The following is a 243,793-nucleotide window of genomic DNA, read 5'->3' on the forward strand; positions in this document are numbered from 1 at the left end:
GCAGCGATAGACAGTAATAAAGTATTCAGTAGATAGTGAGACATTCTAGCAGAGACAATAGCATAATTAAGTTATGAATTTTAATATTGTTAGAATTAAGTTTTCTCTCCAATGCAAGCGTACAAGTAGCGGATACATCGTTGACAAGTTGGTTCTGACCCAACAAGTGAATTGATTGTCAAGTCGTGTGTGCAAAAAGTTTATGAAACGCGTGAGATCGTATGAGCGCATATTGACGCGAAGTAGGGCGCGTGAATTGCTTTTAAAACAGAAAAAAAGGGATTCGGAAAGATTAGCAATGGCAAATCGAGACCTTGACCGAATTGAGGTAGAGACCCAGCACGAAGATGGACAGAGAATAGAGGACAGTACAACAGACGATGCGGTATCGCGAGAAATAGGACATATAACGCACCATAACGAGGATAATGTACGTCTAGGCATAGAAAACGTAAGTCAGCATACGACAGAGGATCAGGAAAGTAGAGAGACAGTCGATGAAGATTCTAACTTGCGTCTTGAATACGTAGAACCCATAGTACAAGTAATCAGAGCTCCCTCACAAGGAATGCGAGCAGAAACGTGTCACAGCACAGTTCAATGCAATCGCTTGCGAACCAACACTTGGGCGAAAACACAGAGCGTAGGACGTCGGAAGAAAACGCAATAGGACCCACCAATCTGGCAGAATTATTACAACAAATTACGGAAACCATGACAAGGCAAAATAAAGACATAGCGAACCAAATTCAAATTCAGAACGCAGAAACCACGAGACAAATGCGTGAGATTAAAGAATAAAACAAAAAAAAAATCAGTTACACCTAAGTCATATTGAAGACGAGGCAAAAGAATCTCGAGAAGTGATAGGAAACTTAATAACAGGTCACAATCAATTGAGAACAGACATTGACAAGGTACAAGGGGACGTACAAACATTGCGTAATGACATTCAGGACGAGATCAAAACATTACGTAACAACACCCAGGGAGAAGTCAAGGAACTAGAGAAACAGATAAACGAAATTACTAGACAAGCAGCAGGTACAGCGTGTGAAATTGTTGAAAGCAGTGTTTTACACAAACGTATCACAAAAGCAGCGCTGAAAAGATATGATAATCGCATAGTCAAAATAGAGGCGCAAACGAAGCAACAATTTCAGAAATTGCGAACAGAGTTGTTGCAAACCATTGAAGGGCGTAGTGAACAGGATCGAACAAGCACTGAGTCTGCAACCACATCCGTATCTGTAACAGCACCGGAAAAACAAGCAATTATCGAAGATATTACGCATTTGCAATTCCAATCACAGGCGAAAAATAACATACATGAAATCAGACAGCCTGCACCGCAACAAACACGTGTCGAAATTCTTGATGAACAAACGGCACCACAAACACATGCAGAACCACAAATGTATGTTTCAAGACAATCTGGATCGTGCAACGAAGCGGCAAGGTTAGCCAGACAAGATACCCAACCAATACGTGACAATGGAAAGCCAGGTCGCGAAGAGTACAGTGCAGTGCATTCAGCTACACGTTCACAACCGATGGAAGAAAATTATTGCGTACCACTCCAACGATACTACGCAAGTGTACGCGAAAGCTACAGTGGACAATATCCAATGGATCTACCACAACCGGAAAGAACGACGGGAGAAATGATCAGAAACAAAAGTGGCGAAGAATCGCGAATTTCATATGGAACTATGACAACGTACGACAACGATCATTTCCTCACAGTCAGAAAATTTCAACACTTTCGAGAAGGAAACTCATTACATCCACGAACTTTTATTGATCAATTCCGAGTAAGATTACCAGAACACTGGACGCTAGCACACAAATTAGACAGTCGCAGAAACCATGCAGAATGTTGCAGCGACATGCCGATCGTACGAAGATTTCAGAGAGAAGTTTCTCTCACGATATTGGTCCAGCGAAGCACAGAACAGAGTGAAGTACGAATTATTACAGAACCCATATTTTGAAAATTCAGGAGAGAAGAGTCCCGTGAAGTTTTTCGAATTAATGGCACAGAAAAATCAATGCTTAGATGTACCATACAGTGACGGAGAGTTGATTAAATTATGCGCGATGAAGTTACCATTGAAATACCAGCAATCATTAGTCGGTCGCGGAGGCAATGACGTCGAAGCATTTAAAGGTATTCTAAGGGAACTAGAGTTCATATTTTCGGAAGATGACGCAAGGACGTCGAAGCATTTAAAGGTATTCTAAGGGAACTAGAGTTCATATTTTCGGAAGATGACGCAAGGAAATGACGAAGCGCACGGGAAAACGAAAGCAAAAAGCAGTGGAATCCACAAGACACAGCACGAAGAAACAATAATTACGAACCACGTGATAACTTCGCACCAAGAAACGACAATATATTTCAACAAAGAACCGGTTATGGATTTAGAAGAGAATATGGCAATATATAATTCACCCAGGAACGGCAACAACTATTACAGAGGGAATAACGACAGCCGGAACGGATACTGGAGAACCAATAGACCGACAAATTATCAACAAAGAAACCACTATTAACAAGGTAATGAACACACATGCCGCATAACAGCGCATAAAGCTTCACTCAGAACTGCAGAAGTCTCATCTGTTACACCCCCGTTTTGCGTAATACTAGTGTCGATCGTCAATTAAAGCTCATGGTATTCACATTTGCTACGTAAGTTAAAATCTGAAACGCGATGATTTTTCTGTTATATAATTATTGAGAAGCCACATCAGCCACTGTAATTTACGACAAGTTAGATAAGCAATTAGAGATAATTGAGGGTCACTGTAGACCATTTTGATAGTTTTCTCTTTTGTGAAACTTAATTTAAACCTAGATTATAGATGTGTTATAGCATAGGTCATCCTTCGATCCATTGTAGAACTTGGAAACTCATTCAGGGAATATTCGTTCGCATTTTTGTTGAACGCAGTTGGTTTTTATCATCCTGTATTAAAACATTTCCTTTAATCAATAGTGCAATTTATAAACAATGTTTTGTGAGTAGAATAAAATTTCCAATGGTAAACTTAACTGCTTTTTCGACGTTATTTTACCAGCTAACTAAAAATAGGAAAGCCTTGAACCCCTTCCACTAAATTTAGTTAGTATTAAGAGTCTTTTACAGGGAGTGCAGTGGAGCTGACGCTGAAATCATTAAGTATTTGGTTATATCATCGCTAGCCTCACTGAACTCTTCTGAACTCTACATGTCATGTGTGGTCTGGCGTCTCCTTACCAGCAACAGGTCCCAGGTTCAAACTAGTCAATTCCCTAACACCACGCAGATTGTTAAAGACCTTACCACAAATTTCCAAAGAAGATGGAACGCGTAGTGGGCAGTTCTTCAGGCAGGTCTCCCACTACTAGTCGTGACTGGGCTGGTACGCAGAACCGTTCCTAAAAGGTTATCATGAGGTGTCAGATACGTCGAAATTCGCGTGGGCCCCAAATGAGAAGGCGCGGAAGGGACGTTAATTTCACTGTACATTACGTAATCAAAAAACATACGTTTTTCATATTAGGTGCATTGTGCTGCTACCTGTTGCCAGATACTCCATATCAGCGACCTCAGTAGTCATTAGACATCCTAAGAGAGCAGAATGGGGCGCTCCGCGGAACTCACGGTCTTCGAACGTGGTCAGGTGATTGGGTGTCACTTGTGTCATACGTCTGTACGCGAGATTTCCACCCTCCTAAACATCCCTAGGTCCACTGTATCCAATGTGATAGTGAAGTGGAAACGTGAAGGGATACGTACAGCGCAAAAGTGTACAGGCTGACCTCGTCTGTTGACTGACAGAGACCGCTGACAGCTGAAGAGGGTCGAAATGTGTAATAGGCAGACAGGAATTCCAACCTGCATCACCATCCGCTGCAAGTACTATGACAGTTCTGCGGGAGGTGAGAAAACTTGGGATTTCATGGTCGAGCGGCTGCTCATAAGCCACACATCACGCCAGTAAATGCCAAACGACGCCTCGCTTGGTATAAGGACCTTAGACAGTGGACGACCGAACAGTGGAAAAACGTCGTGTCGAGTGACGAATCACGGTACACAATGTGGCGATCCGATGGCAGGGTGTGGGTATGGCGAATTCCCGGCGAACGTCATCTGCCGGCGTGTGCAGTGCCAACAGTAAAATTCGGAGGCGATGTTACGGTGTTGTCGTGTTTTTCATGGAGGGGGCTTGCACTCCTTGTTGTTTTGCGTCGAACTATCATAGCACAGGCCTACATTGATGTTTTAAGCACCTTCTTGCTTCCCACTATTGAAGAGCAATTCGGGGATGGCCATTGCATCTTTCAACGCGATCGAGCACTTGTTCACAATGCAGGGCCTGTGGCGGAGTGGTTACACGACAGTAACATCCCTGTAATGGAATGGCCTGCGCAGAGTCCTGACCTGAATGAAACAGAACACCTTTCGGGTGTTTTGGAACACCGGCGTCGTGCCAGGCCTCACCGACCGACAACGATAACTCTCCTAGTGCAGCACTCCGTGAAGAATGGGCTGCCATTTCCCATGAAACCTTCCAACACCTGACTGAACGTATGCCTGCGAGAGCCGAAGCTGTCATCAAGGCTAAGGGTGGGCAAACACCATACTGAATTCCAGCATTACCGATTGAGTGCGCCACTTACTCGTAAAACATTTTCAGCCAGGTGTCCGGATACTTTTGATCACATAATGTGTAAGTAACTGGCAAATTGACGATGGTAATATGGCTTCCGTTCAAGCGTGGTATGAGCATCCGAAACATAACTCCAGAAGTCCAGCTTCGATTGCACCCCATCGCTGAAGAGGATGGCAATCGTCAGGCCCTTGAACCATGTGACAGCGTGTTGTCTGTGAGTTGAAAATGTGTGTCCTCCAGAAGAGGAAGGGATTGTGGGCTGACCACCGTTGGCAGACTACGTAGATGACACACCAGTATCTGTTCCACGAGTTGCCAGACATCGTGCTTCGACAGACTTGTGAATCAATGCTCATCAGTATTCTCGCTGTGGCAGCGAGTACATAACGGTGATACAGCCGGTTCAGTCCAGTGAAGTCGATGGTTTGATAGGTGCCGTTGATGACGTGGTACCACAGGTCTCGTGTGTCAGTTGTAAGGAAGCGTGTATAGATGTTCTTCCACACCATCGTCCAATGGATATTTGGGCGGAGGTTCTCCAACATATTGTGTGGTGTCCATTGCGAAAACGACTTGCAAAAATTCTCTGTGAGTTATGCACACTAAGTCAGAAGGGCATCACGTGTGTAGCTGAATTCGATAAGTTATGTCGATATGTGGGAAACTGTTGGAGCAATTTGGGCCAGACAGTAGAGACAGGGGGGGGGGGGGCAGCGTAAGGACGTCCAAGGAGCTGCACGTAATGGATCTGCAAGGTCTGCACCAATGCCTTGTCTTGGCAATTAAGTATAAAGCCAATGTCCTGGCTCGAACATGGACGACACTGAGTTCTCCTGCTGAAGTGGGGGGGGGGGGGTCATGATGTTGTAGTACCCAAAAGCCACCTGGAATTGTCGACCAAGGACCATTGGCAGAAGAAAAATTTGGGCAACATATAAGAACTAAGGCGCAACATAGGTGTTGACATAGGTATGTCTGGTAAATGTGATGACTAGATAACGGAGTTTGTCCACTGTAGGCAGTGGCAGTATCCCTTCATCTGGGCCCGCATCTCGTGGTCGTGCGGTAGCGTTCTCGCTTCCCACGCCCGGGTTCCCGGGTTCGATTCCCGGCGGGGTCAGGGATTTTCTCTGCCTCGTGATGGCTGGGTGTTGTGTGCTGTCCTTAGGTTAGTTAGGTTTAAGTAGTTCTAAGTTCTAGGGGACTGATGACCGTAGCTGTTAAGTCCCATAGTGCTCGGAGCCATTTGAACCATTTGAACCTTCATCTGGGAGGCTATGGCCAATGTTCTTAACTGCTGATCTGGCACACTTTGGGTGCTTCCTGCAGTTCTTCCATAGTGTCGCATCCATGCAATAGCGTTATGTATTTCCATAGGTGTATGTGCCAGGAGAAGGAGGTCATCTGCATGTGCCTGACAACAGCAGGTATGGTTGCGTAGGGTGGTGACTCCTGCAAGGTGGGATAGGAGGCCTCGTATAAGAAGGCTTCCTATAAGGGATTCGAGGGTGATTTTAAACAGCACAGTAGACAGGGGATAGCCCTGTCTGATAGAATGCTAAATTGGAATTGGTCCCGCCAGTCGTCCATTGATTTGAATACTTGATGTGGCACCAGTAAGTCAGCATGTCAGGGTGTCGACGAATGGCGATGGGAAACCCATGTACTTCGCCACCAATACAACGAACTGGTGTCTGACCCTATCAAAGGCACAATCGAAGTCGACTGAAACCAGTACTGCACAGTGCCGGCAGGACGAGGCGAGCGCGACGAGATTCCGACACTTGCCCACGGCAGTTTGTAGAATGGCTCCTTGGCTGCACAACATCTCCTCTGGTCAAAGGATTGAGGGAAATACTGTATGTACGCTTTCCCCCAGTAGGCGTGCATAGATCTTTAGTCCGCACTGAAAAGAGTAAGTGGGCAGAACTTTGTGATCTCCAGACCTCTGGATAGTTTATGTACCAGAATTAAAATGCAGACAGCAAAGTCCGTTGTCACATGGAAGTTGGGACTGAGCAGCTCACGGAACATTTCAGTCCACCATTGGATCATAAGATCACAGAACACCCGATAGAATTCAGTTGGAAGACCATCAGGGCCTGACGATTTGTTCTCGCACCTTTGCCGATAGCATCCACCATCTCGCTTGTTGCGATTGCCACTACCAAGAATGCTGCCTCCGCAGCATCAAGAGTATGTGTGGCATGTTGGAGAACATACTGAGCTGTCACATTATCTGCAGTCCTGTCATTGTAAAATTGACGGCAGTGGTCAGGAAAGGTGGAGACAACAGTTGTCTGTGATACTCGTCTGCGTAGTGACACGACTATTGTCTTGCTTGAGGAGGCTGGAGACAAGCTGGTCGACGGTGATCGGACGTGGTATGGATCATAGATGGTAGTTCCTTGGGCGTGATATCCTGTCTGTGTGATCTCACCATTCCCGCATTGGACCAATTGCCTCTGATCATTATTTTGGCGCAGGTGAGTTACTACATTAGTGTAGAGGGATACCTGGGAAGGCAGCGTTCAGTGGAGATACACGCCGCTGCGACGCGCTGTCGACAAACTGGAAAGCCGAAGAGGGGCGTGTAAAGCTTCAATGTCCCATGCTTGCACTAGACTGATTGTAGCGGAAGTAGAACGGAGCTGATAAGCACTCAACAGTCGAAAAGGCAAGTGGCCATTTTTCCGTGGTGAGTACTCAGGGTGGAGGGTGCCAAAGATATAGATGCGAACTGTCGTCTTTGGAGAATGTCTTGTAAGATGTGTGCGGACAGAGACGTCGCCGTGGACCTTCTCCCTTGCTTCAACACTGTGGACGTCTTCCACCATCGTATGTAGCTGGGATGCTGGTCTTTCGAATGCAGTGTACAGCTGAAGTCGCCTCCAACACTGGAGTGATCAAAACGACCTAGGAAAATGTAGGCGATGGCTTTGAAGCAGGAAACAGAACACTGACATCAGTTTGACATGCCCAACAGGGCATGTAGATTGGTGATAAGCTTTATAAATATGGTAAGGGCCATGTCCCATGTGGACGGGAATATGGTCACAACTACCATTGGTAGCCCTTCTCAAATGTAGAGCGTCACCCTATATCCAGCCTGATTTCTAATCGAGTGGTACAAGTCGCATCTGTAAATATCCAGAATCATCATAATATACACGTCTTGTAATGGGGCAACAGCCGACAAGCGAAGCATGTCTTGGAGTAAGTGTATCTTTGACATACTGTGAATCATATTGGTGCTGACTGTGGCTACTCCATATGCTTGTCATGGAGCCGCTGAAAGTGGATCAACCATTGCTGGGAGAGGAAGTGGTGTAGTAAAAGAGTGACATCTGCCGTCACCCACACTCTCCGAATGCGGGGGACATACTCGTAAGTAACTAGTAGGTGGCGCTAAACTGGGTGTGTTGGCCCCAGTGGCATCGCTAATGTATCTTCTTCATCGTCTGCCCATGCCATTGTGACCGCAGAGAGTTCATTATCCATAGAGTCTTCCTGTGGGGGGAGGTGGTTGTATAACGAGAGTGGGGAGACAAATTTCTCCACCTGCACAGTGTTCCTTACACTTTCCATGGAGGGAACGGACGCTGGTGTCATCGTTGAGCAAGGTTGTCTGTCACTGTCACTGTCAGCTGACATAAGGAGGTGGGAATCATCTACACACGTGACGTCATCATCCTCGTGTGAGAGATTGTCACTGATTCCTGGTATCGACCTACGCGTCTACTTGCATTACCATGGCGAATGTTGTTGTGAACATGTCCTTCTGTGTCAGACGACGACAAGTCTCAACATCCAGTACTGAAAGCTTCCATTGGCACCACAAGGTCGCCAACTGGTGACATGGTGGCGACGCCAGTCATGGCGTTAGATGGAGGAGGCCCTGCGTGGCAGCCTCCCTGACTATTGGTCCCTTTGTGTCCCCCCAAGCCATCGCTTTGTGGTGCCTGTTGCAGGCTAGAGGGGCTAGGTTCCACGCTTCGTGAAATTATGTTGGCTGTAAGCATCGCTCCATATGGTACATCACCAGCAGAGTGGTCAGATTGGATATAGGCCTCGCGTTCGTAGGTGGTAATTGTATGTTCCAGAGCTGTATAGATTCCAAACGAGCATGTCCTTTGTTTCTGCATCCCGAAAATGTGCAGGGTTCACGATAATGGCTCTGCAGCCCCGCAATACAGAGGTAGGAGGGCACATGGCTACAGAGATCGGTAAGCCCTTGTCAGACACCATTCAGGACAGGATATGTCCTGAACTGTTCCCGTTTCTCAGATAAATCATCGAGAATCAAGCTGTAAGGGAAGTATGTGGTTATTACAGCTTTAATAGGTAGTTCAAAAGGAAACTCAAATATGCTAATTGTTCGGGCACCTAAACCAGCATGATCCATGATCGCAGTGCCCACGTTGCCATTTGGCAGAAGGAGAGTCCTCGAATTTTCTCCCTTATGACCTTGTCTCAAATAGCATCATTGGTAAACTTCACGTATACTGTACTTCCGACGATGGAAAAGTGTATGCCTATGATGCCTGATACTAGTATCTCTACATCATCTCTTAGAAACCGTTCCATATCGAATATTTTCAGTCACGCAAAGATGGGACAAAAGGTGAACTGCACCATTGCTTTACGATATTTTTTCACCATGTGGTCTTGTTAGCACAACCAGCGATTGTGTAACGGCTGACATAAACACAAACACAGACGAGTGTTGCCCCACGCCCAGAAAAAAGTCACATGTCCACACCGTAGCACTGCCTAAGGCAGACTGCCGCCATCTGAACTACCGAAGTACGTCTTACAACCTGCCCTCACAGCTTTATTTCCGCCAGTACATCATCTCCTACATTTCATACTTCACAGAAAGTTTCCCTGCGAAACTTATGGGACTAGTACTCCTAGAAGAAAAGTTATTGTAGAGACATGGCCTAGCTATAGCCTTGGCGGGTATTTCCAGAATGATTTTTTCACTCTGTAGCAGAGTGTGTTCTGGTTTGGAGATGAGGAACTGGCGGAAATGAAGCTGTGGGGACAGATCGTGAGTCATGCTTCGGTAGCTCAATTGGTAAAGCACTTACCAACGAGAGGCATAGGTTCTGAGTTCAAGCCTCGGTCCAGCACACAGCTTTAATCTGCCAGGAAGTTTAATACTGGAATGAACTTCCCGATCATGTACACCCCTTTTGTTCGTTTACAACAACCTACAGATCGTCTGTAATATCAGTAAGACTGTACACAATCCCTCGTCGGAGAATTTATCTGAAGGGACTAACGCTGCGGAAATTAGTCGCAGGATGCAAGTGCAGTATTCTATGATAGCTGTTTTAGTGAACGAAAAATTAACTAGCAGATAAAGTGCTTCAAAAGTGGACGTTTATCTGTCTGCCAAGAGGAAGGTTTGGGCAGTCTATCCACTTCGAAAACAGACAGGAATATCGACATAGCTGAGAGAATATTTGCGATGATCTTCCTAGCAGAACTGATGATGTTGCACGTGAATTCAACATTAAGCACGGTTCAGTATTTTCAGTCGTCCGCAAATCTCTAAACTACCGCACAGTTTCAGCTCTTTGGGTACCACATGAACCAACAAGCACATCAAAAAGCGTCTGTAAATGTCAAAATCACATTTAAGGCTTCCAGAAGAGGAAGGGGAAGGCGTTTCAAGTCACATAGTAACCGTTTGATAAGAAGTGGTTCACTTGAACCACAGAATAAGCGGCAGGGCGTGATGTTGAGACACCCATCGTCGACTACATCAAAGAAATTCAAGAGCCATATTCTGTAGGAAAGTTGATGACGACAGTGTTTCGAGATGTGAAAGGTTCTTTGCTGATTCATTACAATCGTAAACGTCAAATAATGAATAATGACAGCTATTGTGAGCTACCGCAAGTGCTCAAGGAAACCGACAGGGATGATTTCAAAAGGTGTGATTTTTCTTATTTTCTTATAATAAAGCACTTCCTAATACAGCCGAAATAACAATCCAGAGCAATCAAAATCTTGCGTTTGAGTTTCTGGACCACCTGTCACGCAACTCTGACATAGCTTCAAATGATTTTCACCTTTTTGGCCTGTTTTAGGAGCACCTGCCTGAATCCAAGTTTTTATCGGGTGACGGGGTTGTGGAGGCGAAGCAAGAGTGGATGAGCACGATGGGACACAGCTTCTTCCAGGACGGAGAAACGAACCCTATCAAGAAATGGATCAAGTGCTTAAAGGTTAAGGGAGAAACGATATTACTTGCCCAGTGTTGTTTGCTTAATAATAAGTTTCTTTTTGAAATAACGCCTTTACTTTTTGTCTTGTCCTCGCGTATTAGATCCAGCCCAGACCAATATCCGCGGATTTTGAGAGGCGATCGAGCAGCCATGGATCACGGCGACTCACCAACGCATACGATGTCTCCTGGAATCCGCATCGCGGCGCGTCGCTGCCGTCGTGATGACGAAAACAGGTGTCACACGCTACTAAGTAGTCATTTATAATTCCTCGGTAAACGGTATAGCTGTCTCATTAAAATTCTTTTGGGTGTGCCACGTATCATGTGTGGCTGTGTGGGCGAACGCGTGCGTGTTGTGCAAGGTACAGGGGTGTGATGCATAATGGTGTTTCGCACTGTTTTAGTGTCACGGCTTCAGGTACGAGAAATAGTTATAATTTTTTTCTGGTAGTTTTGTTACTTTTGTTCTCGTCCCACGTTTTCCATTTCCTTGTCTGCGTTTTCTGAAGCTCGCGTTTCGCAAGGTCTGACTCTGTTTTAAAGCACTAGCAATAGGCGTGCTTGCAGACTAAATTGTGGGAATTCAGATGTGCCCATTGCGGAAACAACTAATCTTATTGTTGCACAAGTAAATTTCGTCACATTTGTGCCATAATCATTGGGTACATTTGTACAGGTGTTAATTTTCTACACACTAAAATTCTGTAGGACTTTCTTTACATTATTATATACCTTTTCATAGCTTTTCTCGTGTCTCCTTTCTCTATCTTCATACTCATTTGTTGCAACCATACGCACAGAAAGGCCCTTGAACAATACTCTCAAGCTTAACGTCGAACTTCACAAAATACTATGTGTATGTTCCTGCTGTGAGCTTAGTCCCTATTGATGTTCAAGCATCTTAAACTACATAATAATATAAATATTGTCCCACGGAACCTAAGATTCTAAAAAATTGGAACCAGAATAAAAATATTCACTGATGATGATGGAAATGTGCAGAGACATGTTAGGGCAATTAAAGAAATACAAATTTTTGCGTAGGAGGAGGACAAGAATACGCTAATCTAACAATAAACCTTTAGTTGCAAGAGTGCATGGTTCCACGATCTTTACTTTGACAAAAACGTAGGAAGTAATATAAATAAACAGTTGCTTTAATACTCAATAACTTATGCAAAATGACTGACGACGATGACTGACGATGATGATATCTTTTGAAAGAAGGCCATGGAGCACGAAAATCAAAGTGTAGCACAACAAAAGACACAAAGGAGAACTTTTTCACGTACAGTATGTAATTCCTTTATATCTGATAAAACTGAATAAATTATATGTATCCTCGGAAGTGAAGAGTGACTTCATATTACGCGCTGTCCTATTCCATTAGCATCTGGAAACACTCCCCCAAGGTATTTTTTTTTCGGACAGTTGAGAGCATCGCAGGAGCTAGATATGGCGAAGAAGAAAAGTGTAAGACGCATGTCAGCAAGCCTCACAATGCACGCAGACACGTTGCCGTGCTGGCAATGCCACGTGCCACTCTTACACAACTCCACCTACTGCGGAGATACACGTCCTTCAGATTCCGGGAGTCTTGACAGTGGCATTCCTTGTCGGACGCCTGTCTGACGAGGATGCTTTCTTCGTGTACTTCTGCATTGTGACTGAAAACAAGAAGACAGAATTTGTTACTGACCTCCTAGCTGAACAGCATTCTAATAGCTGTGATGAAGAGGACTTCCCTGTTGGCGAGGACAATAACAGCCGTCCATGTTTCACACAAATATCTCTCTGCTGTCAACAGACGTGGCAAACAGAAGTGACCAAGTTTCTTCTTCGAATGACAGACTTGTATTTTGGTGATACAATTGCATCTCTGTCTTTAGGGACTTTTTTTTAAAACTTTGCTTGTGCTTCTTTGAATGTGTTAGTTCTACTGTTGCCGATCTTAGCTTCTGCTTAGCTAATTAGAGAGATGGATACAGCTCGTCTAAATGAATCGTAAGACAGATTTAGTTGTGACGTAAGAAATTACAACAATACATACAAATCCCACTGGCCCGAAAGGTGAGTTTAATGTTACTGTTGCGGAAAGCCGTTTGGTAATATCTACACTGATAATTTCTTATTGCAACCACGACAACATTGACCCATAATGCCGTTGTAGTCTTCAGTTCGAAGGCTGCTGGTTTGGTGTAACCTCCATATCAGTCTAGAATGAGATTGTCACTCTGCAGCGGAGTGTGCGCTGATATGAAACTTCCTGACAGATTAAAACTGTGTGCCGGATCGACACTCGAACTCAGGACCTTTGCCTTTCGCGGGCAAGTGCAAGTTTCATATCAGCGCACACTCCGCTGCAGAGTGAAAATTTCACTCTGAAAATATTCCCCAAGCTGTGGCTAAGCCATGTCTCCAGAGTATCCTTTCTTCCAGGAGTGCTAGTTCTGCAAGGTTCGCAGAAGAGCTTCTGTGAAGTTTTGAAGGTAGGAGACGAGGTACTGGCAGAATTGAAGCTGTGAGGACGGGTCGTGAGCCGTGCTTGGGTAGATCAGTTGGTAGAGCACTTGCCCGGGGAAGGCAAAGGTCCCGAGTTAGAGTCTCGGTCCGGCATACTGTTTTAATCTGTCAGGAAGTTCCATATCACTCTATCGTTTACAAGTCTGTTCATATAACTACTGCAACCTACCTCCATCTTAAATGCTTACCGTACTTTTGTATAGTATCCTGAAATGGACTGAGAGTTCCATTAGAAACACACGTCAGCACATCGTGTGAGGAAGTAAAAAGTCGTCCTGCAAGGAAGTTCTCTCAAAACGTGTCACAGGAGTCAGTCCTCGATCCTCTATTGTTCTCCTGCCACGCCATCTCGTCGGTTCTGTCCTGTAACTATAAACTCTATTCCTCCAACTTACTTACTTATCTGATGGTTCAAATGGCTCTGAGCACTATGGGACTCAACTGCTGAGGTCATTAGTCCCCTAGAACTTAGAACTAGTTAAACCTAACTAACCTAAGGACATCACAAACATCCATGCCCGAGGCAGGATTCGAACCTGCGACCGTAGCGGTCTTGCGGTTCCAGACTGCAGCCCCTTTAACCGCACGGCCACTTCGGCCGGCTTACTTATCTGAAGTTGTCAATACTGCCATAATACAGATAAGCACTTGTATTAAATGTACAGTCGGGCAAAATCCTCGGACAACTGCCCCGTACTCTTGTCGACGGTTCAGACTGGAACCGCGCGACCGCTACGATCACAGGTTCGAATCCTGCCTCGGGCATGGATGTGCGTGATGTCCTTAGGTTAGTTAGCTCTAAGTAGTTCTAAGTTCTAGGGGACTGATGACCTCAGATGTTGAGTCTCATAGTGCTCAGAGCCATTTGAACCACTTTTCTTGTCGACGGCATCTCATTATCGAATGGTAAAACCGTGAAGAATTTGTATGAGCACTTACATTGGATGTAAAATACTGTCACCACGTGAAAGAAGACGTCCGCTTGCCTCTATACCATACACAAATTTAGGAAAATAGTTCCCCCGAACGTGAAACTAAAAGTTTTCAGACATTCGTTCTGTCGAACCTCCACTTTTGGCCTATAATCGAACACGACACGAGTAGAGAAGACTCTAGACTAATGATCTTCAAGCTTTTTGCTCAAAGGCTTTTGTAATTTATGGGTTGGCACCTCAAGCTGCATACGTACCGATCTCAATATTAATTGGCACTTGAATAAATTAATATAATGTGAGCCACCAATGGACTAGCTACAGCAAGGACTCAATAAGTTGGCCGACGCCCCAAAGAAATGATCATTAAAAGTAGGCACCATTGGGAACACTACATGTCGGCTGTGTCTGTTTCAGACAGCTGCCAACATCAGCTGTGTAACAACTGTGACACCACCGTTATGTAGTGAAGTGTTGTTAGTTTTACTATGCAAACAGCAATGAGATTAAGCACTGAATGATTTCGATTAATAATAGTGTGTGTGCGTGTATTTAAATGTGCTATTTATTACGAGGAGCTACCAGAAAAGTTTGATAAATGATTTAAACGCCAGTTTTCTTCTACTCACTACATTTTACTACAATAAAGTAAACTAAACTAAACTCCACCCGAACAGACCATAAAGGACCAAGGTACCCACCGGCCGCCGTGTCGTCCTCAACCCACAGGCGTCACTGGATGCTGATATGGAGGGGCATGTGGTCAGCACACCGCTCTCCCGGCCGTATGTCAGTTTACGAGACCGGAGCCGCTACTTCTCAATCAGGTATCTCCATAGTTTGCCTCACAAGGGCTGAGTGCACCCCGCATGCCAACAGTGCTCGGCAGACCGTGTGGTCACCCATCCAAGTGCTAGCCCAGCCCGACAGCGCTTAACTTCGGTGGATCTGACGGGAACCGGTGTTACCACTGCGGCAAGGCCGTATTCTACTACCATAGCCATGACTAATTAATGTTCTTTAGTACAAATAAGTACGTCATGTGAAGATAATTGCATCTGTAATGCACTTTCACGAACCCACGTTACTTCCGTGTCGAAATCTATACCATAGCAGCTGATCGGTATGGATCACGGACACGCGTGAGTTTTCAGTACTAAAAACACAATAAAACATTCCTATCTCACATGCTCTATCTCCGTAGTGGCTACGTTACTAATCTCTCTCCGCCAGAGGTAAGAGACCCGTTCATATTCACAGGACATGTATATTCGTTTTGTCTGCAGAAATGATTAGCATTTGAACCATGTCGGACCTCAGGTTCAACGTCAACATCGATATCGCGGCGCTACATCACCTACCGGTAAAATGCGGGTACCGTTGTCGCTATAAACCGAAGGTAACTGATCACTGTGGACTCAGCACACGTGCAGGATGCCTCGCAAACGTATGTGCGAACCGTACCGTTGAAACAGTGAGTTTGAAACACGGCCCATTATTGGCATGAGAGAATGTGATCCATCGGGACATTGCTGCTCGTGTGGCAGGGAGTGTTTCAACAGTGCAACGGGTGTGTGCAGAATGGTTCACTGAAGGCCGTAGAACACGATGAGATGGGTCAGGTCGCACCACCCGATCACCTCTCCCTCCCCCCCCCCCCCCCCGAGAAGATCGAAACCTTATCCGAATGGCATTGCAGGACAGATCTGCGTCGTCCTCGACTCTGGCGCAACAGTAAAACAGTGAGCAGTGTAACACATCGTACACTATCGGGGGTTACAGTCCGGCGCCTTTTATTGCGCCGTGGGTTACGAGCGCTTCGTACACTTCTCCGCCTACCTTTGACGGATGAGCAGAAGCATGCTAGTCGGCAATGGCGTACGGAACGATATCACTGGAGACAGGAATGGCATCAGATAGTGTTTTCTGACGAATCCAGGTTCTGTTTGTTTGAAAATGATTGCCGCATTTTGGGTCGCCGCAGACAGGGGAGCGGCATCACAGTGACTACATTCGCACAAGACATACGGCGCCAACTCAAGGCCTTATGGTGTGCTATTGGGTATAGCCACAAATCACAGTTGGTTCGTGTCCAGGGCACTGTGGAAGGTGTGACCTACGTGAATGACTTCCTGCGGCCCGTACTCATACAATTTCTGCACTGCACCCAAACGCCATTTTTCAGCAAGACAATGCACGATCACATGTTGTTGCACGAACGCCTACCTTCTTGGTGTCACAGGATGTCAGCGTTTTGCCCTGGCCTGTCAAATCACCAGACCTGTCGCCAATCGAAAATGCGTGGTATATGGTGAAACGATGGGTGCAGCGTTGTGACCCATTGCCAACCACCACAGGTGAATTTTGGAACCACGTGAATCCAGGATGGATGGCTTTACCACAGGAGGCCATTCGCGCCTTACACGCGTCGACTCCATCATGGATGAAACTGGTTATCAGGGTCAATGGCGGACACTGCTCCTACTAGGGAACAGGACGCATGCTGAACCAAGGTGACTGACGTGCTAGTCAGTTCTGCAGAACATACTAATGTACATGTCCTGTCAATATGGACGTCCTGTCTCTAGTCATTCAAGGTGTTCTGTTTTTTCTTATCATGAGTATATTATTTTTCGTTACTGAGCAGGAGATTCACAGTCTTAAGAAGCTATTAACGTTAGATGGCATTTATGGCTTCAGCTGTTCGTTGCTAGAGGCATATTTTCGTAAAACTACGGCTGAGAACCGCGGGCCGCACGTATACTTGAATTTGAGATCCCTGCTCTAGACAGAATCAACCATGAATGCTTACGTGCGTTACACGAGCAGCGTCCGCCTGTTTGACTCGAACAACAGAACGTAACTAAAAGATAAGGTTAAGTTCCGCGTTCTGATACTAGACGAGCCAACTGGGTCCGACCGACCGCCGTGTCATCCTTCTTGACCTTGGAATCATTGCCCTTCGGCCGAATATCTCCTCAACTGGCGTTACGAGGCTGAATGCACCCCGTATCAGTCCTCCCACCAACGAAAAATCATTTACAGTAACGGGAATCGAACCCGGGTCCTCCACATAGCTGTCAGCCGCTCTGACAACTCACAAGGAGGTCACACAGCAATCGGATTCTTGCAATTATTTATGCTTATGGTACCTGAAGTTCAGGACTCGATATCAATCAACCAAAGCAGTTCAATGCAACTCTGAAAAATTCTCGAGAAAATCGACTTTGAGGTTATCCAACCATCTTTAATATGCTAAAATAAGATCGCTTTTTCTCGACAGGCAGCGTGATCGTGAGGCAGAAAGCTCGCATGCTACATAGAGGTATTAGGTTCGATTCCTGGCCAGTGTGAGTTTTTAAACAGAGGTGCATGTTCTACTAGAATTTCTGTGAAGTGTAAAACACATAAAGATGGCAAAAAGTTAGAAGCGCTGAAGACCGGAAACAGCTGGTTCGATTCTCGTTTCGGTCATAAGTTTTCTCGTTTCCTTCCATTCGGTCTGAATACCCGTGTCATTTAAATATAAAATTCATCAAATATACGCGTACTAGCTTAGCGCACGCTGCTTCGCACGCGTCGACTGTATGGCCTGCATGGATTTTTTTTATTTTTTATTTAGTCGCATTTCTATGTTCTTCACAAATTGCAACACCTTCTGAGATTTTCACGCTAATTAAGGCTATCGGAGCATGGCCTTTTCCGAATGTATTTCTGACGAAAAAGAGAATCAAATAGTTGGAGTCTAAAGTTTTTATTAATCACGTCTTTTGCGTTCTTGTGGGGATATTTCCATAGCAACTATCATCTCCTAACACATATTTCTTTATGCCTAATCCAGAAGTGAAATACCAATTTTCATAAATTTAACTTTAAATTTTTTTAATGTAACGAAATATTTTCCTAAAAATTTTCATCCCCTATTTCACTGCAGTGGGAGCTGAGTTACCAAAAACACTGAAAACGCATTTTTTAATAGCTAACCGAGAAGTCAAATACCGGTTTTCATACAAGCAGCTTTCAAAATGCTGTAGCAGTTCTTTCGTAATGATTTACTTTCAACAAAATTTTCTCCCACTGTTTCACCCCCTTAGCGGTTGAGTTTACAAAAATGCTGAAACTCGTATCTTTTATTTCTCACTGAGAAACAAAATACCAGTTTTCGTAGTTCTAGCTTCAACATTGCCTTAATAGCGACATGCTTTAAATAAGCATTTCGTCCCCTATTTCACATCCTTAAGAGTAGAATTTCGGACGACCCCTTCTTAAACGATGCCTACAGTATAAGATCCACACCTTCCCCAAATTTCAAGTTTCTATCCTTAGCGGTTTCGGCTGGGCGATGATGTCGATGGGTCAGTCTGACCCTATTGTACACCCTTGGTGCCTGAATTTCCAAAAACAGTGAAACACGTATTGTATTCATTTCTAACCGAGAAACCAAACACCAATTTTCAAAGATCTAGGTTTAAAAATGCTTTCGCAATGAAATATTTTCATAAAACGTTTCACCACCCCTATTTCACCCACTTAGCGTTGAATTTCGAAAAACAATTAAACACGTATTCTCTTGTTTACACTTGAGAAGCCAAATTTAAATTTTCATAGAAATAGCTTTAAAAATGCTTACATAATAAATATTTTCATAAAAAATCTCATCCTCTATTTTACCCCATCAGGGTCTCAATTTCCAAAAACAGTAAAATACTTATATTTTTTTGCTTGTAAACGAGAAATCAAATACCATTGTTCATAGACGTAGCTTTAAAAATACGTTAGCAGTTATTTAATAATGACATATTCTCAAGAAACAGCTTTCACCCACTATTTGACCCTCATAGGGTTAAATTTCTAATAAATGTAGAAACACTTATTTCCGAGCGAGAAACCAATTACCAATTTTCGTGGGTCTAGCTTCAAAACAGCCTTAGTAATGACATTTTTTTAAAAAAAGACCTTCATCCCCCTATTTTGTCCGCTTACGGAAGAAGTTTCGAAAAATCCATTCTTGAACGACGGCTGCAGTATAAGACCAACACCCACCGCAAATTTCAAGTTTCTATCGTTAGTGGTTTGGGCTGGACGATGATGAGTGAGCCAGTCAGTCGGGACATTCATTCCTATGAGAAACGGACTTCTCATTATTTCTATCAGAGGCGATTCTATAAGTCGGTGAAAGGGGGGGGGGGATAATGGGAGTGTGGGGGGGGGGGGGGGTGGGGAGAGGGTTTGGGGGAATGGAATATCACTTAGCTAAAGGAGAGTTGGGGTCCTCCAACGACAAATTGGTAAAATTTGGTGTTACTTAAAGTAGTTTTTGGTAACTGTTTTGGAGTTCAGGGTAAAAAAAAAACTTATTTGAACGTGGGTGATTGTGTAAATTACGTCAGCCATAAAAAGGTCAACTTTTAACAAATAAATTTTCATTAATATTCTGGATACAGAAGATGACATGAATGTAAAAACTTGAACTTGACAAGAATTTTTAAAAAATCTGTAACAAAATTCACTGGATATTTCCGTCTTCTGCCCAACTTGTAATACTCATTCGTCTCTGTTTCTTTTTACTGAATATGTCAATGATATTCTCAACGTCCATATCGCTTTCTTTATGGATATTTGCAAGAGCCAATCCATTTAATCTCGCCTGCCCCTTTGTGTTAAGCAAATAAGTCTTTATTCGTCTCATAGTATAGACGCTTCGTTCAGGAGTGCTTGTGGTGACAGGAATATATTTGATGTAAAACATATACATTTGGGAAAAACTGCTCGTCACAGTTATTTAATGCTTCAGTTGCTGTTTCAGATCTTTTCTTTCATCAATCCACTTTTTCTTCCATAGTTTCAGCTCTCCTTTCATGAATATACATCCAATGTATATTAATAAATAATAAGACGTCCATTTTAAGTTAAGTGACATTTATTGGTTCAGACAGTAAGCTATTTGCCGCTCTTATTCTATTGTTAAAATGTGTTTGAAATACATTATACCCTATATTGCCACATAATTATGAAAAAAAGATTGAGTCTGTTGAAGTAATATATTTTGCTAATTTCTGAAGTCATTTTATCCAGTGTAATATGATACTCCCCCCCATGAACCATGGACCTTGCCGTTGGTGGGGAGGCTTGCGTGCCTCAGCGATACAGATGACCGTACCGTAGGTGCAACCACAACGGAGGGGTATCTGTTGAGAGGCCAGACAAACATGTGGTTCCTGAAGAGGGGCAGCAGACTTTTCAGTAGTTGCAGGGGCAACAGTCTGGATGATTGACTGATCTGGCCTTGTAACATTAACCAAAACGGCCATGCTGTGCTGGTACTGCGAACGGCTGAAAGCAAGGGGAAACTACAGCCGTAATTTTTCCCGAGGACATGCAGCTTTACTGTATGATTAAATGATGATGGCGTCCTCTTGGGTAAAATATTCCGGAGGTAAAATAGTCCCCCATTCGGATCTCCGGGCGGGGACTACTCAAGAGGACGTCGTTATCAGGAGAAAGAAAACTTGCATTCTACGGATCGGAGCGTGGAATGTCAGATCCCTTAATCGGGCAGGTAGGTTAGAAAATTTAAAAAGGGAAATGGATAGGTTGAAGTTAGATATAGTGGGAATTAGTGAAGTTCGGTGGCAGGAGGAACGAGACTTCTGGTCAGGTGACTACAGGGTTATAAACACAAAATCAAATAGGGGTAATGCAGGAGTAGGTTTAATAATGAATAGGAAAATAGGAATGCGGGTTAGCTACTACAAACAGCATAGTGAACGCATTATTGTGGCCAAGATAGACACAAAGCCCATGCCTACTACAGTAGTACAAGTTTATATGCCAACTAGCTCTGCAGATGATGAAGAAATTGATGAAATGTATGACGAGATAAAAGAAATTATTCAGGTAGTGAAGGGAGACGAAAATTTAATAGTCATGGGTGACTGGAATTCGAGTGTAGGAAAAGGGAGAGAGGGAAACATATTAGGTGAACATGGATTGGGGGGAAGAAATGAATGAGGAAGCCGCCTTGTAGAATTTTGCACAGAGCATAACTTAATCATAGCTAACACTTGGTTCAAGAATCATGAAAGAAGGTTGTATACCTGGAAGAATCCTGGAGATACTAAAAGGTATCAGATAGATTACATAATGGTAAGACAGAGATTTAGGAACCAGGTTTTAAATTGTAAGACATTTCCAGGGGCAGATGTGGATTCTGACCACAATCTATTGGTTATGAACTGCAGATTGAAACTGAAGAAACTGCAAAAAGGCGGGAATTTAAGGAGATGGGACCTGGATAAACTGAAAGAACCAGAGGTTGTACAGAGTTTCAGGGAGAGCATAAGGGAACAATTGACAGGAATGGGGGAAAGAAATACAGTAGAAGAAGAATGGGTAGCTCTGAGGGATGAAGTAGTGAAGGCAGCAGAGGATCAAGTAGGTAAAAAGACGAGGGCTAATAGAAATCCTTGGGTAACAGAAGAAATATTGAATTTAATTGATGAAAGGAGAAAATATAAAAATGCAGTAAATGAAGCAGGCAAAAAGGAATACAAACGTCTCAAAAATGAGATCAACAGGAAGTGCAAAATGGCTAAGCAGGGATGGCTAGAGGACAAATGTAAGGATGTAGAGGCTTGTCTCACTAGGGGTAAGATAGATACTGCCTACAGGAAAATTAAAGAGACCTTTGGAGAGAAGAGAACCACTTGTATGAATATCAAGAGCTCAGATGGCAACCCAGTTCTAAGCAAAGAAGGGAAGGCAGAAAGGTGGAAGGAGTATATAGAGGGTTTATACAAGGGCGATGTACTTGAGGACAATATTATGGAAATGGAAGAGGATGTAGATGAAGATGAAATGGGAGATAAGATACTGCGTGAAGAGTTTGACAGAGCACTGAAAGACCTGAATCGAAACAAGGCCCCGGGAGTAGACAACATTCCATTAGAACTACTGATGGCCTTGGGAGAGCCAGTCCTGACAAAACTCTACCATCTGGTGAGCAAGATGTATGAGACAGGCGAAATACCCACAGACTTCAAGAAGAATATAATAATTCCAGTCCCAAAGAAAGCAGGTGTTGACAGATGTGAAAATTACCGAACTATCAGTTTAATAAGTCACAGCTGCAAAATACTAACACGAATTCTTTACAGACGAATGGAAAAACTAGTAGAAGCCGACCTCGGGGAAGATCAGTTTGGATTCCGTAGAAACACTCGAACACGTGAGGCAATACTGACCTTACGACTTATCTTAGAAGAAAGAATAAGGAAAGGCAAACCTACGTTTCTAGCATTTGTAGACTTAGAGAAAGCTTTTGACAACGTTAACTGGAATACTCTCTTTCAAATTCTAAAGGTGGCAGGGGTAAAATACAGGGAGCGAAAGGCTATTTACAATTTGTAGAGAAACCAGATGGCAGTTATAAGAGTCGAGGGGCATGAAAGGGAAGCAGTGGTTGGGAAAGGAGTGAGACAGGGTTGTAGCCTCTCCCCGATGTTATTCAATCTGTATATTGAGCAAGCAGTAAAGGAAACAAAAGAAAAATTCGGAGTAGGTATTAAAATCCATGGAGAAGAAATAAAAACTTTGAGGTTCGCCGATGACATTGTAATTCTGTCAGAGACAGCAAAGGACTTGGAAGAGCAGTTGAACGGAATAGACAGTGTCTTGAAAGGAGGATATAAGATGAACATCAACAAAAGCAAAACGAGGATAATGGAATGTAGTCAATATAAATCGGGTGATGCTGAGGGGATTAGATTAGGAAATGAGACACTTAAAGTAGTGAAGGAGTTTTGCTATTTAGGGAGTAAAATAACTGATGATGGTCGAAGTAGAGAGGATATAAAATGTAGACTGGCAATGGCAAGGAAATCGTTTCTGAAGAAGAAAAATTTGTTAACATCGAGTATAGATTTAAGTGTCAGGAAGTCGTTTATGAAAGTATTTGTATGGAGTGTAGCCATGTATGGAAGTGAAACATGGACGATAACCAGTTTGGACAAGAAGAGAATAGAAGCTTTCAAAATGTGGTGCTACAGAAGAATGCTGAAGATAAGGTGGGTAGATTACGTAACTAATGAGGAGGTGTTGAATAGGATTGGGGAGAAGAGAAGTTTGTGGCACAACTTGACTAAAAGCAGGGATCGGTTGGTAGGACATGTTTTGAGGCATCAAGGGATCACAAATTTAGCATTGGAGGGCAGCGTGGAGGGTAAAAATCGTATAGGGAGACCAAGAGATCAATACACTAAGCAAATTCAGAAGGATGTAGGTTGCAGTAGGTACTGGGAGATGAAGAAGCTTGCACAGGATAGAGTAGCATGGAGAGCTGCATCAAACCAGTCTCAAGACTGAAGACCACAACAACAACAATATGATACTCCTTTGGGAGCGGGGTTATAGCCCCCATAGCCCCCCCCCCCCCTTGCCACCGCCCCTGATTTCTATAGTCTAGTTAAAATTACTTGTTAGTTGACACTTCACGTGTTGGAGCTCGTTTCCTCCAATCAGAGCCCTCAACGTCACACTCACGCTCGAACTGTTCGTCGTTGCCAAATTTCCACAACAATTGGTAGTTCACTTTTCGTTCTTTGTCTAGCTTTCTCTCTTGTGCTTGGATCTCGAATCATGGATCTGGCACATTTAAGTCGTATTTCATCACACGTGTAAGTGCATGTAAAACACACGTGCACACAACGATGCTAATGAAATACACACGTTTCATAGGCAGTGCTAATCAAACACTACTGAATACCTCCGCGCACATCCACAGAGATGGGCTTAAATTAGGTAAGTTTCGCAAGACACTGCGTGAAGACGAATTTCTGATGGCTGCAATTCATCGTTGCGACTGACTCGCCACAGCCATAAATATAACAATTTAAGCCAGTGTTGTGGCATTGCGCAGCGGTCACCGTGTAAATCAAATGTACGGAAGGATGTAAGTTCGAATAGTATTAAATGTAAGGTTTTTTTATTTTTAGATATAATTAAAAACGTCTGATTATTATTTTTATTCGATTGATTGGTTTAAATGTAATTTTTTATTTCTAATACTTTACCGCATCATTTTACCATCGTATCGACTTTTTTATGTGCTCTTATTTGTCTTCCTATCATTCGTTTTCGTCTGCCTCTGACTCCAAGGGCCAACGAGGACTGCTCTATGGTTGGTAACACGACAGCTCGTGTAGCCAGTGTGAGGATATGAAACTTCCTGGCAGATTAAAACTGTGGCGGACCGAGATTCGAACTCGGGACCTTTGCCTTTCGCGGACAAGTGCTCTACCAACTGAGCTACCCAAGCACGACTCACGACCCGTCCTCACAGCTTTAATTCCACCAGTACCTTGTCTCCTACCTTCCAAACTTGGTAGAGCACTTGCCCGCGAAAGGCAAAGGTCCCCAGTTCGAGTCTCGGTCCGGCACACAGTTTTAATCTGCCAGGAAGTTTCATATCAGCGCATACTCCACTGCACGATGAAAATTTCATTCTGGAGTGTGAGGATAGTTTCAGCTAGCCAATGAGAGCGAGAAATTACAGTTTCCTTTTGGGGCTGAAACTGATTTTTTTCTGTGTTGAGTTTGCTCGCAGAGGTTGGCTTTAATCGTCGTGACCAAAGCAATCGTGATTTTAGTTGTGCCGCAGATTGCTAACATCCGTTTTTTCTTGGATACATTGCACATCACGAGGTTGCGGTTAGCTTAGGACATGACGTTACATTCAAGGCTGCGGAATGTGTTGTCTGCTGCGGTTTAGTCATTGGTCACTTAAAATCAAATGTCGACAGAGCATCTCGCATTTCCGACGTACATCAAGACGATCACTTCCAACACCGATCGGCGTTACACATTAACAGCATTTCTGAAGCGACTCGCCGTGTCTGTGTGTCAGCTATTACCGACCGCTAGCCGGCAGCCGATGTGGAACACCGTAGCCGTGAGTGACAGACGCCAACTATCAAGTAATTTTAATCGGACTATAATGACATCTCGTATACAGCAGTCCAATTTTCACTATATATAAAAATTCTTAATTACTAATCTTTTATAATATATTGTTTAAATTAAAAAAGAGATTAGTAATTAATTTTGTTTTCATCCTTATTTATCGTACGTTACGTTGGAATGTTCATGGAACATGCACTTACGTTTAAAATTTTACTCTGGATGGAAGTCGAACCCAGGCCCCCACATGGTAGATCATTATTCTACCACAGAGCCACATGGCCCCTAGGAAAACCGACACTGTTGTGGGGTATTACAGATGCTCGGAAAATTTCGAATTCGATTTTCTCGAGAATTTTGAGAGTTGCATTGAACTGTTATGTTGTTGTTGTTGTTGTAGTTGTGGTCTTCAGTCCTGAGACTGGTTTGATGCAGCTCTCCATGCTACTCTATCCTGTGCAATCTTCTTCATCTCCCAGTACTTACTGCAACCTACATTCTTCTGAATCTGCTTTGTGTATTCATCTTTTGGTCTCCCTCTACGATTTTTACCCTCCACGCTGCCCTCCAATGCTAAATTTGTGATCCCTTGATGCCTCAGTACGTATCATACCAACTGGTCCCATCTTGTTGTCAAGTTGTGCCACAAACTCCTCTTCTCCCCAATTCTTTTCATTATCTCCTCATTAGTTATGTGATCTACCCATCTAATCTTCAGCATTCTTCTGTGGCACCACATTTCGAAAGCTTCTATTCTCTTCATCTCCAAAGTATTTACCGTCCATGTTTCACTTTCATACATGGCTACACTCCATACAAATACTTTCAGAAACAACTTCCTGACACTTAAATTTATACTCGATTTTAACAAATTTCTCTTCTTCAGAAACGCTTTTCTTGCCATTGCCAGTCTGCATTTTATATCCTCTCTACTTCGACCATCATCAGTTGTTTTGCTCCCCAAATATCAAAACTCCTTTACTACTTTAAGTGCCTCATTTCCTAATCTAATTCCCTCAGCATCACCAGAATTAATGCGACTACATTCCATTATCCTCGTTTTGCTTTTGTTGATGTTCATCATATATCCTCCTTTCAAGACACTGTACATTCCGTTCAACTGCTCTTCCAAGTCCTTTGCTGCTCTGACAGAATTACAATGTCATCGGCGAACCTCAAAGTTCTTATTTCTTTTCCATGGATTTTAATACCTACTCTGAATTTTTCTTTTGTTTCCTTTACTGCTTGCTCAATATACAGATTGAATAACATCGGGGAGAGGCTACAACCCTGTCTCACTCCCTTCCCAACCACTGCTTCCCTTTCATGTCCCTCGACTCTTATAACTGCCCTCTGGATTCTGTACAAATTGTAAATAGCCTTTCGCTCCCTGTATTTTACCCCTGCCACCTTTAGAATTTGTAAGAGAGTATTCCAGTCAATATTGTCAAAAGCTTTCTCTAAGTCTACAAATGCTAGAAACGTAGGTTTGCCTTTCCTTAATCTTTCTTCTAACAAGGGAACCTCCCCATCGCACCCCCCTCAGATTTAGTTATAAGTTGGCACAGTGGATAGGCCTTGAATAACTGAACACAGATAATTCGAGAAAACAGGAAGAAGTTGTATGGAACTATGAAAAAAATAAGCAAAATATACAAACTGAGTAGTCCATGTGCCCGAAAGGCAACATCTATGATAGTGTGAGCTCAGGAGCGCCGTGGTCCCGTGGTTAGCGTGAGCAGCTGCGAAACGAGAGATCCTTGGTTCAAGTCTTCGCTCTAGTGAAAATTTTACATTCTTTATTTTCACAAAGTTATGATCTGTCCATTCGTTCATTGTCGTCACTGTTCACTGTAATAAGTTTAGTGTCTGCGTTTTGCGACCGCACCGCAAAACCGTGCGATTAGTAGACGAAAGGACGTTCCTCTCCAATGGGAACCGAAAACATTTGATCGCAAGGTCATAGGTCAACCGATTCCTCCACAGTAAAACACGTCTGATATATTCTATACGACACTGGTGAGGGCATGTGCGTCACATGATAGGAATATGTTGTCCACCCACCTAACTTGTACACTTGGCGAATGGGTAAAAAGATTCTTCTACATTGCCCGATTTAGGTTTTCTTGTGGATGTGAGAATTACTCCCAAAAAATTGATGAAAACATAAGAGTCTGTCACATAAACTGCAACAAATGAATCCAACAGTTTCACAGTTGCACACTTTTCCCTGTGCTCTGTCAAAACATATGTTTCTGACGTTTTCAATTTTTTCCGTGTGTAGACCGTCAAATCCTGCATATGTCCAAGCAAATCTGAACATGTCCTGGAATTTTGGAGAGCGAAGTTGATTATGTGTGAGTGCCTGAACTTTGATAATTGTCTGAAAATAAAAAATTAAATTTTACGCTCGAAGGAAGACCTGAAACAAGGACCTCTCGTTCCGCAGCTGAACACGCTAACCACTGGACCACGGCTCACCTATGCTCACATTATCCTTGTTGTTGCCTATGTTGTCCATGGACTACTCAGTTTGTATATTTTGCTTATTTTTCTCATAGTTCCACACAACTTCTTCCTGTTTTCTCGATTAATCTGTGTTCAGTTATTCAAGGCCTATCCACTGTGCCAACTTATAATTAAATCTGAGGGGGGTGCAATGGGGAGGTTCCCTTGCAAGATAAGTCGTAAGGTCAGTATTGCCTCACGTGTCCCAACATTTCTACGGAATCCAAACTGATATTCACCGAGGTCGGCTTCTACTAGTTTTTCCATTCGTCTGTAAAGAATTCACGTTAGTACTTTGCAGCTGTGACTTATTAAACTGATAGTTTGGTAATTTTCACATCTGTCAACACCTGCTTTCTTTGGGATTGGAATTAGTATATTCTTCTTGAAGTCTGAGGGCACTTCACCTGTCTCATACATCTTCCTCACCAGATGGTAGAGTTTTGTCAGGACTGGCTCTCCCAAGGCCATCAGTAGTTCTAATGGAATGTTGTCTACTCCCGGGGCCTTGTATCGACTCAGGTCTTTCAGTGCTCTGTCAAACTTTTCACGCAGTATCGTATCTCCCATGTCATCTTCATCTACATCGTCTTCCATTTCCATAATATTGTCCTCAAGTACATTGCCCTTGTATAGACCCTCTATATACTCCTTCCACCTTTCTGCTATCTGAGCTCTTGATATTCATACAAGTGGTTCTCTTTTCTCCAAAGGTCTCTTTAATTTTCCTGAAAGCAGTATCTATCTTACCCCTAGTGAGATAAGCCTCTACATCCTTATATTTGTCCTCTAGCCATCCCTGCTTAGCCATTTTGCACTTCCTGTAGATCTCATTTTTGAGACATTTTTATTCCTTTTTGCCTGCTTCATTTACTGCATTTTTATATTTTCTCCTTTCATCAATTAAACTCAGTATTTATTTTGTTACCCAAGGATTTCTACTAGCCCTCGTCTTTTTACCTACTTAATCCACTGCTGCCTTCACTATTTCATTCCTCAAAGCTACCCATTCTTCTTCTACTGTATTTCTTTCCCCCATTCCTGTCAATTGTTCCCTTGTGCTCTCCCTAAATCTCTGTACAACCTCTGGTTCTTTCAGTTTATCCAGGTCCCATCTCCTTAAATTCCCACCTTTTTGCAGTTTCTTCAATTTTAATCTGCAGTTCATAACTAATAGATTGTGGTCAGAGTCCACATCTGCCCCTGGAAATGTCTTTCAATTTAAAACCTGGTTCCTAAATCTCTGTCTTGCCATTATATAAACTATCTGATACCTTTTAGTATCTCCGGGATTCTTCCATGTATACAACCTTCTTTTATGATTCTTGAACCAAGTGTTAGCTATGATTAAGTTATGCTCTGTGCAAAATTCTACCAGACGGCTTCCTCTTTCATTTCTTAGCCCCAATCCATATTCACTTACTATGTTTCCTTCTCTCCCTTTTCCTACACTCGAATTCCAGTCACCCATGACTATTAAATTTTCGTCTCCCTTCACTACCTGAATAATTTCTGCTGTTCTTAATATATATTAATGACTTGCCATTCTATATTCACGAAGATGCAAAGCTGGTACTTTTTGCCGATGATACAAGTATAGCTATAACACCCAGCAGACAAGAATTAACTGGTGAAATTGTAAACGATGTTTTTCAGAAAATCATTAAGTGGTTCTCTGCAAATGGGCTCTCAGTAAACTTTGACAAAACACAGTACATACAGCTCCACACAGTAAATGGAATGACACCATTAATAAGTACAGACTTCAATCAGAAATCGGTAGCTAAGGTAGAATATTCAAAATTTCTAGGTGTGTGCATTGATGAGGGGTTGAACTGGAAAAAACACACTGAAGATCTGCTGAAACGTTTGAGTTCAGCTACTTATGCTATTAGGGTCATTGCAAATTTTGGCGATATACATCTCAGCAAATTAGCTTACGACGCCTATTTTCATTCTCTGCTTTCGTATGGCATCATATTCTGGGGTAATTCATCATTGAGTAAAAGAGTGTTCATTGCACAAAAGCGTGTAATCAGAATAATTGCTGGTGCTAATCCTAGATCATCCTGCAGACACTTATTTAAAGAGCTAGAGATCTTGACTGTAGCCTCACAATAAATATATATATATATATATATATATATATATATATATATATATATATATATATATTCACTTATGAAATTTGTTGTTAACAATCCGAACAAATTCAAAAGTAATAGCAGTGTACATCTCTACGACAGTAGGAGAAAGGTGAACTTCACTACTCAAGGTTAAATTTAACTTTGCCTCAGAAGGGGGTAAATTATGCTGCTACAAAAGTCTTTGGTCACTTTCCTAATAGCATCAAAAGTCTGACAGATAGCCATATAGCATTTAAACGGAAATTAAAAGAATTTCTTAATGGCAACTCCTTCTACCCATTAGATGAATTTTTTGGATATAGTAAGTGGGTAATTTCCCCAGCCCCCACAAAAAATGAAAAATATCAAGTGTCATGTAATATTTTGTGTAATGTAATATCTTGTATAGACACCTTTTATTAACCTGACACGTTCCACGTCATTGCGAAGTGTCGTATTCATGATGTATGGAACAAGTACTAAACTAATCTAATCCATCATGTTGCTACAACACAACCGTTCTGGTTTTTAGCGGCACTTTTTCCAAGACGACGACGAATTCATGTGAGAAAGTTGGCATACGCCCTGCCGCTTAGGTCACTACTAATAAATAAATAATTGTAGAATTGAGCATCCTATAGCAGACATTAAGTATCCATTGATGCTAATGTTCGACCTTTCTAAGCTGTCGTGGGTCTTCGCTGGGTCAATAATGCATGATCTTTGTATTTACCTGTCCTTTGTTTGGGAAGCAACATCCATCGGTAAATAGAGCGTCGGAGATGAAGTTCTGGTTGGTGAGGATTTGCTGCTGTGCCTCCTGCCGGAACTGTACACGATACTCGTCGGGATATCACTCTCTGTAGAGTTCCTCTGCATGAATCAGTCGGCACACAGACCGTGCTTTTGAACGTCATCGTTGAGCGTGCCGAGTTCAACACGCTGCTGAACTCTCAGGAGCGATGCAGGTTTTGCATACGGTACGTGTGCCTCAACGTGGTATTCCAGATCGCAGCGCACTCAATTGGCAGTTGTCCGCTGTATCTGGCTCGTAGATCACACTGTTTACAGAATGGACGGTCGTAAAATTCCTACATCAGCTGTATTAAAAGGCAGATTTCCTCCCTTGTCCATATGTTAGTCATACTGTTCTTTCTGTAGCATACGTAAATAAAAACTCCAATATCCATGAACATGTTATAAAAGGCAAAAAAGAAAGTACTATGTCCTGTTAATCAGGACATCGACTTATAAAACTTCCATTACAAATAGTGCGGTACAAATTTGCACTACTCCTCTACACAAGATAAAAAGTATTTCATCATTTTCACTTTTTAGTACAACTCTTAAGTCATCTTCGTTGATCGCTATTCCTATTCGGTAGCAGACTCATTACAATACGAGAAATTCAAAACTTGATACAAGGAAGTGCAAAACATCTTACTGCCAAGTACAGCCAGTTTTTATATAGATAAGGCCAATTGAACAAACTCACTCCTAAAAAAGAGCACATTTATATTAATATAACATCGAATATTATAGAGCATACTTCTATTAAAGTAAGAATATGAAGTAATAAAGTATGAGAAGTTATTACAAACCCGAAAGTTAGCAAAAATGTTTGAATCCAGTGCGACGCGAACGAGCAATAGCTCAGGTGACACCGTGCAATTTTGTGCCATTATTCATGACGCTACACCAACCATGAATGATCTACCCCCAAACTTTGCATCTTACCATCTACTGAAAGCTTTAAACGTAGGTATGTTTTTAACTGACTTTTAATTATAACTAATTGTATCACGTACTGTGTTTTTGATGGATTCTCCAAGCGACATTGCCTTGAAACTGCATAATTTCATAATATGTAAGTTAGAATAATTCTTTAACCACCATTATAACTTTTTTAAACACCATTATAACTTTTCAAAAATGGTTCAAATGTCTCTGAGCAATGGCTCTGAGCACTATGGGACTTAACATCTCAGGTCATCAGTCCCCTAGAACTTAGAACTACTTAAACCTAACTAACCTAAGGACAACACACATCCATGCCCGAGGTAGGATTCGAACCTGCGACCGTAGCGGTCGCGCGGTTCCAGACTGAAGCGCCTAGAACCGCTCGGCCACCAGCGGCCGGCTTATAAATTTTCCCGTCGTTTTATTACAGCAGAACATACAACTAACGACGTATTTTCGAGAGTACTTCAATTTACTAGTGCTTCGAAACGGTGTACATACAGAGTACATATGGGCTTCAAATGAGAGCCAGTATGGCGTTCCCGATTCTGTAACTGATGATAGGTCGCGGTCATGTGACGTAGGTGGTGTTCTTCCATCTCACTGGTCTACGTTCAAACGCACGTCCAGAAATATCTGACGCGCTAGATATTGCTCTGCACCCGCGGCATGCTTTTTCCCGGTTATGACGTCAGAAATTCACACGCTCGGCGTTCGAGTGCACGGTCCGAGTGGCGACGGCTTAAATAGCATTACATTTACCATCAACAACAGTAAAAGCAAATTAGTGATGGTGCTGTTTCTAATAAAAGATTTTTCCGTGTACAAAATATATCATTTAAAAGTACTGCAGTACTGGTATTGTATTGCATTGCAGTAACTCGTATTGTCAATAAGAAAATGTTGCAGTTACTGTTCTGCTAACTCACATTCTCGACACGTGAGTAGCATTTCTATTTTCTCTTTGTACTCAGACAGACCTTCAACTGGAAACGGCCGGCTGGTGTGGCCGAGCGGTTCTAGGCGCTTCATTTTGGAACCGCGCGACCGCTACGGTCGCAGGTTCGAATCCTGCATCGGGCATGGATGTGTGTGATGTCCTTAGGTTAGTAAGGTATAAGTAGTTCTAAGTTCTAGGGGACTGATGACCTCAGATGTTAAGTCCCATAGTGCTCAGAGCCATTTTCAACTGAAAACGATTCACTGATTGACTAGCAAGCATTTGCTTTGTGTTTCCATTTGTTTGTTAACTGTCAACTCTAGCACGTGGACGATTTGTCACTCCGGGCACCTGCGCTGAGCGCTAATACACGAAAGTCAGTCAGTATTGCATTGGGTTTATATTAAGGTCATGTGTACGTGAATGGTACACAGTCAACTCTAGCACTCTTTTGAACAGACCTTGAGAAGTGGATTACTAAATAAAAAAATTTTATTTTATTATTTATTTGTTTATGCTGATCTAATCCTTATGGCCCTCTCTTACATTGGATCAGGGTTTCGCACGTATAGTATGTATTACATCATTGTTACCTAAGGAAGTAACAGTTTCAGTGTGACAACTAGTGTTAAAATGATTTAAGTGTCCGCAGTGGCGGTGTAAGTAAGTTATACTGATCATGAACTAACAGTGTCAATACTGCCATTATTTGTTCAAAAATGGTTCAAATGGCTCTAAGCACTATGGGACTTGAAATCTGAGGTCATCAGTTCCCTAGACTTAGAACTACTTAAACCTAACTAACCTAAGGACAGCACACACATCCATGCCCCAGGCAGGATTCGAAACTGCGACCATAGCAACAGCGCAGTTCCGGACTAAAGCGCCTAGAACGTAGTCCACAGCGGCCGGCTCGCAGCTGCTGCATGTAATAGTGATAACAATAATGATAATAATAATAATAATAATAATAATAATAATAACAACAATGAAGTGGCAGATGTAAGAAGTATTTACTGGTCTACAAAATAGATGTTTTCTGATACAGCGAATTCTAGGAAAAGGAAATGTACGGAGACTGCATCGCCTGGGAAGACAGGTAAATGAGGAAGATCAAGGAGAAAAGAGAGATGTACAAGGGTAAAGCGTTCTGCTGTTACAGCGGTACGACAACCTGCTGGTGGAGCTATTAAGACTTCGACAATTTATATGACAGTCAAGAAAGTGGATATGGTTTCCTTTTATGACGAATGTCGCTGAAATGCTACAGCAGCGACGCAGTCGCATGTTGAAATGGAACGTGATCATGCCAAGGTCACAAGATCTGTCTTTTCAAACGTGATAAAAAGGGATTTCAACAAACTGGAATACGTATATGAAAAAAATAGCAACAGCAACTAAATGACATTGGTGTGACTCATAATTCACAAGCTGCGTTACTTTTAACAGTCACTTTCTAAATGCAGCGACAAAACTAGGATTTCTTCGTGGTCCGTCGTGCTTTTTTTTCTTAGAGTGTACAATGAAAATAAGTATTTCAAAATACACATACACACAGAATAGATACGTGTTTATGAAGACAGGACAGGCGGTCGGTCGTGGCCTCGAAGATGTAACCATCCCAGCATTTGTCTGAAACGTGTAAGCTCCTCACTATGTATTTCTGTACGAGACTGAGACCAAATTTACCTCCCACTTTATAAAAAAATCTACGTATTACCAAAAATCTATACCAATAATTTGTTATCCAACTTAAACACGTATGCCTTAAACTCGTATGCTAACTTCTGACTGTAAAAACCTAAATTGAATTGAATTGTTACCGGTCTGAATACAACTTGTCCTTATATCAAATGAGAAACTGAAGTAAAACAATTATCTGGCCCTAATCAAAATTTTCACTTTCGTCTTCACAACATATTTGCAGATTTCTCGAAAGCCAGCAGCAAACAGCAAGGAAGCGGCGGCTAAGTCAGATTTCCATTTTTAAATAAAATTTCCAAACAATACTCAAACTGCTGCATACCACTTGGTGCAATATGGTAATGCGTAATGATAGACCTTTAAAGAGTGATATGGGGAGAGTAGCCATTCCTATGAAATGATATTCCAATATAACGATTTTATAACGGAGGTTGTATTCAAAAAGACAGAGTAAACTTCTGAACAACACTACGCTAACAAAGCAAGCAACGATTTAAAAAGGGTAAAATGTTAACAGAGAAAAACATTATTCAAAATTTATGTTCTTTTCGCCTTTCAGTATATTATATATAATATTCATCCTTGCTGTCCTTTATAGTAAATCTTTCTTCATCTAACTGGTACAATCACAAGTCAACACAGCACTACTGAATACGTCCATCACCTACCGCACTTCAATTAAGAATACGTCAGACTGTGTAGAAGCAAAGACTGTGCCACAACAAAACCAAAGAATGTTTAACAGTAATATAACCTACTCTCTTTCTCTCTCTGACATGCACATAGATAACTTACGAAAATCGAAAACGACATGCTCACCTTGCAAATGTCTTAGGAAAATCACGGAAGACCTAAATCAGGATAGCCGGACAGTACAAACTCCATCCTCTTCAATTGAGGTCGGCATCTTAACAGGTGCACTGCCTCATTCGGTTGTACAGTATTGTAGAATATTCTTTGAACAAAATTGTACAATATTCTTTGATTTACAATCTGCACAAGGTAACTTATAGTATAAAACATAGTTTTGTACTACATCACTGCACACATAACTGCACTCGCTGGAACCTCCTGGACCACGAACTTGCTGCTATGCCCATTGCACCAGTTCAAGTCTGTTCGGAAAACTGACCCTCAGGCCATAAACATGCAATTATGCCCCATGCACTCCATGATGAGGGCGATCCGGAGAATATGGCGGACAATCAAGGCCCATGCCAGTGACCTCTGAGTATCCGAGAGCCAGAATGCAGTCTCTAAAGTGCTCCTCTAAGAAATCAAACACTCTCCTGCTTCGATGGGGTCAAGCTCCGTCTTGCATGCACCACACCTTGTCGAAATCAGGGTCACTTTGGATAATGGGGATGAAATCATCTTCCAAAAAATTCATGTGCCATTTGGTAGTCATCGTGCCATCAAGGAATATCGCACCAATTATTCCGTAACTGGACATTGCACACAACACAGCCACCCGTTGAGTGTGAAGGGATCTCTCGATCGCGAAATGCGGATTCTCAGTCCCCCAAATGGTCCAATTTCGCTTACTGACGAACCCATCCAACTCAAAGTGGGCTTCGTCGCTAAACCGAATCATATGCATACGCACATTAATTCCAATCATATAGCGTTCCCAATAGTGCAGTCTGAACGTCCTAATGCAAACCGTTCAGAAGTTATGACAATTTTATTTCATATAGTTCAGTGAAAATGAAATGAAATGTCGTGTGGCTAAGGCCTCCCGTCGGGTAGACCGTTCGCCTGGTGCAGGTCTTTCGATGTGACGCCACTTCGGCGACCTGCGCGTCGATGGGGATGAAAGGATGATGATTAGGACGACACAACACCCAGTCCCTGCGCGGAGAAAATCTCCGACCCAGCCGGGAATAGAACCCAGAACCTTTGGATTGACATTCCGTCACGCTGACCACTCAGCTACTGGGGCCGGATACACAGTTCACTAATTGCGTAAGAGCCCTTTGGCGCTAGCTTACGAGACGCGGAGGTGGACCACACCCGAATCATGTCCACTCACCAGATCAACGACCTCGTCTAGTGCACACCTACCCCAAGAGTGGCTTTCAGGCTGTTTCCGATGCTCGCTTAGGAAAATGTTAGTCCAGTCCGCAATCTCTCCATCAAAAAACACGAAACACAAACAGTGAAAATACGATAACACAAGGAACAAACATCAGACTATAAAAATAAATAAGAAAGTGAATCCCTAGACAACGAGAGCACGCTAGGAAAAAAATGATGATACTAAGAAAGAAGCTACATTTGGAGGCATTCGATGTTCTCCGGAATGGTAATTTTCATCAACTGCAAAATCAAGTTCAGAAAATACTACCTGCACTACTAGTGTAGCCTATATATGAGGGTCACTCCAAAAGATATGCACACTATTTTTGTAAAAATAGAGTTTTCATTCTGCATGTGTGAAAGTTTTACAGTGTGTAGATACATCCTTCCCGCTTGTTTTCAAACTTAGTTCAACCTGTTCCCGTGAGTGGCGCCGTCACAGCAAGTCTTCAAGATGGCTGCTACACTTCACGTTCGTCAGAAGCAACGTTCTGTCATAGAATTCCTGTGCTGTGAAAACGAGACAGTGGGAAACATCCTCAAGAGGTTGAAAAAGGTGTATGGAGATGCTGTTGTCGATCGCAGTACAGCTAGTCAAAAAAAAATGGTTCAAATGGCTCTGAGCACTATGGGACTTAACATCTATGGTCATCAGTCCCCTAGAACATAGAACTACTTAAACCTAACTAACCTAAGGACAGCACACAACACCCAGCCATCACGAGGCAGAGAAAATCCCTGACCCCGCCGGGAATCGAACCCGGGAACCCGGGCGTGGGAAGCGAAAACGCTACCGCACGACCACGAGCTGCGGACCTACAGGTAGTCGTTGGGCAGCAGGTTACATGATGAAAGTGGGCACGGCAATATTGAGGATTGTCCTCGCAGTGGCAGGCCTCGTACTGCACACACTCCAGACAATGTGCAGAGAGTTAACGACTTGGTGACTGCTGACAGACGCATCACAATGAACGAATTGTCGCGCTACATTGGGACAGGGGAAGGAAGTGTTTGCAGAATACTGAAAGTGTTGGCGTTAAAAAAGGTTTGTGCCAGGTGGGTTCCCAGGATGTTGACAGTGGCTCACAAAGAAACAAGAAAAACGGTATGCAGCGAATTATTGGAATGGTACAAGAATGGTGGAGATGAATTTCTTGAAAGAATTGTGACAGTTGATGAAACATGGCTCCATCATTTTTCACCAGAGACGAAGAGGCAATCAATGGAGTGACATCATGCAAATTTACCCAAGAACAAAAATTCAAAACCAAACCTTCTGCTGGAAAAGTTATGGCTACGGTGTTTTTCGATTCCGAAGGACTCTTGCTTGTGGATATCATGTCAAGTGGAGCCACCATAAATTCTGATGCATATGTGACGACATTGAAGAAACTACAAGCTCTACTGAGTCGTGTTCGACCACATCTGCAAAAGCAGGACAGAATCACAATGTCATCGGCGAACCTCAAAGATTTTATTTCTTCTCCATGGATTTTAATACCTACTCCGAATTTTTCTTTTGTTTCCTTTACTGCTTGCTCAATACACAGATTGAATAACATCGGGGAGAGGCTACAACCCTGTCTTACTCCCTTCCCAACCAAAGCTTCCCTTTCATGTCCCTCGACTCTTATAACTCCCATCTGGTCTCTGTACAAATTGTAAATAGCCTGCCGCTCCCTGTATTTTACCCCTGCCACCTTTAGAGTTTGAAAGAGAGTATTCCAGTCAACATTGTCAAAAGCTTTCTCTAAGTCTACAAATGCTAGAAACGTAGGTTTGCCTTTCCTTATTCTTTCTTCTAAGATAAGTCGTAAGGTCAGTATTGCCTCACGTGTTCGAGTGTTTCTACGGAATCCAAACTGATCTTCCCCGAGGTCGGCTTCTACTAGTTTTTCCATTCGTCTGTAAAGAATTCGTGTTAGTATTTTGTAGCTGTGGCTTATTAAACTGTTCCGTAATTTTCACATCTGTCAACACCTGCTTTCTTTGGGATTGGAATTATTATATTCTTCTTGAACTCTGAGGGTATTTCGCCTGTCTCATACATCTTGCTCACCAGATGGTAGAGTTTTGTCAGGACTGGCTCTCCCAAGGCCGTCAGTAGTTCCAATGGAATTTTGTCTACTCCCGGGGCCTTGTTTCAACTCATGTCTTTTAGAGATCTGTCAAACTCTTCACGCAGTATCGTATCTCCCATTTCATCTTCATCTACATCCTCTTCCATTTCCATAATATTGTCCTCAAGTACATCGCCCTTGTATAGACCCTCTATATACTCCTTCCACCTTTCTGCTTTCCCTTCTTTACTTAGAACTGGGTTTCCATCTGAGCTCTTGATATTCATACAAGTCGTTCTCTTATCTCCAAAGGTCTCTTTAATTTTCCTGTAGGCAGTATCTATCTTACCCCTAGTGAGATAAGCCTCTACATCCTTACATTTGTCCGCTAGCCATCCCTGCTTAGCCATTTTGCACTTCCTGTCGATCTCATTTTTGAGACGTTTGTATTCCTTTTCGCCTGCTTCATTTACTGCATTTTTATATTTTCTCCTTTCATCAATTTAAATTCAATATTTCTTTTGTTACCCAAGGATTTCTACTAGTCCTCGTCTTTTTACCTAGTTGATCCTCTGCTGCCTTCACTACTTCATCCCTCAAAGCTACCCATTCTTCTTCTACTGTATTTCTTTCCCCCATTCCTGTGAATTGTTCCCTTATGCTCTCCCTGAAACTCTGTACAACCTCTGGTTCTTTCAGTTTATCCAGGTCCCATCTCCTTGCATCGTAATCCGAATAACACAGGCACGGCAGTTTCGTTCATCATATATACTTAAATGTCTCTCAGTAGGCAGAGCTCTGAACTGCCGCAGCTAAGAGCCATTACAATAGCTAGTCTGCAGAAGAACGACAACGACGATTTGCAGCCGCGCACTGTCACACGCAAAGTACCCAGCAATTTTATTTTCCGCCCGTAAGAAGCACGGGTAATAAATTACGAGGGGACGTCAAGAACTAAATTACACATGTCATGCCACGCTAAGAACGTTGCGCAACAAGAGTGGTACAAATTCTCAGGAGAGAGTACATGTTCCGAATATCCTACAGACGAAGTTCTACTGCGGTACAGTTAACAGGTACTTCCCATTGTGGGAGTCAAATGACTCGGCAACTGGAAACAAATTGTGTGATTCTTGTGAGCAGGACGTCTGAACTGCACACAGATTCACCGTGAAATTCTGGGGTCTATGGACCGAAGGCATTGTCGCGTCCAGCCGTAGTAAAATGGAGCCAACTATTTAACCAAGGGGGTGATGCTGATCGGAAACGAAGGCGATCGGCGTCGATCACAGGCGATAATGTCCAGGCAGAGGCAGTCGAGGAGCTAGGAATATTTTATGACATTTCTCGTGGAGAAACAGTTGTTTGGCTCAACTTTAAAATGGATTAAAAACGGTCTTGACCACCATAAAACATCAGAATGAGATTTTCACTCTGCAGCGGAGTGTGCGCTGATATGAAACTTCCTGGCAGATTAAAACTGTGTGCCCGACCGAGACTCGAACTCGGGACCTTTGTCTTTCGCGGGCACAGTTTTAATCTGCCAGGAAGTTTCATATCAGCGCACACTCCGCTGCAGAGTGAATATCTCATTCTGGAAACATCCCCTAGGCTGTGGCTAAGCCATGTCTCCGCAGTATCCTTTCTTTCAGGAGTGCTAGTTCTGCAAGGTTCGCAGGAGAGCTTCTGCAAAGTTTGGAAGGTAGCAGACGAGATACTGGCAGAAGTAAAGCTGTGAGGACCGGGCGTGAGTCGTGCTTCGGTAGCTCAGATGGTAGAGCACTTGCCCGCGAAAGGCAAAGGTCTCGAGTTCGAGTCTCGGTCGGGCACACAGTTTTAATCTGCCAGGAAGTTTCTTAACATAAAACATATTTTTTACTATGGTTACCGGTTTCGATCAGAATGAGACCATCTTCGGGTCATTTATACCATGATGGAAAGTGGTGTCGGTGAGCGGAGCAAGTGTAATGACTCCTCGAACTTTATGTGATCAAGATCACGTTCGTGGAGTCAAGGCACATGCTCCGTTCACCGCCACCGCCTGTCACAATGGTATAAATGGTCTGGAGATGGTCACGTTCTGACTGAAACTGGTAAACATGTATGTAAATAAAAATCAACTGCCGCATGTATGAAAGATCATCACCTGAAAACAGCTTGACTGGTTTACTTGATCTTTTTCGTTGTGATCGCTATTATCAGGATAAGATTTGTACAAACAAAAATTTTTATAAAATCCACACGAAAAGTCGGACATTAATATCGATTATGCATGTATCCAGTATCATCAATTAAGAATGGCTCGACAGGTTTGATTGAGTTTTGTCTTTGTTGTGTTCGTAATTGTCATAAAAAGGTTTGCATGAAAGAAAATTTTTGGAAAATCCACCGAAAAAGGCAGAAATTGAAATCAGTTGTGAAATATCATCACCTGAGAAGGGCTCGAGGAGCGATTTGGTCGTTTTTTTTTTTTTTTTTTTTTTTTTTTTGTTTTAGCGATGGTAATTGTATTTTTGGTATGAAAAAGAAAATTTAAAAATTTTTTGCGTTCAGTCTGGCAGTTGTGCTGCCACATGTTTTCACAACAACAAAAAATCTGTTTGACAGTTACTTATACAGGGTGTAAATTTTAAGTTGACAAACCAGAGTGACTCGAAAAATAATTTTCACACGAAAAACTGTGTAGAATTATTTTCGAGGGGGACATCTGCCGGTGCTAAAATTAGCCCGCCGCCCTTGCCCCCTGGGGGTGGGGCGGGAAGCAACTTTAAAATTTCAAATGGGAACCCTCATTTTATATTGCGGAATCAGATTCTTCATAAAAAACTACGTACATTTTCTCTTAAACATTTGTTTTGATTCTTGGTAGTTGGCGCTGTAATTCAAGCAAATCCATGTTCTCATTTTTGCGTGGAAAATGGTTATGGATAAATAAAAATATACTTATTTACTTCGTAAATTTTGATTCGCTAAAACTAAAACTCTCCCTCTCTTCCCATAGGGTGGGGTTTGAGAGAGAGGAATTAGAGTTTTACAAATGTTGACCCAAATATTAATTTTTTCCGTAGAGTCGGATTAGTTTTGTTTGTTTCGTGGTCATGAGGCCACACAACTTTTAATTATCAAACAAATCATCTGACTAGCTAACTAACTAACCAAACATCCTACCTACTAACGAGTGAACTCATTAACTCACGGAGTAAACAAAGTAAAAGACTAACTGGGAAAAGACTAAGCCACTCGCTAACTAAAGATCAACGTATTCCCGTTTAAGATTTGGTGGTCCTGAAAAGGAACGATTGGTTTCGTTTTATTGTTCGTTATTTGCAAATACTTGCAAATAAATGAATTTCGGGGTGCTTGTTCCCAGTGAGGCCCCTCGCCTCTCACTTTCGGCCTGCTTGTTGTCCGTAAATCCCTTGCATCTCACCGTTTTATGAAATCAGATGTTCAAATGCATTTATTGACTCATGCTGTAAATCCCTGCACACGTCTTTGCATGTTTGACATTTAAAAGTTGTGTGGTCTCATGACCACGAAACAAACAAAACTTATCCGAATCTGCGGAAAAAATTAATATTTGGGTCAACATTGGTAAAACTCTAATTCCTCTCTCTCAGACCTCACCGTATGGGGAGAGAGGGAGAGTTTTACTTTCGGCGAATCAAAATATACGAAGTAAATAAGTATTTTTTATTTATCCGTAACTATTTTCCACGAAAAATGAGAACATGGATTTTCTTGAATTACAGAGCCTATTACAATGAATCAAAACAAATGTTTAAGACAAAATGTACATAGTTTTTTACGTAGAATCTGATTCTTCAATGAAAAAAATGGGGGTTCCCATTTGAAACTTTAAAGTTGCCTCCTGGCCCACCCCCAGGGGGCTGGGGTGGCGGGCTAATTTTAGCATCAGCAGATGTCCCCCTCTAAAATAATCAACTTTGGATTCTACACAGTTTTTCGTGTGAAGTTTATTTTTCGAGTTCTTCTGGTTTGTCAACTTAAAATTTACACCCTGTATAACATACAAACGCATATGTAATATATGTAGGGGAAACGTTGTTACAAAAAACTCGAAAGAGCTTCACGGATTTACTTCAAATTTTTGCACGATACTCTGAAGGGCATTCAGATAGAAACGGACAGAGAGAGGGGGGAGAATGACGTGGATAGAGAGAGGTGGAAGGAGGTTATGCAACGAGACATGGGGGAAGGAGAAGATGTACGGAAATGCGGAACATTCAGACAGAAATTGACATAGAGGGGATGAGGAGGAGATTGACAGGAAGAAAGGGGAGGAGGTTACGCACAGCGAGGTTGATGGTGGGGGGAGATTTGTGGAGAGAGAGGGGGGATGAGAAGAAGATGAAGAGAAAAAGGGGGAGTGGGGAATTCCCATACATATTTAGCAGCTGCGAAGAATTGCTGGGTTCACTAGTTCTAAATAAATATTTTATTGCAGTCAAGCCTGTTTTTCAACCGTTTTAAAGCAAAATCGAGGAACTGATTCGCAAATTATCCGACGATGAGGACGTTCACACATCGATACTCGAAGGGCACCGTGAACAAGCAGCGAATTTCTACCATCGAAGAACTGAACGATTGCTAGAACGTTCCGACTGCTGTTTATAGAGCCTTGGTGACTACGTTGAAAAACAGTCATGTATCTGTGTCACTTTGAAGTGTAGGTCAGCACTCAATAAAAGTTATTCGGCCTGCCATAATTTAGTAACTTACTTCTTGTAGTTCCCTTTCCGCAAACCATACATAATGTGGATAGTTCGTCCTCATGATTTACTAATTTCTATAGGAATTTTGGTGCAGAGAGATATTGTTTCTCCTCTGTTGGGCTCATATGATATTCCAGGTACCTTCGGGTCGTATTTAACGCTCCGTTAGACTGTTGAACTGTCAACGCTAACATTCAGATTTACCTTCCAATAGCTTTGTGAAATTGCCTCGCTCTGCGGATCTGTAAGGCCATTGCGGTCTCTGGCGGAACAGCCTCCAACAGGCACAAGAAATCTCTTATGAAGCAATCCAGGTGAAGGCAACCGCAGCTGACAACAACCCGTCTCTCCTTCCCCACCCCCTCCCAAACACTACCCCACCCTTCCCCTCCCCCACCCCTCCCCTCTCCGGACTGCCGATCGTCACCCACCCACACACACACACACACACATTCACACACAACAGAACGCTCGTAGACACAAGCCACACCGCGTGATAGCTGACTGAGCAACCAGTAGGGCGCTAAGTTTCACATGAATCGTTTTCCCCTGCTCCTGCTTCGGTGTTGACAGTATTCACAGGTACTCTTAGTGTGAATGACGTGCAAGCAGTACTCCATCTATGAGACACGTCTACTGCAGCGTACACACTTGGAGTCAGTGGCGCAAGCGCTCTTCTGAATCATTGAAGGTGCGGAGTTTATCTTATCTTTACGACCGTTACATGCAAAGTGTGTAGATCATCTCACACTATCGCCATTCAGAGCTGATCCCTCGGATAATATCAGAGTGTGTCTTCAAGCAGGTAATTTCTTATTTGTACAGAGAACGCCGCAACCATCCTCGAATGTGGTGCTTAATTTAATTTTTGTTTGACTTAACTCTTCTATAAGGAACGTCGTGTTGCAGCTTACGTCATAACGCGGAAATTAACAGAAATCCAAGCATAATAATTAAATCTGGAACTTTAATATGTCTGACATTAACTAATACACAGAATACTAACAAAAATATATACTACTGTATAAATGACATGTCATAGTTAACGTTGCTAACAAAAATCTCATGGAGTTCTTGGTCAATTTACTTCAGATTTTTACATGTTTCTCTAATAAACGTTCGGGTGGCCGTAGACCACACATTGTTTGGTTCAAATGGCTCTGAGCACTATGGGACTTAACATCTGAGGTCATCAATCCCCTAGAACTTAGAACTACTTAAACCTAACTAACCTAAGGACATCGCACACATCCATGCCCGAGGCAGGATTCGAACCTGCGACCGTAGCAGCAGCGCGGTTCCAGACTGTAGCGCCTAGAACCGCGCGGCAACCCCGGCCGGCTACACATTTTTAATGTATATGGTATATAAATACTTGTGTACTACATAACAGATAAGGATCTTTAACAAAAACCTAAGAAAGTGCTTGACCAATTTACTTCCAATTTTTGCACAGTATTCTAATAAACGTTCTGACAGACAGAGGCTATATATAAAATCTAAGCTTTTAAATCAAAGGTTAATTTTGCTACCAAAAATTTCGAAATTTTCGTTACATGATACCCTAATAAACTTTCGGACAGGCGTAGGCTATAAACTGTAAAAATATGTCTGGTATATTAGTAGATACATTTATACTATAAACATGGAAAAGGTTAATAGAAAAATCTCAAAAAGCTCTTCAACGATCTACTTCAAATTTTTACACGATAGTGTAATAAACTTTCAGACAGATATGTGCTACAATTTTTTTATATATGTATACGAGGGATATGCGGAAAGTAAGGAACGATCGGTCGCGAAATGGAAACCACATTAAAAAGCCGATAAAACTTCGCACAAATGTGTTGGGCAGTGTCTCCGGTATGCCCGTAAATGGGATAATATCGTTCTTCTCAGTTCCTGAGCGCACAGTGAGGGCGTAAAGACGCCTAGAACAATTGTGTCTCCCTCCGACTATTTGTGCCCACTGCGAGATTTCGGATTTCATGCAACCCCACATATCGTACCTGTCCTGCATTTCCTTCTACCTGACATTTCTCGGCCGCACACTGCGGGGGCAATGAAGTCGCTCCTGCAGCATTCTCCCTGGGAAGTGTTTGATCGCTCACACTCTGTTTTTCATCTCGTCTTACTTGGACCGCTGGCTACGAAGACGACGTTTTGGCACAGACAACGACCTCCAGACCAGCGTGGAAAACTGTTGGAAAGCAGAGGAAGCTGACTTCTGTAGCCGCGCGGGGTAGCCGAGCGGTCTAGGGCGTCTTGTCACGGTCCTCGCGGCTTCCCCCGTCGGAGGTTCGAGTCCTCCCTCGGGCATCGGTGTGTGTGTCGTTCTTAGCATAAGTTAGTTTAAGTTGGATTAAGTAGTGTGTAAGCTTAGGGACCGATGACCTCAGCAGTCTGGTCCCGTAAGACCTCACCATAAATTTCCAGTTCCCTGACTTCTGTGACGAGGGTATTGGAAAGTTAGCACAACGCTGCGGCAGGTATCTAAGTCGGAGTGGTGACTATGTAGAGAAGTAGCTGTAAGGTGTAGCTAACTGTCACAAATAAAACACATTTGATTTTCATTATGGTTTCCATTTCGCTACCGATCGTTCCTTACTTTCTGAACAGCCCTCGTATTTACGAGAAACATTATTGGCGAAAACCTCGAAAAGTTTTCGACCTATTTTGTTCAATTGTTTGCACAATACTCTAACATACGCTATATACTTTTCAATACGTATAGTATATAAATATATATACCATATAACAGAGAAAAATTGTTAGCAAAAATATCGAAATGTTCCTGACTGAATTACTTCAAATTTTTACACTGTACTGTAACATTGGTTTGGACTGAGACACCTTGTTAGCAAAAATTCTCGAAATTTCTTGATCCCTTTACTTTTTATTTTTACACAGTACTCTAACACAGATTTGGACAGACATAGATTACATTTTTTATGTTTACGGTGTATAAATATTTATATGTTATATAAAAGAGAAACACTGTTAGCAAAAATTTCGATTAAGTTCTTGAGCGATTTACATCAGCTTTTTACACAGCAATCTGACAAATATATGATTTCGGAGGACCCGGGGCAATCACTGAGGAAACTGGTTTAAATACTGAACGTCAGTGAGCGAACAATCTAGATATCTACGTATATACTCCGTGGCCACCAAGCGGTGTGTGGCGGAGGGCACAATTAGCGCCAAAGTCACATTCCCCTCCCCCCCCCTCCCCCTCGCCACTGTTCCATTCGCGGATCACGCGAGGGAAAAACGATTGTCTGAACGCCTTAGTAGGAGCTCTTATTTCCCTTATCATTGAATGATGATCATTACGCGATTTGAAAGTTGGTGGTAATAATATATGCTCTACACCCTCGGTGAAGATTTGATTTCGGAATTTAGTGAGCAGCCCCTTCTGTTTAGCGCGTCGTCTGTCTGCAAGTGTCCCACTTCAAACTTTCTATGAGATTTCTAACGCTCTCGCGATGGCTAAATGTACCAGTCATGAATCTTGCCGCTCTTCTTTGGACCTTCTTAATCTCTTGAATCAGACCCAACTGGTAAGGCTTCCATACGGACGAACAATACTCTAAGACTGGATGAACTAACGTATTGTAAGCTATTTCCTTTGTTGAAGGACTGCAACGCTTCAGGATTCTACCAATAAACCGCAATCTAGAGTTCGCCTTGCCCGTTACTTGTGTAATCTGGTCATTCCACTTGAGATCATTTCGAATAGTCACACCCAAATATTTGACTGATGTTACCGCTTCCAAAGACTGATCATTTATTTTGTACTCATACATTAATGGGGATTTTCGCCTTGTTATACGCAGTAGGTTACACTTACTAATATTGAGAGATAACTGTCAGTCATTACACCACGCATTTCTTTTCTGCAAATCGTCATTGGTTTGTTCACAATTTCCGTGTCATACTACTTTACTGTAGGCTACAGCATCATCGGCAAACAGTCTAAGGCCGTTGTCAATACCATCAAGCAAATCGGTTATGTAAATCGTCGGACGGGAGAGGAGGACGTCGTACGAGCCATTTAGTCCAAAACCGCCTCTCGGATAACGTTGACATGTTGTGGTCAAAGGAGTTCTGGCACCCGAATAGCCCGGATTTGAACCCCCTCGACTACTATGTTTGAAGCGTAGTCGAAAGAGTTACCAATAAGACGAGGCATCCTTATATCGCATCTCTGTGCACCGCTACCGAAGCAGCCTTCGCGGATACGGACAAAGCTGTTTTAAAGAGTACGTGCGATCGCTTCGTGACAAGATTGTAGGCGGTCATTGCGGCTGAAGTGGGTTACACCGAGTAATGTTACTCTTGAATGATACCAATACTTATACGTAAAAGTATTTTCATTTTCATTTGTACACTGAAGCGCCAAAGAAACTGGTATAGACATGCGTATCCAAATACAAAGATATGTAAACAGGAAGAATACGGCGGTACGATCGGCAATGAGTCTCTGGCGCAGTTGTTAGATCGGTTACTGCTGTTACAAAGGCGGGTTTGAAGATTTAAGTGATTTTGAACGTGGTGTTATAGTCGGCGCACGAGCAGAGGGACACAACATCTACGAGGTAGCGATAAAGTGGAGATTTTCCCGTACGACTATTTCACGTGTGTACCGTGAATATCAGAAATCCGGAAAAACACTAGATCTCCAGCATCGCTGCAGCCGGAAAAAGACCCTACAAGAACGGGACCAACGACGACTGAAGAGAATCGTTCAGCCTGACAGAAGTGCAATCCTTCCGCACAACAAGTGTCAGCGTGCGAACCATTCTACGAAACATATTCGAGATGGGCTTGCGGAGGCGAAGGCCCACTCGTGTACCCTTGATGACTACACGACATAAAGCTTTTCGCCTCGTCTGGGCCCGTCAACGCCGACATTGGACTGATGACGACTGAAAACATGTTGCCTGGTCTTACGAGTCTCGTTGCAAATTGTATTGAGCGGAAGGGGACAACTTCATGGATTCATGGACCCTACATGTCATCAGGGGACTGCTCAAGCTGGTGGAGGCTCTGCAATGGTGTGGGTGTGTGCAGTTGGAGTGATATGGGACCCCAGATACGTCCAGATACGACGTAAGCACCCTGTCTGATTACCTGCATCCTTTCGTGTCCATTGTGCATTCCGACGGACATGGGCAATACCAGCAGCACAATGCGACACCCCACACGTCCAGAATTGCTACAGACTGGTTCCAGGAACACTCTTCTGCGTTTAAACACTTCCGCTGGCCACCCAACTCCCCAGATATGAACATTAATGAGTGTATCTGGGATGCTTTGCAACGTGCTGTCCAGAAGAGATCTCCACCCCGTCGTACTCTTACGGATTTGTGGACAGACCTGCAGTGTTCATGGCGTCAGTTCCCTCCAGCACTACTTCAGACATAAGTCGAGTCCAGGCCACGTCGTGTAGCGGCACTTCTGCGTGCTTGCGGGGGCCTTACGCGATATTAGGCAGGTGTACCTGTTTCTTTGGCTCTTCAGTGTATTTTGTTAAAGAAAAGTTTTATTTGTCTGGATTTAAGCACCTCTACTCCCCAAGTCACTTTATTATGTGAGACGGATGATTCTTTGTGTAACTCTGTTACTTCCCCCGCCCCACACCTTTTCAGATCCAGTCGCGAATGAAGCACGGGAATTACGATTGTTGGTAAGGTTCCGTGTGAGCTCAAGTGTCTCTACTTTTAACTTCCTGGTATTTCCGCGACATAACGGTCGGAAGGCAATGTATTGGTCGGCTATCCAACGAACGTACGTTCTCGGAATCTTTGGCTCAACATCTCCGAGACGCTTTGCGCTTACTAAACTGTGACGAAACGCGCAGCTCTTCTCAGGACCTTATTCTATCTCTGCTGCCAGCCTAATCTGGTAAGGGTCCTAAGCCACAGAACAGTACCTAAGCATCGGTCGAAGGAAGGTTTTATAAGCTTTCAAACGTAGTCAAATATTGAAACGTCCCCTTAGAAAAATTAAATGAATTACTGTGCTGATAAACCTCTTACATTATTTGATTTTCAAACAGCTGAGCTGAACTGAACGTACTCGCTCTTTACCTATTCTCATCAACACTAAACTGACACACAATATTTTTAGCGCAACGCAATCTTGACTTTCAATACAGTAAATTTGTAAGATTGGATGTCATGAACTGTTATATATATTATGACTTTTGAAGCTTTTGTCCCATTTGTTGTATTAATTGTAATAACAACGCACTGGTGTCTGAAACATGTTCCTCAGTGCTTTTCGGCAGTGCATTTGCACCGGCAACATTCACATTTTGACAAGCAGAAAATGTGTCTTGACTTATTTGGGAAAACGGTGAGGACCCAAAACCTGAATCTACAGTATTTGCGAGATTGTGTCCTGTCATTTCGGATTCCTGAGCCGAGCTGTTGCCGACCGATCGATCGATAATGCTCCCCTGTTCACTAATTGTTTCACTGCCTACACCATTATTTGCAGCCCGCTCCATTTCCCTATGCACAATTACCAAATTACTACTTTGAACATTAGTCAATTCATTACATGATGGCACTAACACACTGCTTTCGTCTTCACTGTCATTTCTCAGTTTACTTTGGAGCCTTGTATTACGTTTTTCACACGCCATTATTGTCGCAATATTTCACATGACAACACAGAAAAACACAATTTGAAGAGCAACAATAAGAGAACACATTAACATAGCACTGAAAATAATATCTAGTTAATTGCAAGCACAGCTGTGAAATACTTGGTGCAAATCTACATGCATGCCACAACAACAATGAAAGACTGCAACTACAAAGGAGATTCTCTCTACAATTATGCACTAGCAATAAACAATAGCTACACTAATTACACAAACTACAAGAAAAAAATCAGAAGATTCCAGTGAGGTATCCTGGCAGGGTCGCCATATGAAACGTCCCCTTAGAAATATTATGCAAGACTGTGCTTAAACTGACACACAATATTTTTAGCGCAACGCAATCTGACTTTCAAAAATCCCTACAAAAGAATGGCCCTGACTAACATTAACCTATACCTTTCACAAATCACTTACCTCACCAAAAATCTTCGTTACTCGAACTACTGCAATACAGCGAGCGCCACTACTGCCAGCTAAATAAAAGATTCAAACTACTGAAGGCACTAACTACTGATAGGCATAGTTAGCAAATGAAAGATTTTGATAGAGAACAAACATTGTATTTACCTTAATAGTGTTCAAAAGTCATTATATACGAAGCAGTTCATGACATACAGTCTTACAAATTTACTGTGTCTGATGGACACACGTCCAGATCATCCGCTCTCAAAACTCCGCCATTTCTCTCTCCACATCCACCACTGCTGGCGGCTCACCTCCAACTGCGCAACGCTACGCGCTGTTAACAGCCAACTGCCCAACACTACAATAGCATATACTCCAACAATGCAAACCAACCACAGCCTTCACACAGCACAGTCAGTGATTTTCATATAGAGCGCTACGTGGCGTTACCAACATAAAAACCTAAACAGCCTACTTACAATATAAAATAAAAAGCGTTTCAGATGTTGTCTGTTCATTCATTGAATTCAAGTCTTTCATTCGCCTTCCCTAATAACGGTTTTGCTTGATTGTCCATTACATATCGTATTTCAGTACTAGCTCCACTTACACGATATGATGCTCTCAAGCTCTTCACCGCAAATCTTCTAATCGGAAAGTAACGGGTCCTTTCTCTTTGCTATAGGCATTATTTTGCATATATCCACGTTTTAAAAGTATTGCCTTTCATTAAATTTAGTGAAAATTTTCTCCAAGTCTTTCTGTATTTTCTTACGATCGTCCGGCGGCCATAGTTTCCTATACACAATAGTATCATAAGTGAACAACCTTATAGCGCTGCTGATCCTACCACGAAGATCATATTACACCTCTTTGAGACACGTCCGATGCGACTTTCGTTTTTTTAGTGCATTTCTTATCCTCTGGCCTCGCAATCCGCCGATCAGTCATCGTTTGACCTGAGGCAAAAACGTATAAAAAAAGTTTACAAGCCAGTCACGTGCTCCCCTAAGGCAGTATGTTTTGTCTCTTTGTCGCTTCGTTTCTATTTGCGATCGCCGTCCAACAAAACGCACTGGATTCTACTAGTCAAATATTCATCGAGCGGGTCACATTTCTGCGATGATTGTTGCTATGAATGTATTTTTGTTAACAGTTGGCAATGTGGTACTGTGCTGAACGTTTTATGGGATCCTTCGAAGGCGGACTGCCTGTCCACCTGCAGCTATTGTTTGCAGGATATCCTATAGGAATAAAGCCAGCTGTTTTTCACGAAGTGGTTTTTCCGGAATTCATACTGATTCTTCGAGAGGAACTAGTTTTCTCCAGGATCGACATATTTGAGCTTACAATATGGTCTCGAATACTGCGATAATCTGACCTCATTGTTAGGGTCTGTAAATGTGGGCGTCAGATGTCATATCTTTTTTTGTAAACAGGATTGACTGCACTCTTTCTCAGTCACGGGTGACTATCGGCTAAGCATGAAGTTCTCGGCAAAATTAGGAAAACAACGTACTAAGAGTAAAATGTAGTTTAAAATATAACTGGAATTCCATGTCCTTTAAGTAGTCGTAATTATATTCCAGTACGAGGTTTGCTTATATCAGTATCTCCCATTTGTGAATCTACACGACGGTCAAATATTAGTACGGTAGTGTAAATACAATTTTAAATGCAGAATTTAATATTCATGTTTTCTGTCTGCTGAGTTCAATTTGAGCACCACAGGCATTCACGAGAAGCTGAATGGGAAGTTTAGTTCCATTCATTATAAACGACCACAACTTATGAAGATTTTCTACAAGATAATGCTTTAGGACCTGACTGAAAATCCCTGAAGCCTTCATGCATAGCCCTTCTAACCGATGCACAAACTCTTTCGTTCCGTCAGAATTAATTTTGCCTCGTTCCCGTTATACTTTCTCGCAAGCCAAAAATACCATCTGATGCCCGTAATATTTCTTTTGGTGCATCCTGCACGAAAAGCAACCTAATTCTGTGAAGCTCTAGCGCCAAAAAAACAGACTTGTGACGAATATCTCAGCCAATATGCGAGTCTATTTCCTACGTTGACAAACGTACAATATTCAAGAACGAACCTAAAAAGAATTCTTTGAGTAATGTCCTTCGCAAGCGATTTACATGTCCCCAGTATCTGCAGTCTGGAATTTGCTTCTTCCACCGTTTAATTTACTCCGTCGTTCAAACCTTCATCAACCCCGGAGGGCACCCTAAATGTTTGTCTGTTGTATCAACCTGTAAAGAATTTTCACCGGAGATGTAGACGAACAATCTTTTATGTTATCTACTAGCCTGTTTATGTCGCCTCATGTTGCATTTGCTTATCTGTTACGAGTCATCTGGCGCTTGTTGCATAGGATGTTACTTTTGTAGGTCTTTCTGTATTCAGTAACAGTTTTCTAGCATCACATTGTGAAATGTGTAACGTTGTCCTCCTACATCTGCATGCATGCTTGGCACACCATGATACGGTTTGTAGAGGAGGCCATTATCCACACTTCCCAAAATGTTTATGCAACTCTAAACAGGTATTACTGTTTACGCATGCTATTGTGTGATATAACGTATTTAGTGTGTCGATAAACTCCGTGATGGTGTGTTTCATCTCCTGAATCTATCTATGGGAGCACCAATACGAATTAAAGCGTAAAATGATAGCTTCAGTACAGGAAAAGGTACAATGTGTTGTGTGGATGGCTGACATGAAAACTCCAAACATGGTTTAACATAGGCGCAACGTAAGTTACGGCAAACTGATGAAATTTACAGCTGAAAAGAAGAAAAGCAGCAGTCAACTACCAACTTCTGTCGAAAACAACCGAACAGTGTTTACAGGAGTATCATTCAAGTCAGTGAGGCAGGCATTACCTCACCCTCAAGTGCTGAAAACCTTACGTAATGTTTCAACTAGATGGGGCACCACGTCAATGGACAATAAACATCCGGGAGTCTCTGCGTGAACAATATCCATATCGATGGACAGGAAGACATTGCCTAATCTCACGGCCACCAAGATAGCTGAAAATTTTACACCTCTTACGGTAATCCAACTTGTTACAGGTGCAAGACCGACGAACGATATTCGAGAATTTTACGAACAGGGGTTTTGTTAGCACCATTTTTGTGCGTAAATCACTTTCCATTACAATTCTCCCAAAAAATCAGAGTGAGCCATCTGCTTACTCCGCGGTTATATTTACAAGTATGTGGTCGACCTACGTTAAATCGCTCCAAACAGAAACACCTTCGTACTTGAAAGGTGAGACTGATTCCAGAAACTGGCTTCTGACCGCGTAGGCCAACATTACCGGACTTCTCTGTCTGGTTATGTGCTTTACCGTATACTTACACTTTCTGATCAAAAATATTCGGACACATGCTAGTACATATAAATATGTGGTGTAGCCACTCTTCACCTCTGCTGGGGACACTTCAGCGGGGTGTCTGAATGTCTGTAGAGAATTGGTAGCCCATCCTTCCTCAAGGGGCGGAACCAGAGAAGTTGGTGCTATTGGATGGTGGGGTTTGGAGCGAAGCCGACATTGTAAATCATTCCATAGGTGTTCCGCCACGTTCAGATCGGGAATCTGTGCAGGTCAATTCATTTCAGGAATTTTATTGTCCACAAAACCATTGCCTCACAGATGATGCATTGTGACAGGGAGTATTGTCATAGTGATACAAACAATCACCGTCTCCGAAATGTTCCTCTGTTGTACGCTGTACACGGTGCTGTAGAATGTGTTCATATCCGTCGTCATTTATTGTTTCCTTGTGTGCAACAAGAGGACACACACTAACCTCGAAAGACACCCGCATATCATATCCCTAATTGCTCCGTACTTTTGACACTGCACATCTCTGACCGAACACGCTGAGCTACCGTGCCGGCACCACTCTGAACAACTAGTCTCCTGTCATCCATCGTCGAGTGGCGTCTCTGTTTACACCATCTATAGAGCAGCTCTACCATCCTACCCCACTCTTTTAACTCCCTACGCACACTTACAGTCCTGACTTGACTTCTGATAGGACTTTAAGAACTCGCTAGCGATTCCTTCCGCTGATTTCGTGGGATTTTTTTTACAACTACCCTTCCTCAATGCTCGACGGTCCCTTCGTCGGTACATGACATCTGCTCTGTCTCGGTTTAGCTGTGGTGGTTCTTTCGCGTTTCCACTTCACAATTCCACCACCAACAATCGACTTGGGCAGCTTTAGAAGGGTTGAAATGTCCCTGATGAATCTGTTACTCAGGTGGCGTCCAATAAGTAGACTACATTCTCATTCACTGATTCATTCTGCTATTACTGCTTCTCTATCGACAACACAGTACTCACCACCTCCTTTTTATACTGATGAGTCCGTTTCTCCTAACATTTAGTGCTGAATTCCGCATTACCTAAAGGTGCCAGCATACTTCCGGTCAGATAGTGCATTTAACTAACATTGCACTAACCAAGTGCAAGTCTCTCTGTTTTTCAGGGCAAGTTTCTGATGATGCTCCATTGGGCCATTAATATTATTCACCGGGTCAGTTACACATATATCGCGAGTCGTACGTTGCAGGAACGTACGCTCTCAGAGTGGACCTCTCCGTGATGTGCAACGCCTCTGCTGCAACTGTAGTTTATGAGCATGTCCGGAACCCTCTCGCGCTTGCACAGTGAACCCGTCACCAAGAGAGTCGCTCTTCTTTGGATCTTCTCTGTATCCTTTATTAACTCCACATGTTAAGGATCCCGTATTGGCGAGAAGTTCAAATGGTTCAAATGGCTCTGAGCACTATGGGACTCAACTGCTGAGGTCATTAGTCCCCTAGAACTTAGAACTAGTTAAACCTAACTAACCTAAGGACATCACAAACATCCATGCCCGAGGCAGGATTCGAACCTGCGACCGCAGCGGTCTTGCGGTTCCAGACTGCAGCGCCTTTAACCGCACGGCCACTTCGGCCGGCTGGCGAGAAGTACTCAAGAATCGAGTGAACAAGTATTTTGTAAGCCATCCCTTTCGCAGATTAATTACGTTTCCTTAGGATTCTTTCAGTCACTCTTAGCCTGACACCTCCTCCTCCTAAAAATTAATTTTATGTATTCATTTAACTTTAGGATAGGTAATGGTTGTTACCATTTCTAGTAACTTGCTGTCTATATCTCCATCTACGTCTACATGGATTCTTTGCAAATCACACTTAAGTGCCTGGCACAGGGTTTCTCGAACCACCTTCACAATAATTCTTCATTATTCCACTCTCGAACAGCGCTCGGAAAAAAACTAACGTCCGTATCTTTCGTGTGAGCTCTGATTTCCCTTGTTTTATTATAATGATCGTTTCTCCCTATGTATGTCTGCGTCAACAAAATAGTTTCGCATTCGGAGAAGAAAGGTGGTGATTGAAATTTCGTGAGAAGATTCCGCCGCAACGAAAAACGCGTTTGTTTTAACGGTGTCCAGCCCAAATCCTGTATCATGTCAGTGACACTCACTGCCCTATTTCACGGTAGTACAAAACGTGCTGCCCTTCTTTGAACTTTCTCGGTGTATTCCGTTAATCCTATCTGGTAAGGATCTCACACCGCGCTGCAGCACTCCAAAAGAAGAAAAGGACAAAGCGTACCGTAGGCAGTCTCTTTACTACTTTAGATCTATTGCATCTTCTAAGTGTTTTGCCAATAAAACCCAGTCTTTGGTTCGCCTTCCCTACGACATTCTCTACGTCTTCTTCCCAATTTAAGGTGTTCGTATCTGTAATTCCTAGGTATTTAGTTGAACTTACGGCCTTTAGATTCGACTGATTTATCGTGTAACCGAAGTTTAATTGATTCCTTTTACCACTCATATGGATTACCTCACACTTTTCTTTTATTAGCTTCTACTGCCAATTTTCGCGCCATACAGATATCTTTTCTAAATAGTTTAGCAATTTGTTTCGATCTCCTGGTAACTTTACTAGAAGATAAACGACAGCATCATGTGCAAACATCGTAAGATGGCTGCTCAAATTGGCTTCTAAATCGTTTATATACAGGGCCTATAACACTACGTTGGGGAACGCCAGAAATCACTTCTGTTTTACTCGATGACTTGCCGTCAGTTACATGAATCCAGTCACATAACTGAGACGATATTGCATAAGCATGCTATCTACCTATCTACATCTATCTACATCTATACTCCGCGAGCCACCTTACGGTGTGTGGCGGAGGGTACTTATTGTACCACTATCTGATCCCCCCTTCCCTGTTCCATTCACGAATTGTGCGTGGGAAGAACGACTGCTTGTAAGTCTCCGTATTTGCTCTAATTTCTCGGATCTTTTCGTTGTGATCATTACGCGAGATATATGTGGGCGGTAGTAATATGTTGCCCATCTCTTCCCGGAATGTGCTCTCTCGTAATTTCGATAATAAACCTCTCCGTATTGCGTAACGCCTTTCTTGAAGTGTCCGCCACTGGAGCTTGTTCAGCATCTCCGTAACGCTCTCGCGCTGACTAAATGTCCCCATGACGAATCGCGCTGCTTTTCGCTGGATCATGTCTACCTCTTCTATTAATCCAACCTGGTAAGGGTCCCATACTGATGAGCAATACTCAAGAATCGGACGAACAAGCGTTTTGTAAGCTACTTCTTTCGTCGATGAGTCACATTTTCTTAGAATTCTTCCTATGAATCTCAACCTGGCGCCTGCTTTTCCCACTATTTGTTTTATGCGATCATTCCACTTCAGATCGCTCCAGATAGTAACTCCTAAGTATTTTACGGTCGTTACCGCTTCCAATGATTTACCACCTATGGCATAATCGTACTGGAACGGATTTCTGCCCCTATTTATGCGCATTATATTACATTTATCTACGTTTAGGGAAAGCTGCCAGCTGTCGCACCATGCATTAATCCTCTGCAGGTCCTCCTGGAGTACGTACGAGTCTTCTGATGTTGCTACTTTCTTGTAGACAACCGTGTCATCTGCAAATAGCCTCACGGAGCTACCGATGTTGTCAACTAAGTCATTTATGTATATTGTAAACAATAAAGGTCCTATCACGCTTCCCTGCGGTACTCCCGAAATTACCTCTACATCTGCAGATTTTGAACCGTTAAGAATGACATGTTGTGTTCTTTCTTCTAGGAAATCCTGAATCCAATCACAAACCTGGTCCGATATTCCGTAAGCTCGTATTTTTTTCACTAAACGTATGTGCGGAACCGTATCAAATGCCTTCCTGAAGTCCAGGAATACGGCATCAATCTGCTCGCCAGTGTCTACGGCACTGTGAATTTCTTGGGCAAATAGGGCGAGCTGAGTTTCACATGATCTCTGTTTGCGGAATCCATGTTGGTTATGATGAAGGAGATTTGTATTATCTAAGAACGTCATAATACGAGAACACAAAACATGTTCCATTATTCTACAACAGATTGACGTAAGCGAAATAGGCCTATAATTATTCGCATCTGATTTATGACCCTTCTTGAAAATGGGAACGACCTGCGCTTTCTTCCAGTCGCTAGGTACTTTACGTTCTTCCAGCGATCTACGATAAATTGCTGATAGAAAGGGGGCAAGTTCTTTAGCATAATCACTGTAGAATCTTAAGGGTATCTCGTCTGGTCCGGGTGCTTTTCCGCTACTAAGTGATAGCAGTTGTTTTTCAATTCCGATATCGTTTATTTCAATATTTTCCATTTTGGCGTCCGTGCGACGGCTGAAGTCAGGGACCGTGTTACGATTTTCCGCAGTGAAACAGTTTCGGAACACTGAATTCAGTATTTCTGCCTTTCTTCGGTCGTCCTCCGTTTCGGTGCCATCGTGGTCAACGAGTGACTGAATAGGGGATTTAGATCCGCTTACCGATTTTACATATGACCAAAACTTTTTAGGGTTCTTGTTTAGATTGTTTGCCAATGTTTTATGTTCGAATTCGTTGAATGCTTCTCTCATTGCTCTCTTTACGCTCTTTTTCGCTTCGTTCAGCTTTTCCTTATCAGCTATGATTCGACTACTCTTAAACCTATGATGAAGCTTTCTTTGTTTCCGTAGTACCTTTCGTACATGATTGTTATACCACGGTGGATCTTTCCCCTCGCTTTGGACCTTAGTCGGTACGAACTTATCTAAGGCGTACTGGACGATGTTTCTGAATTTTTTCCATTTTTGTTCCACATCCTCTTCCTCAGAAATGAACGTTTGATGGTGGTCACTCAGATATTCTGCGATTTGTGCCCTATCACTCTTGTTAAGCAAATATATTTTCCTTCCTTTCTTGGCATTTCTTATTACACTTGTAGTCATTGATGCAACCACTGACTTATGATCACTGATACCCTCTTCTACATTCACGGAGTCGAAAAGTTCCGGTCTATTTGTTGCTATGAGGTCTAAAACGTTAGCTTCACGAGTTGGTTCTCTAACTATCTGCTCGAAGTAATTCTCGGACAAGGCAGTCAGGATAATGTCACAAGAGTCTCTGTCCCTGGCTCCAGTTCTGATTGTGTGACTATCCCATTCTATACCTGGTAGATTGAAGTCTCCCCCTATTACAATAGTATGATCACGAAACTTCTTCACGACGTTCTGCAGGTTCTCTCTGAGGCGCTCAACTACTACGGTTGCTGATGCAGGTGGTCTATAGAAGCATCCGACTATCATATCTGACCCACCTTTGATACTTAACTTAACCCAGATTATTTCACATTCGCATTCGCTAATAACTTCACTGGATATTATTGAATTCTTTACTGCTATAAACACTCCTCCACCATTGGCGTTTATCCTATCCTTGCGGTATATATTCCATTCTGTGTCTAGGATTTCGTTACTGTTCACTTCCGGTTTTAACCAACTTTCCGTTCCTAATACTATATGCGCACTATTTCCTTCAATAAGAGATACTAATTCAGGAACCTTGCCCTGGATACTCCTGCAGTTTACCAATATTACGTTAACTTTTCCTGTTTTTGGTCTCTGAGGACGGACGTTCTTTATCAACGATGATAATGTCCTCTCTGGTAAGCCGTCAGGTATTTTATCGTTTCGCCCAAGGGGGGGTCCCTCTAACAATCTGACTACAAGCCACTTATGAGGTAAAATGTCAAAAGCCTTCAGGAAACCTAGAAATACGAAATCAATTTGAAATTCCTTGACGCAGAGAATGCATTGATTGTGTCTTGCCGCTAGCATACTTTACATGCGACGAGAAGCTCTTTGGAATTCTTGCCAGGTTTCGAGATAAAATTTCGTTGTGGAAATTATTGCAAACATCTCACTTTGAAGTGCCTAATTTCGAGCTTCCGTAAAAGATCGCCAGCCTTGGATATATTGCGTTCGTTTAAATTTGGTATGCTTTTTTCGTTGCTTCTGCAACAGTCAATTGTCAACTGTATACCGTGACAGTAATGGATCTGTCTGCTCTTATGTTCAGGGTTAAGAGTCAATCCCTGCACCAAATGCGATCCTCTGCTGGTCTTCCCGTGTTGCACCTTCTACATCTACATCTACACTCCGCAAGCCACCCAAAGGTGTGTGGTGGAGGCCACTTTACGTGTCACTATCATTACCTCCCTTTCCTCTTCCAGTCGCGTTTGGTTCGTGGGAAGAACGACTGCCGGAAATCCTCCGTGCGCGCTCGAATCCTCGGGAGGTATAAGTAGGAGGAGGCAATATATTCGATACCTCATCCAGAAACGCACCCTCCCGAAACCTGGCGAGCAAGCTACACCGCGATGCAGAGCGCCTCTCTTGCGGAGTCTGCCACTTGAGTATGCTAAACATCTCCGTAACGCTATCACGCTTACCAAATAACCCTGTGACGAAACGCACCGCTCTTCTTTGGATCTTCTCTATCTCCTCTGTCAACCCGACCTGGCACGGATCCCACACTGATGAGCAATACTCGAGTATAGGTCGAACGAGTGTTTTGTAAGCCACCTCGTTTGTTGATGGATTACATTTTGTAAGGACTCTCCCAATGAATCTCAACCTGGCACCTGCCTTACCAACAATTAATTTTATATGATCATTCCACTTCAAATCGTTCCGTACGCATACTCCCAGATGTTTTACAGAAGTAAGTGCTACCAGTGTTTGTTCTGCTATCATATAATAAAGGCTCCTTCTTTCTATGTATTCACAATACATTCCATTTGTCTATGTTAAGGGTCAGTTGCCACTCCCTGCACCAAGTGCCTATCCGCTGCAGATCTTCCTGCATTTTGCTGCAATTTTCTAATGCTGCAACTTCTCTGTATACTGCAGCATCATCCGCGAGAAGCCTTCCCGGCTCTGTCAGCGAACAGCCTCCTAAGCCACAATACAGATCGTTTTTATTTACACACTTTGCAAATTAATTAAAGCATCACTTTTTTTAAACCCCGTCATTTTACCTAATTGCTACGCAGATGTGTGAAATTTAGCCCAAAGGTGCCTACAACCTTGCTCTACAGGGGTGTAAAAATATGGCACCCTGCGATTCACCCACAGGCTCTGCGACGCTTCCAACAGCAAGGTATCGATACATGCGAAAAGAAGGGCAAAGATAAGATACTCATGCGAGGTGTGTGCAGGACCAGTTCGAGAGCATTTTTCCCCATAAAAGCGACTTATCATTCTGTGCCCACCCGTCCCTCCCACCCAGCCACCTCCTATGTACTTTTTCTTCGAGCACTTTCATTTGTGTTCGTTTTCGCTATTAATTGTGGTACACACTGTACTTGAGTGCACCTCTCAACTTGGCGTCCCAGACGGCCGCTACTAACTTTGCCACGTTCTGTATAGAAATCCTACAGTTGTGGCGCCTCTGGCACAACTCACAGCTTAGTGACTCAAGTGGCAGCTTGTGTCGCTTGTGCAGTTCTGGGTGTTCTGACGTGATTATGGACGCACGACGAGAATTAACAGACTCTGAACGCGAAATGGTAGTTGGAGCTAGACGCATGAGACTTTCCATTTCGGAAATCGTTAGGGAATTCAGTATTCCGAGAACCACAGTCTCAAGAGTGTGCCGAGAACACGAAATTCAGGTATTAACTCTCATCTACATCTACATCCATATTCCGCAAGCCACCTGACGGTGTGTGGCGGATGGTACTTTGAGTACCTCTATCGGTTCTCCCTTCTATTCCAGTCTCTTATTGTTCGTGGAAAAAAAAAGATTGTCAGTATGCCTCCGTGTGGGCTCTAATCTCTCTAATTTTATCCTCATGGTCTCTTCGCGAGTTATACGTAGGAGGGAGCAATATACTGCTTGACTCCTCCGTGAAGGTATGTTCTCGAAACTTCAACAAAAGCCCGTACCGAGCTACTGAGCGTCTCTCCTGCAGAGTCTTCCACTGGATTTTATCTATTATCTCCGTAACGCTTTCGCGATTACTAAATGATCCTGTAACGAAGCGCGCTGCTCTCCGTTGGATCTTCTCTATCTCTTCTATCAACCCTATCTGGTACGGATCCCACACTGGTGACCAATATTCAAGCAGTGGGCGAACAAGTGTACTGCAACCTACTTCCTTTGTTCTCGGACTGCATTTCCTTAGGATTCTTCCAATGAATCTCAGTCTGGCATCTGCTTTACCGACGATTAATTTTATATGGTCATTCCATTTTAAATCACTCCTAATGCCTACTCCAAGATAATTTATGGAATTAACTGCTTCCAGTTGCTGACCTGCTATATTGTAGCTAAATTATAAGGGATCTTTCTTTCTATGTATTCGCAGCACATTACACTTGTCTACATTGAGATTCAATTGCCATTCCCTGCCCCATGCGTCAATTCGCTGCAGATCCTCCTGCATTTCAGTACAATTTTCCATTGTTACAACCTCTCGATATACTACAGCATCATCCGCAAAAAGCCTCAGTGAACTTCCGATGTTATCCACAAAGTCATTTATATATATTGTGAATAGCAACGGTCCTACGACACTCCCCTGCGGCACACCTGAAATCACTCTTACTTCGGAAGACTTCTCTCCATTCAGAATGACATGGTGCGTTCTGTTATATAGGAACTCTTCAATCCAATCACACAATTGGTATGATAGTCCATACGCTCTTACTTTGTTCATTAAATGACTGTGGGGAACTGTATCAAACGCCTTGCGGAAGTCAATAAACACGGCATCTACCTGGGAACCCGTGTCTATGGTCCTCTGGGTCTCGTGGACGAATAGCGCGAGCTGGGTTTCACACGACCGTCTTTTTCGAAACCCATGTTGACTGCTACAGAGTAGGTTTCTACTCTCCAGAAAAGTCATTGTACCCTAACATAATACGTGCTCCAAAGTTCTACAACTGATCGACGTTAGAGATATAGGTCTATAGTTGTGCACATCTGTTCGATGGCCCTTCTTGAAAACGGCGATGACCTGTGCCCTTTTCTAACCCTTTAGAGCGCTACGCTCTTCTAGAGACCTACGGTACACCGCTGCAAGAAGGGGGACAAGTTCCTTCGCGTACTCTGTGTAAAATCGAACTGGTATCCCATCAGGTTCAGCGGCCTTTCTTGTTTTGAGTGATTTTAATTGTTTCTCTATCCCTCTGTCATCTATTTCGGTATCTACCATTTTGTCATCTGTGCGACAATCTAGAGAAAGAACTACAGTGCAGTCTTCCTCTGTGAAACAGCTTCGGAAAAAGACATTTAGTATTTCGGCCTTTAGTCCGTCATCCTCTGTTTCAGTACCATTTTGCTCACAGAGTGTCTGGACATTTTGTTTTGATCCACCTACCGCTCACGGGAAACGCAGTGGCCGACGACCGTCACTTAACGGCCGAGAACAGAGGCGTTTGTATAGAGGTGTCAGTGCTAACAGATAAGAAGCACTGCGTGAAACAACCTCAGAAATCAATGTGGGACGTATGACGAACGCATCTGTTGGGACAGTGGGCGAAATTTAGCGTTCATGGGCTATACCGACGAGAGCGCTACTGCTAACAATACAACATCGCCTGCAGCACCTCTCTTGGACTCGCGACGATGTCGGTTGGACCCTAGACGACTGGAAAACCGTGACATGGTTAGACGAGTCCGGATTTCAGTTGGTATGAGACGATGGTGGGGTTCGAGTGAGACACTGACCCCATGAAGCCATGGACCTACGTTATCAACAAGGCATTGTGCAAGCTACTTGTGGCTACATAATGACGTGGGCTGTGTTTACATGGAGCATTGTCTAAAAATGGTTATGTTCGGCTCCTTGGAGATCATTTGCAGCTATTCATAATCTTCCCAAGTCCGCAACTCGTGGTGTCGCGGTAGCGTTCTCGCTTCCTGAGCACGGGGTCCCGGATTCGATTCCCGGCGGGGTCAGGGAGTTTCACCTGCCTCGTGATGACTGGGTGTTGTTGTGTGGTCTTCATCATCATCATTCATCGCCATTATGGTCGGAGGAAGGCGGTGGCAAACCACCTTGCCTAGTACGGCGGTGGGGATCTCTCCGTCTAGGAGTATGGGACTTTATCTACATCTAGGTGATTACTCTGCTATTCACAATAAAGTGCCTGGCAGAGCGTTCAGTGAACCACTTTCATGCTGTCTCTCTACCGTTCCACTCTCGAACGGCACGCGGAAAAAACGAGCACTTAAATTTTTCCGTGCGACCCCTGATTTCTCTTATTTTATCATGATGATCATTTGTCCCTATGTAGGTGGGTGCAACAGAATGTTTTCGCAATCGGAGGAGAAAACTGGTGATTAAAATTTCATGAGAAGATGCTGTCGCAACGAAAAACGCCTTTTTTTAAAATGATTGCCACTCCAATTCACGTATCATGTCTGTGACACTATCTCCCCTATTTCGCGATAATACTAAACGAGCTGCCCTTCTTTGTACTTTTTCGATGTCATCCGTCATTCCCACCTGATGCGGATCCCACACCGCACAGCAGTACTCCAGAATAGGGCGGACAAGCGTAGTGTAAGCAGTCTCTTTGGTAGACCTGTTGCACCTTCTAAGTGTTCTGCCAATGAATCGCAGTCTTTGGTTTGCTCTACCCACAATATTATCTATGTGATCGTTCCAATTTAGGTTATTTGTAGTTGTAATCCCTAAGTATTTCGTTGAATTTACAGCCCTCAGATTTGTGTGACTTATCGCGTAATCGAAATTTAGCTGATTTCTTTTAGTACTCATGTGAATAACTTCGCACTTTTCTTTATTCAAGGTCAATTGCCACTTTTCGCACCATACAGATATCTTATCTAAATCATTTTGCAAGTCGTTTTGACCATCTGATGACTTTAAAAGACAGTAAATAATAGCATCGTCTGCAAACAATCCAAGACGGCTACTCAGATTGTCACCTATGTCATTAATATAGATTAGGAACAATAGAGGGCCTATAACACTTCCTTGGGGAACGCCGGATATTACTTCTGTTTTACTCGATGACTTTCCGTCTATTACTACGAACTGTGACCTTTCTGACAGGAAATCACGAATCCAGTCGCACAACTGACGCGATACTCCGTATGCACGCAGTTTGATTAGAAGACGCTTGTGAGGAACGATGTCGAAAGCCCTCTGGAAATCTAAAAATATGGAATCAATTTGACGTCCCCTGTCGATAGCACTTATTACTTCATGAGTATAAAGAGCTAGTTGTGTTTCACAAGAACGATATTTTCTGAATCCGTGCTGACTATATGTCAATAAATCGTTTTCTTCGAGGTACTTCATAATGTACTAATACAGTATATGTTCTAAAACCCTACTGCAAATCGACGTTAGTGATATAGGCCTGTAATTCAGCGAATTACTCCTACTTCCCTTTTTGGGTATTGGTGTGACCTGTGCAATTTTCCAGTCTTTAGGTATGTATCTTTCTGTGAGCGAGTGGTTGTATATAATTGCTAAATATGGAGCTATTTTATCAGCATACTCTGAGAGGAACCTGACTGGTATACAATCTGGACCGGAGGCCTTGCCTTTATTAAGTGATTTAAGCTGCTTTGTTACACCGAGGATATCTACTTCTATGTTTCTCATCTTGGCAGTTGTTCTTGATTGGAATTCAGGAATATTTACTTCGTCTTCTTTGGTGAAATGGTTCAAATGGCTCTGAGCACTATGGGACTTAACATCTATGGTAATCAGTCCCCTAGAACTTAGAACTACTTAAACCTAACTAACCTAAGGACAGCACACAACACCCAGTCATCACGAGGCAGAGAAAATCCCTGACCCCGCCGGGAATCGAACCCGGGAACCCGAGCGTGGGAAGCGAGAACGCTACCGCACGACCACGAACTGCGGGCCTTTGGTGAAGGAGTTTCGGAAAACCGTGTTTAATAACTCTGCTTTAGTGGCACTGTCATCAGTGACTTCACCGTTGTTATCGCGCAGTGAAGGTATTGATTGTGTCTTGCCACTGGTGTGCTTTATGTATGACCAGAATCTCTTTGGGTTTTCTGCCAGATTTCGAGACAGAATTTCGTTGTGGAAATTATTAAAAGCATCTCGCATTGAAGTACGCTCCATATTTCGAACTTCTGTAAAACATCATCATCATCATTATCAATGTTCCCAAACGATCACCCGACGTGAATCCCATCGAACATTTATGGGACATTATCGAGAGGTCAGTTGGCGCACAGAATTCTGACCGGCAACACTTTCACAATTATGGACGGCTATGGAGGCAGCATGACTTAATATTCCTTCAGTGGTCTTCCAATGACTTGTTGACGCCACGCCACGTCGGACTGCCTCAGTAATCCGACGCGATGTTAGGAGATATCCCATGACTGTCGTCATCTCAGTGTAATCCTCATTCAGTGAATCTCCACTCCCCTAGAGAGTTCGGTAATTAGGACTACGGATGCCTCGCTTTTACAGTATTGTATACTATTGTGTGCGAGTGTGTCCGACAGTGCATCTGACTGCATTGCGTAACGAGTTCGTAACCAGCTAGCGCCCACCTAGAACAGACAGGCTAAGCGACATCGCAGTATACAACAAAGGACTACGCGCAAATCGTGGTTCATGATCTTGGCCTACACACCGTTCGTAGCTGCGTTCTAGAACTGATGAACGAGAATTAGTCAGCGGAATTTCGGCTTATTACCGTTTCCGTCGTAATTCAGAGAAGTTGTATATTTCGAAAAATAACGTTATACGCAAGCAGAAAAATGTTGCAGGATTTTAAATTGACCTGAAGTTAGAAATTATGAATTATGGAGCAGGTGCTCTGCTCTCGTACAGAGACTTTCATGGAACTCGAACAACTCAGTGAACCCTAGTTTGCTCTTTCTATATCAAATGCATAAGGAAATATACGAGGATTGGAACTTAAATAGTGGCAACTATTTACTCACAACCGATACAAAAGAGTTACATGTTTGCACCTGCTACTGTCCTTCAGAGTAGTCACTAGCGTTGTGTAGAACCCGTTGCCAGCGATGTGGGAGGCGTATTACACCGTTAGCAGAGCCTGTTCTGTTGATGGTGATTCTCGTGTACGACTGTGATGGTGTTATCCTAACGCATCACGTTCCTCCACGGCAGACCGTCAGCTCTGCGAAAGAAGCAGCGACAGTTTCTGCGCGCCGCGCGGGATTAGCCGAGCGGTCTTAGGCGCTGCAGTCATGGACTGTGCGGCTGGTCCCGGCGGAGGTTCGAGTCCTCCCTCGGGCATGGGTGTGTGTGCTTGTCCTTAGGATAATTTAGGTTAAGTAGTGTGTAATCTTAGGGACTGATGACCTTAGCAGTTAAGTCCCATAAGATTTCACACACACACAGTTTCTGCGCAACCCTCCCATCATTTTGCACAACAATGCGCGGACGCATTCAGCGCAAGCTGTGGCTGCTCTGTTCGGTCGGTGGGATTGGGAAGTACTGTACCATCCACCATGCTCCCCGGACTTAAGTCTACATCTACATCTACATTCTACATTTATACTCCGCAAGCCACCCAACGGTGTGTGGCGGAGGGCACTTTACGTGCCACTGTCATTACCTCCCTTTCCTGTTCCAGTCGCGTATGGTTCGCGGGAAGAACGACTGTCTGAAAGCCTCCGTGCGCGCTCTAATCTCTTTAATTTTACATTCGTGATCTCCTCGGGAGGTATAAGTAGGGGGAAGCAATATATTCGATACCTCATCCAGAAACGCACCCTCTCGAAACCTGGCGAGCAAGCTACACCGCGATGCAGAGCGCCTCTCTTGCAGAGTCTGCCACTTGAGTTTATTAAACATCTCCGTAACGCTATCACGGTTACCAAATAACCCTGTGACGAAACGCGCCGCTCTTCTTTGGATCTTCTCTATCTCCTCCGTCAGACCGATCTGGTACGGATCCCACACTGATGAGCAATACTCAAGTATAGGTCGAACGAGTGTTTTGTAAGCCACCTCCTTTGTTGATGGACTACATTTTCTAAGCACTCTCCCAATGAATCTCAACCTGGTACCCGCCTTACCAACAATTAATTTTATATGATCATTCCACTTCAAATCGCTCCGCACGCATACTCCCAGATATTTTACAGAAGTAACTGCTACCAGTGTTTGTTCTGCTATCATATAATCATACAATAAAGGATCCTTCTTTCTATGTATTCGCAATACATTACATTTGTCTATGTTAAGGGTCAGTTGCCACTCCCTGCACCAAGTGCCTATCCGCTGCAGATCTTCCTGCATTTCGCTACAATTTTCTAATGCTGCAACTTCTCTGTATACTACAGCATCATCCGCGAAAAGCCGCATGGAACTTCCGACACTATCTACTAGCTCCTTGTGACTTTGGTTTGATTCCGAAGATGAAGGAACCACTTCGTGGCATTCGCTTCAGGACTGATCCAGAGATTCGACCGGCAGTAGACCGCTCCATTCGCACCATCAACACAGCAGGCTCTGCTAACGGTATACTGTGCCTTCCACATCGCTGGCAAAGGGTTCTACACAATGCTGGTGACTACGTTGAAGGACAGTAACAGGTACAAACATGTAGCTCTTTTGAATCGGTTGTGAATAAATAGTTGCCACTGTTTAAGTTCCAACCCTCGTACACTGTTATGCGAAACTTACAGACGCAATAGATAGAGTAATATAATACTCTTAAGCGCCAAAGAAACTGGTATAGACATGCGTATTCAACTACAGATATACGTAAACATGCAGAATACGGCGATGCGGTCGGCAACGCCTATATAAGACATCAATTGTGTGGCGCAGTTGTTAAATCTGTTCCTGCTGCAACAATGGCAGGTTATCAAGATTTAAGGGAGTTTGAACGTGATGTTATGGCCAGCGCACGAGCGATGGGACACAGCATCTCCGAGGCAGCAACAAAGTGGCGATTTTCTCCTACGATTATTTCAAGAGTGTACTGTGAATATCAGGAATCCGGAAAAACATCAAATCTACGACGTCGTTGCCGCCGGAAAAAGATCCTGCAAGAACGGGACCAAAGACGCACGACTGAAGAAAATCGTTCAACGTGATAGAAGTGCAACCCCTCCGCAAATTGCTGCAGATTTCAATGCCGGGCCATCAACAAGCGTAAGCGTGAGAACCATTCAACGAAACATCATCGATGTGGGCTTCCGGAACCGAACGCCCACTCGTGTACCCTTGACGACTGCGCGACACAAAGTTCTACGCCTCGTCTGGGCCCGTCATCACCGACATTGGATGTTGATGACTGGCAACACGTTGCGTAATCGGACGAGTCTCGTTTCAAATTGTATCGAGCTGTTGGACGTGTACGAGAACGGAGACAACCTCATGAATCCATGGACTGTTCGGTACAGTTCCCCACAGGCGTTTAATGAATAAAGTAAGAGCATATGGACTATTAGACCAATTGTGTGATTGGATTGAAGAGTTCCTAGATAACAGAACGCAGCATGTCATTCTCAATGGAGACAAGTCTTCCGAAGTAAGAGTGATTTCAGGGGTGCCGCAGGGGAGTGTCGTAGGACTGTTGCTATTCACAATATACGTAAATGACCTTGTAGATGACATCGGAAGTTCAATGAGGCTTTTTGCGGATGATGCTGTGGTATATCGAGAGGATGTAACAATGGAAAATTGCACTGAAATGCAGGAGGATCTGCAGCGAATTGACGCATGGTGCAGGGAATGGCAATTAAATCTCAATGTAGACAAGTGTAATGTGCTGCGGATACACAGAAAAAAAGATCCTTTATCATTTAGCTACAATATAGCAGGTCAGCAACTGGAAGCAGTTAATTCCATAAATTATCTGGGAGTAGGCAATAGGAGTGATTTAAAATGTAATGATCATATAAAGTTGAAGCTTCCTGGCAGATTAAAACTCTGTGCCCGACCGAGACTCGAACTCGGGACCTTTGCCTTTCGCGGGCAAGTGCTCTACCATCTGAGCTACCGAAGCACGACTCACGCCCGGTCTCACAGCTTTACTTCTGCCAGTATCTCGTCTCCTACCTTCCAAACTTTACAGAAGCTGTCCTGCGAACCTTGCAGAACTAGCACTCCTGAAAGAAAGGATATTGCGGAGACATGGCTTAGCCACAGCCTGGGGGATGTTTCCAGAATGAGATTTTCACTCAGCAGCGGAGTGTGCGCTGATATGAAACTTCCTGGCAGATTAAAACTGTGTGCCTGACCGAGACTCGAACTCGGGACCTTTGCCTTTCGCAGGCAAGTGCTCTACCAACTGAGCTACCGAAGCACGACTCACGCCCGCTCTCACAGCTTTACTTCTGCCAGTATCTCGTCTCCTACCTTCCACACTTTACAGAAGCTCTCCGGCGAACCTTGCAGAACTAGCACTCCTGAAAGAAAGGATATTGCGGAGACATGGCTTAGCCACAGCCTGGGGGATGTTTCCAGAATGAGATTTAATATGCCAGGAAGTTTCATATCAGCGCACACTCCGCTGCAGAGTAAAAATCTCATTCTGGGATCATATAAAGTTGATCGTCGGTAAAGCAGATGCCAGACTGAGATTCATTGGAAGAATCCTAAGGAAATGCAATCCGAAAACAAAGGAGGCAGGTTGCAGTACACTTGTTCGCCCACTGCTTGAACATTGCTCACCAGTGTGGAATCCGTACAAGATAGGGTTGATAGAAGAGATAGATAAGATACAACGGAGAGCAGCGCGCTTCGTTACAGGTTCATTTAGTAATCGCGAAAGGGTTACGGAGATGATAGATAAACTCCAGTGGAAGACTCTGCAGGAGAGTCGCTCAGTAGCTCGGTACGGGCTTTTGTTGAAGTTTCGAGAACATACTTTCACCGAGGAGTCAAGCAGTTCATTGCTCCCTCCTACGTACATCTCGCGAAGAGACCATGAGGATAAAATCAGAGAGATTAGAGCCCACATAGAGGCATACCGACAATCTTTCTTTCCACGAACAATACGAGACTGTAATAGAAGGGAGAACCGATACTCAAAGTACCATCCGCCACACACCGTCAGGTGGCTTGCGGAGTATGGCTGTAGATGTAGATGTAGACTCTGTATGTCATCAGGGGACTCTCGAAGGTGGTGGAGGCTGCGTAGTGGTGTGGGGCGTGTGCGGTTGGAGTGATATGGAGCACCTGATGCGTCTCGGAACGACTCTGACAGGTGTAACCATCCTACCTGATCACCTGCATCCATCCATGTCCATTATGCTTTGCGATCGACTTGGGCAATTCCGGCAGGATAGTGTGACACCCCATACGTCCAGAATTGCTACAGAGTGGGTCCAGGAACACTCATCTGAGTTTAAACACTTCCGCTGGCCACCAAACTGCCCAGACATGAACATTATTGAGCATATCTGAGATGCCTTGCAAAGTGCTGTTCAAAAAACATCTCCACCCCCTCATACTCTTAAGCCCTGCAGGATTCATGGTGACAGTTCCCTCCAGTACTACTTCAGACACAAGTGGATTCCGTCGGCCGCGGTGGCCCAGCGGTTCAAGGCGCTTCAGTCCGGAACCGCGCGACTGCTACGGTCGTAGGTTCGAATCCTGTGTGATGTCCTTAGGTTAGTTAGGTTTAAGTAGTTCTAAGTTCTAGGAGACTGATGACCTCAGATGTTAAGTCCCATAGTGCTCAGAGCTATTTGAACATTTTTTTTCTCTGGCTCTTCAGTGTTCAGTGTATAATAACAGCCCAGTGGAAATGAATGTAAGTGTGGGATCATGTTGTCAGTGTCTCCCAATCGTGCACAGAGAGCTGAACGTCACATGGGTAAGCGTAACTGATGACGCTGGCCCCACAACACGAGACAGTTGACGGAACAGGAAACGATAGTGTGTGTCAATCAGCGATCAGTTACGGTGCACTGTGGTGGTGTTCTTCATTACCACATGGGCCGGAGACATTGGGATTACTTTAACACTGGGAAATATCGTCGGGAAACTGGAAGAGGGACGAAGTGTGATGAGTATAGTCCATGGATTTGGTATTACTCACAGCATTGCTTCACATGCTGTCCGAAGGAGAGGAGACGGTCGACCACGGCCAACTGGAGCAGCAGGTGACCGCTAAGATATGCAATAAGCAAGAAGTGGCCTATATGAAACAGCGGGTACAGTTGCAACCATATTCAACAGAACTGCAAGGCACACGATTTCACTGTCCACAACGGCACGATGACTGCGTGGAGGTGGTCCTCTTCGCCCGACGACCAGTACTTCGTGTTCCGTTGACAGCTGCACATTGTCTTTGAATAAAAGTATCGTATGTTCATCTCATTGCGTGTTTCTTTCAGTTACCTTCTGCACCGTAGTGAAGCAGTTATTCCTATCTATGGTCTATCTTTCATCTAGATATGGTGCTTGGCAGTGACACGTCATGAAAAAGCTACTCTCGCCTTTAAGTTTTGCACACCAGTATACTATCCTGGTAAGCAGTTAAAAGGGTAATACGTCGGACTAATAATAATGAGCGAATGGCATTGGTGGCCGGGAGACCCCTCTCGGAGGGCGGTTCGGCCGCCGCTCCACAAGTTCTTTCGCCGGCCGCGGTGGTCTCGCGGTTCTAGGCGCGCAGTCCGGAACCGTGCGACTGCTACGGTCGCAGGTTCGAATCCTGCCTCGGGCATGGATGTGTGTGTTGTCCTTAGGTTAGTTAGGTTTAAGTAGCTCTAAGTTCTAGGGGACTGATGACCACAGCAGTTGAGTCCCATAGTGCTCAGAGCCATTTGAACCACAAGTTCTTTAACACTACTACGGCGACTTTCGAGTGAGTGAGGATGAAATCATGATGAAAGACACACGACACCCAGTCATCTCAGGGCAGAGAAAATCCCTGACCCCGCCGGGAATCGAACCCGGGACCCCGTACGCGGGAAGCGAGAACGCTACCGCAAGACCACGAGCCGCGGACAGATGTCAGACTAATCCTCTGATAGTTTTTTAGTTTTTGAGTATGTCCACATGTGCCTTATTTAGCAAGGTTAAGATAGTTATTTTCTGGAAATCTGATGCTAAATCGTATCGTTCATAGATTTTCCCACCAACTCCACGAATCTCCTAGTTTCCACCGCTCTCGCAAATAACAGCAAGTCTGGAGGTTTAGCATCGACTGTTGCTGTCTTGTTTGAACTCATATCATTTAGAGCTCTGACAGATTCTGACCACTTGACTGGATCGCCTGTTACTACCACGTCAACTTCCTCCTTCTCGTCTATCACTGTCTATTCGACCAAGAGTTAGCATACACACTAATGTGTGAGTCTATTGCTGATAGCGCCTTTGATCTTGGTAGGAAGCGACAGCCTTTTTGTGACAAAGCTCATATCAAAAGGTGAAAGGTGACGCACGTGTCTTACGTATGTTGCGATTAATTTCGTCGGGTAGTCCCAGTATGAGACCTCCGTCAAAAGTCAGGGAGAGTTTTTACAATACATTAAATAACGTTACTGATTCCATGGCTTATACTAGACGCAGACTGCTGGGGGGTACACTAATTCCATCCCGGGGGGGTTCGGGGTGGCGGCAGCAAGGGCATCCGGCCACCCTCTTACACTAACATCGCCACATCCATAGTAACAACGCCAACCCCGCGTTGTAGTGGGACATAGGCCCAAAGAAAATGATGAAATGATGATTCCACTGGTTTTATGAAGAGCTCACCTTAGCTCATTGCAGTAAGTCGTACAATAGTCAGTGAATAACAAAAAATTGTTCAAATGGCTCTGAGCACTATGGGACTTTATATCTGAGGTCATCGGTCCCCTAGAACTTAGAACTACTTAAACCTAACTAAACTATGGACAACACACACATCCATCCCCGACGCAGGATTCGAACCTGCGACCGTAGCAGTCACGCGGTTCCAGACTGGAGCTCCTAGAACCGCTCGGCCACTCTGGCCGGCCATTTGGAAACAATTTGTAAAGACAAGCTGTAGTAACACTGCCTTTGTCAAAAAATTGGCGTAGATACACTCCTGGAAATTGAAATAAGAACACCGTGAATTCATTGTCCCAGGAAGGGGAAACTTTATTGACACATTCCTGGGGTCAGATACATCACATGATCACACTGACAGAACCACAGGCACATAGACACAGGCAACAGAGCATGCACAATGTCGGCACTAGTACAGTGTATATCCACCTTTCGCAGCAATGCAGGCTGCTATTCTCCCATGGAGACGATCGTAGAGATGCTGGATGTAGTCCTGTGGAACGGCTTGCCATGCCATTCCCACCTGGCGCCTCAGTTGGACCAGCGTTCGTGCTGGGCGTGCAGACCGCCTGAGACGACGCTTCATCCAGTCCCAAACATGCTCAATGGGGGACAGATCGGGAGATCTTGCTGGCTAGGGTAGTTGACTTACACCTTCTAGAGCACGTTGGGTGGCACGGGATACATGCGGACGTGCATTGTCCTGTTGGAACAGCAAGTTCCCTTGCCGGTCTAGGAATGGTAGAACGATGGGTTCGATGACGGTTTGGATGTACCGTGCACTATTCAGTGTCCCCTCGACGATCACCAGTGGTGTACGGCCAGTGTAGGAGATCGCTCCCCACACCATGATGCCGGGTGTTGGCCCTGTGTGCCTCGGTCGTATGCAGTCCTGATTGTGGCGCTCACCCGCACGGCGCCAAACACGCATACGACCATCATTGGCACCAAGGCAGAAGCGACTCTCATCGCTGAAGACGACACGTCTCCATTTGTCCCTCCATTCACGCCTGTCGCGACACCACTGGAGGCGGGCTGCACGATGTTGGGGCGTGAGCGGAAGACGGCCTAACGATGTGCGGGACCGTAGCCCAGCTTCATGGAGACGGTTGCGAATGGTCCTCGCCGATACCCCAGGAGCAACAGTGTCCCTAATTTGCTGGGAAGTGGCGGTGCAGTCCCCTACGGCACTGCGTAGGATCCTACGGTCTTGGCGTGCATCCGTGCGTCGCTGCGGTCCGGTCCTAGGTCGACGGGCACGTGCACCTTCCGCCGACCACTGGCGACAACATCGATGTACTGTGGAGACCTCACGCCCCACGTGTTGAGCAATTCGGCGGTACGTCCACCCGGCCTCCTGCATGCTCACTATACGCCCTCGCTCAAAGTCCGTCAACTGCACATACGGTTCACGTCCACGCTGTCACGGCATGCTACCGGTGTTAAAGACTGCGATGGAGCTCCGTATGCCACGGCAAACTGGCTGACACTGACGGCGGCGGTGCACAAAGGCTGCGCAGCTAGCGCCATTCGACGGCCAACACTGCGGTTCCTGGTGTGTCCGCTGTGCCGTGCGTTTGATCATTGCTTGTACAGCCCTCTCGCAGTGTCCGGAGCAAGTATGGTGGGTCTGACACACCGGTGTCAATGTGTTCTTTTTTCCATTTCCAGGAGTGTACATCAGCCACACAAACCGAGGTTACGTGTAAGTTTTCGATAATGGAAGCAACAGTGTCCTCCTGTCTACATCTGTCAATTCTTCCACCTTGACCGCTGAAAGCGGCGTGAATATCAAATTAATATACCTCGCTGATCGATATAGAAATTTAGCGTAATAAAAAAGTATAATAACCACTAGATTCTTCATTTATGTGGCTTTGGGTCCGTATTTACTTTACAATTATTCCAAGTATTTGAAATCCGTCATTGTAACTACATAAAAATGCGAATTTATTTTACCATACGCGTTTCGTTTTATTCATTTAAAACTTCGTCAATTGTAGCATTTTTGTGTGACTTACGCTTACGTCAGGCGCTATTGTCTGTTTGCATATTTTCTAGGGTATAGCACATATGGTTTTAGCCCAATATCAAACAGGCTTGCCGCTCTACGTATTTCTTGACGTAAAACAAGACGAAATATTGCACCGCCTGCGTTTCTTTAAGAAAATTGTACAACATCATGCGGTGAACTGTTTTTAAATAAGACGAGTCCTGTGTGACGGGCACCTTCTAGGATAAAATCATCACCTATTGCACTAGTATGACTTTAAAAAAAAGTATCAGAATGCCACCTCTAACGACCTGCACAGTTCCAATTCCGCACAAAAGAATACCGAAGTCTGTATATTCTAGTACGATAGAAAAATAAATTAAACATTGATATATTTCAATTTTTTCAGTTTTAATCTAATACTTATATAGGTGTAGTACTTCATACTAGAATATCGTGTTCCCAGTTTGGCACAGCTTTGCCACGGGAAACGCGAAAGAGGGCGAAGACGTCCGTCTTCTAGTCGGCTCCTGATCGTTGTCAGAAGGAGGCTAGTTTTTTGATCACGCAGAGGCTTCTATTATTTGGAAAAGGACTACCCGGATTCCTTAACGTAATCACTATGAATTTTATAATTACTTAAGGGACCTTTAACAGTGAATAATAAAAATTGCATGAATTCATTAATAAATGGGGCGGCTATGAGTTGTATAGAAAACAAGGAATGGCCTTCTGTCTACGACCAGGATGCCGCAGTATTCTTTGCTGTAGTAAAGGCAGACTGACATTTATAAAAATAATATGACATGGAGATATAAAAAGGAAAAGAATAGAATAAGAATTCTGATAAACACTAAATATATTCAAATAATTCTCACAAGCAACTAGGGCTTATTCATAAACAGTATAACTTACATAAGTAATTTTCTGACTATGTCGATGCCTGTCCTGTGATCGCTTCTTGGGTCGGGGATTTTCTCTGCTTCGTGATGACTGGGTGTTGTGTGATGTCCTTAGGTTAGTTAGGTTTAAGTAGTTCTAAGTTCTAGGGGACTGATGACCATAGGTGTCAAGTCCCATAGTGCTCAGAGCCATTTTTTTATCGCTTCTTGGTTCACGTCTACGTCACAAATTACACTCATTTTCTTTCTCTTTCTTTCGATGAAATTCTTTCACTGTTTAACACTTTTATAACAATAACTTTTCGATTTACAGTATCGAACAAAAATTAGTTTAATTTTACCAATTAATAACTGTTGTCTGCACGCTGGTAAGACCGCTCATTTTTATGGCTCACCCTTTCACATTACAAGCAGAAGTGCGATTAAACATGAAGATCTACAAAAGTTTTTACCGTTGTATTTTTTATTTAGCTCAGTTCAGCTTCTGTTAACAAGTTTCTCTGACTGCGCAGTCGATGTATTAGCGTTTGCGCTAGATGCCCATCTTTACAGTTACGTAAATTATATAAACCAAATGTCTTTCATAGAATAGGTCTCATCTTATAAGTTGATCGTTTGATACGTAGCTTGGTGAATGGCTTTCAAAGGGTACTTATAGCTTTCATACGACGGAAAGCCCAATAATATTACAATATCCATCTAAAGAGACAACAGTTCACACGCTGAAACACCAGCTCGTCCGGACATATCCCATGGATGGAAGTTTGGCCGACTGTAACAGGATCTGTGTTTTCTGTAATCCAATCGCGTCTCTGTTAGCACGTAAGCTGCACTGGAGCACGCCCGTGCCGAGGCTGCTCCTGTATTGATCTGCAGTCCCTCCAGTCACGAGCGGTGAGTGGTACATCGATGTCTGCTCGCCTGGCGTACATATCACATTCGAGAAGAATTCTGTACATAGCACTCGACGAAATTTTCCTTCTGATAGCTCCAGTACTGACAGACGATATGGCTGTTTTATCTCGAGAAATATAACAGGAAATACCTGTCTTCGTCGCTAAACTTTCCGGACGCCGAACTTGTGGTTATAAATTGCTGCCACAAGCTACGAACAACAAGAGGATCAACATCTAGCCGCGTTGTTGCCTCTGTATCTGTATGAGTTCGACCTGCCTTCAACCTACTAATGACACTCCACAACATTTCTTGGCCTCATTCATGATGCTGAAACGTACGTACCTGTTCTTAGCCGCATCGTATTCTCTCACGAATACTCGACCCACCAATCAGAGACCTCACGTGCATACTATCCGACTACTGTTTGGTTCTCCACATACCTCATAGATTAAACTAATATAGTAGAATCACCAGCTTCTCTTTACAATCAAAATCAAAATTCAAATGGCTCTGAGCACTATGGGACTTAACATCTATGGTCATCAGTCCCCTAGAACTTAGAACTACTTAAACCTAACTAACCTAAGGACATCACACAACACTCAGTCATCACGAGGCAGAGAAAATCCCTGACCCCGCCGGGAATCGAACCCGGGAACCCGGGCGCGGGAAGCGAGAACGCTACCACACGACCACGAGCTGCGGACACAATCAAAATCGCCTGAGACAAAGACTATCTGTTATTCCATTTAACTAGATTTGTTGTTCAATTAGAAAAATATTGTTAATTGAATGTAAAATTGTGAGTGCTGTATGGCGGTGTTGGCTGGGGTATACCATAGGGTTTATTCAGCCGCCTGTCGTAAAGGATGTTTGCCCTCAACGCACAATGGCCCCTTTCCTTCTGGATGTATGAGAGTTGTGTCGTATATCTATTTGTAGAGTGTAGGCGAGTGTAATGGATGCGTGAATAGTGGAGTGTTACTTTTGTGTTGTATAATGATAATGGGAAAAGGGAGAAGGTGAACCTAGAGACCTCACATAACCTGCTACACCCCCGTAGCACCAAGGTGGCAGCTGAGCTTAACGTCCACATCAAAATGGTTCAAATGGCTCTAAGCACTATGGGACTTAACATCTGAGGTTATCAGTCACCTAGACTTAAAACTACTTAAACCTAACTACCCTAAGGACATCACCCACATCCATGCCTGAGGGAGGATTCGAACCTGCGACTGTAGCAGCAGCGTGGTTCCGGACTGAAGCGCCTAGAATCGCTCTGCCACAGCGGCCGGCAACGTCCACATCCGACGGACCCATCACCATATACAGTGTCACATGCCCTCACTTCATGAGAGGTGATCAGGAACTGATCACTACAATCTCTCTTCCCCTTGCCGCTCAAATACTGGCAGTGTAAATGATTTTATCCATTACCAGGATTCGAATCTGCATACCTCCGAATCGAGTGGCACGGCAAAGCTGTGCGTTCGCGGCCTCGACCACAGAGAGGAGTATGTAGTTAGTTAAGGTGGGAAGTTCATGAAATTGGTCGAAAAGGTTAGTTTCATTTTTTTTATTAGTAGAAATCATGGACAATAAGCTTCCGAAGTTTCAACCATGACATCGCATCCGAAGTGCCTGAAAAATAATTAAATGTGTGATGCGACCATCCTCCCACCCCTAGTTTCTTTGAAGCAACACTACAACTTTAGTTCGGTCAACGATTCCGTGGATTACTTTCGAGCAAACTTGCACGGGATGCATCTATAAGGCTGCATTGGACACGTGCAGAAGAGAATGGGCTCTAGATTGAAGAAACTTGTCAGTGATATGAAGGGCAAATAGTTGGTAGATGGAAAGGGCATTGGTGGATACAACAGACTCACAAAGAAGATGACTGACACCCTTCAAGTGTATTATGCAAGGCTATCAGCCAGAATCTATCAAATGTAAGTGACATGAGAAGTGCAGTATGGGCTACGTACTTCCACGTAGTGTCAACAGACGAACATCCCATTCGTCATCTGTGCCACATTAGCTGGTGTAAATACCTACAGGCTCAGAGGGGTAACAACCCCCATATTCACAAGGAGAGGCTGCCAAATTGTATCCTGGATGTTGTCAAGTGTACATAGGGGTTTATGACCGATCCTGAAGTTCTAAAAATATGCGTTCATGTCAAAACCCAGACTCCAAGTAAGTCTCTAAATTCTCTCGTATGGAAACGGTGTCCTAAAACCACATTTTGATCTGCTACAGTTGTCAGAATGCACTTATGATGTAGTTCTTGTATTTAATGATGAGAACGTCGGAAGCATGAAGGTATTAGAAGGAATGGGTTTTAAAAAAGGAAATTTCACTCAAAAAATCTTGAAAAAAAAGTAAGTTTACAGCGCCTCTATACAACTGAGAAGTCAGTTGAAGACCTGGTGAAGAAAAGACGGCAGAAAATAAGAAACCAGAAGAGAAATCTTGAAGGAAAAGAGGACCCTGGGTACAAATCAGGAGCATTCTGAAGAGGTGACATAAGAAAAAGCGTTAGGTTGAACTTCAAACTGCATTTCCTGTAAAGTACTTTTTTAAGCTTATGTACCTTCTTCTCAGAATCAACGAAAGCTAGAATTATGAAATTTTGTACATTTATTCCTATAAATTCAATAAATGTTCTTCCAAGAGCAAATTTTGAAATTCTGAGTACAAGCTGAGGTACGGGGAAAAGGGCTTGGAATTTTACACGAATTTTAATTTATAGTTATAGAATTATAATCAAGAAATATTAAAATTCTCCTATTCGATGTATTAAAAAAACCTCATAAGAGAAGCTTATTATGTGCAAAGAGGTTAAACAGAGACAATTTTGTAGCAATCTGTATTATTTTTTGAAAACACAATCCAAGGAACTTAATACCAAATGTGTTAATTTCATGTAAAACATGGTACAAAATTTCATTGCCATATCTTGAACATTGTGGATTCGGTGCATCTTTTAAATAGTGCGTGTTTTTAATGAACGTCCCCTCTTAAGGTTTCGCTGCACGTACGAATGCTACCACAGCACTGGAAACGTATTTAATTAATAGCATAACCTTCTCCAGTGAAACCTGGTATTGGGTTCCCGTGTACTACATTCACCCCTACGCCAGAATGGTTCAGTATTTTCCACCCAACCTCACTCGGTCATTAAACATTAGCAAAATCGTTCAGTGTTGTACCGTTTCGTCGTTCAGATGAATGCTCGCTCTCGTTCAGCCTCGCGATTCCTGTTTTCGCTCCATGTGTGATCACACCAGGCCAGTGCCACCTTCCATCTCGAACAAGTCTGCCTCCCATCTCCAGGTCCTTTTCCTCCCTCCTTGAACAATCACATGCTTCCCCATCCCCTTCCACAAAACTATACAAATGGCTGCCTCGGAATTGTTAGGTAAAATCTTCTAGGATTGGAGTACATGCTCTCCTCTGCAAAACTTGTATACACCAACCTTGGGCCACACCGTGCCACCTAACAATCGTAAACCTTCACAACCAAGTTTTTTTCCATTGGTGGGGAAATTAACCTGCTACTACAGGCATGTTATAATGGTACCAGTTATCGTGTTACAGCTCCCAGAACGCGTCAAATCGCTACATCTACATACATACTCCGCAATCCACCATACGGTGCGTGACGGAGGGTACCTCGTAACACAAGTAGCATCTTCTCTCCCTGTTCCACTCCCAAACAGAACGAGGGAAAAATGACTGCCTATATGCCTCTGTACGAGCCCTAATCTCTCGCGAAATGTAAGTTGGCGGCAGTAAAATGGTACTGCAGTCACCCTCAAATGCTGGTTCTCTAAATTTCCTCAGTAGCGATTCACGAAAAGAACGCCTCCTTTCCTCTAGAGACTCCCACCCGAGTTCCTGAAGCATTTCCGTAACACTCGCGTGATGATCAAACCTACCAGTAACAAATCTAGCAGCCCGCCTCTGAATTGCTTCTATGTCCCCCCTCAATCGCACCTGATAGGGATCCCAAACGGTCGAGCAATACTCAAGAATAGGTCGTATTAGTGTTTTATAAGCTGTATCCTTTACAGATGAACCACATCTTCCCAAAATTCTACCAATGAACCGAAGACGACTATCCGCCTTCCCCACAACTGCCATTACATGCTTGTCCCACTTCATATCGCTCTGCAATGTTACGCCCAAATATTTAATTGACGTGACTGTGTCAAGCGCTACACTACTAATGGAGTATTCAAACATTACAGGATTCATTTTCCTATTCATCTGCATTAATTTACATTTATCTATATTTAGAGTTAGCTGCCATTCTTTACACCGATCACAAATCTTGTCCAAGTCATCTTGTATCCTCCTACAGTCACTCAATGACGACACCTTCCCATACACCACAGCATCATCAGCAAACAGCCGCACATTGCTATCCACCCTATCCAAAAGATCATTTATGTAGATAGAAAACAACAGCGGACCTACCACTCTTCCCTGGGGAACTCCAGGTGATACCCTCACCTCCGATGAACACTCACCATCGAGGACAACTCCGGTTGCAACTTCAGGAATCCAGCTTATCCTCAAGTTCCTCTGGACGTTCTGACATGAGGAGCTGTCTGCAGAAACTATTCATGCTACAGTTTCGTCTCCTTGCCGATCGTACCTTTTCGAATATTCGAGCCACTAATTACCTTATTCCCCATAGAATAGTTTAGGTATTACAATGTGACGAGAGCACTAGACTAATTTGGCTTTTCCACATTTACTGTCAGTTCACGCACTCTCATTTCACTATTAAAAATGACGTTATCTGACAGTTTATCACTCTTTATTCCTTGAGAAAGCAATTCTGCCACAGTCTACTGCCTAAGGTGTGAAAACGAATACATTATGAGACTCAGGTAGGCCAACAGTCATGAAGCTTCAGAGTTATACCGAGGAAAGTGGCGCAGTAGTTAGCACACTGGACTCTTAATTCTGAAGGATGGTGGTTCAGATACCAGGCTGGCCAACTAGTTTCGGGATTTTCCGTGGTTTCCCTCACTCGCTGATGCGAATATTGGCAAAGTTCGTTTGAAACATACACGGCCGGTCTCATTTCACATTCGTCCCCCAATCCGAGCTTGTGCCTCTTCTCTAGTGACCTCGTCGGCGGCTGGATGTTAAACCAAAATCTTCTTTCCTTCATTCAGATTCGTATGATAATGCGAGGCCACATCTACGTCTACTTAAATATGCTGCTAACCACTATGAAGCTCATGGCAGAGAGTCCTGCATCATATGTTTCTTCCCGTTCCAAGTAGAACGGCTGCATAGATGCTTCTGTGCGCACTGTAATTAGTATAATGTTGTCTTCACTGTCACTGCGGGAGCAATACGTAGGAGGCTAAAGTACAGGGACTGGACAAAAATATAGAAACACCGCGATAAATGATGCTGGAAAACAAATGAAGTTGCTAACCAACGCCGGCCGGTGTGGCCGAGTGGTTCTAGGCGCTTCAGTCTGGAACCGCGCGACGGCTACAGTCGCAGGTTCGAATCCTGTCTCGGGCATGGATGTGTGTGATGTCCTTCGGTTAGTTAGGTTTAAGTAGTTCTAAGTTCTAGGGGACTGATGACCTCAGATGCTAAGTCCCATAGTGCTCAGAGCCATTTGAACCATTTTTTTGCTAACCAACCTTGCAGGTTGCGCTGTTGCGTTGACCACTAACGGCATCTGTGCAATGCCTGTCATGGTCAGAACAGTACTTTGTACAGCTGTGAGTGCGTTACATCGGAGCTAATTGAATTAGAACGTGGCCGAACTATTGGTTCTCGTATGGTGGGTATTTCTGCACACAAAGCAGTCGAAGTGTTTGGTGTTTCAAGAGGTATCGTACTGAAGATTTATACCGCATACAGGGGAAAGGGTTTAAGATCAGCCTTTAAGTCACAACACGGACGAAAGTAAGTGTTGAGTGATCGTGACAGACGGTCATTGTGACGAAAAAGAGGAGGATAACGATGTCGCACTGACAAATCAGGTCAGCTCATAAACAACACGACGGGACGTCCATAATCAGGGGATTGCAGGGCTAATTGGAATTCGAAGAACACACATCAGCGATGCAAATGCCCCTAATAGCAAAACGCGGTGCCGAAACCATGGAACCTAGACTATGGAGCTACCGAAGAAAATCATCTGGTCTGATGAGTCTCGTTTCACATTGTTCCCAAATTCCTGTAAATATCATTTCTATGCCGACGACCTCCAGCTCTACCTAAGCGTCAGACCTGAAGATGTAAACACTGCAATCGCTCAGATGAATGATGATCTGTCTTCAGTAGTGACATGGGCGAAAAGCTTGGGGCTTAAACTAAATGCAAAAAAGACGCAAGCAATCTTAATAGCCCATCAGAAATTAATAAGTTCAGATTTCCGCGAACGGCTACCTCCTATTCTGCTCGACGGTACTCCAATACCATATCAGAAAACAGTGAAGAACTTGGGTGTAACTTTGGATCAGCATCTCAACTGGGCGGAGAATACAGTCGCAGTGTGCCGAAAGACGTCTGCTTGTCTCTATGCTCTCAAAAAGTTTCGGAACATATTTCCACAGAACTTGAAACGCCAGCTCGTGCAAGCACTCGTTCTACCGAACCTCCACTATTGTGATGTGATTCAACAAGGCACGAGTAGTGAAAACAGAAGACGGCTAGAGCTAACCATGAATGCCTGTGTGCGTTACACCTGCAATATTCGCCGATATGATCATGTTAGTGCTTCATACTCCGAGCTAGGGTGGCTGCGGCCGGACAAATTGCGTGACTACCACACTCTATGTCTACTCCACCGACTCCTCGTCGCGCAAGCACCCCAGTACCTTGCTTCAGAGATTAAAAACCTGTCATGCCATCATAATCGAAACACGAGGTCACTCTTATTTGGTATCCTAACTGTGCCTACTCACAAAACAAAAACTTTTGCAAACTCCTTCTCAGTTGCCGCTGTCCGCCTCTGGAACAAACTGCCCCTTACCTTGCGCAAAATTGAATCTCCTGCTGCTTTTAAGAAGAAGTTGAAGCATTTCCTACTATCATCCTCATAAAGTTCTCCACAAAATTAATGTATCAGGCCAATCCTCTCATCTGTCAAATAGCAAAGCTAGCGTCTCCTATCTTGCTCCTGAGATGCCTTCCTCTTCATCTATCTCTATTAGCCAGGCAATCTTCTTTTCCTTTATATTTCCTTAATTATGTTTCATCATGTCTATTCTTCTCCTCCCTTCACCATGAGTCTCCCTCATACTCCCTGCTGCCAGCACTCCTATCTAAAATTTGTCTCTTCAATAATGTCTAATTATAACAGTACTTACGCCGGCCGCGGTGGTCTAGCGGTTCTGGCGCTGCAGTCCGGAACCGCGGGACTGCTACGGTCGCAGGTTCGAATCCTGCCTCGGGCATGGGTGTGTGTGATGTCCTTAGGTTAGTTAGGTTTAAGTAGTTCTAAGTTCTAAGTTCTAGGGGACTTATGCCCTAAGATGTTGAGTCCCATAGTGCTCAGAGCCATTTTTTGAACAGTACTTACGATCTACGAATATAAACTCTATATGTATGTATTTTTCCAGATGTACCTTTCTAATTTTTTATTTCAGTTTTTGTACTAGATGTAGTTTAACATGCCTACTAAAACGTATGAATGTAAAATAAGCAGAATGCCTGGTTAGATGTAAGAGAGGGCCTGATGGCCCTAATCTTGCCAGGTTAAATAAATCAATAAATAAAATAAATAAAAATAAATAAATTCTGGACAACGTGTTACGACTTCTGCACCACTGAGACGGCGTGGAGTTTTACAATTATTTATTGAACTTTCTTTACAATTTCTCCCTCGTCGTTGCTGCCCACCCCTGCGGATCCCTCTGCCTGGCTGCTGCTGTGTAGATTCTCCGACAATGCGTGCAGCGCGCACCGCTGATCGCACACGGGAGCCTCAAGCTACCAATGCTCCGCTGAAACCAGGATGCCCTGTGGTTAAGATGAACTCGTCGCCGCCCGGCGCCCCACTACAGGCACGCCCACGGAGCCGCATCGCCGTGAGGTCAGCTGCCGCCACCTGCTGCACCGGCGGCTGGGAAGCCGTCAGCCGCGATGTCCGCGAGGTCCCCTCATGGACGGACCACGCGCCGTGGGGCCGGGTTGCCGTGAAGTCCGGGCGTCAGTCCCCGGCGGCGCCTGTGACCGAGACCGCGCTGCGGCCGGTCCTGCTGGAAGTTCTCACTGTAGTCAGTCAGCCGTGGTGCCGACCGAACTCGGGCTGACCTCCAGAGCTGAAGTTGACATCTGGCGGCGAACGGATGACTCCTGCGAGCTGGAACAAACTTCCGGAATCGCCACCTACGAAGATTGACCATTCGGACACGGTCCACATTCGTCCTCAGATCCGAACTGCTTCCTAATGGCTTCTGTCTGTTGCTGATTGCGCTCCACTATTTATACCCGGCAGGAGTACGTTTTTTACCCTCGGTGGTAGCTTTTTGTTATTACTCCAGCAGTATATTGCAGCGTAACTTAGCGTGCTGGCCTCACTTCCCCTTACTCAGCACTCTCCAGGCTTCACTCGGCGCGTGGTCTGTGTGCGTCCTTGCGTCTACATCTACATTTATACTCTGCAAGCCACCCAACGGTGTGTGGCGGAGGGCACTTTATGTACCACTGTCATTACCTCCGTTTCCTGTTCCAGTCGCGTACGGTTCGCGGGAAGAACGACTGCCGGAAAGCCTCTGTGCGCGCTCGAATCTCTCTAATTTTACATTCGTGATCTCCTCGGGAGGTATAAGTAGGGGAAGCAATATATTCCATACCTCATCCAGAAACGCACCCTCCCGAAACCTGGACAGCAAGCTACACCGCAATGCAGAGCGCCTCTCTTGCAGAGTCTGCCACTTGAGTTTGCTAAACATCTCCTTAACGCTATCACGCTTACCAAATAACTCTGTTACGAAATGCGTACGGATCCCATACTGAGGAGCGATACTCAAGTATAGGTCGAATGAGTGTTTTGTAAGCCACCTCCTTTACTGATGGACTACATTTTCTAAGGACTCTCCCAATGAATCTCAACCTGGTACCCGTCAGTCTGTTGGTAGACTGCTGTTGTCAGCAAGGCTATCTGTGCCTGCCTACTCGCAACACCTCGGTCGCCGGCATGCCTCTGTTTTGCCATTCTCCACTGCATGAAGCAATGGTTACTACATGTGGCCGAAACACGTGGAAGGGATTTGGTGATGATTTGGGCAGCCATGTCGTGCTATTCCATGGGCCCGATCGGTACTCTGCAAGATCGCATTACTGCCAAGGATTATGCGACCACTTTGGCTGATTGGGTCTGTCTTGTGGTAGAATGTTTGTTCCCCAATAGTGATGCTAGGTTCCAAAACGACAGCACCCCTATTCTCACGGCTCGCGTCATCCAGGACTGGTTTTCGTGAGCATCACAACCACCAGATCTCAGTATTACTGAGTCTTCGCGATCTACTTTGGACGGAAGAGTGCGTGATCGCTAACCATCTCCATCATCTTTACCTGAACTTGCCAGTATTTTGCAGTAAGGTTCCCTTGAAAGCTCTGCAGGACCTGTATTTATCCATTGCGAGACGAATGGCAGCTGTTTTGAATTCCAACTGGTTTCCTACACCGTATCAGGCGTGGTAATGTGCTTTTGGTGTGTCCGTATGCCTGTCCACCTAGTGCATATTTCTAGATTCTTCACTATAAAATACTGATCATTTAAACTTCATAAGCAGGGTTGTAGCCTTTCCCCCATGTTATTCAATCTGTATATTGAGCAAACAGTAAAGAAAACAAAAGAAAAATTCGGAGTAGGTATTAAAATCCATGGAGAAGAAATAAAAACTTCAAGGTTCGCCGATGACATTGTAATTCTGTCAGAGACAGCAAAGGACCTTGAAGAGCAGCTGAACGGAATGGACAGTGTCTTGAAAGGAGGATATAAGATGAACATCAACAAAAGCAAAACGAGGATAATGGAATGTAGTCGAATTAAATCGGGTGATGTTGCGGGAATTAGTTTAGGAAATGAGAGTTTTGAAGTAGTAAATGAGTTTTGCTATTTGGGGAGCAAAATAACTGATGATGGACGTAGTAGAGAGAATATAAAATGTAGAATGGAAATGGCAAGGAAAGCGTTTCTGAAGAAGAGAAATTTGTTAACATCGAGTATAGATTTAAGTGTCAGTAAGTGGTTTCTGAGAGTATTTGTATGGAGTGTAGCCATGTATGGAAGTGAAACATGGACGATAAATAGTTCGGACAAGAAGAGAATAGAAACTTTCTAAATATGGTGCCACAGAAGAATGCTGAAGATTAGATGGGTAGATCACATAACTAATGAGGAGGTATTGAATGGGATTGGGGAGAAGAGGAGTTTGTGGCACAACTTGACTAGAAGAAGGGATCGGTTGGTAGGACATGTTCTGAGGCATCAAGGAATCACCAATTTAGTATTGGAGGGCAGTGTGGAGGGTAAAAATCGTAGACGGAGACCAAGAGATGAATACACTAAGCAGATTCAGAAGGATGTAGGCTGCAGTACGTATTGGGAGATGAAGCAGCTTGCACAGGATAGAGTAGCGTGGAGAGCAGCATCAAACCAGTCTCAGGACTGAAGACCACAACAACAACAACAATAACAAGCAGGCTACCTTGGGCTAATTGGCGTCTGTCTCTAACAATCTGCCAACTCAGATTTTTCAGCATCTCTGTGACACTGTCACATGAGTCGGACTAACATATGACCATTTGTGCCGCCCTTTTTTGAATACGTTCAGTGTCCCTGTTAGACCAAAGTAACACTCAAAGGTACCAGTCGTGAACTTTATCATTGTTTTGCATCTGCCTGATGCTCAATCAGTAGAATATGCAAGACGCAGGACAAATACCGTGTCTGCATTTCTGACTGCCAATTACTTTCCATCTACAGTCTGTCTGTAAACTGAAGAGCAAGCATCGCTTGTAATGGGGCTGGGCAGGGGCGAGGGGGGGGGGGGGGGGGGGGGGAGGCGTGCAGTGGTCTTTCCTGGAAGAACGCTACAATTGCCATTCAAGAGGTCCAAGAATCAGTTTGCCCTCTGGTAGTGATTAACGTAGGTTCTATTAAGGTGCAGCATTAGTTAGTTGTTAATTTCTGCATTGAATATACTGTAACGCGTTTAGAGGAAAATGAACACTACCACTAATTTAAAATGTGCTCTGTGGAAGAGTAGGTATAATTTCGTGAAACAGCATGTAGGTGATCATTGTGCCTTAACGAAGTAGGTGGAGTGGGGACTTTCCTGGCCGCTCTTCCATTTACAAACAAGGTAAATAGAAGAAGCCAGGAAACAGTCGTTAAAAGAACAATATAATGATGTAGAAGACCTGGAGAGGAAATGACAATATGACCTACTCCATGAGAAGGTGTGAAGAGTTACTTCCGATAAATGAAATATGAGCTGTAGTTGAAGAGAAATAGAGGATGAAAATGGGATGATACACTATGTGATGAAAAGTATCCGGTCACCTAGTTGACAATGACTTTCAAGTTCGTGGCGCCCTCCATCAGTAATGCTGGAATTCAATATGGTGTTCGCCCACTCTTAGCCCTGATGACAGCTTCCGCTCTCGCAGACATACGTTCAGTCATGTGCTGAAAGGTTTCTTGAGGAATGGCAGCCCATTCTTCACGGAGTGCTGCACTGAGGAGAGGTATAGATATCAGTCGGTGAGGCCTGGCACGAGGTAGGCGTTCCAAAACATCCCAGAGGTGTTCTATAAGATTTAAGTGAGGATTCTATGCAGGCCAATCCATTGCAGGGATGTTATTGTCGTATAACCACTCCGCCACAGGCCGTACATTATGAGCAGGTGCTCGATCGTGTTGAAAGATGCAATCGCCAACCCCGAATTGCTGTTCAACATTGGGAAGCAAGAAGGTGCTTCAAACATCAATGTGCCGCGCGGTCTCAGGCGCCTTGTCTCGGAACGCGTGGCTCCCCCCGTCGAAGGTTCGACTCCTCTCTCAGGCATGGGCGTGTGTGTTGTCCTTAGCGTAAGCTAGTTTAAGTTAGATTAAGTAGTGCACAAGCTTTGGGACCAATGACCTCAGCAGTCTGGTCCCATAAGACATTGCCACAAATTACCACAAAACATCAATGAAGGCCTGTGCTGTGATAATGCCACACAAAACAACAAGGGGTGCAAGCTGCCTCCATCAAAAACACGACCACACCATAACACCACCGCCTCCGAATTTCACTGTTGGCACTACACACGCTGGGAGATGACATTCACCGGGAATTCGCCATACCCACACCCTGCCATCGGATCGCCACATTGTGTACCGTGATTCGTCACTCCACACAACGTTTTTTCACTGCTCAATCATCCAATGTTTACGCTCCTTACACCAAGGGAGACGTCATTTGACATTTACCGGCGTGATGTGTGGCTTATGAGCAGCCGCTCGACCATGAAATCCAAGTTTTCTCACCTCCCGCATAACTGTCATAGTACTTGCAGTTGACCCTGTTGCAGTTTGGAATTCCTGTCTGCCTATTACACTTTACGACCCTCTTCAGCTTTCGGTGGTCTCTGTCAGTCAACAGACGAGGTCGGCCTGTACGCTTTTGTGCTGTACGTATCCCTTCATTGGAAACAGTGGACTTAGGGATGTTTAGGAGTGTGGAAATCTCACATACAGACGTAAGACACAAGTGACACCCAATCACCTGATTGCGTTCGAAGTCCGTTAGTTTTGCGGAGCGCCCCATTCTGCTCTCTCACGATGTCTAATGACTACTGAGGTCTCTGATATGGAGCACCTGGCAGTAGGTGGCAGTACAATGCACCTAATATGAAAAACGTATGTCTCTGGGGTGCCCAGATACTTTCGATCACATAGTGTATGAAAATGGCAAGATACTGTACGAGGAAGAAGATATAATAAACCGATGGAAAGGTTGTTTGGTAGACTTAAACAGAGTAAAGGAGAAGCCCTATCTAACCACTAAATGGAAGATGAGTTAGAAGTAGAGTAAAAATGAACTTCAGTTCTAAATCCAGAACTAAAAACCAGCGATAAAGGAAATGATGACAGGTAAATCTGCTGCACTGAATGGTGTTCCTATAGAATTGTTTCAGTGTATGGGTGAAAAGGGCATAGAAGAAATGACAATTTTATGCAGTGCGGTATACGAAAGTGGTACATGGCCTGAAGACTTTGTCAAGGCAGTGATGATTCCAGTGCCCCAAGGAATCGACTACTGTGCCAAGACCGAGCGAGGTGGCGCAGTGGTTAGACACTGGACTCGCATTCGGGAGGACGACGGTTCAATTCCGCGTCCGGCCATCCTGATTTAGGTTTTCCGTGATTTCCCTAAATCACTCCAGGCAAATGCCTGGATGGTTCCTCTGAAAGGGCACGGCCGACTTCCTTCCCCATTATTCCCTAATCCGATGAGACCGATGACCACGCTGTCTGGTCTCCTTCCCCAAAACAACCAACCAACAACAATACTGTGCCAAGAAATGCACATACGGAACACGTGAACTGTAATATCTGTGCACCCAAAATTGTGTAGAGGATATTGAATCGTAGAATGGTACTATAATGGAAGAGGACACAGGCAACAGCAATTTGGTTTCAGAAAAGGGGAGGCGTAAGAGTTGATATTGTACTAATTACGATTATTGGTGCAAGATATATAGATCGAGGAAAAGGAATGAGTTTGTGCTTCACAGATCTAGGAAATGTGATAGAAAGTAAGATGATGGAAATTGTAAAACTGAAGAAGATAAACTGAAAAGATAGGAGACTTTCAACATTTTCCTTGCGCTAGCAGGATGTGCCTGGCCTCTAGTTGAAGTAGAGATACTGCACATGTGGCTTGTCGTTGAAGATGAGTAAATCCGTCACATGTCGCGGTTTTCCCGAATTCCCCTAACCTTGCATCTTCAGATATGTCCATTCATAGTAGTGGAAGCGCTTGGTCGTGAGCTCGTATTGAAGTGGCGGGTGTAGCGCTATAATGGAGATATTTGGAGGAAATCCTTAACTATTTGGCTTACAGTAAAGAGCAAACAGTTTAAACTTTTCAAGGGATTCTGTTGAATGAATTCTGTCGTTTTAATCACACCATAGCTCACTGTGCATTTAATATGTTGCGCTATATAATAGTTACCAGTACCAACTGCAACTGCGATCAGACGACAATTTAATAACTTTTAACGCCCGTACGCGACCATACTATAGACCAGCCTGCGATTATGCAATCTTACACAATCTTTTTTACGATAAATCTCAATAGCTGACGAAATCGACTATCGATGTGACAGTGCACTGTGGCCCTCACTCCGAGACTGTCTTTTGTAATGGCTCTGAGCACTATGGGACTTAACATCTGAGGTCATCAGTCCCCTAGAACTTAGAACTACTTAAACCTAACTAACCTAAGGACATCACACACATCCATGCCCGAGGCAGGATTCGAACTTGCGACCGTAGCGGTCGCGCGGTTCCAGACTGAAGCGCCTAGAACCGCTCGGTCACACCGGCCGGCTTCTTTTGTAATGTAATAATTAATTGGCGAGAGCCACCACAGATATGACTGTTCACTGTGGCTCCCACTACCACCACGTTTACATGGGGTTCCCAAAATCGGATTTCGTACACCGATCTCCCAATGCCGCTTCTCGGTGGTCATGTAAACATTTCAAAATCGATTCTGGAACTCCTCTTCCAGTTCTCGGTTTTCCAATTTCGCAATCGGCTTTCGCTTCCATGTAAACGCAACCGACATTGAAATGAACTTGGGCTGTTAGGTTTCGTCTTGTTTTTAAAAATTTTCGGCTAATACAGCCGGAGTGACTTTTTCTATAGTGAAGGATAAGTTGAGATACTAGACGGAAGCTGTTAATGCCTCGTCTAACTGAAGTGAAATAGTAATTATGCTGATGAAATCAGAAACCCATAACAGCTGTTTATCAGGCGTCACATTTAACTGAATTGGTTCAAATGGCTATGAGCACTATGGGACTTAACATCTGAGGTCATCAGTCCCCTAGAACTTAGAACTACTTAAACCTAACAACCTAAGGACATCACACACATCCATGCCCGAGGCAGGATTCGAACCTGCGACCGTAGCAGTCTCGCGGTTCTGGACTGAAGCGCCTAGAACCGCTCGGCCACACCCGCCGGCTCACATTTAATTGGGCTAACAAATCTGCTTCAGACCTTAACATGTAAACAAGACAGCGGAAAGCTGTTTCCGAAATTCGGTTTTCGCCTTTTGGGAGATATGTCAGATGTAAACATACAAGGGTTGAATGAAACGTAATGCCCCCATCTTCGTTAATTGGGTTTGGATCGGAATATTTTCATAAATCAAACGCAGAAATAATCCTTAGAATGTGATTTTTAATTACCAATATCCACTTTTCCACATAATCACCAGCAAATTGGATACATTTGTGCCAACGATGAACAAGTTTTCCGAAGCCATCGCGGAAGAAGTTGACACTGTTACCGCAACCACAGTCTCACAGTCTCCGGGTCATAAGGGTGTACTCACGTTTCGACTCCTGCCACAATTGATTGGAGAAAGGCGTCGCCTTCATTCTCGTAACATGAGAGGAGTTCCTGGCAAATTTCAAGTCTGTGCACTTTCATTTCAGGAGTCAGCATCTGGGGTAGCCATCGTGCACAGATCTTCTGTTAGCCAAGCAAAGCAATAATGTGACCCACACGTTCTTGTGAAATGCCGATTGTGCATGCAATATCTCTCTGAGTGATACGACGATCGTCCTTAATCAATCTGTCAACATTTTGCTTGTGAAACTCGGTGGTTGCTGTCACGGGACGTCCAATTCTTTGTTCGTCACGCAGGTCAGATGTTCCTGCCTCAACATCTTTAAACTTACTCGCCCAACGACGCACAGTACTCACATCAACACAATCACCATAAACTGCTTTCATTCCCTGATGAATCTCCTTTGGGGTGACACCTTCTGCTGTCAAGAATTCAGTGACTGGACGTTGCTTAAATTGCATTGACCGACCGTCTGCTTTACACTGTAAGGACACAACCATTCAGTGCTAAGGCTTCCCACCAACAGGAGCTGTAGAGAAGAGGCTACGGAACAAGCCAGTACCTACCGCATACCAATGCTGCCAACTGTTGAAGAGTTACAAAGGTGAAGGCATTATTTTTCAGTCAACCCTCGTAGTATGCATGCTTCTAGCCCTGACCTTCGAGTTCCTGCCGACAGAAAGGAGCTTCTGCGTCGCTCGCTTGAACCAATCCCAGCTGCGAAAATTTTGTGTTGCTGTATGTACTGGAGCTCTGCACAGCCAATAGCATGCTTCTCATGTGCGTGACGCCATGACGCCAAGCCACGTCGCGAAGGTGTCACACTGTAATCTCCATCTCATCCTGATGCCATATTGTCCCTCTATGCAGAGACTAGGCTTTTCGCAGTATTGCACAATCTTGTGAGGCCTTTAAATACATGTTATCTAATGTACATGTTATAGACTAATTAAGGAATTATGCATACAGCGGAAAGCAAACATGAAGCTAAGAAATGGCATGACAGACAGATTTGAAATCAGGAGTGAGACAGTGTTATTATCTTTCACTAATTTTATATACACTACTGGCCATTAAAATTGCTACACCACGAAGATGACGTGCTACAGACGCGAAATTTAACCGGCAGGAAGAAGATGCTGTGATATGCAAATGATTAGCTTTTCAGAGCATTCACACAAGGGTGGCGCCGGTGGCGACACCTACAACGTGCTGACATGAGGACAGTTTCCAACCGATTTCTCATACACAAACAGCAGTTGACCGGCGTTGCCTGGTGAAACGTTGTTGTGATGCCTCGTGTAAGGAGGATAAATGCGTACCACCACGTTTTCGACTTTGTAGCCTATCGCGAATGCGGTTTATCATATCGCGACATTGCTGCTCGCGTTGGTCGAGATCCAATGTCTGTTAGCAGAATATGGAATCGGTGGGTTCAGGAGGGTAATACGGAACGCCGTGCTGGATCCCAACGGCCTCGTATCACTAGCAGTCGAGATGACAGGCATCTTATCCGTATGACTGTAACGGATCGTGCAGCCACGTCTCGATCCCTGAGTCAACTGATGGGGACGTTTGCAAGACTACAACCATCTGCACGAACAGTTCGACGACGTTTGCAGCAGCATGGACTATCAGCTCGGAGACCGTGGCTGCGGTTACCCTTGACGCTGCATCACAGACAGGACTGCCTGCGATGGCGTACTCAACGACGAACCTGGGTGCACGAATGGCAAAACGTCATTTTTTCGGATGAATCCAGGTTCTGTTTACAGCATCATGATAGTCGCATCCGTGTTTGGCGACATCGCGGTGAACGCACATTGGAAGCTTGTGTTCGTCATCGCCATACTGACGTATCACCCGGCGTGATGGTGCGGGGTGCCATTGGTTACACGTCTCGGTCACCTCTTGTTCGCATTGACGGCACTTTGAACAGTGGACGTTACATTTCAGACGTGTTACGACCCGTGGCTCTACCATTCATCCGATCCCTGCGAAACCCTACATTTCAGCAGATAATGCACGACCGCATGTTGCAGGTCATGTATGGGCCTTTCTGGATACAGGAAATTTTCGACTGCTGCCCTGGCCAGCACATTATCCAGATCTCTCACCAATTGAAAACGTCTGGTCAATGGTGGCCGAGCAACTGGTTCGTCACAATACGCCAGTCACTACTCTTGATGAACTGTGGTATCGTGTTGAAGCTGCATGGGCAGCTGTACCTGTACACGCCATCCAAGCTCTGTTTGACTCAATGCCCAGGCGCATCAAGGCCGTTGTTAAGGCCAGAGGTGGTTGGCTGTTCTGGGTACTGATTTTTCAGGATCTATGCACCCAAATTGCGTGAAAATGTAATCACATGTCAGTTCTAGTACAATATATTTGTCCAATAAATACCCGTTAATCATCTGCATTTCTTCTTGGTGTAGCAATTTTAATGGCCAGTAGTGTACTATACGTATCGAAGACTTGACAATGAAGACAGTAAAGGCAGAGAAGGAAGGAGTAAGCCTCTAATGTTACTCCTTCCTTCTCTGCCTTTAGCGATCAGATGATCGATTTCATCAAATTTGATAATGACATAGTACTGCTTGCAGTTAAAACAATGTCTCTTCAGAGAACGTTATCCAGACATGTAGAAGGTTTGCAATTGTGGGGAATGTAAACCAACGGAAAGAAAACTAATGTGAAGAGGATATATAACCGAAGGAGTGATCGTGAAAACAACATATCAAATCTAACAGGTTGCACAGTAAAGATACTCTGGAAGTGTGCAAACTGTTAGTGAAACAGAAATAAGATCAGGAATTGGGTAGGATGTTTATTGCAAGGAAAGTATATTCTGAGAACAGCAATCGATGGTCTAGTTGAAGGGCGGGATCAAATGGTTCAAATGGCTCTGAGCACTATGGGACTTAACGTTTGAGCTCATCATTCCCCTAGAACTTAGAACTTCTTACACGTAACTAACCTAAGGACATCACACACATCTATGCCTGAAGCAAGATTCGAACCTGCGACTGTAGATGCAGCGCGGTTCCGGACTGAAACGCCTAGAACCGCTCGGTCACAGCGGCCGGCTGAAGGACGGGAAAAAAATAGGAAGAAAAAGAACAAACATTTCGGTTGAAGTGAAAAGAGTGACATACCAGATTACGAAGCAGCTGTACTGGAACAGGATCAGCTGGAGAGAGTAATGGTAACAGGAGCCTGTCCACTGGCGAACACGTTATGATGATGATACTGACGATGACGAGAATGATGATGATACAACAACATTTTAGCATGATTGCAACGACAGCGTCAATTATTGAACATCTGTTTCAAATTTTGAACATTAGAGTGTACTATTATTTACACCCATAAAAAATGAATATCCAAAGGCAACATTCACACATTATTTTTCATTCATATTCTACGTTAAATTGTTGTTGTGGCCTTCAGTGTGAAGACCAGTTTGATGCAGTTGTCCACGCTATTGTTTCCAGTGCGAACTTCCTTATCACACCGTAAGTACTGCAACTTACATCCATTTGCGCCTATTCGCTATAAAGGGGTTGTTTGTGTAGTTGCCCCAGATGATAATTAGACAAAATATTTTTCAGGATTTGTAAGCGGTGGGTCCTTGAGTTACAGCAGTTAGCGAACTCCGAGAAGTAAGTTTAAACAGTTTTATTAACAAAAGCTGATTATAAAACGCGCACACTACGCGCACCCATCATCACTGTGTATGACATCCTAATTACGGTCGTATCGAAAGGCTTGAAACGCCCTTAGAAAAATTATGAATGACTGTGCTGGTAAACTTCTACGTTATTTGATTTTCAAACAGCTGAGCAAAAGTCAACGTACTCAAACAGTTTTCTCTTTACTTGTTCTGATCATCACTAAACTGACACACAATATTTTTAGCGCAATGCATTCTGACTTTCAATAATCCCTACAAAAGAATGGCCATGACTAACAATAACCTATACCTTTCGTGAATCACTTACCTCACTAAAATCGTTACTCTAACTACTGCAATACAGCGAGCGCCAATACTGCCAGCTAAATAAAGGATTCTAACTACTGAAGGCACCAACTACTGATAGGCATAGTTAGCAAATGAAAGATTTTGATAGAGAACAACCAATGTATTTACCTTAATAGTGTTCAGAAGTCATTATATATATATATATATATATATATATATATATATATATATATATATATATATATATATGTTGTTGTTGTGGTCTTCAGTCCTGAGACTGGTTTGATGCAGCTCTCCATGCTACTCTATCCTGTGCAAGCTTTTTCATCTCCCAGTACCTACAGCAACCTACATCCTTCTGAATCTGCTTAGTGTATTCATCTCTTGGTCTCCCTCTACGATTTTTACCCTCCACGCTGCCCTCCAATACTAAATTTGTGATCCCTTGATGCCTCAGAACATGTCCTACCAACCGATCCCTTCTTCTGGTCAAGTTGTGCCACAAACTTCTCTTCTCCCCAATCCTATTCAATACTTCCTCATTAGTTATGTGATCTACCCATCTAATCTTCAGCATTCTTCTGTAGCACCACATTTTGAACGCTTCTATTCTCTTCTTGTCCAAACTAGTTATCGTCCATGTTTCACTTCCATACATGGCTACACTCCATACAAATACTTTCAGAAATGACTTCCTGACACTTAAATCACTACTGGATGTTAACAAATTTCTCTTCTTCAGAAACGCTTTCCTTGCCATTGCCAGCCTACATTTTATATCCTCTCTACTTCGACCATCATCAGTTATTTTGCTCCCCAAATAGCAAAACTCCTTTACTACTTTAAGTGCCTCATTTCCTAATCTAATTCCCTCAGCATCACCCGACTTAATTAGACTACATTCCATTATCCTTGTTTTGCTTTTGTTGATGTTCATCTTATATCCTCCTTTCAAGACACTGTCCATTCCATTCAACTGCTCTTCCAAGTCCTTTGCTGTCTCTGACAGAATTACAATGTCATCGGCGAACCTCAAAGTTTTTATTTCTTCTCCATGAATTTTAATACCTACTCCTAATTTTTCTTTTGTTTCCTTTACTGCTTGCTCAATATACAGATTGAACAACATTGGGGAGAGGCTACAACCCTGTCTTACTCCCTTCCCAACCACTGCTTCCCTTTCATGTCCCTCGACTCTTATAACTGCCATCTGGTTTCTGTACAAATTGTAAATAGCCTTTCGCTCCCTGTATTTTACCCCTGCCACCTTTAGAATTTGAAAGAGAGTATTCCAGTCAACATTGTCAAAAGATTTCTCTAAGTCTACAAATGCTAGAAACGTAGGTTTGCCTTTCCTTAATCTTTCTTCTAAGATAAGTCGTAAGGTCAGTATTGCCTCACGTGTTCCAGTGTTTCTACGGAATCCAAACTGATCTTCCCCGAGGTTGGCTTCTACTAGTTTTTCCATTCGTCTGTAAAGAATTCGTGTTAGTATTTTACAGCTGTGACTTATTAAGCTGATAGTTCGGTAATTTTCACATCTGTCAACACCTGCTTTCTTTGGGATTGGAATTATTATATTCTTCTTGAAGTCTGAGGGTATTTCGCCTGTTTCATACATCTTGCTCACCAGATGGTAGAGTTTTGTCAGGACTGGCTCTCCCACGGCCGTCAGTAGTTCCAATGGAATATTGTCTACTCTGGGGGCCTTGTTTCGACTCAGGTCTTTCAGTGCTCTGTCAAACTCTTCACGCAGTATCATATCTCCCATTTCATCTTCATCTACATCCTCTTCCATTTCCATAATATTGTCCTCAAGTACATCGCCCTTGTATAGACCCTCTATATACTCCTTATATATATATATCAGTTTATGACATCCATCTTTACAAATTTCCTTTTTCTGGCGAACACACGCCCAGATCGTCTGCTTATAGTTACCACTCAAAACTCTGGTATTTCTCTCTCCACATCCACCATTGCTGGCTGCTCACCTCCAACTGTCCAACACTACACAACCGATATTTCAACAATGAGTCCAACCAGCCACAGACGGCACAAAGCACAGTCAGTGATTTTCATACAGAGCGCTAAGTGGGGTTACCAACATAAAAACCTAAACAGCCTACTTACATTTTGTAGGCTGTAAGTAAAGACAAAACTGTTTGAGTACGTTGAGTTTTGCTCAGCTGTTTGAAAATCAAATAACGTAGAAGTTTACCAGCACAGTCATTCATGATTTTTCTAAGGGAACGTTTCAGGCTTTATGGAGAGCTAAGGAAAAAGACATATTCTCGCCCGAGGCAACGCTAGTTAACAGGGCGTGCTGCCGACTGAAGCTGCCGGACACACGTGTAGTGATCAAGCAAACTGTCAGCATTCCAGATAGGCCGGCTGGCGAGCGCGTGCTACGTACCGTTCGGCCGCATGCAACCCGTAGACCCTTACATTACTATATTTAAGCTTTGGTCTCCCTCTGCAATTTTTAGCCCTAATACTTACGTCCATTAACACATTGGCGATTCCCTGATCCCTCAGGATGAGTCCTATAGTCAATTCCTTTGGTCAGTTGGTGCTGTTAATTGATTTTCTTCTCAATTCGATTCAGTACCTCTGCACTACTTTTTCGATCTACCAATCTAATATGCAACATCCTTCTGTAGGAGCACATGTCAAAAGCTTGTATTCTCCTTTTGTCTAAACTGTTTATAGCCCACTTTTCACACATCGAGCGAGGTGACGCGATAATTAACACACTGGACTAGCATTCAGGAGGACAACAGTTCAAACCCGAATCCAGCCTTCCTGATTTAGGCTTTCCATCATTTCCCTATATCGCTCCAGGCAAATTCCGGGATGGTTCCTCTGAAAGGGCATGGCCGACTTCCTTCAATCTCCTTCCCTAATTTGATGGGAGCGAAACTTTGCTGTTTGGTCACCTCCACCAAATCAACCAACTGATCCACTTCCACACATGACTTCACTCTACGCAAGTACTTTCACAGAGATTTTTAACAGTTAAATTTGTATTGGACTCTAACAAATTTCTCTTTTTCAGAAAAGCTTTTCTTGCTGTTGCCTGTCTGCAATTTATATCCTCTGTGTTTTGGCCATTGTGAGACAATTTGTTGCCGAAATATAGAACATTATCTACTATTTTCAGTGACTCTAGAAATTTGACTCTAGAGATCTTATAGTAGACATATACCTGACAGGTACCTACTCAGGTAACAACAACGTAAGAAAGTGTTGGAAACTATGTTCAAATTCACATATGCATATACATACACTTACTTATTTCAAATAAAATAAGATTGTAATTCTCAAGTAATAGATAAACAAAAAGAAATGGAAATGGTGTACTAGATTAAAGGCAGTACAGAAGATAATGGCCTAAATACAGAGAAAACTAGAAAGTTTTAACAATTTCTTATTTAAATCTTGTCAAGAAGATCCCAGTACATAAGAAAAGATATATTTATCGTTGCAGATCTATTATCTTATTTATTTTATATTATGTATTTTTTGTATGTCTATATTTTATATTTTTCAAACAATGGAAAATACAGATGGAATGTAACAGTATTATGAGAAGGAAAGTTGTTACTCACCATATAACAGAGATGCTGAGTCGCAGATAGGCACAACAAAAAGACTCACAATTATAGCTTTCGGCCGTTAAAGCCTTCCTCGACAAAGAGACTCTCACAATTATAGCTTTCGGCATTTAAGGCCTTCTTCAACAATAGACAGATGTACACACGCACACACACACACACACACACACACACACACACACACACACACACACAAACGCAACTCACACAAGACTACAGCCTCAGGCAACTGAAACCACATCAGTTTCAGCTGGCACAGTGTAGCCAGGTTTCCTAACAGAGTAAACCTGATACAAATGCTGGTCCTCCATGTTGCGAATTGAGCATGGGACACGTAACCCCATACTTTCAAGAAAAAGACAATATCGAAAACTCAACAGAAGCCTAGGATACTGGATGGAAAATACATATATCGGCCCTGGCAAAGGAAACGTATAAAGAAACTGACAACAGAGACAGTGCTGCAGGCTGGAAAAATGAAAGAAATAGCCAATGAAATGTACATATAACGTTGTAGGGCTACAGGAAACAAGATTGCAAGTAAATAGACAGGAAGACAAACCTGAGCACTCATTAGTATATACTGGCCCAGAGCAAACATCTGTCAATTTGGAATCAGGAAAGCTAGGAAAAGTTTATTAGAATTGTAATTTACAGTTGAAGGACGTGCAGACTTAAATAAGAGAGAAATTTTAGGAACCTATCAATAGTAAATGAATGTGCACCTACAGAAGAAAAGACACTATTGTTGAAAGAGCAGTTCTATGAAAACCTGGAAAAAGTATGTTGCAGTGTAGCTAAGTACACTGGAGAGCCAAGCAAAACTGTACACCTGCCTAATACCGTGTATGGCCCCCACGAGCATGCGGAAGTGCCGCAACACGATGTGCCATGGACGCTGCAAGGCAGCCCAGATATGCTCAATAACATTCATGTCCGGTGCGTTTGGTGGCCAGCGGAAGTGCTTGAACTCGGAAGAGTGTTCCTGGAACCACTCTGTAGCAATTCTGGACGTGTGGAGTGTCGCATTGTCCTGTTGGAATTGACCAAGTCCGTTGGAATTCACAATGGACACGAATCGATGCATTGGACCTATGAGGTGTCCCATATCACTCCATCTGCACACGCCCCACACCATTACAGAGCCTCCACCAGCTTGAACAGTCACCTGCTGACATGCAGGGTCCACGGATTCATGAGGTTGTCTCCATACCCGTACATGTTCATCTGCTCGATACAGTTTGAAACGAGAGTCGTCCGACCACGCCACATGTTTCCGGTCATCATCAGTCCATGTCGGCGTTGACGGGCCCAGGCGAGGCACAAAGCTTTGTGTCGTGCAGTCAGCAAGGGTACACGAGTGGGTCCTCGGCTCCGAAAGCCCATATCGAAGATGTTTCGTTGAACGGTTCTCACGCTGACAGTTGTTGACGGCCCAACAATGAAATCTGCAGCAATCTGCGGAAGGGCTGCACTTGTCACACTGAACGATTCTCTTCAGTCGTCGTTGGTCCCGTTTTTACAAGATCTTTTTCCGGCCGCAGCGTGTGATGGCCGCAGCGTGTGACGTTCACGTCGTACAGGAAGATCCGCACTTCATCGCTACCTCGGAGATGCTGTTTCCCCACGCTCGTGCGCCGACTATAACACAACGTTCAAACTCACCTCAGTCTTGATAACCTGTCATTTTAACAGCCGTAACCAATCTAACAACTGCGCCAGGCACGTGTCGTCTTATATAGCCGTTGATGACCGCAGCGCCACATTCTGCCTGTTTACATATCTCTGTATTTGAATACGCATGCCTGTATCAGTTGCTTTGGGCCTTCAGTGTATGATGCAATGTTCGTGGTAGGCGATATTAATGCAAAAATAGGGAGGAATGAGCATCAACATGGAGTTACTGGAGAATACTCGTTACACGAAAAAAGCAATGAGAACGGAGCTCTACACTGCCAATTGGCAGTACAGAATAATATGATAATGAAGAGCACTTGCTTCTCTCACAAAATAATTCATCTGGTTACATGTAAGTCTGCAGTCAATGAAATAGTTAACCAGATTGGCCGTATCATTAATGTCCACCACTCTACCTTAGTTATATAAGTACGGAGCTGCAGAGGACGAAACTGTAATTCAGATCGCTTTGTGGAAAAATCAGTCTAGAGAGAGAGAAACTATTGGTAGCACCTTGCAACAAGACAGAAAAGAGGGTGATCTGAAATACAGACAAACTTCCTTATGAAATAAAAAAAATCCAGCTGACACTAAATAGGAAATTTGAGTAGTGAAGAGTCATCAGGATAAATAGGTGAAAATGGAGCAATATTGAAAAAAAAACAATTAAAGATGCTGCATAAGAAATAATAGGCGTGAGAAGAAACAGAATAATCCAGAAATGGTTTGACAAAGCTTTGCAGATTAGCTGTAGAAGTAAAGAATAGAGCAAGAACGAGATTGTTGCAAACATAAACCATAAATAGTGTGGAACAATATAGAGTATTAAGGGGAAGAGCTAACAGATTGTCTAAGAGAAACTTAAGACAGTTGACTAAGACTATACATGGATGGGAATCATTCATTTGCTTTGCTCCTTTGTCCCACTTAGACGCGGGGTTGGCCTTGTTAGTATGGATTTGGCGAGGTTAGAGTCAAAGGATGGCCTGATGCCTTTCCTGTCGCCACCCCGTGCACCCTGGGATGGAATCAATGTACCCCAGCTGTCTGCGTATAGTGTAAGCCATGAAATAGTGCAAACGTTTTCAAATGTCTGTGAGTGGGACGTGGGGACCAGCCCGGTATTATATGCTGCTGAGATGATGACACTAGGAAGAAATGGGGCAGAACAACTAGAGAAAGAAGAGAGAAAAATATTAGGTCCCAAGAAAAGCTAAGGAAACATATTGAAATAAGAAAATTCTAATAAGGAAACTGCACATGCTAATATCAGACATATGAGAAACAGAAACCATGCAGGATAACTGAAAAGAAATGGAATAGGAATCCCTGTGTATAACGAAGCCGATAGTACAGCATGTGAAAGCTACAGAGGTATGACACTACTAAGTACAGCTTATAAGATCTTCACAAGTGTAGTAAATGAAAGGATACAAAAGTGCTCATAAGAATACTTGGGAAATATCACCGTGGTTTTCTACCAGACAGAGAAATAACTGACCAAATATTTGTAATCAGACAAATGGTGGAAAGGTTCTTTGAACATGATGTAGATCTGCACTTACTATTGTCGATACTGAACAAGCCTTTGACACCATAAATCGGCAGGAATTAAACACTGTGCTGTGAGAAGTTGCTATATGTGCTAAAGTACTAAATATAATCTGAATGCCAAAAACAGAGACAAGAGCAACAATAAAGATATTCAGTAGCCCAGTGAAAGCTTTGTCTTTAACAAAGAAGACCTAGGGAAGAATTGTACCGGAACATGAGAACAATATTCGGGGAAATAAGACTCAAAAGGGCAAGGTTTGCTGGGCATGTATTTAGGATGAGTATGGACAGGATGATGAAGAGAGTGTGGGAAACAACAGGGAGGACAAGGGAAAAGACAGGAACCAAGTGGATTGTTGAACTTCGGAAGGACTGGTTGGAATTGGGGATCAAGGTCGAAGGAAAGGAAAGTTGGAGGAACAAATATACACCTACAAATATGCCGGAATCAATGACAGAGAAGAATACAGGAAAAGGTTAGAATGTCGCCAGTGGAGCCGCCAGGAGAAACGGAAACTGAAGATCTCAGAAGAAGAGCGGGAAAGAAGAAGAGAAAGAATGAAGAGGTTCTGGGAGAAGAAGAGGAAAATGCAATCCACGAAGGGGCTACCCGTGGTCCTACAGAGGCTGTAACGCAAAAAGGAGAAGAAGAAGATAAGGCTGCAGAATCATGAACGGTGACAGACACCAAACATATAAACCACATCCAGGCTGGCCGATACACACCGGCCCTCGTTGGTAATCCGGCAGGCGGATTCGATCCGGGGCCGGCGCGGCAACCCAAGTCCAGGAAGCAGCGCATTAGGGCCCTCGGCTAAACTGGCAGGTAATATGCATGGATAGGAATACTAGAATTATACGTGACACTACGCATGTAATGTGCACAAGTTGGGAATTTGGGTGTGACGGGAAGTGTGTGTGGATAGCCGAGTCGGTTAGGGCGACCGCTTGCTTGATGCGGGAAATCTGGATTCCACCCCCACCCACCATGAATTTTCACTCGTCGTCGTTGAATTAGTTTTGATGCCTGACCGCGACTAATGTCGGAGTTCAGTTTCGTGGACTTCACAAAGGCATATGACTCCATCGACAGACAGACTCTTGTTAGGATCCTGAAGAACAGAGGACCTGATGGAACTACACAAGAACTCATAAAAGAAATTCTGACAGACACAAAAGCAAGGATGAGATTCAGAGGAACAATGTCAAAAGAATTTGAGATCAAGACTGGTGATAAACAGGGAGATGGATTGTCACCATTGTTGTTCAATATAGCACTGGACGAAGTGATCAGGCAGTGGAGAGCAATAAACGAGGAAATGGGAGTACCAAAGACCCATGTGGGGGACAAAAAGGACAACAGGGCTCAAGTGGACTGCCTAGCCTTTGCAGATGGCATAGCAATAGTAAGTGAGACAGAAGAAGACGCAAAGACACAACTCGACAACTTAAGTAAGGTAGCCAGAAAGGTGGGACTGAGGATCGCCTATAACAAGACAAAGACATTTAACACCACTGCAGACTAGGAAACACCGGAAAGCACTGTGCAAATGGTGAACAAATTTAAATACCTGGGAGAATTTATAACAGGAAGGAACAGGAGCAAGGAGGGAATAACAGAGAGGATAAAGAAGATGAGGTCAGCCTTCTGCATGACGAGAGAGATATACAATAAGAAGTCACGGCGGCAAAGATAAGCCACTACAAGGCAACAGTGAGGAATGCAGTATTGTATGCTGCTGAGACGATGACACTAGGAAGAAATGGGGCAGAACAACTAGAGAAAGAAGAGAGAAAAATACTAGGTTCAAATGGCTCTGAGCACTATGGGACTTAACTGCTGTGGTCACAAATCCCCTAGAACTTAGAACTACTTAAAACTAACTAACCTAAGGACATCACACACATCCATGCCCGAGGCAGGATTCGAACCTGCGACCGTAGCGGTCGTGCGGTTCCAGACTGTAGCGCCTTTAACCGCTCGGCCACTCCAGCTGGCAAAAATACTAGGTCCCAAAAGAGGTGGAGAGAGGTGGACGCGAAGACCTAGGGAAGAATTGTACCGGAACATGAGAACAATATCCGGGGAAATCAGACTCCAAAGGGCCAGGTTTGCTGGGCATGTATTTAGGATGAGTATGGACAGAATGACGAAGAGAGTGTGGGAAACAACAGGGAGGACAAGGGGAAAGACAGGAACCAAGTGGATTGTTGAACTTCGGAGGGACTGGTTGGAATTGGGGATCAAGGTCGAAGGAAAGGAAAATTGGAGGAACAAATATACACCGACAAATATGCCGGAATCAATGACAGAGAAGAATACAGGAAAAGGTTAGAATGTCACCAGTGGAGCCGCCAGGAGAAACGGAAACTGAAGACCTCGGAAGAAGAGCGGGAGAGAAGAACAGAAAGAATGAAGAGGTTCTGGGAGAAGAAGAGGAAAATGCAATCCATGAAGGGGCTACCCGTGGTCCTACAGAGGCCGTAACGCAAAAAGAAGAAGAAGAAGATACGGCTGCAGAATCATGAACGGTGACAGACACCAAACATATATTAAAAAAAAGGACTAAGAAGAAGTTGCAAGAACTAGAAAAGCTGAGGAAACATATTGAAATAAGAAAATTCTAATAAGGAAACTGCACGTGCTAATATCAGACATATGAGAAACAGAAACCATGCAGGATAACTGAAAAGAAATGGAATAGGAATCCCTGTGTGTAACAAAGCCGATAGTGCAGCATGTGAAAGCTACAGAGGTATGACACTACTAAGTACAGCTTATAAGATCTTCACAAGTATATTAAATGAAAGGATACAAAAGTGCTCATAAGAATACTTGGGAAATATCACCGTGGTTTTCTACCAGACAGAGAAACAACTGACCAAATATTTGTAATCAGACAAATGATGGAAAGGTTCTTTGAACATGATGTAGATCTGCACTTACTACTGTCGATACCGAACAAGCCTTTGACACCATAAATCGGCAGGAATTAAACACTGTGCTGCGAGAAGTTGCTATATGTGCTAAAGTAATAAATATAATCTGAATGCCAAAAACAGAGACTAGAGCAAAAATAAAGATATTCAGTAGCCCAAGTGAAAGCTTTGTCTTTAACAAAGGAGTGAAGCCAGGTGACAAGACTCTCCACTGTCAGTTGTATGAAGAAAACTTCATAACCCTCTGAAGAAGAGCACTTAGTACTTGAAATTCTTTTAAGCACTGGTCATAGTTCGCCATCGATTTTAGGGCCGATATTAGGAGTCCGTTTCCAGCTGCTCCGTGCATTCGAATCAATTACCGTACTCAAGCAAAATGAGCGCAAATGTCGTCGTCATGTATATCACTACGATTAATCATGTAAATTGTATCATTATTTTGAGGATTAGTAATGTATTCTGTAAATACCGGTATACAAGTACTGCGGCGTCAAATACGTATAGTGTTCTCGCTAATGTAAAGTGCTCAAGATTTGACCCGTAAGTGACTGATTAATTCAACTTCGTCGCTTCAGTCATACACAGTTAAACAGCTGATCTGTAATGAGAGAAAAGAACTTTAGCCTTTCAACTAATGTCCTTTAAGTTTCATGTGGAACCGAAACGACTCACTCGTTTTAAACGTGTCTTTTCTAAGTAATTCAGTAATAATCACTTTTAACTGTCGTTAGTTACCGTACGTCACTTTGCGAAAAGAAAAGAAGAGTTTAAACCTATACTACAGTATCTATAACGATTTCTATAGAAATAATCAGCATCCAGTTGTATAAAGGAAACTTTATAGCCTTCTGAAGAAGAGCACTAAGTACTTGAAACCGGTTAAGGAAATAAAATTTCTTTCTATGCAGCTGGTTGCTGATTATTTCGATAAATACCGGCACAATTGCTGAAGACAGATAAAATACTAAACATGAAGACTTTCTTCATATTTTCCTAACATATTTTTTTATTTAACGCTGTTAATTATATGGCGAAAGCTATATTGTGTGCCACAAGGCTATTGTACGTTTTTCGCACCTTCTAAAACACGCTTAATTACGCTGAGAGTGGAGTTCTAATTATCAAAGCCAGCGTCACCAACATTGCAAGCACAAAGTTTTACCGTTGTGACAAATATACCAGTTTACGAATCTTTATGTTATTGTAATATTTTATAAACTGTTCCTGTTTTTATTTGCCGTTTTCAATAGTAAAATTATTCTTTTTACTTGATAATTTGTGTCCATAAACAAATGCAAAGTTGAAAAGTGACACAACTCAATACTGCACTGTTTGGGTTGCCTAGCCTGAGGTGCTACAAATGGTAGCTGGTGGTGAGTTGCGGTGAGGTTCGTGCGGAGATAACACCTAGGAAAATTAAGGTAAAAATACGTAATGGGAGACCATTTGGACAAGTTTCAGTTCTGAACCACTTTCTAAGGCTCTTGTGTTCCTTTTACCTCAATTTTGTAACAGTTCGCTAATATACTAAAGTTATAAGTTGCGCAAGAGGTTGCGCCAATTTTATCGATCGTAACAACACAAGTATGCCAGTACAATTGTTATAACAACATTTACTTTGAAGTGCGTGTGAAATTTTGCGATGGACAAGTGATAAAGAACTTGTGGTAAAGAGTGAAATAGTAAGCTAAGAATCAGTGTATCAAGATTTTCGTAAGTCAATGTCATCTATTTATATATCACAGTTGATTAGTAAAATACTGTTTTTTGACTTGGGTGTAGTGCTTAATGCTTTTCGTCCGTGTTATTGTAGAGGAATTGGTTTAGAGACCCTCGGGTACCCGTAGGGTAACTTCCCAAACGCGTCGCTTTAATTTGTGTTACTATTTCCCCGTACTCGAAAATCATAACATCTCCGGTTTTGCGTGTTACAGGCAACCCAAGATGCATCGTGCAAGATCAGTATTAACAAATCTGTTACCACTTACACCATTAATTCCACACGCTGCAGGACCTGAACGATTTGCAGCATGGTTATTGCGATCAGGAAGTGCCACCACCTCACTGTCAGTTACCAGTACCCGAAATTACAGCGCATCTGTAGCAGCAGAACCTTTTCTCAATGGCAGTTCGTCGGCATATGTGGAAGAAATGTACAATGCTTGGTTGGCTGACCCAAAAAGTGTTCATGTGGTGAGTAATACCATTTAATTTTCAGACTAAAGAAGTTCGATTTTATTTATTGTATTACCCGTCTATATTCACCTCTCTTGTAGTCTGGAAACAATTTTATATTAAGAAACGCTACCCTTATTTCAGAATATTTTGTGTTAAAGTTCATCCAGCACAGTCGTACTAACATTATCTGAGACCCTCATTTCATTCTGTTTTATTTCCTGCAATTTTCGTGCTTCATGTTTTGTTAATCAAGATGGGGGGCAGCATTACATTTTGACAATTACTGTTCTTTCTAGTATGTAATTTTCTCAGACGAAAGTATTGTTGATACTTCTAATCTTTAGTGACACATGGACTTGGTGGGTTTTACTCCTGCATCTGTAGCCCTCTGTTAGTTGTTTTTATTGTGTTATCTTATTGTATTGATTGATTTGAAATAGTTGCAAACTATTTTATGTTGAATAACTGTCAGCCAGCGTAGTTTTTTAATCTTATAAAAATTATATTTTTTAATTTAATTAAGCTCTGTTGCCTTTTTGTGATCAGCATTTAAAATTGATCTTTTTTCATAAGTTTATCAGTCTTATTCTTCAAAGTTCAAGGAAACCTTCTTGTTACATATGTGCTGGTAGAAAGGCAGCATTGTCTGTTTTATTTCTGGCAAATATTACTATTTGCTTTTAGTCTGTTTCCTGGTTGTAGGTACTTGCACACTTTAGTTATTAGCATAGCTTTCATTACCCTGAGCTCACATTCTTTAATCTCCACTTCCACATTGTCCACTGTCATAGTGATTACCTATGGTTGTGTGGTGTCTCCACGGCTGTTTCAGTAAACCTCTCCTGTGAGTGAAGTAAAAGAAACTTCTTGAATGTTGTAGCAAACTGGGCTAAAGTGTGATGATGTATCTCCTGTTTGAAGTCTTGGGTGTGGTGACAGGCTGTGATCAGTAGCATAGCCCAAGGTCTAAGTTAGAGTGAAAGAATAATTTGGTTGTGGGTTGAAGCCAACAGAAGTGAATGCCAAGTGAAGGTTGTAGTAACAGGTTGACGTTTCATGTAAACTAATGTTTAGTTTATGTGTAATTGCAATTTGCCTTATTTAATGCAATTTTCATCATAACAACCAAAACTGTAAGGTAAATTCAGGAAACACATATTACATAGGGGTCCACTCTCCAATGACTATTTTGAGGATATATCATAAATAAGCTAAAAAGTAAGCAAGGGGGTCCACTGCATAACATTAACCACGAAATATTGCAGAAAGTTATAGTTTACTTTTGTTAATGATAGGTCTACTTGTGGTTATTTCACAGTTCCCTATTTTGTTTAAATTACTCTGTGGTTTTAATACAGTTACTGCTTTCCTTCTTGGCAGTAATAGTGAATAGTGTACCTGTATTGAGCTGTATGACATTACAATTTCATCTGCCATGCCTTGGTTTCAAATTTAGGCTACTGGCCACTGCTTTTCCAGTGTTATTTGGTAGGAAACTTGATTGACATCCAGCACATCTCTTTTATCTCTGAATTACAAGCTGACTGCAGATGCACTTGTAGTTTGTGTCCTTATATTCTCAATACATATTTGTGACTGTCTTGTAGCCATTATTGGGGTGTAGGGATCAAGGTGAACAATCCATATTATCTTTGAAGTATGACATTATATGTTACCTGGATGGCATTTGGGAAAAAAAAATGGTTTGTATATTTCCAATGTAGATGTCGGTTGTGTGTGTTGTTTACAATATCTCATTTAGTTCTTGTTGGTGGTTGTTTAGATTGCCTTGTTTTGTAGACATTTATAGGTCTAGTGGAGACAGCAATCCATTGAGTAGGGAGATAATATTTTGTATTGTGTTCTGGGTTACAAGCAAGTAGCATTTTTATTTTTTTAAAAAGTCTGAGGTGATTGAACTGAAATATAGTGTAGTGTCAGGCATGGCTGTTGAAAGGCAGCATTTGTTTGAACTTTGGTGGTGCGAGTGAATATGCTGTCATTGTCTTATTCATTCCATTGTTAGAATCCTTGTTTTCCTGTGTGGTCTGACATTTTCATGTTATTAATACTAAGGCACTAGTAACAACCACAGCCCCTTGAAGATTCAGTTAGTTTGTTGGCTTTTTTTTGTGCTAATGGTTTAATGTAATTGATGTCATCCATGGGGTCATTTCTTGAGACTTGCATCTCCTCCATGCTATAGACTGTATCAGTCTGTGTGCATGCTACTGCTGTCTTTAATCTCATGAACTGGCCATGCTGGATAGTTTTCCTATCATTAATTTACACTGAACCTTTTTAAAAATTGTGACTAGTGTTATCACATAAAGTGTCTGCCTGTTTTAATATTGGATTAAAGTAATTTAATTATGTCACAGTTCCTTAGCTCTTGTCTTGTGTCAGTGTTTTTATCTTAGCCCATGGCTGTCTCCACTGTTACAGGTCATTACTTAATTTCAGTGGATTTTGTTCTGTGATGTTCACTGCATCAGCTAATTTTATCTTTCAATATTTTTACTGTCGTATAACACTGTATTTATCAGATTTTGAGCTTTTAGTGTCCCTGATATCACTCAAGAAAGATTGTAGACCATCCTGGATGTTCTGTTTGATCTGTATAATTACATCTATGTAGCCTGTTCTATGTGACTACATTAAGATTCTGCCTTGTTTTCAGATTTCATTTAATTAAAATTTGTTCTTCCATTAGTCATATTTTACATCTAGTGAACGATCCAGACACCTGTGAATACTTTGAAGTGTGGTGTCAAATATCAAGTAATCTGCAATGTATTTGTTATATAGATGCCAGTTATGTGAGAGCCATCATAGGCATCTGATTTTTGTGGTTGGTTTGTATTTTGTGACATGTTGGTTTTGCATAAATGGAGTATAAAATTTATTAGGCATTGTCATTCTTGATCCTGTTGCTAATAGTGGAATTTGTCATGTTAGTCCCCTTTCTTCTGCCACAGATTCAGAAAGAGGAAACTGTTAGTTTCCACATTTCAGTCTCTGTTATGAGTGTATGCAGTGACAAAAAGAATCAATGGATGTTTTGAAACCTTGCAGCTTGTTTGGGTAAAATCAAATGAGTTAACTGTGGGAACCCAGCAGATCTTAAATCTAGGACTAGTAGTGGGTTAATGAAGTGTTGCTGGCACAATCACTTGTGATGAGTTAGGAAGGGTACCTACATGGTTTGAGATATTTAAATTTAATTTTGAATTTTGTTTAAAGCGGTGTGTGTGATTTTTGTGTGTTATAAGGTGGGTCTCTGTGAGAATTCAGTATGGGTCTTTTTTTAGTAAGGGATAGGGGAAGGGAGGGGGTGTTGTAATTAGTAGTATGGGCAAAATTGGGGTGGGGGCCGAGGTTACTAGAAGTTGGCAAGTCTTGTGGTAACGTTTAATATAAGCCTCCAGTTTTGTTGTTAATCATTAATTTCGTATAAAAATTGTGAAATGGGGAAGGGAAAGGGCATTTATGTAATGTGTTATTGATGTCGTTAATGGAGCTTTTGGGAGAGGTGTTGCAGAGTATGCATGGCACAATAATTTGTCTTTGGGTGAATGTGTTTTTTGAACATTTGTGAGAATGTTGTTTATTCTGTCTGTCTCTTGTACGGCTTCTTTATTTTTTATTTATTTTTTTTGTAATTATTTTAGTAAGACTGAGATGTTTCTTTAATTTTTTCGTTAATACCTATTTTGACGCCACTTCTTTCTGTGTACTCTCCTGTAGGAAAGTTATCTGATGTAATAATGAGTGGAATTAATGTTGTTTTAGATTTTGACCATTAGTTTAAAGTTGTATATTATTAGAGTGAATGTTTTATACTTTCGGGGTAATTTTTGTGACAAGCATTGCATGGTTTAGGCTACAGTGTCCATTCATCTCATTTTTTCCAAAATACACTGCTATTCTGCAAGTGTTTCAGGGATACTCAAATTTCCTACTATTTTGTAATTCCTCGTGGCTAAAGTACTTTACACTGCCGGATGTTTGAGTTGAGAGCTACTGCGGAATTATATACGCTTAGAAGTTCCACTTGCACAACTTGCTCTACAGTCTTTGTATATTTACTGTTTATGTTTTGTTTCCTTCTCTGTTGCATGTAACATAGTTGAGTTTAAGGGTTTAATAAACATCTGTCCGTGTCTGTGCAGTGTTATGGGACAGTTTTTAATAGGAGTTGAGATGAGTGGTAGGCTGTGACTATTAGACACCAGGAAATACTGAAACAGAGTTTGGAAATCTGACACATGATGGATGTGTGGCACAACATACATATTAGAAATGAACAATTGCGTACAAAGATCTATCATGACATGTGTATTCAGTTGTTGAGTACCAGGTCACGAACCTTGCACATTCTGCACACGGCTTAGATCTACCATTGCCAGCTTTACTCCTCTCAGAGCCCCCTAGAGATGCTTTGTGTGCATTTGTTGTGAATATATAGCGAGGAAATTTCTAATAACTGGGAAATAATTAATAACACTGACCCACAATATATCTCAGTGGAGAAGTGTCTTGAGTGTGTATTCAAAGGTTTATGGTTTAATTCTCAGTCAGTATTAGAACTATTTTTGGTTAGTTGCTTCTTTTAGTTCCAGCAGTTACATATGTATTTGAGAAGTGAAGTTGCACCATTCTTCAGGGCCCATTTTAAATCGTAAGTTCTCTTGTAATTGGCTACATAAATCAGTTCAAAAATTGGCCGAAACAAAGGGTATACTGCTGTGGTCTTCAAACCAGTCATTGGCATGAACACATCTATATTTTATTGGTTCACAGTCTAGTGATTAGTAAGTGGTTGCCACTGGCAGTTTCCCGCTTGTAGTGAAATTCTGGCTTTGAAAATCTATCTGCCACAAATATTTGAAACTGATACCTCCAGGGTCAAGCACCAATGCATTGGCATGCATAAAAACGTATTAAATGCTGTCTCCCTTTTCCTTAGCGTTGTTTTATTTTTTGTTTGTTTTCGAAACAGAGATGTTTATTTTGATTAGATATTATTGTTGAAAATCTTTGTCTCTGTTCTAAATGATTATCGAAAATGAAGCGTCTTTAATATTTTCAGTCATGGGACACATTTTTCCGAAGCAGCTCAGCGGGTGCTGCACCAGGCCAAGCATACCAGCCTCCGCCTTCACTAGCTCCTCCAGGGAAGAACCAGGTTCCCATTACGAGTCTTGCTCCTTATTTGGGAGCATCAGTGCCTGCTCTTGATGGACAAGTTAATGAAAAGATAATTGATGACCACTTGGCTGTACAGGCGATCATCCGTTCATACCAGGTATGCCACTAGACTCAAGTTACAGCTGCTGTGAGAGATTTGCACATGTGTTCTTTTATTGCTGTGTCAGTTCTTTTGGTTATTGCCATAGGAAATGAGAAATGTACTGATACACAGTAATGATTGCTGTGTGTTGTGCTGCTATATGTAATCCATTGCCTGCTCCCTTAACTGGCAGTTGGTCAGTTAAGTAGTGTAATGCATAGCCACATCTGTAAATATGTATTGTATTATTACATGTAATAGCAGAAACACAAATACTATAAATAAAATAATTTGTGAAAGGCTTGATCAGAACAGATACTAATGCGTAGCTAAATGAGTGACTGCGTGAAAGCTCTTTCTTCTTCCTCCTCCAGATGAATTACAATTGTAGCTGTTGTGTAATTACAAAAATTAATGAATTAATAAAACTAATACTGGCCTCAAATAATTTGCAAATATGAAATTATGACATCGTTGTTGTTTTCCACATTTTTAACTACATTTTTGTGTTGGTTTGTAGATTTTATTGAAGTGTTTACCTTCACTATAATTTCAGAAAATGCTATTTTGACGTTCTTGGCTATGATTCAGTATGACAGTGTCCTGACTAGCATTTATGCACAAGGTACTGAGCGAGATGGCGCAGTGATTAGCACACTGGACTCTCATTCGGGAGGACAACAGTTCACACACGTCTCCAGCCATCCTGATTTAGGTTTTCCATGATTCCCTAAATCGTTTCAGGAAAATGCCAGGATGGTTCCTTTGAAAGGGCACGATTTCCTTCCCTAATCTGAGTTTGTGCTCTGTCTCTAAGAACTTGTTGTCACCGGGACGTTAAACACTGATACCCTTCCTCTCCTTATGCACAAGCTGCCATTTAATTTCTGGGGGTTGTGGGATGGGGCAAGCACAGCTTGGGCATGGGCAGTCAGTGTTACCATATTCTGACTGAGCAGGAGTTGGACTATATGAAGTGCTGTGGAAATAATTAAAAGGGTTGCTCAATAGAAAGAGTTGAGACTGTGCAGGAATGAAAGTGTCTTATTAGCATCGTGAATTTTGTTTAAATTGCAAAATGATGGTAATTTGTAATATCGAATTGCATAGGACCTGGAGACCATCCATTGTCTTCAGTCTTTGTTTGAGGATCAGTGCATGTGTTGTATGTACTGTTTTAAGTGCAGGAAAAAATAATTCTAACAGCAAGTAATTCTGCCTCACGGGATTACTTGCTCCTTATCGTGCTTACCTGGTAGTAAGTTGCTTTCGTGTATTCAGCTGAATTTGTTGCTGCACATTGAGGTACTTTTTAATATGTTCATTAAATTATCAGAGTACAGGTGGAACACTGTTGCTGTCCATTCTTTCAAACAAAAAAAAAGTGCTATTTCCAGTGTAGAGGGAAGGATAATATGTGCTTGCTGGAAGAAGTCCTTGCTGTTATTCATATGGTGAAATGCAGTACATAGTGCTGAGAGGCCATGTGAGCTCAGTGCACTCATCTGCTAACATTCAGCTAGAATTATCTTGAGAACAAGGCTGTCTCTTGCACCTTTGCTGTGAAGCAGGACTATGAACACAAGTGAGCAGCTCTGTTTCATTGGGTGCAGTTGCAGCTGCCTCCACTTTGGGCAAGACTAAATGAATTGTTTGTAGTAGTCATAATTACTTTTCTACTTGTAACAAGTGACGTTTGTTTAGGTTCAAACCTGTCACTCTGTATGAAGCCAAGGATCAGAGTAGTTGCTTCTGTGTGAGTGATTGTGTCCTATTTAGTAAAAAGTTGTTCTTACAGTAAGTCTGAAGGTCATTCAAAAAAGTCTTGATCTGACAAGTAAAACATAAAATTTAATAGAATTTTTAAACTATCTTACATGGTCACCTTGTAAATCAATGCTTTAGGCCAATGACTCTGCTACACATTAATGATCAGAATAAAATATTTTTTCCCGGCAGTACAGAATAAGTATGCCTCAGTTTGTCTCAACACTGGAAGTTAATTTTCATCCACCCATCAATTTATTTGGCTTTGAGAGGAAAGGAGTAATGGCAGGAAGCCAAATCTGGTAAATAGAGTGGATGTGGAAACAGTTCTGAGCAAAGGTGTTTGAGTTAAAAATAACATCAACAATGAGAAGTATGAGCAGGTTTCATGATAAAAAGGAACTTCCTTCTTTGTGGGATGTAGATGTTTTTCTTGAATAACATAACTCAATTTGTAGTTGTATTCCATTTAGATGGTATATCTGCCAATATGAATGAATACCACACCACAAGAATCACACATGTAACCACTTTCTGTATCATAGTTTCACCTCTTGTTGCCCATTACTTTGACTGGTCTTCAGTATCTGGCTTTGGATGAAGCCATGTTTCATATACTGTCTTGAAATGTCAGAAAAGCTCACAGGAAACACATTCAAATAAAAGCTTTATTTTAAGTAGTAGCTTAACAGGTATTCGTTAAGGAGAAAACTTTATTTTACTCGAAACTTCATGTAAATATATTTGCAGTTTCAACATGTTCTTGTATTCTCAATCGTCAGTATAGAATTCAGTTTTTGAAAACAGCCACAAGTTGCTCTTAATGCGACTTAGGGCCATTTTCAAAAACTTGGTTTTAACAGTCACTCCCCCTGGGGGAAATGCCTGCTCTTGCTAAAGTAGTAATTGGGTATGGCATCCTTAATCTTTGGAACAACTTAGTGATATAAATTTTTGAATGTTCTGAATGCACATTATCTGCGCGCACGCACAAACTGTCACTCACGTTGTTTGTTTGTGTAACACCACAAAAAATACATATGTAAATACTGTACTAGAGAACGAGGATAAATTCTCAAAACAAATTTTGCTCAGAATGAATACAATATGTAACCGGCACGGTGTTTACACTAAAAACATTTGAGCAACACAAAATGAATGATGGTGCTAACTTGTGCTTCGTATGACGAAACACCCTAAATTTGGTTCGACAAAGGTGTCACGATGATCACAACAATCACGAAACTGCATTTGCGCAGTAGAGGCAGTTTGGAAGTGGTTGTGATTGGTCATGATATCTTCATTTGAACAAACCTAGTTACTCCCATCAGCCAACACGCCAAATAGAGCATGGGAGATGCAGCACAAATTTTTACAACTTTTACTTGTTTGCCTGTTCAAATCCACTGAATAGAGTGCCCTGGTTCTAAGAAACTTAACCACTTAATATTTGCAAACACTACTGGACAGCCAACATTATGCCAGCATCGTATTTTCTCAACAAACATTTTTTCGTAATGCGTAAATTGCCGGGAAATTATAAATATGTTGATGCAAAATCAGGTGCAAATTAACATTGTGGGCTTATGAAATTTGACGGGACCGATAAAAAATGTCGTAAGCGGCAGGAAAATGTCAATTCCAGAAACATAAAAGTGGGGTTATATTGTAACAGCAAAAGTGTGAAATTTATTCCACTTGGTGGTCATGATGTTATAGTATCAAGTTGTAGTGCTAGATCTAAAGGCTTTTAACTTCACAATTAATTGATGTTCACTGTGGTGGAGGGCATTGCCATACTAATTGCTGAGCCTTGGGTGCAGCCATTCAAGCTTTATTGAATGGTGGGACAACAGCTGATATGTATGTAAAAAATGTCAAGAACGCAGTCAGTTGTAATTTCATCTCTAATTTCTGATGCCTAATGGTGCATGTCCTAATGTCACATACCCTGCCGGGCTGAACCGAGCCTTATCTAAGAAATGAAAAACTGAGCATCTAAAACTCCTGATTCCAATTTGCTCAGAATCCACCACAGACGTATGACAGCAAGTGATTGGTGCAGTTAAATCACAGTTTTCAGCATTTTCTGTGACAAACAGTTCTCCTATTCATTAACAAAGCTCAATTCAGGGTCAGTGTTTTTATTTTCTAGGCCAGCTTTATGTGGTCACCCTGTAAAAGCTGGTTATCATCCATTGGTTGGTCATGGTAACCAGTTCTAATTCCATAATCTTTCGTGTGCAGTGATCATAAATTTTTATTTAATATCTTAATCCAGAAACAGATAATGCTCATCATTTGAAACATGTTTGTAATGCAAACTTTTTCCAGCTGCATTGATTTTAAAAAATCCTGTTGGACCAAGAGGTGATACCTTAGGAGTGTTTAGGTTGTTACTAGATGTGTGTGTTATTTCACAGAATATCTGCAAAATTACCACAAGGCTAGTGAAGTTAATAGTTCAATTTTTCTTATATAAAGAGTTGAGCTCACCAATAAAAGGTGTTATGTCAGTGGAAAGCCTATCACATACTACCTGGAATCTGGATGGCATATGCAGGGTGAACCAAAAAGGACATTACAACTTTGGAATGATATCAAAACTTATTAAGTTGACTTACGGAATCGCTAAGTGTGTCATTTTGTAGCAGTCAACATAAAGTTTGATTCATATAGTGCATCAGTACCCCATTCTGCCACTAGGAATGCAAGCGTAGCACACAGTTAAAATGACTACTTTCACTGGTGTGGAGTTTGCTCGCTTTGTGTTTCGTTTTCAAGAAATGAACTCTTCTGCAACTGTTTGATGTAAATTTCAATTCGAACATGCTACAGAACCTCGAAGCGAGTCTGCAGTTTACTCCTGTCGCGAGAACTTTGTTGAGACGGGCTGTTCAGTACAACATGATAAATCACCAGGTAGCCGACATATTGATGATATGTTAAACAGAATAGGAAGAGCTTTGCCCACAGTCTACAAAAATCAATGGGATGTGGGTCTCGTGAGACTGGCATTCCACAAAACTGTTTGATGAGTACTGTGTAGACATTTATACTTGGAACAATATAGATTCACAATGGCACAGCACATTAGTGATAAAGATAAGATTGCTCATGTGGAGTTCTGTGTGGAAATGTTGCATCAGATAGAGGATGACGGCACATTCCTGAATACAGTAATCTTCAGAGATGAGTCAGTATTTCATGGAGCAGCGAAAAATCCACATGCAACCCTAGAACACATTCATGACAGCGACAAAGATAATGTGTTTTGTGCCCCCTTAGCAAATTGAAAATTTACTGCCTTTCTTCATGGAGAGTACTATCACTGGTAATATGTATCTGGATATGCTTAAACTTCCACAGATTGATGAAGATGACAAAGATGGGACAGTTTACTACTGCCAAGATGGTGCGTAACCTCATTTCCTAGTGGAAGTTCAAGGTTTTCTCGATAATTGCTTCCCATGTTGGTGGATTGTCCATGAAGGGCCAATCACATGGCCAACCTGCTCCTCAGACTTGATGCCATTGGATTTCTCTCTCTGGGATTTCATTAAAGACCATGTGTATGTTCCTCCCCTACCAAACAATTTAATGGACCTGGAAAATGGAATCTACATTGCTACCGCACAATTTATGCCCGAATTGCTGCAGTGAGTGTGGAATACCATTGTGATGTTTGCTGCATCACAAATGACAGTCACATCGAACCAAAATAACACGACACTTTATTGTGAATCTTGAGGTTGTTTGCTACAAAATGACACGTGTACTAATTGTGTAAGTTATTTCATTAAATTTCTATATAATTCCAAAGTTGTGAAGTTCTTTTTGGCTCACCCTGTATATTAAAGATCAACCCTGATTATGGGAAGGTCCGTTTCGAAATACTGTGTGAAAAATTGAACATATAAGCTCCTTTAGACTTCCAGAAATGCTTCCTTGGGGTATAATAAAGGGAGATGCCACTACAGATTTGCACATTACATTGCTTTGAAGTCAGTACTACCCTGTTACATGCCCCAAAACATTAGCAAACTACTGTTTACAATTGCTTCTTGTTCTTACTTTCTGTCTTGTGCATGCAACAGTTGTTTTAAATAGAAAATGTTATGACAAATTTCGTGAATAACACAGTGGTGTTATTCTGGTGTTAACCGAGCGAGGTGGCGCAGTGTTTAGCACACTGGACTCGCATTCGGGAGGATGACGGTTCAATCCCGTCTCCGGCCATCCTGATTTAGGTTTTCCGTGATTTCCCTAAATCGTTTCAGGCAAATGCCGGGATGATTCCTTTAAAAAGGGTACGGCCGATTTCCTTCCCCGTCCTTCCCTCACCCGAGCTTGCGCTCCGTCTCTAATGACCTCGTTGTCGACGGGACGTTAAACACTAATCTCCTCCTCCTCCTCTGGTGTTAAATGCATATTTGATCCAGTAATATGACACTTTCCACCTCATTAGTGTAACGTTTTTTTTAATAATACATTTCGAATAACCATGTGTATGTGATGTCAAATCCAGTATTTTCCGTAATATGGACTGATGAAACTGATTTTCCGCCTATGTCATATTCCCAAAAACGGTGAAAATTTGCATTGTCAAACAGTGGAAACCACAGATAGGAGTACCAGCAGTGTAGAAAAGACAAATTGCTACTTAACGTAAAAAAGAAATACTACGTTGCAGACAGGCAGACAGGCACAATCAAGACACTTGCATAAAGCTTTCGGTCACAGCCTTCATCAGCAAAAGAGAAACGCACACCATTCATACACATTAGCAAGCACACCTCATGCACACATGACCACCAACACCAGCATCTCGGGCTGGAATCCAAATATCTCGTGGGATGCAAGCAGCAATCTGCAGGGTACAAGGAAGGGGAAGGAATAGTAGTGTTTGGATGGGGAGAGAGGTGAATACTGTCTGGTGGAGTGTGCACTAGAATGCCAACAAGCGCTCCGCCAGGAGACTTGGGTTGCAGGGAGGTGAGGAAAAAAGGAGAGGATTGGGGAGAGGTGGGCAGGTGCATTGGCAAAGGGTGGCACATTAACACGGTGGGAGACAAGAACCTGGAGGAGATGTTAGGACAGAGGGGGTGGAAACTGTTGGGACGATATGTTACCGTAGGTTGGGGCTGGGATAATAACAGGAGTGGAGAATGTGTTGTAATGATAACTCCCGTCAGTGCAATCAGAAAAGGTGGTGGTGGTGGGAAGGTTCCAGATGGCTCAGATAGTGAAGCAGCCATGGAAATGAAGTCTGTTACGTTCATCTGCATGTTGTGCCACAGGTTGGTCTACTTTGCTCTTGGCCACTGTTTGGCAGAGGCCGTTCATCCTGGTGGACAGCCAGTTGGTATTGCATTGTTTGCAGCAAAGTTGGTAAATGATAGAGCTGCTTTCACAGGTGACCTGGCCCCTGATGGGGTAGGGTAACCTCTGACAGGACTGGAATAGGAAGTGCTGGGTGGGTGGATTGGGCTGGTCTTGCATGTCAGTCTTCCTTAGGGGTATGAGCCTTGTAGCAAGGCGTTGGGATTGGGAGTGGCATCGGGATGGACTAGGATGTTGTGGAGGTTGGGTGGGTGGTGGAACACCACTTTCGGAGGAGTGGGACGTATCTTGAGTAGGATGTCCCTCGTTTCGGGGCATGATAATAAATAGTCAGAGCCCTGGTGAAGGATGTGGTTCATTTGTTCCAGTCAGGGGTGGTACTGGGTGACAAAGGGGCACTCCTTTGTGGCTGTTTCTTGGGGCTGATGGGAGGATGGGGGTGTGATGGGAAATGACACGGGAGATATGTTTGCAGACTAGGCCTGGGGGATAGTACCTGTCTGTGAAGGTCTTGGTGAGACACTCAGCATACTGAGCATGGGGGTTCTTGTTATTGCAGTGGCCAGGCTGTATCAGAGGTCTTTTTCTGTGTGAACGGGATGGCAGCTGTCAGAACGCAGGTACTGTTGGTGATTGGTGGGTTTAATGTGGACAGAGGTGCAGATGGAGCCTTCAGAAAGGAGGTGGTCAGCATTTAGAGAGGTGACATGCTGGGTTGAGGAGGACCTTGTGAAGCAAATGGGAGAGAAGGTGTTGAGGTTGTGAAGGAATGATATAGGGTGTCTTGGCCCTGAGTCAAGATCTTGTAGATGATCTTCTCTCCCGTCCGCTTCATATGGTCCTCGTCAACCCCACCTCCCTGCCCCACAACCTCCTGAAATGGCACTTGTCGGCATTCTGATCGCTGCATACTGCACCAGGCAGTGTTTGTCCCTCTCCCCACCCATACACTACTATCCCTTCCCCGCCCCCTCCAGATTGCTGCTTGCATTCTGTGTTATAGTTGCATTCCAGTCCTAGATGCTGGAGTTGGTTGGTCATGTGTGCATGAGGTGTGCTTGCTTGTGTCTGAGTGGTGTGTGTTTTTCTTTTGTTGAAGAAGGCTATGGCCGAAGCTTTATGTAAGTGTCTTTTAATTGTGCCAGTCAGCAACTTAATGTATCTCCTTTACTGTATGTAGCAATCTGTTTTCCACATTGTTACAAATATATTTCCTGTGTACAGTCAGTTTACGACATTTCCTTCTCGCAGCGTTCATCCAGAGAGCATTGAGAGTTGGCTTGATTGGAGGTGTAAAGTCAAAAAACAGACATAAAACCAGTAACAAAATTAAACTCTTGAACTTCATGTATATAAAAGAAAACATTATTTGAATGAATCCACTTACAAATCAAATGATTCCTTTACACTTTAGATTATAATTAAATTAATACACCTGTAAATGATGAAAGCTGGCATTTTTGGTCAAAATATTTGGATGTTGGTGTAAAGTTTGTGACGACATGACAGCTCCCTTTATTGTACTCCATGCATGTTTCACATGTTAACTGTAAAGAATTTGTGTCTTACTTCACCATTCTTTTGTTGATCTTTGCTCAGATTTACTGCAAGAGGCGTCCTTACAGAATACTGTGTTTATTAAAGGTGTGATTATATTATTATTATTATTATTATTACACAACAGATCCTCGTGTGAAAGAAAGATACATTAATTTATTCTAGCCTCTGAATTTGTTTTTTGTTCGTACTAACATTGCAGAATTAAAGATTTTGTGTTAGTCAGTAAATGTACAAAGAACCAGCATCCATTTGAACATGTATTCGTAATATTTGTCCAGCTGTTTGTGCAAAATAACAGCAATCTTTTTAAGTGTGTGATGCTTCTTGCTGCATTTGTAATTTTAGAGCTCATGTTTATGTTAGTATGTTAATGTAATAGTATGTTAGTGTGCACCTTGTCATTTACCATTGTTTCCTTATGTTTCTAACTTTAGAACACTTTTGTATGTTACATCATGACTGGGATATATTTGCTAGTCGTCCTAGATATGTGCTGCATTTGACTTGTGCATGTGGAAGTATGTGAGGCGGCTTCTTCTGTTGATTATGTATGAGATCTGTGTTTGTGTTATCTGTTTTTGAGGACAAGTAACTAGTGTGCTGTTGTGTTTCTAAGCCTAACAACAAAATATGACAGAATAATAGTTTGTTTGGAACTAAACTTCAAAAGTCTGTTTAGTGAATATTTTCTTAAATGTAGTTCACAAAAGTAAAGAATAAGGCCTTTCACTGCATAGTACCTTCAATTAGAATTTGGTTCCATTTTTTACCTAAAATAAGCATGTCGTCCACAACTATTATTACCATTGTTTTGGAAATATTTGATTGCCAGTGGGATCAGGTTTAAACTGCTTTTGGTTCAAGTTGAATAGTAAGCTGTCTAAAGAGTCATATTTTTCGTAATGATGTACAGAAATGCAACTGTTGATGTCTGCCTTTGAACATGTACCCTGAGGTGACAAAAATCATGGAATAGTGATATGCATGTATAGAGATAGTGCTAGTATTATGTAGATGAGGTATAAAAAGGGCAGTGCTTTGGTGGAGCTGTTATTTGTACTCGTTGTGGTCACACAGTAGAAATTAAGACTTAGAATGTGAAATCGTAGTTGGAGCTAGACACATGGGACATTCCATTTCACAAACTGTTAAGGAATTCAGTATTTTGCAATCCACAGTGTCAAGAGTGTGCCAAGAATACCAAATTTCAGGGATTACCTCTCACCACAAACAAAACCTATATCTACATTGATAGCAAATCAATTTAAGGGCCTGGGAGAGGGTTCATCAAACCACCTTCACAATTATCTAGTATTCAGATCTCATATAGCGCTTGGAAAGGAGGAACACCTTTATCTTTCTGTACGAGCTCTGATTTCGCCTATTTTATCACGGTGATCTTTGCTCCCTGTGTAGGTCGGTATCAACAAAATATTTTTGCATTTGGAGGAGAAAGTTGGTGATTGCAACTTACTATCTGGTAAGGACTCCACAGGGGGCATCAGTATTCTAAAAGATGGACAAGCATAGTGAAGCCAGTTACCTTAGTAGATTTGTTACATTTTCTAAGTGTCCTGCCAATAAAATGCAGTTTTTTGTTAGCTTCCCCACAACATTTTCTATGTGTTCCTCCCAATTTAAGTTATTCGTGATTGTAATTCCTTGGCATTTAGTTGAATTTAAGCCCTTTAGATTTGACTGAGCTATTGTGTAACCGAAGTTTAACGTATTCCTTTTAGCACTCGTGTGGATGACCTCACACTTTTCGTTATTTAGGGTCAGTTGCCAGTTTCTGCACCATACAGGTACGGTTTCTAAATCATTTTGCAATTTGTTTTGATCTTCTGATGACTTTGAGTCGATAAATGTCAGTATCATCTGCAAACAGCCTAAGGCGGCTGCTCAGATTGTCTCCCAAATCATTTATATAGATAAGGAACAGTAAAGGGCCTATAACACTACCCTGGGGAATTCCATAAATCACTTCTGTTTTATTCGATGTCTTTCAGTTACTATGAATGGTGACGTCTCTGACAGGATGTCACGAATCCAGTCACATAACTGAGATAATATTTCACAAGAACGCAATTTCACTACAAGCTGCTTGTGGTTCAGTGTCAAAAGCCTCCTGGAACTCCAGAAATACAGCATCGATCTGAAATCCCTTGTCAATAGCATTTAACACTTCATACGAGTAAAGAGCTTGTTGTGTTTCACAAGAACATTGTTTTCTAAATCCATGTTGACTGTGGGTCAAAAGATAGTTTTCTTCGAGGTAATTCATAATGTTCGAACGCAATTTATGTTCCAAAATCCTGCTGCATGTCGACGTTAATGACACGGGCCTGTAATTTAGTGGATTACTGCCACCACCTTTCTTGAATATTGGTGTGACCTGTGCAACTTTTCCCGTCTTTGGGTACGGATCTTCCGTCGAGTGAACGGTTGTTTATGATTGTTCAGTATGGACCTATTGCATCAGCATACTCTGAAAGGAACCTAATTGGTATATAGTCTGGACCAGAAAACTTGCTTTTATTAAGTGATTTAAGTTGCTTCACTAGTCAGAGGATATTTACTTCTACGTTACTCATGTTGGCAGCTGTCTAGATTCGAATTCTGGAATATTTACTTCGTCTTCTTTTGTGAAGGCATTTCCGAAGGCTGTGCTTAGTAACTCTGCTTTGGCAGCACTGTCTTCGATGGTATCTCCATTGCTATAGTGCAGAGAAGGCAGTGATTGTTTCTTGCCGCTAGAATACTTCACATAAGACCAGAATGTCTTTTGATTTTCTGCCAGGTTTCGAGACAAAGCTTTGTTGTGGAAACTGTTATAAACACGTCACATTGAAGTCCGCACTAATTTTCGAGCTTCGGTAAAAGATCACCAAACTTGGGGATTTTGTGTCTGTTTAAATTTGGCATGTTTGTTACATTGTTTCTGCAACAGTGTTCTGACCCGTTTTGTGTACCAATGAGGGTCAGCTCCATCATTTGTTGATTTATTTGGTATAAAGCTCTCAATTGCTGCTGATACTATTTCTCTGAATTCAAGCAACATCTGGTCTACACTTATACTGTTAATTTGGGAGGAGTGGATCGTCTCTCAGGAAGGCGTCAAGTGAATTTTTATCTGCTCTTTTTGAATAGCTATATTTTTTGTTTATTTTTGGAGGATTTGAGGGTTATAATATTCAATCTCACTAAGACTGCCCAGTTTCCACTAATCCCTCTGCCTGTTTTGATGCTTGTCATCAACTCAGGAATATTTGTTGCTAAGAGGCCAAGTGTGTTTCCACAACCATTTACTATTCATGGGCTCGAAATAATTTTCAGAGAATGTGTTTAGCACAATTTCGGATGATGTTTTATGCATACCTCCAGAATTAAACATGTATTTTCACCATCATATCAAGGGTAAATTAGTCACCACCAACTATAAAACATAGTTGCAGACAACCTTCACTTAACAACAAAGAACAGCAGTGTTGGCGTATAGTTGTCAGTGCTAACAGACGGGCAACATTATGTGAAATAATTGTGGAAATCAATGTGGGACGTACGACAAATGTAGCCAATTGGACAGTGCAATGGAATTTAGCATTAATGGGCTGTGGCAGCAGACAACAGATGTGAGTGCCTTTGCTAAAAGCAAATCATCGTCTGCAGTGCCTCTCTCAGGCTCGTGACCATATAGTTTACCTAGACTGAGAAACTTTGGCCTGGTCGTGTAAGTCCTGACTTCAGTTGGTGAGAGCTGATGGTAGGGTTTGAGTGTGGTGCAGACCCCAGGAAGCCATGGACCCAAGTTGTCAACAGGACACTGCAAGTTGGTGGTGGTTTCATAATGCCGTGGGCTGTGTTTACATGGAATGGACTGACTCCTCTGGTCCATCTGAATTTATAATTGACTGTAAATGGCCATGTTTGGCTATTCATAGACTTCATGTTCCCAAACAACAATGGAATTTTTGTGGATGACAACGCACCATGTCATCGGGCCACAATTGTTCGCAATTTGTTTGAAGCACAGTCTGGACAATTTGATCAAACGGTTTGGTCACTCAGATCACCCGAAGTAAATCCCACTGAACATTTATTGGATATAATCGAGAGGTGTGTTTGTGCACAAAATCCTGCAACAACACTTTCACAACTACAGATGGCTATAGAGGTGGCATGGCTTAATATTTCCGCAGGGGATCCAACAAATTGTTGAGTCCGTGACTTGTGGAGTTGCTGCACTATGCAGGGCAAAACTGACATGTTATTAGGTGGTGTTCCATGACTCTTGTCACCTCAATGTAAATCTATTTCAGTTTGAAATTATTGTAACAGAAAAATACAGTCAAAATAAAGGAAAGATTTCTTAATAATTTAATGCAGTCCTTATTAATTACGTGTTTCACATTTCTGTATCACTGTAATATAAAATAGGCATGGTAACATTTTGTGTTGTAATAACAGTGTTTCAGGAAAGTTGTATTAAGTGCAAGTAATAAGAGATTAAAGATTTCAATACCATTCAAATTGCAAGTTATTTTGTTTTGTATTGCTGTTATTTGCTGGAAGCAGTAAACTGAAGGAAGTATGCAGATTTTGTACAAAAATATTCATTGTAGCTGTGTGGTTAAAACAGCTTTAAGTACATCAAAGTAATAAGTCTTTCAACCCATGCTTTGCAGTGTTTGTAGTTGATTTTTACCAAACATATTTTCAAGAACAAAAGTTTCATAACTGTAAAAAGTATTAATTCATAACAACACAACTGCTAATGCAGTAATTTTACTTTCCACATTAATTTTCTGGACTTGTGCATTAACTATTTGTAATGACCATCTGCAAAGGCAATGCAACAAGAGAGAAGGTGTACACAGTAGGCAGAAACACTGTGAGCACATTTTTATGTCACTGACAAAGTTTGATGTGCTGCAGGCGCGAGGCCACTTGGTGGCAGACCTGGATCCTCTGGGGATAATGTATGCAGATCTTCACAGCAAGTATAGAGATCGCCAGGGCGCTCCACCCGAGATTGTTGTCCGGCAGTACATGCTGGGTAAGGGGAGCTATTACATTGCACTTAATTGCAGATGTGCAATATATGGCCATAGACTTTACTTTCCTCATATGCCAGTGTCTCAGCACACTCTTCAGCTGTGGAATATTGTTGGAAAAAATAGCGATAGTTTGATTGTTATACACTTAGTTTAAATATAATTTTTTTTTTGCTTGTATCTTAATGTTGTGGTTCTAATGTTGTAAGGCCTTCAGCCTTTCTGCTTTTTATGTTTTGTAAGGTGTGGTCCTTAAAAAGTATATATTTAGCCAGTTATGCCATGTTTTGTAGCAATATTCTGTCAAAATGACAGTGAATATTGCTTAAAGTAGTGAAGATAAATGCTAAAGAATAACACGGGGGACATCTGAGGACTGCCTTTCAAATTTTTACAGAAACTGATTTTCTTTCATCTTTCTTTAGGTGCAAATATTTTTATTGTTTCTTAAAATATTCACCTTCAAAATTTATACATTTTTGCTTTGTTGGAACCAATTTAATTTGGTGTTGGAAGGATTCAACAGTTTTTGCTGGTGATGAAAATAGCAGTCCACAGGTTTTTTGTTTGACATAGAACAAAAAGAAGTCTTTAGGTAACAAATGAGGTGAATACTGGTTGAGAGACAGTGGTTCATTGTTTTTCACTGTCAAGTAATCATTTGTCAGACACGTTATAAGACAGCTGGCATTTTTACACAGAAGAATGATGAAATGTTTATTGGTTGTTTTCCTAATTTCGTTGATGACTGGTGGCAAACAAATGGTTGTATAGTATGCCTTCCATTCAGCATTAATGGTTCTTCAGTCCTCTAAAGCAATGGTCAAAATATTTACAGCGTAATTGGAGAAACTAGTGACAATTTTTGTAAGTGCTTTGTGAACGAGCCACTTTTGTTGGTTTTTAATCATTTTTGAACATCCAATCATTTGATCACTGCTTGGTTTCTTGTTGATATGAGTATATTAAACTTTCGTCTCCTAATATGATCTTATGTATAGATTTTGTACTTCCTCTGTTGAAACTTTTGATCATTTGCTTCAATCAGTTGACGAGAGACTGTTCCTCAGTTTGTCAGGTCGAGCTGAATTTGCCAATAACAGGTATTTTTAGAGGTAAATGTTCATGCAAAATCGCATGTATGATGGAGTGTTTGGTACACATCAGGATGCCACAAAAATGCAATATATTCTCAATTATTTCGGAATGTGTTGCATATTTGTGGCATCTTGGTTTGTATCAAAGCCTGCATCATGTGTGGGAGAAGATGCATGAATAACAGTTATTTTTAAGCGCATATTCCGCCCAGTGTCTAACAGATGGGGAGTGGTGGCAGCCTTAGCAGCAGACATCTGTGCGCACTCATGCGGGGTTCAGTGCAGTCGTCTTCTGCTGCTGGTCTGGCATGTGCAGTTTTTTCTTTTCTAAAAAAAAGTGTGAATAATCAGGAATGTACTATGTATTGGTCCTTTTTGGTCAAACTACACACCATCAGTGTTGCTTGGAACAATGCACTGTGGTCAACCTTCATGAAATTCATTGCTGACAGAAGCATGGGCTCGCCAAAGTTACTTTAAATGCCATTCAGGCAGTTACTCAAGTGCCATTGTTGGAAAAGAAATTGTAAAACAATAGTGATATCACACCTCTGTATTGCCATCTAGTGGTCATTTGTAAAATCTTCAGACAACCCTCATAAAGAATGCTCGTAAGTCAAAACATAGTCTTTTGGTTAAGTGACTGTTCATTATATCCCCCCACCCCCACCCCCCACCCCAGTCTTTCACAACACATTATCTAATTCTGTTCGCAATCCTCATTAGAACTGCTTCTAGTGCTGGGTTTGAGATTGTGCTTTCCTAAGTGAAATTGCTTCCACGTTCCATTTGCTCTGAGACTAACCTAAATAAATGTATACATTTTTATTCTTAAATATATCCTGTCACTGATACACGAACTATTGAGCAAACCTTTAACCTGCACAGTTGTCTGCTCTACTGGAATGAATGGTAAGTTTGGAAACACTCTGAGAACAATTTGATATGTAATAATGGCATATAATCTTCAATTACTGTTTACAACTTCTCATTCTTCTTGTTCAGTACAGTTTGTGTGGAAATAGCTTGGGTCAGATGCTTCATGTACTATGCTTGAGTCTTGTTTCATTGCTTGATTGGTAAGGGGCATGACAGATGTATTTTCTGCCTTGGCATTTGAATGTAACAGCATTCATTTTCATCTCAGTGACTATAGTTTGATAATAAGACCACAATATAGAAATTGTGGTTTGTCTGGTAGGGTGGTTCCATTTCTGAAATAGTTGTCAGCTCAGCATGAAATATGATATTGGAATCTCTCTCCTAAAGTGTACTGGTTGCAGACATTGTTGGATTGCAGAGGGGTGTAAAATTTATTTAACCAGCCCATTTTGAATGTTTTCAAAATCCTGTTCTCATTTTCACATTTGCAGTTTACTGTCAAATTAGTGTTGTGGAATACACATGCTCTGGTTACCTTACTCTGGATAGTGCACATTTTGATTTTTGTTCCTTAGATTTTGTGGTTTTATTACAATACTTGATATCTTATCCCTCCTCAAATCGAGAACTGGTTCAACTCTTTTTGACTAATTGCGTATTCTTCTCTCGTTACTTAAATTTGTTTTAGTTGATGATGTAAGTTTTCTCCCTAGTTGTCAATACAGTGCAATTTCTTCTGTTATCCCTTTTTTTTGTCTCAAATCATACATCACCAGCATCAGTCCTCATACTTCCACTTAAACATGCAATTTCCCATCTTCTTCTCCCTCTGTAGATTTTGTAACGTAGTGGTAGACATCGACATAGCCTCTAAAGATATTGTTTTAATTTAAGGTGCATATTTACTTCTATTAAATTTATGTTTAAACATAAAGTTCTTTTACTTTTGAAGTGGCTTTCATATTGAAAAGCAGATAGTTGGAGGTACTTAATATGATACTGTAAACAACAGTTTGTCATCAGAGAACAGAATTTCTGTGTTACTACTGAAATATATGATAATGCTTCATGTAAGATAGTATATCATCTAGAAATGCTTTTTATAATAGTTAGTTACAGAATACGCAAAATAAAGTATTGGGATATTGACCTATCGCCTGAGATAAATAACGTATTATACCTGGCTCTTTAACATTTTCAAAGGATACACACGACACCAAGCTTCACTGCTTTGGTTTTCAGTGTAACCAGTGTCTGGTGAATTAGCCATGGAGTGAGAATATCTATGGAGTGACAATAGCATACTAAACTTGTTGCCTACGTTAAACGAGAACAATATTTCAGTTTTGCATTAAGACTGAAACTTAAATATTATATATGTTTGTCCTGATTTTGCACATTTATTTGTTAATAAAAGCAGGGTTGAATGAGTTTTGCTGCTATAATTGCAAGTCAAGATTTATGGAAAGATTAATACCGACTTTTCATTGGTAAGTAATACAAGGTCTTGTGACTTGGTATGCAGTGTGTGTTGATATTAAAGACCTTGTTCTGTGCATCTGAATGCTCACTCCATAGGTAATCTTAACACTAAAGGCCTCTATGTGTCATGTAATTCCTCTGAAAACTTCTGTGTCATTGTGTTCTAAGTGTTTCTTAAGCCATGGGCCTATATCCCATAAGTTTTGTGTGGACACTTAGCGTTCATCATTCTGAAATTGCTTTTACAGTTTGCCAGAGTTTCTGTGCTTAATACAATCTTTCATCATAATGGGATTGATTTACTATGAATGACAGAATAAACTTGAGTAAGAGTGGCAAATCATCCGAAAATCATATTGGTTCCATTTTGAAGTGACAGAAATCATTACTGATTCCTACTAATTGCTGATAATAAATGTGCCAGTGGATATATTTGTAAATTTCATGTGCCCTTTTCTTGTGTGTCAGTGATAAGATGTAGCTAATCTGCTATTTTGAAATAGCTTTTCCCCAGCAACTTATGAAGTTTGAAACATGCAGTATTTAGTTGCTTATCTTTCCATGGATTTTGGAGGTGGTGGCTATGTTTGTGTTTGTGTTTGGTAAGGTTTTCTGTGTAAATAAGATACTATCTTCACTATCACAGGTAAGATACGTGAAGCAGTGATGCTTCTTAGTTTTTGTGTTTGATTAGCAGTTAGGTAAAATTTGCATACTACTTAATATAATTTAGTGCATGTGCTAATTATAGTTTTACACATCCAAAAAGGAATTAGACAGCTTGTATGACATGGTAAGAAGCTCATTGTATGGCTTAGGTTAAGGCAATATTTGTCATGCAACTCTAGATGTTGCAGTTGCTGTGGTGGAGGATTTTCTTATGGGTGACTGGTTCATTGTACATTTGTATTGGCAAACTCTATAAACCATACTGATGATGTAAAATTATATTTTTACACTTGGATACACTTCTTGATGTATATGCCTTGTTTGTTTCAGGCATTTTACCTTTACTGGTGGTGTCAATACATTTCTGGAGTGTAAATGTTATGAAAAGTTATCAGTAAACTTTACTTCTGTTTTCACTTGGTGCAGTCTCACCAATTTTTGATCGGTAGTTTTTCTGCCAAGGGTATTGCAGAAAGCTTGTGTTCATATTCATGTAAGAGGCTGAGAGGGAGAGTACCACAGTCTATCTGAAGTTATTAAATATTATTGGAAAACTGTAACCCTTCATTCTTCACCTGTATATGGTGTAATACAGAAGAACATTGGATGTTAAAATTATTTACAGAAATGTCAGTTTTAGTAATCTGTAAGAGGGTCTTCGAGAGTAGCAGATTAAAAATTATTGTGGTTAATTGGAAAGGTTCAGTATGAGACTGGCAAGTCTCCACATTTACCATCAACTAAAAACTACCTCTTTTTTAGGTAGAATGCACTGGGATATTCAGATTAATTAGTTTGTGCTTTTGTGTGTTGTGCTGTACTGGTCCAAGCATTAAATACCATTATCTTAGTATTACACATTCACCAAATCTATTCAGTGAAATGAAATGTCGTGTGACGAGGGCCTCCCATTGGGTAGACCGTTCGCCTGGTGCAAGTCTTTCGATTTGACGCCACTTCGGCGACTTGCACGTCGATGGGGATGATTAGGACAACACAACACCCAGTCCCTGAGCGGAGAAAATCTCCGACCCAGCTGGGAATCGAACCCGGGCCCTTTGGATTGACAGTCTATCGCGCTGACCACTCAGCTACCGGGGGCGGACATCTATTCAGTATTTTCAGTATTCAGCAATTGCACATAATTTTTGCGCAGAAGCTTGCAGACAAAATTGAGGCTCATGATCATGTGTCCCTGCAATTTTGCGAGACCTACACATATCTTCGACAGTTCTCTTCAACATCTCCTTGGGTTTTTAATTCATTATGGTTGACACTGTTCTGAAGATTTCTAGACTCGTTTCCTTTTTCAAATAACTGTGGTTATTTATTGTTTACTCCTAGGTGCTGAATTTGATACATTAGGACTGAAGTATGTGGTCATTCTCAAAACTTGGTAAGAGTTTTGGGATTATGTGTTGATGGTCATTTTAAGTATTTTTTGATTAGTAACATCTTCAGCGGTTTGCTTCCATCCAAATTGTGTTGCCAGATTCGAGGTCATCACATCGCCAAGCTGGATCCCCTGGGAATCTCAAGTGCAGACCTGGATGACAAAACTCCTCCAGAATTGCTGTACAGCCACTACAGCTTTGGTAAGATACCTGAACACGAAAGGGTTCATGATGTTGCTTCAGCAAAGTAAATATTCTCTATAGTATTTTGTTTCCAAATTCCAACATTTTATAAAAAGTGTGTTATTTTGTGTTATGTTAAAGATTGAGTATTTAAAAAAGAAACCTGCTGTAAAATTGCTTGTGACGTGGTAAGAATGAATTTGCATGGTTCCCAATGAGAAAATAGGTAATCTGTGGAGTAATGCTGTTACATGTCAGCCAACAGGAATCATACATATACACCCAAGATTTGCACAGGGCAATTAAAAAGGAATATAGCAATATTACAGGGTGTATATGACCTGGGACAACCGGGAAAAATCCGGGGATTTTTTCATCTGCGAGAAAACCAGGAAAAACCCAGGAATTTTTCATTATTTTAGCATTCAGTAAAATGTTTGTTATTTTGACTGGTAAGAATTGATTCTCTAGCAAAGAATGTTACTGTATCCTGCTAGTGGAGAATGATACTACAGCAATAGAATATAAATGAGAGGGGGGGTAGGGGGAAACACTTGAGTGGCAAAGGAAATGCGCCATTAACAACAAAAAAAACAAAACACCGTGCACACACACAAGTGTCTGCAAACAGTAAAAATATGTCAAAGGCCTTAGGGTGAAGACTAGGTAATACTTCATAACAATAAACTGTGTTCTATGAGCATTACGCCACAACTGTTTACATTAGGTTTGTTTGACCAGTTGCCAGTGGGTTCATGTGCATGTACAGTCGACTCGCTTATATGAACAGTACCTTCTCCCGCTTCCCGCTGCTTGAAGTGTGGCTGCTAACTGTATCAGCAGTAGCAAGCAGCCAGATGCTAATGAGAAAAATTTTTCTCCCGTGCCCTAGCTGCCAGATTTGTGCATGCGCAGAGTTGTAGTGGGGAGAGGGTTAGTCTCCATATGTCCCGTGTTTGCGTTAAGTGATTTCGCTGTTTCCTCTTCGTTTACAGCTCCCACGTCAAATGAAAACAAAACGGATTTCTGTTGCTGGCAGCTATCAAGTGAATTAAAATACATTCACATAATTACGGAGGGCAAAAATATATTATTACTTTCAGTTTTCTGATTTTATTTTATTTCCAAGTTATTAAGCATTAATTGCCTTGCAGAACAATGAAGTTATTTTTGTCAGTTTGCTAAAGAAATTTGGCTTTATTAATCTTTCCGCTGAGGCAATCAATTTATTTGAAGCGAAGTGTTTCATTCCACAGTATTGGTTGGTTCCAACTGTTTGTTGAATTTCAAGTGCACATTTTCATCTTCTGCCATGTATGGCATTATACCATAATAAAGAATCAAATATGAGATAGTACAGTACTGGTACTCCAAGAGAACTTACATCCCAAAAACCACACTGAAAAGCTTAATATCATATGGGACCTATTTCATTGTAAATCTGGAAAAAACCAATGTTCATTTCAAGCCGAATTACACATTTTAACATTGTTAACGAAATTCCAATTCTCTTGGAGTATCCTCTGATGCCCCGTTTCTTTTATGGCATAATGTAAGCTCTATTAGTGCTTTATACACACTAACATGTGGGCTCCCTACACCACTGCAGCTGCGCACGCACATTAATGTGTGTTTTCTGACGTGCTCTGCCTGCTGTCGCTTAGCATGGAAAAAGTGTATTTTCACCCAGGAAAAAGTATATTTTTTAAACGAGATACCCGGGTATAACCCGGGAATTTTTTTTCCTTGTCTGCGTATACACCCTGTATTACAAATGGCTATAACTATTTATTGCATAGAAGTACAATGATAAGAATTACAGATAATGTAAAAGAAATTTAAAAAGATATATTTGTTGTATTTGATCCAGTTGGTCATGCAGACATCACCGAAACAATAACCCATTTCTCATCATATATTCTGAACCATGTGTGGAGTCATCAATGTGAACAAATTAGAAATATACATTTTGATTTCCGGAATTGTTTTCAGGCACATACATAAGATTTTTCACATAATCCCTTAATCCATGGTGTTAGGTCTGAAGATCAAGGTGGCCAGGAGCAGAACTCTGTTGTCATACCCAATACAACCGATATCATGTGCTGGATCTTGCAGAAAGGTGGAATTCATATCAGGCTGGGGCATCAGGCATTGCTGAAGGATGTCCAGATAAATATATGTCAAAACAAACAGCTCAGTGAAGAAAAATATTCAACCATATAAGCACTGGCTTCAGGTTCACTGCTCTTGTACAACAATCAAAATTTTTAACTTTGTTTTAGATTCTCTGTAATGCTTATTGAGGTATTGCTATGCATTAATAGGTGTAGCCATTTTGTAATCACTATATTCAGTTTGAATTACCCTGCAGAAACAAAACCAAAAGATTTGCATATGTGCCACCCATGAACAGGCTTTGACAGACATAAGAGGTCGTCACTCAAAACTGGTGCTAATGCTAACAGAAAGTGGAGTGTGAGTTGTCAGTACTGATAACGATTAGGGATTTGCGTACCTTTATACACCAGTGGTATGCTTGTGTCTTTATATAACATTAACAGCTGAAACAGCCATTTACGAGGCATAGTGTAGTATGCAATCTGAACCATGTCATAATCTCACATTATTTATGTGATCTGAATATTGCTAGGTATATGTCTCATTAAGGGGGTAGGACGTCAAGCGGCCCAACTTGGAGCAAGACAGGCACCACAGGACATTTTAATTCCCACTGTTTATACTTTTACAAATAAATTCGTAAAACTTTGTCAGCATGACCAGGAAGGATTCAGGGTTCACACTCATAACAGTGGAAGTTCAAACACATAACAGAATAAATTTTTTTTGCTTGTGAAATTTCAGCATTTTTTCACTTACTGTTGGCTGCATTTGTTGCTATAGGTACACTTTTCTTCATAAGTAAGAGAGATTGTTCGATGAATTTTGTGCAGCATACAAACCATACTTACAGGTGTATGAAACTCTAGAATTTTCCAAATCTATTAAAAACTGTGGTAAAAATTGAGGTAAATAACTATGAGAGTTGAGTTTTTTTTTCTAAACATGAAGTTTAAAATGCAACAGCTCATTCATTTTTTCATAAATTAAATAAATTCTAGAGTTTCATATACCTGTAAGTATGGTTTGTGTGCTGTGCAAAATTCATCCAAGAATCTCCCTTGCTTACAAAGAAAAGTGTACCTATAGCAACAAATGCAGCCAGTAGTGAATGAAAAAAATGATGAAATTTCACATGTAAAAAAATTTATTTTGTTATGTTTTTGAACTTCCACTACTATGAGTGTGAATCCTGAATCCCTGCTGGTCATGCTGACAAAAGTTTTACGAATTTATTTGTAAAAGTATAGACAGTGGGAATTAAAATGTCCTGTGGTGCCTGTCTTGCTCCAAGTCGGGCCACTTGACATCCTACCCCCCTTAAGTGCCAGAAGAGAGAAAAACAATGATGGGGACAGGATTTAATTCTCTGAATTTGGGTTTGTAGTCTGATGCTTCTTTTTGGACAGTGTACAGTGAATGAACCAGAGATTCTGCTGTACAGTTCATCATAAGGCTGCTTTCCATGAAAGCTGCAAGACTTCCTGATCTACATATACATCTGATATTTGGAGAAAGGGATATAAATATTTGAGAAATATGTTTTGAATGACTGTCTTTTCACCACCCATGGCTGCATGTGTTTATGGCAAATCGCACAATTGCAGTTTCAGCTTCATGCTATTATCAAGTGGTTCAGCTGTAACAAATAACTAATGAAGATTAAAGCTCAACATTTCGCAGGAATCGGATGTAGTTACTACGTAGTGTGTAAGTGAAATAATCAGAACTGACAATTGGAAAAAACTACTTAAATGCTGAAATACAGCAGCTGCCAACAAGATAAACAGAAATAAAGAACAGTAGATGTGAGTTTACATATCTCTTGTTGATATTTGTTGTACAAACTGCCTGTATAAAAAGCAAAATATGTCATGTTAAAAGAATGTGTCCTCCTGTTGTCAAACTGACAGACCAATAAATCAGTCTTTTGTAAGTTTACCAGTGTGTACAGTTAAAAATACTCTTGAGGAACTGACCTTTTGATGCCTACACATCTCATATCATACTGGTGGGAAACAGATGGCAGACAGCTTCAACATATTTAGAACAATGCCAAAGACCATACTGAAGGTGCACACAGGCATCATGATACATAAGCCTTTGGCATCATAAACAAATATTCTCTTGCGAGGAGCTAAAAGTTTTGGGAAAATGAGGGATACAACACTTTGTTATCTGTGGTAAAAAGCATTGGTCCATACATTTGAAAAAGAGTTAAAACACTACTTAGTCATGCAGAGACATATAATACTATGGTGTGCCTACAAAGCCTTTGCTATTACATAGATATTTGAATGGTATATAAATTGACATGTAGTATATTACAGAGATATTGAGATACACAGTCAGGAGGTACGGTGCTGTAGGTGTTCACATGGAGCACTCATCTACCATTTCCCATAGTTTGGAAGACCAAACTGAAGTTATCCGAAAATTTTACAAGTATCTGTTTGTTCATTTAACATATTTTTCTGGACAAGTCTTAAGATGATCATATACTTCCATTTCCTCCCCACAATATTCATGGTTCTGCCCTTCTGTACCATGCACAAGATGTGGGAGGACACCTCTATATTGCCTGCTGTACGTTTACTCTCCTAAGATGAATGCTCAATATGGAGGTACTACTAATGTTTAAAATGTTTCGTGAGCCAATGTGTAACATTTTTCGAGCCTTATATTTAAGATATATCTTGTCTGTCTAATATATTCATTGAAGCATGTACCACAATGGATGTTACCCCCTGCGGGTTCGGGGGTTAGAATAGGCCCGCGGTATTCCTGCCTGTCGTAAGAGGCGACTAAAAGGAGTCTCAAACGTTTCGGCCTTATGTGATGGTCCCCTCTCGGGTTTGACCTCCATCTATCTAAATTATTCCGAAGAGCGAGCCAATTGGGGAAGGGCACCTTACATGGTGCACTGTATCCTTCGTGCATTTAGACCTATAGCCGTCTTTCTCGTCGTTGCAATGGTGTCCCGCTCGTTTTCGATCTCTTGGGCGATTACCACGCTGCACTCTGCAGTGTTTCTTTTAACTGTGACGACGACCTTGGCCATTTTTGCACCTAAGATCCAGCACGGTAGCCAGTCCGTTGTGGTGGGGTCGCCATGTACCCTCTTGGTTGTAGCCCCCTGACAACACAGGGATCGCTCTACTGATGCCTGCGCCGTTCACTCCCCACGTATGCCAAGGAGTAGATGCCCATCTCTTTGGGGCATCAGGACTCCCGGCAATGGCCATCCTGCCAGGTGGCCTTTGCTGTGGCTGGGTGGCGCCCGTGGGGAGGGCCCTTGGTCGGAGTAGGTGGCATCAGGGCGGATGACCCGCAATGAAGCGTGGTACATCATCTGTCGCTGGCGGCCAGCCGTCAGCAGTCTCTAAGCGTTCGAGAGCCCATTTTAAAGGTAACGTTTATGACCCCAAATCGTTCCCCTCCCTCGCCACACCATGGGAGGAACGACAGGCATTGCGTGACACTGAGACGTATTCGCCCAGATATCTTGTCTGTACCAGAGCTGATGGGGAATCTTTTCTATCCGTAAAGCCGCAGTTCTTTGTAGAGCATTTAGAGGACAAGTTCGGGGAGGTGGAGGGCTTGTCCAAGATGCGGTCTGGATCGGTGTTGATCAAAACGGCATCCTCTGCCCAGTCACGGAGGTTGCTCAATTGTGACAAGTTGGGGGATGTTTCCGTTAGCATCACGCCGCATAAGAGTCTGAACATGGTCCAGGGTATTATATTCCACCGGGATCTTCTTCTGCAGTCCGACGATGAATTACGCGCCAACCTCGAACGACGAGGTGTTCACTTCGTCCGGCGCGTCCATCGGGGTCCGAGGGATAATCAGGTCGCCACCGGTGCCTTCATCTTGGCCTTTGAGGGTGATGTCTTACCCGAAAAGGTTAAGGTGATGGTTTACCGTTGTGATGTGAAACCATATATCCCTCCTCCGATGCGGTGTTTTAAATACTGGAAGTTCGGGCACATGTCATCTCGCTGTACTTCCAGCATGACGTGTCGGGATTGCGGACGTCCTTCGCATCCCGATACTCCATGTGCCCCGCCTCCTATCTGTGTTAACTGCGGAGAACACCATTCCCCCTGCTCGCCGGACTGTAGGATATTGCAGAAAGAACGGAAGATAATGGAATATAAGACCTTGGACCGGCTGACCTACCCCGAGGCTAGACGGAAATATGAGAGGCTCCATCCTGTGGCAATGCCGTCAACTTACGCCGCTGCTGCAACGACGGTTCTCCCGTCATCACGAATCGGCTCTAAGATCGGTCAGCATCCACCGGCCCCCTTGCTTGTGGGGGGCACTTCACACCCTGTTGCTCCTGCTCCATCTTCTTCCGGAGCAACACCCTCCCAACCTTTGGGGACATCAGCTCCCCCTTCCCAGCCGGAGAAGCGTAAGACTTCTTCGGCTGCTCTCGCCAGGAAGGGATCCCTTGGGGACCTCCCTTCGCAAGTTCCGACCAGTGGCAAAGCGGACGCCCGCAAGTGGTTGAAACAACCGCCAGTCCCTGGTCGTCGGGCCTCGCGGTCGTCGTCTGTCCCTGAGACTGACCCAGTGAAGCCCATGCAGCCTGAAGAGCCGAAGGCACAGCGTGATAAGCAGAAAAGGAAGAAAGTCCCCAAGACCAACGGTAATGCGGTGGCACCGATCCCGCCGCTCCCTGCAAGCTCTGCCTCTGAGGACGAGGTGGAGATTCTGGCGTCCGCTGTGGACCTCGCTCTTGCCGGTCCCACGGACGCAATGGATGGCATTTGTACGGATGCTCCATCGGAGGCAGCAGGTGCCCCAGTGGCGTAATCTGCCTTCCCAGTCCCGTCACGCCTTTCCCAGCCATGGACAACACCATCCTCCAGTGGAACTGCAGCGGTTTCTTCCACCATCTAGCTGAGCTCCGCCACCTTATCAGCCTTCACCCTTTCTTCTGCATTGCTCTCCAGGAAACTTGGTTTCCAGCAATGCGAACCCCCGCCCTCCGTGGCTATCGGGGTTATTATAAGAACCGAGCGGCTTATGAAAGGGTGTCTGGTGGCGTCTGCATATATGTCCTTCACACTCTGCACAGCGAGTCTGTCCCTCTCCAGACGCCTTTAGAGGCTGTCGCTGTACGCGTGTGGACGCCAGAGGCTGTTACCGTCTGCAGTCTTTACATTCCACCGGATGGTGATGTCTCGCAGCATGTCCTGGCTGCACTGGTCGCCCAATTGCCGCCACCTTTCTTGCTATTGGGCGACTTCAACGCTCATAACCCTCTGTGGGGTGGGTCAGTGGCAACAGGTCGAGGCGCCATCGTTGAGCATTTATTGTCGCAGCTCGATCTCTCGCTGTTAAATGATGGTGCCTTCACACACTTCAGTGTGGCGCATGGCACCTACTCCGCCATTGACCTTTCCATCTGTAGCCATAGCCTCTTACCGTCTGTCCAATGGAGTGTGCATGACGACCTGTGTGGTAGTGACCATTTTCCAATCTTTTTGTCACTACCACAGCGCCACTCTTCTGGGCGCCCTAGCAGATGGGCTATGAATAAGGCTGACTGGGACTTGTTCTCCTCCACTGCCGCTTTTGAGCCTCTCTCTACCGCTGACATTGATGCGGTGGTTCAATCGGTCACCACCGGCATCGTTACTGCCGCCGAATCTGCCATTCCCCATTCCTGTGGGTCCCCTCGGCGGAAGGCTGTGCCTTGGTGGTCGCCTGAGATCGCTGAAGCGATTAAAGATCGCCGGCGGGCGCTCCAGCGTCACAAGCGACACCCCTCCCTCGACCACCTTATCGCCTTCAAACGGCTGCGTGCGCGGGCCCGCCTCCTTATCCGCCAAGGCAAGAAGGAGTGCTGGGAGCGGTATGTGTCCACAATTGGCCTCCACGTCACTCCATCGCAGGTCTGGGCCAAGATTCGACGCGTCTACGGCTATCGGCCACCTGTCAGCGTCCCTGCGCTCTCACTGAATGGAGCAGTTTGTACTGACTCCGACGTCATTGCAAATCGCTTAGCAGAGCATTTTGCTTTGAGTTCCGCTTCTGCGAGTTACCCCCAGGCCTTCCGCTCCATTAAAGAGCGGATGGAACGTCGGAGCCTTTCGTTTCGCACCAACCACCCAGAATCTTACAATGCTCCATTCAGTGAGTGGGAATTTCGCAGTGCCCTCGCTGCTTGCCCTGATACCGCTCCTGGGCCAGATGGCATCCACTGTCAAATGCTGAAACATCTTTCAGTGGACTGCCAGCGGCGCCTTCTCGATCTTTACAACCGTCTTTGGGTCGAGGGGGAGTTTCCGTTGCAATGGCGGGAAGGCATTGTCATCCCCGTTTTGAAACCTGGAAAGACCCCTCTGGAGGTGGACAGCTACCGTCCCATTAGCCTCACCAACGTAATGTGCAAGCTTCTCGAACGGATGGTGAGCCGGCGCTTGCATTGGGTACTGGAGTCTCGGGGCCTTCTGGCTCCGTCTCAGGGTGGGTTCCGTAAAGGCCGCTCCGCCACCGACAATCTGGTGAGCCTGGAGACTGTCATCCGTACTGCCTTTGCCCGCCGTCAGCACCTGGTCGCTGTCTTTTTCGACATGCGGAAGGCGTACGATACGACATGGCGTCATCACATTCTTTCTACGCTTCATGGATGGGGTCTTCGGGGTCCTCTGCCGATTTTTATCCGCAATTTTCTGTCGTGTCGTACCTTCCGCGTGCAAGTCGCGGCCTCGTATAGTTCCTCCCACGTCCAGGAGAACGGTGTGCCACAGGGCTCTGTTTTAAGTGTCTGTCTGTTTTTAATAGCCATTAACGGGCTTGCTGCGGCCGTGGGAACTTCTGTCTCCGCTTCCCTGTATGCTGACGACTTCTGCCTTTATTACAGCTCTACTGGCATTGCAGCTGTTGAACGTCAGCTACAGGGCGCTATCCGTAAAGCGCAGTCTTGGGCTGTAGCGCATGGGTTTCAGTTTTCGGCAGCCAAGACCTGCGTTATGCATTTCTGCCGGCGCCGAACAGTCCATCCTGAGCCGCGGCTTTATCTTGCCGACGAACTCCTTGCTGTGGTGGAGACCCACAGGTTTTTGGGGGTGGTTTTCGATGCCCGGTTGACTTGGCTGCCTCATATCCGGCAGCTGAAACAGACGTGTTGGCGGCATCTAAACGCTCTGAGATGCTTGAGCCACACCCGCTGGGGCGCCGACCGCTTTACCCTGTTGCGGCTCTACCAGGCGTTAATCCAGTCCCGTCTGGATTATGGGAGCCTGGCTTATGGCTCAGCATCCCCATCTGCGTTACAGGTGCTGGACCCAATTCTCCACAGTGGGATGCGCCTTGCCACTGGTGCTTTCCGCACCAGCCCCGTGGACAGCGTACTAGTGGAGGCAGGTGTACCTCCCCTGCGGTTCCGACGCCAACGTTTGCTGGCCGCATATGCTGCCCATGTTCTAAGCTCGCCCGGGCATCCAAATTATCGTCTCCTGTTCCCGCGATCGGTCGTCCATCTGCCAGATCGTCGGCCCCGGTCTGGTTGTACAATAGCGGTCCGCGTCAAAGAGCTTCTCTCTGGGCTTCAGGTTTTTACTGTTCCACCTCCTTTCCGGGCTACTTTGCATACACCCCCATGGTGTGTTCGTCGCCCTTGCCTTCGGCTGGACCTGGCACAGGGCCCGAAGGACTCAGTCCCTCCAGAGGCCTTCCGCCGCCGCTTTTATTCTATCCTGGCCACGTATCAGGGCTCTGGTATTGTCTACACTGACGGTTCGATGGTTGCTGGTCGTGTCGGGTATGCGCTCACTCTAGGGGACCGTTCCGAACAACGTTCCTTGCCGGATGGCTGCAGCGTTTACACTGCTGAACTGGTCGCCATCTTTCGTGCCCTAGAGTATATCCGCTCCTGCTCAGGTGAGTCCTTCGTTATCTGTAGCGATTCCCTGAGCGGTTTACGAGCTCTCGACCAGTGTTTCCCTCGTTCTCGTTTGGTGATGGCTATCCACGAGTCTCTGCATACTCTCGCCTGTTGCGGCCGCTCTGTGGTCTTTGTGTGGACCCCCGGTCATGTCGGTATCCCGGGTAACGAACATGTTGACCGCCTGGCGAAAGAGGCCACCACCAAGCCATCTCTGGACCTTGGCCTCCCTGAGACTGATTTGCGGGCAGTCTTCCGCCGCAAAATCTTGGCGCTATGGAACGAGGAATGGCGCGAACTGCCATTGTCCAATAAACTCCGTGCTGTCAAGGAGACGACGGCTGTGTGGCGGTCATCCCTGCGAGCCACTCGCAGGGAATCGGTAGTTCTTTGCCGGCTCCGCATTGGCCACTCCCGGCTGACACACAGTTATTTACTGCGCCGGGAGGACCCTCCTGTATGTCGCTGCGGGGCGGCTTTGACAGTGGCCCACATTCTGTTGGCCTGCCCCCTTTTAGCTGTGGTCAGGCAGACATTTGCGCTGCCTGATACGCTCCCTGCCCTTTTAACAGACGACTCCACTATGGGTGACTTAGTTTTACGTTTTATTCGGGCAGGGGGATTTTATCATTTAATCTGAGTGTTTCTGTTTTATTTTATTGTTTTGTGTCGACTCTGGCCTTTGGCCTATGATTTTACACTGATTTTTTAATGTGTTTCTAAGTGGTTGGCTTTTCCTTTTTTATTTCTATGGTCGGCCAACCACCGTCCATCTCTATGTGGTTTTCGTTCGTTTTGTCTTGTCTTTGTCTCAGTCTCTGTCTCTCCTGTTCTGTATCGTCTGTGATCTCTTCTGTTCCTCGTTTTTGTTCTCTGTGGGTGTTCTATGTCTTTGGAAAAAGGGACCGATGACCATGGCAGTCTGGTCCCTTTAATCCCCCAAACCAACCAACCAACAATGGATGTTGTTGATTCTTGATTTATTGTTAGAATAACAATATTGAAATTCCTGGGCTGAGCAATACTCAAAATTAGGGAGAGGCACCCACTCACCTATAGTGGATTGATGTGTGGAGTGCAGAAACATTTAACAGAAAACAATATTCACACTAGCTTTGAGCAATAGCTCTTTTTTCTAGCAAAAGTACACACATTCACATACAAACACCCAAACGCACACTCCTGTGACCACAGCAAGTGTAATTATTGATATTAGATTATTGAAAGCAGTTGACTGAGCTGACAATGAGGGTTAGTGGGAAACAGGCAGATGACTCCGCAGCTGCACAACAAGACAAAAAGTGCACAGAGAGTACAAAAAGAGAGAATGGGCCGTGGAAACTAAAGGGGGGGGGGGTGACAAGAGGAAGGTGAAGGTGAAGATGAAGAGGAAGTGAAGAGGAAGAAAGGGTGGGGAGAGAAGGGGGGCTTGGAGAATACATTTTCTGTTACATGTTTCTGCACTTGATATACTAATCCACTATAGGTCTATTTTACATATTGATTTATTGAAAGGTTCTCTTTCATTAAATCGAATTAGCTTTTGTAGAGGGTTGATGGTTAGGAATTTAATTCCTGATTTTGCATTCTTGAATGTTTCGCAAATTTATCTGATTTTCACACAATGGTATAATGTGGGAAATGTTAAGACTCTCATTTTATTACCTAGTTGTTATTAATACAAATAGGAAAATCTTCTACAGCCAAGATCGCATGGAATTTTTATTTTATTTCACAATGACCAGTTTCAGCATAATATTGCTGTCATCATCAGATCTTTGGAAAATTCTTATTGTCGACCACTATGATACCACTTTCCACTTGCAGGAAACATCATCATGTTGGCTTGTCAAACACACAAAAAGAATACATGAAATATGCATTGCACCAACTGTGTGGTCACAAGTGCAGGTAAACACATACACAGTGAAGTACTATCCCAAGCATATCCAAAGAAATAAATGTGATCATATTTTCAATTTGCATCAGTATTCAGTCTTTCACTACACATACTCCTAACCTTATCGGTGGGAGGGAGGTACAACAAAAAAAAAAAAAGCTCTTTTGTATGTACCTGGATGGCAAGACTTATTGTTAATGTGTTTCATAAAATAGTTTTGATAAAATCGGTGTGAAATGAATCTTATTAAAAAGTCTCACACTGAAATATTTCTGACCATTGTCAGTCTGTTGCTTCTGATTTATGCAGGAAAATTTCCGATTAATTAGAAACTTTTACTTTACTGTAGGGGTTACTTTACTGTAGGGGTTACTTTACTGTAGGGGTTACTTTACTGTAGGGGTTACTTTACTGTACCAGATCCTGACTCCTACAGTTGTCAGGAGAGAGCTGGGCAGGATGTGGTGTTGAGGTCCTAGTTATGCTAATGATCACCAAGAAAACATCATTAACAATAAAGTGCCACACACAACTAGGCCAGTTGAGTAGCCTCTTCAGGTGCAGAAGGCAGGCGTGCTCTCATCCCACAGTATCACCAACACAATGAAAAATTGTGTGATGGCTGCTACGTCACAAGTGGCTGTCAACTGCAGAATCTCCAGCTCTGTGTATCGATCTCGAAGGGCTTTCATGGTTGTCGAAGATATGCACTCGGGCGTCTAGCCCCTGGTCTACCTGAAGTACTCACTGGCATGCAAGGGTGGCTGTCACTACCCATTTACGAAACAGGAGCCAGCAGCATTGCTGTCTGCCACAAGAATGGGAGGAGCAGGAGCGGTGGCCACTCACTTGAAGCAGATGATGGACAGTGTCCAGGCATTGTAGGTAAAGCCTCCAGCATATCTGCAGGATGATAGCAGCCTCCGCACCTGGCCAGTGTGGCCTCGGAAGTTGTCAGTGCAGCTGGCAGCAGTGGTGTCCTTCCAGCCAGACCTGTGGTTCCATAGGCAATCAAAGACGGCTAGGTGTGCCGAAGGTTGAACTCCATAGCCTCCCATCTCATTGGGTAGCTGCAGCTGACACAAGGGCCGAGACTACTCACTGGGCAGTCGGCACTCATCAGTCAGGTATTTATTAAGAAGGGTGGTGTCATTATGTTAGTGCGACCCATGCGCTCTGCAATGGAGGAACGGCTACGACGTGTGTCCCGGTCTTACTTCACTGTCAGTTCTCCTAGTGACTTCAGACTTTCGGAACTTCACCTTTCAGAGGCTCTTTTTTGCTAGCTCAGCACCTGTATATTTAAAGTTGCATTGTACTTAGCCATCCGTAAGAAACTCTGCTTTTTCACTAGTATGATGGTATCTCTCAGCTTCCATGATATCATTATGTTTTGCTAGCAGATTTTGGCACTTGGTTGTTCCCGTATTTGCTACAAGCCACTCAGCATTTCCACAGCTGGCAGTCTACTAGTTATTAACACTGGCAGTTCGACTTCTGGGAGCTGCCAAGGTAGAATTTGGATGAATTTTTAGTGTCCACCAGGGATACTACCCTGGGAGCAACATTACTGTGGAACAGATACCTGTTGGAGACTTCTAATACAGTGTGAGAAGGGACTGAAATATTTTTTAGGTTTTGTTGTGGCAGTGATGAAGTATAGGCACACCATTACAGAAATAATCAAATGTAGTGAGGAGATTTCTTTGTGTTGACAAACAGGTTTTGTAAGTATTGTTTTGGCAAATTAATTATGAAGGAGAAAAGTAGACTTAATAGCGCTGTTAGGGAGGAAAATAAAAAGTCCATAAAGAAAGTTGCAAGATGAAAGATGACAAGACTTGATGTTGCTGAGCAGTTGCTATGATGACAAGCAAAGTGCAGCAGAGAGCTCTGGCGATGTGGCAGAAATTAAGTTTGGTGGGTGGCATTGTGATGCATCTGTGTTGTTTTTCTTGTTTTGTGATCCAAACCAGTAGTTGATTAATGGCAAAATTACACAAGGATTTTTCTGAAAACTTCTTATACAATTCGTGTTCTTACAGATTTGAAGAAAATATCAATTTGCTGGTTTGGTGAGCTTGAAACGTCGTCACACATTATTGGGGTGGGCTTTTGCACTGTCTGGGTGAGAAATCAGTCACCCAAACACTTGGCAACAATTGTTCACAGGTTTAAGTAGTAATCAAAGCAAATCCAGTCTTCATTGCATCAGAACTTAGTGGAAAGCCCTCACAAAATATTAAAAACTGTAACAGTAGTGAAGGAGATTCGTCATGTAGGTGGCCTCTTTGTAGGAAAGAATGATGGCTGCCATGAGTCTGTTGGTTACATAATGAGTATTACTGCATTGACACTGTACTCAAGAGATTATTAACAAAGTGAGAATTTATGTTGTCACTTTATTTGATGCAAACTCATGGGACCACCCGGACTGTGCAAACATTTTGATTTTCAATGTGTTGTTGCCTGTGTTGATGTAGTTTTAAGGCAAGTAGTGGCTCGTATCCTGATTCAGATAAACACCTGTAATGTTACATGGACCACATAGATACACGTGTGTAATGTAGTGTGAACAATGTTTAGATACACGTGTGTAATATAGTGTGAACCATGTTTAGATAACACACATGTAATATAATCTGTGACTAGTTAGTGGTCCTACAGCAATTTTTTGTTCGTTATATTAATTTGTACATATTTAAAGCAAAGGCTTTCATTGTATCTTTAGCAGTTTACATAGCTTTGCATGATACATATTAATTACTCTAGTGTTGCACACTAGTAAATGCAACATTTTCTCTTTCATGTTTTTGTGATGCTAGTTGTAACAGCAGTTTCTTTTCTGTCTGCCTACAGTGCTTAGCTCTTACTAATTTGTCAACTGTTGAAAGCAATTGGTGTCTGATGAACATAGTCATAATTTGCTTTCTACATCTATATGACTACTCTGCAATTCACACTTAAGTGCCTGGCAGAGTTGCTTTTGGTCACAGGCTACTGACTGCTAATACATAAAAATGCAGCTAAAGACTATGTTAACCATATAACTATTCAAATTTTAATCTCTTTCTTCGGATTATCCCCCTGGTTTTGGGGAAGCATGGGATAAAATTTACAAACACTGTTTAAACTACGAAAGTGCAAATATCTTGACTTCCATTACCAGTTGCTTCCAGCAGTCCTGTTGTTTGCTGATTTGATTGTGGAATGTTGATGTTGTAATGTGTTGTTTAGGCAAGCGAGCAAGCACCACTTATTCTCAAGATCTGCAGCGGAAAGTGGCTTCGATGATGGAAAGTACGTACCAGGGCCAATTCAGAATTATTCCTTCATACACCATTGCCTTCCTGCAGTGAATAAATCACATTTAATGTTAATATACGTCTAAACTTTGCTAAATTTCTCCATAAATAATTAATTTAAACACACATTTGCACAGCACAATAATTGTGTTCTGATAGTACCACTTGATGTGCAATTGCTTTTAACATTCTGCAAATTTAGTGCCACAACTTAATTATGCATGAAGCTTGTTTGTAACCTGCATGTTTTGGGTTATGGTAATGTATGATTGATATTACCTTTTAGGTTTCAAACTTCATCTTGTTGTTGGGAATGCTACAATTCTGCTTCAAAATGCTCTGTTTAGTGCACAAAAGCAACCTTTTATATAGGGATGTAATTTTTAACCATTGAATATGAGAAAGTGATGTTTCCGGCAAAGGTGTCACCTCTTGTCTGTTTTTTTACAGCTGTTACGGAAGGCAAGATCCATGTAGTTGAGGGTGAAAGTAAGAGTGTTAGCTTTGTGATAATGACCACTGTGGATATATAAATTTATTAGTTATAGTTATAAGATTGATATTTTGAGTGTTTTGTTTGTGAAACTAATCTTCAAACGACCTGCTTTCATACAGAGGAGACCGACATGGACCGTGTTTTCAAGCTGCCCTCAACTACATTCATTGGTGGTAAAGAGAAAGCTCTTTCTTTACGAGAGATCCTGAGAAGACTTGAAAATGCCTACTGCCGTCACATTGGTGTAGAATTCATGTTCATAAATTCCCTGGAACAGTGCAACTGGATACGCCAAAAACTGGAAAGCCCTGGTGTGATGGAAATAACGAATGATGAAAAGAGGCTTATTCTTGCAAGACTCACTCGAGCAACTGGGTTAGTGGATAACTCTTTCTATAATTATTGATAAAATAAAGTTTTCTATGTGGAACCACCATTCACATATTAAAAATTAAATGCTAAGCAATCAAAAGGTCACTCAAAACTAAAGAAAGGGAATACCATCAAATAGTAAACACAGAGGAAGAGCATAAAAAGATAGGACAGCAGGAAGAACAGAGGAAAGAGACTAGAGTTTGTGTGTGTGTTAGTGCATATGAGCTGTTAGTTAAATTTTAATTGCCGGCCGCGGTGGTCTAGCGGTTCTAGGCGCGCAGTCCGGAACCGTGCGACTGCTACGGTCGCAGGTTCGAATCCTGCCTCGGGCATGGATGTGTGTGATGTCCTTAGGTTAGTTAGGTTAAGTAGTTCTAAGTTCTAGGGGACTGATGACCACAGTAGTTAAGTCCCATAGTGCTCAGAGCCATTTGAACCATTTAAATTTTAATTACACACTACATGATGTGGAAGTAGTCTTGTTCTTCTATTACTTGCATCCTCATACTCATTCCTCTCCCTATTTCCCTCTACTCCTATTGACAAATGCTGCCAGGGGGAAAGACTACGTTAACATGTCTTATATCATTTAACCCTTTCATTGCCCTTTGCATGTTCTTGTTTCATCCATATTTTCTTCTCTGGTTCTGCTAATGCAGTAAATTGTTTACTGGAAACACGACTGAGGGATAGGCTCTTGCTTACTACTTGCTACTACAATAATATGTCTTTAGTTTTTTTCTTCATCCAAGTGCCAATTGTTTTCCTGCCTCCCATTCACTGAGTGAATGTTGTATTTCCTGTAACCACAAATTCATTGGTGTCAATGAAGAGGTAGTGTTTTGAGATGTGTGAACAATAGCATACAATTGAGGTTTGTGAACTAACATCACAGATCATGCTGACTGCTCTTGTTGGGCTAAGAATATTTGTTGTGAATGCGTAGAGCTGACAAAATGTGACCTAGTTGTTGGTCATTACAGCAGAGTTTTAAAACATCATTGACATTTCAGTTTGTGACAGTGGGGATTATTCCTTCAATGAAGATAAGTCACCTTCTGCTACAAAGAAAAATGTCAGTGAGTTCTAATAATCTACAAAGTTTGACGCCATTTATTGTTTGATCATCGTTTCACATAATATTTCATTTTTCTGGGAGTCCATTGTCAGTAACTGTATCCACTTTATTTTGTGGTAGTTGAGCAACAGTAGTTATCTGTAAGCCATAAGCTGATATTAACTACACTCCAGGAGGACACTTAGCACGATTGTTGATGTTTGTTTCAACAAAAGTCGTAGTATGGTGTTCACTCTCGCTCTAAGGGACGCTCTATGCTGCTTGTATTTGGTGAGTAATGATTACCGTGAGATACATGCTTTATATCGTTAAAGTCAGTTTCTTTTCTTCCTTTCATAGTTTTTAGTGTGACCTTTGCCTTTCCCACTACTAGTTTGCAGTGTAACCTTTGACTTTTCCACAACCTGAGTTGTACTGCTACCATATTTCATGTTGTGAGAATAGGTGCAGCTTCATAATCAGTGTCACTACTTTCAGTAATTGCTGATAAGACTGAAATACTTCAGGTGGTCTCAAAATACTTACTCACACTTTCTCATATTTGGAGATGTCAGTTGTTCATTACACCTTTCATCACGTGATCCTGCTGTAACCAGCTATGGAGCAAGCTTCCGTATGTAGGCATCATCTAGAGGAGTCCCCCCCCCCCCCCCCCCTCAGTCTGGAGAAAGCTTGTGGTGCCACTGGGGCCATAATATTCTTAGTTCCATAATGAGGCTTTGGGGGAAATATTGAATTGCAGTAAGGTTTCAGCAGGAAAATTTCTTGGAGTGGAATGGGTGCTACCACCTTTCTTATTGCTGATGAAATCATAGTATGCACGGTTAGGAAGACCGTATTTGTGAACAAGGTGAATGGTACCCTGAGATTTCTGTCCAATCTAGGTAGCACAACGCTGAAGAAACTGAAGACGCTTTAAAAGGGGCAGCATTTCAACCAACATGTAACCACTTTGATTCAGCTTTTATCAGGGTTTCCCAAAATTACTTAAAGTAAATACCAGGATTGCATCAGCAATCAGCAAGTTTTGAAAACGGGCTCTCCTTATGCACTGAACTTTCATAAGTGCCTTAATCATAGGTCTAAGAATACAGGTAGAGCACATCTCGACCAATTTTATGGAGCTTTTTGTATTGTCCTGATTTGGTTAAGTTTTCCAATTGTGTTGATCAGTGAGACAGAAGTCTAAATGCCTTTGATACTGTCCACCATGGCGTGATTAGGCTGGCTAAAGGCGATTGAAGAACCAGCTCCACACCAACGTCTATGCTGGGCTGGTGAACCCACGATTTAATTTATAAGTTGTGTGTTCACAATATCTTGTACCAGAACCACAGTAAATTACTAATTTCCTCTAATGTTCCTAAGCAATTGGACAAACTTAGCTTGTTTCTTTAGACCGTGTCCATCCCAAGAGAATTCACAGTTCACGATGTTGAGGTATATGCAATCTTGAGGACAGTGGAGCAGGTGAGATGTGTGTTGGTCATAACTTCTATGTCAGTTTTCATTCCCTCGGTACACTAAAACAATAGTATGAGAAGGATAGATTGTTACTCAACTTAAAGATGACACATTCGGGTGCAGAAAGGCGCAACGAAAAGACTGTTAACTGAGTACCAGTCTATCCTTTTCATAATATTGTCATTATTTCGTCCTGGATTTGCCATTCTTTGATTTTATTCTTTTCATAATACAGTGAAACCTCTATATAACGTTTTTCAAAGGACCACAAATTCTAAACACTTTATAGAGGAAAACACTATAAAGAGGAAGGCTTCCAAATAAATAATTACAGGGCATTACTGAAGATCGGGATACCACTAATCAGCTTTGACAAATGGTGCCATAGATGACATTTTAAACTTCCATAATACTGTAGTATGATATTCATTTGCAAATGATCAATGTATCAAATGATAAGTTTTTTGTAATTAAAACATGGGGCCCGGTAGGTGGATGGGTGAAAGTAAATGGTGCCAAAAAGATCGCAAGCAGAATGTGCGTCACATGTAACGCAACCAGGTTCTGCCGCTGACATACGAAACACGCTGAGTGCAGGCTTTCCGAGCCGGTGCATACTGTGGATCCACAGAACAGAAAACGATGCATCTACATCCAGTCACTTAAACGTTATAAAGAGGTAAATAATTGACCAGGGGTCCAAAAATATGAGCATTACATGGAGGAAATTGTAATATAGGGGAAACGCAGTAAAGAGGAAAATTTAACATTGTTTATATGGGCTTTTAGTTGGGACCGAAAAAAACAGATGTAACATAGAGGAAAACGTTATAAAGCGGTTTCACTGTATGGTTCATATTCCAACGTGGAGTTTTCCACTGTTTAGAACACCAAAAGCCATACAGTGCATCAATTCAGCAGACAAAATTGCTTTGTTTGTCGAGAACACCTTCTTTCACGTACATCTGAGACGGAGGTGATATTCTAATGGAAGCTAGGGCATGTTGAAAATCAGGCAAATGATCTTGGTTGTGATAGCCGAGGCCTGTTCCTGCAGTGGCAAATCCTAAAAGCCCTCTATATGCTGTAAGCTATCCATGGACAAGAAGGCTCATGCATCGTTGGGAGTTGGAATGGCTGGAACTGAGAGACAAGTAGTTGCAGTCAGTCTGCTGGTCTGCTGTACTCTGTTAACTTGGCATTGGTTTTAGCATAGCTCTTCTACAGGTAGAAGGACTCGTCATTGTACAGGACATTGACACGTGTATATCTTAAAGCCCTAGTTTTGGTCAGTGAACACAGTTTTCATAAGGGTGGACAACCCATAATTTTGTTCGAAATGTGATTTCAGTTTTGTGTGAAACCACTCTGTGGCAAACAAAAAATAAATAAATATATTGAAAATCTCCCAAGTGAGTTCCTCTCATCATGGAGCCTGAGTGACATTTCCTTCCTCTCTAACATTCTACAACCTCTCCCTCTTTCTTCCTCTTTCCTCCCAGAGGAATAAATTAATAGTTCCAAAAGCTAGAATAGTTTTTTGGACCTTTGCATGTCTCTGCTGGCAGTACTTAGAATTTCGCTTCCCTATGGTACTCTTTAAAGTTTACAGTTTTCGGTTGTATGTTTTTCTACACATGCATAAGGTGTTTACATTTCTTAACAAAATGATGCACGCACTACTCACATACCATTTGAAAATAACAACAGGGCAGAAACTTGTCTGTGAGATAATGGGTCAACTTCAGAATAAATCATTCTAGATGAAAGAAAAATGGTTTTATCCTTTGTATTATTTTGTACAGGCAACTATAATTTGTGTAAAAATTGTTGCTTCTTTAAAAGGTTGGCAAGAAAACGATAATTTAGCCTGTACCAACTATATCTTTAAATGTAATTTGTAAACTATATTTCTCTAAAAGAACAGTTACAGATGAAATTAATTGACATTTCGTATTTTTCCTCAGGTTTGAAGCATTTCTGGCAAGAAAATGGTCAAGTGAAAAAAGGTTTGGTTTGGAGGGTTGTGAAATCCTGATACCAGCCATGAAGCAGATTATTGATAGCTCAACAGAGTTTGGAGTGGAATCTATTGTGATGGGTATGCCACACAGAGGTCGTTTGAATGTTTTGGCCAATGTTTGTCGGAAGCCTCTGGAACAGATTTTTACCCAATTTGCTGCCCTGGAAGCTGCAGATGATGTAAATAACTATTCCTTAAAATTTTTAAAACAACAAAATAGTCTCGAATTAGAATAAATTGACCATAATGTTGGTTTAGCCTTCTTTTTATCTATCAATGGTAGTGCAGTAGCTAGTTGTGGGTCTTTATATGGATTACCAACTTAAATTGAATCCTCCCTTCATTTCTATATTTTTGTTTTGTATTGGGGCTTGTTGTGTTTTACATCTGATTATGTGTATCACTTCGAATTATCCTACTCTGCAGTGAATCACTTAAGCCAGTCTCTCATAAAAATTATGTTACTAATATTTTGAAAGGTATGGCTCCTGAAAATTGTGGTAAGACAAGGATTGAGTTTCTTGCTTTGTTATAATTATTGATTTGGTTATGTACATGGACCGGTTACAGCTTTGAAACCTTGTTTTACACAGGCTTAATATACTTTATGTATTTTGAACATGGTGTTCAGTGCACACTTTCGAGTAACAAGTCAGTACATAAAGAGTATGATGTTATTTCACATATAAACTGCTGTGTTAACATAAGTTTACTCGGATTTATGTTAAGGATGTTAACATAGGCAATAGTTCATTTAATTTACATCATTTCACGATGTATGGAGCGTAAGGCTTGTTCAGTGGTTCTCTCTCTTTTTTTTTTTTCCTCAATGAAAAGGCTCCGTTCTGAGATGAGATGTATACATGTCAGGGGATTTTAAAGTCTGAGATGTGCTGAAACAAAATATTTTGCAGCACCTTTTGATAGTGGCCTTAGGCTAAAATTGCAATATTAGTCTGTTCCCTAATCTTTAAATAATGCATTCTTATTTGTTCACAGACATGGTGTATTTTGAATAGAAAGTTGAAAACTGTATTTTTTGTTTTCCTTTGTTTTTTCTTGTCTTGTAGATATCGGTATGTAATGTTTCAGTTTTACCACAATTTGCAGTATTTTGTATTTATTGATGCACGATTTATTTATGCTGACAGCTAAAAAAAAAATTATGGTAGCTTTCACTTATGTACTTTCTCATTTACTATTTTCACAGTAGTATTCTGCTTTATATACTTCCTCATTTCTTGCCATTTTTCTTTTTATCTGACTTCATTTGCTGCAAACTGTCATTCTGTTTGTCGAGCTTGTATCCAGTTACATGATTTGCCCTCTAGAACCTTAATTAAATGATGGAAAATGTGGGATAATATGATAACAATATGAATTAGAGTATACTGCTACCTAAATATAGAGGTACTGAGTGGCAGAGAGGCACATTTAAAAGTAGCCTAGGCTATTGGACCAAGTCCTCCTCCTGCTACAGTGCCCGGAGGTGAGCGAAGCTGTGTGTGTGTGTGTGTGTGTGTGTGTGTGTGTGTGTGTGTGTGTGTGTGTGTTAAATCAGAGGGACTTTGATACCTTATTTTACTTGTGAATAAGCCTGCCTGCTGTTCAGTGCCTTTCTATGAGGTGAGTAGCAACCTATCCTAATTCATAGTGTTACAATCTTAATTAAGCACCTTAAATTCCTTCTATCTGTTTATATTCATATTCTACCCATTATCTTGGAGAGTGGTGTGCCGTATGATGTGTTGGTAATCCAGTTTGACTATTTCTAATTTCAGGGGTCAGGTGATGTCAAATACCATTTGGGTACTTACATTGAACGTTTAAACCGTGTGACAAACAAAAACATTCGACTGGCTGTGGTAGCCAACCCTTCGCATCTTGAGGCTGTAGACCCTGTTGTTCAGGGGAAGACACGTGCTGAACAATTCTACCGTGGCGATGGAGAAGGAAAGAAGGTGAGGCCACATCATCCTACTTACTTTTAAATATAGTAGAAAGTACAATATGGAATAATGACAGTATTAGGAAAAGCATAGATTGTTACTCACTGCATGGAGGAGACATTGAATTGCAGACACACAGTGAAAAGACAGCTAAACATTTAAGCTTTCAGACAAAATAGTTCTTCAGGAACAGAACACACACACACACACACACACACACACACACACACACACACACACACACACACACACACACGGCTTCTGTCTCCTGCTGCTGCGGCCAGAGTGCAGACTGCAACTGCATCTGATGTGAACAGCAATCTAGGGTTTAGTGGCATGTGAAGGAAGCATTTGAGGGGGGGGGGGGGGGGGATAGCAGGGTAGGGATGGAAGATGATGTGCTGCCTGTGAGAGCATGCAGGGACATGGGAGGGGGGGGTGGGGGTGAAGGATAGGGCTGCTAGGTGCAGAGTCGGTAGGCTGTATTCGGTGGGGCTGGGGGAGGGGGAGCGGTGGAGGATGTAGGGAAGGAGAAAAGACTGAAAGTTTTGGTGAAATAGAAGCCATGTATAGTGCTGGAAGGGGAGCAGGGAAGGACTACTGAAGGCCAAGGTCAGGCAGGTTACAGGAATGAAGGAGCTCCCAGCTGTGCAATTCAGGAAAAGCTGTGTTATTAGGAAGGATCCAGATGGTGCAGGCTGTGAAGCAGTCATTGAGGTGAAGCACATGGTGTTGGCCAGTATGTTCAGCAAGTAGTTGGTCCAGCTGTCTCTTGGCACGTTTGGTGGCGACCTCTTGTTAGTTATCATGCCCATGTAGAATGCAGTGCAATGGTTGCAGCTGTGTCTGTAGATGACATGGCTGCTATCAAAAATAGCCCCGACTTTAATGGGACAGGAGATTTCTGTGACAGGACTGCAGTATGTGGTAGCAGAAGGATGTATGGGACAGGTCTTGCACCTAGGTGTATTGCAGAGAGATGAAGCGTGAGGCAAGGGGTTGGGAGCATGAATGGAGTAGGGGTGGACAAGGATATTACGCAGATTCAATGAGCAGTGGAACACCACTGTGGGAGGGGTGGGAAGGATAGTGAGTAAGCTATTCCTTCTTTCAGAGCACGATAAGAAGAGGTTGAAATACTGCTGGGGAATGTGATTTGGTTGCTCCATTCCTGAGTGGTACTAAGTCATGAGAAAGTGCTCATTTGTGGGCAGAGTGTTGATATATGGCAGGTGCAGTTGGAGACAGTGGCCGCCTGTGTGTGTGTGTGTGTGTGTGTGTGTGTGTGTGTGTGTGTGTGTTCTATTTCCAAAGATTGGCTTTTTTGTCCAAAAGCTTAAACGTTTAGCAGTATTTTCATTGTACCTTTCTGCAACTTGGTGCATCCTCTATGTGGTGTGAAGCAGTCTGGCCTTCCCATCTTTATGTACTAATTTTTGATTGTTTGGTGAAATATTTTGAACATTGTTTCATGTCTGTTCTGTTTGAATATAAAGATACTCGAACATCAAATTTGTCTGTTGCTACAGAAAATTCTGTCTTTTACTTAAAAAAGTAAGTGAGTAAATATGCCTTACATTCCTCTACCAGGTTATGTCCATGCTGCTACATGGTGATGCTGCATTCTGTGGTCAAGGCATAGTGTATGAGACCTTTCACTTGTCAGATCTGCCTGATTACACTACACATGGAACCATTCATATTGTAGTCAACAATCAGATTGGTTTCACCACCGACCCAAGGCATTCACGGTCCTCCCCATATTGCACTGGTATGTATTCTGTTACTTTTTTGTGTGTATCTGTTAGTGGTGTGTGTAATACATTCTATGTCTAACTATTAAATTATGTTGTAGATGTTGCCAGGGTGGTAAATGCACCCATCTTCCATGTCAACTCAGATGACCCTGAAGCTGTAATGCATGTGTGTAAAATTGCTGCAGAATGGAGAGCAACATTCCACAAAGATGTTGTAATTGATATTGTAAGTAGAATAAATCTGCTTTTGTGTTTTGCGGAAACTGTACAAAACATTAAATTGATTTGTGTGTGGTTACGATTCAGGTCTAGATAAAACAATAGTTATTACTTATTTATTTTTTTCATAAGGTCAGTGTGTGTATAACTGTCCACCTCCCCCCCCTCCAATCACTCCGACCCTATTCATTGACATAATAGCCAAATGTGCAAGCTGGATCACTGTACCAGCTCTGAGTTACTATCAGTTGCAATGCTTTATTAGATAGAGCATGAAAATGTTCATATTTGTTCTCTTGTATGTTTCACAACATTAATTAATTGAAACATTTAATATGGCACTACAGTTCTGTTCATCATACATTCATTGGTTTCTGTGTCACTTGCAATTCTTTTGTGCTGTAATTGATACCATTACCAAAAGACTTAACATTATAAGTTGCAGCACAGGAGTCTAATCACTTATGGTCATTTCATTATATGTAGGTAGGCTCCTTTTAAGTTATTGAGTTTTTATTAATTTCCTGCTTTTGTCGTAGTGTTAATTAGATGTATGTGTTTTCTCTTTGCTATCGTAGGTCTGCTACCGACGCAATGGCCACAATGAAATTGATGAACCCATGTTCACCCAACCATTAATGTATCGCAAGATCCGTAAAACACCGCCTGCATTGGACAAATATGCAGATAAATTAATAAATGAAGGCGTTGTTACAGCAGAAGAGGTTAAGGTGAGTGTTGTCTATAATGTATAGTAGATATATACGATACTACCAGACAAGTATAACTATAACAGCAGCAAACAAAAGTTAACACAATATCTCAACACAGAGTTTCAAGAAAAATGGAAGAATGAAATATCTATCCAAAGTCATCAAAATTACAGAAGAATGGATAATTTGGTTGGGAGCAGAGGTGTTAGAAAGTTAATAATAGCTGCACACAGATGGAGGAGGGGACAAGGCAGACTGTTTCTCTTATACTCGGTTCATCATAAGAATAAACCTTATGTAAACATTGCACTGTGTATTCTTCCACGTTTGCTGGAACCTCGTTGGATTGTGTTTTACATGGATCGGAGGCCAAGCTGTCTCGAGTACAGTAAAGTATGATAATGAGGATAAGTTTTATGCTGTGCATTATGCAAACATAGATTCAGGAATAATATGGGGCAGCAGCTTTACCGGCGCATCTGACTTCGACAGCACTGGCCAGACAAGTGATCCAACTAACCTGCAGTGATGCAAACAGTTGCAGTAAAGACGTAAAAAGTGATGAGCAGAGAACAATATAGCTTTGAATGTTATTTAATTTTGAAACAGAAGAAAATAATGTGTGGTAAAACTCAGGCGATACGCTTCGTAAGTGATTGGATGGAAAACAACGCGCTCTTGATTATAGCTAACACAGTACTGTAATTAAAAACGAGTTATAAAAATGCCGGCTTCAACAGTGGTCATTTTTATGCGTGACCTATGTGCGGCGCAAAAGTGCACTGATGGGATTTTACCACATTGTTAAATATTGAACCACTGAAGGTGTTACAGTCAGTCATCTGGTAATCTCAGAACTACTTCCATATCGGACTTCGAGGAATACATTTCATTTCAGTACAGCTATGTTGACAATGAGGCGACCAGCAACAGAATCCCAAGCCACCAATAAGTCAACATGTCCTCCTCTTTTATGACAGGCTGTTCTGCATTTCGCCATTGTTCGGCAGTGATATGTTACAAAGCTTTGTGCATTAGTTCCACTACGTTTGGCAACTTAAATGTCCTGTTATTTCTCGCAACAAATTCCTTACCTTTGCTCTAGGTCAGTTTTATTGGATTCAGATTGCATTGTTGATGTGGCACAAGTAAAAATGCAGCAAGGGTAGTGTGTGCTCAATGCCCTGAAAATTATTGTTTTCTATGTTTGTACGATGCTTATCATTCTGGTTCATGAGAGACCACATCCGTTCTACAAAACATTGGGCATATTCAAAGACTATTTGATTTCTCATTTTTCTCCAAACATTTTAATTCTGTAATGATTTCTTAACTTCAACAATCTTTTATAAAAGATCGATAATTAAGAATGTGTATTTTCAGTGAAAACCAGAATTTTGCGTGTGACATGTTATTGGAAACTAAAAGACGTGCATTTTTCTTACTTACCATCCGTGGCTCGTGGTCTTGTGGTAGCATTCTCACTTCCTGCGCATGGAGTCCCGGGTTGGATTCCTGGTGGGGTCAGGGATTTTCTCTGCCTCAAGATGACTGGGTGTTGTGTGTCTTTCATCATCATTGACTCGCAAGTCGCCAAAGTGGCGTCAGCTACAGAAAAAGGACTTGCAATTTCGGCGGCCGAACACCCCGCATGGGGTCTCCCGGCCAACAATGCCGTACGATCATTTCATTTTTTTTCTTACTTACCACATATTTGATGAATTTAAATATTTTAGGTATTCAACCCGAACAGAAAATAAAAATAGATTTGTACCCTCCAACAAGTTTTGAGTTGCTGTCTGCCACCATGCCCGTATATTAATCTATGTTGCTACTGATTACACCATGCATATGATTAAATTTTGTTCCCTTACATTTAGTACATACTGTTTCTCAAAAAACTTCAAGGCTGATTTTTCTCTATAGTTTTATGGAAACATTAAGAACAACTTGTTTCTAGTCATTAGTGGTGTTCCACATGTGTGTTTCACTACGGAGCAGAAAGCAGTGTCATCCATTTTCACGGTACTTATGAACAGCAAGACAGTTATAGCATAAGTAACGTTTACAGAGACTTTGACTGTACATAATTATTGAAATAAAAATTATATTGCTAAAGTACGGTTAAGAAAGATGTTGATGGCTGTTAACACATCAGAATATATTTAAGTTTCATACACAGTGACGTAGTAATAAGATCTCTAATAAGTTGGACCTACTTCCAAGGGCGGAACAACACCAGTGTAAGAGAGCTGCAGCTGCTGACCAATCATCGCGTTTGTGTTTGTTTGCATCAGGTTTATTATTATGACGAACAGAGCATAGTTAATGATATTTTACCGTAACTTAATGCTGAATGAGATGGAGTGAAAGTAAAATGTTTGACTTAAACTTGCAGAGTTTGCTGAAAATTGCTGTAGACACTGATCTAAATAGTCAGTGCCAATGTAGATTTGATATCTTGATAGTTTGTGTCACACTAAGTGGTAAGTAAGGATGAGAGAAAATGAAGACTGACAAAAAGGGACAAAGCCAGGGCATATTAAATACAACAGTTGATGGTAGGTTGAGTACCCCAAAGTGTACACCCATCTACACCTGTATGAAGTGCTTGTATAAAGTTATTGAGACCTGGTTCACAAATCTTCCTGTTGTGTTTATTGATATATTATGCAGCAGATTATTATATGTGCCCACTACAGTCTGTCACATATCATTCAGCAGTCAGTGACGTTTATGTCTACTAAGGGAAATAAAAAGTGCTTGCACTGTCTCTGTGCACAAAGGTCTGTGTTCACAGCAGAAACAGAATTGTCTCGCACATGAATTTAGGCAGTGCTTATTATTATTTGCCCGTTTGCACTCTCAGTTCCACAGCCATTACTCATTTTTCCACCTCCTCCCCTCCCCCCCCCCCCCCCCCACTCCTATTTCTCCTTCTACCAATATTCTTCTCCTTTCCTTGCCACAGTTTCTGTCACTGTCTTCATGTGTTTATGAATACATTGATTCTTCACTCATTACTTTTTTGTTGCTCTTGTTTATGATGTTGTTTATTGTTTTAATTTTCAGTCAGACTTTCTTCTATAAGTTACCGTTATTTACCCAAATGCAAGCTGGCCTTTCTTCCCAATTTTCATAGTCCAAAAATCTGTCTGTGGTACAGATTCAGGGGCAAAGCCTAAGGAAGTTCCAAGAAATGCCACTAGAAGCCACTATAAGTAGTTATTTAGCCACGGAAACCGTTGTGGCAATGTTTTGAGTATAGAATGTTGTTGTTTTTTTCCGCCCCTTGGAAAACTCAAATTTAATATTGTTCATCTTTGAATTTAGCAGTTTTTCAAACATTTATAACAAAAATAAATAAATCTCGTTTCATAAACACCATCAAAATGGAAGTTTTTAAGGAACTTACAGACATTGGCAAATATGATAATTAAAGTTTCACGATTAGACAGCTACAGCTCCATTTGGAAGCTGTTGGTACATGCTGATGTACGTCGAACCACTTCTCAATGCTACCAATCTGTGATGTAATAATAGTAAGTGTTTTACTGCTTTAATTTAATTTCCTGTTTATGAGTACAAATAAGTTCCACATTTGAACGTGAGAGTCCTTATAAATGAGCTTTTATGAAACTGGTGCAGCAAGAATTGCCTGTGATACCATCTCTCAAAGGCCATCTGCGTTTAGTTCGTAATTATGGCCTCCTGTATTCTAGGTGACTGTGCCCTGTCTTGTTTGTGGAACAATATTGACAGGCATAGAAGATGCTACAGGAGAAAGATTTCCTGCAGTGATGACAATACTTACAGTTTGCACTTTGAATGGATCACTTATACTGGAAATGATTCTGTGTAGACAAAGCATATTGCGAAATGTTAACTTCCATGGCTGGAATTGTCACAATTTATAAAATGTTCCTGGCTGTTATGCCATGGTCAAATGGATTACACCTTAAATTGTATTGTTTAGAGTGTTAAAAAAAGTAATCTAATAAAGTACCCTGTCTAACCTCTGACAGAGATGATACAAATCAGTGTCTTTAATATGTAGATTGCTCTTCACCACATTTATATCTTTTAAATCAAGTGCGATATTCTGTCAAGCTGAAAGGTAACTTTCTTGGGTGAAAACACTATATTTTGTCGAAAGAAAAAAAATAATTTGGTGACATTCATATTATATTGAAAGAGTGTATATAACTCAAAACATGAGTTTCAGTACAGTCTATATAACTCTTAGTGGCCCCAGTTCCCCTCAGAATATTTCAGAAGATATTGTGAATTCTCACTGGTCCCAGTGTTTGGGTTGTAATTGTAATTTTAACTGTCAAACTGTGTAAATTTAATTCCTGTGGATCACTGCAGGAAAGTATTACTTCCTACAAATCCCTGAGAGCTGGCGCCACTTTATACTTTACCCGTCATACGATGAGCCATATTTGTTTAGATTTTTAAGTGTGATGCAATGAACAACAATTCTGTTTTCCACTGTGGGGGGGCCATAAATCACCTGTGTGTGTGTGTGTGTGTGTGTGTGTGTCATTTTAATACATAATTATGGTTGTAGTAAACAAGTGAGAACAATGTTCGTGTTCATCACCACTTTAAAACATTAGTGCTATAGTGTTTTTGTTTACTATAACCAGTTTCATATTAATATGACGGATGTACCATTTGTATACACCCATGAACAGTGATTGTGCAAATTTGAGTACAGACATATGCGCTTGATAATGGAAAACAGCTGAAATCAGGTCATTATGGTACAAATGACAATTTCTGGTACTACATAAGGACAAGTCATTGTTTAACTTCATCACAAAACACCTTGAAAAGTAGTTGACCAGTTTGCATCAAATTTTTGCACCCTACTCTAATAAATGTTCAGATGAACATAGGCTACATATATTGTCTAAAGGGGAAATGTTACCAAAAATCTCAGAGCTCTTAGCCAATTTACTTGAAATTTTTACACAATATACTAATAAACATTCAGATGGACATATGCCATATATCTTTTGAATGACAATTTATTTATATCTTATTGGCTTATAATTGTAATATCATTAAGTAGTGTGAATCATCTGAAACTTTGTAAGCTGACCCTTTCGCAGATTAAAACTATACAAAATACTATTGTTGAAACTGCTGTCCTCACAAATCCAGCAACTAGAAAGGTCTCTCTCTTACACCGTAGACTAGTTGTCACAACTGATTTACCCATTCATTTGAAGTGATTTAAGTTCCCAGGTTGCGTCTCCATAACAACAAACAAAATCTTAAGGTCAGAGGAGGGGGAGGAGATGGGCAAAGATGGAGGTAGAAGGAGGTGGGCAGAGTGTGGGGATTGTAATGCATATCCATTCCCATATATATTTAACAATTCTGAAGCATTGCTGCTAGCAATTTTATAACAGGATTGACAAAAAAAAGGAATTGTCTTTCAAGATGTTCTTCTCTATTGTCTGCTGTTCTTTCTGTTTGTAACCCCTTTTTATTCTATCATAGCCCATTTTCCCATTTGACTGAATTTGTGTTTTCCATTGTCTGGCATAAATTCTTTTCTAGTCACCTTGTTCACGTGTTCCCGGAGGTTTCTTACTTCCTGTTCCCCCTAGGCAAATTGTCATTTCTTTCGTCTTCTTGGCATTTAAACCTGCTAGACCAAAAATTAATATGTGGCTCGAGATTATACCCATTGTGATTTCCCACTGCCTTTGGTGTGATAAGCTTGTTAGCTTCAGGTATGTACAGCAAGTTTCCAGTCATCCAGTTTAAATTTTCTTTCGTTATTTCACCTAATAAAGCATATGAATTGTTGTTGATTACAGTCACTTCTTTCACCCTTCGTACGATTTGAAAGTTAAGTAAATACCTGTAAATTATTAATTGTTATTGCGATTGCTTTATTGTAAATTAAGTAGTTTCTCGGATTGCTTATGTTATAGGTACTCATTAAATTGTCAGATGCGATTGTCAGCCGACATATCAATTCAGCTTAGAATATACCTGCATGTACAAACATAATTTTCTTAAAACAAATTGTCTGCTTGTGTCAAAAAAATCTGTATTGCATTATGTTATCTTGCATTTTTGCAAGTATATAATTTGGTGTATTATGTCACCTGTATGTACAGGTGGTTGCAGATACTTGAGTGGTACAACATACACTTTCTGCAATCTGGCATGTGTAAGAGATTAATGCACACAGTGTACAAATGCTTTACAAGATTCCTGTTTGAGATTGATGTATTAGAGAAAACCAGTCAGTAGCAAATTATCCAAATAAAGATTTTAGTTCTAGAAACACGTAATGTTTCCATTTAACTAAACTGCCATGACAAAGGACTGGTTGGCAAGAAAATAGTTTCCTTAATTTTGAGACTAGGTTAGTAAGCAGCACTGCCAGCCCATGTGATACAATGTGTGTGTTTCATTTGTTGTTGAGATGAAGGTACATAATTTTTTTGTACAGTATGTATATAGGCATGCAGCTGGAAGGAGGAGAGTTTGAAAGTATATTTTTCAAGCACATTGTCTGATAATTATCAAGAATTTTGGTCATTTGTATCTCTCTTGAAATGTATATTTAACATAATTTGTGACTGTGTGCTCAGTTTAACTATCCACAGGAGTTGTCAGAGTACAATGTCCATACAATAAAATTTTGTGCATCAACCACTGAAATACATCAAGAGAAATTGAGAATAGATTGCGTACACACATTTCTGCAGTCGCACACTGCAAGCCATTGTACAGTGTTATAGTAAGTTCTATCCACCATCCTTTTCGTTCCATTGTCTAATTCCTTTGTCAGATAATAAATGGGAAAAGTTATTCTTCCTGTGCACTTTTCTAAGAGGCATAATTATTCTGTGATTCTTCAGTTTCTCCTGGAATGTTTGTTGTTCGAACAGTCCATGGTAAGAAATGTCGCTATCATTAGGTGTGCTGACAAACTGAGCTCCTGAGGGCATGCAGCCGATTTATATCCCCACCCACTGCAAGCAGTTCCCTCCATACGGCACTCGTCAGCAGTCACGGAGATGATTGCATTGGCGTCTGTGGTAGCGTTGATGTTGCTGCCCTGTCCACCCTAGTCGCCAGATTGGTGTTTGCTGAACTTCTTGTAATTAGACCCAGGGCTGGTTCCCAAGCTTGGCCCACACAAGGTATAATATTTCAATCCATAGAACTTCTTACCCCACCCTAACCTAGCACTTAGCTTCTTCCTAAGATCTACAAACCCAGTCACCCTGGCAGTCCCATAGTTGCTGGCTTCAGTGTACCCACTAAACATATATCTGCAAATCTATTGTACAAAGACCCCCTCATATGTTAAAGAAATCTATCATTTCCCAGATTGCCTGAAATCTGTGTCTATCCCACTCCTACCCCACTCTTTTGGTTGTCAACATTGATGCCACCTTCCTCTGTATCAATATTCCCTATGTACATGATATATCTGCTACTGGACGTTACCTGAACTAGCACCCACCTGATTCCAAACCTATAACGTCCTTATGCTCACCTTGATCAACTTTATACTTACCAACAACTTCTTTACCTTTGATGGGCATACACATACACAGATCAAAAGCATGGCCATGGGAGTCGGGATGGCTCTTTCCTTTGCCAATTTTTTGGTTTCCTGGGATCTATTAGCATTTAGCCCCTGGTTTGGTTTAAATATATTGATGACATCTTTGCCATAAGGATTCATGGTGAGGCTGACTAATTAAAATTTTTATGATCTCTAAATACATTCTCACAACTCAATTTCGCATGGACCTATTCCAAATTCCATGGTACTTTCCTTGATATTGACCTCATCCTCATTGAGGTTCAGTTACACCTTCTGTCCATATTAAACCTCCTAACAAGCAACAGTACTTAGATTTTGACAGTTGCCATCCTTTCCATGTCAAATGTTCCATCCCATGCAGACTCTTTACAACAAAGCACCATCATTGTCAATCCAGTTTTCACTGGACAAAGTTACCCATTGTTCAAAAGCAGATTCCTTGAGACATCATATCCAATCCTAGTACTGCTGATCCATCCAAAAAACTACTGAAATCACACCCTGAAGTGGGGTCCATTCTGTCCTGACTTTTTTTTCCTCCCACCACACCTACAATAGCTTCACCACCACTACGCCTACCCCCTCCCCATCTCCACAGTATCCTGGTCAGACTCTATGCTGCTCCTGCACCCATTTCCTTACCCTATGGCTCTAGTCCCTATGATTACTCATGCTGTAAGACTTGCCCTATGCACCCTCCTACTGCCACCTGTACCAGCGCAGTAACTGGCAAAACATATACAATCAAAAAGGAGAGCTATCTGTGAGACGTGATGCTGTGTACCAGTAAATTGAAACACTGTTCAGACTTACACATTGGTATAACAAGCACCAAGTCATTAGTTATGATGAATGGACTTAGAAAAGGGGGTATACTGACAGCACACATTGTCCTGTTACAGAACATGCTCAGCAACATGAGTCATGATCTTGGTGTCTGTTTTACCTCTTGTGCTATCTGGATTCTCCTGCCTGACATCAGTTTCTCAGTATCTCATATGTGAGAACTGGCATTACAACACGCCCTTGGTTGCCAGCCACCTGGCCTTAATTTACATTAAACCTTAGATCTCAAAATTTTCTTTTAGTCACTATTCCTTTCTTCACTACCTTTTAGTTTTCTATATCTTTTATTTTCTGTCTTGTCTTTTTTACACTCCCCCCCCCCCCCCCCCCACCTCCCATGTCTAACATGTCTGCTATACAGGGTGTTTGGGGAGGAAAGGTCAATATTTTAAACAGTAATAGTATAAGTAATTCTGAAGAAAAAATGATGTATGAACATTGGTATGGGTATTGAAAGGAACTTTAATTTGCAAAATTGATTGCACAGTATGAACGTATACCCAATACAATTGGACCATAACATGATTTTCTTGCAAACAGTGCACGGGTACATGCCATGTTTACGCTATGCAACCTACCACATTTTATGTGACATACATAGTACAATCACCCATTGTTTCTGCAATTGTACCGTGTTAGCCGCATTGTGTAGTGTACCAGCGATGGATCAGTTAGCTGTGTAGTGTATGGTGTTCACTGTGTTTGTACAAGCACTGCTAACAATGCCACACATTTAGAGTAGTGGGGAATATGCAGATATGGTGTATGTTTACGGCTTCTGCGGAGGTAGTGCTACCACTGCAAGAGAGGAATACCACAGACACTTTCTGAGTTGATGATTACCTGATCACAGGGTGTTTACGAAACTGTTTATCACTTTGCATGCAACAGACATTTTTTGTCCAAGCGTGCATGTCCACACGTATATGGGAAACATTACATGCGGAAAACCTGTATCCATTTCGCATACAGCATGTCCAAAATGTCTATGTTGGCGACAATGTCCAATGACTTCAACTCCTGTCACTGGATAATTGATAAGTCATTTGCTTCCATATATACTATTCACTGACAAAGCCCAGTTTTCACGACGTGGAATAAACAACACACACAATAATCATTGAGGGTCACGGGAAAATACACAAGCATCAGTGGATATCAATTTCCAAGTTCATTTTGCGATAAATGTTTGGTGCAGCATGATCGGTAACATTTTGGTAGGTCCATTTGTTATCAATCAGCAATTGGGAGAGAGATACTCACGTTTTTTGGAAAATTCGTTTGTGGAACAATTGGAAGACGTTCCTTTAGCCAAGCGAACCGGAATGTACTTTCAACGTGACAGTGCCCCTCCACATGTTACCTTACGTGTGAGGGACCATCTCAAACGCACCCACCCTAATCGCTGGATTGGCCATGGCAGTGCTATTAACTGGCCTCCAAGATCACCTGACCTTATATCTTTAGATTTGTTTTGTGGCGTTGGATGAAATCAGAAGTGCACAAAGTGAAGGTAAATACACAAGATGAACTGCTTCGTCGCATCATGGACGCTGCTGAATTGATTAGGAACCAACCACAGGCAACTGAAGAAGCAACACAACATTGACGTTCATGGTGGGATATTCAAACCTGTTCTGTGAACTTTACAACATCTGTACGATAAGTGTTAAAGCCATTTGCAAAAGATGTGGTACATCTTTTTCAACTGAATACATGCAACATGCATGTTGTAATGCATTATGTCCTAAATGCAAAGTAAATAAACATTATGTAAAATTGTGTAACATAACTGTACTTCTCTGTAACATTGTTTTCAAGAAAATCACATTACAGTCCAGTTGTATTGCATATACGTTCACGTTGTGCACATCAATTTTGCAGAATTGAAGTTCCTTTCAATACCCATACCTCCCTAACGAAGCATTTGTGGACCTATGTTCGTATAACATTTTTTGTTCAGAATTACTGGGACTATCACTGTGTACAATGTTTTGTCAGTAACCTCTGTCTTGCTTATTACCCTTATGTTTTCAAATCTCATTCTGTGCGACATCCAACAATCAGTCTTTCCTTCTCATCCCATCCACTAAATCCAACCTGACGCAGGATTCAGGCCAACTTTTCTGAACACTCCTCATTCCATAAACCTTACCAGTCTCTTCCCTTCATCCTTCTTCCTTCCCCTTCAACCTATCTGTCAGAAGAAGGGGCCACTGGCTCCAGAAGGTTGCACATTTCCTTAACTTTTGTATGCAATTTCTCCTGCCACTGCTTGGTGAGTAGATTCTTTCAATCTGTCCAGTTCTATTACATTGTTAGCTGCTACACTACTGCACTGTGAAATTCCTGGATAAAGATTCAACAGATGACAACCATTGGCTTTAAAGAGTAAACAGACACAAAAGATATTACAAGATTATCATGGTATTTACGTGAAACAAGGTAAACTTTATTTCCAGGATGTTCGTGACAAATATGAAAAAATATGTGAAGATGCTTTGGAAAATGCGAGAAAAGAGACACACATAAAGTATAAGGACTGGCTTGATTCTCCATGGTCTGGTTTCTTTGAAGGCAAAGATCCACTGAAAGTATCTCCAACTGGTGTCAAGGAGGACACCCTGGTTCACATTGGCAAGAAAATGTCATCACCACCACCAAATGCTGCAGAATTTGAAATACATAGAGGTTTGTATTAAATTATTCAATAACTCTCTCTCTCTCTCTCTCTCTCTCTCTCTTTCTCTCTCTCTCTTTCTCAAGATGTTACCTTGAGGAAATAGCTGAGATGGTTTTAGCAAGGCCAGAGTTGAAAAAATTATCCTACCTTTCACAAATGTTAGGTACTACTTGAAGAGGAAAGAGGGATAGGTTGGAAAAAATTGATGGGAGGGTGGATCACTGTGACTATAGGATGAGGGATGAGACGGACCAGTAATTTGCTCCCTTTCATTCTGGGTCTGAATGATGTGCCCTTCGTGTATAACATTGCCCAAGATATCACTTTTTCTTTCTTGAGGAAGGAACTAATAGTTCCAAAGGTTAGGACAACTGTGCTCTGTGTGTGTTTGGAGGGGGGGGGGGGGGTAGTAGCAGTACTAAAAGTTTTTGTCTGGAAGGTGTACTGATCAAAAGTTTGGTCACAAAATTTTATAGTATTCTCAAATTAATTCTGCTTTTGATACAATGCTGTTATTAAAAGGAAGACCACTCATCATTTAATGGAAATGTTAAATGTTCGATGGGCAGCTTAACAAGAAGTTGAACATATTGGTTCAACTTTTAAACATGGATTATTTGACTGAGAGCACAAGTATGATGGTGATAGACTGTTGTAATAGTTCAAAATAAGAAAAGACTTTTTGATGCCTGTAGTGATTTTTCGTGGTTAGTTGGGGCTGTGTTTGTTAAAGCATGTCTACTTTGCAAAATTCCTCACTAGTTGACAGATTTTAGAAGACAACCGGCTCATTACTTAAAGCCACACTTAAGTCTCATATTAATCTTTCGTACAATCTGGTATTGTGTGGAAGTTGTCCTGGAGACACCTAATTAACATTGTTGTTGTTGCGGTCTTCAGTCCTGAGACTGGTTTGATGCAGCTCTCCATGCTGCTCTATCCTGTGCAAGCTTCTTCATCTCCCAGTACCTACTGCAACCTACATCCTTCTGAATCTGCTTAGTGTATTCATCTCTTGGTCTCCCTCTACGATTTTTACCCTCCACGCTACCCTCCAATGCTAAATTTGTGATCCCTTGATGCCTCAAAACATGTCCTACCAACCGATCCCTTCTTCAAGTCAAGTTGTGCCACAAACTTCTCTTCTCCCCAATCCTATTCAATACCACCTCATTAGTTGCGTGATCTACCCACCTTATCTTCAGCATTCTTCTGTAGCACCACATTTCGAAAGCTTCTATTCTCTTCTTGTCCAAACTAGTTATCGTCCATGTTTCACTTCCATACATGGCTACACTCCATACAAATACTTTCAGAAACGACTTCCTGATACTTAAATCTATACTCGACGTTAACAAATTTCTCTTCTTCAGAAACGATTTCCTTGCCATTGCCAGTCTACATGTTATATCCTCTCTACTTCGACCATCATCAGTTATTTTACTCCCTAAATAACAAAACTCCTTTACTACTTTAAGTGTGTTATTTCCTAATCTAATCCCCTCAGCATCACCCGATTTAATTTGACTACATTCCATTATCCTCGTTTTGCTTTTGTTGATGTTCATCTTATATCCTCCTTTCAAGACACTGTCCATTCCGTTCAACTGCTCTTCCAAGTCCTTTGCTGTCTCTGACAGAATTACAATGTCATCGGCGAACCTCAAAGTTTTTACTTCTTCTCCATGAATTTTAATACCTACTCTGAATTTTTTTTTTTTTTGTTTCCTTTACTGCTTGCTCAATATACAGATTGAATAACATCGGGGAGAGGCTACAACCCTGTCTCACTCCTTTCCCAACCACTGCTTCCCTTTCATGCCCCTCGACTCTTATAACTGCCATCTGGTTTCTGTACAAATTGTAAATAGACTTTCGCTCCCTGTATTTTACCCCTGCCACCTTCAGAATTTGAAAGATAGTATGCCAGTTAACATTGTCAAAAGCTTTCTCTAAGTCTACAAATGCTAGAAACGTAGGTTTGCCTTTTCTTAATCTTTCTTCTAAGATAAGTCGTAAGGTTAGTATTGCCTCACGTGTTCCAACATTTCTACGGAATCCAAACTGATCTTCCCCGAGGTCGGCTTCTACTAGTTTTTCCATTCGTCTGTAAAGAATTCATATTTGTATTTTGCAGCTGTGGCTTATTAAACTGACTGTTCAGTAATTTTCACATCTGTCAACACCTGCTTTCTTTGGGATTGGAATTATTATATTCTTCTTGAAATATGAGGGTATTTCGCCTGTCTCATACATCTTGCTCACCAGATGGTAGAGTTTTGTCATGACTGGCTCTCCCAAGGCCATCAGTAGTTCTAATGGAATGTTGTCTACTCCCGGGGCCTTGTTTCGACTCGGGTCTTTCAGTGCTCTGTCAAACTCTTCACGCAGTATCTTATCTCCCATTTCGTCTTCATCTACATCCTCTTCCATTTCCATAATATTGCCCTCAAGCACATCGCCCTTGTATAAACCCTCTATATACTCCTTCCACCTTTCTGCCTTCCCTTCTTTGCTTAGAACTGGGTTGCCATCTGAGTTCTTGATATTCATACAAGTGGTTCTCTTCTCTCCAAAGGTCTCTTTAATTTTCCTGTAGGCAGTACCTATCTTACCCCTAGTGAGACAAAGCTCTACATCCTTACATTTGTCCTCTAGCCATCCCTGCTTAGCCATTTTGCACTTCCTGTCGATCACATTTTTGAGATGTTTGTATTCCTTTTTGCCTGCTTCATTTACTGCATTTTTATATTTTCTCCTTTCATCAATTAAATTCAATATTTCTTCTGTTACCCAAGGATTTCTATTAGCCCTCGTCTTTTTACCTACTTGATCCTCTGCTGCCTTCACTACTTCATCCCTCAGAGCTACCCATTCTTCTTCTACTGTATTTCTTTCCCCACTCCTGTCAATTGTTTCCTTATGCTCTCCCTGAAACACTCTACAACCTCTGGTTCTTTCAGTTTATCTAGGTCCCATCTCCTTAAATTCCCACCTTTTTGCAGTTTCTTCAGTTTCAATCTGCAGTTCATAACCAATAGATTGTGGTCAGAATCCACATCTGCCCCTGGAAATGTCTTACAATTTAAAACCTAGTTCCTAAATCTCTGTCTTACCATTATATAATCTGTCTGATACCTTTTAGTATCTCCAGGATTCTTCCAGGTATACAACCTTCTTTTATGATTCTTGAACCAACTGTTAGCTATGATTGTCATGCTCTGTGCAAAATTCTACAAGGCGGCTTCCTCTTTCATTTCTTCCCCCCAATCCATATTCACTTACTATGTTTCCTTCTCTCCCTTTTCCTACTGACGAATTCCAGTCACCCATGACTATTAAATTTTTATCTCCCTTCACTACCTGAATAATTTCTTTCATCTCGTCATACATTTCATCTATTTCTTCATCATCTGCAGAGCTAGTTGGCATATAAATTTGTACTACTGTAGTAGGCATGGGCTTTGTGTCTATCTTGGCCACAATAATGCGTTCACTATGCTGTTTGTAGTAGCTAACCCGCACTCCTATTTTTTATTCATTATTAAACCTACTCCTGCATTACCCCTATTTGATTTTGTATTTATAACCCTGTAATCACCTGACCAAAAGTCTTGTTCCTCCTGCCACCGAATTTCACTAATTCCCACTATATCTAACTTTAACCTATCCATTTCCCTTTTTAAATTTTCTAACCTACCTGCCCGATTAAGGGATCTGACATTCCACGCTCCGATCCGTAGAACGCCAGTTTTCTTTCTTCTGATAACGACGTCCTCTTGAGTAGTCCCCGCCCAGTGATCCGAATGGGGGACTATTTTACCTCCGGAATATTTTACCCAAGAGGACGCCATCATCATTTAATCATACAGTAAAGCTGCATTTCCTCGGGAAAAATTACGGCTGTAGTTTCCCCTTGCTTTCAGCTGTTCGCAGTACCAGCACAGCAAGGCCGTTTTGGTTAATGTTACAAGGCCAGATCAGTCAATCATCCAGACTGTTGCCCCTGCAACTACTGAAAAGGCTGCTGCCCCTCTTCAGGAACCACATGTTTGTCTGGCCTCTCAACAGATACCCCTCCTTTGTGGTTGCACCTACGATACTGCCATCTGTATCGCTGAGGCACGCAAGCCTCCCCACCAACGGCATGGTCCATGGTTCATTATCATTCTAAAATTAACCTTGGTGCAGCCCCATCCTTAACTTCATGTCCCTTGGACTATTTCTGCAAATTATAGCACAACAATAAACAAACAGTTCTCACTATGGTGTCACACAATACTTGCTATGTGTGCATTATAGACATGATGGTGTGGCAGTGACAGACTCCCTTTCTAGATTCAGTTACAACTGTAAAAGTTCATACGTCATTGCTCGTGTTCCAGTCTTTTTATAATGTTCGTGTACATTTGTGCATTTCTTACTTGAAGTACAAAACACTTAGAAAAAACATACGTGGTTAAAGTTCATTCATCAGAGGATTTTCTACATGCCCAATTCACAATCAGTTTACATGCAGCAAAGAAATTCTTATTGTCGGTAATATAGGTTCAATGCTTGGGCTCCATACGTTCCTCTGTTAGTGTTGACAGCACTCACACTACAAGGCCTCACCTCTTTCAGCAACGGGTGTTCAGCTTTGAACGCCCCCACCCCCTTGCTCCTCGCACCATATGAATTGATGTCTGTGCTGGCTAATGTTACTCCTGGTGTGCAAGCAGAATCATTATACTTTCCGATCTAAATGAAAGAAACAAAAGTGTGATGTGCCTCATTGAACTTCTGTCAGGTCCTGAGTAATTTACTCATTCAATTTTGCATGTGATTTAAGACTGATTTCTAGTTTGTGTTCAGTTTGTTCTGTGACTAATTTAACTGTAGTGATGTAACGGATGATAAGCTCAAAATGTGTAATCAAATGCAAATTTACCAAATAAATATATGGGGTTATTAATAAGTACCTCAGTTTCTAAAAGTTTAGATTTGTCATATGTGCTGTGGTTTTGTTGGAGAACTCACCACTGGTAGGCAGGTGTATCAGAACAAGTAGACAAATCAACTGCTCTGTATTGTTGCCTTGAATGAACATGCACCTCCCATGCTGATAGGCAACCCATCGAAGTTTTCCAAAGCAGGCTGCTTTCATTGTGCTCTCCTGGATACCACAGCAGCAGTGACTTCAGTGAATTGTATGCACATATCGACATTTGCTGCTTCACAAATGGTGCTCCAAAACTAATAACATATTGTAAATGAGAGTTTGGAGAGGCTCTATCCACTGATGCTGTTTACTGTATGTCTTGTAGTTTTCACAGCCTTTTTATTTTTGCTGTTGGCAAAATAGTAATCATTGCATTAATATTTATTATGCTTTGTTTAGGTTTGGAACGTATATTGAAAGCACGAATGGAAATGGTGGAGTCAAGAACAGTTGACTGGGCTCTTGGTGAAGCAATGGCTTTTGGTTCACTGCTGAAGGAAGGAATCCATGTACGCTTGAGTGGACAAGATGTGGAGAGAGGCACATTCAGGTATGCAACTTCACCTCAGACATTACAGTTAAATATATCCTGAAAGCAAATGGGATTCGCCTTGTCCTGATTTATTGATTTTTGGAATGTTTGCTGCATTTATTTTTCATCCACCTATAGTTACATTGGGAACTTCAAAATGAAGAGAGGTTGGAATGTAACAATATTAGGAGAAGGAAAGTAGCTACTCACTATATAGCGGATATGCTGAGTCGCAGATAGGCACAACAGAAAAACTCTCATAATTATAGCTTTCGGCCATTAAGGCCTTTCTGAACAACATACACACAAACGCGCGCTTATGTGCACTCACACAAACGCAATTCACACACACAACTGCAGTCTCAGGCAACTCAAAAAACACTGCGAGCAGCAGCACCAGTGCATGATGTGAGTGGCGACTGGGTTGGGGTAAGGAGAAGGTTGAGGCGGGGAAGGGGAGGGATAGTATGATGGGGGTGGCGGACAGACATTAGTCCAGCCCCTTCCCTGTTCCCATTCCAGTACTACACAGCCGTCATTCCACCACCACAATCAGCCCTTTTATTTTTCTCCTTTTCCGCTACTCCCCCTGTCCCCCCTCCCCACCTCTTCCCTGCCCCCCGTCTAACCTGCAGCACACTGTCCGCCACCCCCACAGTACTATCCCTCCCCCTATCTGCCCCAGCCTCCTCCTTACCACCACCCAGTCACAACTCCCATCATGCACTGGTGCTGCTGCTCGCAGTGTGGTTGCAGTTGCTTGAGACTGAAGTTGTGCGTGAGGGTTGTGTTTGCATGGGGGTGCGTGTGTATCTATTGTTGACGAAGGCCTTAATGCCCGAAAGCTATAATTGTGAGTGTCTTTTTTTTGTTGTGCCTATGTGCGACTCAGTCTCTCTGCTATATGGTGAGTAGCAACTTTCCTTCTCTTAATATTGTTGCAGTCTATCTTGAATTTTGTTTGAAAATTGAAACAAGGATGTTGTGTTGGTGTAATTCATGAGATGCAGACTTTAGCTGGATTGTTACAGATACTTGTTCCACATTAGAAAATTGTCATTCCACCCTTCAGTTGGAGAGGCTGTTATTCGTTTGGACTTTTGATACTAAATAGTTGGCTGCCTTGACCTGGAACATCAAAAGGACCTTAAATGCTTGATATTTGTGCCCTTGGTAGGAGATGAAGTCAGAGAATGGTAGATGTCCAGTAATGTACAAAAATATCTAAAAAATGTGATTTATTATCCACGTAGTTTAAGATATGTTCTTTTTAGTTAATTGCCTCATGTGGATGTGAGTTGTAATCTTTGCAATTCTGCAAAGATGTTTTTTCTTAGTTGCTCTTTCCAGGCATCTTTAGAGTGTTTAGCTTTGTTTGCCAATAATACATTTTTGGAATGTTCCACCCAGCTGTCTGTCTCCAAAATTAATAACATATTGTAAATGAACATTCCAAAAATTTATCATCATAATGTTCTGCTAGAGTCCCCCTGGTATATCTCCCTCAAAAATTGGTAACATATTGTAAATGAATGTTCCAAACATATATTACCAGGATTTTCTGCTTAAGTTCTCAGGTATCTCTCTAAGAACTTCCTTAAATGCGGATGATTTAATTCTACCACTTGTTGTTGTTGTGGTGGTGGTGGTGGTGGTGGTGGTGGTGGTGGTGGTAATGAGAGTAATGATAGTAGTAGTACCAATACGCTCCATAAAATTGATGTTCCTTTCATTCATTTTGTCCTTTCTTTTACTTTACAGTCACAGACACCATGTACTTCACCACCAGAAAGTTGATAAAGCTACATACAGACCTCTGTGTCATATTTACCCTGATCAGGGTCCTTATATTGTTTGTAATAGCTCTTTGTCGGAGTTTGGAGTGTTGGGTAAGTTAATAACTTTAAATTTATGTCAAATGATTGGTGTGACTAACATTTATGATGATGATGATGATGATGATCCTGTGGGAATTTGTAACCCTAATCTTCTCTATAGTTAAAAAAAAAAAAAACTCCTGAAAGATTTGTACGTCACTCATTGAACAGCATCAGTTATTGAGAAAAGAATTTGCATGCTGCTCCTATGTAATCAGCGTAGATTCATTTCAAGTTCAGTAGTAGCATAATTACAGATTTAGTTCTTTTATTATAACCTCCATCTTCACTGGCCTTTGCCCTGTATAATAAAATACATAATTTCAGGCTTTGAACTGGGATATTCTATGACAAATCCAAATGCATTGGTTTGCTGGGAAGCCCAATTTGGAGATTTCAACAATACAGCACAATGCATCATCGACCAGTTTATATCTTCAGGCCAGGCCAAGTGGGTGCGGCAGTCTGGTCTGGTGATGTTGCTACCCCATGGACTTGAAGGGATGGTATGTATAAGTTATTGTTTAATGATAATTGAGAAAAATAAGTTTCAGAAATGAACTGAAAAAGAAAAAGAAAAAGAAAAATGTTTTCTGGAAGGGGTAAAATGTTCTCTGGCCTACAGCCTTGTCTAGTGGCTTCTTGGGTGAACTACACAATTGCTTCTTCTGTTTAATTATGATGTATTATCTTCCCCTTTTGTGCGAGTCAGTCTACATTTTTTTTTAAAGTGTTTCTTCAGCATACTAATTGACACTCTTGGATTACGAAGTGTAAAAATGTATAGTAAACAAATGAATATTTTCATACTTTCAAATTGGTTACCATCTAAATAGAACTTGAGGCAAAAGTTTCTGTACAGCACTGTTCAATGACTTGATGTTGTGCATTTAGAGTATTTGGAATATAAATTAGTCACAAAATGGAACCTGCTCTGCCAAAGGTGTTTTTACAGGGCCCTTGCTTGCTGAAACACGGCTCTCATTTCTGTGTTTAACAGCTGTGTTTGAGGGAAATGTAGCTTTGTTTCTTTGCCCAGTGGGATACCTATCATCTATCTGAAGGCAAAGCTACCCTCTGTAGCAATAATCTTACCACTATTTGACTAAGTACTGGAAGTTAATGATATAACATAGTTCAAAATGAGGGGGGGGGGGGGGGGATGAAAGAAGGAACATTTAAGTACTTAAGCACAGGACAAGAAGTTTATATTTATTTATTTAACCTGATCAGATTAGGGCCATCAGGCCATCTCTTACATCGGACCAGTGTTCCACACATGCAGCATTTCACACATCAGAGTTACATCATGAACATAGTTCAAATGAGAAATTTAGCTTACTCTAGTGACAATATGAATAAAGAGTAGTGACTAAGACCTAATAAAGTAAATGCTGGCAGTGTTTTGACATCAGGTGCTATACATACAGATTATGGTGAAAGCAATAATAATAACAGTAAAAAAAAAAAATAATAATAATAATAATAATAATGACAAACATAAGAAAGATTGGCAATAGTAATGAAGCTTTGTGCAGATGTAAAGTAGATGTTTACTAGTATAGCGAATTTTGGGTATGGGAGATTTAAGGAGGGGGAAAGAGGGAAGTAATGAGGTGAAGTGCACTCATGTACAGAGGAAGGCATTACTGTTGCTTAAGTAGATACGTCATTAACTGTTTTTTTTAAGCCGGTCATGTTTTTAAGTTCTCTAACATAACGAGGGAGGTTATTCCAGAGTCGGGTTCCCGCTACTGTAAAGGACTTGGAGAAGGTGACTGAGCGATGGAGTGGAACGGAGAGGATTTTATTATAATGGGAATGTGTGTTTATGTCATGTTGTTCCGACATGAGCGTTAGGGACGAGGAGAGATATGAGGGACAGTGTACATTTATAAGGCAGTAGATGAGACAGAGTGTATGGAAATCTCTGCGTTTGTCTGCACGCAGCCAGGACAATTTTGCATATGCTGGTGAAATGTGATCAAAAAGTCGAACGTCACAGATATATCGGATGCAGGCATTCGTGACCAGTTCTAGACGTCAGGAATTTTCCTGAGAGAGGGCTTGTAGGATAATATCGCTGTAGTCAATGATTGGGAATATAAGCGTTTGTACTAATTTCTTTTTCAGATCGAAGGGGAAGAGTTTTTTATATTTTTGTAGGACATGAAGGGATGCTGATGCTTTTTTGCACACTGCAGTTACGTGCTCTGTCCAATTTAGATTTTCATCTATTATTACTCCCAAACTCTTTGCTGAGGGAGAGAAGTTAATATTTGTTCCATTTAGGATAAGAGGTGGTACAGATTCCCGATGTTTTGGGCTAATGAGCTTAGAGTGAGCAACAAGTACCGCTTGGGTTTTAGATGGGTTTAGTTTTAGACCTAAGTCCTGTGCCCATTTTGACAGTGCTTCGAGGTCAGTATTGAAATTTTCAATAGCTTTCTTGAGATTGCTTGGTTTCGCACTTAGATACAACTGAAGGTCATCAGCATACATGTGATATTTGCAATAGGTCAGGACCGATGACACGTCATTGACATAAAGAGAGAAGAGTATAGGACCTAATACTGAGCCTTGGGGAACGCCATTGTGATTTTATATTCCCAGACAGGACGCGTTGCTGATGAGACGTCATGTATGAGCGAAACCATTGCACTGCGCTTGGTGAGAAATTTAGACCGCTAAGTTTGGCTAGTAAGATGTCGAAGTCGACAGTATCAAATGCTTTGCTGAAATCTAAGAAGCAAATGATGGTCGCTTCTTGTCTGTCCATGGCAAGTTTCAGGTCATCTGTCACCTTTATCAGAGCGGATGTTGTGCTTCGATGTTTACGGAAACCTGATTGGTATTCGTCTAGTAGGTTGTTAGTTGTTAGGTAGTTGGTGAGCTGGTCATGAACTATATATTCTAAGGCCTTTGATAGTGCAGGAAGAAGGCAGATGGGGCGGTAGTCAGAGGGTGCTGTGGCGATGTCCTTTTTAGGCAGTGGCTTAATTTGTCCCAGTTTCCAGGCCTCAGGGAAAACACTTGTGATTAATGAATCGTTGAAAATGTCTGTTATAGAGGGCAGTAGTTGGTCAATAATAAGTTTTACCATCTGGATAGTGATACCATCATGTCCAGTAGATGCTGATCTAATCCGCATTATGGCTTTCTTGACAGTACTGCAGGTGACGTGCTGTAGATAGAATTTTTCTTTGCTATAGTCGTTCATCCCCATGAAGTAATCAATGATTCTCTTTTTTTTTTTGCGGATCAATTTTGGTTGTAGGTAATGTGAAGAATCGGTTTAGTTCTACAGCTGGGACCATGGGGTTTTCTGCAACTTTTCTGTTGCCTAAACCGAGACTACAGAGAATTTTCCACAGGATAGCTGGTCTACATCTATTGTCAGCTAATGTATGGGCATGTCTGAGCTTAGCGTTTCTCACCGCTTGACTGACGACTTTGTTTCATTTCTGCTTGTATACAGCATGATTTTCAGGTGTAGGGTGTATCTTGTATGCTCGATGTGCAGCATCTCTGAGACTCATGAGCTGTTTTAGTTCATCAGTCAGCCAAGGTGCAGGTTGCCTTTTTACTTTTCTGGTCTTTATTGGAGCATATTTGTCATATAGTTGAGTAATTTTGTTAGTGAAATCCTGGAGTCTGTCGTTTATGTCCATGAGGGGAGTAGAGGTCATCCCCCAAACTATTTCTTGTGCCTCAGTTTCGAGTTCAGGCAAATTTATGCGTTTGAGGTCTCGGTATGTAGACAGTTTTTGTTTCTTTCTAGGGCATTCTAGTGAATACGTCACGGAAATGATGTCATGGGCAGACATGCCAGGCGCAGATATTTGAGAGGTGCGGATTATTCTGTTCGGAGATTTCGTTGTGAATATATCTATGAAAGTGTGACTGGTAGTTGTGTGATGAGTAGGTGCCAGCTGAAGTAGCGTCATATTTGAGGAAGAAAGCTTCCTCTTAAATTTCCCAGTGGAAGGACTATTGCACAGAAAATTAATGCTAGTGTCACCTGCTACAATTACATGTTCATATGACGATTCGAGACTAGAGAGGGCAGTTTCGAAGCAGGCGAACCCACCTACTTTAGGAGGTTTGTAAAGGACACATATTAAGCACTTTCTGTTAAGTGATTTGATCTCTATGAACATATATTCCACTTGTTTATCTACATTGTTGTCAGATGTGTGTAGTACTGTAGGTGACAAATCAGAGCGTATGTAGGCCCCTACTCCGCCCCCTCGTCTGTTGCATCTGTCGTGCCTGAGAAAGATATAGCCATCTAGGTTTACGGAAGTTGTAGGAATACTTGGTTTGAGCCAAGTCTCTGACAAAAGTATTACCTGTATATCAGCAGTTTGAAATATATATTTGAACTCGTCGAAGTGAGCTGGCAGAGACTGGACATTTGCATGTGCAATATGCAGCTTGGTGCATTCGGGTGTTGATTGCCCGAGGAGGCTGCCGACCGATGTTTGCGGGTCGTGGTTGGCGGTGACAAGAGGGTCTGGCATGAGGAATGCGGAAGGCGTGTGAAGGAGAGGGGGGTGAGGGAGTGTCCTCCCGGTTCTGTGCAGTGAAAGCGGCCGGGAGGGGGAGGGGGTAGGTCCCCAGGGAGACAAGAAGTTTATATTATGATACCGTAAAATAAAAGTTGCTGGCAAGGTCTTGGATACTTGGTGATCGAGATAATGCTAAAATAGTTGTGATGCCAAACCAAGAATATCCTATATTAAACACTATGGTACCTGCTATGACTAATGGGTTCTTTAAGTTTTGATTGTAACTCATTTTCTGTGATGATACCTGGGTGCTCTTTTAAATGAGACTGTCTGGGGTAAAATTTCACGCAGGAGACATGCAATTTTAGTAAACAGTGATTGTAAACTGCACAGCCCAGAACTTGCCTGCAATGAGCACACAGATCGTGTGATGGAGGAAGGAAGGTGACAAGGTCTCAGTTTGATACAGTAACATGGGCAAAATGCGGGGAGGAACAAAGCAGTTCTTGGGAAGTCTTGAGTGAAGTTTCAGTAACTTGGTCCTGGTCATTCAGTTTGTTAACCAATTCTGAATACATGAAAACTTTTGTGATAATACATATAGGTGGTTTCACCCTGGGTGATTGTGAGCTGCGTAAATGTTTGGACAAGCTGAAGCAATAGATGTACATAAAATATAAACAAGGGTCAAATAGGTGACAAAATGTCAGAGGATAAAAATAATCTGAGAGAAACAAGTGTATCCATTCCATCAGATAATGACGTCCTTCAAATTGTGAAATTTTCAGGTAGAAAGAAAAGGGGTAGGAGGAATAGTTACCCATACTTTTGAAATGGAAGAAAAAGTTAAAATGTGTGTATCGTTGTGTACTGCAGCCAGAATTTAGAAAACAGTTACACACAGTATCTGGAGTCACGTCATTACAAACAGCAACAAACATACACATGATTTTTTTTTCAAATATGCATTGTCATTCCTTGTTTTTTGTTGAAGGATGAAATTGAGTATTTTGCTTTCACAGAATGCGTTATGTCAATTTTCTCAGGTACAGGTGATTTCTGCCATTACCAGGAAAGCCCACTACATTACTGCTTCTAAGAAATAAGTTTACTTTTGATTATGGAGAGAATCTGTTAATAATAAGAACAGTTTGTCTTTCTCTGCTCCAATTTTTGCACATAAACTTCTAACTAACCTTTCCAAAAAAATTTGTCATCCCAGTTAGTGCAGATAGTGTTTTATACAATTGAAATAGCTTTCCACAAATATTGGCACACAGAGGTAATGCAGTTTTCTTTGCTTTTTTTGTCTTCATGAATTTTCTCTCTCAGCAGTCTATCTGAGGGAAGTAAATTGTACAAGAATCTGGAGACATATTGCCCCCATTTCTTTTTTTTAAAAAAAAGACCATTAGTGCTTGTTTAAATTAGTAAATATATTCTAATCAGTCCCAGTCAAAATTTTTTGGTATTTAATGTAGATTTTTCATTAATGCTGCATGCTTGAAATGTGTCATACAATGTTAGCTATCAAAATTCCGACATCATGAAAAATGTAAAATTGGCATAAAATGCACCACATACTTCGATCTGCAAATGATTTCCATTTCAGTACAACTGTGCAAAGTTGAGACATTGCATTGAATGTTGGTTGTTTCGGAGACAATTGTGTTAGTGAGAAGTGACTTCCAGCGTATGTTGTATTTCGACAGCAGCAGGATCATCGTCTATTTAGACTGCAGTTCATTATTCCACGATGTTGTTGCTTATGTTGGTCAGGATACCATGACTGTCATGCAAACATTCCATGGTACGCAAAACAGGTCAGAATACTGTTGCAGAAACAGCAAAAAAAGTGCCAAATTTTCCAAGATTAACGATCTTTTACAGGAGCGTGAAACTTTGTTTCAAAACCTGAAGGAAAATCCAGAGATATTTTGGTTGTATGTAAAGTGTGCTAGCTGCAAAACACAATCAAGTGCCTTCTGTGCACGATAGTAATGAAAATAATATTGATGACAGTGTTGCTAAAGCAGAGTTGCTAAACACAGCCCTCTGAAATTCCTTCACCGAACAAGATGAAGTAAATATTCCAGAATTCAAATCGAAAACAGCTTCCAACATGAGGAACTTAGAAGCAGATATCCTCAGAGTAGAGAAGCAACTTAAATCACTTAACAATAGCTTTGTACCAGTTAGGTTCCTTTCAGAGTAAGCTGATGCAGTAGCTGCATACTTATCATATACAAGTGCTCACTCAATGAAAGATCCATGTCAAAAGATTGAAAAGTTGCACAGATCACACCAATATATTCGAGAAAGGCAATAGGAGTAATCCACTAATTCACAGGACAATATCATTAACAGCGATATGCAGCAGGATTTTGAAACGTATTGTGATTGAACATTATGAATTACCTAGAAGACAATGGTCTATTGACACAGTCAACATGGATTTAGAAAACATCATTCTCATGAAACACAACTAGCTCTTCACTCACACAAAGTATTGAGTGCTATCGACAAGAGATTTCAAGTTTATACTGTATTTATTTGTAGATTTCCAGAAGGCTTTCAACACCATACCTCAAAAGTAACTTGGAAGCAGATTGGGTGCGAGTGGATTCATGATTTCGTCGGGCAGGTTGCAGTTCGTAGTAATTGACCGAAAGTCATAAAGTAAAACCGAATTGATTTCTGTTGTTCCCCAAGATAGTGTTACAGGTTCTCTGCTGTTCCTTATCTTTATAAACAATTTAGGAGACAGTAAAAGCAGCCGTCTTAGATTGTTTGCAGATGATGTTGTCATTTATCGTCTAGTAAAGTCATCCGAAGATCAAAACAAATTGCAAAACAATTTAAAAAAGATGCCTGTATGGTACAAAGTTGGCAGTTGACCCAGTAATGAGAAGTGTGAGGCCATCCACATGAGCACTGAAAAGAATCAATTAAACTTCTGTTACACAATAAATCAATCGAATTTAAAGGCTGTAAAGTCAACCAAATACCTAGGAATTACAATTACGAACAACTTAAACTGAGGACAATACATCTAAAATGTTGAGGAAAAGGTAAAGCAAAGATTGCATATTTTAGCAGAACACTCAGAAGATGCAACGGATCTAGTAGAGACTGCCTAAACTTAGTTTTTTATCCTCTTTTGGTGAAAGCTGCACAGTGTGGAATCCTTACCAGATAGGGTCTACAGAGTGAAATCGTGAATTACCAGGATCAGGGAAATGTCATAGGAGGACTAGACCTCTTCAACTAACATAATTTATCCTTGAACAAAAACAACATAATTATTCTTTGGATAATAACAGGTCCCCTTTGAAAAACAGTTAAGAAAATTAAAGTTGATTTGACATTACAAATATGAAGGCATTCAAAATGGTAAGAAAGACAGCTATTCAATTGCAATAATAATCATCTCAAACAAATTCAAGACATAAGACCTTAACAGTATTGGCCTTCTAAAATTTTTGAATTAAATGATTTTGCATAAACTACCCAATTAAAATAATTAAACAGTTCTAGATAATTCTCTCCAAAACATTAGGCAGACCCACAAAAGTTCAGTATCAAAAGATGTACAGTAAACTTAGAACAAGGTTACAATTTGTATTAAAGGGAAAACTTCTGTGCAAAGCCAGTTAATCAAAGGCCTTTTTGCCAACAGCAAACTTTCATTTTCAGTGCAAATCAGATAGCATAAGATACTCAGCTTGAGCCCAGACAGCCAGGATGTGCAAGTGCAAACGAACAGCGAGCCACAGTAGGAAATGCTCGAGAGCCATTAACATGGTCGTAAGCAAGCCAGGCCCATGCAGCGAGAAGGCACAGACATGGAACATTCTCCCAGCAACTTAGTAAGTGCTGTCAACAACAAAGAAGATAAGTGCCTGGATTATACTACAAGTTAAGTTATGGTTTAGCCATGATGGCACCTATAGAGTGTTTCCAGTAAGTTCTTATGCCCTAGGAAATAAGCTTCGCTAAAAGAGAAATACAGGAAGGAAGCTAAAATTTCTTCCAGGATGGAATATAATTAAAAAAAAAAAACTTGCTTGGGTCTTATAACTAACAGGTGCTCAAAAAATCTTCAAAGGGCTGGAAAATAGTGATATCAGAGCCCAGCAGCTTCTAAATCATAATAAAAAAAAATGCTGTTGATGGTGAAATGAGCCAGCACAGCTCGCAGAGCGCATCGAGAAAGTCCAAAGAAGGGCAGCAGGTTTTGTATTATAGAGAAACAGGGGAGAGAGTGACATGGATATGATACAGGATTTGGGGGTAGACATCATTAAAACAAAGAAGTTTCTCATTTTGGCCAGATATTCTCATGCAATTTCAATCACCAACTTTCTTCTCAGAATGCAAAAACACTTCGTTGATACTGACCTACTTGCTCAGAAGTATATAGAACTTCATTTTTTCCATGTACTGTTAAAGAGTGGAATAATGGAGAATTATTGTGAAAGTGATTTGATGAACCTTTTGCCAGGCAGTTAAGTGTGATTTATAGAGTAGTACGTAGATAGAGGTGTAGGTTTAGGTGTAAATGAACATGGAAGAAATGGGTTCTGGAGAGATCTCAGGAATCCTATGTGACTGATGCCAGTGTATGCAGACATATTGGTCCACTCAACTGTGCAGGATCGTATAACTGTGCCAAGTACCTTGAGAGAGAAAATGGGCTCATTTGTAGCAGGACAAGTACCCATACATAGAGTGCGACAATGTATGGAGCACCATGGACTGACAGCGCAATAGTATTAGATGTACACAAGGAAAAACAGAACACAGATAAACTGTCCCCTCCTGAATCTACAAAGTATTAGTTAGCAAAATTAAATTTAAGGAGCACAACTGCAAGTACACATGACAGGAAAAAGTATGCAGTAACTGATAAGACAAGTTTTTCACCGAGCGAGGTGACGCAGTGGTTAGCACACTGGACTCGCATTCGGGAGGACGACGGTTCAATCCCGTCTCCGGCCATCCTGATTTAGGTTTTCCGTGATTTCCCTAAATCGCTTCAGGCAAATGCCGGGATGGTTCCTTTGAAAGGGCACGGCCGATTTCCTTCCCCATCCTTCCCTAACACGAGCTTGCGCTCCGTCTCTAATGACCTCGTTGTCGACGGGACGTTAAACACTAATATCCTCCTCCTCCTCCTCCTCCTCCAAGTTTTTCATGCAGGTCTGTTAAGGGAATAAATACGTCAGGAAATTTATTGCATGTATCAGTAATAACAATCTTTTTGTGGAGTGCGTTCATTTGAAATTTTTTTTTTTTTTTTTTTAAAAAATTCTCAAAATAGCTGGGGCTAATCATGAAGACATGAAGTGTGTAAAAAGTTATACAATTTTGAAATTATTGTTGTATTTTAACTCAAAGATTAAAGTATTTTTGGGTTTTAACCAGAATCATTCACTTTTATCTATGTGCTGTTGAAACATATCTAATTAAATGTTTTATATTTCTTTCAGGGTCCTGAGCATTCTAGTGCTCGTCTAGAGAGATTCCTGCAGATGTCTTCTGATGACCCTGACTATTTCCCACCAGAGAGTGAAGAGTTTGCTGTGCGACAGTTACACGATATCAACTGGATTGTAAGTATAACCAGAATTATCAAGGCTATACAGCTACAATATAGTTTTATACGATCATTGTTGAATTATTTGGAATATAATTCGATATGAAAGAAATATGAGGATATGTAATGCAATTACCAACTCTAAATTTTCTACATGCTAAATGTTTCTCTTTTGTGATAACCGCAAACATCGTTACCTTTGCTTTAACTTGTAATAGGTTTTTGAGGTAGGTAACAGTTTCAGATCTTGTATCTCCCAGAAACATAACAAAGTTTCTTGTTTTATGTACACTCCTGGAAATTGAAATAAGAACACCGTCAATTCATTGTCCCAGGAAGGGGAAACTTTATTGACACATTCCTGGGGTCAGATACATCACATGATCACACTGACAGAACCACAGGCACATAGACACAGGCAACAGAGCATGCACAATGTCGGCACTAGTACAGTGTATATCCATCTTTCGCAGCAATGCAGGCTGCTATTCTCCCATGGAGACGATCATAGAGATGCTGGATGTAGTCCTGTGGAACGGCTTGCCATGCCATTTCCACCTGGCGCCTCAGTTGGACCAGCGTTCGTGCTGGACGTGCAGACCGCGTGAGACGACGCTTCATCCAGTCCCAAACATGCTCAATGGGGGACAGATCCGGAGATCTTGCTGGCCAGGGTAGTTGACTTACACCTTCTAGAGCACGTTGGGTGGCACGGGATACATGCGGACGTGCATTGTCCTGTTGGAACAGCAAGTTCCCTTGCCGGTCTAGGAATGGTAGAACGATGGGTTCGATGACGGTTTGGATGTACCGTGCACTATTCAGTGTCCCCTCGACGATCACCAGTGGTGTACGGCCAGTGTAGGAGATCGCTCCCCACACGGGTGTTGGCCCTGTGTGCCTCGGTCGTATGCAGTCCTGATTGTGGCGCTCACCTGCACGGCACCAAACACGCATACGACCATCATTGGCACCAAGGCAGAAGCGACTCTCATCGCTGAAGACGACACGTCTCCATTCGTCCCTCCATTCACGCCTGTCGTGACACCACTGGAGGCGGGCTGCACGATGTTGGGGCGTGAGCGGAAGACGGCCTAACGGTGTGCGGGACCGTAGCCCAGCTTCATGGAGACGGTTGCGAATGGTCCTCGCCGATACCCCAGGAGCAACAGTGTCCCTAATTTGCTGGGAAGTGGCGGTGCTATCCCCTACGGCACTGCGTAGGATCCTACGGTCTTGGCGTGCATCCGTGCCTCGCTGCGGTCCGGTCCCAGGTTGACGGGCACGTGCACCTTCCGCCGACCACTGGCGACAACATCGATGTACTGTGGAGACCTCACGCCCCACGTGTTGAGCAATTCGGCGGTACGTCCACCCGGCCTCCCGCATGCCCACTATACGCCCTCGCTCAAAGTCCGTCAACTGCACATACGGTTCACGTCCACGCTGTCGCGGCATGCTACCAGTGTTAAAGACTGCGATGGAGCTCCGTATGCCACGGCAAACTGGCTGACACTGACGGCGGCGGTGCACAAATGCTGCCATTCGACGGCCAACACTGCGGTTCCTGGTGTGTCCACTGTTCCGTGCGTGTGATCATTGCTTGTACAGCCCTCTCGCAGTGTCCGGAGCAAGTATGGTGGGTCTGACACACCGGTGTCAATGTGTTCTTTTTTCCATTTCCAGGAGCGTATGTCATGTTGAAAAAATATCAAATTAATTCTGCCCACACACAATGTATATAGCATTTATGCTTATTTTTCACATGCAATCCATGTTTGTTAATTTGTTATGATCCTGTTGAAAGTTTTCCTTTTGTCATCTTCTTTAAGCTTGAATGCCCTTGTGAAGATGTCTGACCTTTAATTCTACAGATATAGGAATCCTTGATCTGGATAACTTAAAGGACACAGCTTCCATCAGATTTCATCAAAACAGTATGACTTTGCAGCATTGAGGGAATTATGTTCAGTAGCTGTAGTTTTCAGATTCATAAAGTGGAAAAAAATGAAAAGAAATACATTTTAATGGATCATGTTTTAACATTTAAACCACCTATGTTTTGTGTGTGTGTGTGTGTGTGTGTGTGTGTGTGTGTGTGTGTGAGAGAGAGAGAGAGAGACATTATACTCTTTCCCTCTTGTAAAGGTAAACTTCAACATTGTTTGGAAGAAATTATTATAACAAATGAGATGGTAGACCAGGAAACTAGTTATTATAAGATATTATAAGATGATAATAATGTTTAGTGATAATGATAATGTACTATGTGGCATAGGGTCACTTCTGTTCACAATACGTATAAAATGACTGTGCAGATAGTCTGTGGTGTTATGATGCTGTTTGCAGGCTATGCAGTTGTGTACATTGTGGTGACATCTTCAGAAACTTGTTTTGAAAGGCAGAAAGACTTGTAGATGATCAGTAACTAGTGTAAAGATTTGCATTTGCCTGTGAACATACATAGCATCAAGTGCATAAATAATGAATAGATAAAATATTGTTTGATTATCTGGCAGGTGATTAGTCACTGGAATCATTCACAACTTAAGTATCTGGCAAGTATTAGTCCGATATGATTTAAAGGGGATGCCAAAATAAATTTAGCTGTGGGGAAGACAGGTGTAAAACTTGGATGTGTAGGTTAAACCGTTAGAAATTGTGATTTGTGCTCAAGGTTGCTTACCTATTCTTGAGTATGATTCATTGATGTAGAACCATCACCAAATTAAATTAGCTGAATTTATGGGGAAGCTTGTTAAACAGCAGTGGGAGACACTATGAGAAAGGCATTGTATGTCCCTTGAGAGCCTTACTCTCAAAGTTCCGAGAGCTCGTATTCCAAAACAATTCAAGAAATATCCTACATCCTCCAGCATACATATTGTGTGATGATCACAAGACTATTATTAGAGAAATGTGAGCTCATACTGAAAGGTTTTGACAGACTCTCCTTCCCACATACCACCTGTAAATGGAATAAGAACAGGGAAAATGGCTCTGGTACGCTATGGACCACTGATTCTGATACACTATGGGCCACATTGTGGTGGCTCGCAAAGTACAGCTGTGGATATTGAAAAGATAATAGTACAAATTAAAAATCTTCTGCTCTTTAGGAAAATGTAATCTGCACTGAATATTCAGTGACAGGTTAAAAAACTATGTATCAGTCCAGCTCTTGGCTTCGGATCCCAGAACATAAGTAACGAGGTGAAACTGAGTTGCTCCATAAGGCACAAATGAATAATGCAGTTGTTACCACGTTGTCAGCAAAATTGGAGGCTCCTGGTTTGAGTCTCAATGCAGTAAATAAATCTTATTATTGTAAATGTCCTTTGATTCTCCAGCTTTTATCTGTGTGTTTATAATGTGTCAGACCTTAAATGTAAAACTAGAATCTACTCGGTCTGTAATAGGTAGCAAACTGCTCAACACCAGCCAACTATTTCCACATTCTGCGCCGGCAGATAGCCCTTCCATTCCGCAAGCCCCTCATTTTGATGACGCCGAAATCACTGTTGCGTCATCCTGAGGCCAGATCAAGTTTTGACGAAATGACTGAGGAGACACAATTTCTCAGGTGGGTTAAATGTATTTTCTTCGTATAGAGGAGGATGGATTCCACAAAAAAATGGTGGCAGATTCTCAGTTATTTTACGTTGATTAAAATTTTATATTATTATAATACAGTGTGAGTATTGAAATATTGTGGGTACTATGTAATTTTTGTTTCTTAAGTAGCATATACTTTCTTTCCTACCAGTCTTCTGACTGATTTGATGCAGCTTGCCTCTCCTGTACCAATCCCTTCATCTAAGAGCAGTACCCAGTGTCCTCAGTTATTGTTGTATTTATTCCAGTCTCTGTCTTACTTGTAAGTTTTTGGTCTCTCTATCATGACCTCGAGTACCATGGTAGTTATTCACTGATATATTAACGTATATTAGCTTCCTGTCTCATCTCATTCTCAGTTATTCACATATTTCTTTTCATGCCAATTTTGCAGAGAAACTACTCATTTCTTATCGTATGGGTCCATATAATTTTTAGCATCCTTCTGTAACACCACATCTCAAATGCTTTTCTTCCTTATATTGTTATACTCCAGTTGAACATTCTCAGAAATTTGTTCTTTAAATGAAGGCCAACTGTCACTCCTCCACCTACAAGCTCTACCATAGTGATCCCATCATCCCAGAAGTCCAACATAACCTCAAATTCCTGCTCAGATTATTAGACCCATTCCAGAATCTCTTCCCTGAATCCACTTCCCTCCTCATCTCAATGTGTGTCATCCCCCCCTCCCCCCCCCCCACCTACACACACACACACACACACACACACACACACACACACACACACACACCTACATTCTGCATTCTTTCCAAAATCAAGAAACTCAGTAATCCTGGGCGCCCCATTGTACTAACTGTTTATTGTGTCCCCACTGAAAAAAATCACCACTCTTGTTAACCAGCACATCCAACCAGTTGCTTGTAGCCTAGCCTCTTACATCAAAGATACAGACTACTTCCGTCACAGATTCTTGACCATCCCCAAACATTACCACATGGATCCCTACTGTCACTGTTGCACTTCCCTAGCCTACCTATACTCGAACACTACCACCCCCAAAGTCCTTTTGAGCCCAAACCCATGACTTCATTCATTGTAAACCACACCAGTTGCATCCTCACACACAACTACATCCTTTTGAAGGGAAGATGTATAAACAAAAAAGTAATACAGCAATAGGCACCCACATGGCACTTTCCTGTGCTGGCCTGTTTGTCAGCCATCTAGAGGAAACCTTTCTAGCCTCCCAAGACCCCCAATCCTCTTGTCCGTTTCAGGTTCGCTGATTGTATTTTCATTATCTGAACCCAGGACAAAGACACCCTATCCTCATTCCTCCACAACCTTTCCAGGTTTTCCTCTGTCCACTTCAACTGGTCCTCAGCCTAGCATGCCATCTTTTTAGATGTTGACCTCCATTTCTCTGATGGCTCCATTCTTAACTCTGTCCATATGAAGACCACTAACCATCATACCTACATTTTGAAAGCTTTCACCACTTCCATTCTAAAAATAGCTCCCAATTTGACTGTCCACGTGGGGATGGCACATCTGCAGCAATGTGAATTCCTTTGTCGAGTGTGGTGAAAGTCTCACAAAGGCCTCGACAGAGGCACAGTCCCCCAGACGTAGCCTGCTGGCTGACTTCCCCTGCCAAATCGTCACACATTTTATGTGAGTATGACAATCTAGCTGTCCATGAGAATGAATTGGCACTGCCCAGCTGCGGCCAAGAACAACCAGTGATGGGCACACTGCTGAGCACAACCTGCTGGACTTCATTGGTGGCACAATAGTGGGCAACACGATACTGGGCAGCAGGTGGGTCACATGACTGAATGGCAGCAAACAGCATGCCCAGTGGTGTGTACAGTGTGGCCAGCAGTGTGTACAGTGGCAGGCAGCACGCTCATGCACTTTGCATTTCACAGGCAGGTGCTGGCTAGTCTGCGGTAAGTTCATGTGTACCTGGATGGCACACTGCTTTCAAGCAGTGTGGTGAAGTGGGCTTTGCTCGAAGTTCAGAGTGATATGTGCTGATATAGTGCAGCGAAACAACAGCAGCAGCCTGGTGACAAATTTTCCACTGACCAAACAGTATTACATATGAGCCAAACTTTTAGCGGTCTCTCTTAAGACCAAAAGATTGTTGTCTCAAATTCTGATGTCAGTTTGTTCAGGCATAAAATTGGAGCCTGGTCAGGATGGATGAAGATGGGTGTCTGCAGGTAGTTTTTGAATAAAAGAGTGAAGCAAAGTAAATTTTAGTTAAATTCTACAATTTGGGTTACAGAAGAATTTGTCCAGGCTTGACTGTGGGCACCCACCACTCTAGATTATAGAATGCGGGACTAGATTGAGGGAGAGAAGGCAGTTAACTTGTGAATAAGCTGATGGCCTATCAAGAAGGAAAAGAGTTACAGAGACGGGTGGCCTAACCCATCTGCTCTATAAGAAGGCTGGAACCCAAAAGACAGAAAACATGGAGCACAAGAGAGTGACTAGAATAGGCTCTGCACTCAAAGATGCAGCCAGCAACCACCATGTGACACGATTCTCACTTCCCCTATGGTTTGCATCTTGTGATGGATTTGGGTGCTTTTGTCAGCAAAGTTCAGGAAACAATAATGTCTGATGATTATGCCATGGTTCACCACGCACTTAGGATCTGAAGGAGCTCATGGTAAATACTTAGTTGAACAGCGTAAATAAAATAAAATAAATCAGAATTAAAATTATATTGAAACTCTGAAATATTCCTAAACTGGCTAGCCTACCTGTAAAAATACTTTGGTTACCACTTCCCCCAATCATTCAGAAGTTCAGAAGAAATGATATAGGTGCCTTTTGCTTTGTTCAATTTCAAGTGTTCCAAAGATCTTTCAGACACTTAATCTAATACCATTTCCTCTTGTGTATTCACTTCAGGAGACAGTCCCCCCACCCCCCCCCCCACCCCCCACCCGCCCTCCCCATAGAGGCCATTGATGTACTGTTACTAATAGATTCTTCCTGATGATTCTCTTAAACTCCAGTCTACTATTCATCACTACTAAATTGTGATCTGAGCTTATATCTTCTTTTCAGTACACTTTAGAATCCAATACGTGATGTTTCAGTCTTTCTCTTCCTGTAATTCCAGGCCTTTTTCCAAGTATACCTCTTCCTCTTATTATTTTTAAACAGTGTTTTCACTATTAATAGCTGACATTTATTGCAGAACTCGGTCTTCCTGCTCTCTCATTCTTACTACTGAAATTATTTTCTTCCATAACTCTGCATTCAGTTCCTTCCTCTGCTGTGGCATTCCACTCCAACCCATGATTACTAGATTCTCACCATCACTGAGTTGCATGTTCAGTGTCCTCACATAATCCTTCTGTTGCTTAATTTCTGCTTGATTGTACCCTTTACTTTTTTTCCCATTTCACCTCAGTGACCTATCGCTGCACTTCTCTTCTCAGGTATTTTAACCTTTTTATGACTTATTTTATTTTACACTCACGAAGACTTGTTTTGTGTGTACCGTTAGTCAAGCTGTGTGTTCAGAATAGGACTGTGAATTAGTGCAAGATTAGAGTTGAGTGGTGTTTTTTTTTATATATCACTTATTTGATGTCATCTGTTAGTACTTTAGTTTTCCTTTCTAAATTAGTATCTGAGACAAGTATTTCATTGATAAACTACTAATGAAGTTTTTGTATAAACCACTACAGAATTGCTCCCATAAAGAAAGATTATTTTTATTTGATTTTATGATTTGAATAAAAGTGTATTTTGATCACCCAACTTAGTAACTTTCCTTATTAATTATTTATGTATGAAACATCTAGCATTGGTATCATAATTGTTCTTCCTTGTGCCAGTTGACCACTTACACTTTAGAAAATTGCAGATGTGGAGCAGTTACAAAGATAAACCATCCTTCACTTCCATATTTCTTCTCTATTCATTTCAAAGTAATTTTGCATTCCTTTCAGCTAGCACTTCTAATTTCATATGTTGTCATTTTATTGTTGATCTGTACAGCAAGCTAATTTTTGAGTTACATCTCAAAATCTGTTCCACAGCAAGATCGAGATTTGTACAGTGTTAAGTAATTGCCATCTTTCGTTATCGGAAGGCTATGTGTTTTATTTTTGTTATGATGGTATCAAACACCTTTGCTAGGAATTTGATGCTTGAATCATTAATATATTGTTAACTGTGCCTAACTGAAAAAGCCCCATTCCGCCCCACATGTATTGTCACCATGAACAGGAATTCCTGAAGCTCTTCTTCTGGGTTTGTAACAAAATAATTTTGTATAAGTCTTTTCAATATATTTATCATCATCCATAGGATAATGAAAAATGTTAAGTTCTAACAAAATGTTGACATATTGAAACATATGTTATCATCTTCACCCACAAAACTGAGACAAAAGCGGTCACCAGAAATGGGCTTTTGAAGGTATCACAAAATGTTACATACAGCATCAAATTCTTATCAAAATCGTAGATACCATTCTCAAACTATGTTCCCACCAATTTGAAGAAAATCATTTAGAGTTGTGCATTCTTTTGTAGTTAAAAATGCCTCTAGTCAGCAATCCCTGGACTATACAAAGGGTTGCCACAAGATCTGGAAATCAGGGAATTTCAAACTTATCAGGGAAATATCAGGAGAATTTGGAAAAAAAACTCTGGAAAATCTCATTTTTGTCTCAGATGAAATTGTTTCTTTACTGAGATCTTAAGTACTGTCACTGGCCGGATGCAGCTGAGTATATGTGCCACTTCCCTACTCCCTCATTCTTACTGCTTCTCCCCTTTCTACCACTCCCTTCAGCTTGCAGTCAGTCCTACCATCACATCTTGCCACTAACCTAGCAGCTGCCGGTGAGAGGTAAGCAGGCATGCTGAGCGGTTTGTTTGGATCTGATTCTCAGAGACTGTTGATGCAGTGGCTGGAGATGGCAGTCACATGAGCAAAAGCTGTGTCTGAATGATTGTGTGAATGTGTATGTTCTCTCATTTTCTGACAAAGGCTAAGGCCAAAAATTTAATTGTGAGAGTGTGACTATCTTTTCTACGTGCCTGTCTGCGGCTCAGTGATCATCTTTATGGTAAGTTGCTATCTACCCTCATTAGTATTGATTCTCTGAGTATTCGCAGAAGTTATCTGTTTCTTGGACTGATCATCACGGTGTCATTTCATGAACATGGTGCCTGTGACTTGAATAGCTGGCCACACAAGTGGACTTATTTTATTTAATAAAATTGCAGCCAAATAGCCATATACAGTTACTTTGTTTAAGATTTTACATTTACCTTTACATTTTACATTTTTGCGTATTCATTTATCGATTTCACTCTTTTACTGCACAGTTCTATGTGATATTGTTCACAGGCTTCGTTACACAGTTCACATACACATGTTGTGGTTGGGTTGTGATAAGTTTTGTTTTTGCAAATTAGATGATGAAAGCCGTGAATAGAAAGTCTAGTTAAGACATGACGCAGCTCGAAGTTTGGTGCTGTCCATGAGCGGTTTGTCTTTGCCTCAGTGCCATAGAACTCCGGCCATACTTTTTCTTGTTAGTCCTCCATGACATACTTTTTCTTGTTAGTCCTCCATGATCTTCAGTTGCTTTCTGGAAGCCCTGGTGTGTGGCATCATACATCAAAGTTTGATGTCTTCAATTAGGAATGTGTCTCTCGGTAGCAGGTACACCAGTCTAGATCTTGTTGTCTTTGAGAGACCTAGTGCTCTTTTTAGATAAGTCAATTTTACTTTTTCTAGTGTTTCTAGATTTTTTCTGTCAGCTGGTCCCATATAACCTCCATCCCCCAGGATTGGCAAGATTTTTGCATTGAATAATTTCATGGCTGTTTCTAGACTGAGTAGGCGGATGTTTTTGATGTCCTGTATTGCTATTATTGCTTGGGCTGCATGTTCTGTTGTATGTTTTGTGAAGCATTTGGCTGTTGGTTGCAATGTCACCCCTAGGTATTTAAAGTCTGATGAGATTTTTATTTTTTGTCCTCTGATGTTGGTTTCCGCATTCTTAGGTATTTTGCCTCCTTTTCTGAAAATCACCATTTCTGTCTTTGTTATGTTTATGTGTTCACTGCACCATATGTCTATTTTCTCAATGATTTTCTGCAGCTTCTGTATATCTGTTGAACCTATGGCTATGTCGTCAGCGTATGCATATACATATACATCATCTTCATTTTCACCAATTCGGAGTACTTCTTCAGTGGCAAGAATGTAAAGCAAAGGGCTCATTGGGCCACCCTGTAAGACTCCATTCGATTGCAGAATGAGGTTCGAAAAAGGGAGGTTGTCTGATATTGTGATTAAGTTGTATTCGAGGATTGACTTGATTATTCTTGCCCGTACGCCATCTTCTCCCATAGTGTTTTCCAGGTTTTGGACTATGAAATCTCTTTCCAGTAGGTCAAAGGCTTTGGTAAAATGTATGAACACTGTGTAGAACATTTGTTTCTTTTGTAGCACTTCATCGATGTTGTTTAGAAGAAGCCTGACTGCTGTAAGTGTTGATCTTCCAGATCTGAAACGCATTTGTCATTCTGAGAGATTACTGTCCACAGAGGCTTTGATTTTTTGTGTTATTATTTTTGAAAACATCTTGAATTGAGTATTTTCCAGGGCTATGCCTCTGTACTTGTTTGGGTCCGTTGGGTCTCCTCTACCTTTGTAGAGAACTTTCATTGTCGAGTGTCTCCATTGTGTCAGAATTCTTCCAAGTTCCAGGCATTTGTTAAATAGTTTGGTCCATACGTGTTGGAGGGCCTCTTTTGCATCTTTTATATGTTAATTATATATTGTATCGGGTCCTGCTGCTTTCTTGTTCTTCAGTGCTCTTATTACTTCTTTCACATCTTCTTCATTTAGAGGTTCCCATATATTGTCTTTTTCCTTAGTTTGATGTTGTTTCTCTTTCTTTGGGGGTGTTTTGATTCCTCGTTTGTTCAGTATCTTACTGAAGTGGTCTTCCCATTCCTTCAAGTCTATATTTGGTGTATGAGCCATTTTTCTTGGTCTTGCTGCTATGTATGGGTCTTTCCCTGCTTCATCCACTTCTCTTTTTGCCTCTCTTTCTACGTATTCTTTTTTCTTCTCTTCTATTAGTTTTTTTGTAGATTCTCCTCTCTTCTGTGTACAGTTTGTATGTTTCCTCGTCATGCTGGTTTCTTAGTCTGTGGAGCATTCTTAGAACAGTGTTCCTTTTGCTGTAGCATTCAGCATCGAACCATCTTTTTGCTGTCCTTGTTTTTGGGTTTGTTTGTATCACTGAATTTTTTAGAAGGTCTTCTATTTGGTCTATTGCTTTTTCAAGGTCTCCTTCCTCTATTAAAGTTTCTATTTGTGTTATTTGTTCTTGCTGGTTTGTTAGTTTTTGTGTGTCTATTTTTCTTTGTGTGATTTGGTGAATCTTTCTTGCTGGCGGTGACGTGACGTTATTTATTTTCATCTTCATTGGAATGTGCTTTCGTATAGGAGTAATGGAGTCATGCCATATTGGTTGAATACTTCCTTTTATTTCTCCTCTTGTTAATGTGATATCAATGGTGCTTTTCCCATTGTGGCATATGTATGTAGGTATCTGTCTATCTTTCAGTGGGGTGAAACCATCTTCTTCTGGGGTTTCAGTGACTAGTTTTGTTTTACAGTTCTCCGTGTCTATTCTGCAGTTGAGATTGCCTGCAATAATGGTGGGTTTGCTGTCACATTGTTTGATAAGTGTGACTATTTCGTCAATTATTTCTACAGCATTTGTGTGCGGTTTAAAATAGGCTGCAATTAGATTTATGTTTGCTGCTTCTGGTAGCATACATTTTCTTGTTTTATGATTTTTTTTGGTGGGCACCAAACAGGGTTTCAGTAGGATAGATATTCCTCCCATGGGTCATCCTCTTTCCCCCTTCTTTGCCATTAGGTGATAATTGTAGAAATCTTTATGTTGCCAGTTGTCTATCAGGAAGGTTTCTGTTAGAATTACAAGATCAGAGTTTTGCAGGATGTCTGTTGGTGTTAGATTAAGAGCACTTTTTATTCCCTACGTACTCCACAAGACTGCTTTTATTTCTTGCTCTTCTGGTTTTCTTCTTAGGTTAGCTGAACTCTGCTCCCTCTTCCATTGATCATCTTGGAGAACGAAATCAACGTACTTTTATGTTTTCTGGCCAGAATTCTGGTTCTTGTGTGATTTGTAGCTTTTCAAATGGAATGCCTACTTTGAAAGCTTTTTTGTCACCCAGTGTGCGCAGTTCTTCACATTATAGTTGTCCCAGTATTCCGTTCTTGTTAAGGTATTTCACTACTGTATCAGTTATGGAGGTTCTCTTTAAGTTAACGATATATAGCCACTCTGTTGTTTCTGCTGCTTGCATTTCTTTGTCTTTTTTTGTACCCAGTATGGTTTTATTTTTACTCTGGTATCTTCCGTACCGGCTCCTTCCTACCACAGTACTCCAAGTTGGTTCCTCTAGTTCATTAACCTGATTTCAGGTTTTATTATGTTGCTCATGTGCATTGATTTGGACTTTTAGCTGATTTTGTTGCTGGAGCAAATATTGTTGTTCCCCTCGGTTTAACTTTGTTGCTGTATTTAGTTTGTATGTTGTTTCAATCAGTTTTGGTTTTCTCTGGGTCTAGGTGACTTTCCTTTTCTAGTGTTTTATTTGCTCCTGTATTAATATCCCTAGTTGGTTTTTTAGGAAATCAGTTATCTCCTCCACTTTATGCCTCAGTTCTCCCATTTCTGTCTTTTTTTTTTTTTTTTTTTTCCAGGAAGCGAAACACTCCAATGTCTCCGTTGAAGTTCTTCTCAGATCTTGTAGGTGTGTCTTCCGTCTGCCTCTGTGCGCTATGTGCTGTTTCCTGCGTTTTGCTAATAGATGTCACTAAGTGCCCAGCAGTCCACTATGTGCTGTTTCCTGTGTTTCTCTGATGTAGCTAGTTGTTCGGCAGTGCAGCTGTCTTCTCCCTCGCTCGTCTCCTTTTGTTGGATGTTCCTAACCTCTCTCCTAGGATTCCTGTTCTCCTCCTCCTTTGCTTTTGTTTCGTTTTTCAAAGATTCTAAGCATTTTCTTATTTCACTCACTGCCTCTAGTAATTTGTTCTTCATTTCCTTCTTCATATATGCTCCTCCTTGTGCCACTTTTCCGATCTTCAGAAGAGCATTCTCAATATGTTGCAGTGCACTGTCCGCAATCTTCATTCCAAATCCACGCAAGTGGACTTAAAGATGGTCCGAAGCCACAGGCAGTTTTTGTGGGTATCTGTAATGGATCAGGCCTGCTGATTTGAAGCCCATCATTTCCCACTAATGTGCAGGACCTGCCCATCGGATCTAGCCTCACTGATCTACTTGCAGGGTCTGTTTGTGTGAGGTGTAATGCTCCGGATTTTCATGGTTTGTCCATGGACACAGGACTGCGGTGCTCCTCGGCAGGCTAGAGGCCACGGGTGATGGGTTTCAGGAATCCCGATCGTCTCACCACAAGTACTGTGTACATTGTGGTCTTTTGTAGACATTTTATGTACTCTCGTACATTTTCACACTTTCAAGGTAGTTTATATATTCGAATCAATCAGTGGAAAATCGAGGATGGAATGTAACAATATTAGAGAAGGAAAGTTGCTATGGAGATGCTGAGTCACTATAGGCACAACAAAAAGATTAACACAGTTATAGCTTAAGGCCTTTGTCAACAGTAGACACACACACACACACGCACACACACACACACAATTCACAAACATGTGTACAGTCTCAGGCAACTGAAACTGTGGCTTCAGTTGCCTGAGACTTCAGATGTGTGTATAAGTTGTGTGTGTGTGTGTGTGTGTGGTGTGTGTGTGTGTGTGTGTGTGTCTCTTTATTGTTGATAAAGGCCTTATTGGCCGAAAGCTGTAATTGTGTGGAACTTTTTGTTGTGCCTATCGTGACTCTGCATCTCCGCTATATGGTGAGTAGCAACTTTCCTACTCTAATATTGTTATATATTGGAAAGTGTTTATGATAAGAAGAAGAAAATTGTGGCAGTGGCTGACAGTTTGTACACTACGTACTCATGTATTCCTTGATAGATAAATCACACAATACTTGTAAAATAATAGACATAACACAGTGAGCGATAACAGACAATAACGAATGTAGTAGAACCGACATTTTATTGGCCTATAGTGTTCGTTTTCCCAACTCTTCCCAGCCTTATACACTTCTTTCAATAGGCCTACTTCTTACTGAGGTTATTTCTGAAATCAATGAAGGCGTTTTAAATCTGTCTTGTGACTCCAAGGAAATGCATATTTTTGTCACCAAATGTGTTACATTTTATTGAAATAAAATAACATCAGTGGTCTTAATGAAACAATAGACCATTGGGCTTGCTTTCTCCGTCTAAAAACAGTTCATTACAAAAGATGTTGGTGTTAGTACTTAAGATTTTTGCTCACATGGGTAGAAATAAAGAAGTCCTTACATTTTTTGTCATCTTATGTCTTTACTTAACCTTGAGACCTCAAAATTTGTCAGGGAAGAATGCTACAACATGTCTGGAAATCGGGGGAAATATCAGGGAATTTCACTTGGGGAAACTTTGGACAACCCTGTATACAGCAATGCTCCCAGATCCAAAAGGAGGTCCTCCTCCATATTCTCCTCCATATGATGGTCCTTCAGGTCTCTTTGTGGTTTTCTGTCATCCACTGCTCTGCTCACTCAATAAGTTTTGCATCTACTTTTGTGCAGAAGTTGTAATAGGCTGGTCTGAATTGAAGTTCGAGCACTTTCGCAATTTCCATAATGCTTGTTAGGCAGTCATTGAAGTTACACTTTGACAATTTTTTTTCCCTGTGTGAATGCTTTTCAGGCACCCTTGTTTACAAATTGCATTGTAACTTGATAATGGAGTTTCAGGCAAACTTGAGGTGAACACTACAGTAAAACAGATGTCCAAGAGAAAATTTTTTTAAGACAAAAAAGAAAAATCAATGTTTTGAAATTTTCAAGAGGACTACCCTTTTAAGCACTTCTATGTGTTTCAAGACAAATTATTGTTGTTCCTTTTATCCAGTTCATTTTCCTTAAGATAGCACGGTCAATTACATATGTATACTCACTTTTCCCTTAAGATAACATAGTCAGTTACTTATATATACTCACTTTTCTCTTTGAGTCTTGAGTCACAGAGATAAGTGAGTGTTAGTGTTAGTATTAGGTAGCTTTTTGCTTACCTGAGTTTGCAGCTAATTTGGTGGTGTTTAATTAGTCAACCTATTTAATTTGCAATCAGGGTCATCCCAGAGGACGGAGCCCCAAGCCAAAATCCAGGAGGTGTGAAGAAATTAGTTTTCTGCACAGGCAAGGTGTTCTATGACTTAAGGAAAGCTCGTGAAGAGAAAAAATTGAGCAGTGATGTAGCCATTACAAGGATTGAGCAGGTATTTTTAATATATTAATATTGCTAATAACAAAACATTATTCCAGATAGCTCAGTAGAGAACTAAAATATTCTTTTGTGCTGTAATTGCAGATCTCCCCTTTCCCGTATGACTTGGTGAAGAAGGAGTGTGCAAAGTATCCAAATGCCCTTCTATGCTGGGCGCAAGAGGAACACAAAAATCAAGGTTCATGGACATACGTTCAACCACGATTCCACACGGCAATAAATGGAACCAGGGATATTGTGTAAGTGAATTACCTCACATGGTGTTCTCATTGCATTGTGACCTTTTTTTTTTTTTTTTTTTTTTTTTTTTTTTTTTTTTTTTTTTTTTTTTTTTTTACCCTTCAATTGACATGAATAAGCCAGAAAAACTAGATCAGCAGACTGGATACTAGTTGGTTTGATAAGAACACGTGATAAGTTTTGAAAAAGTGCAGTTTCTTTTTAAGGATAAAGGAAACAGGTGTGACAGAAAATAAATCGTCCCAGGGTCCTAAGTATAGGTATATTCGAGAAACATGAGATGTACTGTGAAATATGAAATGGAGAGCGGGACATAATTAGAAATGTTTTCACCTACTTGGGTACAATAATTTGTTTTCCCACTGAGGTAAGCATTTTCTTTGCTTGTGGTATGGGCTGTGTCTGCAGTCTCTGATACAGTGACTTTAGAGAATGGACAAAAAGAAACAGGATTCCTTATATTCTAAAGAATAGCTTGCTGTTGTGTATTAGTGCACAACTATTTTTTATCTGTGCTGTCAAATGATAAGTGAACCAATCTAAAACTGGCTCATAGCATATAGTTTGTCTTAAATTCAAAAAGGCTCATGTTATGTAGTTTCATGCTAGCACCAGAACCAGGCTTGGTCTTATGGTATATGAAACACCATGTCCAGCTGAATAACAAGTTGAAATGGACTCGATATGGATACACTGAGGTGACGGAAGTAATGGGATACCTCCCTAATAACATGTTGGGCCTCCTTTTGTCCAGCATAATACAGCAACTTGGCATGGCATGGCATGGACTGAACAAGTCGTTGCAAGTTGTAACATTCGCTTGCTTTAGTTCTTCGTTGATAGTCCTTGATGTCAACGTACTGCATTGCTATACTGGATGAAAAAATGGGGCGGGGGGGATGGAAATTCAACACTGACTACTGTAAATGCTGTAACCAACAGTTGCACACAGTTGCGTTCCACGGGGCCTTTACTTTTACTGTTCACAACCCCTCCAATACTACGCTGTTATATGGCCCGTTCACTGTTGGTAAATTTTGATGAGCTTCATTAATAGCTTGTAGGCAAACATCAGGATACTGCTACAATAGTTTGTTGTTGAACATTTGTAGCAGTAAATACGTAACCACACGGTTCACAGTTCTTGCAGAATAATAGTGAATGTGTGACGCTATTTGTCAAATAAATTGAATGGACGCTGTCCATTGTTTTAACACATGGCCTATTTGTGTCACACTAATTCCATCATTTAAAGCATTATTGTTACTCTAACTGATACAGACTTCCCGTCTGAAAATCAGCTGTGGACTGACTGCCTTGGGACCAAAAATTGGGCCTCTGTATATCCTTGTGATAATAGGTACTGAAAAAATACATTGTTGTTGTTTGACACAAATTACAATTAAAACATAACTCATTCCATTAAATGAATACATCAAAAATTCCTTATTTATAACAGTTTCTTCTACCACTAAGGTTAGGCAGAATTAATTGTTTAAATAATGAAATTAACATATGTAGTTACGCAAACAATGCTTTTGACAAATCTGGTAATTATTTTGGAATTAAATAAGGACTGGCTTTGCTAACATAGTTTTCGAATAGAACCAAATAAATACTTAAAAGCATCCTGGCAGTTCTTCTTCCAAATGTTTATTACAGAATTGATATTTTTTTATAGGTCAACAATAGAATCTAAGTCATGAATCAATTACGGATTTCACCCTATAACAAAAAATATTAAATGGGAATAGTCCAAATAAATTAGGAAATTAATTACATACACAAAACTAAGCACAAAATTAGATCTGGTGCTACATTTCATAAGACTGAGGGCCAACCTTTCTCTTTTATGAAAATGCAGATTTTACTCTTGTATGTTAATGGTAATTAGGCAAAATTGAAAATAAAATGAATTTAAGGAGGCACCTGGCAAAACAAGAGTGGAAGTAAATGGATTCCAGCTTGCTTAGTCATAAAGTCCTGTGCAGAAATATTGAGTCGTGCGGCCTCTATAGCTGCCCGAATTGCGAAAGTCTTGCTGGTGCAGGATTTTGTGTACGAACTGACCTCTTGATTATGTCCCATAAATGTTTGATGAGATTCGTGTCAGGTGATCTGCTTGGCCAAATCATTTGCTCTAATTGTCCAGATCAGTTGTGGCTCAGTGACACATTATTATTGTTTACCAACATGAATTTCGTGAATGGCTGCAAATGGTCTCAAAGAAGCCAAGCATAACCATTTTCATTCAGTGGCTAATTCAGTTGGGCCAGAAGACCCAGTCTACTCCATGTAAATACAGTTCACCATTATGGAGCCACCACCAGCTTGCACAGTACATTGTTGACAACTTGGGTCCATGGCTTCATGGGGTCTGCACCTTACTCAAACCCTACCATCAGCTCTTACCAACTGAAATCGGGACTCATCTGACCAGGCTATGGTTTTCCAGTTATCTGGGGTCCAACTGATATGGTCACAAGCCTAGAGACATTCTACAGGCAAAGTAGTGCTGTTAGCAAAGGTACTTGTGTCTGTCATTTGCTGCCATAGCCAATTAATGCCAGGTTTTGCCCATCTGGATAGGGACGTTCGTCGTGTCCCTCATTGATTTCTGTGGTTATTTCACACAGTGTTGATTGCCTATCAGCACTGAGAACTCTACCAAATGCTGCTGCTCTTGGTCGTTAAGTGAAGGCTTTGAGTTGTCCATGGTGAGAGATGATGCCTGAAATTTTGTATTCTCGGCACACTCTGGATAGTGTGGATCTCGAAATTTGAATTCCCTAATAATTTCCAAAATGGAATGTCCCATGTGTCTCGCTCCAACCACCATTCCACATTCAAAGTCGGTTCATTCCCGTCATGCAGCTATAGTTATGCCAGAAACATTTTTGCATGAATCACCAGAGTACAAATAATAGCTCCACTAATGCACTGCCCTTTCATACTATGTGTACGCAATACTACTGCCATCTGTATATGTGCATACCACTAACCCGTGACTTATGTCACCTCGGTGTAAAGTAATCAAGAAATTTGGTTGGCATGTATTGCTCTCATATCTATGTTGCTAAACTGTTAACCTGGTTCATGGCAATCAGTCCCTGTTGCAGGTTGCTTATTTGGTGGGTTCCAAGGCCATGAAAATTTTGATTTTCGATCTATACTAACAATAAAATTGTAAAACCATTATCTCTGTTGGTACAGGCTAGTCTCCAAATATATGTTACGAATTTTTGTGAGGTTTCCACAGGTAACTTGAGTGAAGCTTGAGGCAACATAAAGGCTATATCTCATCAGAATCGGGACAAGCAAACAACTGTACCATAATTTAAAGTTTTACCTAAAATCATCTTCTCATCCTAGTAGTTAGCATGTTTAATCATCATGGTGTAGTACACCAAGAAACCAATAGATGGTGATGTCAGTTTCACAGCACACCCGTGATCCAATAGATGGTGCTGTTAGTTTTTTAATTTGTGACAGATGTATTTTTGGAAGTTTGTCAGTGACAGAACTAAGCACTGCAGCCTTATTTTTGTAAATACAAACTAACAGCAAATTTTAGCTGGCTTTGATATACAGGTTTACTGATTTCATGTTGTGTATTAAAAACTTAACAGCATTGCTATGCTTCTTTCAGTAGATTTTATTTTTGTTTGACTTGTTTCCTTGGAAAGGGTTCTTTTTCCTTGGGGCAGAAGTATTCACCCACCACAATCTAAAATTGAGTTTAAATAGCTAGAATACATGGATTTATTGTTTTTGCTTCATCTATTAAAAACTGAACACCATTGATTTGCTCCTTTCAAAAGGTTTTATTTATGTTCTTTGCTGGGAAATATGAATTTGTTAACTTTGCTTTGTGATTTGGGTCCACACTCATTACATTTTATTTTGTTTATGAATATGCCTAGAAAATGATAGTCTTTCTGAATACACCAGAGCTGTTAAGACTGAGGACTGTGCACTCTCTAGAACCTTGTGAAGATCTTGAGGCAAGACGTTGGGCTTTTAACTCGCCCTTTGCAAATGCATTCGGAAAGCAAGACATGATGGAGCTCTGATAGAGAGCATCGTGCATTATGTTGCTCCTCAATACCCTTCACTCACAGAGGGTTAAAGTTACTTCTCCCGAACATTACATCATACAAGTGGAAATTTATGGGAATAGGTGCAGCTGAGTGAGTTGTTATACACCGAATCCCACTTCTTACTACAATTTACCATTTCGCTTTAAACGTTTGCAAGTCCCAGTGAGGTTACGTTCTCCCATGATCGTAAAGGCCAGATGCTGCGTGTTGCAGAAGTGGTCCTTAACATAAGTTGCTTTTCGTGTGGCCAGCTCTGCGTAGCTTTTTGCCATGGTAATGAACCAAACAAGCTCTTCAGTCATGTCCCCAATCACACTACTTCATACATTGTAAGGGGAAAAAAAAGCTTTATAAGTCAAAAATGAATTCCCCATGTACGAAGTCTTGGGCTCAGCCATAAATACATACCCGGGCAATGCCAGGTTTCTTAGCTAGTGTTTCATATAATTATTGACCAAATTTGAAATGCTGTTATACTGTACTCATTAAGAGCGACAATCTAAGGTTGAAGGTTTAACACAGTAAGACAGATATTACAATTATAAACTTTGTGTATGTCTTGAGGCAACTCGGTCTGTATTCATCCAGTATTAACGAATGAGAGCGCTTAGTGACTTGCAACAAACTTAAAATTTAATTTGAAAATTTTTCTCACTGGCATCCCCATAAAATGATGAAAGGAAAAAAGTATATTGCTTACTACAATTTTGCTCTTCATGCAATAAAACTTCAGTAACTTTATAAAAGACATCATATTTACGCCAGTGACTGTAACGCTTTCTTTATTTCACGATTGCAATTTCGGCCTTAGGCCATTATCAAGTGCAGCTGAAAAATACAAAGTTTATAAATTATTTAACAAAATCGTGTATCTTGATATTCGGCCGATTATACAGAATGAAAAATGTAATTGCATAAGCATGTTACTTACATTTTTGTCGCTTTACGCCGTGTCAACTTAAAGTGAGCTGACACATTTATATGTCGTTGTCATTACTATTAAATACATTTGTGATGCTGTTACATATTGCGAGCACACACATCCATATGTCATAAAACAACATAGTCTGTAGACACTCATGTTCGTTAGCCCATCACTAGTCACTTATGCACTAAACTACAGCGGCAGATTACTGTTTACATGCTACTGGTAGCCGTTTTGGCACGTAAACGGATTTCGGATATTGTTTTGCTTTGTGTGGAGCGTCATTGCTGTCCAGCGACTTTACTAGGAAGCATAGTGTGCGCCCTATTTGTACCAATATAATATTTTACGTAACTTTTTTTTAATACATTGTACTTAAAATACATGGATATTGATCACCATTTTACTTGTATAAAGGATATACATTCTTATTCATCATTTTACATACATAGAGGATGTACATTATTATATATACTTGTAGGTATTCTTTTGTTGCCCACTCTTACTGTTAAATATGTATAGGTTATTTATTTCGTCATGGTTTATTGTATTAATTTAGCATAACCAAAATCACTGAGGCAGTCACATGTCACACACAACCTCATGCGCTTTCCAAATCAGCAACACACTCTCATAGAACAAGCCTCATTCAATTAAAACACAGCTGGTGTGACATTTTGTCAACGTTACATAAATTATAAGCACACAAATTGATCGTTACATAGCATACTAAAATGATATGACAATGTAATGTGTATTTCTGTGTCAGTTGTGTAGAATAGCGTTAATATCATTGAAAAATACAAAATTTTTAATCGTGAAATATTGTACAATTTCGTTTTGGCGAGATCACGCAACTTTACTGTATGATTAAATGATGATGGCATCCTCTAGGGTAAAATATTCCGGAGGTAAAATAGTCCCCCATTCGGATCTCCAGACAGGGACTACTCAAGGACGTCGTTATCTGGAGAAAGAAAACGCGTTCTACGGATCGGAGTGTGGAATGTCAGAGCCCTTAATCGGGCAGGTAGGTTAGAAAATTTAAAAAGGCAAATGGATAGGTTAAAGTTAGATATAGTGGGAATTAGTGAAGTTCGGTGGCAGGAGGAACAAGACTTTTGGTCAGGTGAATATAGGGTTATAAATACAAAATCAAATAGGGGTAATGCAGGAGTAGGTTTAATAATGAATAAAAAAAATAGGAGTATGGGTAAGCTACTACAAACAGCATAGTGAAAGCATTTTTGTGGCCAAGATAGACACCGAAGCCCATGCCTACTACAGTAGTACAAATTTATATGCCAACTAGCTCTGCAGACCACGAAGAAATTGAAGAAAGGTATGAAGAGATAAAAGAAATTATTCAGATAGTGAAGGGAGACGAAAATTTAATAGTCATGGGTGACTGGAATTCGAGAATAGGAAAAGGGAGAGAAGGAAACATAGTAGGTAAATATGGATTGGGGGTAAGAAATGAAACAGGGAGCTGTCTGGTAGAATTTTGCACAGAGCACAACTTAATCATAACTAGCACGTGGTTCAAGAATCATAAAAGGAGGTTGTATACATGGAAGAAGCCTGGAGATAATGACAGGTTTCAGATATATTATATAATGGTAAGACAGAGATTTAGGAACCAGGTTTTTAATTGAAAGACATTTCCAGGGACAGATATGGACTCTGACCACTCGGTTATGAACTGTAGATTAAAACTGAAGAAACTACAAAAAGGTGGGCATTTAAGGAGATGGGACTTGGATAAACTGACTAAACCAGAGGTCGTACAGAGTTCCAGGGAGAGTATAAGGGAAAAATTGACAGGAATGGGGGAAAGAAATACAGAAGAAGAAGAATAGGTAGCTTTGAGGGATGAAGTAGTGAAGGCAGCAGAGGATCAAGTAGGTAAATTGACGAGAGCTAGTAGAAATCCTTGGGTAACAGAAGAAATTCTGAATTTAATTGATGAAAGGAGAAAATATAAAAATGCAGTAAATGAAGCAGGCAAAAAGGAATACAAACGTCTCAAAAATGAGATCGACTGGAAGTGCAAAATGGTTAAACAGGGATGGCTAGAGGACAAATGTAAGGATTTAGAGGCTTATCTCTCTAGGGGTAAGATAGATACTGCCTACAGGAAAATTAAAGAGACCTTTGGAGAAAAGAGAACCACTTGTATGAATATCAAGAGCTCAGATAGAAACCCAGTTCTAAGCAAAGAAGGGAAAGCAGAAAGGTGGAAGGAGTATATAGAGGGTCTATACAAGGGCGATGTACTTGAGGACAATATTATGGAAATGGAAATGGAAATGGAAGAGGATGAGGATGTAGATGAAGATGAAATGGGAGATCTGATACTGCGTGAAGAGTTTGACAGAGCACTGAAAGACCTGAGTTGAAACAAGGCCCCGGGAGTAGACAACATTCCATTAGAACTACTGACTGCCTTGGGAAAGCCAGTCCTGACAAAACTCTACCATCTGGTGAGCAAGATGTACAAGACAGGCGAAATACCCTCAGACTTCAAGAAGAATATAATGACTCCAATCCCAAAGAAAGCAGGTGTTGACAGATGTGAAAATTATCGAACTATGAGTTTAATAAGTCACAGCTGCAAAATACTAACACGAATTATTTACAGACGAATGAAAAAACTGGTAGAAGCGGACCTTGGGGAAGATCAGTTTGGATTCCATAGAAATATTGGAACATGTGAGGCAATACTGACGTTACGACTCACCTTAGAAGAAAGATTAAGGAAAGGCAAACCTACGTTCCTGGCATTTGTAGACTTAGAGAAAGCTTTTGACAATATTGACTGGAATACTCTTTCAAATTCAGAAGGTGGCAGGAGTGAAATACAGGGAGCGAAAGGCTATTTACAATTTGTACAGAAACCAGATGGCAGTTATAAGAGTCAAGGGGCATGAAAGGGAAGCAGTGGTAGGGAAAGGAGTGAGACAGAGTTGTAGCCTCTCCCCGATGTTATTCAATCTGTATATTGAGCAAACAGTAAAGAAAACAAAAGAAAAATTCGGGGTAGATATTAAAATCCATCGAGAAGAAATAAAAACTTTGAGGTTTGCCGATGACATTGTAATTCTGTCAGAGACAGCAAAGGACTTGGAAGAGCAGTTTAACGGAATGGACAGTGTCTTGAAAGGAGGATATAAGATGAACATCAACAAAAGCAAAACGAGGATAATGGAATGTAGTTGGATTAAATAAGGTGATGCTGAGGGAATTAGATTAAGAAATGACACTTAAAGAAGTAAAGGAGTTTTGCTATTTGGGGAGCAAAATAACTGATGATGGTTGAAGTGGAGAGGATATAAAATGTAGACTGGTAGTTGCAAGGAAAGCATTTCTGAAAAAGAGGAATTTGTTAACATCGAGTATAGATTTAAGTGTCAGGAAGTCATTTCTGAAAGTATTTGTATGGAGTGTAGCCATGTATGGAAGTGAAACATGGACGATAAATAGTTTGGACAAGAAGAGAATAGAAGGTTTCGAAATGTGGTGCTAGAAAAGAATGCTGAAGATTAGATGGGTTGATCACATAACTAATGAGGTGGTATTGAATAGAATTGGGGAGAAGAGGAGTTTGTGGTACAACTTGACAAGGAGGAGAGATCGATTGGTAGGACATGTTCTGAGGCATCAAGCGATCACCAATTTAGTATTGGAGGGCAGCATGGAGGGTAAAAATCGTAAAGGGAGACCAAGAGATGAATACTCTAAGCAGATTCAGAAGGATTTAGGTTGCAGTAGGTACTGGGAGATGAAGCAGCTTGCACAGGATAGAATAGCATGGAGAGCTGCATCAAACCAGTCTCAGGACTGAAGACAACAAATTGATAAATACTGGATTTAATAGATTAATCTGCGCCTATGTCTAAGCTACTATTTGTGTATGCATTGTAAGATTAAGTAAAAATTATCTAGGTATTGTTTGTTCCTCAAGTCAGTTTGGTCGTTTAAAAGGTGTTTTAATTGAATGAGGCTGGTTCTATGGGAGTGTGTTGCTGATTTGGAACGTTTATGAGGTTGTGTGTGACATGTGACCGCCTCTGTGACTTTGGTTATGCTACGTTAATACAATAAACCATGGAGAAATAAATAACCTGTACAAATTTAACAGAAAGAGTGTGCAATAAAAGAATACCTACAAGTATATATAATGGTGTATATGCTTTATGTATGTAAAACGATGAATAATGATGTATATGCTTTATATAAGTAAAACGGTGATCAATATCCATGTAATTTATGTACGATGTATTAAAAATAGGTTACGTAAAATATTATAGTGGTACAACGAGGGCACACACCATGTTTCCTAGTAAAGTCGCTGGACGGCAATGGCGCTCCACACAGAGCGAAACAATATCTGTAATCAGTTTTATGTGCCCAAACTGCTACCAGTAGCATGTAAACAGTAATCTGCCGCTGAAGTTTAGTGCATAAGTGCCTAGTGATGGGCTAACGAACATGAGTGTCTACAGACTATGTTGTTTTATGACATATGGATATGTGTGCTCGCAATATGTAGCAGCGTCACGAATGTAATTAATAGTAATGACGACAACATATAAATGTGTCAGCTCATTTTAAGTTGACACGGTGTAAAGCCACAAAAATGTAAGTAACATGCTTACACAATTAAATTTTTCATTCTGTGTAATCGGCCTAATATCAAGATATACAAAGATTTTGTTAAATAATTTATAAACATTCTGTATTTTTCAACTGTGCTTGATAATGGCCTAAGGCCGTAATTGCATTTGTGAAATAAAGAAAGTGTTACAGTCACTGGCGTAAAAATGATGGCTTTTATAAAGTTCTACATGACTGTGAATCCCAGGTATAAAAAGTTAAACTTTAGTAAGATGCATGGCATTTTAATTTTCTGTACTATGAACTCTATTTGCAATGTATTTTGCAGACAGCATCTACGTATGGCACTGAATGTACCTCAAAATTCTATCATTGTACAACACACAGTCCAGGAAGTATGACATCATAAAAACATTGAGATGCAAAAAAACTAGCTTTTGTTTAAAACTGAGCACAACTTTGCCAGACTATATTCAATCCAGTGTTTGATAATGAGAGCACTTAGTGATTTCCGACAAACCTTAAGCATAACTTCAAACCTTTTCTTGCTTACAAGCTGAATGTCAAATATATAACACACTATTTAATCAGAAGTTTGAAGCTGTTTTATGCATGGGAGTACAATTCAAAGGCTCTGGGTTTACTGGTTGTTGACCTAATGAGTAACAGTATTGAATAAAACAGGTAACTGGACATCATACAGAGATCTGTTTATGAATCATAAAGTTCTTACTCTCTTTTCTCAGTACATTTACACCTTTTGGCTTTTGATACTTGCAGTAAATATGTTTCACCTGAACTCTTAATTTGCTTCATCATAATTAGACACACAACTAATTTTAATGTAGAGTTTACGTCCTCGTCTACAGTTAAAGATTGAATAGTGTGTTATGGCACAAAGGTATTAAACATGCTCCCATCCGACATGAAACAATAAATGGGAAATCTGTACTAGTTCAAAAGAAAATTGGAAGCATCACTTTCACAAACTATCTGATAATTTAGATTCAGGGGTTGAAATTTTGTATGGCAAGTAGTAGTGCTTTATAAACAGGACTCTATTGTTACAGATATAGGTAACTGTTTTCGTTGTGAAATATGTATGCACTCATGTAAATATTAAACTAACAATAAAAGATGAATGATAACTAATTAAATAACTGAGGAAACAGCAGCTCTCTTTACAGTAATGGCTAAACTACCAGTTGATGAGGTTATATTCAGTTGGCATAAGCACAGATAGTATGACGAAGTATATTAGTAGTTTATTCATATTTTAAAAGTTGATTCTCTTTTGTTAACGTTTGCCATGACTCCTTCCACATCTGCAAAGGTCCTCCTCCATGATGGGTTGTATGGAATACAGTGGACAAATTTATGCCGCAGGAGCTTTCGTCACAGGAGGAAGTTTGTAGATCCATGAACTGGGAAAACAAAAAGAAATTGTGTTAAAAAGGAACATACTTGAACCACCTTCATTTATCTCTTAGTGCAGATAAATCTTAGCAATATAAACTAACATCTGTATCTATGTACACATACTGCAAGCCAAAGTGAAGTGCACAACAGAGGCTACTTAGCATGGTACCACATGTTACTTTCTTCTTATCTCGATTTTATGTGGGAAACGGGAAAAATAACTGCTTAAATGCCTCTTCAGTCTTCACGGTCTCTATAAGAGTGAAAATTTAAAAATTGAAGAATGTAACTATACTATTTGCTTAGTACTGGTTCCTGAAATTTTGTAACTACGCCTTTGTGGAGCAGTTTGTATCTATCTTCTAGAGTTTACCAACTGATCTGAGATGCACACGAGTCAAACCAACCTCTGACCATTCATGCCACTTTTCTTTGTATACATTAAGTATGCCTTTTTAGTTCTGTTTGATAACTACACTGAAGTACCAAAGAATCTAGTATAGGCATGCGTATTCAAATACAGAGGTATGTAAATAGGCAAGATAACAGTGTTACAGTCGCTGACAATTATGTATGACAAAAAGTGTCTTGCACAATTGTTAGGTCAGTTACTGCTGCTAAAATGGCAGATTATCAAGATCTAAGTGAGTTTGAATGTTGTTTTATAGTCAGTGCATGAGCGATGAGACGCGACCATTTCACGAGTGTACTGTGAATATCAGGAATCCGGTAAAACATCAAATCTTGGACATTTTTGTGGCTGGAAAACTATGCTGAAAGAATGGGACCAGTGATGACTGAAGATAATTGTTCGTGGCAGAAGTGCAACCCTTTCACAAATTATGGAGATAACCTCACGAATCCGTGGACCCTGCTTGTCAGCAGGGGACTGTTCAAGCTAGTGGAGGCTCTCTAATGGTATAGGGCACATGAAGTTGGAGTGACGTGGAACGCCTGATATGTATACACTCCTGGAAATTGAAATAAGAACACCGTGAATTCATTGTCCCAGGAAGGGGAAACTTTATTGACACATTCCTGGGGTCAGATACATCACATGATCACACTGACAGAACCACAGGCACATAGACACAGGCAACAGAGCATGCACAATGTCGGCACTAGTACAGTGTATATCCACCTTTCGCAGCAATGCAGGCTGCTATTCTCCCATGGAGACGATCGTAGAGATGCTGGATGTAGTCCTGTGGAACGGCTTGCCATGCCATTTCCACCTGGCGCCTCAGTTGGACCAGCGTTCGTGCTGGACGTGCAGACCGCGTGAGACGACGCTTCATCCAGTCCCAAACATGCTCAATGGGGGACAGATCCGGAGATCTTGCTGGCCAGGGTAGTTGACTTACACCTTCTAGAGCACGTTGGGTGGCACGGGATACATGCGGACGTGCATTGTCCTGTTGGAACAGCAAGTTCCCTTGCCGGTCTAGGAATGGTAGAACGATGGGTTCGATGACGGTTTGGATGTACCGTGCACTATTCAGTGTCCCCTCGACGATCACCAGTGGTGTACGGCCAGTGTAGGAGATCGCTCCCCACACCATGATGCCGGGTGTTGGCCCTGTGTGCCTCGGTCGTATGCAGTCCTGATTGTGTCGCTCACCTGCATGGCGCCAAACACGCATACGACCATCATTGGCACCAAGGCAGAAGTGACTCTCATCGCTGAAGATGACACGTCTCCATTCGTCCCTCCATTCACGCCTGTCGCGACACCACTGGAGGCGGGCTGCACGATGTTGGGGCGTGAGCGGAAGACGGCCTGACGGTGTGCGGGATCGTAGCCCAGCTTCATGGAGACGGTTGCGAATGGTCCTCGCCGATACCCTAGGAGCAACAGTGTCCCTAATTTGCTGGGAAGTGGCGGTGCGGTCCCCTACGGCACTGCGTAGGATCCTACGGTCTTGGCGTGCATCCGTGCGTCACTGCGGTCCGGTCCCAGGTCGACGGGCACGTGCACCTTCCGCCGACCACTGGCGACAACATCGATGTACTGTGGAGACCTCACGCCCCACGTGTTGAGCAATTCGGCGGTACGTCCACCCGGCCTCCCGCATGCCCACTATACGCCCTCGCTCAAAGTCCGTCAACTGCACACAACTGCACATACGGTTCACGTCCACGCTGTCGCGGCATGCTACCAGTGTTCAAGACTGCGATGGAGCTCCGTATGCCACGGCAAACTGGCTGACACTGACGGCGGCGGTGCACAAATGCTGCGCAGCTAGCGCCATTCGACGGCCAACACCGTGGTTCCTGGTGTATCCGCTGTGCCGTGCGTGTGATCATTGCTTGTACAGCCCTCTCGCAGTGTCCGGAGCAAGTATGGTGGGTCTGACACACCGGTGTCAGTGTGTTCTTTTTTCCATTTCCAGGAGTGTAGATACGCCTCTGACAAGTGACACGTACGTAAGCATACTGTCTGATCACCTGCATCCATTCATGTCCATTGTGCATTCTGACAGACTAGGGAAATCACAGCAGGACAATGTGACACCTCACATATCCAGAATTTCTACAGAGAGGCTCCAGGAACACTCTTCTTAGTTTAAACACTTCCATTGCCCACCAAACTCCCCATACATGGACATTATTGAGCATATCTGGGATGTCTAGCAACGTGCTGTTCAGAAGAGACCTCCATTGTCTCGTACTCTTACGAATTTATGGACATCCATGCAAGATTCATGGTATCGATTCCCTCCAGCACTACTTCTGACATTAATCGAGTCCATGCCATGTTGTGTTGTGGCACTTCTGCGTGCTCACGGGGGCCTTACACAATATTAGGCAGGTATACCAGTTTCTCCAGCTTTTCAATGTATAATAAGACTGAAAAAATATATAACTGACATAATGGACTGTTGCTGTTGTTATTGAAAAGACAATAGGTGAAATTAACAATGAAGTGATACAATCACATTTGTATTTAGGGAGGTCGACCTTAACTGCTTGATATATACGAAAAAAACAAATTGCACATAAGAGTACAGATTGCTTGTGGTGCTTTTGGTGAAGTAAATAGTGTTTGTGGAACTACATTTCCAGTGTGACTGAAAGGGAAAGTTGACAGTTAGTGTGTGTTACCAGTTCTGAACTATGGCACGGACTTTTTAATTCAAACTAAGGATACCTTATTGTGCAGTGTAGAAATATATGCTCAGAATTGCTAAGAGAGTGAGAAAGGCACACAAATGAGTGAAGAAAAAACTGGAGTGTAAGGTCTAATTTTGAATGTAATGAAAATGAAATGGAGTAGGGAGTACATTGAGCTAGACGAATGGCGGATAATGTATCAGGAATGTAGTTTGCTGCTTTCCAAGAGACAAAAGATGAAGATGACTGTCTTATGGGAGATAGGCAGATAAAATTGGAAAATGTGCTGGAGCAAAATGGATGCTATGGGCGAGTATTAAGGAGGTCTTCATCCAGCAGCAGATGTCAAACAGGCGATGACAATGATATTAGTGTGTGTTATGTTTTTTCCATCAAATGTTTCTACAGATTGTAACTATACATATTATTCTCTATAGCAGTAATGGAATTTCCTGGTTGAAAAGCCCCTTACCTGTAGTGGACTGATGTGTGGAGCATTGAAACACACAACAGAAAACAATATTCACACTAGCTTTCGAACTTTGGCCTTTTTCTAGGAAAAGTACACAGATGCACACACACACAACTTTTCAGACATCCAAATACACACTGCAATGACCAATGCAAGAATGATAATGGTGTGTGTGTGTGGGGGGGGGGGGGGGGGGGGCTATATTAGAAATAGAGAAGAGAGTTTCTTGTTGTGGGTTTCTATGCTCTGGTCAGCTTTGGGTAAGAGAAGAGAGTTTCTTGTTGTTGGTTTCTATGCTCTGGTCAGCTTTGGGTAAGTGATCATCTTGTCTTCTTTTATGCCTTTTATTCCTGATATTGGCTCTGCTGTAAGTTGACCACAATATTATTGCACCTGGGAGTGAGATCGCTTTGGTCTGCTTATGATCAGTTTGCATGTAATTCAAGTTGGCAGTATATGCACAACTGATCTGAAAGCATTGACAATGCAGCGCATTTTCCTTAGTGACCACTGTACTTGCATACTGTAACATCATTGGGCGTTTCAAATAACAGCCAAGTGCAATAATATCATGTTTTGGTAATATATGTATGATGTAGTCAAACAACACATTGTTTCTTCTGTTAATGTACATTCTGTTAAATTTTTTGTATTGACTGAGATACTAAGCATAGAAATATGCAAGTCTTCCTGGACAGTGTCACCTCTCTTCACATGTGACTGCATCACCCATAAACAGTCATTGTAAATAGAAGATGACTTTCATTCTTCCGTGACAGATACAAACTACTGCTTTCCCTTCTGACATCGTATCTGCATTGAGGAAGACATTTTGTGTTCTGCAGTAAAAATTCCTAAATACGGTTGCTTATTAGAGACTAATTTTCTGTAAGCGTAAGTATGCTTCACTGTAAAATTGAGACAAATTGCTGACCAATATGACCCTTCAGGTAGTAACCATCACACACACACACACACACACACACACACACACACACACACACACATACACAGAGAGAGAGAGAGAGAGAGAGAGAGAGAGAGAGAGAGAGAGAGAGAGAGAGAGAGGGGGGGGGGGGGGGGGGGCGGAGTAAAGGAAATTATCCAAGGTTTCAAAAGTGTTAGTCCCTTGAACACAAAAGAATGAAGGAAAGGTTGGAGAATACTAAAAAGGGAGGGCAAGTCACATAGACCCCAGGATGAGAGGGGTCCACTTGTAGCGAGGACAAAAGAGAGACAAAGATAAATGGTGGAGTGTCAGACACAGTAGGAGATCAAAGTACATTGGTAAGCACTGTGACAGCTTCAATCCGGAGATGATTAAAAGAGTGAGAAGCAAAGATGAGTTAAGAACAAGAGAAATGAAATGATTAGTGCAATTAAGAGCTAGGAGGAACCAAGTAATATGTTGGTGGTGATCTGTTCGGGCACCCATGGCATGTCACCTTTTCAGCCTTTTTCAAAATGCTGATACCATTTGTAAACCATGGTTTACTCGTAGCAGACTCACCAAGAGCATTCTTTAACATTTCTAAAATTTTACTGTACTTTATTGTGTTCTTCCACCAAAATTTAATACAGATTTTCTGACCAGTTGTTATGCAAAATAATTAATTGCTGATATTGCCAAAACACTTGTAAACATTTTGTCAGCTATCAATAGACTAAATGTGTGACATGGCTGACACTGTACAGATTCTTTTCAGACAGGATTACCATCACAACTATGAAAAACATTATGCAAATCAGACTAATGCAACATGCAGAATCACAAAATTACCATTACTTTTTTAACACACTTTGTAGTATTGGGTGGGAAGATCCAATTGGTATGGCTCTACTGTAGAGCATGTTCAGCAAATGGGTATTGGGGGAGGAGAAGAGTAGTGTTTAATGTCCTTCTGACAATGAGGTCATTAGAGATAGAGCACAAACTTGGATTAGGGAAGGATGGAGGAGAAAGCAGCCGTGCCCTTTCAAGGGAACCACCCCAGCATTTGCCTTAAGCAGTTTAGGGAAACAGTGGAAAACCTAAATCAGGTTTCAAACTGCCCTGGGTATGGGGTTTCTCCAAGACAGACTGTTCTGTGTCCATTCATGTACAGAGCCAGTTTATTGGTGGTCAGTTCCTATATAAAATAGTGCAGTGGACACATGTTAGTTGTTAAATGTGTGTGATTTAACAAGTCTTTCTGCCTTTGGTTTTCTAGGATATGCAAATTCCCAACATACTGTTGATTTTTAAGTGACCAATACAGTAAGAAAATACAAAATATTGGTCAGGTGCAAGTAGAACTTTCACTCTGTATAGACAGTTCACGTGTTCCCAGAAGTGAGAATGTCAACAATTTTTGTCTGTTACTGACATTGATACTGGTAATATGTTGGCCCTGGGACTTTTTGCTTTACTTGTACTATTAAACCATGCTTCTTCCATATTTCATGATTCTAGGTCAGCAGGAAGTACAGTACAGATTTCAATGAGTGAGTTTGCAAGTATCGAAATGCGTGACATAAAGGACTGTATTTTGTGTTTCCATTGACTTTCAAGGGAAACATCCAGTCTCACCCCTCTCAGACAGACTATCAAAAACTGAACACAGATCAAGCATGAAAACAGGAGGAAGGTGTACTGAACTGTGAAAAAGCTGCAAAATAGAGACAGTGAATGGTCCAAGGACAGGAAGTGCCATATAGAGGAACATAAATTGACAACGGTGCTGTGGTTAGTGTTGGATTGCAATATGGGCGAGCCGCAGTTAAACCTCCATCATGCCAATATTGTTGTAATAATAATAATAATAATTATTATTATTATTATTATAATTATTATTATTATTGTTGTTATTATTTACATTTGTATTGACCAACTAGGATCATGTTAACAACTTCAGTTCCTCTTCTTTCTTTGTTGTTGTTGTTGTTTCCTAGTTTTCCAGTATTCCCTCATTTTCTCCCATGAAGTCTTCCTTTCTTCTATCCATGTTGTTCCCGATTTTTTATTTTTTCTGCTTTGAAAGCATTCCAAATTTAGTATATTACTTCTAAAAGGTTTCTTTCTGTTATTTCTTATTTTTTGATGTTGTTTCTTTCTAGATCTTTCCTTACTTCTGTAATCCATGCTGTTGTCGATTTCTTCTTCCAGAAATATAGGAGTATTTGTTTTGTTAGTCTATTTCCATCCATTTGGTAAAGTTGTCCGAAAAAGGCTAATCTTTGTTTGGCTATTACTTCAGGTATTTTCTCCATTTTTGTATATCTCCTCATTACTTCTTGTTTTTCAACCATCTACAGTTTTTATTGTGCCCATTATTTTTCTAACATTCCTTCTTTCCAGTACCTCTAGTCTGTCCATCTTATAATTCATCGTTAGGCATTCAGATCCATATAAACATTCTGGTTGTACCACTGTGGTGTAGTAGTAGTTTTTTTTTTGGGGGGGGGGGGGGGGGGGGGGGAAATATACATTTCTTGTTGTAAATATTTTTGGTCAGACCATATTCTCTTTCCATATTATTAACTCTTACATCTATTGCAGATTTTTCTAGTCCATTCTGTTGTATAGTCTCTCCAGGATATTTAAATTTATTTACTCGCTCTATTTTACCTATTTGTATTTCTATGAATTTTGGCACATTTTTTATATTTGTCATGAATTTTGTTTTTTCAGCTAAAATTTTGAGACCAGTTTTGTCTAACACCAGTTTTTGTTTCAAATGGCTGAAATACTTCTCCCATAAATTTGACTTTATATATTGTACCTCTTAGTGTTTCATGAATTATATTTGCTAATTTTGATTTGACACCAAATTCTCTAATGACTTTATCTGTTGTTTCTCTGTCTATACAATCAAATGCTTTCTTGAAATCAATAAATGATACTATTATTAGTTTGCTGGTTAACATTCTGTGGCAAATTATGCACTTTAACTTAAAAATTTGTTTTGCACAGGATTTTCCCTTTTTGTATATTCTCCTAGTTGTTTGTCTAAAATATCTACCACTCTGTATTTTGTATGCCACTGGCAGAAGTGACCCTCCTCTGTAATTATTGACATTTTGATAGTCTCCCTTTTTATGTAGCGGGTGGATTACTGCTGTATTCCATTCAGCTGGAATCTTTTCAGTTTTCATTATGTTCTCAAGAAGCATTTGTAGATCCTTTATGATTTTTGTTTCTGACCACTTCAATAATTCTGCTGTAATGCAGTCTCACCACTTACTTTATTGTTTTTGAGTGTTTTGATGACTTCATATATAAGTTTCTAACTGGTGGTTGGAAATCTGCCTCTAGATTTTGAGGTGTCACTGGAAATTCTAATTTATCTGTTGGAACTGGACAATTTAACAGCTTTTTTGCTAAAATTTCACAATTTTCTTTGTTGTTTAATCCCATTTTGCCATTTTCATCTTTGAAACAAATACTTGGTGCCTGATATCCTTTAAGTAAGTGTTTTAAAAGTTTGGTAAAAATTGCTGGTATTATTTTTGGTGAAATTTTCTTCTATTTCAATAAGCTGAGAATTTTAAAAGTTTCTTTTGATTTTCCGTGTTATTTTTGATGTTTCTTTTCTCTGTTGTCTGAATTGTTCAAGGTCTTCCTCATTTTTTGAACATCTCCATTTTCTCCATTTTTGAGCTCTTTGTATTAGTGCTTCTTCACACTCCTCATTCCACCATGTCTTCTTTTTATTCTTGGCCAACCCTAAAGTTTTCTCTGCTGCTTGAGTTATTTGCTCCCTGTTGCTCCTGCACCACCTACTTCCGGAGCAACACTCCCCCACAACCATTGGGGATGTCCGTCCCCACTTCTAAGCTGGAGAAGCTCAGACAAAATGGTTATAGACTGCTCAGGCAAAAAGTCTGTGGCAGCAGGTGACCCTGAGGCATAAACTGCCTCATTGAATGTTGCATGCCTTCCCAGTCTCATGATGATGTCATCCTCCAGTGGAATTGCGGCTGTTAAGCTTTACACCTGCTTTGTGCATTGCCCTCCAGGAAACCCCTGCCCTCCGCGGCTATAAGGGATACTACAGGAAGTGTAGCGACTGTAATTGAGTGTCAGGTGGAGTTTGTGTTTGTCATAAACTCAGTCTGTAGTGAACCTGTGCCCCTTCAAACCCCTCTTGAAGCTGTGGCTGTCAGAATAAGGACGGCACAGGAAATAACTGTCTGCAGTGTATATCTTCCTCCAGATGGTTTAATATCCCTGAATGTATTAGCTGCACTGATTAACTCCCTAAACCTTTCCTTTTGGGAGATTTAAACACCCATAACCCCTTGTGGGATGGCAACGTGCTTATTGGCCGAGGCAGATACGTCGAAACTTTACTGTCTCAGTTCGACCTCTGCCTCTTAAATATTGGGACCGCCACACATTTCAGTGTGGCTAGAGGTATTTACTCGGCCATTGATTTATCAATTTGCAGCCCAGGACTTCTCCCATCTATCCACTGGAGAGCACATGATGACCTGTGTGGTAGTGACCACTACCCCATCTTCCTGTCACTGCCCCGGCATCAAGCCCACGGACGGCTGCCCAGATGGGCTTTAAACAAGGCGTACTGGAAACTTTCACCTCTGCTGTCACCATTGAATCTCCCCTGCATGGGAACATCGGCATAAGCAACACCTTTCCTTGGAGCGCCTAATGTGCCAGCTCCGTACTCGTGTTTACCAACTTATCAAACGACGGAAGCAGCAGGAGTGTTAGGAAAGATATGTCTCAACCATTGGGTGCCGTACGTCACCTTCCCAAGTCTGGGCAAAGATCAAATGTGTTTTTGGGTACCAGACCCCAACAAGTGTTCCCGGTGCTAACATAACTGGCGTGTTATCTGCCAACACAGACGTGATTGCTGACCACTATGCTTGAGCCTCTGTGTCGGAGAATTACCCCCCAGCCTTTCACACTCTCAAACAGTGCCTGGAAGGGAAAGTCCCCTCATTTACTACACGCCACAGTGAATCCTATGACGCCCCGTTTACAGAGTGGGAGCTTCTCAGTGCCCTTGCACAGCTCCTTTACCAGATCAGATCCACAGTCAGATGATTAAACACCTCTCTTCTGACTACAAGCGACATCTCCTCGTCATATTCAACCGGATCCGGTGCGATGGTGTCTTTCCATCGCAATGGTGGGGGAGCACCATCATTCTGGTGCTCAGACCCAGTAAAAACCCACTTTATGTGGATAGCTATCGGCCCATCAGCCTCGCCAACATTCTTTGTAAGCTGCTGGAACATATGGTGTATCGATGGTTGTGTTGGGTCCTGGAGTCACGTGGCCTACTGGCTCCATGTCAGAGCGGCTTCTGCCAGGGTCGCTCTACCACTGATAATGTTGTGTCCCTGGAGTCTGTCATCCGAACAGCCTTTTCCAGATGCCAACACCGGGTTGCCGTCTTTTTTTATTTACGAAATGTGCATGACACGACCTGGCGACATCATATCCTTGCCACATTACACGAGTGGGGTCTCCGAGGCCCACTCCCGATTTTCATCCACAATTTCCTGTCACTTCATACTTTCCGTTTCCAAGATGGTGCCTCCCATAGTTATCCCCATATCCAGGAGAATGGGGTCCTGCAGGGCTCTCTATTTTTAGTGGCCATTAATGGTCTAACAGCAGCTGTAGGGCCGTCTGTCTCACCTTCTCTATATGCAGACAACTTCTGCATTTCATACTGCTCCACCAGTACTGGTGTTGCTGAGCGGCGCCTACAGGGAGCCATCCACAAAACGCAGTCATGGGCTCTAGCCCATGGTTTCCAGTTTTCCACCGCAAAGTCGAGTGTTATGCACTTCTGTCAGTGTCATACCGTACATTCAGAACCAGAACCAGAACCAGAACTTTACCTTAATGACGATTCTCTCACTGTAGTGGGAACATAACGATTCTTAGGCCTGGATTTCGACGCCCAATTGACCTGGCTTCCTCACCTTCATCAGCTTAAGCGGAAGTGCTGGCAGCACCTCAGTACCCTTCGCTGCCTGAGCAACACCAACTGGGGTGCAGATCACTCTACGCTGCTGCAGCTCTACAGAGCCCTTGTTCAATCCCGCCTTGACTATGGGAGTTTGGTTTATGGTTCGGCGGCGGCCTCAATGTTGCATTTACTCGACCCAGTGCACCACTGTGGTGTTCGCCTAGCGACAGGACCTTTTAGGACAAGTCCGGTGACTAGTGTCCTTGTGGAAGCATGAGTGCCTCCATTGCAAGTTAGGCATGCACAACTGCTGGCCAGTTATGTAACACACATTTCATTCAAGTCTGCCAATTCTACTAAATGTTCAGGGAGTTACGAATAACTTGAATTGGAATGATCACATAGATAATGTTGTGGGCAAAGCAAACCAAAGACTGTGATTTATTGGTACAACACTTAGAAAGTGCAGCAAATCCTCTAAAGAGACGGCTTATGCTACAATTGTTCATCCTGAGCTAGAGTATTGCTGTGTTGTATGGGATCCTTACCAGGGAGGATTGACGGAAGACAGTGAAAAAGTTCAAAGAAGGACAGTTTGTTTCGTATTTACACAAAATAGGAGAGAGTGTGTTCCGGATGTGATAAGAGAGTTGAGATGGCAATCATTGATATAAAGGCATTTTTTGTTGCAATGACATCTTTTCCTTTAATTTCAATCACAGTCTTTCTTCTCTAAATGTGAAAATAATTTGACACCTGACCTGATAGGGAGAAATGACCATGGCAGTAGAAAAAAAGAAATCTGAGCTCACACAGAAAGATTTAAGTATTGGCTTCTCCTGCATGCTGTTCAGGAGTGTAACGGTAGAGAAAGTGTGAAAGTAGTTAGATGACTCCTCTGCCAGGCAGTTAAGTGTGAATTGTGGAGTAGTCATGTGAATGTAGAATGAATTGCACTCTTTCTTAAATGTGACAGTTCTATATCCTTCTTTCCCAGTCTATTTCTCAACTTACTTTCAGAAAGCAGCTGCTAGAAAAGGGGCAGGTTCTGATGTTGCTACCCTGACTGTCCTTGTTTCCACATTTTACTTGTGCTCGTGCCATAGCAACAACATGCATTCCTTGCTCGTATTTTGTTTACCATTTCAGGATACAGCCCCTTCTTTGCTGCAATCATGCTGCTGATAAAATCATTGGAAAAGCTATTCTTATCCCTTATTTTACATAAGCAGCCCAGAGTGGTGTTGGAAGGGCGGAAGGAAAGTAGAGCAAGAGTGAAGTGTTGCCTGGCAGTGTGTGCAGGGAATAGATGATAGCCAGATAAGGCTGCCAGGTCCAATGTCATGATGTGGGGGTGGGGCTGGGAGAGGGAATGGGATGCAGTAAAGGAGAGGAACAGAGAAGAGTAAAAAGTGGTGCACAATGAGTGTGAGGGGTTGTGAATTGGGTGGAGGTGATAGGATGGGGGGAGGGGGAGGGAACTGGTGAGTGGACTGTATGGGGACAGTAGGTTATTGTAGGTTGAGGCCCGGATGATTTTGAGAGTGTTGTAAACATAACTACCATGTACACAGCTCAGAAAAACTGGTGGTGGAGGGGAGGGTCCAGATGGCCCAGATTGTGAAGCAATTAAAATCCAGCATGCTGTGTTCAGCTGCTTGTGTGGTGACCATTCAACCTGGTGGACAGCTGGTTGGTAGTCACAACAATATATGAGGGTTGGAACTTTAATAGTGGCAACTATTTATTTACAGCTCATACAAAATAAATAAGTGTTTCAAAGTTTTACTGACCTTCGAAGTATTCACCAGCATTGTGTATAACACGTTGCCAGCGACGTGGAAGTCTTAGGATACTCTTAGCAATGCCAGTTGTGTTGACAGTTCGAGCAGCGCGGTCTATTGCCCGACGAATTTGTAGCAGTTCTGAACTGAATGTCATGAAGTGTTTCCTTCAGTTTAGAAATCAAGTTGAACTCATGAGGGCTTAAGTCAGTGGAGTGCAGTAGGTGGTATAGCACTTAGCAGCCCCATCAGTCAAACAAATCAGTAACAGCTTGCACTATACGTGCTTGAGCAATGTCTTGCAAAATGATGGTCAGGTCCTGCAGAAAGTGTCATCACTTCTGTCTCCAAGCTGTTCATTTTTGGAACACAACCTACGGCCAGCTTAGAGACAGAAGTGATGACTCTTTCTGCAGGACCTGACCATAATTTTGCAGGACAATGCTCAAGCACGTACAGTGCAAGCTGTTACAGATTTGTTTGTCTGATGGGGCTGCTATGTCCTATCCCACCTACTGAAGTCCCGACTTAAGCCCTCGTAATTTCTATTCAGTTTCTAAACTGAAGGAAACACTTCATGGCATTCGCTTCAGAACTGCTACAAATTCGTCGGGCAATAGATCGCGCCACTCGAACTGTCAACACAACTGGCACAGATAAGAGTATCCTAAGACTTCCACATCACTGGCAACGGGTTATACACAGTGCTGGTGACTAGTTTGAAGGTCAGTAAAACTTTGAAACACGTATATATTTTGTACAAGCTGCAAATAAATAGTTGCCACTATTAAAGTGCCAACCCTCGTAAAAAGCTGTGCAGTGATTGCAGCGGAGCTGATATATGATGTGACTGCTTTCACAAGTGGGCTGGCTTCTGATGGAGTAGGATTAGCCAGTGACAGGACTGGAATAGGAACTGCTGGACCAATAGATTGGCAGGTCTTGTGTCTGGGTCTTGATATGTTCCCTGTGACAAGGGGTTGGAATTGGGTGTGGCATAGGGACTAAGATGATAGGGATGTTGGGTGGGTGATGGAAGATGACTTTAGGAGGGTTGGGAATTGTCTTGGGAAGGACATTAGTCATTTCAGGGCATATAATCAAAGCCCTGGCAAAGGATATCATTAAGTTGTCCCAGTCTGAGGTGTATTGAGTGATGAAGGGGTGCTCCTTTGTACTTGGTTCATAGGAGTGTCGGAGAATTTGATGCGTGGGGACATAGGACAGGAAAGGTGTTTGCAGACTAGGTATGGGGAATAGTGCATGTCTGTGAAGGCCTTTGTGAGACCTTCAGATGCTGATCGAGGGAGTTCTTCTTATTGCTGATTCACTCTCCCTGGGTGGCCAGGCTGTATGTGAGGGATTTTTTGGCGTAGGGACAGATGACAGCTGTCAAAATGCAGATACTGTTGGTGGTTGATGGGTTTAATGTGAACAGAGGCGTGGATGGAGCCATGAGAGAGGTGGTGGTGAACGTGGAGGTAGGTGGCACGCTGTGTTGAGGAGGACCAAGTGAAGCAGATGGGAGAGAAGGTGTTGAGGTTGTGAAGGAATGATGATAGGGTGTCTTGTCCCTCAGCCCAAATCATGAAGATGTCAGTGAACCTGAAGCAGACCAGGTATTTTCGGTTTTGGAAGGCTAGGAATGTTTCTTGTATATGACCCATGAACAGGTTGGTGTAGGAGGGTGTCATGCTGGGGCCTATGGCTATGCCATGGGTTTGTTTGTATGTCTCCCTTCCAAGGAGAAGAAGTTGTGCGTGAGGATGAAGATAGTAAGGTTTGTGAGGAATGAGGTTGTGGGTTTGCAGTCTGAAGGATGTTGGAAGAGGTAGTTTTCAGTAGTGGTAAGGCCATGGGCCTGAAGGATATCACTATATGGGGAAGTGGCATCAATGGTGACGAGTAGTGATCCAGAGGTAAAGGGGTGGGGATGGCAGAGTGCCAGTGAAAAACGTGGTTGGTGTCTGACTTGAGAGACTGGATTTCGGTCAGTAGATTGGAGGTCTTGGTCAGTGAGGGCAAGAATCCTTTCAGTGGGAACACAATAAGCAGCTGTAGTGGGGCCATCCAGGATTGTTGGGTTTGCGGATTTTGGAGAGCATGTAGAATTTGGGTATGTGGGTTGTCATAGGGGTGAGAAGGGAGAGGCATCCAAGTTAGAGGTTTTGCGAAAGGCCTGAAGCAGGGGTTGGAAATTATGTTGGACTTCTGGGATGGGATCATTCTGGCATTGTTTATAAGTAGAGTCATCAGACAACTGGCAGTGGCCATCCTCCAGGTGGCTATTGCGATCCATAGCGACTGTGGTGGAAATTCTATCTGTAGCAGGGTGATCAGATCATGGTCTGTTTTGAGGCTGTTTGTGGCTGTCCTTCGTTCTGCTGAAAGGTTAGCATTTTTAGGAAGGGTCCTGGGGAAGGATGATGTGGCCAAGTTGGAAGTAAGAATTTCCTGGAGGATGAGCAGTGGCTGGTTATTTGGGAGGAGGATGGGTCACTGTTGGATGGTGGCATGAACTGGGAGAGGCAGGGGTTGGTACTGGGACAGGTTGGCTTTGGTTGGAGGGATTAGTGGCAAAGAAATGTTCCCATTGCAGGGATTGAGGAGGAGAGTAGATATTTGACAAGTCCAACATGGTTAAATTTGGATGTGGGCTTTAAGGTGAAGCCTTTGGATAGGATTGAAATTTCTGTGGGTCTGAGGATTTTGGTTTGTTGTGGCTCTTGGTTTGGTGAAGTATTGTTAGGGAATTTTGAGAGATGTGACAAGTGGAAAAGGTCAGCTAGGCAGGGTCTGGGTGGTATGAAGGATTGACGAGAAGCAACACTGTGGTTAGGAAGGGGGTTGGATACTAGTGCCCCAAGGCTGCAGTCTGATGTCATTTAGCTGGATAGCTTACGGAAGTTTATGAAGTTGTAGGGGTTTCACAGTAGTAGTATCTTGAGGAGGAAGCAGAGGAGGGTCTGGGATGCCTGTGCCATGGGGATATTTTTTTTTTTTTAAAGCACCGGATTTGTGAGGGATAATGACTGGCAGAATCTGAAAAGGTGAAGGGCATTGTGAAAGGAGAGGTAGGATACAGAGAAAGCAATTTTTACTGTTAGGCATTTGGAAAGGGTTCCATGGTTTAGGCAGCATGTAAAGAACATTACGTGGGACAGAGTTTTAATCAGGGAAATGCATAGATTTCTGAGCTGGAGCCGTAGTCCATTGCGGTACGGCGGAGTTGGGGAAGTGGGCAAATGAAGGCATTTGTGGTTGTGAGGGGAGCTGGATAACAGAAAATAGTGTAAAAAATATGTACATTTATCAACAAGTAACTAAAACCCATACAAAAAGTATGAGAAAAAGGATGGAATGGATGAGTTATGGAAGTATGAACATAATATAAGGGTGTGGCACATGTAGGTGTGGAAAATAACATGCAAAAATAAGCAACAACGTAGGAGGAAGTGTGATCAGTAGGAATAATTATCAGTGGGAAGAATTTGGGTCATGAGATGCTGCATCAGCAATCATCACAGTCACATAACCGTGTGTTGTGTGTGGATGAGACCATAGCTGCAGTGTGGCTCGAAGTTGTAGCGTGTGCTGTTTGGAATCCAATAAAATAACTAAGGAAAGAATCAGTAGAATAATGCTTTAAAGAATAGTGACAAAGGAAAATATCACTGGGTTGTGGGATGGAAGGAAAGCTTTTGGGTGAAATGGAACAATAGAAAATCCAGGTTGGGATATCAACAGTATTATGAAAAGGATAGGTTGCTACTCACCATGCAGTTGAGTTGTAGATAGGCACAACAAAAGGACTATTATGCATTGAGCTTTCTTCAAAAACGAAAGCATTCACACAAGCAAGCACACCCCATGCTCACATGACCACTATTTCTGGCTGCTCTGGCAATGTGGCCAGAATACAATGCTGCCACATCAGTGGGATTTTCCTATAAGAGATAGCATTGTAAACACACTGCCAATATCTGTAGCTGTGCATTGCCTGTAGTTTGGCATGCTCTTTGCAATATTATTATTATTATTATTATTATTATTGTCTTTTCTTATGTAAAGCATGTGAGAAAGACTCAAAAGTTTGTACAGAAAAACTCTAAATGACAATTATTGTAACTGAGTATATAAGTGGACAAGGAAAAAAAATTCCCAGATCTCCCGGTTAACAATAAACTACTTCTGTGTTAAGTGACAGTATACTTTCCCTTGGAACAGTAAAACTTATCAATCATTTTAATGGTTATGGTTTTATATGGCGACTTAGAATTCCCCAGCACTTTAGAAAACAAAACTCGGAGGAGAAAAAAACATGTTTCAGAAAGTTCTTTGATGTGCAGCTACATGTACACTGCATATTTTCATATTACGAAAATATAAATTTGAATTCTACCAAACACCGCATGTTGCAAACAGGAAAAGTTAATGGTTTAAATTAATATACATAGTGTTGCTACAAGAAAAGCAAAGCTTTCATGTATAATATTTGTCGTGAAGATTAATGAGCTACAAGAAAAGCTAAGCTTTCACATAATCTTTGTTGCGCTTTTTACACTTTAAGATACATCACACAAATGTGCCAGTAAAATGTTAAATACCGACATAAATCTTTAATCTTCTGGGCTCAAAATTCTTCTAAATGGCTTGCCATCAGAGTGTTGATTTTTGAATGAGAGTTAAAGGCTCTCTGATTTAAGAAATTCATTGGACATTCTCGCACATAGTTCATCTTGTGTAAAAGGAAATTAACTTTGAAAATAACGCTTTTCAAACCACAATTCGCAATATTTTCCCGCGATCTGTTGGAAATAGATTTGTTTGAGCAGTTGACAGAGTGTGCCAGATAAGAGGTGTCACCACACTTGCGCAGCTACAATGACGTAGGAAGCCCATGTGTTCGTATGTGTCAAACTTTAGAAGATCGTACGTTATGTCATAAAAGAAACAAGACGTCAGAGGATACTCGAGAGCGGTGGATTGTCATGAACCATACTGAAATGAATAATTTGGCTTAAAGTGCACGTTTGTATGTGGAGATTCCCAACAAAGTACCGTATTTACTCGAATCTAAGCCGCACCTGAAATTTGAGACTCGAAATTCAAGGTGAAAGAAAAGTTTTAGGCAGCACCTCCAAATCGAAACAAAGTTGGTCCATTGTAATATGAGACACAATTTAGGTCGAATACAGCTACAGTAGTTTGGTTCGAGTCGTAAGCTAAACAGTTAAGCTTTACCAGGTAGCCATTGCTGTGCGCCAGGCGCTCCGTTCGTATTTATACGGGTACCCTTCCTTTTTCACGTGCTTCGTCTGGTTTGAATTGATTGCTTATGTTTCTTTGATCTGATAGGTGCCATTCTCTTTGTTATATGTGTTTACATCACTCTAAGCTGAAAATGCATTACTGTACTGTCATGCATTGTTTGTCGCATTCTGATAATGAGTGTTTACGACCTGTCGCCGCTCGCGGCATGACTTGCGTTTGTGCACGCTACCGCAGCTAAAAATTTAAAAAAAAAAAGAGAGAGAGAGGGGGGGAGAGAGAGAGAGAGAGAGAGAGAGAGAGAGAGAGAGAGAGAGAGAGAGAGAGGGGAGGGGGGGGGGGATCGTCTCATTAGCAAAACAATGACAAGAGACTGCTATTTGTTGTTACTTGCACTGCTGCTTTCATTGATAATGATCAACAAGAACCAAATAATAGACTGCGTATGATAGATGATGTTGTGAACGAGAGTTTAGCGAAAATTTTTCTCTGTTTGAATATCTTTGCAGATGCCTCTTTAGTACATTACATTCTGCACATAAATTAGAGTCATCTTAGATTTAAAAATCTAGTCAATTGCCGTGCTTCATTTCTGACTGTATCACTATTAGGCATAAGAATAATACGAATATAAACATGACATGATATGTATATTCTTCTGCGTTTGCTGTTGTCTCACTCTAGTTTCGTAGTTTATTAGGCAGACAGGATTTAAATGAGTTAGCAGCAAACACGAAAGAATACATGGCAAAATGTTTATATTCGTATTATTCTTATGGTGAAGAGAATACTGCATGTGATTCACAATTCATAAAAGTTCCTATAAGGGACCATCTCTTCTCACAGGTAGGGAAAAATGCAGAACGTAGAGTTGGCCATATTGACAAACATCCCCAACAGTCTTGCCAGTCGGATTTTCGTAGTACATTGAAATGCTGCTACATTCGAAGATGAACAATACGGAATTCGTATTTACTTCGTTGGATAATGTATGCAAATGCAGTGGTCGAAACTCGGAGCGGAGAATAAAAAGCTCGTCTTCCACCTTTTTTTAAAATTTATTTACTGACGCATAGGTTTTGTCGCCAGTATTTATCTTTGTGCCTGCAAAGCATGCCTGTGTAGCGCTACATATATTCGACGGCAGACGTTAGTTGTGGCGGCACCTACCAACATTTTTCAGCACTTTTGCTTACTTTGCACTCGATTCTAAGCCGCAGGCGGTTTTTTGGATTACAAAAACCGGAAAAAAAAATGCGGCTTAGATTCGAGTAAATACGGTAGGCCTCGACCTGATATTGAGCTTTTCAGTGTGGTTTTCAGCATGTAAATTTTCTTGGAGTACCAGTACTGTATTATGTTATGTTTGGTTCTTTATTATTGCATAATGCCATACGTGCTAGAAGATGAAAACGTGCACTTGAAATGCAGCGAACAGTTGAAATTAGCCAATGGTGTGGAATGAAACACTTCATTTCAAATAAATTGGCTGCCTCAGCAGAAAAGAAAAATAAAAGCTGAATTTCTTTAGCAAAGCGACAAAAATAAGTTCATTGTTCTGCAAGGCGATTAATGCTTGACTGTCAGAAAGGTGGAAATAAAATAAAATCTGAAACTAATAACATATTTTAGCCTTACGTAATTATGCGAATGTATTTTAAATTTTTTTTTTTTTTTTTTTTTTCCAAATGAAAAGAGAGCAGTAAACGAAGAGGAAACAGCAGTCACTGAATGTAAACACACAGATCCCGTGACATGGAGCCCCCCCCTTCCCCCTCCGTATAACTGACTGCTCTGGGCAGCAGCCCCAGACCTACAATGTTTCAAACCAGGGCAATGCTAGATGGTCCCCCCCCCCCCTCCCCCCCACTAGCACTTGCAATAGGACATCATAAATTAAAAAATAAAGACTTTTCAAAAATATGTTCATTTTGAAGTGCACATTTTCCGATGAGTCTGATGCACAAAACAAATTACTTCGAGGAAATGTAAGATGGGTTATTTGGTCTTAAGTGTACCAAAATGCAGTGCCACGCCTCTTCACACAGCTTTCTTCTGCTGCACGTCACTGTATTTCTCACTGTGGAACTCATATGTGTATATTTGGTAATGGATCCCATCAAACTACATTCTGGACAGCGGAAATTAAAATGTCCTGGGGTGCCTCTCCTGCTCCTAGTCGGCCGGCTTGACATCCTGCCCCTGTTAAAAAAAAAACAACTTTCTGTTCTCTGTGACATAAAATTAAATATAGGATACATAAAACTAGTAAAGACAAGAGACAAGCAAGACAGTACACATTTCTTGAATCATTAGGTCCTAGTGTCTCTCTCTCTCTCTCTCTCTCTCTCTCTCTCTCTCTCTCTCTCTCTCTCTCTCTATCTATCTATCTATCTATCTATCTTTCTTGCTACAGCTTTACATGGCGTGCTTGTGCTTTCCTCTCTGTGAAAGAATCTAGTACCTCATCAAAGTTCGTCAAACATTTTGCTACATGAAAAATCAAAATGTTGATGTCTAATACTGAAAAAGCCGTTATTACAAATAGTAACCCAAGACTAACGTGGTTTCTCGATCTGATTACGTCTATTTTGTCACTGTCTGCTAGATAAAAAAAATAGGTCTTTCTAATATTGCAGCAATTGTAACTCACTTATTTGGTGTATGGCTGTTTTGGTTATAATGGTCATTTTTATAATACAGCAGAATATAATTGGGGAAGTACCAATATGAAATGCCTATTTGGCCTACTACAATCAAAAAGCTTTAAGTTAGGAAATAGTTTCTTATTTGATTCATACGCTCAGTTTCTCAAGCATGAGATTGAAAAGTAGTAGTACTAAATTTTTATATAAATTTGGAATCGTCATATTCTTCCATAATTTCTTCTCCTTCCTCGTTCTAACAATCAATCTTCTCATCACAAATTCTGTAACTATTCATACCATTGTCAAAACTCATTCTCTGGTTAACTCTGCTAACCCTGCCAAAATCGCCAGTTTAGTTATCCAGCGATTATTCTCTGGTTAGGTCTTATGAGTTCGTACAACATGTTTTCCACACTACTCCCAGAATAGAACTTACGCGGCTGCTAGCCAGGTACTATACAACTTGTCCTTTCTAGTGTAGCAATCTGGCCAAAACTTTTCTGTCAAAATTTCATTTTCTTGGATACACCAAGAAGATAATATGTAATGTTTCTTACCTGTTATTTGTTAGTCTTTTATTTCCAAAAAATGGTTCAAATGGCTCTGAGCACTATGGGACTTAACATCTATGGTCATCAGTCCCCTAGAACTTATAACTACTTAAACCTAACCAACCTGACATCACACACCACCATGCCCGAGGCAGGATTCGAACCTGCGACCGTAGCGGTCACGCGGTTCCAGACAGAAGCGCCTAGAACCGCACGGCCACATCGGCCAGCCTTTTATTTCCACTCTGGTAGTCTGAATCTATGGACTTCGGTAGTAATTATAACAATGCTGATCATTCACATACCCAATCAATCACATAAACAAACAGCAGTTGGCATTCACCCATTCGGCTTTATTCCGCTCAGCTCGTGTAGCCCCATCTCCTTTTGTCTGCAGGAAAGTGTATTTCTCGATGCGACAAGGATTCCCCTGGCAAACACATCACATTCACTATGCACACATTCAAAAATCAATTTACGATTAATTCAGAAATCAACTTCAAATGTGTTCAAAAATGTTCAAAAACCAACAGGGGTGCATTTCAAAATCATTTGAATAATCAATAGACTAATGTGTGCTAGATGCTAAGCGCTTTGTGAAACAAGGTTTTTTTCATGAAGAATATGATTTCGCCCCCATCTGCAAAATCGCCGCCCAGTTCAGATACCCTGGTTTGCTGCTTACGCAGCCAACAGCGACATATGTATAGCCAGAAGTGGGAGAAGGTACTACTCATAAGCGACTCAACTGTACGTGCACATCAGCCCGCTTGTAACCACTTAAATGAATCTAATGTAAACAGTTGTGATGTCGTGCTCATCGGAGGTAATTTGTTGTTACAAAGCATTGCATAGTGTTCCTAAAGCCTTTGACACATTTTGCTGATGGCAGACGCTTGTATGAGCACTGTGTTTTTTTTATATATGGCTCATTTCCTTTGCAATTCAAGTTTTATTCTGTTGTTCATATTTTGTTACTGCAGTATTATTCTGCAGTAGTGGGATAAAGTAATATCGTTTGTTAGGCTATTGGTTCTTACCAGTCAAAATTACATAAAATTAAATGAATACTAAAACAATGAAAAATTCCTGGAATTCTAAAAACATTCCTGTGTTTTTCCAGGTTGCCCCAGGTCATATACACCCTGTGTAAACTTGATTACATCAAATAGTTGATTTTTGTGTCAGATAGTTCATGTTCACTGTTTTAAAGACAACTCCTGCTTTATTCTCCAGAAAATGGAGTACTCTCACAAAATCGTTTTGTTTGTTGCGTTTTATGATACATATTTGTATTTTCCAAGTGCAGTCATAGATTCTCTCTCTCTCTCTCTCTCTCTCTCTCTCTCTCTCTCTCTCTCTCTCTAGTAGCACTTCAGGCAAGGAGTGATGTTTTGTGTGTGTGTGTGTGTGTGTGTGTGTGTGTGTGTGTGTGTGTGTGTGTGTAGGAGGATGTTGTGATTTGCATGCATACAACACAAATAATGTCTTGTTCTTGTATCTTGCTACTAACTGGGAAGGGTGGTTGAAAAACACCACAACTGATTGAAGGTGAAATTAACACAAGATTAGTAACATAATCATAGTTATCCATTACAAATGCAGGTTTTCATGAGAAAATAAAGCCATCTTTCTGTAGTATCTAATGTGAAATTGTTATTTTCCTTATACATTTCTGTTTGCATTTCTGTATATTACATGTGGTTGAACATTTTGAATTTGGTCATGATAGGAAAGAATTTGTGATTACTGCATTTTCCAGAACGCCTGAGGTGCAGCACGGTGGGTTGTTTAGCAGGTTCTTTGGCAGACAGTCTGAACCTGCTGAAACTGAGAGCTTGAAACTTCACCCTCCCTCTTCTGCAATCAGACAAATTAGGTGAGGGGTAGTATGGGATTTATAGCCAACAATTTGTATAATAAACTTCTGACCTGCTTCACTTATAATTAGTAACTATATTACAGAAGCTAAGTTATGGTATATTTTCAGTTCTGGTCCCCTGTTAAAGTATCAGTGTAATGTAGCATCTTTTGACTGGGATCACTAAATTTGTTAAGAGTGTACAAATATTTTCTTACCTTGTGAATGGCTCATGATTGTTCTGTTGTTCAACGAGTTTTTACTCATTTGGATAGTATCACTATAGATGACTTTCTTCAACAATGAAAAGGTTTGTAACACTACTGACAATTTTATCATAAAAGATCTCATAACTGTCCATAAGAAAGGCTGATGCAAATTTGTAGAATCACAGCTTAAACTTACTAATGAAATTCCACAGCAGCTACATCTACCATCTACATATATATTCTGCAAACCACTGAGAAGTGCTTCGCAGAGGGTGCTTAAAATTTGTGTGTTTTGGGGTTTCTTCCCATTGCAGTCACATATGAAGTATGGGAAGAGTGACTGCTTAAATGTCATTGTTCACATAATAATTAGTCTAGTCTTGTTTTCAAAGTACCTTCAGAATTGATATGAGGGCTGAAGTATCCCTAGACTCTTCACTTAATTCTGGTTCTTGAAGATATTTGAGTAGGATTTCATAGGATAATTTGTGTGCATCTTTGTGTGTCTGCCAATGCAGGTTTTATAGTATTTCATTGATACTCTCCTGCAAGTCACAAACCTGTGACCATTTGTGCTGTTCTTCTTTGCATGTGCATAATACCTTCTGTTAATACTATTTGGTATGGATCCCACAAACTTGAGCAGTATTCATAGATGGGATTCACAAATTATTTGTAAGCCGTTTCCGTTGTAGACTGATTGCATTTTTCCTGTATGCTATCAAGGAACTGAAGTCTGCTTCCTGCTTTAACAACAACGGAGGTTATATGATCATTTAATTTCATATCCTCACAGATAGTTGCACCCATGTATTTATAGGAGGTGACTGATTTCAGTTGTGACTAATTGATATTGTAGTAAGTGCAAATTTTAATTTGTACATTTAAAGCAAGCTACCAATCTTTGCACCATTTCGGGATCTTATTTAAAGATCTGGTTGTATTTTTGTGCAATTTTTTCAGGTGATACTTCATTACTGATAACTGCAGCATCTGCAGAAAGTTTGATGTTACTACTGTCTGCTTGGTCACTAATGTAAAACATGAACAGTAGGGGCCCCAATACATTCCTTGGACATGCTTGATGTTGCTTTTACATCTGTTGATGTCTCTTCATCCAAGACAACATGCTTCATGCTCCCTACCAAGAAATCCAATCCAGTCACAATAAATGTTCTTGTGGTACCAAGTAAAATGCATCTTGGAAATCAGAAACATTGCATCTGTGTGACTGCATTGATACATCAGTTTCAGGTTGCCCTGTGAGTAAACACTAGCTGAGTTTTGCTAGATTGATGTTTTCGGAATCTGTACTCGTTGGCATGGAGTAGTTCATTCAGGTTGATATTCTTAATATTCAAGCAGGGAATATGTTACAGAGTTGTACAAGAGACAGATGTTAGTGAGATTGGATGGTTATGTTTCGGATCACTTCTGCTTGCCCTCTCACAGACGGGTATGTCCAGTGCTTGGTCAACTATTCAGATATTCCTGTTTGTTTTAGCTGCCCTTTGTACTTAGTAATCATTGTTGCTACCAGTGCCTCATGGTCACTGACAGAAATATTTGCCATAACCTGAAAATGTGAAACATAACTATAATAAATTACCATATTCAATAGAATTATGGGAGCTGGAGCCTTGCTTTCTGTGGATAGTGCAATGTCTAGTGCACTATCATGGCATGCTTCATGGATTGCCTCTAAGCTTCAACCTACCACTAACTCCTCTCATAGACTCCAAACTAAATACAAGCTCTTCCATGGTGTTGCATGACCAGCGCTATTGAGAGAGATAGGTGTATTGGAAACTTGGATTAACCATCATGTTGACAAACACAGATTAACATAGTTAATAGCTTTGGATTCAATGCTACTTTCAAATAAGTGGCATGCGTTACTTAACAAGGTTCCCCTATATGTTGGTGCTGGTATTGTTTATTGCATGGATGCATGAGAATAAGGTGTTTGCCACATGCACTAAAATCCTGTAGATGAGTGTGATTAGAGTTTAAAATAATGTGCTTGAACAAAACTACACTAAAAATGCCACTTCTAAGACTTATGAGAAAAATTATAAATTAAGATGAACTGCTTACTCTTCAATGCTCTTAAAACTTGAAGCTTAAAATATTCTAGATTCCAAACAAATGAATAAAATTTGCAATATGGCTCTTCAGTTTCTCCCAGCGTATTTGTTGATTGAACAGTCCGGGTGTATTGCCAGTTCATAGTGCCCAATGCACGCAGTATTTCAGCGATCAGACACGTCGGCCCCGTCAGGTGTGATGTCGAACTGAGCTCCTGAGGGCATGCCTTGCTAATACTCTTACCTTTATACCATACTCTGCATATTGAAGAAGCACCGAGTAAACCCTGTCATTTGCCCGCCCAATAAAACAGGAGCATTATTAGGAAGCATCAAAGATGATCTCTGTTTGTGTAAGGCCAGCATATACCAGATTACATGTCAGTGTGGGAAGACATGTATTGGACAGACATTGCAAACTGTGGAAGATCATTGCCGAGAACACCAGAGGCACAGTCAACTGAGGTTTTCCAACAAGGAAGTGGTTGCAGAGCACTATTTGCCCGAGAATCATGCGATGGAATATGAATGTACCAGGATCTTTGCTCAGACTTCCAAAGCCTCATTAGAGGGGCCATAGAAATTCACACCAGGGACGATATTGTCAACTGTGGCTGTAATCTTAGCAAGGCTTGGGAACCAAGACTGAGTTTATTTGAGAAGATTCTCAGCAAACAAAATGATTTGGCGACCAGGGCAGACAGAAAACGTACATCAGCAGTATCACAGACGCCGAGGCAAGCGTCTCTGTAACTGCAGACGTACAGCTGCGGCATCGATGAAGCAGCTCATGGGAGCAGGAGATATTAGTTGGCTGTGCATCCTCAGGAACTCAGTTGGTCAGTGCAGTTGACAATGGCAACATGTCTGTTCACTGAAATATTGTGTCCATTGGACACTGTGAATTGGCAGTACACCAATGTACTGTTTGACCAAAATTTTAAAAGTTGTATATCACTAGTCTTCTTATCAACAAACGTATAGGGCAGACCCCCACATATTTTGGCTTCTATCCTGTTGCCAAAATATGAAATACATTCTGTTAAAATGTGGCATACAGTGCTTTGTATTTCACTTGTTTGTTAATAGATGGAATTCAAAAAATGACATTTACTCTTTTTCAAATTAGTTAGAATGGTTGGTTGTTGTTTTACGGAGTAAAGGTAACCAATGACTACACAGCTGAGGTGCTGAGTCATCAATATGTACACAACAAAGTGAGAAAGTTGCTAGCTTTCAGACGAATCCTTCTTCAGAGCTTTCGATTACACACAAAACTGCTTGGCTACATTCTCCCAGCTGATCGCAGTGTGCTGGCACTGCAGATTGACTGGGGCGAGTGGTTAGTGGACTACATGAGATGAGAAAAGCGGCGGAAAGTAGGAGGAAAGATGGTTCATGGCTTTGAAAAAGTAATGTGGCACCAGTGAAATAGTTCTGGTCACAGGTGGAGGAAGTTGTGCACAGCACACAGTGGCAGAGAGAAATGGACTGAGACTGGGAAATAGAACAGAAGAAGGAGACTTTGATGAGGAGAGTATTGAGTGCAGGATGAGGGAATTTTGGGTCCTGCGGCTGGGGTGGAGACCGCTGTGGCTCACTAGGTAAGAGGGGATTGAGGCTTTGGAAGTTTATGGGATTGAAACATATGTTGCAAAACAGTTCCGATCCTCACAACTCAGGAAACTGATATTGGAGGAAAAGAATCCAGACTGCATGGGTTGTAGAGCAGCTATGAAATTCAAGGCTATTGTGCTCAGCAACTTGCTTGTTTGTGTGCAATGCCACCAACCAGATGTCCACTCAAATGAATGGCCACACCCAGATTGAGGCCAAGAGTAGAGTTTGCCCATCCATTTGTTAAGTCAACATGCTTGAATTAAATGGCTACTTCACAATTTATGCTGTATGGGTGCTTTATGCCAATACCAGCTTCTCTGAATTATGTAGAAAGGAACTACCTTTGCAGCATACCCTTCGATCCTGTGATCCTCCGGGCCTCAATCTCCACTAGCCCCTGCGGCCCACACTCACCTCCACCCATGCCCTTTGATCCTAAATTCACCCATTTAGTGTTATCAATACTACTTTCCAACAATCTTTCACCAGATGTATTCTATTTGCCTGTCCTCAACCATTCTTCCACATCATTGAACACTTTACAAAACTCCCCCTGCTTGCAGCCAGAATGAGTTTGCAAGCACGGCATTTGTATACAATGTGCTTTCTACCTCTTCCAGTCACCAGCCACCCTTCCCCAACCCACCATCCACTCTCCACCTTTCTCGCCTTTCCCACTTTCCTTAAATATATAATGGTGCTGTTTCTAATTGTTTATAGGCAAGTACTGAGTCATGTCAGAGCAGAATAGATGTATTCTCTTTTCAGCTAAGAAATGTTTACTTCTTACCTGTGAATAATTTTTAACAGAAATTATCCAGTAAAGCAAGATGTTGATTCATGATGACACTTGACATTGGTAGCTTTGAGTTTTTTGAACCCTTGTCCAGCCACGTTTGTGTGAAACAGTGTAGGGAAATGGGGGGAGGGGGGGGGGGAGAGAGAGAGAGAGAGAGAGAGAGAGAGAGAGAGAGAGAGAGAGAGAGAGTTGAGTACAACGAAATGTTCATGTGTCATTCATTTAGGGAAAGCTATGCTGTTTGTATTGTTTTGTTCATTCATTTTGACAGAATAAAGTATGTTAGATGTGTCTGTTTCAGTTATGCGGGTCGGCCTACAGCTGCATCTCCAGCGACCGGTAGCAAAGTCCATCACCTTAGAGAACTTGCTGCTCTCCTTGATGAGGCAATGGCCATTTGAGCAGTGTCTTTCTAGCTCATGGTTCCAGTTCAAAACTTGTCATGTCACATTCATACATGACAGTGGCTAGAAGGCTTGTATTCCCTGTGCACATTTTCCCAACAGAGCCTGAAGATTTCCACCAGATGCTTTAATAGCACAGAGCACTATCTCGGTAGGCAAGAACAACTGTCTTAGTTCTAGCAGTGTGCAGTTTTCGGGGCATTTTTGTCCAATAATAAACAGCTGTGTTCTGTGTTGGAACATGGTGTGTGCTGACTTTCAGGCAGCTTAGTATTCAGTACAATAATGTTCATGTGAAAGCCATGAAATTTCTATCGCAGAGTGGTTGTGTCACTTAAAATAGAAACTGATATGAAGATTATATTTGCTATCCTTTTGTATATGTGAGAATTTAATTTTCTTATGGACTTTACATTTTGAGCAAAAGTAATGTATGCTGAGAAATAGGTCATCAAATATTTGTTTTGCTTTTTATCTGCATTAGATGTTTGTTTTAACTGTCTATAAATCAGTATTTTAGAACATATGTGGAACATTTAGCTTTTACTTACATCATAGTGACACTGCTGCTTTCTGATGTTTTTACATATCAATATCAGCAATGCAAATATCAACCTTTGGGATTGAGGGTCTGCTTGTAACGATAGCAAGATTATTATTTCCCCCCCCCCCCCCCCCTGATCTGTATTAATTGTCCAACAAGTAATTTATGTCCAGTTTTGAGTGCTGAATGCTAAAGCTACTTATTTAGCAATATTAACTTACTTTTGTTCCATTTAGTCTGTATTTTATAAGCTCTGGTGAGGTTTACTTAATGTAGGATTTCCAAAGGTACTGTTCATTTGTAAAGGAACATTAAATTCCTTCATGACGTGTGTGAAATATTGATATGTATGGATTTCATATTTTTCTCATACAGTTGTTATAACATTGCTTCTGGGAGGCATGTACTGATATGAAATGTCAGTGCACTGCACACTGCAACTTAAGTGTATTTTATTTTACATTTGTAACTAATGTACATACATCTGTAGAGAAGTAATTTGCCAAAGCTGATCTGTTAAAAGTTCTGGAATACTCATTGCATATATCTGGACTGTTAATGTAAAACTTTGGATTGGAGCCCATGGTTTCAAATGCTTTTTTTTCTGTTCAAACAAACTGGTGTTATATATTGAATATTGTTAGAAACTAACATCAATACACACATGCTGTTGAGTATTTCTTTTATCAGAGACAGTAGATTCAATTCTGAGCAAATTGTGTGATGTAACATGGGCTATGCTATTACTTTATGAACTGCAGATCCTTTAAAAGTGACTTGTATGATATGTTTCTCCTGTAGAAGACAAATCTTTATTCTGCACTTTTATGTGATTTCTTGTTGGTGAAGGACTGATATGATTGTTGATGAATATGAGCTCATGAGTAATTTATTTTTGAAAATAAATGTGTGACTGTGTTGTATAGATAATGTTGATGTATGTGAGTGTTAAAAAGAAAGTGCAGTAACCTGAAGAACTTTGTTTTTTTTATTTATCCTGTAGTATTGTGTGTATAGCATTTCATATCTGTCTCTGGCCATCCCAATTCACTTCACCTGAATATTTGGATGGCACAGACTAAGACTATTCCCTTACACTCCTCCCTCATCCAGTTGGCTACAGTGTCTTTTCTGGTAACAGATATAGGCAAGACAGCCAGCCACTGCCATTATTGAGCAGTTGTATTTATCTTCCTTATCCATTTATGTTAGGTTTCCTTATTTAACATCCTATAAAAGGGATAATTTCATCAAAGGACGTATTTCACTTTTTCGCAGGCAGGCAGGCAGCATGGTGAAATCAACATTTCATTCACAGTGCGTACTTTAATGCTGTGATGTGATGTCTTGTTCAGTAGCTAAGGTTGGCAACTGGCTGGTGAAAACATTCAGTAGTGGCCTGAAATAATCAGATTTCTGCTGTTCCCAGAAAAGACCCAAGTTAATTTGTGTGTCTGATTGTATCCTTTTAGTCAACATTTTTCCCGATTCCATCTCTGAAGAGATCCATTGTATGAGTTCATATTTACTTCAGAATGCAACATTGCTGGTTGTTTCATTCATTAGAGAAGTATAATAGCTGCTTATTTCATGTTACTTGGACTTTGTTAAATATTCTCTCAAGGATAAAATTAAAATTACACTTTATTGACACATCAGTGCTGACCAGTTTCAGCTCGAGAGGCCATTTTCAGGT

The 243,793-nt window shown here is 41.6% G+C and overlaps 1 protein-coding gene across 5 annotated transcripts; it reads left to right on the plus strand.

Annotated features, from left to right (window-relative positions):
• The first annotated feature begins 107,954 nt into the window (after nt 1-107,954).
• Nucleotides 107,955-243,071, plus strand: LOC124625819 (2-oxoglutarate dehydrogenase, mitochondrial-like). Of its 5 annotated transcripts, XM_047149281.1 has the most exons (21): nt 107,955-108,052; nt 108,566-108,824; nt 113,902-114,117; nt 133,449-133,551; nt 148,695-148,757; nt 149,378-149,633; nt 154,143-154,377; nt 155,980-156,159; nt 157,738-157,918; nt 158,003-158,130; nt 158,702-158,854; nt 169,736-169,964; nt 175,337-175,487; nt 177,231-177,358; nt 177,674-177,852; nt 187,350-187,472; nt 190,876-191,039; nt 202,348-202,495; nt 202,588-202,742; nt 236,336-236,452; nt 241,451-243,071. In XM_047149281.1, exons 2-21 carry the CDS (start codon nt 108,576-108,578, stop codon nt 241,548-241,550), a joined length of 3,258 nt encoding a protein of 1,085 aa, XP_047005237.1. In that variant the 5' UTR covers nt 107,955-108,052; nt 108,566-108,575; the 3' UTR covers nt 241,551-243,071. The 5 variants fall into 5 exon arrangements, with proteins under 5 accessions (XP_047005237.1, XP_047005238.1, XP_047005240.1 ...); XM_047149282.1 differs by lacking the exons at nt 133,449-133,551; nt 148,695-148,757 and adding an exon at nt 127,708-127,828; XM_047149284.1 differs by lacking the exon at nt 236,336-236,452.
• The last annotated feature ends 722 nt before the right edge of the window (nt 243,072-243,793 follow it).

The sequence above is a fragment of the Schistocerca americana genome, chromosome 8, assembly GCF_021461395.2.
Source record: "Schistocerca americana isolate TAMUIC-IGC-003095 chromosome 8, iqSchAmer2.1, whole genome shotgun sequence".
Classification (NCBI taxonomy): domain Eukaryota; kingdom Metazoa; phylum Arthropoda; class Insecta; order Orthoptera; family Acrididae; genus Schistocerca; species Schistocerca americana.

Coding starts and splice junctions, on each gene's coding strand:
- LOC124625819 (XM_047149281.1), top strand. CDS start 108,576: ATGCATCGTGCAAGATCAGTATTAACAAATCTGTTACCACTTACACCA. Junction 148,758..149,377: donor AGTGGCTTCGATGATGGAAA/GTACGTACCAGG, acceptor GCTTTCATACAG/AGGAGACCGACATGGACCGT. Junction 177,359..177,673: donor GTCGGAGTTTGGAGTGTTGG/GTAAGTTAATAA, acceptor ACATAATTTCAG/GCTTTGAACTGGGATATTCT.